This window comes from Puntigrus tetrazona, chromosome 18 (genome assembly GCF_018831695.1).
Source record: "Puntigrus tetrazona isolate hp1 chromosome 18, ASM1883169v1, whole genome shotgun sequence".
NCBI lineage: Eukaryota > Metazoa > Chordata > Actinopteri > Cypriniformes > Cyprinidae > Puntigrus > Puntigrus tetrazona.
The window spans coordinates 2275973-2564330 of record NC_056716.1 but is presented as its reverse complement, the minus strand read 5'-3'; the positions used below and the strand labels follow the sequence as shown (position 1 = coordinate 2564330).

Here is a 288358-nt window from a genome sequence, read left to right as displayed (position 1 = left end):
TCCTGAAAGCTACTGGTTCTCATCAGCTTCCACTGAATATTCTCTTTTTATGTTCCACAAATGAAATAACACATTAAACGTTAGAAGTGATATAAGAGAATAAATTATCATTTGCTGAGATACTTTCTTGAGTGTAGTATTTTTTTTATTTTATTTTATTTTATTTTATTTTGACTAAGCAGGATTCTGATAGCAGCACTGGGGAACCTCACTATTGTGGGAGTAACAGTTGGTCCCGGTTCAGAATGGTATTTATTTATTTACGTATGTGTATACTGTTAACCTCATAATGTTAACCCCAACTGTTTGCATTTGCAGTATGTGAGTGGAAGTGGGTTTGTGTGATTTATATTATTGTCTTTTGGTATACATATTCTTTATTCAATTATTCAGTATTTTAATGTCACAGTCATTAAATTAAAATCATATTTTAGTACATTTTACGCGGTACATTTCTCTTTTTTATCAAATTATGACAAATCTTTGCACATGAAAATGACATTTTATTTAATGAAAGAAACTTGAGCGGTACAACATATAATCAGAAAACGCATGCATTTCCTTGCTATTTTTAAAGAAGTTGTTGACAATAAATGTAAATTGCAATTGTTTTTCTTCTCTATTCTGACATATATCTAAGTGAAATGACTTCTTGAACAAGAAAAAAAAATGTAGGGCGGGATTTGATTTTGTCCATCGGGAATTGATTGGATGGTTGGACTGGATGCTAATTGCTGCGATTTGATTGACAGGTTGCTGGAGGGGAGAGATTTTTTCCCATCCTTGTGATGGTTCACACATCATCAGACCGCAGATGTCGTTGTTGGGGGAGGAGAAGTACATGTTTTTGATTAAAGATTACTAGGGCATATGAATTATAAACACGTAATGATGTGCACATTTAAAATAAACACTGCGATATTTCATTTAAAAAAAAGAAGGTCTATTTTCGGCATTGATAGCGACTTTTATGCTGACGTAAGGCACAATTTCACTTTATTAGGTGCCCTTGAAGCCATTTTAGCAGAGGTGACATGTTCACAGAGTCAATCCACAGGTGCAGAGAAGGACATCGGTCCAGGATTTAAACCGCAAGAGTCTTTATCTACAACAGACTCCTTTTTTGTCTGCAGGCTTAGATTTAAATGGACTCAGCTTAGTTGCAAATCCTTGCCAAGGGCACTGCGTAACTGTTCATTGTTGTCGAAGTAGGTGTTTGATAATTGCTAAAAAGATGACCGTAACTTGTGCGTGGTAGTTCCCTCCAAACAAACTGTGGTGAGCCTGAAGCCTTGTTCATGTGTTGCGTACAAAGGCCCATTCAAGGAATAAAATCCCTTGTGGCTTTTACATACCGTAATTTTAAAAAGTATATACTGTACTGTTATTATAGTACAATCCCTTAAGTACACGAACAAATGCAAACAAAGTACAACCACGGCCAGTAAATTATTTAAAGCTGATTTAGCTGTTCTCTCTGTATGAAATCAAAATGGCAGTTTTTTCCAATATTGCACCCACATGACAAATCGCATTAGCGGAGTTCAGTATTTTTGCAGACTTCAGCTGTTTCGCTCGCGCCGTCTCGGGTTTTGTGCTGAAACTTTTAATTTGTAATTTATTCAGTTTTGATTGCTATATTTTCTCTCACCATAAAGGGCCCCATTTTGTAATGTGCTCACATCCTCAAGGCGGTATTACTGTACTGCTCTGCAGCTGCGTGCAGGACCGTCAGGATATGACTGAGCCAGGCTTGGAAATATTACAAGCTGCTCATGGAATGTCTGACACTGGAAGAGCTCCATCTGCATGTGGGGCAGCAGCCGTCCTTCAGCTCTGCAGAAGGAAAAAAAAGCTCTACAATGAATATTTGATTTAGCACAACTTATTTTACTGTGTAAAGCCTGTATTTAAAAAAAAATATCGATTTTGAAAGAAAAATATGCTCATTTTTACAATATATGATGTAAGTCTCGAACTCAGATGCCCCCCAGCTCAAAATAGCCCACCGGTAATTTATTATATAATTTTCAAAATGCCTATTTTGAGGGGAATCAGAGCCTTGCTGTTTTAGTGCATGCCTCTTTAAATGCAAATGAGCTGCTGCTCGCCTCGCCTTTTCCAGAGTAGACCCATCCCTTTAAAGCTTGTACCTCAGACACTCTGCTAAAAAAAAAAGTTTGGCTTTGATAATAATGTCTATTGTACATTTTAAACAATATTCGTTTAAACTTCTTATACGAGGTTTTCTGAGCTCATACATCCCAAGCATGCACACAGAACGTGCCTGTCACACAGCTTCTAACAACTAAACTAACTATCAATTCCACACAAGTTTATGTTAAAAACATGCATGAGTTGCAAAAACAGATGGTTATGTCTGTGAAGGTAAACGGCTGGGAAAGAAACTGCATGTTTATAATAGGTTTGTGCTGCAGCAGCGTAATATACAGTAAGTATATCAGTAAATCCTCTGATCTCCTCTGAGACGCTCATCTGTGCAATCAAAGACAGAACAATTAGCATGATTTGCTTGAACTTTTACCACAGCGTTAGAACTGGAACATTGCTCACTAAAAGAGCACAATGGCGTGGAATGAACCTATTTACGACGTTACCAAGTTCTTGTTGACTTGAAAAAAGGACAGTGTGAAAGTGAACCACACCGAACAAACAAACAAAAATCAACATTGTATTTGGCTGAGACCAAAGCAAGTGAACTAGCAGACTTTCTTGGTGTGAAAACACCCTTAACACGGAAAAAAAAGTGTTCATCCTGATGTATAGTTATTCTATATCCTAACAATATAGTTATTCTTCATCTACTAAAAAAAAAAAAAAAAATCAATCATAAATCAATCAATCATTTGCCAACACCTGAAAAATAGGACACTTTTAGATTTATACGAAACAGCTTTATGCAAAGTATTACCAGTGCTTAAAAAGTATTAACTATCAATCAGATGACAAGAGGCATATATTAGATTGTGTACAGAACTTTGAATCATGCTGATGATTTAGAGGCATGAGAATTCATGATATGGTCGGCTTCAAAGGGTTACAGATTTATTTTTAAAATATAGTACTGAGGCTTTATTATTATTATTATTTTATTTACCGCGTTCAGATATTTTACAATTACAAATAATGTTTCCTTGGTGCAAAGAGATGACTTTGTGGATTAGAAAAGATTATTATTATTTTTTTTTAAGATAAAGAATAAGAAATTCAATAAAGACCCGTTGTAGATTATCACCAGGCTGTAAAGTCTTTTGCGACTCTTATCGGGACCTGGATTTTTAAACTATTACGTTGTTAACAGGCTCATCTATGTATCTTTTAGTTTGGTAGGACTTGTGTGAAATGTGTACCTGATCTGGACGTGATGTTTTTGAAAATATTTGGTGCACTCATATAATTTGTCCACAGTCAGCTATTTTTACTTAACAGTGCACTTGCAGTGTATTTAATGGTCATTTCGTGGCACCTGCAAAGACCTTGTTGAGTTGCACATATGTTTTTTGCTGATGTGGTCATTCCTTGATTTTAACAGACTCACATGTATTTGCTCTCAAGAGCTTTCTTCGGGTGATGAACAATTGGATGTCTATTGATCCCTGTGCTGTGTGCAAAACAGCTGCGTCAGGCCAGGTGCAGTCAGTTCATTTCTTCTGTCTGAGGAACAATTTATACCATAATTCCTGCTGGATAAATCTTAGTTCTCAGCTGCCAAGGAAAACCAGAAGAAAGCTGTTAATGCAGGGTGGCTTTGGAAACAAAAAAAAAAAAAAAAAAAAAAACGCTTCTCCATAAAGGTGTGGATTTCTTTCTCTGGATTTTTTTCCTCAGTTTCAGCTTTCTTTCATGCTTATTTTCCTTGTCAGGCTCACAGCTGGACAGATGCTTCGAGTCACACCTCACCCTTCAGTCACTGAAAATACATATTCTTTTTGTGATATTTTCCAGATTTTACTTTTGAAGAATTTTATATTTTGACAGACTCATAATTACATTGAAAACTGAACGGAGGGAATAATATTACATTTCAAACACTGACCGAACGAGATGGAATTAAATATTAGCTCAATTAGTGCTATAGAACAGCTCAGCTTTAAGGGATTGAAAAAAATAGTGCTGTAAAACGATTAATCGAGATTTGTTTGCATAATATATGTATGTGTACATATTTATTGTGTAAATATACACAGGGAATATTTTAAAAATGTGCACTGAACAAAATTATGAACACATTACTTTTGCTTTTACCCCTACTTTTTATAAGGCCAGTAGGATATATTCCCAAATTCTCTGAAATGCTTTTGGTGATGGCTTATGGTAGAGAAATGAACATTAAATTCACGGGCAACAGCTCTTGTGAACATTCCTGCAGTCAGCATGCCAACTGCACGCTCCTTTAAAACTTGAGACATCTGCGGCGCGGCGTTGTGTGATAAAACTGCTCATTTTAGACTGGCCTTTTATTGTGGCAGGCCTAAGGCACACCTGTGCCATAATCATGCCGTCTAATCAGCATCTTGACACGCCACACCTGTGAGGAGGCGGGATTATCTTGGCAAATGAGAAGTGCTCACTAACAAAAATTTAGACAGATTCGGGAACAACATTCGAAAGAAATAGGCCTTTTACGTCGATAGAAAAAGATCTTTTGAGTTTAGCTCATATTATTAAACAATTAATAAAATGCAAATGAAATGCCTTGATGAGTAGTATTTCAGTTTATGCATCGATTTTAACAATGCAAATAAATTTGCAATAAAAACAAATTTATTAATAGCAATTATGTGTGAAAGAAATACATTAGATTTGACAAAAAACAATTCATGCAATGAAATGAAAATGGATTTGAAAAAAAAAGTTAAAATAAATGCATAAATAAAGATTGAACTTAATTATTAATTAAGGTTTTGAATTGTTCTTGACACACAATGCATATAACATATATAAACGAAAAAAAAAAAACCCAACTCATAATAAATTGTTACACTGTTTATTTTCGGCATGCATTACATGACAATACGTCCCCATACAAAGCAGTGACCAACAATACTGTATAAGGTAAAAAAACTATCAGAAGTAATTCAACCTATTCTAATTCAGCCAAAACTGTGCACGGTACGGGGTAAATAGCGTAAGTCGTCCCCATAAGCGCAGCCCCAGCTGCAGCAATTTGTTAAGAAGATGACATGGTTAATGAGAACCACTTGCTGCCGGACTCCATAAATTCTGGAGGGGTGGGAGTCGGTGGAGGGGGAGGGGGTTTGTAGTTTAGCTCATCCTCTGAAGTGCTTGGAAAACATTCGTTGCACGTCACGCCGACAGCCGCTGAATTTCCTGCCATCCCAGATGTGCCCACACAGCTGTGAAGCAAATGTTCCCCGGAGCCTGTTGTCTTACTGCAGTTCTTTAAAAAAAAAGCCCTTTTGTGTGTAAGCGTGTGAAAGAAATGCGTGTATTGTTTATAATCTGTTTGTGGAACTAGTGTATATTTGCGTATCATGTTGCATGTAGATGCCTGTGTTTGTGAAGCGACGCGTCTTTGGCTCGGGGACGGCGACGGAAAAGGCTCAAAAGGCATGTGTCCAGAAGTGCGAGCGGTCCTAATCACAGCGAACTCAATCTCAATCAGCGTGATTAACAATAGCTTTCATACACTCTGCGATTTCTCTTTCTCGCTCGCTTTTCTTTGCTGCACTGTGTGTTTTCTGTTTACGTGTAAGAAAGCCACATATTGAATACACAGACACGGAGCTCTGCATCACACTCGCAGGTTTCCTCACTCAGCACTACGCTTTTCCCACGGTGGACATCAAGGCTGTTGCACAAATGGGTCAATGACGTGTCTGTGACAGGAAAATGACAGATCTTTTAAAACTCTTGTTTAAAACACGTGTCAGGTTCTGAGAAATATACTCTTTATTCATTTTGAACTGAAAAAAAATAAAAATCTGCTAGGACAGAATACATTAATTTTACTGACATTTTTGTTTACTCTAAAACACAACTCAATGCAGTATAAAATTCACAATGTGGTAAAATACCTGTAAAAAAATCTATATGGAAAATACAAATATATTATCACAGCACATTGGCCTCTTTTTTGTTGTTTGTTTAGTTTTTTTGGATGATGTGGTGATGCATTTTTTTAATTTTTTAATATATATTTAAAGTTTATTCATTTATAAATATCATTCCGTATTTACATTTGTATTATTATCTAATATTTTAAGATACCGACTTTAACATATGCAGTTATGTTATGTAATTATACATTAATGTTAAGTTTAACCCCCTGTGTATTGTATCGTACGTCTTTTTATTTTATTTTAATTAATGATTTTAACTGAATATTTATTTTATTTATTTGATCCCTAAATAAAATGAATGAATTTAATGCTTCATTTATTTGCTTTTTTAATTGAACTTTTTTTTTTTCATTGTATGCTTTTTTTAATGTTTTTAAACAGATAAATAAACAGAAGAGAGTGAAAGTGACCGTCATGTCATCGACCCATTCTAGGACAACCGCCCGACATACGCCACACAAGACAATTCTGCCCTGATGCTGGCTATACTTACTCTCTGATCCCGCAAACCCAATGTTATGGTGCAGATAAGTGTACAAAGCAGCAGTGACATGAGAGGCCAAACATGGAGGAGGTTATCAGCGCCGGACATGATAGATGGATTAGTCTCTCTGAGGATGGACGCAGGATCCAGGCACATGTCTCTCATCATCGCTGCGGAGACGCTCCACGGTCAGGCCTGTTTGAGGCCTCTGAACCCAGATCAGATAAACACTCTGCTGATGGGGACTTTACTGGCTTTGCTGAAAACCAACTGGAGGTTTCCTTGTGCGAGTGTGTGTTTGCACAGCCATGTTCGGCAGACATAGCCTGTCATGTCGTGCTAAGGGGTGAATGGGGGCTCTGTTTCATGCAGTTTGTACATTCGCTCAGTCTTTGCTGGCCTTCTGGCATTAGTGGAACTGGCTTGAGCCCTCAGACTACCATTCACTGTTATTTGTCTTAAACATTCCTCTTAAAACATTGGCACACACTAAAGCTCTGTTCCGAAGCCTAGTATGCTGCCAGACTGTCAAGAAACTTTATAAGTGACTGATATGGAGCGCTCTACAAAGGCAAAAAAGTCTGTGTGAGAGCAACAATGGGATACTTTAATACAGGGGCCAATGGCGATAACACAGGTTATTGTTATAGCATAAGTTATAGGTTTAAATAAAAAAACGACCAAAAGCTAAAGTAAAAAATCAAAAGTTGTACACTGAATAGAAATATAATGTACACTACCATTGAAAAGTTCTGGGTGAGCAAGTCAATATTTTTATTTAGCAAGGATACATGAAATAAAAATAGACATTTATAATGTTACAAGATTTATATTTCAAATGAATGGTGTTCATGATTCCAAAAATATTAAGCACTACAACTGTTTTCAACATACATTGTACAAAAAAGGTGTCATCATACTACAATGATTTCTTAAAAATCATGAATCATGTAATACTGAAGACTGATTCCATCCCAGGAATAAATTACATTGTAAAACATATTCAAATAAAAATCAGTGAATTAAAATAATAATTTTTGTTTGGTTAAAAGAAATGCAGCGGTGAGTATAAGAGATTTATGAAACCAAATATATTCTTTAATTTGACAAAAAAAAAATAGAAGAATTAAATAAAATTTGCCTATTACTTTGTCTATTTTTGAGTCATTTAAAGTCGATAAAACGTTTATTCTACATTCCCCAGCAGCACCTGGCCTGCCACCCTGATTCAAACACCCTCACCATCTATTCAGGATCCTACCAAGTGGCAAATACATTTGAAGCCGAAATCTCGCCGAGGGGCCTGCTGTTTCAAGCTTTCGTGACCAATTTGTCTCACGTCACGTCTCGGCTAATTTCTGGCTGATGAGCGCCTGAAGTGCTCCGTTTACAGGTCTGAAGAGGAGAAGAGATGAGACCCTTACACCCGTGGCTTCCTCACTCCAGCCATTTGCCTGTGCTCCAGGGCCGCTGCAGTGACTGAGGCCTGGCCTGCGTGTGGAAGCCCCTCTCAGCGCTGCAATGAGTGAGTGAGAACAGGCTGCTAGAGATAAGGACACGAGTCGAGAGGAAGCAATGTGATAGAATGAACCTGTTTAACTCACAGTCTCTCTCTGTTTTTGCCTTGTTATCTTTGGCCTGCTTACTTTCTCTTTCATTTATTTTTCATGTATAGGTCTGTGTATGCCCTCGCCTATCTGTGTGTGTGTGTGTGAGTGTGTGTGTGTGTGTGTGTGTGCGTATGTCTTTATGTGGAAGGTGATGAGTGAGAAGCAGGCCCACGGGAGATCACGTCACCTCAGAGATAGCCACTATTGCCTAGCAACAGGCCCCTTAGGCCCTGAGAGGGAACTGAGAAGGGAAAGTGGATCCGCTTTTTAAAAATCATAATAATGGATCTTTTCAAATAGAGAGACAAATGGATTAACCCTCATAATGCTAAAACTCATGTTAGTCTGCTTTAATTAGCATGCATGAATGGCAACAAACTGAGTTTGGAGATTAGCCAAATGACATTTTAAACACCCAAATGAACTGAATGCATGCGGGTCAGTGGCATGGCGCTCATTTTGGTTTGCCTGCATGTATTCATTTATTCAAAAATGCATAAAAATGCCATTCATACATATAAAATCTTAAGTGCAGCACTTTTATAATAATCAGTAATGTATACCGGTATGTATAAAATGTGGTGTGCGCCGAATGCAATGTTTTTCAACAAATTGAATAACATTGAACCTCTTTAACGATGAGCATTTTGTTGATATAAAGAATTTATGAGTGTATTAATAAACAATAACATACATTAAATCACGCTAACATATTATTGTGTGTGTATATATACTGTATGTATTTCAGTTATGTTAGCCTCATCTGTGTTTGGTAAATGGTCACACATGTGTCTCTTCCCTTCCAGCGATCTTCACACCAGCCATTACTCAAATCCTTGGTCAAATCTCACTTATCCTTAACGGTCCCTCAGCACTGTTAAAACCTGCTCACACCCATGTAAGGACCTCAGAAAGCCCCAAAACGCTCTAAGCTAATATCATTTTTTTCATTTCTTTTTTTTTTTTTTTAAGAGTGTCCTCGTGAATCAAAATAAGGAAACATCCATATTCATGAAGATCGCAAATGGAATTTCAATGTATCTCTGCATGAGGTACAGACAGGTTTGCTTTAAAATATTTGATTGCATAAACCTTTTTCCTATTTTCCCGTTTCTGGTATGTCTAAACTACAACGGTATTTGTCTTTTGTGCTGCACCGAATGTTTTTGAAGCATTTGAACGGCATATAATAGCTCAATTATGGTGTGCACTGTTTTCGTACACTTTTTCACCATCTGCACAACATATTTTCTTTACGCCAATTTCTGTCCAAACAGACACACACTGCAAGCGAGCGAGAGAGATCCTGAGCTCATTTCACCCGTGTAACGAGACAAATGATTGTCTTCCCGCTAGTCAGTGCAGAGGACGTTTGCGGACACGGCAGGTGCAGCTGCGCCTGAAATTGCTTTGTTTAAACTTGGCAGGTCAAAATGGAGATTTTAGAAAGGTTGCATCCTGGGGCAAGTGCAAGTGGGCTCCACGGAAGCACTGCAGACAATTTGTACATGCGGGGGTCTGCGTGTGTGTGTATGAGTGAAATCAGAGCTGGTGTGTTTGACCTGAGCCTAGGATGAAAATAGCGCAAAGACTGTGGCACAACAGTCTAATCAACTGAGCTTTTAATAATTCAGTGTGTTATCTTCATACGCCATGAGCTCTGATGTAGAACGCTGAGTTGTTTGTTTATCCATGTCCTTGCCTCCTTGGCTGTTGGAAAGGGGTCTGGAAGAAACACTTTGCTGAGAACTTTTTAAGTTGCATTTCTGTGGTAAACAACTTCAATGATTTATAACTGGAGTCGTGTAAATGATACCAGCAATAATCATAATTAATTGCAGGCTTATTTCATTACAGCACCCTCGTTCTCTCAAAGTCAGGCTATATTGAAACAGCCTAGTCAGCAATTCCGTGATAACTTGAAAATGTCATGTCTGCAAATATAGCTTTAACACATATATAGGGTGCGCATAAACATAATGTAGAAAATGCATAAATGCTAGATTTGTCTGGGTTTGCACACTGAGCCTGGGAAACAAACATTTTTGCACTGCAAAGGGTTAAGATGACTCCATGCAAATCTCTGCCTGTAGGCGTTCATGCCAAAATCTTTCAACAATTGATGATTTTATTTGAATTCCCATGGGAGAAAAACTCCGGCAATCCGACTGCAGCTCACGAACATTCACAGCTGAGACAAGGAGACGTTTCTCATTAGTCACATTTACAGTTTAGAGCAGAGTAGTCGAAACATTGACGTAAATGAGCCAAATCGATTTAGCCAGAGATTGCTGTGACATTTACATTCATCAATCACTGAAATTTCAGAAACAATATATTAATTAACAACTTTATGTACTATTTCAAAACTCCAATTATCTGTTTGTTTGTTTTGGTCATATTGTCATGCCAGTTTTCGGAGCTTTAAGCTTTTCTGTTTGTTTGCATAAAAAAAGGTAAATGCAGTTTATTTGTCTAAAACGAAACCAAAGAAATGATGAAAAAAATATAGAATATCATTGTTCAATCAAAACAAGAAAACAAAACATACAATGAAAGAAACAACAACACAAAACTAAACAAAAGCAATTTGTCAATGTGGTTAAAAAAGGCAAAGACGCTGAATGCAGGCTGATGGGTTGTTAATGCACACTGATGATATTGACAGCGTTAAACTACTTAGCATAAGCTGATTTCTGCATAATATTTAAATAGCTGATTTTGCATCCATTTGCACATTTTGCAGAGTTCCTCTGTAACCTTCCACCTCCCCCAGCTCCACCTGGATCTGCTATTGGTTTTATACAGTAATTGCATATTCGAATAATTAATTTCATGACATTGTAAATGCAAACATTCTTTTGTCATGCGTTGCAGTGTAAAGTTTGAAAGTTAATTTTCCGTGTACTTCTTTTAAATCTGCGGACAAGGAAGAGCAAATGAGGGATCATGTGCCTCATTCTCACAGCTGTGAATAAGAACTAGCGGAGGTATGCAGCCTGGGGCTGTTTTTTACTCCGTTATGAAGTTGCTATTGTGAGTTTTTTGGACTGAGATTCCTGATAGAGGACGAGCACAATACAACCTCTCTCTCTCTCACTCCTTGGGAATCTTTGTACATTTTCCAAAAGGTATAGTGTTGCAATAAATTGGTTCACTCAGACAACACAATCAAGTTAGATAGACCGCATAATTTGCTTTCTATGCTGTTTAATTACTCGTCTTTATTGTGAAAGGTTATCTGTGTGACTAACAGAGAGAACGTGATCCACAGATGGATCTGTTTCACTGGCTTCTGTAAGGACAGTGTCTTTGTCTCCTATAATATTATTGGATATCATCAAGTGTTTTGATAGTTAACAGAAATGGACGTACAAATCTCTATCTACGCTGTTTTGGTGAGGCTGGTTTCTCTCTTTTTGAGACTTTCCAGGCACACTGGTCATTAAATTGGTGTTTCTTTGAAAGTGTAACGTGATGTTGCTTATAGTTTAACTCAAACAAGCAACTTGGTTCCTTGTGTTTTGACACAAACCATTACCCGCAGGATTTTATTTTTGCACAGGATGCTGCTTTCTCAGCCTTAAAATAGGCTTACAAGTCAATAAAGGAATGATAAGACTTGAATTTAGTTTCCAAGCTGCCAACTCTCCTATTCCCTGAGTAATGTGAGTGTTTTAAAAAGAGCAATATTACAGGTGTGGGTTTGATTGATGTATTGTGTTTGGGGTGGACAGCAGTAATATGAACAGTCTGGGTTGTGCTTATGAGATCAGTACAGTAAATCAGTAAGCGGAGCGGAGAACTCCTGAGAGAAAGCGGGGCCGTCCAAGCCACAAAATTACAGTATCTTAGCTTGTGGCCGCGGGAATGTGCACAACGGTTTTCTAATGAGGACTTTAGACATGTCGTCCCAGACCGCAGACGAGTGCTGCAGCTACCAGCAGAGGGCAATATGTGTCCTGAAGCTACGTGACCGTAACCGTCCTCTGATCCATAATGTATGCACATATAAATATTAATGTGCTGCTTTACCACGCATCAAATGAATTGATTTATTTACAGTTTAAGAATGCCAATGGATTCTGGATAAAGTAAAGGGAAGACCATATGCATAAGCTGTTGGTTTTCTAAACCAACTGAAATGGATCTTCATTGAGATGCCTTATTCCCATGAAGTTAGGCTGAACTAATGAGGAATGGGACTGAGGGTCCAGTGGGGTTATGAATTCTGTTCCGCCCCGATGGTCTGGCAGATATATGGCTAAAGCCGTAGATTCTGAATCTGTAATCAAAGAGACATTTGCAAATGTGCTTTTTAACCCTTACATTGCACCATGAAAGGAAAGCAACGGTAATGAGTGATATGCTGTAAAATGTTGTGAAGTTTGAATATAAATTCAGTTAACCTAGATTTTTGTAGATATCCTGATTTAATTCTCGTTGTCGGCAAGGAGATTCGTTTCATATCCCAGTTGAGATTTGCTCTCTTTTAATTAATCCACCAGGAAATTATCTGGAAATTCTGTAATCTTACCTTGTTTATTTAAAGCTGTGTTTTGAAGAAAGTCTAGACAAAAGAAGACACTAAACTGACTAAATTTCAGGTCATGATATAATAGAAACTAATTCTACCATTGCGGTAAAAAGTTTCTAAGCCTACATATAATGTATGTACCTATTGATCAACCTGTCTCTGTCTAATGCTAATTGCTTACTTCAATGTTAATGTATTTATGACCCTACAGAGGATAAGCAACTTGGATTAGTTTATTTACTTGCATGTTTACCAATTCATTAATATTCATTTACTATTATTTATTACTATATAATTTTTACGTTGTTTTGATCCCATTTATGCTTATATCATATCTTCATTACTATTGTTATTTCTTGAAAAACATTTTCTTTACCTTAGTTTGCCAATAAAAGGTTTGACATATTTAGAATAAATGTAAAGTTATTCTAAATTTTAAAAATCACGTGCGTATATATGTATGTTCATGTCACTGTATGTGTATTGTTGTATGAAGAAGCTAAGGCATTATGAGCAACATGTAATAAGTGTGTGTCTGCACACATTTATCTACTCTAAGAGCCGGCATATTCACTAATCACGTATAAAATGCAAATATAATAAGCCATGCAGCAGATATCAGATGTCTTGTGGTTGTTGTGGTGGTGTTTGAGTGTGCCAGTGCATGCATACAGTGTGTGTCCATGTGTGTATGTCTGAGTTAAAACAGCTGCTTCTACAGACCTGCTTCCAGCTGCTTCCAAATTGGTCTGCCATTAAGTTATTATCTGTTTATGGCTCTATGACCAGGCCCGCCTCTGGCAGTACTATCCTCTGTACAGTGGAATGGTTAGAGATGGGTTTTTGGGTCTGGTGTGATAATTGTCCATGTCATACTCATAAAGGCTGGATACCATAAAGAGTTGGACTAGCTTTGTGTATAATCACAGTGGAGCCTCTGAGCTGCTTGTGTTTTAATGTTTGCCTAGTACCATTTCTTCTGTGCAATCATGCAAGGAATGATAAACGCTATTAGTGAAGTGATAAAAAAATGTCACTGTTTCAGAGATGTCTCTTTTATTTGGTTTGAAAAAATAAACAGTTTGCTATTTAAATGCATACAACAAGATCCGATCTGTTCCAAATGTTCCTGAACAAATAATCACCACACTGTAAATGTGGCCTTCACGGTTCTCAGTTTTCGTAAAGCTGCTCAGTAGTTCCTTATTTCGATTAGGTGCAAATTTGGTAATCAAATAACGAGGTATGAAATCTAATTCATCACAGATGATGAATAAGAAACACCAAGGCTTTGTTTTAAAAGAAGGGCAAGGAGTAGCCTTTTAGTAACAGAGCCTTTTCACATGCTTCCGCATAGATATATACAAACGTCACACACATACGGTTTGTCAAGCATGGAGAAGATAATTGAAACAATAAAAATCCTCAGTCATTTTCACTTTGATTAGTTTGCTCATGCATGTTCGCAAATAACACGTACCTTCTACACCCACACACATACACACATATGGACATAATAATGTGTCCTATGTTGTGACAGGAAAAATGTAAAAAGAAAACATTGTCAAAAAAACATCTCTCATGTGAAGATATGTTTTCTCATATTTTTATATGAACTTTTTTTATTATTTTTTTGCTTTGTCACACCATAGGACACATATTTTATTTGTCAACCTCATATATTGTTATTTTTTTATTTCTTCCCATAAACATCACATTATTCAACTTGTGCATGTAATCAGCAATATAACACAATTACCAAAAGAATTGTGTATCCACTCACCTGAATCCCTTCATAGTTGGCCAGGATTTGCAAAAAAATATTATGGACAAAAGAATTACGAACAGTTGCATACATAATCCCACAATTTTTTAAAGCTTTATGTTACACCTCAAATTACAATCTCAGTAGCTGCTTTTGCATCAGAAATGCTTATTAATCCAAAGCACTCTAGTAGTGTGGAAAAATTAAAAAGCCTTTATTCACATGGCTTTATAATTAAATTCATCAAAATTATAAATTCAACAAAATTATTACAAACATTATAAAAACTTAAATTTTTCTTTTGATATTGTAGCATTCCACCTAAACATAGCCAAAGGTGCAGCAAACACGGTGCAGATTGCTATAACTGGATGGAGTTTGACTTCATCGAGAGTTATATGTAAGTGGCGGTTTGAGTGCTGGCTTCATGCTGCAAAATCACAACCACAATGATGTGCAAACATATAGCTGTAATTCATCTCAGACTTTACAATGAAAGACAAGACAGGAAATGAACCCAGCTCAAAACCTACAACTTTATGACCATTCCATTCACTGGCAGACTGCGTTTTGAATCCTGGCTGGCAATATGTTTCTGTCTTTCATCTGAGTCAGCCATGTACTCCAGAATTTATGTCACTGGCACATTTTATATGAGCATTTATCTGCTATTTATAACCTTTCTCTACTGCAATCTTGCCAGTCAAGATAAAAAACGAAATCTAAAATGATTCCTAAATCTCCTTTTCACCCCTGGATTGAAGAATCTGTCGGTAAACAAATCGCTTGATGTTACCTGACCTTGATTTCATGCCTTTCCAATTCCTCCAGATAGGAGTATTGTGATGAGCGTTTTAGTCGCACAGCTTTGGCAGCACGCAACGGAGAGCAATCTGCCCGCTGTCACTGCGGCGTAAGGTGAACATTCATAAGGCAAGTCATTTTCAAGAACAGCCTTCCAAACCCCGCGGCACTGTGACAGACAGGCCATTTTAGATACAGACAGACATGAGTAAATTCTCCGGACACCCTCTGGTGAACTGTCTTATCACGGCATGCAGCTGGCAGATTAATTCACTAATGGAATCCTAATTAAATGATTTATGAAATGTCTACCTTGCGTAGGACATGTCTTGGGTGTCCCTGGGTAAGCTGTAATCAGCAGCAACCATGTAGAGATTTAATAGAACTCTTGGAGAATGAGAGAATGCAGCTCAAACAATGTGTGAATATTGAGTGCGTGAATATATTTTTGCATTTTTTAATTCAAGTGCCTTTTCGGTATTGTGTGTGTTGTAATAAGAATCTGTCTCTTATTCCTGGTCATGCCTCACTATTATGAAGCATGCTTCAAGGTCAAAGGTTCACAGTCCTGCTTTCATTTCAATTAACTTTCATAAAGAACTGTGGAAACACATCATCTGTCAATTAGAGCAAGTCCATATCGCACCAAGCCGGCAATTTGCTCAGTGAAAAATGTTCATTTTGTCCTCTGAGCCGAGCTGTCATGGCAGTCCATGGGGAAGCTTTGCAGCTCTAAGACAGATTGGGGGTAATCATTTCCGTACCACTACGGCGAACCCCATTCGGTATACTTCATCCTACTGGAAGGAACCAGGGAGGCGGCATTTTCAAAGCTGCTGGCATTTCTTATCTGCCATCTGTTTACAGAGAGGTAATAGAAAATACAGATTTCAATCACAAGGGCCATGTGCAAGATTGGTTTACGCTCAACTGGTTGCCTACAGATAGCAATATAGATATGTGGTTTTCTGGCATATTTCAAAACCAGTACTATCTGATGGGAACTGTTGAGGATTAAATAAAGATTTTCAAGTGTGGAATACTTTCAGAACCAGAATGCGATCTGCTTGTGAGTTACAATTTCGGTTTGCATGTTAAAAATTGGCACTCTAACCTAAAGAAAAAAGCATTCCTTCAACAAAGTAAAAAGAAAAGTGTTAAAAGGCTGTGTCAGATCTATACAGGTGGAGCTGGGGAAGGTGGAGGTTTTCGGAATGCTAACCATCCATTTAATTGTAAAGAGGCATGGTAAAAATATTTCTATTTTTATTAGAAATTATAACCATGTTGTTGACTTATGACTCAACGTATGACGCATACATCTTATGCCGTACGTCGAGTCAGAAGTCAACCAAGAAGCCGAAAGTCATTGCTCAGTCAGCCAGTTATTTGAATTATCATTTTAAAATGTTACAAAAACCTATCGATGTGCTTCAGAAGACATGTGATAACCCCCAGAAGGCATATAGGTTAGTTTTACGTCGCACTATTTACAGATATATCCGATAATGGCCACTATGCACAAGCACTACAAAGTTTGGAAGAGCCAGAATAATTTTTTTTAAAACTCAGGCTGTGTTCGTCTGAAAGAAGAAAGTCATATGGCTTCGGGGTGAGTAAAATATAGGGTAATTAAAATTTTTGGGTGAACTATTCCTTTAAGTAATCTTCAAAACTCAGGAGAGAAGAATGGCTGAGTAATGTTTATGATCATGCTATTTTTATTTCCTTTGCATAAAAAAGTATTCTCGTAGAGTGGCAAAACTGAAGTTGAGCCACCGATGTCACATGGACTGTTCTACCAAAGTATTTACTACTTTTCTGGACCTGGATCATTTCAATTGTGTTGTCTATGGAGGCTCAGAAAGCTTTCAGATTTCATCAAAAAATCTTAAAGGTTTGAAAGAACATGAGGGGGGAGTAATTACTGATAGAATTTTCATTTTGGGGTGAACTTAAGCTTTAAAGTTTCATACACTAACTGTTAATGGTGAAAAAGTTATTTTTAAAGTGGTAAGGATTCTTAGATGTTAAAAAAGAAGCCAAAGAAGCATGCAGGTATAAACTAATATATTGTGGTTTTGTCTAAGAGAAGTAATTAACCGGAGATTGCTTGGTGGAGCCTGTAGAGTTTGATGTCAACCTTATTTGTTTTACTTGCACATTCCATGCATGCAATGACATGTTTGAATTGTAAGAGTAGCACACGTGACTGACTCCCTGTTCAGATGGGACAAATGGGACAGGGTGGAGTAATTTGCTTACAAATTTACCCTCTTTTTAAACAATGGTTTGGAAAACCAGCATCAGTCCTGTACTTCCTGCCAAGTAGCCTGCCACAACAAATCACCAGCCCTCCAGTGGTGGAGCTGTCTTTGTGAGAAAGCTATTTTACTGCAGAGAGTAATTGCCTCTCAAATGAAAATGCACCTGTAATGCACGCTGCTAAATGTATTGCCTTTCTGTTGGCAGCATTTCTACAGCAACTCTGTCAGAGCTGAAATTGCTCAGCATCATCAACTTTCATAGTGCTCTGGAAGTGCTCTGGATGAAAGCAGTAACTCAGAGGAAGTCTACCTGCCTGCTGTGTTAACAGTCAGCCAGCCACACATTTATCTCTACTGTGAGCGGCATGGCAGACAAAGAGGAGTTGGAATCTCTTAGTTGTATTGTGGAGGTCTGTGCTTTATTTTGTACAGAGACTATATATTATATTCAAGAGAGGTTCTGGCTTGGCGGTTCGGTGCAAAACATCTTGATGAAAGTGGGAGGCATCAAATTGAGCATAAAGGGAAAGCAGCCACCTTGTTAGTTGGGAAATATATCTTTCAGATATATATCAGTCACACAGGCCAGACAATTTTGTTGCCATGATAGCTTGGTTATTAGGAAAAGGAATATTTTTTGTTTGTTATTTTTATATTTGTTGTAATTACATACATACTATTTTTATACTAACAAAACATGCCGATTTCTAAACTCTGAGAGTCTAAACTCTTGTAGCAATGAAGAATAGTGACAATCCATTCTATGCTTAACATTTGGCCTACAAAATAATCTAAAGACTTGCGAACAATCATATCTCTATGGCCCCAACAGATAGACAGAGTACAATGTCCTGTATTCTTTCAAAGCCCAAAAGCTTTTTTCTGTGCTTATCTGAACCATGTTTTTATTTAAAGGTTACATTGCCACCTTTTCAGAGATATCTACTCCAAACATTTCCTCTGTGAAACATTACTCCTCACACTCATTGTTTTCATGGGCCCCGTGAGAGGAGATCAATGAGGTTTGGGTTTGTATTTAATACTGCCTCTGTAGGAACGGCTGGATGGCCTTTGATAGGTAATAGATCAGACCATATTGAATGACCTAAGACACTGATTATCTCAGTAGAAGTCGGAGATCGATTGTGTGTGTGTGTGTGTGTGTGTGTGGGACAGCTCTGCATATATTATTTTATATTACATCGTATTTAACAAGCATTCAGATGATGTAAGATCAAACAAAAGCATTCAAAAATGTCAAAAGGATATTTTACCCAGAAATGAGAATTCTGTCATCATTTACTCACACGGTTATTAAGATAATCGGGTAGATTTTGATCCGAATTTCTTTACTCCAAACAATTCTAGGTGAAGATTTACAATCTTCCTCCGATGTGTTAAGTGTTACTGAATCTGCTGGGAAGAACTTCAGGGAATCACCAATCTCAAATCATGAATATCAAACTTGCTGAATATTTATGATCAGGAAACCTGTTGTGTGGGGGATCCCTGAGGACAAACACACATACACTATAGATTGTCATGTGGAACTAAACGATTCCCATTCAGAAAGCGAGCTGATGGAAGATGGAAATATCACTCAAATCCATCTCACATTGTCACATGCAAAGTCCATAACTGTATCCCAAGGCACGCCATGTACATGCACGTCTAAACTATGTACTTATGCACTTAACCATGTTGTGTATGAATTACATAAGGTTATTTTATTGTTCATAATTTGAGTCTGATAGCCCCTTCCCAACTGCAATGTAATTAAAGCTGCAACAGCTTTTTAATAGCATTTCTTCTAAAGTCATGTTTAACTGTGTTAGATTTTGCAAGACTTCCTGTGTTCACAGTCAGGCTTGTCTGTGAATGGAATCTGCTAGTGTTTGGTGTATTGTTGTGATTACATTGCGATACTCTAAACGCTATAGCAGGGGTAGGCAACTTCAGTCCTAGAGTGTTTCACTCCAACCCTAATCAAACACACCTGAACAAGCCAATGAAGGTCTTCAGGATTACTAAGGCTACAGGCAGGGGAGGTTTCTTTCAGGGTTGGAGCTAAACTCCACAGGAAATCGACACTCCAGGACCGACGTTGCCTACCCTTGTGCAATAGATATATATCACAAACAATACCTGGACTACATATAAATCGATTATTTTTTATTGTTGTACTCTTTTTTTGTGGTCTTTGCAAATTACTGTGGGCCAGCCTTAGCTACACAGTTTCCCCTACGAGGGAGGTCAGTGGGGACAAGCAACTTTGGTTACCAGCATTCTACAAAATATCAGTCTTACTTTAATTTAAAGGCTAATTCTCGCTATTAACAAACCATTATTTGGTTTTCAAAAAAAACACAAGTAAAGAAGAAGCCAAAAAACAAATACTTCCACATATGATCTAACATAATCATATCACATAAAAAGCATCAAAACTGTGTAACGTTATGGAATGAAGTTCATGCAATGTAAAGTTTACTTAATGAAAACTTATGAGTATACTTGTAGTATAAAACTAATAAACTAGTCATTTACTGAGACCATACTTCAAAGTGTGCTAATAACACTACTGCAACTATTTAATTGCTAAACTATCAGTATGCCAATAATATTTGGCAGGATTAAGAATGTAGAATATGGTCGTGCAGAATATGTGGTTTATAAATACTAATAATTGTACTAAGCACTAAGTGCTAACAAAATATCTTCTTCTGCTCAACAGAAGAAGGGGGAAAGGTTTGGAACAACTTGAGGGTGAGTAAAAGAGTGTGGGTGAAATATCTCTTTAATTCATTGCATGAGAGTGTTAATGCTGCAAGTTAGTTCAAAACAGATGTGAATCACTGATCTCCATATCATACATAACTTATTTTTAGATCCATCTGAATTTACAAACAGCGATGAATAAATATTGCAAATGAATGAAACTCATTTTTGCTAAGCAGGAACATGCAAACCAACTCAAGTAAAAACGAAAAACTGTGTGCATCAGAATCATGTCTTGACATGTTACTAGATATCAGCACTATGATGAAGAAACCCTTTATTAAAATATTGTTTGATCAAGTTTTTGATCCCCCTTTTACCCAGTGGAAATTGTTTTCATCACAACTTTTACTTGTCTAAGTGTGTGTGGTCTCCAAAAATTTCCATTTAACATTTTAGAATACATTACCTGCACAAAGACTAATTATAATTTCATTGTTTACTAAGAATAGCAACTGTTTTATGAAAATGGAGAAACCTTTCTTTTTTCTTTATGTAACATGTTTAAACATTGTTTATTCCTTCTTTTCATGCCATAACAATCCTTCAACACCTTGAAAGGATACTAATCACAAAGACTCGACATCAGGGCTATAAAACAACACAGTTATCTCACTTCCTCCATGTTGATACGGTGAGACTTGAGAGGTATATAATTCATGCCAGATATAGAGCTCTAATTCCCATATATCATTTATGCCAACCCTCGATCTGTCAACACAGGCTTTTTTTTCCTTTTAGTTTTCTATCAAAGAGTCTTCGTAGATCTACTCCACTTATATTATTCCGCTATTTATTTTTGTTCAGGTTCAGGCCTTTGGGACGAGGGCTACAGTCATACAAGGCAAATTGTCAAGTTAAATCTGCTCAGCTGGTGGCGAAGCTCTGGATGACGCCCCAGAACCACATGCCACAGGGATTTCAAGCCTTCGAAGAATGCACACATGTTGTCTTGGGGTGCAGTTGCAGTGACAAACCCTCCAACGGAGCAGTCCTTTCTGTGTGCCAAATAACAAGGGATTTATACCTCTGTAACTCATCACCAGCCCAGAGCCCAGACACACAGACTCAGGGATTCAGAGTTCACTGGGCAGGGATGAGACAGCGGCCTGCATTCATTTACTAGATTTGCACATGCACAGTTGTAAAGACTCTCAGATGAGCGAGAACAGTGACTGACAGTAAGCCCTGAAGCTACTCGGAGAGGAACTGTAATTAGATCATAAGTATTCCATGCCTTTTTGGTATATTTGGAATGGCGGCACCAAAAAGGCATGTTGTTTTGTGAGCCCCGTGTCAACTAATAAGGGATTGATAGGCAGCACAGCTGGCTGGAAGACAAAAGTGGCTGCACTGGACAAATGTGAAATGAAATGAAATTAATAAAACAACCAACAAACAAATAAATTCTGATTTTTTAAAACCTTGCAACTACATGTCAACTAATTCTCATTCATTTGCACCTACGTATCTACTCACTTTGTCAGAATAGACTGTTAAGTTAGGTTTAGGGTTAGTAGAATAAGTTGTATGTTGTGGACCCATCAGAATAGTGTTAGAAGATAAGATTAAGCAGTCAGTCTAGTTATACCCTAATAACTGTTAGATGGCATACTTAGTAGAATTGTCTAAAGTGAAATATATATCAAAATAAAGTCTTAGCACCTTTGCTTATTTTATACATATTAATTACATATACTCAATAAAGTACACTTTACATAATGAACAACTACAGTGACTCCAAAACATATTTTTCAATGAAGCGATGATAAAACAATACAGCACAAACACATCAATACAGGATAAAATAGACAGAATCACTTTAAAAACTAGACAGAAAGTATTTGGACACTTTCTAGTAGGCAAGCTTAGAATGTATATATTCGTAATGGCATGAACTACATATCTGGTAAAATAGAAAGACTACATTAGTTTTGAGAAATGATTTGTAGATGTCACATGGTTTTCATATTTTTATATTATATATGCAAATGGTATGACATTTTAAATTGTGTCTTAGGCGTTCAAATACTTTTTGGGGCCACTGTAACTATTAACAGATGCACATAATAAGTTGTGAAAATTATTATTATTCTTTTTTAGCATATGATCAAATCTTTTCAACCCAGTCTCGTTCCAAGCAGAGTGTGTTGTGCATTCTCAACACAATAGACTCTGAGTGAAATGTGTTAGTGTTTAATTACATCATCCTTATCAGCGTGATTTATGCCCTTTTAATTATCTCCTGGTTTGGCCTCTTCCAGCTTGAGAGAGAAAGCAGCATTTATTTTTGGAGTATTTTGTGCTTTCGTTCAGCTTTATTGTCTTTTACACACTAGAAAAGAGAGATGATTGTTTGTAAGTTTGTCGCTAATAGCCAGGGTAAAATATTTCCTTCTAACTACACGAGCAGAGAGAAAAACAGACATATTTTTTGGGTTTTTGAGACTCAGAATAATTCTCATGGCTTTGGCTCCATAAGATCAGAGTGGAAGCAATAAGTGAAGCTAGAGGTAAAGATGAGGCAGAGAATTGTACCTAATAAACCTCAATCTCACTCTCTGCCATCTCTCTTTCAGGTCCTTTTTTCTTGGAGTACAGCAGCAATTTGAAGTGAAGTGAAGCCTATGGAAACGCAATACATTGTGGTCTTTTGACCCACCTCTGCCAGAATCTCAAAGAACATGAGAGTGTATGCTTGCTAGGCTGAACACACATCAAGCGAAAAGCCGCTTTTGAACATAATGTCCTTTGTCACCCATGTTCCAGCTTTGAGCTTTGGTGAAAATTCCTGCTGTCTGCAACTTGGAGCGAATGCATATTTTATCAAGGCTTCGCACCATGTGTGTTGTATTTACGACTCCTTGCAGGCTAGACGGTCCTCGGAGCTTTTGTGCATTATTTAGAACTCTGACAGAGTTTGTTTTCAAGTTTGTCCAAGGATGGCTCTCCATTCCCGTACGGTGTCTCTGTTAATCTGGAGCTGGTTGCCAGAGTGTAGCTCACTGGAGCTGTGCGTGCGTTCACCACGCTCTACTTTTTGAAATATAGCTTTAATAAAAAACTGTGTGATGGGAGAATTTTGAGGTCGACCTCTGTGTGTGGCCACCTCTGATCTCTGCAGAGACTCATTGGGCTGGGATTCATAATCTGCTGAGGTGTGGGTGATGGGTACGGAGCAGCTTTCTTGGCCGGTGCATGAGCCAACTTGGTCTCATAAAAAATATGTACTGATTTTACTTATCTTACTGAACATTTCGCCACTGTTTCAAGGAGGTGGAGGTAGTTTCAATACGTGAACCCTGGCATATTTTTGTTTTATTGGTATGTATTGAGATGGTTCAGATTTAAAGTGTCCGTGGACTGTTGCTAAAAGCTAATGCTCTATCATGTTGGAAATGTGCCCTACACCAAATCTAATCCTAAACCTACCCGACAGTGTTAACAAAAGCAAAGTTTTGTTGATTCAACCGTGCCATTTCAACTTCCTCTAATGCAGAGTTTAACTGTTCTGTAAAACTGTAGTTACATGGGATTCGAACCAGAGCTCTTCGCCACTTAAATACATCTCTGTACTCTGTGAGCTACCGAACAAACCTAGCCTCTGTGAAAACCAATGGATATGAAGCTGGATATGTGTTATGCTAACGTTCAAAAGCATCAGTTTTCAAATATTCCAGCATATTAATATTGTTGAGAGATGCCTCTAGTGTATATTTCTTTTTGAAACTGTAGCGATATGTACTTGTTGGTACGTGTTTCGTGTCTCGCTAAAAAGTGCACCCAGGTACATTTATGATATGAAACAAGATAAGCATCAATAATGTAGGCTATAAAATCAGTCTAAAATTTACAGAGCTTCAGATTTTGGTATCGAGGTTTGGTGATGTGCATATATTGTTTGTGAGTCAAGCACTTTATTTCACATGATTTTGCAACCTTTTCTCCAATGTACAATGTTATCCCAGTCTATAAATGCCACATGCACTATAGAGACACTTCATCTTGTGTCGTACATTTTATATTGCATATTATAAAAGTTAGTTGTGATCCTGGTAGTCGATTGGTTTATATATTCTCACTGTTCTAAATACACAACATAATGTTTATACAATGTTTTAATGGAAGATTGATTGTTTATTTATTAGGAATGCACGATATATCAAAACAACATTGGTTGTCTTAAAATATTAGATTTACAGTTATTACAGATAAACACAATAGAACTATATAATAATCCATCCAATCGTTTTAAATGAAATGTACACACAAAATAATAAATTGAACAACTTCTTGTCCTCAATCTCATAAAGCTGTTGCTTTTGTTATATGATATGTTATGGACAGAGAGACTTTAATTGGGTTTTATTTGGAGATGGGAAAGTTAAAGAGACATTCTTAAAAGCCTTGCAGTGTTTCATAGAATCATTTTAAGAGAGAGAAAAAAATAGTATATATTTATAACAAATAGTATGAGATTTGTCATATAATGTAATGTTCTGTAATTAGCGTCTTATACTTGTAACATCCAGAAATGTAAAGACTTTGTTTTCTAATTGTTTTAGTTATACAATAAAAAATTAAAGCGCTTGAAGCATTTTGTAAGGGATTCATGCTGAGGAAACACAGCTGGAAATAGAGGGCTTGTTAAAAACCAGTTTGGGTTATATTAGCCTGTGCCCTTCCCCATGCAATGAGAAGTATGCTAAGCGCTCTGGCAGAATAATGTATCATGTCTAGAGTCGAAGCATTTGAAACATATGTTACCAATTTAAGGGAAACATTCTAAAATCATCCATGGCCCTGAATACAAATGAGCTTTGCACCATAATGTTAAAACAGGCAAACTCACAGCAACCATTAGGGTAATTGTTGCACAAAATTGCATTGCATGGTGAATTATATGTGGTAATGTGAATGCGGTGGCAATTGCTGTGCTATAATAGTAGTAGTAGAAGATCATAAGTTTTGTGAGAAAGGCACTTAAAAACAAGTTATTGATTTGACAGGGAAGCTGTTTTTTTGGTAACTGTTTGTAATGCATAATGTCTTGTTACTCAGTCACTCATATTGTCATGCAGCTGGGATACCGCCAGCATTAGTAGTCCAATGTCATGTTTTCTTCGAGACCTCAAAAAAGAACTCAACCAATGTGTGCAGAATTTGAATTTCTTACATTGACAGTAAGTCATACTGAAACACTTTATGTTCGGTTTTCAAGGTGATTGCACTTTTTGATTTTTGCTTCAGAGAAATGAAGTTCATGTTTATTCAATTCTCTGCAGGCATAATCTGAAACAAACACATCTTGAGGTTAAAATCATTTATCCAAGGAACGTTCTCTCAGTTCTTCGCAACTCATTTTGAGATGGCATTTTAATACGTTCTGCATTGTCTTCTCTGATGTGCGCAACAGAATATCAAAGATACTGCCGTTTTAAAGATGTGGCATTATGAAGGCTGCAAGAGACTTTTACCGTTTCGCTCAAATGAAGCAGGGAAGAGAAGTCTCTATTTGCTAAAATAATAGATAGGGAGCCAATTTATTTTTATGGCCAATAAAAGGAAATAAATTTCAGTGCTACAGCTCCACGGTGAGTTAAACTTCCTTTTTTGCTTGTTTTGTTTTCATTAAGGGTCAAGTGTCAAACCCATGCAATATATTTATCCCATAATGCGGTTCCTGTTCAAAAGCCCTCAATTTAGGCCTGGAGATGGGACAAAAACTCAGTCTGCTATAAATACTTGCAATGTATCACACTTGCCTTTGCCCTTACTAAGCCACCCAGCTACTAAAAGAGCTCAGATCTGCAGCTAATTTCACAAAAGGGAGAAACAATTCAATATTTTGATTAATAAGCTGCACTAGGTCACCAAACGTCTTCTTTTTAATGCAAAATATACAGTATTTTTAGGTCAAGGTTGTTTAGAAGGTACAGTAATGAAAAAAAAGCCTTATCCTGACATTTGTTTCCAGTCGCTGTGAAAAGGAGACGACCTTGGCGCAAGGGCAGGCACAGCGCTGTGAGCAGTGAACACTTTTGTCTCCTGTTTCTCTGGAGATTCAGGCAGTCCATCACTGTCATAAGCTCATTATTGATTAGAGCGGCTTCTGTTTGATGTGTTCACAAACTAGCCTGTCCGCCCTCACTGCTACGGTAACACACTGTCTTTATCAAGGAGTGAAAGTTTATCAAGTGGGTCACTGATAAATGTAGTCGTTGAAATGTAATTTAAAGGTTTTATTTATTTATTGTCCTTTAGTTATACGCGTGGCATTGTCTACTTAATAAATAAATGTAATGAAAAAAAAACTTTTAACAATTAGTCATTTGACATGACTAATGTACGGGCTCACTCGTATAAATTCATATGAATTTTGCTAAATAGTACATACTTTACAAGTCGCCAGTTTGGATACATTCGGACAGATGAACTAAACCCTAACTCAGCCTCCCTACCTGCCTTTAGACAAATAATACTAAATCATACAAGTGAGCTCACACGAAATCATACTAATAAGCCACCTAATAAAACATGTATAAATTGGTCGTGAGACTGTGGTGAACTCTGGACCACAAAACCAATCATAATGATAAATTATTTTAAATCTGAAAAGCTGACTAAATTTGTTTGATTTATAAGGAGAAGACCTTAGAAATCAAACTGAAAGACAACTATTAAAAACAAGCAAGTAAATAAAATCTAATATTGAAAAAATTGCCAAATGAAGTTCTTATAATGCATATGGCTAATCAAACTTTTGCTTTTATCGTCATTTTACTTCTAAAAAATCCATTGTTCATTATTTGTTGAACATGATAGTTAGCAGTGCGTTGTGTAATGTTGAGATAAAATGTATTAAGTGTTCAAATTAACATTAACAAATATATAATGTTTTTAATATATTGTTCACTGTGGTTAATGTTAGCAAGTCAAAAAATGAGATAATTTCTAAAGTGTTGCCATTATGTTTCTTATTTTGCTCTAGAGGAAATGCTTGCTCATCTTTAGAGATCATTCACTCTGCAGTTAAGATAACAAGAAAGTTCAGCTTGCAGTGAAAAATTCATGAAACGTTTTACAATGTTTCTTGGACACTTGCAAATTGCTTATAGAAAAAAACAACATTTTGCAAAGTATTTTTTTGTCATTTTGTTCTCGAGCTTGTCTTTGTTTTTTTCCCTCTTTTTTTCCTTTGTTTATGATGTAATTTGATATCCTACCATTTTCTCTCATTTGTCTTTTTTGTTTTCTTGTTACAAATAAAAAATTTAAATAAAAATCTACTCTGGTGAAAGAAAAAAAATATATGTTTATTTTATGAAGTAAGTGACATCTACATAGTTAAGTGTTGTTCTCTGTTGAAATGAGGGGGTTGTGTTGGTGTGGGCACACACTGAGTGCCCGGGCAGGAGTCAGGATTGCTTTTCCATCCTAACCCTTTAAACACAGCCTCAAGCTTTGTACAAACAGCAGCAGGAAATTGCTGCAAATTGTGCACACCAGTGTGGGCATGATCCACCGTTTCCCGCTGCCACAGAAGGCATAGTTCTCCCCTTTCCATAGCTTACAAAATCTGCTCATGTTTGCAGAGCGCTCCCCCTGCTATCCTGCAAACCTTTACCATTCCCTCCCAACCATCATCACAAAAGTCTGTTTAATTAGACTACATCTCCAGAGGCCCGAAGCCCCCTGCAACCCCAGCAAGCCCTGCTGTTCCTCCTCTGAAAAAACCTTGAGGCATGTTTGTTTTTCTCTGATTGACTTGTTGTGCCATAATTATCATTAAGTGCTTTAGCTGCAATTAAAACCCCCTGCACCAGTTTTCTCATTTGTTTGCTCATTTTAAGAGAACATTCACTGCGCAGTTAAGATAGCATAAAGAAATTCAATTTACATGGGGAATTTGTGAATCATGTCGGTGTTCGTGCTTAAACGTTTTACTTGCAAATTGCTAAAGAATTAAAAAATTAATTATAAAAGTTTTAAAAACATTTTCATTTAACACCGTTATGTTAGGTTTTCAATTTGACTTGAAACAGTAGCATTTCGGTTAAACTCAATATTTAAATTTTTGCTTGCCATGGATGCCTAACTAGATGCTATTGCCTAAAGTTGGGTAAAATGAATAGTTATTTTTATTATTATTATTTTTTAAATTTTACTTATATTTTACTTACTTTAATTTTAATGATCCTTCTTAGAAAAAGTTGTAAAGAGTAAAAACCTGAATGCCTTTATTGAATAAACATATCAATGAAACGTTGAAACTATTCGTTTTGGTAGAAAAGGACAATATTAACTTTAGAATAACTGAACTTTATTAACAGATTAAAACAAAGTGGAGAATGTTAAGTTGATTCAACTTTAACATTATATTACCTTTATGTAATTAACTTAAGTATACTGACATCAATATTGTTACTTAAATGCGACTCATGGAACCTGTTGACATGGAACCTGTTGACATTAAAAACATTTTTAAAATGTTTTTATTATATACAAACAAAATTTAGTCTTGTATACTTTACACAGAACTTAAAGTAGTTAAGTTAGTTCTAATAGTGCTTGGAAGTTTGGATGATGATTCATTTTCAGGAATGTTGAGGTAAAGTTACAGTGCAGCATGTTCAGATCAAATTAGTGAGAGTGTCAAGACTCCTCCATCTTGTAAAGCAGTTATGAAAGGCAAAGAACCCATAGAGATCAAAGAGCAGCGCATGCTCACGCCCCCCGGTCCTCTCTGAATGGAGATGAGACGTTTTTGAAAAATGCATTGCCTTTGAAGGGTGTTGTTACCTGGGTTACCATTTTCTTTCTTTGTGTAGCATTTTGGAATTTAGTTTGGCATGGAAGTGAGAAGATTTGGCAATGGAAGAATGTTTTTTTTTTTAATGAAAAGCATGAAGATGCTGGCCTAGAGCTGTGAGGACAGCCTTCAATTGTTTGGAACTGCTATTGGTTAATCAGAAAACTTTACACAAGCTGCACTGTTTCTGACAATGTGTCAGTTCTGGACAGTTAGAAAACACTTCAATTTGATCGATGGGCCTCATTCACGAAACATGAGCAGAACGGATTTCTGTGTAAATCTCGCTCAAGTTTATTCTTACGCAAAAGTGTCACATTTAATGCGTGGTTTCCATTTACACAGAAATACAGTCTCGTTTTGTGAATAAGGCAGCAGGCACATGGGATCCTTTAGCAAGGAGAAGAAAAATAATAATTGAGGAACTTTTAAATTATTTTGTAAATAAAAAAGTAATTCAAAGTTAAATGTTGAAATTGTATGTGCCTCGTGAAAAGCGCAAGGAGCAGTTCATAACTCAGGCCATTCATAAACTACACAAGTTTTTGTTTCATCAAAATTTGGAGAAATGTAGTATTACATGCTTGTCATGTTTGTTACTTGTGAACGGACTCTGATGGCACCCATTCACTTTGGTGAGAGAGTGATGCCATGAAGAATTTATCAAAATCTGTTCTAATGAAGAAACAAACTCATCTATGTCTTGGATGGCCTGAAGGTGAGTACATTTCCAGCTAATTTCCAATTTAGGGTGATTCATTTTTTTTTACCAATAACTAACCCAGAAACTACTGCTGTATAAAATAAACTAGGCAAAAAATGTTGCTGTAATTTAAATAGTTACTAGACTTAATGCATAAATGCAAGTTCAGTTTAATCAAAAGAGTCTGATTCTTGAAGATAGTAAATCTTAAAAACGTGTGAGTATATTATTGAAAGGAAAAGTCAGAAATGGCAAGGTACTCAAACACTTTCCATTTTCTTTTGATTAATGCATGAATATATTTGCCATCAAGCAGAGTACACGCTGTGCTGCATTTTTATTTATTTTTTTGACAACAGTTGTCCACTTATTCAGGAAATAATTCTTCATCAGTGACAGAGAACCCATCCTGGATGGTCTTTAATATTAATGTTGCTTTATTTTGCGCAATGCTGCATTGATTTTGTTTAGCTTCATGCGTTTTTTTATGGCGCTAAGGCAGATAACTCCCAGTGGTAATCAGCCCCAGGGCGATGTTCATCGACAGAGAGCGACTCATGGGCATGGACACATCATTTGACTTTTCTCCAGTTTAAATGCCTTTAGCTCAAATTAGCACCACACACACTCTGCCTGACGGTTCCTGGCCTTAAGGAGGTGCATTTATTGGCTTAGCTTTCTCATTCGCTGAAAATGACACTGATTTGAACAAAAGCCAACATGCATATCCTTGAAAATAATTAGAGAGTGGCTAATTTATTCCACGTGATACAGTTACATGGATGCAGAGCCTTAATGTTTGTTGACGTGATCTTTACTCCATAGGAAAATTTCGACAATGCAGACAAATAATATCTGCTTTCAACTTATGTTAGGCACGGTGAGAAAAAAGACAACATGAAAACATAACCTCATCTTTTCAAGTGAAGCAAAGCAGTATGACTCACAAGGACAGCTTAAATTACACCTCAGGTTTGGAGAGCAATTCAATAGGAAGTGAATCAATCTGAGGATGAATTGTCTCACCACATCCTGAGCAGCAGACACCTGATCTAGCCAGAGGGAGGCTGCAGTAATGTGCCGGTAATACTGTCAATGCAAGACAGCTGCACATCTCCATATACGCTCACACCATCATTCTGTGAAAACAGCTGAATGCTTTGAGCTCAGATCAGGTCATTTCATAAAACGGGCCATTTTATAATACTTGACTGGTTTCACAATACACCGAGGATTTAATCTGTTGTTACCATTGTGTTTGCGACAAGGAAAACCAGAATAATCTCATACTGAAACATCATTACTGAAGGTTAATGTGTTCCCTTGAAATTTCACATCAACATTAATCCTTAATTTAAAGTGACTTATTGAAGAGCCTCAGCAAGAGGCTAATGTCCAAACAACACATGAACATCTACTTAACGTGGCTTTAACAATGGATTGATTCAGCTTTAACTATCCAGGGCTATTCAAACATGGCAAACATGAAACCAAAAAAAAGGTCACACTTTATTTTAAGGGCCAACTCTTGCTATTAAAAAAATTATTAACTATGATAACTATTTGCTTATTAACGGTTATTAGTTGTTACATTTAGAATTTGGTCATGCAGAATATGTGCAACTCCTAATAAACAGCCAATATCTTAGTAACAGGCATGCTGGTTAATAGTGACATCTGGTCCCTATATTCCTCATAATTCAGAGACCATATCATAGATTTAGCAAGAATTTAAAACTTTTAAAGTGCTACTATGACGCACTTTGAGTTACGCAATGCACAGCTCCTTTTATCCCCAGTCCATTTACTGAAACAAAGCTGCAAGAATGGCTCGACTAAAACATTTTCATTTAAATTCAGAAATATTTGTGAGCAATAAAAAGATTACTTTGACACAGATATCTCAGAGGAAATACTCAATGACTTGGAAATACTCCAATTTATTGGTTACACTTTATTTTGATAGTCTATTTTAGACATTGTGAACTACATGTCAGCTAATGCTCAATCATTTGCAACTACATGTCTACTAACACTAAGACCAGACTGTTAGGGTAGGTTTAGGTTAGTAAAAAAGGTTGACAGAACATTGTGTAAAAAGACACAGCAATTGTCTAGTTCAGGGCTTTCCAAACTCGGTCCTGGAGGGACGGTGTCCTGCTAGCTCTAGTCTAGCTCCAACACTGGCATGGAAGTTTCTAAGAGACCTAAGAGCTTGATTAGCTGCTTCAGGTGTGTTTAATCAGGGTCGGAGCTAGACTCTGCACCATCCCTCCAGGACCGAGTTTGGACAGCCCTGAACTAGACAACTGCTGTGTCTTTCTACACAATGTTTTTTTTTTTTTTTATTCTGGTACAAGCTGCTCTCTTGACAGAAAGTGATAGCCAGTCTAGATTGTCTAGATGAAGCCTAACAGTTGATCTGTCAAGCATGGCAGGCATAGTTTGGAAGCCTACATTCAACCTCACCCGGCTCACTTGTCTGTTCTGAACTCAGCTTGACACTTAGTGAGGCATTCTCTGTTTTGAAACTCAAAAAAAGCTCACAGAATAACAGCGAACTAATACACTGCCAGCGACATGTTTTCTGAGGCCAAAACTTTTTTTCGCCCAAACCAATTTTTATCAATATTGGCCACTAAAGGTTTTTTTTTTTCTTTTTATCTACTTTTGTGAGCAGATTTGTGAAGGATCATGAAGACTTGAGAAAAATAAAGCATGGCTGCTGAACAATCAGTTTGCAATCACAGAAATAAACGAAATCTTAAAATATATTCAAATATTTACAATTCTGATAATATTTCAGAATATTACCGTTTGAATATTTCATCAAATCAATGCAGCCTTGGTTATAGCAGACGTTCAAAAACATTTAAAAAAATATCACTGACCCCAAACTTTTAAATGCTAGTCTATATTTACCCGCTCTATGTGCTGTCATCTCGTATTAAAATATATTTCAGAGAGAAGTTAAAATTATTTAACAGCTGGTTTGTATCAAAATGTTTTAGGTGCCATGTTCTCTGTCCACAGAATGAAATGTTAAGAACTTAAACTGAATTAAATCCAAACTGCAACTCTAGCAAGTTGCAAGACTGCAGTTGCACATGAAAGACATCAAACTCTCAGAGCTAAAAAGCATCTGCAAGCACTTTTCCTGCTATACCGTTTAATTGAAAAGTCTCATGGTTTATTGCCAGTAACTCACAATCTTTAGCTCAAAAGCGTTTATAATTTTTGATGAGTCTACAATGGAGAAACAACTGTATTTGAGGACAGCTATGAAGATAATGCAAAAATGTGCATATATTCTTCTCCCTTTTTCTCTCTCACTTTAATATCTGCAGATTGCAAACCAAAGAGGCTTTCCACCTACACGCTACATGTACGGCACATAAATTACAGCTTGTCCAAAAATGACACTTCGCCATTGTTTCCACGCATTCACCATTATGACTTCACTGCGATTTTCTTCCAATTAAATTACAACTGTCAGAAACTGACAGGTTTCAGGATTGTAAGTAGCACAACTGAGATATGTGATTTAAACTCATGTTCTGGGAGACTAACAAACACCCCTTTAAGACATAGCTGCATTAACTGAGGTTAGATTGTGTTGCAGAGGGAGAATAAACGATGGCTTTCTCTCCAGGGACACCAAGAGTATCCCCAGACAGCAGGCCTGGTTGATATAAAGCTTTATGAAATGTCATTTGTCACCGTGCTACCCTGAAGACTCTTCGCTGAAGCTGCTGGGCCAGAGCTGGACAGCAGATAGGTCTTAAAAGCGATGGGCCTTGTCACACCGGCGGAAGGGGCCTTAAATGAAAGTGCGACGCTCTTCGCTTCTCTTGTTCACATAATTTATTTGGTTACCCTGGAGCAGAAACTGTAATAGGATCCAAAAGGGTGTAATAATAAATGTGGACCCAAAGTCGAGATAGAAAAACAAGCTAATAGATGCTGTTTGTTTGGGTTTTTTTGTAATAAGTGCATGGCAACAATCCCAAATCTAATTACGCCTGTTTCTCAAAGAAAATGAGGTAAAAAATAACTACATAAGAGGGAGAGGGAATGCAAATGAGAGATTTCAATAAGCCTTTTGGGAGCATCTTTACAGTTTTTGCATTTATAGCTAGAGCTGTGCTGTTCTGACCATTACACATTGACGCTGGCTGAGACGTGTACAATGTGCCAGTAAGATTGCTGGTCTCTGCTGTCCAGTCCCACCACGGTAATTGTGAGCTCCCATATGGGAAATCAAAATGGAGATCTTACTTTTAACGCAGTGTACATTCCTCAAGCCATGTGAAACAGCTTCCATCAACACTGATACAAAAAAATAGGTCACTCCCAGAGAAACTTCATCCATTGCAATGACTCACCAAATGACATTTTGCTCTTTCTCAATTTTTGCTCATGCTAGGCATGGAATGCGTCCATGACTAAAGTGGTCAGTGGTGTGTCTACAATTAGAGGCCGCGTGACCAAGTGTCTCCAGATGGGGCGCTGTGACGCAAAACGCATTGCATAATTCTTTTTACACAATTATATATTTTTCTGTCTTAAACATGTTACATTCCTTATTACACTCCTTACACAAAATCATATTGTTATACTATAATGCTCAGCTTGTGTCAGCATTTGCATCATTAGATGCACTTTCAGTTATAACCCACATTTACATAGACATCTGATTAGTCTTTTCTCCTAAATGTTCAGTAATGTGTATTGTATGTTTATCATAGTAAATTGTATACTGTTCGTAAACATCTGAAGAAAACTAAACTATAAACAATAATTCAATCATTTAATCTTATTACAGTTTTAAACAAAAGAAGATTAAGGATGGACTAGGAAATGGATGATACTGTTGTACTGCAGTTTATACTAATGACTTTAAATGTAATTTATTTTAATTTTTTTTGACCAAACATAAACACTGATTTTGTAATATGTGAGTGTATGTGGGAATGCTCTATTTGAAAAAACTTGGAAAATATTTAAAATCAAAGATATATTTTCAAATCTTATAATGAAATAATAAAATAATAGTAAATAATTAATAATAATCAAATATATGAAATAATTAACAGACAGACAGATTTATTAAAGGAAGTGTTTTTGCTTCATTTTAAAGAGCATATTGCTGGTGAGCCAATCTGATTTAATTCTTATGTACTTTTGACTGGACGTGCTGTACTTAAAGCATAATATTTATTTTTTTCATTGAACTGTGGAATAAGGCCTTCGAGTGCAACTTGATCGCTAAATGTGTGAACCGTTTAGACATGATTTTCACAGTAACCAATTAAGCCTAGTTGCTTGCGTGCTGAAATCAATATCTCATTGAGATCCAATTACAGTGTCATTCAGACTAAGCATTAATGTGAGTTAAGAAAAATATGTAATGTTTACACACACACACAAACGTGTTTAGAATCGATGAGTGAAAACAGCATCTTTGTAAGCTCTGTATAAGCTATTAGCTCTGTAAAATAGCCTTTTAATCATCTGCCCTTGTTTGATACTTTTCTTTAATGAAATAGAAGAATATCTCAGGATGTAATTTCAATGCATATGGAAAAACTGTTCGGTAACTGTAATGAGTAAAAGGAAACCTTGCTCTTTATTAGCTACTGCTCTGTAAACAATTAACCATTTAGATATTGCTGCTGTACATATAACATGAATAAGCCCCAAAGCATACAAGATCGCCCCATAGCAGATCGATACAGGTGGAGCTGGAGAAGGTGAAGGGTTTCTGAAGGACGCTGCTACCGCCACAGCAAACACTGCTAAATATTTGAATGTTGCTCATCGCCGAGCTCATTGGCTACTGATACAGGAGAGCACCAATGAGCTGTGTCATGTGATAATGGTGTCATTATATCCTGTTTAGTTACATCTATGGAACCGTGCCATCTGTAGTTTCATGCCAGAACTTTGTATTTGTACTACAGTGCATCTCAGTGTTCACCTCTAAATTTAGCAACATTTATCTATATGTAAGTGAATACAAATATTCTAAAAAGTAACTGATATTATTTTGCTAAATACTTTGTTTCAGTTCAAAATAAAGCAAGTGTCAGCGCCGGTAGCCTTGTGGAGAGTGTGTCGATATTCAGCGCCATTGAGCTTTGGGCATCGCAAAGTTTGAGTCCCGGCTCACTACTGCTTCTCTGTCCTGTCAGCTAGAATGTGTCCTTTCAAATAAATGGCAAAAATAAATCTTAATAAAAATATAGCAAATATATTTAAATCCAATGCATGGAAAGACAGACTGATACCATCCAGTGGAAAATCCATGATTTACCCATTTTATAGTCCCATGTATAAATATATAGACAGGGCTGTGTATTACCTAGTCGCTTATAAGGGTATTATTCAGACATAAATGCTTATTTTTATTAGGTTTTTCATTTGGATTAATATTTATATATTATCATAGACTATGTTGTGGCAGATTTGTAGACTGTTCCTCAAAAATAACTATATTTGAAATTCGTATTTCCCATTCCACTGTGGTTTTTTTTATTTTTATGGTTTTTATGACAAAATTAAGCTTTTTCTCATGTCTATTTTTGTTTGTGAGTGAGAAAGAGAGAGAGAGAGAGAGAGAGAGAGAGAGAGAGAGAGAGAGAGAGAGAGAGAGCGAGAGAGAGAGAAAGAGACTGGTATTTGTTCATACTGCAAGTGCCAAAACATTGTCCTAGTTTCATTAACCATTTTCCATCTATAATGACAGAATACCAGAGGATTCATCACAAACCTCAGTTTGATCATTTTAATTTAAACTAATCAAAATGAACCCAATATAATGAATTAGGCAAGTTCCTTGTAAGCTTGAAAAGGTTCCGACTGTTAACTCCTGCTTTCTGGCATATGGACGCGCACAGCAGTTACCCAACCCACCCAGGAGCACACACCCTTCGGGATGTATGCCGAGCGTGGATGTCTATTTCAGTGTTAAGTGTTTCTCCCCTTTTGCTGAAAGTGAGCCTTGTGCCCCAGAGGATTTCCTCCAGTCGGCCCTGTTAATAAATAGATGACTTCAGGACCTCTCCACTGCACACACTACACTGTTTTGCACTCCAGTGCTTGACTCACTTTTGAGGAAAACACAGAAAAGGTCTAATTTCAGAATCTGCTGTGATGATATGACGACTTTAGTCCATTAAATTTCACTGTAAGTTCCAATTCGTAAAGATTAGTTAATGCATTAGGTATTTTTTATAGTCTGTGATTAATATTAATGTATAAATCATTAACTCACTTTTAACATATGCAACTTTTAAAGTACATGTATTTCTAAATATATTTCTTTAAATGTTAAAAATGAATTCTAATAATCGCTGTAAAAGTAGTTACAGATGTTAACCATTGCATCAACTAATTACAAACTATGGAAAGATGTTATATATGTACATTTACATAGGCATATAATATGTATAAATATGGCATTGATTTTCTTTCGTCTAATAAAAGCATAGCTCTCAGTGTTTCGATGAAGATGTATTTTAGGCAGTTATTCAAATTTTGAAATTTTACCTTCACCTTTCTCTTCATATCCTGTACTTGCAATGCAAATAACAGCCCAGCTTTGGCCACACCTCTGCGTGGCACATTTATTCTGTCAACAGGTGACGGTTGTGTTTTTGTTTGTGCAAACTAAACAAAAGTTCATAGTTGCTAGGCACACGTAGGCTCCAACCACAGACTTGTCCAATCATAAGTTCAAATTTGTTTTTGTTACCATGGAAACAGTTTGTTCAGACATGACTATGCCTATTTTTCCTGAAAATAAGTCAGAAACTAATCAAGAGCATTTTTACATTGAAGAGAACCATTTATTGCACATTGCAACAAAATTTGTGACCCAACATATCAACGTTTAGTGTATACACAATGCAGGACTGCATATATTACAGCCTTTAGTCAGTCTGAGATTTCTGTTAGTTAACTATTACATATTCACAAAAGGACAGTCAGAACTTTTGGTCTGGTTTTTGAAAATCCAATGGCACGCCATAAGAAACTTTTCATAAACATCAAAAATATAATTTCATAAAAAAAAATTTTTTTTAAAAATTAAGTTGCAATTGTTAGAGTGTAATTATTGTGTACAGTTTACAGTGTAAGTACTTTTACATGTATAGGTTAGGATTAGATTTTGACTTCAGGGGTACTGTGAAGGGCGTAGCAACTGTTACAAACATCGCCAATATGTCCGCTCTGTGTACCCTGATTTGTCACTTAGATTTGAGTGAACAAACATTCAGCCAATCACAAGGCGAATCATCTCTTGGGGCGCGTCTCCTGTTGCCTTTGCAATTTCTCTCATCCTTTTACTTCTTTGCTTTGTGGGGGTCTAGGGTAAAATGCACTCAAGAAAAAAGTGGAGAACGATTGCATCCTTATTTCGAACACACTATAAGTCAAGAGTCACACGATCAAATTTCCATATTATAAATCAACATACAGTAACAATGAGTCTACACTGGATGTGATCAGTTAGACGTGACCCTGGACCACAAATATGTCTTATAGGACATACTAGGTATATTTATGTGTATATTATTATATTACATAACATTATATTACTAATTAAAGTAGAATAGATATTATAAATAGATATTTTGTAAATATAGGCCATCAAAACTTAATTTTTGATTAGTAATATGCATTGAACTACATATGGATAAACTTAAAGGTGATTTTTCAATATTTGGATTTTTTATTTTCACCCTCAGTTTCCAGATTTTTGAATACTCTACCAAATATTGTCCTCTCCTAACAAACCATATATCAATAGAAAGCTTATTTATTCAGCTTTCTGATGACATATAAATCTTATAAGACATATAAATTTTATAAAATGTACCCTTATGACTGGTTTTGCGCTCCAGTGTCACAAATGCTCTCCTACCTGTCACTTTGGATGAAACTATCTGCTAAATGAGAAATGTTTATTGGGTTCTGCTGTCTTTTTTCACGTTGTGCTGCTTGTGTCCAGAGTACAGTTATTCTTTCCCATTACAGAGATATTTGTTTTGAGCCGAAGGCTTATCTTATCATACTTAATCGCATTTTAGTAAAGCTCCAATTGGTATTCTATTTAGAATTTATTATATGAACATTAAGTACATAATTTGTTAGAAGGCCACATCACCTGAAAGCTGCCCCCCCACTACGCCCCTGGATACTTGCATGTAATAATGCATAATTTATTGGTATTATAGTAGTAATTAATGTAACATGTAACAAGGGCCTTAAAATGAAGTGAAATATTACCAACCCCAAACTTTTGAATATTAGTGTACGCATATAGTAATAAATACATCTTAGCAATGTGAAATTTGCATGACTATTTAAAGTAAACAGTGCAGATAAACTTGAAATACAATGAAAAGGTGCACTGAAATCAGTTTTAGAGGTTGTAAGTGGGATGATTTTATGAGTCTAGTGTTTACTGCTTTGACAATGAGGTACTGCTTAACAAAAAGCTTAACAAAACTGTTTGTGGTCACAATGGGGGTCTTGAATGATGGACTGGGTTTTAATACATTATTTATCCTTTGGTTAAAAATATCACTCAAGTAAAACGGCTTGTCACGCTTTTAACTTTGGCTTTGGATTTTATGGATCACACTCTTGTTCCGTCAGTGGACTAGTAAATGGCGGACTCTAGCAATCAATCGCTGGAATAAAACAGTCCTGTTTACAATCCTGTGGCAAAATATTATTTGTATGTTTCTGTCAGGAAGGAAAACCTGCTGGTCCTGGTTGATCCTATGGGTATGTGCGAGTTATAGTACCTCCTAAATTAATATTCCACACACATGCAGGGTTGTGTTATTGTGTGTAAATAAAATGACGCTACCCACATCATAACGCCTTCTGGAATTGTGTCTATAACTGTATGTTGCTAAAATCTAAAACAATAAATGCATTTTTTTTTAAATAGCATTTTTTGATCAGCTTACCGCCTCAAATAAACATCCAGATTCATTAAACTGTGGAAGCAAACTGACTGGTTATTGATGTAAAATACTGTAATGTATATAGGTGTGTGTGTGTGTGTGTGTGTGTGTGTGTGTGTGTGTGTGTGTGTGTTAAAAAATAAATAATGAAAAAGTGAAATATTGTTACAATTAAAATGTTATATCTTCTATTTTAATAAGTTTTCAAATGTAATTTCTTTCTGTAATGCAAAGCTGGATATTCAGCAGCCTTTAATTCAGTCTTCAATGTTGAATGATCCTTCAGAAATACAGTGATAGAAAAAGAATATAGCTTCATTGAAATTCAGTGTAGCTTTGTGATTGCTTATGGCAGCTGAGGTCATGGCAATGAGATGAGAAACATCTTTCTTTCTTTTTTTCCATATTGTATATGCAATTTCGGGTTTCTGGTGTCAATACTGTATGGATACTAATGACCTTCTCTGTAATCTGTCATCACCCCAAAATGTTACTTTGACTATATGGAATAAATTAATTTGTGAAATCGTAAAGAAAGAGAGTGCCTGAAAATATATATTTCAAACGTCTTCTTTTGATGACCATCACTCCGCTATTGAGAATCTGCCCTTTATAAAGGCCAATGTGAAATTCTCTTTTATTTACCGAAAGAGGGACCCTCATGAAAGAGGTGTCCTCTGGGGTGCATAACCCAAACAGAGTCAGGTCGGACTGCAAAACTGTATTTCTGGAAATGTCAAATGTCCTGCCTTTCTGGGTGGAAAAATCAGCAACCCCAGTATCTTCAGCTAACAGAGCACTAGTATTGCCAAACTAGTTTGACATACAGATGTTAGTTAACGGGAAACTAAAAAACATTGCATAACAGTTTTGATGTTCCAGGGTGTACTTTTATAAGGTTCAATATACAGTATGTAAGATATAAATTTAAAATAAAAATAACATTCAAAACACATTAATTCATTATCGAAAGCTAAAGAGTCCAACAGTATAATTATATACTATGCAACATTGGGTTTATTTGATAAAATACAGTAAAAACTGCACTATTGTAAATTATTAAAACTTAAATATATTTTATAAATATAAGTGTTATTTACTGCTATGATGGCATGGCTGAAAAGGTTGTAATAATGTATTTTGTTTAACTTATTATCCTTTTTTGAGAATGTTTTAATTTTAATGAATTATATTTAAAAATTAAAGTATTTACTTAACAATAAAGCAGTATTTTGTCCAGCTTATGATCACTTTCGATCACTTTTTGCATAAAAGTATTTTTACATATTTTAAAAAATACCATCACCAAACTTTAGCGTCTTAATCTTCATTTATATTTACATTGCAACTACATATTTCTATAATCTATTTTTAGCTAAATTGCTTCAGATTTTTTTGATGATGGCAGCAACTCATTTAATATAATAATAATCAGATAGGAGGATCACCTTTGGAAATTTGGAAACTATTTCTTAAATAAATATATATTTTTTTTTTTTTTTTTTTTTTTTATTTATTTACATTTTAATTTAAGACATATGGCATTATTTACACAGCAGAAGACATTATTTTTTATGTTTGATACATAATCAACTTCCGATTTAATACATATTTTACATTTATTTTGTTTCATTTTATTTTATTAAAATGATTTTAAAGTATTTTATGTAAATGAAACGCATATTGTAGTGTTTACAGCAGAACATGATCTTTTTCATATTTAGGCCTGTACTTGCGTATAATGATCTTGTTGTGCAAGGTTTCAGAGTCTTTAAGATCACTGAACTTGATGAATGATAGCTGTTAACAGAGTCTGCTATGAAACAAAAAGTAATCCCCCACAGACTTCCCTAACCCTCCACCCACCTAAACCCCAATACCTCTTTCCCATTCTAATATTTCAAACCTGCAGGGGCAAGACCATTCATGCTGCACAACTTCTAGTAGATTAATTAGGTAAGACGTTTGTAACAGTTGACCCAGCAAATCTGTTCAAAAGTAAAATACCATCATAAGCAAACATATCCACTGTACCATATTGGAAACACTGCAATTCATTCACTTTTGTCAGTACTACAAACAAACATTAGAGCCATACTTGTGATCCCACGCTTTTGAACACACAGTTATCCCCCTTTAAATTATAGTCTGATTTAAAAATAAAAATAAATAAATCCAGAGAAAAGTGTGGAATGCAAGTCACATATCAAAAAATTAAAAGTGAGATTAAAACAAAAATAATCAGTTTGAACAAAAAGATTAAAGCATGTTCAGTACTTGGTGATTCAAATGAGAAATGTCACAATTATGTTTCATTCTGAGGATAAAAAATATGTTACAAGTTACTCTTTTATCATTTTTTTCTATGTTATACTGTTATATATGGTTTATCAAGATATCACCTGTAGCTATTCTTCCATATACAATCACCCTAAAGCTCAAAGCTGTGCAACTCTATCCTTCAGTTTTTCTAAGCCGTGAAGCTGAAGATCTTTAGTTGCTTCGGTCGTCCTGCCTGAAGGGATCAATCAATCAGCGGTTATGGACATACCGGGACACCAGAGAAAGGACTATCGGCTGGGTGTGGCCAGGCCTCTGAGAGATGGACTACATTAGCTATAATGGCTTTTTGTTCATGATCTGGAAAAATTCATTTTAGTTAACAGCGATATCTTCAGCTAAGTACCTCTGACCTCTTTTTTATAGTGTCTCCTGCACATTGAAGCTTTACTTGCTCTAAGCAAAAGCGTCATTTAGCTTAATAGAAATCGTATTATGTCCTTATGCCCCCAAAACACTTTTGAGTAAAACTTGTTCCTTTTTTTAGTGGTAATGGTTATAGTTAGGATGGCAGCCCTGGAGTTTAACCAGAGCTGCTGACAATAAATGTTCAGGGGTTTGATTTTGGGCTGCTTTTGAGGAAGTGAGCTGGCAATTGCTAAAGTTGCTAAAGAAACTATTCTCTGATAACAAAGCAACAGTGCCTTTGCATAGAATACTCTGTTTTATAAAATGAGTTACTAAGCCTTTGTAATTTGTAGTGCTGTCAGACAATTAATTGCATTAAATGGTTTTTTTTTTTTTTTATCATTAATACACATACATATAGTATATTTAAAAAATATTTACATGTATTTACATGTATATATACAACCCAAATGTTCAACTATTTTATTCACAATATAACATACTATAGATAACACAACAAATGTTTCAGAAATTGTACATTTTTTGTTTACAACTGCTGTGGTTCTCTTTGACTGATGCATCAAATTTCCTTTTTAGGTGAAAGATCTGGAGTGCAGGCAGGCCAATTCAGCACCTACTAGAAAGCCATGCATGTTGTAATCTTAGAAATCTTAGTGCTGCGTTTCACACTGTGGATCATAACATGGTTCTAGAGAAACTGGGAAACTTTTTCAGGCTTTCTGGCATGGTACTCAAATGGTTAGGGAGAAGGTTATTATGTGAGCATAGGAGAGCATAAGTCTAAGTGGACGTCCTTGACATGCGGAGTACCACAAGGCTCAATCCTTGCACCGCTCCTGTTTAGCCTGTATATGCTCCCACTTGGTCAGATAATGAGGAAGAACCAAATTGCCTATCACAGCTGTGCTGAAGATACCAGATTTACCTAGCTTTAAATGAGTATAGCCCCATTGACTCCCTCTGCCAATGCATTGATGAAATTAAGAGCTGGATGTGCCATAATTTTCTTCAGTTAAACAAGTAGAAAAAATAAGCCATTGCATCTGGATACAAAGATGAAGTTCTGAAAGTGAATGTATACCTTGACTCAACTACAAAATTAAGTCATGAATCGTGGGGTGATTCTGGAGACAGACCTTGGTTTCAGTAGTAATGTCAAAGCAGTAACTAAATCAGCATACTATCATTTCAAAAACATTGCAATAATTGTTATTGCCTTTATCACCAGCATGGTGGATTGTTATAATGGTCTCCTCACCGGCCTTCCCAAGAAGACCATTAGACAGTTGAAGCTCATCCAAAATGCTGCTGCTAGTATCCTGACTAGGACCAGAAAATCTGAGCATATCACACCAGTCCTCAGGTCTTTACACTGGCTTTCAGTTACATATTGGCAGTTTTGACTGGAGTTTGCTGTGAAATAAAAATTCAAGTCATCAATAGCATTTAACTTACAGTATAAGGGATGATACATTATCACAGGGAATTTAAAAAATTGTTTGTTTAGCAGACAATACATTTTTATATTTAACTACACAACCAATATTTCTATTACATGGTAGGTTTCAGTTTCAATATGATTGACAAAACTAATAACGCCAAAAGGACCCTAAATAAAGTACTGTTCTTTTGCAAAAATAAGAGAATGACTGTATGATATCATGCATGTTTAAAAGAATAAAAACTGACAGTTGGCAAAGATGATGATATGGTATTTATATCATGGCCAGACCACAAACTACTACTGTCATTGCATTGTGGTTTCAATGTTAATCACACAAAATCACTCGCATGGGTTGGTTAGACACAGTAGTGCATTTAGATCATTCTGGATTGCATCCATATGTAAAAACACTACAAAGTTCTGTAATTCTCAGAAGGGGCTCTTCTGATTGGGTCATCGGCTCTGTTGCTTCGTTTTCATGCATAAGTGCCTTCTGGAGTGTTCAAGAGGATCAGCATATAATTCCTTAAAATATTCCTTCTGCCAAAATTCTAAGAAATTCTAAGAGGATCATTCTTAACTCACAAGCCTCCAGGAATAATAAACAGCATCCTGCCTTCAAATCAAAGCAGATTGATAATAATTGGCAGGACTGCACCACAGAGCCTATACGGTATGTTCCGAATATACAGCACAGTATACATTAAACGCCATCTACTATTTGAAAAAAATGTGGAAATATGCAGATATATAGGAGAATATTAATCAAACTGTCACGGTTGTTTTAGCGCAAAGGAGCACTCGACAAGTAAAATAAACTTAAACAGGTTTAATCCTTTTAAACGGGCAAAATAATAATCCACAAGCAGGCGGGCAAGCAGAACATAAGCCACATAAGGACCTCGACGATCGGACAAAACTGAATACAAACACACAGGACTAAATACACAAGGAAATTGACTAAATTAACAGGAAACAGGTGAAGACAATTATACAATTAACACGAAGGGAAGGTAGGGCACAGAGAGCACATGACAAAAACAACAACAAAAGAGTCCAAGAGATGTGACACAAACACACTGCCTATTGCTTCTGCTTTTCATCACATTACCTTTTTACAAAAAAAATATATATATATATATAAACATATATATATATGTAAATATTTAACACTTAATTCATGTTAATCATTTTAATTAATCATTAAACATTTCTGTTCATCACTTCCACATAACAGACAGACCCCACTATCATTGGTAATGATATTCAGAGTGACATCCCACTGTGAATAATAAAAAATAGTAAATAGTAAAATGGTCTCACACAGATAAGCCAAACTAAAAGAGCAACAAACACCCCCATTCAACTGTAATCGATTAAGATCCTCATTCTCACAGGATGGAAACTAATTGCATGAGGAAGAGATGCAAGAATGAATGTTTACTCTTGTCTGTGAGAGATTAAAAGCTCTTAAGATAATCCCTTTATTCTAGCACAGCAAAACTGAGATGCCGATTTTTGCGCTCCGGTCCTCCCTGCTGCGTGATGTGACTGGGTGCCAGTCTAATTTGGAGGAATGCATTTGAAATTGTCATCAAACCCCAAACGGTGTTTGGACACAAAGAAGGAGACACACGGGATATAAAAAAGGGTATCTGAAGGACTCTCACATGTGTAAGTGGAACCACTTGTATTTTCTCTAGTGTCCAAACAAATAATGGAAAACACACCCGTATTTAAGCCCATTTGCATTTCAGGCCATGTGAAGAGGCCATTGAATAGAGGGATTTAAATAGGATTCGGCACTCAAGCAAATCAGTCTATGCATATTTTATTATAGAATATTCAATGCAAGACATCCGAAAGCATTGAGCATCACAGAAAAATTTGAATGCTTGGTCTCCAGTACATTAAAGTTAGTAAGAAATGGAAATTCTTCCTTTTTATTTTTAAAATGCATGTTATTGATCATTGCGAATAATTTTAATTTTTTATTATGTTTAAAATTTTAATCAAAACATAACTCAATCTTCCAGTGACTGTTCATCACAATACAGGAAGAAAAAAAATATAATGCTACTTCTGTTACAACTTTTTTTTTAATAAAACAGCACTGATTATGCAACCAAACAACAAATAGGTGCAGGATTAAATTCGTGACACAAAGCCATTCAAAACAGTCTGCTCCAGTGTGGCCGATTTCCCAGACATTTGTGATGTAAATGTCATAGAGGGCTGTTGTAAGTGGAACTTTTGACAGTGTCTTATAATAGTAACCATTAGCACCAACAAGGAGTTCATTATGCGAGGTTAGACACCATCGAGCACAATAATGAAAGAGCTGCATGTAGTCTGCAGCCATGGCATAGAAAGACACCCCTGTATGGACACCATAGACACAGACATACGATGAAATTAATTAATGTCTTCACTCAGACTTTCCATGTCAAACTGGAAGGTAACCAACACTAGCAGTTGAAAAACATGACATATATTCAGTATTTGCTAAGGAACTCCAAATACTTTATGAATCAGAGACTCCCTTAGCTAATTAGCATAATTGAGCAGCACAGCTGAGATAGCTGGATCCAGAACAAACGTTTTCGACAGCAGAATTATCGGTTTGTATTCCACTTTCCATTTTTAGCAGAAATTAACAGGGTAGGATGGGGGTTATGTGTATGCTTGTCAAGAATGTCTGTATTATCTGAAGATAGCTTAGCCGTTAGCGTTTACGTTTTCTCTCACCTTCATTAGCTATTATCTGGTGTCGCAAGGCAAATTGTATTCATATTTTTTGCTTTTGAGAGCCTCCAAACAACAAACGAGTGCCAATTAAACATATACAGTATTGCAAAACCTTCAATTTGTTTAAATGAAATGCAGAGCTTCTGTTCAATAGCTGTCAGTTAAGGATTGTTTATTGTCTAAACTGTTGCCGTTTGAGCCTTTGCCTTTTTTTAAGAATGCTTTTAAATAAGCTCTTTAGACTTTTATCAGTAGGTAACAGGTCCTCCCCCATCAAAAAGAGTCCCCCTTTTTTTTTACTTTTTTTTAATCACTGTCTTTATGGGTATAAAATGTCTTTGCTAGTACAAAGGGTGCCGCTCATTCAGAAGCTGCACACATGCCGTAAAGAACGGCTTCATCTCTAACACATTCTACAAATGGTTCAACGCACGAGTGAACTCTTTGAATGAATAAAATTGAATCACAACCAGGTTTTCAAAAGCTTTTGATATGTTGGATCAATAATGACTCATTTGTGAATCGCTAGATCTGGTTCTAAACAACCCATAGAAAACATATGACATGATTGCTGAAATATAATCTCAGAAAATTATTATCAAGTCAGTATATGATAATCACCATCATCAGACCATCATAGGATTTATCAGTGGGGCAAGCAGTATTTTACCGGGTCTCATGCCTTAGTAAATCAGCTTTTGAGAGAAAACACAAAAATCGAGGACATGTCTTTGGCCTTTATGAAGTTGCATGTGTCCTTATAATATCCCATCATCCCTTGATTCCGATTCTTGTCACTTGAAACAACACTGCCAGAAAGACGGATCAATTATAGGACCCTCTCTTTCTCTCTTTTTTTCCCTCTCTCACTCATAAACAACAGGCCCAGCTGCAGGCTGTGTCTCATACTAGTCTCTTTACTGTTCCAGCGGTTTGCGGTACATTACTCTCAGGTGTTCTTTCATAAGCCAGCAGGAGTCTTGGCTTTGCTCTAACAGTCATTAGGAGCCTCTATTCTTGGTTCTTGAATCAAGAAAATGCCATTTACTAATCTAACATACAAAAAAACAACAAAAAAAGCTTTGTTAGATAGTCTGTGATACATTGCAATGAATCAATAATCCTCTGTTTATATATAAATGATTAAGTTTAATTAAAGTTAATTGTAATACAATTGAATGTATTTGTTTAGCATGGTTTGGTTCTTTAATAGCATTTGGTCAGCATTGTGTACATATTGTATTGCAAAACACTTCTGCTGCTATTGAGGTGGGATACGGGTAAACCTGTTAGGGACAGGTTTGGTGGTATGGGTAGGTTTAAGGGTTAGTTAAGATGTAAGGAATGGCTCAAAAGTGTAATTATAAATGCAATTACATATAATTGTTACAATGTAAAAACATGTATGTACACAATAAGTGCATTGTATAATGATACATTTAAATGTAAGTACATAGTAGTTAAGGCCACCTAATATAAAGTGGGACCTAGCATTTATTTATTTTTAATTATATTTCACATTAGTTAATTTATTGTGAACAAACATGAATTAAAGCAGTGTTTCTGCTTAAACTATGTTCCTGGAAGCACACCAACAGTGCACATCTCCCTTATCTGACCAATATATTTCTGTCTCCACTAATGAGCTGATGAGTTGATTCAGGTGTGTTTGATTAGGAAAAGTTGGAAAATGTGTATTGTTGGTGTGTCTCCAGGAACAGGGTTGGGAAACTAAATTAAAGAGTCCAGCCAAATAGTGAGTAAGGGATGATATAATTAAAATTGTAGGGTTATATATAGTTTATAGGTTTTATTTAATATAAAAAAAAAAAAATATATATATATATATATATATATATATATATATATATATATATATATATATATATATATATATATATATATATATATACACATATATATATACATGCACACACACACTTTTGGTCGATTTAAATCATTCTTTCTGATTAAAAGTAATATTTATTTATTAATATATTTATATTTATGGTATATGTTTTTATTTATATAAAAATAAATATTTTTGTCAACGGAGGCAGGAATTTTCATTAACCTAACTTAAAAACTGTTTATTAATTGTTGCCTGTTAATTTTTTTTGAAATTCATGTTAAACCAAATGCTAAATAGAATCTTATTGTAAAGTATGACTAGACCAACACACATTTGCATCAAATATTATTGTTCTGATATCACAATATAAGGCATTTAGATTTTATCTTGCTCTCAAATCAATAAAAAAATCAATAGAGGTCACACCGCTGACCTATCCTGGTAAACCTATAAGTAGTTTTTCATATTATAAGCAGATGGCTGGTGTTATGGATGACAGGCTGATGGACTCATTAGTCACCAGTACCATTAGCCACAGTTTGGATGGAAATGAATCAGCCAGTAATTAAATGCATTGCCTATTTTGACACCCGAGCCAGTGTGTGTGAGTGTTTGTCCTACAAACTGAAGACTATACCGAATAGTGTCTGTCTGTTAAAAGGTCATTTCCAAGGGTTAGCTCTGTTACTATGGAAACAGAAGCTGCAGTCAAAAGAGCGATCAATATGAGGCAGGTCAAAGGGCAGATGTTGTTTAAAGTTAAATCTAATATACATTCCTAAACATAATAAGGGGCACAGAATGCTCAATATTCTGATCCACAATTAGACTAAAACAGTGTTAATGGTCGCATAGTTACAGTTTTGAGTGACAAATAATGGTGCAGGTGTACGGTAATTACAGTGTTTCTTTGTGATTTTGACACAGTTTAAATACTGTAAATTGCCGTCAAGTGGATGTGATTAAATGTTCGACATTGCAGCCGTGCAGCTCCTTGACACCACCTTATGTGTGTGTCAAAAGCCTCCACCCAGAGCATCAATAGCATGAAATAAACACCGCTTTAGGTATCTTCAGGGCAATCTCCCTTTTTCTCAAGCAATGCGATTACACATGTCCTTGTTCCCATCGACTTGCTGCTGTACAATGTGTAAGTGATCTATGTTAATAGGATTATAGTGTGCAAAGAACCCGCTGTCTTTCACCCCTGTATATGATCACTCTCCTAATCAACTGAAATTACATAGAGAAAATTGCTAGTCAGCAAGTATACAGTATTGCATGGGCAATATTATTCTGTGTTAAAGTACAATATTATGGTAGTATGAAAAAAAATATCTTAAAGGTATAGTTACCCAAAATGTTAAATTCAGTCATTAATCATTCACGCTCATGTCTTTCCAAACACAATTTTTTGAGCTTTCTAATCCTCAATAGAAAACGTTCAAGGCCCAGAAAGAAAGCAACGGCATCATCAAAATAGTCCACTTTGTGAGCAAGGAAAACAAAAATTACTATTTTTGGTTGACCTATCTATTTAATCTATTCTGCTGTCTCTGCTGTTCTTTTTTATTGATTATCAAATATCATTAACAAAATTAATTAATCTAAAGAAAATATATTTATAATTCCACTTTTTTTACATTGATAATAATATGAAATATTTATTGAGCACCAAACCAAAATGAATGATTTCTGGAGTAATGGCTTCTGAAAGTTCAGTTGCCATCACAGAAATTAAAAAAAAAATATATGAAAAATGGATATTCAATATTACTGTTTTCATTTACTTTAAATAAAATAAATGCAGCCATGGTGAGCATAAGACAAAACATTACAAATGTCACAGACTAATTATTGAAATAACTCTGCATTATTTTAATAAAAGCAATAATTCCATCGTCTTTTATCAAGAAACAGCTTTATGTGTGATAATTTGATTATGGCCTTGACATCAATGAAAGGGTCAGAGCCATGTCAAGCTGAAACCATAATTAAGCTGCTTTTTCATTCTCAATACATATGAAATGTTTTATTAAAACTCAGAGCATAAGTAATATAGTCAGTGAACCCAAAGATTATTGTAATCGAGCAAGACCAGAGCCACTGACGGGAACGGTGACAGTGATGAGAGGAGCAGGTTATCAGAGCGGCTTTCTAAGTGTTTTTAGCATTCAGCCTGAGCCGCATGGATCCAGACTGCAGTGGAGAAGGCGACCCCTGGTCAAGTGCCTGTGTCTGATGACTTAATTAGGGTCAGAGTCTGGGACACTGGCTGAATGAGGGGACGCGGTTAGACAATAGCAGTCTGGGATGGGCGCTATCACCGTTTCATATTCCGTCTTTGTTCATGTGACAACACCAGATATGCTTTTGTTGAGTATCCAAAATGAATGTTTTTCGCCTTTGCCTACTCTGCCATTTTTGACGTAATAATTTAAAATGATTGTGAATGATTCTGCATTGAAATTGGTTTGAAACCTTCCAATGTAGTCCAACAGTAATATAACTCTAATTTACACTCTCTTTCTTTTTTTCGTGTCCTCTCTTTCAAATCTCTTTCACTTACCACTGCTTCCCAAAACCACTAGTCCGAGCTCAAATACCCTACACCAAGGGAAAGGTGATAGCTGACAGCGGGAACTAATCTGTTCTATTGATCAGTCTGTCAGCCAATGACTTAAGTCAGCAAAAGGCCAGACCCACATCATTTAACCCGTTTATTGACAGCAAGTGAATTTTCCAGAACAAACCCTACTTTTATCCACTTATGTAACCTTCACGACCACATTTCCTAAAAAATAACCCTAGAAAAGTTCACTTGGTATTTTTTGATTATTAAAAAACAGAGTGTTTATGCTGTGTGTTAATACGGTGATTAATAATGAAGCAGCATAACAGACTGCTTTTGTACAGCTATAATAACTGAAAGTGGATGACACCAGATACAACATACAAATGGCTGTGTAAAACATGGTGGATACAACAGTAAACAAGAAAATACTGTGTCTAAAATAAAAGCTATTTAATATTACCTGTTACTGGCAATGCTGTGTATTTTTTTTCATCCAATGTAAAAAATTAAAAAGTCAAAGCAGAAAATGCAGGCAGTTGAGTTCCGTTTCTGAATTAATTCGCATTTTTAAACAAAATGGTTTAGTGAGCAATTCAGTGACTCAATAATGAAGGCAATGGCTTGCTTTATAACCAAATGAATTAGTGAAAAAAGACATTTCGTGATTGTATGAGTGAATAATGATTCATTTGACTCACTGTAATAATCTGTCTCCACCTATTCTCTTAGCAAACAGAGCTGAAATAAAGTGTAAAACTTTTATATTCTTTATAATGTATTCTTTAACTGATTATACAAATCATATAACGTGAATCGTTCAATTATGTATTTTAAATTCAAAAGCTGGGCATTTACAGGGCATTACTGTTTGTAGTTCTCAATATGTCATGTTTAGATAATCGCATCTGTAGTGCTAACCACCAACAATGTGCAAATAAAATCATTTTGTATTAAATCCAAAGATATACATTTAGAGGTCAGCAGTATATATGTGATGGGCAGCAGTTAATCAACAGATTTGAAACATTTTCATTGTGTTAATAAGTTGTTAGTATAAAGTAATGAAAAAAAAACCTTGATATAGCATAAGCTAAAAAGCTACTAAGCGTACCTTTTTCCTCTGGTCAGTCTATCAATAATAGTAATGTTTTTAGCATCTACCTGTGAAAAGTAGGCACAGTGAGCTCTGGGGTTTATTTACTGACACCTGGGGATTGGGCATTGGCGTTTGGAGATGGGTCTCTGGGTTTGGAGATCAGAGCGAGCATCCCACGGGGCGTTGATAAAAGTCTTGACTTCAGCTTTCACACAGGATCACCGCCGCATTATGTCACTCCGCCAGCGACCTCCTCCTCCTTCAAAAACAGAGAGAAACGGATCCAATTGTTGCCCACAAGTCTCTGCGTCATTGAATATTTATCACCTCCCTGATATTGGAAAAGGTTCTTGAGCGGCAGCGAGCCTCAGGGGCAGGGAATTCAACACCCTATTATAGAAGAAGAGCAATATGGCTGTCATCAGCTTCCCCCTGGTTGTATTTAATTAATTATCTGTAGCCCTCCTGATAGAGCCCCTCTTTAAAAGCTTCCCTTACTCCCAAAGACGTGTCCGAACACATCATCTTTTAGCTTTAAAGACTGTGCGGTAGTGCAACAGGCTTATTTTTAGACTAATTTATGTTGTATGTAAGACTCTACAATAAGACCCGTAGCTTTATCAAGAACGAAAGACAAAGTAAATAGATTGTATTACAGTATCCTCTCTTAAAATGACAGCTCATCCGTCTATCTCCATATCAATCCCTCAGGCACATATCATACTACCCTTTCTGGATGTTTCACAGTCTCTTGATAAACAGGAGTTGAGCATTTGTTTTTACAGAGGGGAAATGCCCTTGTTACTGTGTTGAACCCCCCACCGAAATATTCATCCTTTATCTTATTGCTTTTTGTTTCTATTGAGACTCCCATCGACGGTGCCGTAATCGTCCAGCAGTGCGCGTTTAAGTTCGAATTGCTGTGGTGTTAGAAGGATCGATTTTCTACAACAGGAACATTAGCGATTCTCGAGTTGAGGGTATTAAACTCCAATCATTGTGTTCTATTGTTTGGCATGTCATATTGATTATCTCCCAGGTTTCACTGGAACGAGTGAAATATTGGAGCCTTCAACTGCCATGCACAAGAAGAATACTCTTGCCTCTGTAAATGAATAGGTATGTGCACTTGCTTAGGGATATCAGGTGGTATTAAATGTCAGTTTTTGAATGACTGCAGGGAGGAATAGAAAACAAATACATAAAGGTGTTGGTGCATTTTCAACCTATTTCTCTTTACAAATATGTTAGCGACTTTATATCTCACAATTATTACTTTTATATCTTAACTTCATAAGTTCATATCTTGCAGTTACAGCTTTATTGTATTAATTGGGACTTTATATTACATGATATGACTTTAAATTTCAACTGTGGTTTTAGTTTATTGTCGATGCAACTTTATATCTTAATATTTCAGCATTTATACATTAATCTCAAGATGTCACAATCGTGGCTTTATATATCTTAATTGCAAACAATAATTGTTGCAACGTTATTTCTCACAAAGTAACTATATGTCACAATATGTAATCAGCTATATTTCTTGCACACGCAACTTTATACCTTACAATCATACCTTTATGCAACATATCTCACAATATGAGGTTTTACAATATGACTTCATACCTTGCAATTGTGGCTTCAATTCTTGTATATGGGAATATCTTTTAATTCTTAAGATTTGACATTTCACAATATGACTTTATATTTTGCAGTGTGACGCAGTTGCATCCTTATTTTTTTGGGAACGCAATTTTTCATCTCACATTGAGACTTTAAAACAGTGTTACTCATAAAATTACTTTGCATCTTGGAATCTTTTATTGTATTTCTTTATATCTCACAATGTGATTTAAAATCTCATATTTTGAATTTGCTTCCATTGTTGACTTTACATTTCAAGAGCGTGTTTTGTATGCCTCATGTCTCTTATTTTATCTTAAAATGCATTATTTATTTTTACTCTAAGGCGGAAAAGGCTTGTACACAGTATATTTGTGTTTGAGGGAGAGCTGCAGGTCTCTCTGAATGCAGGAATAAAAACCACAGAATCCAATAAATATAAAACAAGTCTACTTCATGTATGTTTTTACGTCTGGAGCGAGGAAGAGCCTGAGGCAGTTTCTTGTCATTGCTGAGAGTGAATTGTCAACTAGTGTGGAGGTCAAAAAGTGAGAAATGCAGCAGCCTCACACATGAGTAGCCCACGGCTAGCCTGTCCGTTCAGCAGACAGCCTCTGACACCGACGACGCACAACATGTTAATAAAAACCCCTGTAAAGTTTCACTGAACCAGTGAGGGCTGTGACACGAACAGTTTTTCAATCATTAATATTGCCCATCTCGCTACCTCTCATTATTTTATACCTTTTACAGTAGAGGCTGCCTCGAGGGAAACCTAGCGGCGAACTCCAATGCCTGGCTTCGATCTCGTCACTCGCCTGAGACACTCTGTGCATGATAAAGATAAACTTTCTCGCTCAGATCGATATTGTAATCCACAGTCACAATCACTGTGCTATCTCCCTCTTTCATTTCAGTTAAAAAAGCCCCAAGACATACATATCAAATATGTTATTCCAGAAATGTACAGTGAAATGTAATAGTATTCATGATTCTGCACAGGGATTATAGATGATTTGGTGTCATATTTGTTCTAATATTTATGGTGCAATATAATTTTTTATACATAATGACCATTTACCCATCACAATTAGATTTTCATGCATTTTATGTAAATAATATTTACATAATATTTACATAACTGAAATAATATTTACATAATCTATCTATCTATCTATCTATCTATCTATCTATCTATCTATCTATCTATCTAAGATATTTTCAAATAAAGAGAACGCCTTTTTTACATTTTCAAAAATAATGTTTTTTATTATGTTTTTATTGTGTTTTAGTGTTAGTTAGCTATATTTTTTAGTTACTTTTAACTTAAAATAAGTGCAGGTTTTTTTTAGATTAACCGTAATGCACAATGAAAAAACAAGAAATTTTCTAATTGTTTTGCAAATCTGTGCTTGCAAATGAAATCTTCATATATTAGAGAGAGTTAATGTTTCAGTAGATAGATTTTTATTTTCATTCATTTATTCATTTTGAGTATTACATTGTTGTTTTGTTAATAAATCACCATTTATTCATTATTCATTACTGCTACCATTTTTTTCAATTAGCAATAATTAATATCCTCATTCATGGGTATCATCATTTGATTTTCATGCGCACTAATTATGTAAATACCATTAACATAACTGAGAGGGTTCGTGCATTTTCTTCATCTCTATATCCTACATTAGGATTCTTCATTTCGATGATTGAATTTAATCTGCGGATGAGAATCCTGGAGGAATGCAAAACATTTACAGTGTCTCGTAACATTTCACCAGAGATACATTTAGCATAAAATGACCGATTTGATTTGATTAAACTGTATTTTCATCCCTAATAATTGTTATTGACACGATTGTATTTTAGTTTCAGTATTTAAGCAGGTGTTTTCATTCCTGTCCAATTATTTGCAGCTCTTCCGTACACCGAGTCGCATCCTGGTAAGTGTTAGTGTCACCGAGTGTTGAATATTGATGAAACAGAGCGACCTGAAATGACAGTCTCACCATGGCGGCCACCCCCTCTTCCTCCACCTCTCGGCAGGATTCAGAGAGAAGCTAATGGCCATGCAATGCCTGTCATAGTTTCAAAAGCATTGCCTTTGTTCCAGCACTGCTTGGTTCTACACCCCCATAGGCCCAGCCCTTACTAAAAATGTCAGCGAATATTGATTTGGTGGGGAGCAACAAAGACTTCACTAAATGATAGCTCCCTTTGTGCTGCGGCGATGAAAGGGCTAGACCTTTCTCCAGCACTCCGGAGTGCTTCCATGATGCTTAGTCCATCAATATTTCATATCCGTCTTACACTACAAAGTGAAGACAAATTGACAGAAAGGGGTTTAATACATATCAGAAAATGTTTATTGTGGGCTGACGTTATATATTTAATCGATTCAGGTTCAATAGACTTTTATAACAGGTGTGCTTGTTGCTACTATTTAGTTTGTTTTGCTGTTATTTAATACTCCTTGTTTCCTGGAAACTACTGAGTACATTCACACCTACACAATAAACAGTATAAATGCTACCTGATATTAAAAGGATGTAAGAGGATATGTGTACAGATTTTCCTTGGTTTCCAAAGGCTCTTTATGTTCTTCCAGTGCAGACTTCAAAGGCACAAATCAGGGTTATGGGGGTTGGGCTGGAGGGCTACATCTGTAATAATGCAAATGAAATATCTTCAGTACTCCCCCACTTTTTCTATGTATGTATATACAGAATTGGTCCAAAGTCTGAGTTGGAAGCATCTGGGGAAAATGTGACTTAAAAAAAAAAAAAAAAAGATGGTATGAAAATGTATAATATATAATGTTCAAGGTACACTTGTCTAGTAAATGTACAGTTAATTTTCATAGATTTTTAAGAAGATTTTTGAATTTTTGTCACTCCCAAAAAACATAATTGTATAAAAAAACATAACATAAAGTAATAATTGAATTAGAAGGGCTATATTGATTTTTCTTACATCCAGATTATCAATAATAAATATATATATATATATATATATATATATATATATATATATATATATATATATATATATATATATATATATATATATATATATTTCAAATATACATTAAACCAAAAATCTACCATAACTATCATATATCCTAATTGATTCATTTGATGGAGTTTTTTAAAAAATAATTTTCCATCTCCTCTAGAGTTAAACAATTAAGTTTTGCAATCCATTCAATCCGCTGGGTCTGGTCGTAACACTTTTAGCTGCAGCTTAGCTTAGATAACTGAATCTGATTAGACCGTTAGTGTCTCGTTCAAAAATGACCAAAGAGTTTCGATATTTTTCCCATTTAAAACTTGACATATGAGTAGTTACATTGCATATTTAGACCGAAGGAAAATGAAAAGTTGTGATTTCCAATATGGCTAGGATTTGTACTGTCATTCTGACAGTACAAGGAACTTTGCTGCCATACCATGGGTGCAGTAGGTGAAATATATTACGCAATACCTGAAAATGCTGGGGATTATTTTCAGGAGCTGCGTAATATAACTTCGTCCTCCTTCATTGTTCTCTCAGCCAAAAGACTAAAACATATATATATATATATATATATATATATATATATATATATATATATATATATATATATATATATATATATATACTTTATATATCTATACAAAATATCTATTTACCAGGGTCTTTCTCACTCTCTCTCTCTATATATATATTGTGACGAGGATTATCCCAAAGGTTAATCAGCATCGCCCTGACGACCAGCAAGGAACATCAGGCCGCACCCATCACAGGCTCATTAAGAGCGGGCTTTATAAGCCGTCTGAGCCATGCTACTGGGAGATCTTCTCCTTCATAAGACACAGCACTAACGCCACTCTCTCATATTTTCCCAGATAGCAGCATGTGACCGATCAGCCCACAAGGAGCACAGCATGGACCCACTGCACTGAAGAGGAAGAAGGGAGCACACACAGCACCGGAGCACCATCATCAAATTGTCACTCAGTCACTGCTTTGTACATAAATCCACCCACTGGGGTTTTATTTTGAGCTCTCCTTGTCATGTGATTCTTCACCCTGTGACATATATATATATATATATATATATATATATATATATATATATATATATGTGTGTGTGTGTAGAGACAGTGTTAGAGGCTTTAATATGTGACTGAAACTTTCTAATTAAGTGTTCTTTTTCTTCCTTAATTGCATCTTGCTGAATGAGCTGAAAAGCACTTTGCTCTTTAGAAGTATAGACATGCTGCAACAGGAGAAAGCAAGCTGTTTGCATTTAATTAGATCAGGTAGAATGTAATGTGAGACTATATGCATAAAGAATTGTTCATTCAGAGTGCGTTTTTATAATAGACAAATAAACAAATTAGCATTTGAGTATAAATATTTAAAATCTCTATTATTTCCAGTGTTCCACCAGTGAGTATAATATAGTATAATATAATATATTATATTATACCAGGTATTAAAAACAAGGAAATATTGCAGTGATTATCTTGAAGCTTGTAATGTGACAGAATGCTTCCTTTGCGATGTCTTGCATGACCAGCTTTCAATTACAGCTCTGTTTGAAAATGGCAGAAAACTCATTAGAGATCAGCTGAGTGGAAATTGATGCTATCAAATTAATGGAACAGTCCATGTAGCACTTGTCCTACGAGCTTTAAATCAAAAACCAAATGTTAAATTTTAATTATACTGGTTTTTGGGTGTCTTTATAGCATGTCATGTTTTTTTCTCTGAAGGTCAGCTGATAGGATGTTAATGTACACGCATGTCACTAACTCAATAAGCGCAAACACCTCAATTGCATTGCATTTACATCTGTCTCATGATCATATAATTGATCCATATTTCGAAATGACCATTTAACGCCGTCCTAGAATGAAACATCATCTCTAAGAGCAAAGTAGTCGGTGGCAGCTGCAAAAGGAGGAAAGCCTGTGGGAGTCAGGATTCAGGTAATGAATAGAGACAAGCCCAACAGCAGCAATCTGTATTGGTTTAACAAGATGCATTGTAGAGAGCCAATAAACTGCATCACGTAAAGAGCTCTACATGCAAACCGAAGCAATGAAGCACTTAAATTGTGGTTTGCAGAAACTATCTAGAGTGCATTTGTGGGATATTGTGACTTTTCCATATATCAGGTTCTAAAATTGAGAGGATGAATGGATATATCAAACAAGTAGCCATATTCTCACTGGTCTATTATTTCACTTCATATCCAACCACCCAATTTGTTTTGTTTAACAGCCGCACCAGATAACAGCTTCCTTCAACTCTAGTTACAGTTATATATTTTTATGTTTATATAATTCAAACATATTCATATCGGTAGCTTTCTAAGCCTGACTTTTTAGAACAGGATCGTTAATCTTTAATTGATTTACTATATATTTTTCAATACTTTTAAAAGTATAGTTAAAAAAGAACAAATTCCGTTGTACATTATACAGTATACACACACACACACACATATATATATATATATATATATATATATATATACACTAAATTCCCTTCGACTAATGAGCAATTGATGAGGACAAACTTATAAAGGTCAAACAAATCAACCTCAGAGAAAATCCAATCACATTTCAGTATCAGTAAAAGTGTGCATGGAGCCCGTCTGATAATGTCATCACTGTTGTTAAGACTTGAAGAGCAATCATGTCAAGTCAATAGGAATTTTTTATTCTTCCATTACTTGATAAAATAACCAAAAATAGGAAAAGAGTGAATGTAAATTAAATGTTTAATTGCAGTAAAGTGTCATTTGTTAACATTAGTTAATGTATTAGTTAAATGAATGTTAGTTAATAAAAATACACTTGTTAATTGTTTGTTCATGTTAGTTCAGTACATTAACTAATGGTAACAAACAAAACTTGTGATTTTAATAATGCATTAGTAAATTAACTAAGATTAATAAATGCTGCAGAAGTATTGTTCTTTCTTGGTTCATTAACTAATGTAGGGTACTAAATTTAACTAATTGTTTCGTGTTCGTGTTGTGCCATGTGTGTTTTTTTTCCCTCTATTTGTTCTTTGGCACTTTAACTTCTTAGTCACCGGTCATTGGTTGCTGTCACCCGTCAATCTTCATCAGTGCTGACGTCACACATTTTGCAGTCTCCAATCGCTCAAGACCACCTCAAATAAAACAGCTCACCAGACCACCCACTAACCCCCATTTTGTTGCTGTTTGTACTCGCTACCTACTTTCTGTGCTATCATTGTGTATTGCGTTTGTTGTGATGTTTGTTACTTGCCACCGTGTGCACTGTTTTTTCGTTTACATCCCTATTGTAAAGTGTTACCTAAAATGTATTGCGTGTACTTATATTTATATTGTTCAAATGATTTACTGTTATTGTTGGAAAAACAAATCAATAGTCTTAAATAGTTATAATTAAAGTTTCATTTAAAAATCGAAATGTAAGACCTTAGTCTTGTGATCTAAAAGCAGGAGACGTCATTATATCTCTAATATATAATGTATGTAGTTTGAATATGAAGAGAATCATCTGTATCAATTTTCTCTTCTCTGATATTTCTGTTTTTACTATTATTATTGTTGTTATTTTCACAATATCAGATTTCAGCCTGATATTTTGTTTGTTTTTCCCCCTCACAAGTTGATTGCTAATCTAATTTTCTTCCAGTATACGGCAAAATGTCTCCAGAGTGTTCACACACTGCCTGTCTCTGTATTATTTTCTTCCTGAACATATATTATTATTCAGTATCAAGCATTTGCGGATGAACTAAAGAATCTCATTATTACTTTCTAAACCATGTATTTGTTTTTTTTATTTTTTTCCTATCATTAGTTTTCCTCTCTCTCTCTCTCTCTCTCTCTCTCTCTCTCTCTCTACAGCCGTCTGATGTAGTATGCAGACCGGATAGTTGTCAGGGACAGGTGGGTGAGAGGTGGACATGAGATTCCTGTGACAGATTCAGTTTTGGGTTTGTCACCAGGGTGTCGTTCCACTAGAGAGATATGCCAGAATTGATTGCATCTCATTACAGGGTTCACAGTAGAAGTCTTTCCGCCATTAATCTATAATTCATTTAGTCTTTATTTCATGCAAAATAATTCTGTGTTATGCTCTTTCATTGAAATGGAAATATGGAAGCCTATTTGTTAATCTTGTTACTGAATTCTCTTTTACTTTTATATAAATGTTAAAATGTTTATTTACTATAAATGTCAAAAATCATATTTTGCTTTCTGCCTTAAGGAACAGTTCAACCAAAAATAAAAATTTGCTAAAAAAAATGTACTTTTGGAAATGGATTTTGTCTATTAATCGGGAAAGATTCCATTAACATCCAGTGAAGTGAAAAGCGTTTATAATAATAGATTAAAAGAAATAAAACCATCATAAGACATTTTAAACTCCATAATAATGCTTTCTTCAGTGAAAAACGTCCATCTCTTGTTGTCCTGTAACATCAAAATACACAGTACATATTTGTTCAGAAAGTTTTGGACTGTTTTTGATCTGTGCATTTTTCAGATGATACGAATTATTCACTGGAAAAGCAACATTTTGACGTAATTGCTTAAAGTCTTAATGATGAAGTCATGAACTGTCAATCTGACGGTACCCATTCACCGCAGAGGTGTACCATTTGCGAACAAGTGATGTAAAGTTAAACTTCTCCAAATCCGTTCAACTGAAGAAACAAATCTCGAATGGCCTGAGGGTGAGTACGTTTTCCTTAAGCTATTCATTTAATCTATGGCAACATTTAAACAGTGCAACAGCACGAGAAAAAAATTCTAATTAACTTGATTACTTAACTGAAATATTACTCAATTGAAGCACAGAAAGCCACCTGGCCCTTTGTGCGTTTTGACACACATTTTCTATTTGCCTAGCACCGTTAAGATTGAAAGACCTGCAGTTAGAGGAAACAGTTTGAGAGAAGCACACAGCTGAAAGCCTATTCACTGTGCAGCTCGCCGGCATTAAGTTTCAGTTGTCGATGTGCCAGAGACTGTTCCAGGAGCCAGGTGCTACCGAAGGCCTCTGTAGAGGTAGATATCAGTCGAACACAAGCCTAATGAATCCTTCACTGAGCTGCTAAAATCAATGGTGCACTAAATAAAACGTGTTGTAGCACATTATGTTGGCATTAGCTTTAATTTAATGAGATGGAACAGTTCTGTACTGGTGGAATTGATCTTTTTAATTGCCCTTGAGAAATATGTTGAAAACAGAGCCTTTGTTGATACCACAAACTTTCTATATAGATCTATGAGAACTTTAATTTGATTAAGGAAGACTTTCATGACACGACTGGGCTGGATTTCGATCAGGCGGCACTGATAGATATTCAATCTCTATATACTACACTCTAAATGAAATCATTAGCACCCTGTCACCTAACTTTATGATCTTCCTAATGTTTAATCTCGTACCGTTTTGCATATTAAGGTGTTTTATTGGCCAGACTCTAGTGCCAGATGCAGCTCAGATGCTGCTTAGTTTCCATTTGTATGATATGAAACATTACTCTGATCTGTCCTTGAAAAGTTCCAAAAGTGATGATTTTTAAAATGTATTCAGGTATCTATTATTATACATTTATTAACTTAACCAAATGTATCGTTTAAACTTTTGACTAGCTGTTGCAATGAGACATATATATTAATAAGTGGTGGATATGCTTTAACTCTTGTAACTCTTGAACAGAAAGAGATATTTTAAAAAGGAAAAACATAAAAACAGCTTTAACTATGCACCCGTTGGTCCAACTGAATTGGAAATTGGCACGCAGTCCAAAAGTGCTACAAGTGCTTATACATTTGTGCGGACATTCGTGAATATCATAAAACATTGCCGCCATCGACCAATGAAGTTGGAGCACCTATTAGACAAGGTTAACGGAGGGCAATCTGAACAAAACTCAGTGGACAACCTCAACTCAAGTCCCTAGAGGTAAGAAATCAACCACTACTTGGCGCTAACAAGTTTTAGTTGAACTTTTGGGTCTCCAAATATAAAAACATCCCCTTTCTCCTGCAGCTAGCAGGATATAATCGCTGCATTTGGTGAAACAAAAAACAAAAAAAGAGACCGTAATATGTATTGTGCCGAGAAGGTTGTCCGTTCGTCACACATGCACAAACTGATTAGCAGCTGTATTTAGTGGAGTCTTTATCGATTACCTCCATCGATCAAAGCATTCGGCACAGTCGTCTGTGACGTCACCCCCCATACAAACACACCCCCTCACTTTGATTGACAGCGTTAATGTAGACATCGACAATTCAAATGCAAAAGTAATTGCGATTCCATTCGAGTTCTGGCAGGTTACATGCACAACGTCGAGATGAAGAAAAAGCTAATGCCGCTATTAATATTGCTATTTAAATATATCAGGCTCATAGCACGTAAGTCAGACAGAAATACAGTTGCAACGGAATTTGCAATTTGCTTTTTCAATTAAAATGTGCCAGTCACTGAGGCGAAAATGCAATTTTGCAATTTTGTCACAATTTATGCATCCACATATTAAAAAACGCAATTTCCAATTCTATTTGAAAATAGTCCTGAAAATTTTTTTTTTCTGTTGAGTCGTTTGATAGTTCATCACCCGCCGATTCATTATTCCAGCAAATTACAACATTTTGCTTAGAGAATATCTGTGGAAAAAACCACACATACTTACAAAATGAATACCCTGTGATTGCAATGTTGAGCACTGTACTGTACATCACGTTTGGGAATATGTTGTGGTGAAATTACATGGCCTTTTGTCCAGCCAATCACAATTATCCTTGTCAATTACATGCAGCTGCATAATCCCTTTACAAAGGCATGCGAAAACCTCATATTGGCAGATTACTGTTTGACAACCTTTCCCCCGTGCTATGACAATAATGTTGCCTGACAGCTGATCAGACTGCATTTACTGTATGTAATTACAGGGCCTTCTCTCAGAGGAATAAAACAAATGCGGTTACATTGAGGGCTGTGCGTATTTGTGTGGATATGTGGAAATAGTTGTGATTTTCTCTCCTGCATGCAAGACATGTCAACAAATCATCCTCGTAGCTGCCTGGGTTGTGCCGTGCGTGATGGCACACAGTTGCCACACGGATTGGTGTTTCTCTCTGCACGGAGATCCCGTGATTTGCTCTGCTTCACTATTTTTGATTCATTTAGAAATTTATAAGGCAGCTTGTGGAGCAGAACAGCTGTTTTTAACAGGATTTTGGTGAGATTAATTACTAAATGTTTACATGTGAGTTGTCTTTTATGCTCAACAAGACGGCATTTGATCAAAAATACAGTAAGAAGTTATTTTGCAAAAAACTATTAATTCAATTAAAAATACATATATATATTTATATATATTTATACATAAAACTTTTTTTATCATTTTGTTCTATTTTTATATATTTAAGTCTTCTTCAGTGTCACATGATCTAAGTATTCTGAATTGGTATTATCAAACAATAAACATTTATTATTATTATCAATGTAGAAAAAGTTGCGCTGCTTAATAAATTATTTTCTAAAATATAAATTATTTAAAATAAATAAATAATGCAGGTCCAAAATGGTGTTCTCACAGCAATGCCATAAAATAATTGTTATTTTCCAGTTCCAAGTGAACAGTTCTTAAAACCATTAAAACCAACCTTTAAAGCAATGTTAACTATCCTTGAAAAATAACTGTTGTATATTAAATGTTTTTGCCTTTCGTTTTTGATTTAAGTTGTTGCACTCTTGTTGATAAAATTATTTATTTAATACACAATAATCAACTTCTTGACCCCAAATATTAGTACATGGAAATTCATAAACCATGTAGGTGAAACAAGCCTCAGAACTTTTGCTATTAAAATAGTTTGTTGGTCTGTTGTGTATGTTATGTGATGTGCTGTGTTTGTGCTATTCAGTGTATCTGTGTGGGTGGCAATTATCACTGTCTGGAGCTCTTTTAGATCAGAACAAACATACAGAGAGGCTTGATAATTGCTGTGATTTATTACCAGTCGCTGATGGACTGAAGAGTCAGTTGGTCAGCAGTCTCACACCCCCTTTAAGAACGTCAATTACTCTCTATTTTCGTCTCTCATTGTCTCTCTCTCCTTTACATTTCTATGGTTTATCTTTAAAAAGAACTGAGCTTGTTTGCTCTTTGTTCTTATTAGTCTCACTTGCACACGAACGTATTCCCACTCCTCTGGCATTAAAATGTTAAAATGCAACAATACAAAACAAAAATAAACGTATACGTTTTTCATTCTCTTTTTAAAAGCCGTGTAAACCCGACACGAAATGTTGCATTATCGGTAAGGAATTATTCAGTAATGAATTATTAATTGTAATTTCTTTCTTTTCAGCATTTTAAGCTTCGTAAGTGCTTGAAAATTCCCCCGCGTCTGACATTCTGCGTGCCTAACATAGTATTTTGCTCCCTTTTGTGTGGCTTTTGTTTGTCTGTGAAAAAAGCCCGCTTACTAAGAAGTAATTAGGAGTATTATGTCCACAGACCTGGGCATTTGCAATCATTCTCAAGTGGAGTTCCCACCATTAGTGTTGAATCTTTGTCGAGCACACTGCCTTAATTGTAAATCTCATTAGAGGCTCAGCATTACACAACTATGTTTGCTGTAAATGGGTGAACATGATTGTTAATAGAAACCAACACAGTTTGTAAAGTATTAGGCTCATGTAACATTACTGTGTTCAGCCATGTCTAGACAAGACAAGATCTGCCAGCAGTAGCTCACTGGGTTATTAGGCTCAAAGCTTCACAAATTCTCCTGAAATTGTCTTGTCAGAGTAACAAATTACTCTGATGTTTTCTGGCCATACTATTGAATAGCCTTTTCTAATATCTGGGTCTTTTAAGCGACTTCTGAGTCTTTCAAGTGCGTTTAAATGTCCTTTTCCAATGTGGAAGTATAATGAAAAGCACACTCGAGTTTGATGAAGGATTAGAAGAACTCTCTGTGTTTGTTTGGCCCACCAGACCTCACAAGCGGTGGGCTCTTCTATGCTTAGAAGAGTTCTGTGAAAAATAATGCAACTCTTTGATGATTGCATCATACGAGATGTGACATAATGGCAGCAAAATAATGACGTGAGAACGCTTTAGAATTACTGCGTGCTGACTTTGAATCAGTATGTACCTGTAAAAAAAGGCCATCCAGCTAGCTAGCAAACTATCTTTGTGAAATATGTTTTTATTATTATTATTGTTGTTAACAAAGTGAAGTCGTACAGGCATAACTACTTTATGTCTTGATGTTCTTATCAAACCTTCTCACAGTTACAGAGGCCCACACATGACATAAAGACAAAAAATATATTTTTACCATAGCCACGAATAAGAATTTGTTCCTGCCATTTTTTCCCCCATGAATTGCCATTCCCATCTTTTTATTTTATTTAAAATTAGGGAATTAAATAGTACTTACAGTACTACGTTTGAGGTTATTTATGTACAGATTTTTAATTTTTTTTTCAAAAGAAAAATTCAATTTCAAAAGAAAGCCGTTGAAAGAATCCTGGAAATAAAAAATGTGTCGCAGTTTCCACAAAAATAATAAGCAATTGTTTTTGAGAAATGTTTCTTAAAGGGTTACTCCACCCTAAAACACAACCTAGGCTCATTGGAAATATGTGCCTTTTCATATATTTCGGCAAAACTGAAAAAAAATCACTGCAGTTTCCAGTTAAAATTAACACTAAAGGTAGTAAAACTCCAACAACTTTTATTCCTTTTCACACAAAAGTATATATGGCTTGCGTGTATATTTTTGATTAATAAAGGCAAATTTTCACACCTTTATTTGGAGAATGTTACGTTGTGACTTTTTATTTTACATTTTACATCCTGCACGATTCGAAAACAGCTTCATATGAGTTTTCCAATTCAGTAGGTTTACTTGGTAGCTCACGGAGTACAGGGATACACTGAGAGGCGAGGAGGTCTGGTCCTACAAAACAGTTCAGTAAAAGGAAGTTGAAATGGCACGGTTGCATCAACAAATGCGTTTTTATATGACTTTTGCATTTGTTAACACTATCAGGTTTGGTGTAGGAATATATCCAACATGACAGAGTACTTTTAGCGAAACTCACTGGATACTTGAATTCACGTATTTCCAATGAGCCTGGCTTCAGCATAACCTTAATGAGACTTTAATCTTACCAACTCTAAACATTTGTATTTTGATTAGTTTTAATTTTGATAAGTTTTACTGGAGAAGTTATGTTTTACAACATTAAGCTGTCAGCCAGACACCTTTGACGGTGTGAGATTTAGACTGCCTAACGTTTTAGTCTCAAGCGAACAGTGGTCTTTAACGGCCCCAGTGGGGTAGTATCATAACATGTCTGTTATTGACCATTGTTGAGTAGTGGCGCCCTCCCAACAGGGCCTCCTAACTTCATAGATAAAGGACAGTGTGAGTGACCCTGTGTGCCTGTTTGTTCCCCAATTTGTTCTGCAGGATATCTGGCTCCTGCAAGGTGCCTTTGGCCAGAGCCAGCGTGAAGGCAGCCTACGCTTGCTTAACTGACTGAAAAATGAAGATTTATCTGCACATCTGCGAAGCGCTCCCCAGACCCAACCATGTCGGCTTTCTTAAATGCCCTCAAATAGACGGTGGGAAGCTACGAACACGAGCTTGTAGGTGGGGAGATGACCGAGTGATTTAAATACAAATCTCTTTTTTTTTTCTCCCCCTTTTGTACCAGCAGTGTGAGAATATTTTCCGGGCAACAACAGATAAAACTGTTTTGCCTGTTTATTCTGTTAGTAGCAGCCTTTATAAGCCCACAGGGCCAAACCACCTCTATTTCCTGTCGTTTTTGACCCCTGCTCCCTCCGCCGTGACCTCTCACACAGTGAACCCTATGAATGGACAATACTGGCCTTCACAAGGGCCTTCAGGGCAGCCATGACTGCAGCTGGGGCCGCCTGCCCTGCCTCTAGGGCTCTCAGAAAGATGAAGGGGATCTACTGCATTCTGGGGGGGCCACACAGATGTGCCGGTTCATTTAGGCCCTCTCACCTTTCATATTGTTTTTAGGTATTCACAGAGGGTGTTCATAGCAGATATGGGTTTGACCGATAATTGGTTCTTTAATATCTGTATTACTGATATTTAACCCCTGCCCTGCATCATATATGCATGAAATGAAATCCAGTACTTGATTCTTACAAATTTTATGGTCACGTTCTAATATGTAAGTGCTAATCAGCATTTGATATGTTGATAACAGGCATACTAATAAGCAACTAATTAAGAGTGAGAATCGGTGCCTATATAAAGTGTTACAAAAACCTCCCTTTAGGATGTGGTTGTCGCCCAAATACTTTTTAAACAAAACCACCTGAATTGGTGCTGGTCATAAAAGCAATATCTAGCTCAGAGAGAAAATGAATTGACATTAGGCTAAAGTAACTAGATGGATTGCACGGGCGAACAAGATAATAGATTTCCTAATTGAGTGATACAGTGCTTTACGTCGGCATCTGAGGGTAATAATTCCCCATTCTTTTTCTGTATGCGCAGAGTCAGACTCAGTGTGTAAAGAAACAATCTGCGGTTGAGAAATGCACTCCACACTCGTGGGGTCGAGGCCCTGGAAGGGAAATTGCTCCGGTCTTGTGGAATGAGCATATATATATATATTTATAGTGGGGGTACACGTGTCAAATTGCCCAACACTACCTCTTCAAGATATGTTTTGCTTTCTCTTCCCCTCCCTCGTCCCTTTCTTTGAGACAGCACACAGTACAGGAATTATGATGAAAGGCATGGTATTATGGGATTACCGAGGGGCATCCTGAAAGGCCGAGGAAGCAGGCAGAGTGGTAAGTGATTCTTTTCAGTCAGTGGATTAACCCCTGCAGGGTTGAAAAACCTAAACTAAGTCCTCTGTTCTGGTGTCACTGCGGCCTCCGTACAGAGGAAGCGAGGATCTAAATATTAAATGTGGTTGAAATACACCAAAATTATTTATGTATGTCCGTGTTTGTTCTTGATCTTGTGTGCACTGCGCATACAGTATAAATGTTTGTGTGGCCATGGCATGGGAACACATGCGTGCAGTTTCGTATGGAACTGCAATATCTCTGCCAAACAGTATTTATTTGTATTATCAAATGAAGGGGAAAGCTTAGCTATTTTTCATTCGTTATTGACCAACCAGTGTAAACACAATGGGTGTGAAGTGCACACAACGTGTGTTCCGGAGTGCTGATAGCTAACTGATTGTATCCTTGTGTGGGGCCTTCTGCTCATGACTCCCTTTGACTTACTCTCTGTTTACTTCCTTCAGGGCTCTAAAAGTATCATATTTAATTCTTTAGCGTGGTACATTATATATGCTCACTTCAGTGCACGTTAGCCCACTGTTTAAATAATGTATGTCCTGAAATATGAGGTATTTCTTAATGTGGATAAATGGAACATATTACAGCAGATCAGAACATCCATCCTCAGTCTAAAACGGTTTCATTTTAAATAGCATTTTTAGATTATGTTGTCAGTATATTAACTTAAATTAATTTTGTACAAACTAAATTTTTCAAATTAAAATGACAAATAATAAAAAATTAAATAACAATAATGGTAATTAGCTGCAGGGTCAAGGTAATTTAACCTAAAATTAATATTAAAGATTAATATAGAAACCGAGTAACTAAAAACAAAAAGAAATGTTGACTGAATAGTACCAGATTTTATAGATATACTACCATACAGTATAGATTTTTAGGCTTTTGAATAAACAGCCTTATGTTCATCATATAAATAATATTTGTATAATATTTATAATATCATTTTTATTATATTTTATGGATATTTTATTGAGTGTAATTTAATCCAAAAATAAATTTTTATCAGCCAATACTGTAGTCTTCAGTGTAATATGATCCTTCAAATAATTCTGATTTGGTGAAGAAAAACAGAAGAAGAAAAGTAGCAATATTGTTCATGAAATAAAATAATTAATACATATCTGCTTTGCATATTAGGCAACACTGAACCTGCAGTGAATTGCATCTTGAAAAAAATTGAGAACCGTGCCTTTAAGGAAGCTCATTTTCACGTTTACTGGATGATGTACTGAAATACATAAACACGTACATGTTTTTACAGTAAATGCACTACTCGCGCTATACTTCTGTTAAAAACCCACTGGAACATAGATCGGGCCATCCTTCGCCTTCGCCTTTTGTTTGCTTTGTAATGCCTTTAAGCGAAACTTGAATAGTGCTGATTTCTTTCTGTCTTTCTTTTTGTATAAGTGTCAAAGTCGCAGATGATTAGCTTCATTTGTGCTGGAATATTTCAAGGCTAATTTAGCTCGCTTAATGACAAATGTTCTGACAGTTCATCCTGTAAGATCACGTCAGAATGTTTCCATGACAATGAAAGATCCATTTTAGCAACGTTCACGGTGCATGCGGGGGATGCATGATCCTAAAATAAGCAAATATATGATTAAAAAGTTGCTCTTTTGATTAGAAGGATGATTTATTGCCTGCTAACAACAGATGAATATTATAAATGCAATTTAAACATGAAATTTTCTTTAACTAGAGAAGTAGGACCTTTTTTTTTTTTTTTTTTCAGAGCAATCACAACAAGTCAACACGTAAACGCATATAATAAAAAGCAACAAGCAATGCGATTGTTATGAATTAATAAATGTAAGAAATATATTTAAATGGTTTTGTAACTATTTATGACAAAATAATATTTATTTTTTTTATGTTATTTAGCTTTTTTCTTACATTTTTCCATTTAATTATATTTTATTATTTTGTAGTTATTAGAAACGCAACACATTTTATTACAGATTTTTTTTTTTTTTTTTTTTTGGCCACTATTTGTCAAATCTGCATTCTGGAGGAAAACCGTTTGGAAAGAGGATCAACATCGTTAATATGCACTGATCATCTTGGAAACATGGGCATGATAAGCCTCCAAAACTGAAGTCACATGACGTTAGACTGGAGCACACTTCCCCAAATCCTCTTAAGAGCTGCAGACCATGACACCTCTAAATGAGTGATCATTAGCATAATGCGCCATGCTGCTGCTTAGTGATTTCTTTTAATCAACCCCAGAGTCGGTGGTAATTAGCTTCCCACTTCTAATAGATTCTGACATTCTTGAAATGTGCAATGTAGGCCGTCATATTATCTTTCTGCCTGAATGCTGATTTGCATGCAACCTTTAATTCCAAGACCGGTCACTTTTTTGACCTGAGCTAATGGAATTTTTCATTCTCATTTGTCCATTAGCCCGTTCTACAGCCCTCTTTACCTTTGTAACGCTGGTCCTTGCTTGTTGTATGCTATTAAAGAGTGATTAGGATGACTTGTCAGCAGGTCAGATGGTGTGGTTCGCAAACGCTGATTGCAAATCACGGCTTGATGTGAAACGCAGTTTCGTTTTTTTAATACATGACTTGTTTCTTTGAATCACAAAAGAATATAATGCATTCTCAAAAAAATAAACAGGTACAAAAGCTGTCACTGGAGCAGTAACCTTTTAAAAAGGTACACTTCTGTTTTTTTCTTTACCACTAAGCGGTGCTTAGTTGACTTAGATTACATATTAGCACATTAGTAGACCTCAGTGACATTTGTTTTTTCCTAAGAGTCTTGATGATTCACTCATTGTAGGATTATAAGATTATAATTATAAAATAATTATAAGAAAAAGGGACTGTTAAACGTCATAAATGGAAGCAAAGTGTTCCATGTGACCCATACGTTACATACCAAGTCTTCTGATGTACTTTGAGATAATTATTGTCAACATGTCATTAATATTTCAGTGATGTTTATTAGCTAAAAGCTTTCTGTACTCACCAGGTACAGTCAAAACTGAGGTGATTTCACTCCAGCACTTTCTCTTTCTCCGTTATTCAAACAGTCCTTTTACCATAGAACAATGTCTCCGCTATCCAACAGAGTGGTTACAGCAGCTGTAGTGAAAGTATACTGATGTAATCACATAGCCGTCATCACCCTGATTTAACTCCTAAATATCAAGCATGTTTGATACGATCGGAGTGGCCCTGATTTGTGCATGAACAGATCAGGAGGTGCAAAGTTCCATCACAAAGATTTTTGCTCTGATTCCTGGGAGGGGATAATCAGGGCTAAATCGGGCTAAAAATGAGCCAGGCTTGACAGGTACCGCTCCAGTGACAGCTTTTGTACTTTTATTTCTGAGAGTGTATAGATGAAAAAAATAATTGAGTATTAAATGTCAAATATTAATAAAAACATTTAAAAACATGTACTAGTTACTGCATCAATTCATTCAAATTACTTATGTGAACTGAACTGTGAACTGATTCACTAAAAAGTAGTGCTGGTCAACGATTAATCGTGTCCAAAATAAAAGTTTTTGTTTATATAATAAATGTATGTGTACTGTGCATACAAATATATGAAGACACACACATACAGTATAGATTTAGAAAATATTCACATGTATATATATATATATATATATATATATATATATATATATATTTATATTAATATATTTCATTTGATATATAAATGTATTTATTATATAAACATAATATATTTTTCTTAAATATATACATGCATGGGTATTCATATGCACATAATAAATATATACAATACACTATGTACAATAAACTTTTATTTTGTTAACAATTAATCACGGTTGATTGCATCCAAAATAAAAGTTTTTGATTGCATAATAAATTAGTGTGTACTGTGTATATTTATAATAGCTACAATACATATTGAATAGATTTATTTATAACATAAATGATATTAAAATAAATACATGTAAATGTTTTTTTTTCCAAAATATATAATGTAATGTAAATATATAACTTATATATAAGCATATATTTTGGATGCGCTTAATTGTGATTATTGTTGGACCGCACTACTTGAAATATACTTAACAGGCTCTGTGGGATCACTTTTATGATTCTCAATTGGGATAAGGATATGTATTTTGTCCTTTTCATGGAAGAAAGTAAGTTTTAAACAAGTTTGGAACAGCAGTAGGTTGAGTAAATAATGACGGGTTTTTAATTTTGGCGTGAGCTCTCTCTTTCAATAGTCTTTAGCACGATATTGTGTCTCCTGTCCCTCTGAGCTCGAGGCAGCCCTGAAGCTTTGCCGTCTTATTCTCATTTGTCAGAGAACTAATTTTGCTGAGCCGCCAGCAGTCTATGTGCTCCGAGCGATCCGGAGGATATTGTCATGCATTGTACTTTTCAGCTCTTGTGACGGTGCGCTGAAGCTTTGTTTCTCCACAGGACATACAGTAATTGGAGTTCTGAAAGATAATAACAAGAGATAAATCCAGCAGCTTCAGAACACAGCAAGAGAGACCACAGACGTGGGGGATGGAGATAGAAAAAAAAAAAGGAGAAAAATGCTGTTAAAATTCATTGGATGAAAGAATGATGAATGCATTTGCGCAGCACTCGCCATCTCAAGGACAGCCAGAGGTTAGGGTGTGTGTCTGGCTTGGTGCCTGAAGTTTACACTGACATAAGGGAAAGAATGTCAGTGAAAAGAGCTTGTAGGTAGTCACATTTACTTGCTGGAGTTACAGGATCATTAACTTCAAAGATCGTCTGTAACGTCAGACCACTGGCCATCTGTGCCTTGAGTTACAGCCAGCAGCGATTCACCCAATTTGGGCTTCATTTTAGGACAATTTTGTCATTATTTACTTAAAATAGGGTAGTTCCAAAACCATATCACTTTCTTCCTCCTCTGGAACACAAGTTTGATACATTTTCACTAGTTGTTATTAACACATTTAACGCGCTTGCCCCGCACCAGACCTGCGTGAGTAATCTGACATTTCATACAGCTGACTGATGACGGATATGACGCAGGGCAATAACTGCATGATGGAATCTAGATAACATATTTAGAATGTTTCTAAAAGTTCCTAAAAAATGTACATCGCATAGTTAAGTAATATCACACAAGCAATAGTGCACATGTGATACTGATCTTATACAACAGTTCAGTAAGAGGTTTAAATCGTGTTATTTTAGACACAAGATAGTACTTAAATAGTATCAAGTTTACAAAGGTTAGTGCGAGTACAAGAGTATTCTTTCACTGCACGATTCGGTCTATTAAAATGCATTTAGACATGATCGCATAATTTAAGATATGGGGGCACAAAATGTGTAGCTCATAGACGGTAAAAAAAGATGGAAGACGCGTCTCTGCTTCCTTCCACTATAGAAAAAAAGATCTCAGTATGGCCGTTTCCATCTTGAGGAGCGCAAGTCTGCGTGTATCAAACTCCCGCAGACCCAATCAGTCACAATGACACAATTTTATTGCATCTAATTACTGGCTAAAATCAAACTTATCCCAAGACTGAACAATTGAACATCAGTGTATAACGACTACAGCAGCTTCACTTTCCAGGATGTGCAAGACATACCTGGTGTAGCCTATCAGTTCATGTAGTTAATATCACAAAGAGTATTTTTAATGTTAAAAAAATGAGATTTGTGCTATTAAATACCTAGGGGAAGAAAAATTTGGCACCTAAAATATAAAGACAAAGCAGAATGTTTGCATCTGAGCAACACACAGCATTTTATATCTTAATGCACTGTGCTTTCTGCGCTGCACTGTAAAAAAAAAAACAAGTTGAGCCAACTTAAATTTTTAGGGCAACCAGCAGATTTTTGAGTTTTCTCAACTTATTTTTGTAGAAGTTGAGAAAACTCAAAAATCCAAAAGAACCATTTACTTCACTTCGATTCAAAATCTATATTAAATAGATTATTTTTAGAATGTTAATAATACTAGCATGAAGCAAATACTTACATAAGTTTCATTTTTGGGTGAATTATTCCATTAATCTGCTCTCTGCTAGCAGGTCAGTATGTGCGCATGTGAGTGCAGTTCTGACCTTTGCTGTTGACGCATTGTCTTACAGCAACTGGAAGGTCATGAGTGTTTATCAATGAGAGCGCTTGTTTAAATCCTAACCCATCCCAAATTATGATGGATGAGGCCTGTGTTGTGAGAAAAACAGCAATGCCTGGCATTTGCATTGGGCTTCCAATAAAACAGATGAACGGCCAGTTTACAAATGACTCGCAGTTTAATTATGAAGTCATTGGAACAGTACTGGGAAAAGGTCAGATATTCACTCCAGACACATACAACAGACATACAACTGCCTACGTCCCAGCTCATACACACACTACAAAAAATAAATAAAATCTTAAAATACTTTTGACCACAAAATCTCTATTGGGTAAAATAGTTTTTTTTTATTAACAATTGATTATAAAATGAACAATCAGCTTAATTAAAGGGTTTTTTGAGGATTGTAATTATTATGGTGCTGATGACATCAGAGAACCACAAACATTTTGTTGCATTTATATTATTATTATTATTATTATTATTATGACATAAGGACTCTGTGAGAATGTGTATTTAATATAAATAATATTATGTATTATATAAATAACATCTTATGTTTTTTAATTCTTTATTTATTAATTTGTTTGTTTCAAGGGGTTCGGCTTTATATAAACATATGTTTATATATGTGCATTTAAATATATTTACATATTTGTAAATCCTCACCACATTTTCTTGCATTTATTCTTGAAACACATAACAATTGACTCCCAATTGAACAGTTTTGCTTTCAAAATAATTATTAGATTTTTTTTTTTTTTCCTTTTACCTTTTTTTTTGCACTTCACGCACGGCCACCTGCCCACCCACCCACACACACACACGGTTACATGCTTGCATAAACACACTTCCCCCAAGGATATATATGTGTCTGTGTGTCAGCGGTGCCCCTCCCTGCAGCTGTGCACCTGGAGGAGCTTCCATTCCTACACTCCAGTGAACCCAGACACCTGTTCACACCTCCACACACTCCTCACACCTTAACAACCGTCTCATTCTACAGCCCCGAAAGCGCGTTACGTTCCTGTTCCCTTATGCATACGAGAACACAAATACTCAACGACGGCAGCAGTCAAACTCAAACAACAGGTTATGAAAGCCCCAGCAGTGTCACGTGCAAATGACTGAAAGGTTCGGTTGCATTTCGAAGGAACAAAAAAGTCTTACATTTCAAGCTAGTGGATTTCATCTCAGATTACGCCATATGGTGATAATAACATGAACAATTTGTTTAACTATCACATCTTTATAAACAAGATAAACGCAGATTCAAAGAGAAATGTCCACTGAGTGGTTCTAAAATACAGGCTCAATATGTATACCCAGGCATGATTTTATTACGTTGATATAGGTATGTATTGTGGTGGTTCAGAATAGAAACATCCGCGGACTGTGGCTAAAAGTTGGAAAATATGCCCTACACTAAATCCAACCCTAAACCTTCCTGATTATGTTAACAAATGCAAAACTGATACAAAACACATTTGTTGATGCAACCGTGCCATTTCAGCTTCCTTTTAAACAGATGTAAACTGTTTTGTCGAACCGTAGTTACTCGGGATTCAAACCGAAGCTCCTCGCTGCCAAGAACATCTCTGTACTCCACGAGCTAACGAACAAACCTACTGTCTATGAAAACACATAGATATGAAGCTGGATATGTGTGATGCTAACGTTCAAAAGCATCAGATTTCAAAACTCCCAGCATATTAATATCGCTTTGAAGCCATAACATGATATTCTTCAAGTAATTGTGCGAAAATTACGCTTTATTAACTCTAAATTTGTGTGGAAAGGTTTTACTGCCTCTAGTGTTTATTTCTTTTGGAAAGTGATATGTATGTTTTAAAAACATTTAGCTCGTTTTAAGCAGTATTTTTTTATATTGTTTATCATTTCATCGTTTGTGGAGGAACTGCAGGTTGTTCATGAGTTGATGAAATGCTAATAATTGATTATGTAAAATGTACAATTAAAATAAATAGTAGCTACACAATAATTGCAATAATAATTTTTTTACAGATTTTACAAACTTTCCACAGTTCCTTAAGATTGCAGAAAAGTGATTCAGCAGGCTAAGGCTCCCATGAGCGCAGCATCTGTCTGACAGGCAGACTTTGACGACTCGTGCTCATTTGTCCCTATTGTTTTTTTTCACAGCTGTTGCCACACAGTAAAGCCCATCACCTGCCCTCCTATGACATGCAATGCCTTTTGTGTGACAACAGTTTTACAAAATACCACATGCTGGTATTTTTAGTCAGACAACAGGCTGTTTTATTCCAAAAGAAGCAACAGCGTTAACAGCGGCTTGGTTTTTGTCATTGCTGACATTATTCTGGGCTTCCTAAAATGTGCCACAATGAATTTGCATTCCCTTTGGATTACATGTCTTACATCTGGTTTTGTACGAGTGTAAGGATTTTTGTTTTTTTCTTCGGATGTCTTATAAATCAAAAACTATAATACGTGAAGATCTGGTAAACATACTATTTATAACATAAACATCTTTTGGCACAGTGGTTCTCCACAAGCTCTCTTTCACCAAGCACACTTCTGTCCATCCTAAACTTGTGGCCACATGAAAGACAAAAACTTCATTCACTGTTTGTTGTGACCTAAACAAATACCTCCCTGCTTTAACACCACACAGAAAAAAATAGAGGCCGGTTCTGCTCACAAGCTCTCCCGCCCCACACAGAGGTGCTAGAAGCTGCTGTCTCACTTCACCATATGTCTCTCCAGACCTGATCTCAAGACTTACGACTTAAGGCTAAATGGATCCACACAGCATACAGACAGACAGTATACACATCCGTCCCCAGGGCCAAACAGCTACCACAGATATTTGGATTCAGCTGGGTGAAGCTCAACCCTTCTGCTAAATCAAATGTTTAATACAAGCAGGAGAGATCAGGGTTAGGTTTTACACAGGGAAGGCAGATTTTAATCACAATTCTAAACTGTTTCATCAGGACAAGGATATATAACGTGTTGTCTCTCGCCATAGACGATTGGATTTAGTTGATGAAAAATACAATAATAAATGTAATATTGTAAAATAATATTATAATTTCAAAAGGTTTTAATATATTTCAAATGTTATATATTGACGCAACTAATTTTTAGTGGCCACATGATCCTACATAAATTATTCTAATATGCTGATATTTAAAAAAACTTTTTAAATATTTTTTGGCAATCATTTTTTTGCCATGAATTATTTTAATTTAATTATACAACTGTATTTAAAAAAAATTCATTATGTTATAATTTTTTTTTTTTTTTATATTTTCCATTTTGCTAATATTCACTGGAATATAAAGAAAAAGCGTGACAAGAACCCCTGGTCTTTCCTTTATCGATAATTAATTGGATCTATTATGTATTCAATCTTTGAAACAACAAAAGGCCCGAAAGACAATGACAACAGAAACAAACTAATGAATAAGTGAGTGAGCGAGCGAGCGAGTGAGTCAGTGAATGAGTGAATGAATGAATGAATGAAAGAAACCAAATGAGCCAATTGTTGCTACTCAATGAAGCAATGTCCAGAGGAAGCACAAGAGCTCTCTCCAACTCTAAAACTCTTAGAGTAATATAGTTTCTCACACTTGGTTGGTCATGTGTACACAGTACTGCATTTTAAGCCTAGCCCACCACTACTGGGAGCCCAATTAGAGGCCTATTGTAACAGGCCAGGACTCGAGGCCTGCTTCCGTTCTTGTGTTTTGGGCTTGCTAGTTGCCTAGCGCTTCTGTATTCAGCATGCTCATTAGGAGCTCTCTGGCATCTCGGCTCCCTCTCCTCTCCTTACAATTTTAATTCCTTTTACTTGTCTCTGAATTGATGGGAAGGTCGGATGGGGAACAATAAGGCCTGGTGGATGATTGGCTCTGGATCGAGTCCACGGTCCCTCGGTTACTCTCTAGACCCAGGTGCTGCGGTACGGAGGGCTCTTAGGCACGGACATCACATCAAAGCTAAATCAGCCGGTACCTAATTGGCAGGCTGATTTATTTTGGCTTGGGCACTCTCCTTCTGCCCTCCCGTCAGCGAATCTAGCGTTTTGCCTCCCCACAGTCCCGTCGAGTATGTGACCGCGCATCCACTCGCACACATTAGCAGACTAGACACAAAGCTCTCAGAGCACCGCTGCCTGAAACATTGTAAATAAGAAACACATCTGCTCATTAAGGCTTCCCAAAGCCCAAATTTCTTCTTGTTTGAGTTACGGTTGAACCCATCTAAGGGTCCCACAGTAACAATTCCCTTGTTTTTTATTAAATGGTAAGTGCTCCCTTGATGCACAACTTCACACGTTTGAAAAGCATTTCAGTTAAAAACACATAAGTTCGCACTCTTTCTGTCTTTTTCGCTGTGATCTTTTGTGAAAATGAAGCATATGGATTGGGTAAATGGACAGGGTGATCTTTGAAAAGAGAGGGCGGTATAAAAGCGCTAACCTTTATTAGACAGCCGTCTAATGGTGGCACCGTGAAAAAAAACACAAGGGGGTGAAGGGAACGTGGGGGTGGCCACATGAAAGGAGAGAGAATAAAGGGAATCTTTAATGTGAGGCTGTACGTACAGCTCGGACTGACCCCGTTGTAACCAAGGAAACCGAAATGCTTCCAATGGCTGTCAGTCATTCTCTTGTGTCTTGTGTCTCCCATTTTCTAAACCTTAGCCTAAAAGTGGTGCCCTGTTTGTGGCAAAATATGTTTCTGAATCAACGTATTAGAGAGTTAAAGCTGAAATGTTCCTGCTTCTATATATGCAAACAGTAAAAATAATAATTGTTTTCAAACAGGTGAAACTCCTCGTCTGTCATTTGCTGGAAAAAAAATAGTCCCGCCCCAAAACTCATTGAAAACGCATTGATTGAGACAATGTTGTCATAACCTTGAAAAAGTTTCAAGTTTAAAAATCATGGGTTGAAAAATTTGAATCTATAGACCATAATGGGTGTAAAGTAGTGTGTATATTTATTTTAGTACAATTTATTTGACTTTTTCATTTATTTATTAAGACTTTTTAATGTTGTTTTTGAAAGAGGTCTCTTATGCTCACCAAAGATGCAATTATTTGACCAAAAATACAATAAAAACAGTAATAGTGTGAAATATTATTACAATTGAAATAACTGTTTATTCATGTGAGATTCTAGGATCCTTCAGAAATCATTCTAATATGCTTATTAGGTGCTCAATGAACATTTCTCATTATTATCAAAGCTGAAAACATTTGCGATACTCAATATTTTTGCAGAAACATATTTTTGAATGGTAGTATAAGTTCTTACATACTATGAAAGTACAGGAAGTAGATTTTCTAATAGATTCTTATGTTCATGTTCATCATGTTAAGCTGGGATGTAAAAAATATTTTAACACGCATCTTTAAATACTCATGAAACATCTAACAGTGGATTCATTTAAGATTTATGTACATTAAACAGATGAAAAAGAAGAAAATTCTGTCGTAATTTACTCTTTTTTTGAACACAAAAGAAGACAATCTGAAAAATGTCGGTATTCAAATAAATTTACTTCCTATACATTCTTCTAAATAGCTTCTTTTGTGCTCAACGGAAGAAAGAGGCTCACACAGGTGTGGAACAACTTGAGGGTGAGTACATTTTCATTTTTTTGGGTGAACTCTCTTTAAGAAAGCCATTATGCTTAAAATATCCAACAACCAAGTTTCATCAAGTTTAATCAAAGTCTTTGTGTTTTGTGAAGTACAATGTGAGCAGAACCATTCCGGATGCCCCTATAAACAGAGCTTTGCTGAGGTAAACACACACACACACACACACGCACACACACACACGCGCGCGCTAGCAAACATTCTCATACACCCACATGTGCAGTTTGACGGCCATGTGTTCGGCCTCTTATATTGTGGAAAACCAATTGTTTTTTTTGGCCTCCTTCCACTGGGGATTATTTTCCACATTTTTAACATCTGCTTAACAGTCACGTCACATGGAAAAGTGAATTATCGGTAAGTCCGTCAGTGTCCATGCATAATTTGAACTTTTAGCACATTAAGATTGAGGATGAAACTGTCCGTATGTGGGGGGAAAAGACTGGGAACAGGACAAGAGTGACAGAAGGAGTGGAGGTGAAGGAAACAGAAATCCAAATGAAACCGTGTTTAGTTATAGCCAGGCCTTTGATTAAACGTCATAAATCTGGTTCACATTAATCTGGCCAAGAACCGCCCAATTAGACAGGAAGACACCATTTGGATGACATGCGACGCAGCTAAATGCAATTTGTTTTGTTTTTATGCGCCATTTAGAGGTGGGGCTATCTGAAATACATTATACCACAATGACAGACAACGGCAGCTGTTTACAAAAAATGTAAAAAAAAAAAACAAAAAAAAAAACTGTGGGAATTGTGTACCATTTGCACTACATAGAAACAGATATTGTCATTACAAACTCATGAAATGCTTACAGAAGATCATGAAAAAATACAGTTTTGTTTTTGATACTTTACTTAAATTAATAATTTCATTTAGCAAGGATGCTTTAGATTGGTAAACAGTGACAGTAACACTGAAAAAGCTTTTTATCAGAATCAAGCTAAGTGCGTCACAGTTTCCTCAAAAAAATATTATTGCATTATCGACATTAATAATTAATTAGAATGTTGTTTGAGCACTAAACCAGCATATTAGATGAATACAGTAAAGGCTGCTAAAATTTCAGCTATTTCCAATAAATCACAGCATAGCATATACTGTATTAAAAAAAAAAATCAAACTTATATATTTCACGATTTTTCAGTTCGGAAAACAAAACACTGACCATATACATTTGACGCCACTAACCTGTCAAAGTTGGTATATCTAAAAATTGATTCCTATAAACATGTATGCGGAAGTTGAATAATATTAGCCATTCAAATTAATGTTTGCCGTAATATAACAGAAACGATCTTTACTTTTTTTTTGTCAGCAACACGCATCAATCAGACAACAGACTGTTTCCTATGTTTGTATCTTAAATATACATAAAAAAACCTAAAGAGAAATATGTTTGTTCAATCTCACTGCTAGAATGTTTAAAATGTTCCCAAAGCTAAATAGGGATGTAGGAAGGAGGAAGCGCATTTGTTTATGCTGTGACCTGTTTCACAGCGGATGGTTTTGTGTTTACGATGGTTATCATGGATGACAGCTCTTTGTCACGCTCATCTTCATGCTCGGTAATGTCTATGGCTTGATCTACCACAGAACAAAAAGAGAAAGGGAAGTGAGCTGAAGGAAAACGCAGGGCTGGAGTCCTGTGTGCCTTTTCAATGGTATCCCTGAATGAAAGAGATTACAATCTGGCAAATCCACATCTCGCCGTTATCAAGCGGGACTTATACATGTATATATTCGCCTGGCTGCAAAAGAAGAGCAGGGCTTGCGATAAACACTCCTCCTCCCTTCTCTCACTCTCTCTCACTCTCTCTCTGTTTCGGTCTGCAGGTGAGAAGAAGCCACCTTGAACTCTGAGTGCTTTTACAGAGGACTGCCGATTTTCACAGGCAGGGTTCAAAGGTCGGTCCATTCCCAGCGGGGAGCTGCTACCCAACACTTAAATATATCATGCGGTATAACTTCTACAAGAGAGCTTGGATCATCCGCGCTGCCTCTTTCACTTTGCGCAGCTTTGCATTCCTTCCTGGGCCTCCGTACCCCCTCGGACTGGGCTGAATGAGAAATCAGCATCTCTATAAAACGCCTTTTTACGCGTGACCCCAAACCCCCCCCCCACCCCCACCCACACCCACACCCACACACACACACACACACACACACACACACACACACACACACACACACACACACTCCCAATAACCCCTCCTTGGCCTCCTCTCTGAAGAATCCATAGGAGGTTTATTTGAGATGCAGCACTAAGCGTGAGAACTACTAAGTTGGGAAAATCCATCCGGCCAGCGCTGAATGGACAGCATAGAAGAGTTCCGTCATTCCAAAATTCAGACATCTCCGGGGCCTTTTCTTACACGCTCTCGGCACAACTGGGTTTGTTCTCAGTCAGCTAGAACAAAACCAGCTGTCGTCCATACAAAACTGTCATTGCCGCAGTGCTGCTCTCCCGGATTGAGCCTTTTTGCGGTGTCACTGGAGGTCCTTTGTCAACATTAGTTGTTTGCAGTTGTTTCTTGATTTGAATATATTATGTGTGAGCGTTTTGTGTGTGTGTGTGTGAGAGTGTTTGATTGACAGAGGCGAGAAGTTGGCTGTGGAAATGAGACGCAGGGCACAAATCAGATGCTTTCTCTGAGCTTTGGAGGATGCTTAGTTACTGCACTCTTGGAATAAAAAAAAGGAGATGCTCGCACAATGAGACCCAGCAGTTTTATTCACTTCTCCCTTCATTTGGATTTTCGACCACGATCGCAGCGTCTGTGTTGGAATACCGTTGGAGAAAATGAGTAAAAATAGCAAGGGGGACAAAGCTGTTGTTGTTTTCCAAAGTCAAGCTCTGTGACCCACAATAAAGTTGAATTTAGCCATCACAAGTATGAATAATGCATCACAGAGTTCATTTGTTTAGTCTTTAGCATTGTTTTTCTATAGTTTAATTATTTATGTAAATGCATTAGAATTTCAAATGTTTGCACCTTTTAAGTGCATTATTAACGTCAAATGTGCGTTTTGACCTGTTCTCTCCTCTGACTCTCATCTGTTCCCTCGTCTGATTTGATTAGACGTGAAAGTCATTTTGTCTACAGTAATAGTGCATGTATTAACTTATCCACCAGTACTGTAATTCATAAAGTATGTTTTGAACTAAATGCTTGGGCTTTTGTCCAAGCAGACTGTTTTGTGCTTGGGAAAGCAGTTTTTGACCACATAGCCTACCATACTATTTATTCATGTTTTTTTGTTCGTTTGCTTGTTTTGCATAATACTGAGATTTTTTCAAGCAAATAACAGTAGCACTTTAGCTAACAATTTATTTATATAAGATTTGCAGTTTATTCCTTTTTAACCCACTTACTCTGAAACTTTACTGTGTAAAGAATATTAATTAGGCTTCTTATAAAAGCAAGTAAAATTATTATTTCATCAAAACATCAAAGTGGACATTAAAGTCTGCCATGGATATAATTAATACACTTAATTAACATTCCTAAATATTATTGTGTTATTTATTATGAATGCTATTATATTTGACAGCTCTTTGTTCTTTTAATTTTCTTTCATGTTTTTGATCTTTATTTCCGTTAATTATCAGCTATATTGTATTGCTTGACACTTCTCTCTGTCTTTCACTCTCTTGTTTCACGGATTCCTGGAATATAGCTATATACGTGTTTATTGAAGTAACGATAATGGTTTTAAATTAAGCTAAGATGAATTAAGTTTCACTGCCTTTCCTATAAGGAATGAATGAACCCAAAAAATGATAATAAGCATTTAGACTCAAAGGTCTTTTGCTGGATTAAAACACAAAAGGCATCTCCTCCGCTGCTCTGTTGAGATGACTCTAGACATTTACCGGAACATTGCCAGAGAGATTTATAGCATTCCTTCCCTTTACAGACACAACTCATCCCTGAGCAATGCCCCAGTCTTTCTTATATGCCCATCTATTTCAGTACTGATGGACAGAGCCTTATTTTTTCCAATGAGAACAGTTATGTGGACGAAGCAGCCCAGTGTGGCCAGCCTGCATTTAATGTATTTGAGAAATATATTAAAATTGATATGACAGTAATCCTCTCAACAATGTACCGTCTTATGCCCCCCCCTCCCCACCATTTTTTTTTCCACAGTATGTGCTCAGACATGCCAGTCAGATGGCAGACTTGCGGAAAATGTGGAAAAGCAACTCCCATACGTACTGTCCCACTTCTCCCTGCATAACTCTTGATCCTTCATTAAACATTTCATGGCTGACAGATAGTAAAGCTCTAGCCTTTTCACTGCCACAATGTCAGAACAACACTACACTGAAGTGCTTTTTATACCTTTATAGTAACGGTTCATAATGCAAGGATGGGAATTTTCTATTTACGGGATGCATGGCTTTGAGAATGCCTGTGTATAGACTGAGCGTGTAAAGAAAACAATTCTGAGTTTATTTTCTTCAATTCTGAAAGAAGAAAAGGCCTCGTGGGAAATTAAATCAGAATTGCAAGATATTTGTATGTAGATTTGTAAGCAATATTCACAGGAAAAACAGGTAATTCCCAATTGTGAGACAAATTCGTAATTCTGAGACAAATTTACAATTCTGAGATATAAATTAGCTATTGTAAAAAGAAATAAATAACTGAATTGCGAGAAAAGTCGCAATTACCTTTTTTATTGTTTTGTTTTGCAGCAGAAAAAAAATACAGATTTGTAATAATAATTCAGAGAAAAAAAGTCAGAACTGCAAGAAATAAAATTACATGAATAAAACAGAAATAAAATTGTGCGATAATTATAACGTGAATCAAACTGTCAAAAAAGTCAGAAACTTTTTCGCTCAGAATTAGAAGAAATAGCGATTTGCGATTATTTCGTTTTCTGTGGTGGAAATGGACTTAACTTTCTTCTGTGGAACTAAAAAATAAGACATTCAGAAAATTTGCTTTGTTTATCAGACTCCACTGCGAGCCTGTTTCATAAAACAAGTTTACCAAATAAGCCAGGCTTGTTTCAGTTAGTCTTACCTATTTTGAACCAATGGCAATGCATCAGACTGACTGAAATAAACCTGGCTTATTTGGTCAACTTGTTTTATGAAACAGGCCCCAGCTTTCACTGCGTGGAGAAAAACGAAACAAAACAAGATACAGACACATAGAAAATTATTTATTTTGTGTTCTACATTAAAAAAAGCGAAGGTGAGTAAATGACCGAAATGACTTCGGTTGGTAAACTTACTTGTCAGCTGTGTTACCAAAACCACGTCACGAAAAAATAAGAAAATAAAGAATGGCAATTTAATAACAATTCAGACGATTCTGAAAAGAAAAAAAGCATTTACCTTCACGCTAAATGTACAAAATTTACCATAAATGAAAAAAAACTAAATATGAATGCTATGTATTGTAATATTGGTTATATTTACAGAAACGCATTTAGTAACATACATAAATTTTTTTACCTCATTTATTTTCAGAAGAGAGAGACCGTAATTATGAATTCGCAGAGACGTTGGACTTTTCCATCTTTTGAGCCAGAAAATGGAAAACTGCAGCTGTCATGCTTTTGTTATGACTGGCATAATGAGCATCATGATTCCGACCGAACCCTCGGCTCTCATGCGTCTCAGTCTGATCACAATGCACATCAGACATGAATATCATTTGGCTAAAACACATTTTAATCTGTCACAGTAGATTCTCCGTATGAAATCGATGTTGTTCCGCCATGCCTAAAAACGCACACACTGCCAAAACGAACACTCGCGATGTGGGCCAAAACAGACATTTTTCATCCGCGAAATTCCACGCGCAGCCAAGTTAGGATGTATTTCCCTTAAATTATGCACAGTTAGGCGAGGCAGCGTTATGAATATGTACGCAGGGCTCATTTCGATTCAAACCGAGGGGGATTTTGATAGCCAGGGATGGCAATGAGGGTACACCGGTATAGTAAAGGCCAGCAATTAGGTTTGGCTGAGGCGAGACAGATGTGTTAATGTCCGAGCGAAAGAACTGACAGCTGACCGGACTGATTTGGTAAGAGCTGCTGAAGCCCGATGACGGAAAAGGATCAGGATTGCAAGCTGCTAATGACCAGTATTTGAACGTATGATGCACAAAAAAACAAAACCGCTCATTCTAAGGCATCTGACATCATGCTGCAATGCAGTCTTAATCTGCAGCTCCAGGACTGGTGTGAAACACAAGTAACCCGAAACATAAACAGATCATTACCAGTCGGGCGCAGCGAGTGTCTGATGCCACCTGAGATGAGAATAGGTCTACACAAAATCTTTACAATGCTCTACACGTTATCTACCCTGTGTGATATTATTTATATTTTTGACTAATTTGATTGTGCTGTGGATTATGGCATCTTTTTACCAAAGGTCACGTTTGTGTGACATCATAATACAATATTGTGACAACACTAGAAGTCCTGCGCTTTTAATCTTTCCTGACTATAACAATACATATTGGCTGTTGAATTTATAAAGCACATATTCTGCATGACCAATAAAGCACAACAAATAATTATAACTCAATTATTTAAAACATGCTCAATTTACAAAAATAGTAAAGCTTTTCATTTTTCATCATTACAAAATGCACTCGTTTTAAAGTGTATGTTAATGAATATTGTTATTGTTTTTTTAAGGTTAATTTCATTAGCACTGTCATTCGTTAACATTTATTTCATTGTCTGCAAAGTGCACGTTTTTAAAAGTATACTTTTAAGGTTTGAAGTACACCGCAAGTACACATTCAGTACAATTAAGTGGATTTATTTTTCACGTTATATGCCAATTTTTCCTTCAAAACCAATCACTTAAACCATTGATAGTTTACATGCGTTGAGATTATTTACTTCTTGGCAACTTTTTTCCCCTTATGACTTTCTATTTAATAAGCATCTGCAACAGGCTAAATGTGAATGTAGTTTATATAATATAATACATTATTATAGCATGTGTCATTTGAAACATTTTGATTACGAGTGCAATCTTTACTGTCAACTGTCCTGTAGCTTACTTTTTTAGTTGTAACTACATTTATTATATTTTCCATATTTTCATATTAACTTAGCGTATTTTTCTGAACCACAAATCTGTTCTAAACCACAAATTCTGACTGGGGTATGAAAGAAGTTATATGTTTTAACGACTAGTGCCGGATTTTATATTCTGGACACAATTTCATAACATCCTCAGACATACAGGATCATATTTCACGAGACAGAGGCTGTCAAGAGGAAGTCTTGCTTCTTGACACATCATAACTCCCAGAAACTTTATGGTGAATGATCATTGTTCTTTTATGTGTCAGAGACATTGCGATACTCACCTCTCTCACTTGACTGTTTCCTATCTACATTAATACAGTAATGTAGACAGATGACAAAGCTTCTCCCTCTCGCTTTCCACATGACTGCATTACGACAAGTATCGTGTGTGTGTGTGTGAACAGCCAGGTCAGTGTATGCATGCAGATACGCGTGTGCTTGAAAAAGTGTAAGACCTTGTCTCTTCTCATTAACTAGATCCATAACTTGCTCTAGTGGAACAAATGGGGTTGTAGTTTCAACTTGCCCCATTCTGACAAATGACTTATTCTCCCCATCCACTGCCTCCTGCCTGCCTAAGGTGCTGAAGTGACAATGATGCAGGTATTCTGTGTCTCAGCCAGAACAGCTTTGAGGTTTTCAGAAGGTTTGCAAGCATGGACACCCCCAGGTGCATTTATGTCTACACACACACACACACACACACACACAAAATAAACACACAAAGTCAGGACTAAAGAGTGATATCGTCTTTTAACAGCTGCACTGCAGTAACGCCTCGCTCAGGTTCACAGACCCAAACAGCAACAAACAAACACACATGTGCCCATACACAAAGAACGCATACTTAACATATCCGATTACAATCCAAACCCATTTAGCCATAAGATATTCATTTTACAATAGGTAAAATTGAAAGGGAAACCGCAAAGTGTGTGAAAGAACTAGAGAAATTTCCAAATGTCTGAAGAGTTCTGTGCTTGTTCTGCGACCCGCGGCCCTTAATCTCCCTCTCGTCAACCCAGATTTGCTGCTTTTGACACTTCACTTTGCACTGGCACAAATTCGGCAGACAAGCTGACAAACCAGGTCAAGGTGTAAAGCGAGCTTGCACCTGTGGCTCTTTTGTTCTCTCAGCACGCTTCAGCATATGGTCTGCTCAGACTTACGCTCCAAGTAGATTTGTCACTTTTGAATAACTTAAAATATTTGAGTTTAAATATTGCACATTATCTCATTATTGCTACATTTATTTTTTGCCTTTTTTTAATATCTATGCATGCTTACAATAAGAAAATAAATGTACATTCTTTTTCCATTGGCAAAATATGTTTCTTATTTCAAGCGTTAATATTTTATCTGTAAAAACATTTGAATTTACTGTATTACTGTAATTTACTGAAATTGGAAATACATACATACATACATATATATATATATAGAGAGATATATAGAGAGAAAGAGAGAGAGAGACAGAGAGAGATTATTATAGATATATACATAGATTATAATGTGTTTGCTGCATCATAAAATCAGTAAATATTTCATAGCAGAAAGACACGCGTTAACAAAAATACCACAACCTAAAGGGTGACATTTTATAATTATACTAATTTATCAGCAGTATAATTGACTATAATTGGTGTAATTAAAGTGTAATTATATACATTAACATATAATTATATCAAATATTACTGAAATATTAATGCATAATTACAAAACACTGCAAAATGACTAAATGTACATGTAAAGGTTTCAGTCAGACAACAGAAAGCATGAAGTAGATTGTGTACTACAGGTTTATCAGACGTTTTTGATCATTTACAGACCTTAGAGATTTGGTATCGAATATGCTTTTTAAGGCAGACCGTCCATTCTCTTTCAGTTAGTCTTAATATCTTATGCAGTATTGCTTCATGAGTTCACCGGTTTAAGTCGTTTCGAGAGTTTACCTTGAATAGTTAAGACGCAGAATTGTTGCTATGCTCCACACCAGCCCTTCCGGCCCACCCCACCCAGTACCCTCAGCACCTCCATGCTGTCAGAAGATATCCTTACTGTAACCTAAGATTCCGTACCTGCCACAGTGTTACCGCTGAACAAAGAAAAAAAAAAAGAGAAAAAAGAAAATACACGCCAAGGCTTGTTCTGCAAGCCTGCTATTCTGACACACACAAAGACAGCACTCATCCAGGCTTTGTGTTAAGGATTACTAGAGCAGATATGATAAATCCAACCAAACTGAGATTAGGCCTTCTGTCTTTCCCAGACTCATCGGCCCGTTTACAGGTATTGCCCTGTCACTTTTTGTCTTAACCTTATAAAAGGAGACTAGAGTCATTTCTCACCGTGGACAATCGTAAAGCGCCTGTGAAAAGGATATGGACATTAAATCATTCTAGTGAAGCAGCGGAGGGCTGAACCGATGAAATACGTGAGTTGGTGGGCAGGGCTGAGAAAATACATAATGTGCAACTACCGACTTGTCATATTAGTCTCTTTTGAGTGATTGTGTCTTGTTCAAATAGAAACGGGCCTCTCCCTAGATGCCCTTTAGAAATACGAGTTTATGTTGTTGTAAAAAAAACCCGTGTAGTTTAAACCCCAGATGGATTTAGGTGAATGCGGTATTCATTTCAAACTGGTATGAATGAAATGCTCAGTAAATGTAACATCGGTAATAACTTAATGCTCAATGCTCAGCGTAATCGTATCGGTTATGTTCAAACACAATTCAATCCTCCACCTCCTAAACTTTCAGTAGCAGTCAGTATATTTTGCAAAGTGAGTTACGTAAAACGTCTTAAAGGTCTAGATGACCTAAAAATGCTAATTCAGTTATTATTTACTCACTTCTGTGCTTCAGAGAAGAAAGAAAATCACAAAGGTTTGGAACAACATGAGGGTGATTAAATGCATTTTTCTATTTTTTGGATGAACTTCCCTTTAAAATAATATTTCAAAAATATATGTGACTAATTAAATCATTTTAAATCACAGTTAGGAAACAAGTTTACCCAATAATTGTTTGTTTTGCCTGCCTAAAATTTTGGTGGGGTCATCTACCGTTAAGTTTTTACACTACCAAAATTCAAAGAGAAATTCATATTTTCTTTCAGTTAAGATGCATTAAATTGTTTAAAAAGATTTAAACAATGTGAAAAAAGTATTAATTTTAACTGTAAACCTATTCATTGCTTAAGAGTAAGTTTCAGACATCTAGTTTTATTAAATTAATGTTAAATTAATTTTAAAGTCATACATATATTAGTGTGAATGACACACCTTTATATATTTTGCTTCTATTCTTGCTAAAAATTCATAAATTAACAATTATTAATATTACATCAGGTACAATTTTTTTACTGTGTTTTTTAGTCTGTAATACCTAAAATGTTGCTACCATATATTTTACTGTAAAGGTCTAGCAACCACTGTATTTTACGGTAAATGTCGCAGATTTTTTTTATTACTGTAAAATTTCAATTACGTTCTATTATGTTTACCGTGTTTCCCATTTACAAGACATACATACATTTCATGACAACATAACATACTCATATTGAATTATTTATAAGTGACTTCTTTTAAAAAACAGACCCCCAATTTGACTCACATTTTCCAGCACCATTTTGAAGGAAAATCAGTCAGTGGTTATCTGCCTACAAATGTCAAAACTGTCAAATTCAACATTAGACTTTTTTTTCCCATACCCCCAGGGGACTTCTGGGGTTACGTTACCACACTATAAGTATGCATCTAATAGCGTCTGAGAACGCTTTTGGTCGTATCAGCATAATATTTGCTTTCCTGCGCTTCTGATTTGTGCATACAGTTTAACAGATGCAATCTCTCGCTACATTTTTTTTTTACAGAGCTTGGCCACAAATTCTATTCTGAATCCTATAGGATTCATTGTGAGAGCTCATTCAAAATCAGTAGCTTAATTCAACAAAATTAAACAGCCAGTTTGACTATAGAGAAATTCCTCGCCTTTGTTCACAGCGCACGGACTATCATTTCACATTAGACTTGCAGCGCTATCTATAGTCTGGATAACAGAGGCGATTATCAGATGAAGGCCTACAGAGCTCACCATCTTATTGCTGTGCGGGATTCATTTCCTTTAAGGCACTTCTTTTAGACACATGGCGCTTTCATTTACAGAGGGAGGGCCGGTCCTCGTGAGTCATATCCCAGGTGCCTGTCGTCTTTTCACTGTTTGAGAGAGGTGACTTGTCACACGGACAGGGGCCGATTAAAAGAAATAATACAGTTACAATTAGAAACTTAGTCAATTCAGATTCTGATTCAGAACTTCATACAATGATACCCGATACAAAAGCAGCTTAAAGAGGAATTCAATTTGTTTCATAATTGATTTCGTAGTTAAATACATAGTTATTGAAGTGAAATGGATCAACGCTGAACTGACATCAGCTGAATAACGACATTATTGTCTTTTTAGAGTTGCTTTATTTATTATTTGAACACATTTGCATCACGGATTCAGTTTTTTCCTGATTGGAATTGTATAAAGCCCTGTATTTTTTTTGTGTGGGTCAGTGATAATTTGTGGAAACTTGGTTCTGCCGCAGGATGAGAAATAACAAATAACTGTGACTTGAGAATTCAGATATTTTATCTTGCAGTTTTACATTTATGTCTCACAATTCTGTCTTTTTTAAACAATTCAGTCAGAAAAAAATTAACAATACACTTTTGTAATAACTTCAATTTTCGTTTTTTTTCTAAATAACATGTTTGCAGTCTTTTTTAAAATATTAAAATATACATAAAATCATTTGCATGATTGATTCTGTTATTTCCTGTTTAGAACTGTATAAAGCACTATATAAACAAAAGTGCCTTGCCTTGACAAAACTTGATATTCGAGTTTAGCCCTGTGTTAATTCCCTTAACAATGAATGTTAAGAAGCATTAAATATCCCACTTTTGATAAGTGCTTGCAATGTTGCTGACATTCATTATTACGTTAATTTTGCATATTTTATCCACAACTCCTCTCCTAAATCAGGTAGGTCCGACAAAGCAAACAGTTCCTGTGGCTGATTTAATCTTTTAGGTTTATTCACGGCATGAAACCACAGTTGAGAGCTTGTGAAGAGGAGCCTTAGCTTAACTGAACACATAACTGTCATTTGAATTAATGTATTTGTGACTCAGATGAACTTTTAGCAGCCACGTTTTCTTTGTTTGGTGAAATATTGTGTTTGGTGAAGGCTGGTGAGTGGGATGATTAGCTTTAGGCATGGCCTGCCTGCGTTCAACTCTCAAACACACACTTGCTCTCTCCCCTCCTTTTTGTCTCTCTTTTGAGCCGTTTCCTTCTATGGTTCCACTGGATGCCTTTAAAGAATCTTATTTTCTTCTCCTTTTTGTGTGGGAGCCACATTGGCTGTCAGTTGCCTCAATGAGATTGAAGGCTTCACCTCTTTGTCAGTCAGCTGCATTGTGTCAAAGGATTTGCAGGTGCAAAAGGACGCCTTTAAAAATGAAGTAGCAGAGATGGGGGTTTATGTGTGTGTGTGTGTGTGCCTGTGTGTGTGCGTATATGTCCAAATAAACATTGTACTTAAGGTCAGGGTCAATTTCGAAACTAGCGCCAAGCAAGTCATTTGTATGAATAACTTTTTGCGTGTCTGTCAGTGACAAATGTATTGAAGCTTGTTTTCACCACGCAATAAAAAAAAAAGGTTTTCACAATTCTGTCTTTTTTCCTAGCAATTCAGAAAGCAAAAGTCATAGATGTAAAGTCACATTCGTGATCTAAAAATGTAATTCCGATAAGTTGTGGTGAAAAAATGAAATTCTGAGTGTATATCTCGAGTTAAAATCTTGGAATTTTTTGTTCATATTTCACAAATCATACTTTTTAAATTGTGATGAAAAAACACACACACACATATATATATATATATATATATATATATATATATATATATATATATATTCCTACACTTTTTTCCAACAATTTTTTACAAAATATTAATTTAGAAAGAAATCTGTCATACCATGTTACATTTTACACAGTCAACTAACTTTTCCTTTCAAAAGGTCACATTTGATTATATTTTAAAAGAACAGTTTTCCCAAAAATTAAAATTCTCACCCATTCCAAAGTAATTCCAAACCTTTATGAATTTCTTTGTTCTCCCGAACACAAAAAGTTCGTAACCAGGCTGTTTTTTGGGTCACCATTGACTTCCGCAATATTTTTTTTTTCCCCCTACTATGACATTTTGAATTCGTGCACATAAAAAAAATACAAAACAGAATTTTACTTTAGTAATTTAAAAAGATGCTCATCATAAAATAGATAGTTGATATATGTACGAAATACATGAATCAATTAATAGATATGCAACTGACCCTATTACTTTAACATGAGGTAAAATTTAAGTCGAAGTTGACATTATCGTAGGTTGAAAAGCATGATACGTGGTGCTAAATGAACAATGTCTTCATACAGTATGCTTTCATTCTCCGGCCATTTACTTTGTATCTCACATACTTAATACTACAAAAACAGCCAACACCTTCCCTAAATATTGATATAGATGCAACAAAGAGGCAAGTATGGACAGCATCTGTAGCCCGGGCAGTTTTTGGCTGAGGTATCTGGCAAGAATCGAGGCTGTGTGACTTTCTTATCTAAAACTGCTGTGTGATTTCAAATTTCCTCTGTGTGGGCTGAGACAGCTGAAAGCCTAGGATTTATTTTCAGAGCTCCATACTGACAGATATTGGCAGGAATGCCAATGTGTCACAAGAGCAGCTGTTTACACACACACACACACACACACACACACTCACACAGACACACTCACACACATGTGCACAAATCAATGGACTTCAATCAATAGCATATTTAGCGAGAAAAAAAAATGGTTTGCAGTTGTTAGGATTAACCTGACACACATCTTCACCTCTCCTCCACCTCTTTTTCAGTACTTTACTACCTAACACTGTGGGGGTGTTTTACAGCGTTCCTTCTTTTGCGGTCAGAGAGTGTGTGTGTGTGTGTGTGTGTACGTATTTAGGCCTCTGCCAAATGGAATAAAGGTGGTTCTTAGCTCAGAGTGGTGGAGTTTAGATCAAGGCGCTGCACTGCTGCAACAATATAGCTTTGCCAAACAGACAGATATAGCTGGGGCTGCTGGTGTGGATCACCTTTCCGTAGGAAAAAAAAGGGAGAGAGTGACAGCAACAGGAAAGAACATGTGTTAGCCATCTGGATGAGCAGTAGATGCGGCGCATCCTGCCGCATGCTCACACAAAGGATTCATTTTACTGTTTGCGAAGTCTAATTTTGCATTCTGCTGCTTTCAAAACTGCTGCCGTCTGTTTTGGTCGACGCGAACAGACTGGAACGGGCCGTGGTTACATAACACCATCCATCCTGCGTTCGCTCAGCTCTACAAGACCTTAGCGCTGACAATATTACTGTTTCACCACTTTGTTTGAATTGGCATTCTGCTCTGGCTCTGCAGAGAAAGTCCATGGCCAGTCTTGGCACTACCAAACACTTGTTTCAAAAAGTGTGACGTGTTGCCTGAATACCAATTCAGGAGGGTTTGTGTTGGCCGAGAGGTCGAGGCGCCCACATTTTACTTGGTTTGGACAACAGCGGATTTCTCGGGTATTGTTTCAGCGAGGCAGATTTTTTTATTCATGTTGTGCAGGAATACTGCATTAGAGTAGAGCAGATCTCTCTCCCACGTTGCATGTATTAAACAGCTTCCATCCCGCTCTGGGAGGGAAAAAGCCTGCAGACATCTGCTGAAGTCACTCCAGGCCTGTTTTACTGGAGATGTCCTGCTTAACCCTTAAACATACTTGCTAACTTACTTACTTTATAGTTCCTGTATTAGTGATATGAAACACTTTTTTAATTCAGATGTATTCGATTAATTCAAAATATATACAGAATGTAATTGTTACATACAATGACTTGAATAAACAGTTTATATGATGAGTATGTTTTTCAGTCTCACTTTACTTTTATCATCATTTTATTAGGTCCTATTTTTTATAGTAAATTTTACGGTTGAACTAGGGATGTTGAATACGGTCATGAAGAATATGAGTATTGAGAACTAAAACAGTTAATATGTTAATAATAGGCGTATTAATAAGCATATCAGTTTTATACTCTTTATTTGTATGGAAGCTTGTTCTCACCTTAGAACTAAAAAAAAGTTTATTAGTTCATATGTAGGTACAATATTGCAAGTCAGAATAACTATAACTATATAACTAACTAAAAAAACACCTTTAACATTCCTCACATTATCATAGTTTATTTACTGTAGCTTTGAAAATGGTAATAAAATATAACATGATGACAATATTATAACAATATTCATCATGATTATGTCTTTGATAGAAAGGTATTCAATAAATTAGCTTGAGCAGCTGCCAGATGTAATATTTAAGTACACAATTAGTTAATACCAATTTAGGTCAACCAATTACTGTGCAATGGTGTAAAAAGGTCACATTAGCAATTAAAAAAAAAAACTTAAGGTCACGTCAAAGTGTTTTTTAGCTATTTTTTAGCAATTATTGGGTATAATATGTCAAAGTAAACTTTATCTATCCTCGCTTACATAACTGAAGTCCTGTGCCCACTATTAAAAAAAAATATTAGTGTCTGAATATTTTTGGGTTTGACTGTATTGTACAACAAAATAATGGATGAAAGGCTTTTTCATACAGAGAGAGATCTCCATCAATGAGCAATCTAAAGACTACCACAACTTTCACTTAAAAAGATGGTGGAGATTGTGTAGTCTCTATATATAGTGTGTTTAATTAAAGTTCATGGCTAGACTGCATGTTGAAACAGGGAAGAGAATGGTAGAATGGCTTGAAGGCAACTATGAGTCACTGGTATTATTTTGGCAGTGGCAGTTGTGTTGGGCCTCTGCCTTTTTCTGTTTCAGCAACTTTTGACCGGAGCCAGTTTCTGTTTCTCAGGGCTTTCTCTGCCCTTCCCTGATAAATACACATTAGACAAAAGAAACTGCTCCATCAAATAGAGCTGCTGTATTCTAAAAATGATCACTCAGGGTATGATAATAAAATATCACCACAATCTGTTAACATAATTGAATTGCCATGTGGTGCTTCTTAACAAGGACCTCTGCAACAAGTAGCTGCTATTTAAAGGCGGTGACTTACAGTATCAGGTTTGTCTGGTTCAACGTCATACCGCTGTCAACAGATACCGTAATAAACGCAATAATGTCATAAGGCCGAGGGTTTACAGGACTTAGGTGGACTCCACATGCTGTCAATAGGATTTCACGCTTTTCACTCAACATCACATACTTTTATTTCAGAAGGGACTTGTTTGCATAATTCTGTTAACATAATTAGCAAAACTTGCTTTTTGGTATGCAGAGTTATACGTTCTCTGGCAAAGTGTAGTATTAAAACCCCCCAAATCTTAAAGCTTTTTCTGCCCTGATCTCAGCAGGGAGCTAACTGTCCCACAAATTACTTTCACATGTCTGTCATTTAGTGCCAGGGTACCTTTTATGTTGTTTGTAGGATTTACTCCATCTTTAACAGTTTCATTGTAATAGGCAAGCTGAAGCAATTACAGTCTAATTTTACTGCTAGCGATCAATAATAGTGTAATTTAGCTCATCGGAACTTTGCGTTTGACTCAGTGGCCGGTAGGATATCTGTAAGTCATTTTCCTGTAATCAGCTGTCTGTGGTTTTTAATTAATGTGGACCTCCACAGTGACATTTACCCAGCTCATTAATGAGTCAGAGCGCACTGAATACGAACCTGTTTAACGTCTCTCACTAAACCTTCCCCAGCACATATAACCTTGACATGTTAATCACAGCACAAAGCATTTTTTAGTTTTTTACGGCAACGAAAGGTTAACTGCTTGATAAATGTAAGAACTGCTGCAACTATGAATAATTCAGATCATTCAAATATTGAGTCGTGAATTAATTTACTTCTCTTTGTTGATCACTTTAAAGCCTGCATAATATTAGCCAATAATTACGGCAATGTTTAGCAAGCGTAATTAAAAGTTCAAAAAGCTTGAGGAATATTAAAGTTGGCATTCTACTCAAGTTCAACAATCGTATCATAAAGGGATAGTTCGCATTCTGAAAATTCCATCGGCATTATGACAGTTCGAACCTGCATGGATTTCTTTCTTATCTGAAACACAAAAGAAGATGTTTTCATCTATAAAATTGTTCTAGGGCTGACGAAACAAGATACACGCAGATCCATCTGCAGGTTTTTATTATAAGACAAGCTCAAGAATACAGGCAGACAGATATGGTGCGACCAAAACACAAGAATAGTCCAGGAAACAAGCGAGGGTCAGTCGACGGCAAACATAATCCAACGGGACAAAGACAGAGAGAGATAATCCCGGGAAAACGAGCAGTAGTTCAAACAGGGGCAAATAGAGTCCAAATGGCAAGACGAAAGGAATAGCAGAAATACTAGACAAAGATCATACACGGGAGACGATGCAAAACAAGGACTAGGCATTTTATTGTTATTAATTTATCACGTTTGGTAGTTTTTGTTTGTCCTATTATTTTAACGGGCACATGTCGTGAAAAATCACTTTTTTGTGTTTAAGTGCTACGGGTCCACAGCGTTGCATCTAACAAGAAAAAAAGAAAACAGAAAACCTGAAAAATTACCAGCCCTTACTTTGCTTATTTCCATACAGTGCTGTTTCGTAATCGACAGCAGTGTACCAGTTCTAACTCCAAGGCAAAAGTTTATGCAAAGCATGTTAACTGTTCTGCACAGACGAGCACCTCGGAGGAGACAAGAACAGTAGATTTAGTGATTTTTGTACTGTATATTACATTGGTGGATGTTCAAAATGACATTGTTTCAATTTTTCAATAACAACTACCTGAATGTACATTATCAGGCTTATTACATGATTTTAATTATTTAAACCTTCCACAAAGAAAGCTGTTGGCAAGTTCAAACTAGGCATATGGTGGAGACTGTAAGTACTAACTAACTTACAGTACTAGTTAGTTAGTTATCTTATGATCCATCACAGTGTACAAAATAAAATGGCACCAGCTGTGTTTGTATGAAATGAGAGAGACCGTGCACGATACTAGGATGATAGAATTAAGAAATTGTACACATAATTGAATTAATATTTACCATTTTATTAGTTAACCTAATGCAAAGCTTCCACCAAAAAAGCAAACATATAGAATAGGCTTTAGTTACCATCTAGTTATTAGCTTTTACCAGATGTTAGCGAGTATCACCAGTTCACCCAAACTCCAGAAACACAATGTTTATGTGTAACCACCTTTGTAACCATTAACATTTTCAAAAGTAACTGTATTTTCAATAAACATTTGTTCTCAGTGACTGTAATTACTTGCAGTTACATTCACTGTGTTACATAATTCCATTACATCTAACTAGTTACTCCCCAACATACACTGCGATGTATGTCAGACTTCTCCAGTCACGTTTCTGGCTTTCTTACAAACAATGCAATCAGACTGGCCTCCATCCAATGAATAACTGATGAGTAGAACCAACTGCATCGTACGCTATTACTTGGATGTATCTCACAATAAAGGCGTCTTCAAAATAATGTTTAGTTTGTTAGTCAATTAATTCAGTGTGTAAATGCATTCACATTAATTAGCTTAAAATGGAAGGCAGGCAAATTGTGTGCATCAAAAACAGAACTGTGATACTATTGTTAAAGCACTTCCATTAATCAGTAAGAAAATTTGGTAAGAAAATCTGCTTTATTTTTATTTATTTTTTTTTTTAGCGTTACGGACATCAGGCATGTGCATAGACAGGGCTCAACCTTCGCCTTTTTTCCCCTTACACTACAAAGTGCCCTTTTTTGGTGGCGGTTTTTTACCCTTCAATAAATCAATGCTATTAATCACCATTTGCGATTTTATATTTTCAGACATTTGGCCAATGACACTTAAGAAATAGACATTCTGGGTAAAATCTTAAATTAATGAATCCGCTCAAACTGTCAGTAAACCTCAGAACTCCACCCCCTTTATCTTGACAGAATGAACTGAAGTGCATAGCAGTGTTCCCAAGTCCATGGGGTATTTTTCATGTCTGCGAGTTCAACAGACCTAATGTGATGTCTAGCCCCTGGAATGCAAATTTAGAAGGGGAACCCCACCAAAAAAGGGCTATTTTACCCGCCCCCCCATAATGCAACTTTCAATGGTGGGCTGCTCGAAACGCGATTGGGCTAGTGTTGGACTAGGTTAAGTAGAAATTGAGGCGGGTTTTGTTGTGAAAACAACATGCTGTAGTTTCTTATAATCTATTATTTTGACTGGAAATAGGCTGGACATATTTATTTAAATTATATTTCAAAATAGGCAAAAACCCTTGATCCAATGTTTTACCTTCTCCTCTTCTCAAATACATAAAAAATAATAACCAAATAATACAAATTCATTTATAAAACCAAAGAGAATAGTTAAAAAAATATTCAAACATATTTTTATTGAACTTTATGTGCACACACCAGTAAACCATAAACATGGCTCACAGACGATAGCTGTTGTAATTAGGTTTAAGAAAGCCCTGAAACCCTGCATATCTACTGTATTCTCTCTGTATTATTTATATGATTGTTATTGGTAGGAAATAAATGAGAAGTTTTTGAGACTATTATTTTGTGTTATTTAATTTGTCATTAAGATGTGAGCAATTAAGACATTTTTTTCAGTTTCAGCAGATGCCCCTTAAAAGGTCTGTGCACGGCTGTGACGGACATAATTCTTGAGTAGTGCATTTATCATCCATGTAAATAGAGTTTTACAGATTATTTCATCATTTTTCTTTCATGTACCTTCCTGCCATCCTCATACGGATGCCAAACAAAAGCAAAAAGATGAAATTTTAGTCGGTGACATGATGACATGATTTGAAACGGATGGTAAGAGATTAATGACATTTCTAAATAGCATGCTAGCATATTTTATATCTCTTTTCACTCTGCTGCCCACTTGCTTGAAGTGTATTTACTGTAAACTCCTTTGTCTCTCATTTATATAAAAAAAAACATTACAAATACATAGTGCATGCCACAAATGTTGTACATAGACATTAGGATTTTTAATGGATAATTCCTGGAAAAGCAGATCAAACAGAGTAAAGCTGGATCTGATTGATTGTTAACACTCTCTCAACAGGAAACTGATTGAGTTAGAGCTCTTAATCCATATCAAGCACTACATCAAAACAGCAGTCTACAACGCATACATTTTTTCCCTTTAGACTTACTGGAAAAAGCATCTGAGCTCCTCCAGCAAAATATGTATTTAGGCAACTTGTACTTTTCTGGTTTTATGCTTTTTCCTTGTCTAATTAAAAGAGATTTCGTCTAAAGCGTCCTGCCAACTCGTAAAATTGCTTTGAAATCACATCTGCAATTCCACATACACCGTACACAGAACCGCAAAACACCTGAACCACTGAAGAATATCATGAAGTGCATTAGCATGGATCTATGAGATACGATTCTTATTCAGAACCTGCATACTCCAATCTAAAGGATCCGGGCCAAACGCATTATTTTATTTTTTTTTGTTCCATCACAGCTCTCCAGAGCAGCTGCCATCTTCTGTCTGCCAGAGAGAGAAGCTGTGAAGAATTGTGAAGGGTCGATAATTGGCTTGCAGCTGTAGTAATTTTAGCTCTGGCCTTGGTGACTGGACATCACAAAGGAAAGAAAGGACGTACCCCTACAGCTGTGCATACAAGACTCTGCAGGGCCCTCCTCCAATCTAACAACACACCTATTAGACACTGAGAAAGAATGACATGTCACTGACATGAATCACCGCCTAGCCGCTTGTTGATTCTTATCTCTGCTACTCACACATTAGTAAGATTGATATCATTTTTATGCTAATCTGTAGTATAATTGTGTGTGTGTGTAATGTGCTTGTCAACTATTAGTCTGTGAAGATATTATATATTTTCCATGAGTTGGGTGTTTGATGAATGTTAAAGTTGACACACGCAGCAAATGTTGATAAATAAATTAATATTCCAATTTAATTTTAATTCAAAAACACACACGGGACACTGTATTTCTGTTTTAAATAATCCAGTCTTTATTAAAGGAACTAAGACGTGTGTGACAATGTGTGGTACCAACGTTACCAACATTTGATAACACAAACTAACAATTATTAAAATACTTTTAAAGCATATTTTAGTTCATTTCAATATTTATACGTGAGTAAAATCTGGCTTTAAAATGGCAGTGAATGGAAAATTGTGCTCAAGGAGGGTCGATAAAGGCCTTCTGAAGCAGAGCAAAGCATTTGTGTAAGAAAAAATATCAGTATTTAAAACTTTCTAATCTGTGATCTCTAGCTTCTGCTTTCTTACACGTTCACTAGAGAGAGGCGTTCCAGTCTGATGACGTAAGCTGAGAAACGGTGAAGGCGGACGCACAGAGGAGAGAGCAAAACAAAGCATTTGTCAAGAGACAAATGTGAGAAAAATATTAGAGGATTTCAGTATAAGCCAAGTGAAAACTGGTTTTTCTTTGTTGTAAACAAAAAGGTTCTCGTGAGACTGATGCGTACAACAATTAGTGGAGGCTAGAGATTACTTTTTTTTAATGTTTTAAAGAAAATATTTTTCTTCCTCAGATGCATTGTTTCACTTATATGTAACACTCTGGAGCCGCGTGGAGTACTTTTGATGATTGATGCACTTTATTTAGCTTCAAAATCTCAACTACTATTAACTGCCATTATAAAGCTTGGAAAAGTCAGGACATTTTTTTAATAAAATATTTGTATGAAGAAAAAAAAAACTTATATACACCTAGGATGGGCTTGAGGGTGAGTAAATCATTGAGTACTTTTTTTTTATTTTTTGGCATACCATCCCTTTAACTAGTGGGACTTTATTGTAAAGGAGCTTTATTGGAGACATAATGATTAGAGAGTCTTCCTTGTAACCCAAAGGTCCTAGATTCGGGACTCGACCCAAAGACCCAAGAGCAAGCCACTGAACCCTACAAAATGGCTGCCCACTGCTCTGGATGTATGTGTATGTGCGTTCACTACTCACCGCTATGTATGTGCACCTGGATGGGTAAAATGCTAAGCACAGTTTCCTGTGTTACTGATATTTGTGTTATACCTCCTACCCATGTCTAACATCATTGTGTGTATGTTAGACAGATATCACTGAGGGATGCAGCAAAAATAAGTATTTGAATGCCTTCTATTTCAAATTCTTTCCACAGTATATATGTGTATGGCTTTTGCTATTTGTGGTTACCATGGCAACAAAGAAGCCACAGTGGACTCCTTTTATATTAGCCCATTGTCTGAGAATCCACAAACTTATCATTCCATCAATGAAAAAAAATAGAAAAATAAAATATTCTGCTCTATACAACCACTGAGATAACGGCCCTAACCTCCTGCAAGGTTTCAATACACGTTTGGCTAAATAAGTAGAGAAAGTAGAAATCTTTATGTTATATCTCCTTTAAGGGAGGATTTGCCTTCCATTAAAGGAGTAAGCCATCCAAAAATGTAACTTTTGTCATTTGAAATCTATGAGAATGTCTGTCAGGCTCTAGAATGGTTACACGGCTGTTGAGAAAGATTTTAAAAGGCAATTTTGTCTGTAAATGACAAGTTAAATTTTGTTTTCACACATATAGAGTATGGCTCCACTATATTTAATATAGTCATATGGAGCACTTTTACAATGCTTTTCTAAAGATCACCAGTGCCCAGTAGTGAAAAGGTTCAATGAAATCTCCGCAACACAACATAAACGAGCCACAGAATACGAAAATTAAACACAATTAAATTAACTTAGAACAACACAACGTAAAAAAAAGCCATAACAACGAAATTAGCACAATGCAACAGAAACAACAAAAATAGCACAACATAACAGAAGCAAGCTGTAACAGCAAAATTAGCAGAACACAACGGAAGCAAACCGCTACACAACAAAATTAGGACAACACAATGGAAACAAGTCACAACACAACAACAACAACAAAAAAAAGTAAGAAGTCGCAACACAATGAAATTTGCACAACAAAATGGAAACAGGCCACAGCAGCTAAATTAGCACAACACGACACAATGTATCATATCTGTTGTGTTGTGTACTACTGAGCACTGTACCATCCACTTTTTAACTGTATGAAAAAAGCAGTTCAGAAAGTCTGTTTTTACTAATGAGATCAAGTCATATAGATTTGAAACAAAACTTTTACTTTTTGGTGAACGGTTCCTTTGCTCGCATTGTATGCTGATTCATTGTATTGTTTTACCACACAAATGAGTGTTACAGTGCATGCCTTTTAAAAAGGTCTATGCATTCATTATAAGATTTAAGTCCTGGAGCCAACGTATTCATTATGCTCCTCTCAACCAAATTGCCTACGTAGTAGTCGTTTTCGTTTTGATCAACTCTATTTTGCCTCTGGATTAATCCTAATTGCAGACCATCCTCATCCTCTAGGTGCAAAGTGGGAATTAAAAGCAAATACCGGACCGATACCTATGCGAAAGATGTATCTAACAGTCCAGGCTTTTAAGCCAGAACGTGTTTACATAATGAGGCTTTGAACATTCAGCTCCATTCTTCCACTTAAAAGGTGTTCGCTTATATAGTACTCCACCAGGATGCACATCAATGCTGGCTGCGTCTGATAAAGTGAATGTAATGATGCCTCCCAGCACTCTACATCAGTGGTTTGTGCTGTGCAGAGAGGGTTAGACAAACCCTCAATCATACGGATAGATCAACACTTTAAGTCTAGCAGTATCCCGTGTGTTGTGGGTAGCTCCCTCCAAGAGGCACTTGTCTGCGTTTATATTTGTTCTCATCCATTTCTTTTTCATTTGCTCTCAGGGCCACACATTTAATTTTGTGTTTCATCAAGGAGGAAATTACACGCCGGTGAGAATAAGCTAAGGTGATGTAAGTGCACTGAGACACAGCGCACCACTGATTCTTTGCCTCTTTAATTCAGCAAACGCTCCTGATGCATAATGCATGTCTAGGCAGTCATCAATGGGGTCTCGGCACAGCAGCTCTATGCATTGTCTGTGTGCGTGCATAATATACTGGGATCAGAAAAAATAAATAAATAAATAGAAATCTATGGTCATTTGGGTCACGAAACAAACAAGGAATGTCTATTACAAATAGTTTAACAGTCAGTTAGAATAGGCATTGCACAAAGCACTAAATGTAAAAGAGATGTAATAAAAAGAGGTGAAATATCCATTAATATCCTTATTCCTAGAATGCTTTACTTTAACAAATGCAAATGCACTGGCATTTATGTTTATGCTTATAGGTTGCGATAAAATCTCAATTTGTGTTACAGAGATGGGGAGACCAAGGAAAACATAATATCGTACCTCGTGATGATGTGTTTCAATGAAAAACATGAGATAGGTCCAGATGTATTGACCGTTGTTTGTTCGGCACTCACCAAATAAACCAGGGGGTTGTGATTGGTTCATTGAAATGTTGCTCCAGGATCCACAAAGGTTGTTAATTTGGAATCCCAATTTGGAAGTCACATTAACGTGCTGTAAAGTCTACAAACTGAAATCTTTTTTCCATTGATGGTCATTCAAAATTGTATTCTTGCTATTTTGCTAATATTTCTTCATATAATAATAGATGGGCCACTGCACAATCAAAGAAATTGAATGCCAAAAAAAAACAATTTTCTGTAGGTAATATTGATTGAATATTGATATTGATTGGTTTTTATAGGTTCTTCCTGCACACAAATGATGATTACAGGGTATAAGCAGCTAATAAAGACTTACATTGTACTTATATTTATCTCTCAGGTAGACCTACTAGTCACACAATACACAATAAAAGTGCTTTAAATATGCAAAACGGCATGATTGTTTCAGCAAATGCATTTTTTTTAGGTTTAGTTAGAGTAAGTTTACAGTAGGGGTTAGTGTAGGTGGTACATTATTTTCAAACGTGACAGAACATTAACCTTTCAGTGCCAGTCAACAGTCATTTATCACACATGATGAGATAAGAACAACAACCGTCACAATAAATCTTAACCAGATTCACATTAAACAAATAAAACAGAGCTCTGATATTTCACTAGATATTTGGTCCACTACTAACTGTAAGTAATTCTGTAACTACATGTCAATTTCATGTCAACTAATTCTCATTAATTTTAGTAGACTAGTTTTAGGGTTAGTAGAATAATATACTTATACTTGCAAAGTTTTTCATGGTGTGTTGTATGTTGTGGGCCAATCAAGCGTTAGAAGTGTTAAGCAGAGTAATACTCTTGTGACTGCTATAGTTGACATGTAGCTGCAAAGGGACTTATTGTTAGTAGAATGTCTAAAGTGGACTATCGAAGTAAAGTGTTACCACACGATTCACAACACTTTGAAAGTGAAAGTGCACAATATCATTTTAAGTGAAAGTGCACAATATAATTAGATATTTCACCAAATGCACGATTTTTTTCCAATTAGAAACAAACTGGAACAATTGAAAACTAAAGAATATTTTTGGGGGGTCAACTGTTCCTCTAAGACTAACTTCTAGATGCAGATATTTTAGTTATTGACTGATTTCACCTATAACCTTAGCATTCGCCTATAACAACTGCAGTAAGGAAGCTGATGGGACCTGTTCAAACCATGTTCCTTTTATGTTTCCACTCACATTTAACTTCATCTATCCATAACAGGCAATGGTTTCTAAACAAAGTGCATAATTAATAGCCATTAACTTAATTTGAATATGTAAAAAAGTATCATTTATAATGATCATGTGAGATAATGAGCTAATGGGAGCTCTGTATTTTAGATACAGTCTTACCTGAGTAATTATAATCACCTGCCACCTATTCTTGAGGATTAGGTTGATGCATTATGCATGAAGTCCAAAGAAGAGGGATTATCCTGATATGCGCTGTGGGAGAAAGAGATAAATGAAGGTAGTTATTTCAGTTGGCACAGCAATCACAGATGGGGGTGTTCCTACCAGGCAGTTCTGACATATTTGTTTGGAGTTTGTCTACGACATGCTTTGGCTTCATGTCTCATTACTTATTTGCTGAATCACTGAATTACCTTATCAGCAGGAAATAACTGATGGCAGAGGCAGTCAAGCCAATCTGTTTGAAGTTGGAGAGTAATTTAAAGTATCAGACTATATATAGATATGCTCCTTTTTTGCATTTTATGTATCATGTAATTAATTATGCTATGTAGTTATATTATGACATAGAAAAATATGTAGATACCGATTTTCTGTTTACAGTACCACACAATATCGTTTTAACTTGAATTCCTTAAAACAGATAAACGCAGATAAAAGGGATGCAGAAAAGCTTACAATATTGATTTAAAGTTATGTGTTTGATTAAGATCCAGTTGTGATGATTGTTCTCTGCTTTTATGAGTCATGTGCTAGAAGGGTTGCCGAATGTGACAAACTTATTTGCTTAACAGTCCTGTACAACAAATAACTAGGAATGTCCCTGCAGGTAAAACAGGGATGACTGAGAATGTAAACAAACCTGAATCCATCATTCTATACTAGTCAGAATTTATGAGAAGCAATAAGAGTCCACAGATGTTTATATAACCACCTAGTGTGTTTCTTATCAAAAACAGTCCTGCTTACAAATGGTGTGAGACTCCTATTAGACAACTGTCTGAGTGTTCATTTAGAACAATTTGACATTTTTAATAACCAAACAACCAAAATAGCGTGTCCTTTCCCACACAGCATTTGTATTCATTACATGCAGACTGAGGTCGTACATAATTAACCTTAAATTGCTTTGTCGTGTGCATGTTTGAATGCGGAACTGGTCCCACAAATGCACATCTGCGCATATCTCTATATAAAAAGAACAGAATAGGACTGAAAGCATCTTTCTGGCTTAAAGCAAGGTACGCTCAAAAGCATTTAAAACTACGCACATACTTCATTACTGTTGTGTTGAGCTGTGAAGAAGATAACATGGCGACAGCTCCGTTTAAGCTGCTGTTTAGAAAGCTTAGTGCGGATATTCACTAGCACACACATTCGCTGATAAAGTCCCTTTCTAACAAAGGAGAAAATGACAGTCTAGCCATCCTTCCAACTTATCTACCTAATTATACCCAACACAATAGAAATTAGATAAACCTTCCTTTGATCATGCTTTCGGCATTGTTGTAAGCGTTCATCTGAAATGTGTGACCATGCTTCAGATCACAGTGTTCCTACAGCGGGCTCTTCTTACACAAACATTCATAAAATAAACATCAGCTAGATTCACTGTGCCCAATCCTCTGCCTTTTCATGAGACAAATTGGAAAATTAATGGTTTTCGCCCAGATCGGGATCCCACGGTCTCTTTCCATAATTACTGGCTGGAGTGCCTCACTCTCTGGCAAGACTTATCCTCACCTCACGTTCAGTTATAGTGGCCAAGGATTTAAGACGTGCCTAAAACTGACAGAGTGTCTTTAATGGATTACATCAAACATAATGATATTGGCAATGTCAGTGTTCAATCATAAAGTAAATGAAAGCAAAATAAAGGGGAGCAAAAAAGGAGGGGCGTTATTGATTTTTCTTCATTTTTGGTTGTAATGTCTACAGCTGATTTGATCTGTTTTCGTGTCTGAATGAGTAACCACGGAAATCAAAGCCATTGCGTTAGGTCAAAATATAATAAATTAGTATTTTTTTTGTTGTTTATTTCATTTAGTGCATGTGTGACATCCTGTAGCTGTCTGGGCTTTGATGATCTTCTGTGTTATGTGGTTTCCTCTGTCTGACTCATATTGCATTCTTTATCCATTTTCTCACCATTTTCAAATAATTTTACATTGTTATTTCTTTCTTTTAAACGCTGTTCCTTGCCTGGGCCTCCCCGTGCATAATTTTCACTTTCTATTATTCGTATTAGCTCTTGGGTTTAGCTCATTCTTACAGCTAAAAAAAAAAAAAGTTTATCGCTCAGATGTCAGCCAAACGTGTATCAACTAAGCGCATAGCTTTAGCAAGCCTGGTCTGTTTGCCCTTGCACCCCCCTCTTTTTTGTCCTCCGCCAGCTGTGTTTGAGGTGGATGTCCAGCATCCGGCTGTTCGAAAGCCATTCTCTTCACACCAGGGTGGAAACCTCTGCCTTGGAAACTAGCAGATTAATGTAAAAGCGATATCCCTCAAGCATCTGTCAGACTCACGGCTGCCAATGTCAAAGATACAATATGTTACTATTTAATTATATTAAGAAAAGCATTTGCCTGTTTATATCAAACAGTCTCAAAAGCTTATGCTCAAACAATTATAATGTCAATTTTCAGTAGTACTAGATACTTTTTGTGTTTGTTTTTTTTTCCCCTGAGCACTCCATCAATTTTAATTCAGACAAAATTCAGCTATTCACACAAAATGCTTTTTTGCATTCCACTTCAATGCTTAAATTTTTAAAACAAGCTTTTTTCCCCAAATGAATGAAAAACCCCACTAATGCAATTTGCCAAACCGTCAAATAAAGTTATAAATTAAAAAAAGTACTTTTTTGCATTCCAAATGAGTACAAATCTTGTACAAATTCTGAAAATTCTTAATCTAGCCTTCCACCTCCCCAGCACCACCTGTCTAGGTCTGCTGTGGGGGTCTACCTTTTGCATGTTTTATTAAGTTTATTTTATGTCAATTTATCAGAAGCAGAACTACTCCACCCACACCAAACCTATGTACGCTTCTTACATAAAATATTTTACAAACTATCCTAACAGTTGTCATGGCTGAAATATTAATATTCCCTAATCGCTAAAATATCAATATTTAACAGAAAAATGGTATAATCATGGCTTAAAAACCACAATTAAACCAAATTGCGTGTTTGTATCATTTGGACGTCTTGTGTCTTGCCTTAAAACCAAAAGTTAACAAGTTTACCCAGAAGAAGGTATATGGTTTTGTTAAAAATATGCTAATAAAACATATAATTTAGAAAAAAATTCTTCTTTAATACCTTACTTATGAGGTAAATAGCCGAACGGGCAAACTGATCGCTTCCTGATCACACTGTTGGGCTTACCCTTTAATACCAACCTGCAGACCGTCATTTATCAGTGACCTGTCATAGGAGAAATATTGACGAAAAGGATTTTGTGGTGACCCATCTTAAAAGAAGCGACGCTCAATAATTAGCTGAGCCTAGGACTTTGCATGATAATAAACAACTGCCGATATTTCATAAACATCTTTTCAGTAAATTCGGTTTTGTAATCAGCGCTAAAATCACGTGCTTGATGTCACGTAGAGCTGCATTTGCCGAAAATACCTTTCCACATGAAATAGCCAGGTGCTTATAATGAAGCGGCCCTCGCTAATGATGTCTGCTTCACGGGCGTTTAACATTTTATGCGTCAACGCCACATTTAATGTTTATCCCCCCCAAAATAATATAACAAGGAGAACAATAAAATAGCGTTATTAACCGGTTACTTGTGATTTCAAATAAACGTTTTTGTTCAGAACAATTTAAATTGATTTTGTTTCAATTTCTGTTTTCGTTCCTGTTAAATGTCATTAGTTTGCATTTTTTGTTGTCATTCCTGGAACCGGTTTGCGTATTTTATTTCTTGAGCCTAAAATGCATAAAGGCAGAGCCTAGTCCCTCCCAAGCTCTGCAGTTACCAGGACATGACTCAGAGCAGCCAGTCTTGTTTCTAACACTTGAGTTACTTTCTGGATCTGTGCCATTTACATTTAGACTGTCTAATTACATTATTTGTACCTTGACTGCTTTTGGTAAGAAGTTGCATGTAATTACACCCAACAATAAACCAAGTCTGATAGAGTTTGTTTGTATGACATGTTTGTAACCATGTTCGCCTGCTTCGCCTATTTGTGACCCTGGTTGTGAAAACCCAGTTAAAAGTCTTTTGTGTGTCTGTGCAATTAACTGTTTTCTACATAAACTCTCACTCTTAAGGTGAAGAACATGTCAAAATGTAATTATCGACTGAGTAAATCATAGTGAAATCATAATGAGATGAACGGCTGAAATCAAACCGTGATGCTTGTTATCTTATAATTAGATTTTGGGACTTGGATTTCACAGAGAGTGTCACATTTTCTTATATTAACACACTGTAGTATGAACTCATATTGATGGATGTTAAAATTGGGTTTCATCTGAGTCAGCAGGTTCGCATTTAACTGAACATGTAAGAAAAGTGCATGGGTTAGAGCAGTGGTTCCCAACCGGTGTGCCGCGGCACTAAGGGGTGCCATGAGATCTTTTGAGGGTGCCGCCAAAATTTCGGGGAAAAAATTCTAAGGGTGCCTCAAACAAGAAAAGGTTGGGAACCACTGGTGTAAACAGTATTCTCATATCATCTAGGACTAGGTATAAGGTGTTGTTGCATGCAAACTCTCGAAATGAAACAAATAAATAAATAATAACAAAAAAGCTACAGAGATTTTAAATATCTATTTCCTTATAAGGGTGCCGGGAACTTTTGAAAGGCTTTCCAAGGGTGCCTCAAACAAGAAAAGGTTGGGAACCACTGGGTTAGAGTGTTTGGGAGCCTTGGTCCCTATGAGCCAACGTCTGCTGGGCATGTGCACAGCTCTGACTAGAACTAGGTTTTAAAAATCCAAAGCTGCATCTGAAATGACATACTTCCCTAATATATCGTGGGCAAATAAATAAATATACATATAAAAAAAAAAACAATATGTGAACAAAGTAGCATTCAAAATATACAGTTCTAAAGTGTGCATCAGATAGACATTTTACTATCCCATGAGGCCACGGAAGAGGATCTGTGCACGGCAGCAAAGCGAGCTCACGTGACAACAGTACGATGAACACAGTACATCCAGACTGCATTTATGCTACACGTTGGCACTAAGTAATTACTTATTTCGACAAAATACCTACTATTTAGGTAAATACCTAATAGTATGCGATTTTGGACACAGCCCAAGTTTCAGTGTTACCGTTTTCAACTAACTGAGTTTCCCTGTGTGGAAAGTCATAAGCCTGGAGAGTACTGATTACTGACTGCCCTGAGAGGAATACTCTTTTCCAGACCACTCTTTTCTCTTTCTCAGCCTGTGTGCTGCTTGTTAGGCCAATGCTTCTGCAATTTCCAGACTATTAGTTGATTAAACAAGAACCTACCGATACACAGTGCAAACGGCAGTAACATACTGTTGCACAAAATCAATATCACACTGACAATAATAATTATTACACATGCAATCTGATGATCCCATTAAACGAACGCACAAAAATTCAAATGCCACGTTTCGTATTAAGCGTCAGAAAGCATCCAGCAGGACGGATTTCAACAACAGCACACCATTAGACTGATTTACACAGTTTATGGATAAGCAGCGAATTGGTCAACTGCTTCATGTTGTAGCAGATAGGTATGGTAACGTGGTTTCACGCGCACACACAAAACACCGAATTAGACAGAAAATGTTTAAACAAAACGCGTTCTTTCTAAAGCAGGTTGCGCTGTAATTTTAACGGTAATCTCGAAGCTCGGTTCAATGGACATCAGCGTGTATCGACGATGACAGCGTGGGGAGTTGGAGACTGCAGCGCTGATCATTGCGCCTCACACTTTCAAACTCGTCATTTCACAACACTGAGGCGAGGAAACGAGCCAGCGCTATCAACACTGCTGCTGCTGCCCCGAGGGCTCTTCCTACTCGAGTCCCGAGAGCCACCTAGGAATCTTGGGAACACCGCGGCAAAATGAAGAACACTATCGATTCGAAAACAATTCCGAGCTTTTCTTTTTTACCGTTCGCGTAAACCGCTTGACGGATCGCACCTTTCGCTTCCAGATCACGACACCGATGAAAATAACATCAGACGGCGCGAGCAGATCAGCGGCGTTTACATGAAAACCCATCTCGCCTTTTAAAATAACAAATAGCCGACGAACGAGGGACACCATGCGAGGACGGCGGGAGCGCTTAACCTTTAGTTTCGCGGCGATGTGTAGACTTAAATAAGAATTTCGGATTACTGATACGAAGCACGCCTGTACGCGCTTCAGTCCGGATTCGAGCCGCAAGCTTCATCCCGGTTCTGCAAAGAAACTCAACCCAAAAGTGCTGAAGAGCTCCATGCATTCAAAAAGGTGGGTTCTGGTTGATTTCTTGACAAATAACTTTCATTCTTTTAAAACAGTATGCATCGGTCACTCGAACTGCGAATACCTTCTCTTAAACGGTACATAGGCTATATCGCATTGTCTCTTATAGTTTTTGACTTAAAAGTCTGCATCACACTGTAGCTAGTCGAGCTCTTTGCCTTCGGTACTGATCTAAGACACATTGGGATTGTGTTTAAAATAATTAACATTAGGAATAATTCACATTTTTTGCATTATAGAAGAATTAAAAGAAAGAAAGCGAATTTTTAGATGTTATGCAGAGTTGCTGCTGTCACTAATAAATGTTATTTCGCTCTACATTTTCATATTTTAGCCTCTGTCGCGCTAAAAGTCATAGACATGCTGTCAATGATCAATTAAACTCACAAATGGTTAGAGATCGTGTTCTGGGTTCACTACACCGTCTATATATCTTCCGATTAATGATATGGTAGGCTATCGTAATTTTCTGTTTTGGCTCTTTGTACCTCCAATTGACTTGCTCTAATCTCAAAGGAAAATTGAGACGTGACAGTTGAACTGTAAATAATATAGTGGTTATTACAAAACCTTATACACGAGGACGCATCTCTGGAGATATCATTCATTCTCCACCACTGTGCAAGCGCCATCTGTTGGACTGCAACAGCTGACCACTAAAAACAAAACCATACAGCCTGCCCTATAACAAATCCACACTTTAGGACCTCTCTGTTACCCTGACCTGTCAAAATCTCAACCACTTTATGATCAGATTGTTTACTACTTTAATTAATAGCTTTCTTATTTCATAGATGGGCAATTATGGTTCATACTTCATCTTGTATGCTCACGCAATGTAAAAAAGCAGCCCTAGTGTGACTATAATATAAATGTTTACATTTTATAGCGGTGAATCTTGTTAAGGTAATCTGTCAGGGGGGTTTAATGAAGCAAATGCACTGACATGAGCTTTGTTAGATCTCTCGACCGGTCCCACATCACATAAATGCTTTAAAAAACCTAGGAATCGATTATGTACGCTGACGCTAAATGGATGCGTCTATGTTGACAGAGACAGACTATGTAACAGGTGATCATACGTTATACCGATCCAATGCATTTGGGGTGGTATGGGATTTTATTCCATAATTTGAAGGTTTGGACAGAGGCACGCGTGCATTTGGATTTCTTTGCTAAAACCGGTCTACTGTATAAACATGGATGAATTCTACATCCTGTATTAATCAGAAACCGATTCTCTCATCCATCCAGTCTGCTCCTGATGGGGGGGCTACTGTCAGCTCCATCCCCAATTAAACATCTGAACCAAAGAAATCAAGGTCTTCAGAATTACTAGAATCTTCCAGGCATGCTGTAGGCATATTAGGACAGGTTAGAGATAACTCTACGGGACTTTGGCCCTTGAGGACCGGGACTGGTCCTGCTATAACCCATTTACCAGCTAAGTATGTATGTTTAACTACTTGGACATCCTAATAAAACAAAGTAACATTTTCTTGATGTATAAAAATGAAAAAAAAAAATATATTAAAAGTATGTTTTATTACTAATAGCAACAACAACATGGTATCATTTTATTGTAAAAGTTAAATAAATCAATTTGCATGTATTTGTAGATTTTCAGTTAGCCTAATATGACCCAATCAGCCATTTCTTTAAAATAGGGCTGTTTTGATTATGAGACATTAATGGACACATTAATAATGGACGCTTAATTATTAAGTACACTAAATCTGAACATGTGTTTATTTATACTAGCCATGTAAAAATCAAAATAACACAATCGGTAACTTCTTTTGCAATACATTAACCCTTTCCGCGCACAAATGGGATCAAATCAGCTAACTGGTGAATGCATGTAGGATATAAGATTTAAAGCAGCCTAAATACTATTGAATTAGCCTACCACGGCAATTCTAGAACTTGTTTTAAACCCACTCGTTCTGGTTCTCTCCGAACTGGTAAACCTCTTACACCTTAGCCGTGTATTAAAAAGTAACAAGTAATGCGTCCACCGTCTTGAGTTCGCATTGCAAACGGGTGAAGTACTTTTCGAAAGCTCGGGCGTAATTTGAAACTAGTGAGGGGTTGGTGGCGAAAGGGCGACTTCTCATTGGTGCGCCCGGCGGTGTAGGCTGCACCCTTCTGACACCAGCGAACTGGAAGATCGATGGCACGTTTCTAGTGAGGGTTGGGAATGTGTGAACGCGGAGAATACCTGACAAAAAGCAGCGATATTTGCACGACGGAAGGGCGGGCGGCATGTTTTCGTTGCGTTGCGGTTCTCCATCAACTTGCAGTCAAAGAGAAAGTCGCGGCATTGTTTTAATTCGCTTTTCCTCACGTTGCTGGTGTAAATAGGGAGAGGAGAGGAGCGCTGTCCCGTGCTGGATGGATGGTTATGGGGAAAGGAGCAGCACCATCGGCGCTACAAGTCTGCCAGTTCGTGGTTGTGTTTCTCGGTCTGTTTCCAGCAGGTAAGAAAATCTAATGATGAATCTAATTCGAGTTTTGGGACTGGGGAAATAAGAATGTTTATTTGGAACTCGTTTGTCGAAGCAACGATAAAGCACTCAAAGCAGTTAAATGTGTTGAAATAAAGCAGGCAAACGCGTGCCTCGTTACTTAGCAGCAAAATAAACCCAGTCGGGTGTATTTTGTTTAGTCATGACCCAGTTATGTCTGGTAAAAGTTGGGCGATTTATCTTCTAAAACATGCCAGTGTGCATTCCTTCATTATGCACGCTTGAAGAATGTTTATAACTTTCGCGTTTAAGATGGAGATGTTATGTTAAGATATTTCCATCTAAACTTTTTCGCATTTAAACGACGCGGGTGGGGGAAAGTATGTTTACGTAGTTAGGGCGATGTAGAGAAGTTGTTTTAGAGGCTTTGTTAAAAGCGTGGCGATCCGAAGGCTCGGTTCGAGTCTGCTGCACTACCGCAGTGTTTCCCACAGCTCTGGCGGAGACGTGCTGGTCGGTTTGGGGGAGGGGAGGAGAACCCTCCGCATCTAGAACGTGCCTTTGCTGGGCTCGTGGGGGCAAAATTTACAAAAAAAAAAACAGTTCACAAACACAGTAAAGCCTTTTAAAACGTTTGAAGACAGTCTACATTAGTAGTACGGGTTCTTAAATAATTCTTTAAAATCTAAAAGTTATCTGTATAGATATTTTACATAGATGAGAATATGGTTATAGTCACAAAAAGTATGGATTAACAGTACTGTAAAACACGGTGGGCTATGCCTTGAACAATAGAAGGAAACGTTATCCCTGTCTGCACTACACTATAGTCTTGTTTATAGATAAACTGTAGCTTAATATTTTGAGGTCCACTGTATTAAGACTTATGTTTCCAGCATAGGCTGTGGCATAAAATAAGTTTGATGTTGCTGTCACTTGAAGTTACTTGTTTTGTAGTTTTCATATTTTTTTATCTAAAATTAAAAAAAAAATGATTGTCACCATTATTGATATGTTTCTATGACGAGTGTTTATAGCTATATATTAAATTGTAAAAAAAATAATAATAATGTAATGCAAATCCTAACTTCCGTGTGTCACTTTAATGTAATTTACAAGTGTTGTTTTGTTCTGTCAAGGCTCTGGTCAGTTGTGAGTAGTGTGCAGTATGATTTCACACCCTGTGTCCCATCTCCTTTCAAGTTATTTAACGGCAAACAAAAGGCAATCATGCAAGCACCAGTCGTTGACATCTTAAATGAGCCCATTGTCTCTTATCAGATGGATGATAAATGTCCTTTGTAGCTGGTTGGTGGATTGACAACAGAGATTGTTGCGTGATCATTTGGGAAAAAAGTTGTGTGTAGTTTTGGCATGCCCTTGCATTTTATCAAACGAAAACGATGAGAACCCACATGATTGAAAAGCCTTCAGATTTCAATTGAGCTCTTGTAATCTGAGAAAGGGGAATGTGCTTGAAATTGCTTTTGCCTTTGATTACGGCCTTTTGCTCTGGACAGGTGGCTATCTCATATCCAGTTTGACCTGTGGAATGGTGAGACCTACTCTGTGTTCCGCCCATTGGTCCTGGAGCCAGTTTTTTCCAGAGATCCTGTTTCTTTAAGGCAGTCCTTAGCCCCCCTTTCCTCCTGCCCTGCATGGCTGATGAAACTCTACCTAATCCCTTTACACAGGGCTAATTTATGACTCTGCTGGTTTCTTCTCAATGGCAAATTGCATTGTCTTCATTCAGAGTCCTAGGACTACACCCTCCCACAGACACACACACACATACTCACACACACAAACAGCTACCCCCTTCTGTTAAAGCCCTAAGTGATTTTTTTCAGATGTGCATTTGCCCTCGGTCACTGACACCCACGGTGCTTTACTCAAAAGCACCCCCGCAATCTGCTTAGCAATGCAAAGAGACAGCACAAGGTGTGAATGAGTGTGAATTTGATATGAGATGATTAGCACTTTTAAATAATAGTCTTTTGCTGGCGTGATTGTCAGTTTGAAGGCTTCCTTCCCATTTGCCTTTAATTGCTATTAATTTGTGTTGCACCTTAAACAGTGTGAAATTGCTAGATATCCAACTGGGATCTTGGAATCAGTCAAGCATTTTTCGATAAAGCATACAGTGAATTTACTAATATAAAGTGATGTCATTCATGGTGAGGTAATGAAGTTAGATAAGCCTGTCGAGAGTTCATTACTTTGTAATGATGCCTATTTAGATGCTTATTGCTTTACGTTTTGTATTACAATAGCTCTTAAGTGTTGAGCTTTTCTCCCCTGTGACAGACATAATCAGAATATTCCATTAACATTTTGAATTTTGCATTAAAATCAACAAACGTTGATTGGCCTACATTAATGTTTAATTTTTTTCTGAAACAGCAACAAGACGACAATCGCCTTACTTTATACTACATTTAGAGCACTTAGTCTTGATGGAAGTTGGCAAAACACAGAAACTTGGAACTTGGTTGGAATGTTGTTTTTTTTATTACTGATGGAATTAAAGCCTCACTTTGTCCAGATGCAGAGAGAATTCATGTGTTGTTATGAGAGCCTTGAGCAACTGGCATTCATAAACATAACACAATAAACCGAACTTCATTTGTATTATATTCCTAAATAAAATGTGCATAAAAATGCAAGGGTGTAAGGATGTAAATTAAATGCAAGAAAAGAAAATGGGCTATTCCTGCATAAAAATATAAAGGATTTTTTTATTTTCTCAAGTGTTTTATTTCAACTGTTACTTTCAATTTAAAAGCTTAATCAGTTTTGTCAGCTACTCTGCTTGATGCTTATTTAATTTCAGCTTTCTGTAAACTTAGTTTGACCATGACTTTGTGTTTATGCTATCTCTTTTTTGACTTTACAGCAACTCTGCAGTGTAAGATCCTCAAGTGTAACTCCGAATTCTGGGCCTCCACCTCCAGCTCTGGCCCAGAAGAGGAGTTCTGCACTGCACTACGAGCGTATAACAACTGTGTCCGTCGCACTGCCCGTACGTGCCGAGGCGATCTGGCCTACCATTCAGCACAACATGGTATAGAGGATCTTATGAGCCAACACAACTGCTCCAAAGAAGGGCCCACTACACAGCCTCGTGCCCGCACAGCCCCACCACCGGTCCAGCCACCGCCAGACGTCAACATTCCCTCCGACAGGCCAGAAGTGTGCCACTACGAGCGGAGTCTACCACGTAATGCTGCGCCTCCCAATTATACCCACTGCGGCTTTTTTGGAGATCCACATCTCCGTACATTCAACGATGACTTTCAGACCTGTAAAGTTGAGGGAGCCTGGCCACTGATACACAATAAGTACCTGTCTGTGCAGGTTACGAACACTCCTGTTGTGCCTGGATCTTCTGCTACAGCTACTAGCAAGGTAAGGGTATTTTGTATCTTACATAAAAAACAAGTAAAGTCATTTCAGCTTCAGCCTAGGCCTAATTTCACCAGCAGAGTTTCAACCATAGCCCAACAAGGAATGGTTTCAGCATGGAACTAGTTAATGGTGTAAATGTGGTTTTACCAGTGGGAAGAGAAAGTAGACTTTGTAAATGCAGACTGTAGTTAACATTTGGATCTGTTCCAAGACAGATGAAGATAAGACAATTGGCGAAAGTCTGATAAGTTTCTTTTTTTTTTTTTAGAAATTCCAGCAACAAAAGAGAGGTAATAAATTAAAATGTTAGCAGGCTCTTGTGGCTTCAATTTTTTCCTGACAGTCAGAACTAATGCTACTATATCTGTGGCAGTCCTTGCCATTGTTTGTGTGATTTAGGAGTCTTGTTGTTTTAACTAAGTGCCCAGTCCATACAGGAAACTGCTGATATTTTCTCTGCATTAGTTGGCCCTCAGACCTCATAAATTATCATTGTTTTGCTTTACGGCCCATTGGTCAAACTGGGGAGCTGCCTTAGAATTGGCCAGCTGTGGAGCCTAAGGTGAAAACACAGGACTTCCAAGTTTATGTGAACTATTGCGAATGCTAATTTCACTATGTCTGATGTCCTTTTGGCTGCCGTAATTGTGTGACCAGGGTTGAATGTTTTTCAGAGTTTTTCCTTGTGGCAGAAAAACACAAGAACTTTGTACGCAGTCACATTAGGAAACAGAGCGATTTTCCGCCATCAAAAACCTCTAATGATTCCCCATTAAGTAGATGGACCCACAGTTGTTTCTTGTAGGAGGGAAAGGGATTGTGATATTTTTGTTAAGCCGACTGTTTTTTGAATAAATGACAGTGGCTCAGGGGTCATTCAGCTCAGACAAAAGCGCAAACAGGTCTGCAGGCAGATGGCACCTGTGCAAACAAGACGTCCCTTGTTTATTGATAGACCCTTTGCTTTAAATAAGCTCTCGCTGTCCTGTGAAAATCTAGGGTGGCGCTAACAGGAGGTAGATCACTGCACCATTAGTGATTATAGGGTGGTTTGGCTTAACCGAGTCTCCAGACATAGACACACATAGACACACACATACTCATATGCATCATTTGCAAGATCAGAGAAGCCTGGACATCCCGAGGTCACATATGTGTCAGCAGTCCATTGGCCTCCTAATGGCAGCTTGCTGGAGGAGTCAGAGGTAGGAGCAGCCTTCTCTAATTAGCCCCTGTGCAGGCTGTGCTCTCTAGCTGGCGCAAGTCCACTCCCTGGAGCTGAATCTGGGGTTCACAGGCAGGCTCTGAGCAGCATGAATGGATTGTCTTTGTGTCTGCATACTGAGGCCTGCTGTAACATAGACTGGACCTGTGTTTCTCCAGAGTGCGTTTACATTGGCCCCCTGTATCTTGAGCTGCTGCTGAAATGTGACATTACGAAAGCTTCTGGGCTTGGAGGGTCTGCACTACACAGTCTTCTGATTTTACCAAGACAAGGCTTGGTTATGCATCTTTTGCCATATGCAGTGGTGCATAAAACACTTTATGTCTGTGGTTTCTGTGTCTTGGCTGGCTTTGATTTAGCTAATATAGCATTTTCAACATTAAAACTTTGTGCACTTTGTGTTTTCTAGCCATCTTTTTTCCCGCTAGAATTGTTTTGTCCTAAAGTATTTATGTCCAAAACCATAATTGATCTTAATACTGTTCTCACTCTCACTTTTACCACAGCTAACAATCATCTTCAAGAACTTTCAAGAATGTGTAGACCAGAAGATGTACCATGCGGAGACTGACGAACTTCCTGCTGCATTTGCTGATGGTTCAAAGAATGGAGGCGACCGCCATGGCGCCAACACCCTACGCATAGTAGAGAAGGTGCCTGGACAACATGTGGAGATCCAGGCACGCTATATTGGCACCACTATTGTAGTTCGACAGGTTGGCCGCTATCTCACCTTTGCAGTGCGGATGCCAGAGGAGGTTGTGAATTCAGTGGAGGACCAGGACAACCAGGATCTTTACCTTTGCCTGCATGGTTGCCCTGCAAACCAGCGGATAGACTTCAGGACCTTCAGAGCAGCGGAGAGCCAAGGCTTAGGCAGGGGACGGCCAGGCACTCCTGCTCATGGCTTCACATACCAATCGGCCATGGCCAAGTGCAAAGAACGTCTACCAGTTGAGGATTTGTATTTCCAGTCTTGTGTTTTTGACCTGCTATCTTCTGGGGACATCAACTTTACTCTGGCAGCCTACTATGCTTTTGAGGATGTTAAAATGCTCCACTCCAACAAAGACAAATATCACCTCTTTGAAAAGGATACAATATTCAACTCTGCCTCAGAAAAATGGGGGTTTAGTGTCCTAATCCTCATCAGCCTTGTTGTCATACAGTTGTGGACTGACTCATTTTCCATTCGTCTGTAGTCCTATTGGACATCCTTGTTAGATGGTTGTAAGATGCTGTATGCATGTGAAATGCTGCTCTCACCGTGTTGTGTTCCATCTACCAGAGGCTGGGCTTCTCAGCTAGAGCCTGAGCTTGTGCTGAGGGCTTTCACACTTGTGTGTCTTGTGTCACACCATGGACTCATCTCTCATCATCATCATCACGTACGTTCATTCATCAGGCCAGAGCAGAAGCGTTCCTGGAGATTTACCCATCTCTGTGGTCATCCTGCTGATCTCATAACTGCTTCATGACAGAGAACACAGCGCTGAGAGGTCCTGAGGCCAAAGTCAGATTAAACTACCCTTGTTCCCAGCAGGGTGAGGTGCCACTGAAAGGAGTGACAGGGGGATGATCCTTTGCTGAAAGAAGAGCTTGGAGATGTTCTTCAGTTCACTTGATGCCAAGTGAGAGGTGAAGTATGTCTCCCGGAGCCAGGTTGGAGGACATGACAGGAGCTTTTATTAATGTCTCCAAACGATGGAGGGCCGGCAGGAGTTCTCTCTTTGAAGAAGCTCCAGCTTCAGAAAAATGTTAGCTTTCTAGAGAAAAACCCCTGGCCAAGGCCATGTCAGACCAGTAAGTCATGTTGTCTACAGAGGAGATTTAACAGGCCATAACATCAGGCCTTTTGTATAGTTTGTGTGTGTGCGCATATGAGAAAGATGTGTTATTGTGTGTGTGTGTGTGTGTGTGTGTGTGTGTATGTATGAAGTGTTTCATAATATCTGTATATTGCACCCAGGGTCCTAATGTAGCTCTGGTGTGGTGGTTCATGGTTCAGTAAGTTTTACTGTCTGCCAAGAGCTCTTTCCTACATTTCATTTAAAAAAGGGTTTCAACCATTGTGTCAAACAAACTTTAAAATATACCATACTGTTTAGGTGTTATAAAATATTGATTAAATTCCCTCCACTGTTAAATCAGGTTTTTAAAATCAGCCTGAACAATTGTCGGGCACATAGAATGCAAGTTTCTTTACTTTGTTTACAAAAAGCCATTGATTTAAAAAAAAAAAAATACATCATACAATGGTATAGCCCAAGACAAAGTTGTCTCTGAGCGCACTTGCTTCAGATAAACAGATTTGTGGAAAAATATTAATGTCAGTTTGCAGTAGGTAGCATAACCATCAACGAATATATGCAGGAGAGAGCCAAGTTCCTCCATACAATGTTTGCAGTTTGAGATGGGACCCACAAGGCAGGTCTATCAATCATCCTCACTGCTTCTTAAAGAGCAACGCCTTGCTCTCCATTTCAAAAGGGTGTCGACGTGGCTGTGCTGTAGGCCCTGTTTAACTCGCGACTCTGTAGATCTGTGAATTTATGGCGGAGGCATTTTGCCAAAGAACAAGCCATGGTGCCAACAATTTCCCAAACAGCTGAATTTTTCTCTCTCGCTTTCTCATGGGACCTTTTGTGGTTCACTTAAGTATTTGGGCTCAAACCAGATGTCCTGATTGTGTATAATATTGGAAGGTGCTGCTAACTACAGTGTGGTGGATGGACCAGTGCAGGAGCTATTGAGAACATCTGCCATGCATTTCTTATGACATTTGAAATGGGGGCATTTGCTCTTCAGCCATTAGCAGGCTCAGGATTACTGGCACTCAGTATTGTAAATAGCAGTAGTAATATTGGCGAGCTAAAGTCAGACGATACATAGCACCACTATTTTGAAGAGCGAAACTGCACCCTTGGTAGCCTAATAGTTTTATAGGCCATGCCTAGAGACTTTTGGAAAGGTCTTTATGGAAGATGAAGCCCACATAACTACATCTTCATCTTGCCCCATTTCTTCTAAGAACATCACTCACAACCGTCTCTCATCAGTGTTTGTTTTCTCTTAGTAAAAAGTTTGAACTATGAAAATATGGTTTAGATATTAATTATACATAAAGAATCCTCTGAGAGACTTCACAGTAATTTATTCTTACACTGTAAAGTTTTGCGAGCCTTACTACTGCTAAGAAAGCTTATGTTGTTGGTGCAGTTCATGGCTTTAAAGAGACTTTTGAAAGCATACAAAATGATTGTAATGACTTTTGTGTTTAACTGTGCTTGCGTTGTCAGTGCTTTTTGGATTTGTACGTGTAATGTGACATGTATATAAGTTTGTGTGATTTGGCAAATAATATTTCAGATTTTTTCGTACATCAGAGGGTGTGGTGAAATTCACCTTTCGATTTAAAGGGATATTGCGTACACAAGCATCACAAAAACATAAGACAAAGGGACTTGCAATCTAATTTGGAACAAGAGTACAACAGACATTATGTCCTTTAACTAAATACTAAGTAGGAAACGTGTGACTTGCGGTGTTCATGTGTTGTTTATTACAAAAGCACTTTATGTTTTTATTCTCTTTAACCTAGCTCTTACTTGGTTTTAACTTGATGGTGAAAGAGGTTATCGAACTTGTAATGCTAAAAAATAAAAGTGAATGATAACATTTTCAAATGTATTAACATTGAATGGGAGATACCAGACAGCTTAGTCTGTTTTTGTATGTAGGACTAAAGCGGTGCCACACACCACCTGTAAATACTGTAAATTATTTATTGAAGAAAAATAAAGTGTCATGTTGATATATTTTTGATGTTTGGGTTTTTGTATCCAGCTGTGTTCCTTTTTTGATTGAACTCGTGTTTGACAATGGAAGTGACTTTACCACAGACATGAAGCAAGTACGTTGAGCTAAGACTGCCACCTAATGGTACAATAAGTAAAATCAATATCCTGAACCATCTTAGACCGCAGCCATGGTGCTATCCGAAGAGCTACACATTACCGTGTTTGAGAACTATTTGTATTTTTTCCCTCTATGAACCGCAAATATGCTTTCACCGCTTATTACAATCAACGGTTATAAACAAAAAGACTGATTAAAAAGATCGAAAGGATTTTGTAACGTTTCTTAACTATGAAAATACGTTAAGACACGTGTTTCGTGTAGGTTATATCTAACAGACGTTACTAACATTATTCCATTACCAATTGAATCATTTATATCTGCTATTAATGCCAAAGCCTGTTTAAAAACAACATAAAATTAAATCTAGCCCACAATAAGGAGTTGTGGAGAGTGTCTCACCTTAGCAATTCGCGCCATTCCTCTCAGACTACCAGTGCACGTGAAAGGCAGACGTGCCGACCAATTAAAGGAAACACTTTCGCTAAACACCACATTAAATTCATGAAAATAAATTAAATAAATCATATAAAAGTTGATCAACTTGTTGAAACTGCATGAAGACTGCAGTTTACATGTGTTGCATAAAACATAAAAAAAAGAATAACAAAAACAGATTGTCCATGATGTAGGAAAGTTTAATACATATAGGTCTATAAACATATGTACAGTACAATTAATCTGAACAGTGGCTTTTCACAAATATAAATTACTTTAAATTGGCTTGTTTCAAAGCTTAACACATGTCCGTGGAGTGTGAGCAGGAGCTTGGGTGGGAAAGAAGTAACACATCTTCAGTGTTTCATTACAGACGTGTCCACATTTCACCAGCTCACTTGCTCTCCTAGTCCTGCCACCATGAGCTTTTAGTATCGAGCACACACCACATTGTTCCCCACTCACCAGAGCTGGCTTTACATGCACCTAGTTAAAATTCCATCCTGGCAAATGTTTTCAAATTGTACACAACAGCATAATACTGCATCATTTCTGACCGCTTAACATCCTTATACCAATCCGGCGTTTGAAACTACACAAGAATAAGGCACAGATGGAAAAACACATCAAAAAAAACAATCGATGAACAGTATTTACCAGCATGCCAGTCTGTCAATGTTTTGGCACAAAATCTGGTTCACCAAAAATAGCTTGTGACACCCGCCCACTCCTGAAACACGCATCTGTCCATTCATACAGTACTCACATTTCCACTTAAAGGTCAATGGTATCAGCGTTTCAGCACACTCATACTGAGAAAACAACTAAACAAAACATGAAAATCAGATTCGGGTAATGTCTACCATTACTACATAATCAAAATCAAGCAAGTACTGTTCTTTTAGTGCAATAAAAAGATGCAACAGTACAAGCACTGACCATAAAGTGGACTTAAGTGGTGCCAAGTGTTACAGATATAAGAAAATAAAGACAAAGATAGCTTACGTGTTATGATTATCTAGTGTTCTGACAAGGTCTACATGGACCCTGAATACTGTTTAGCCTTTTTTTTTCCTTCTTTGTTTTTTTTAAATAAGGCTACTGTCCTCCAACAGGGCAATATTAACAAGTGGCGGGTCTGCAACAGCGAAGACACATTTAGCAGATTCGATAATTAGAGAAAAACAATTCCAGTAATTGTTGTTGCTTGTCACGTACGTGACTCCTACATAACAATATCAAAAGACGAAAACATACATGTAATTACTTGATTTTCTTTCCTCAAAATGACGTACGATCACAGGGGGCTGGGTATTTCAGAAAGCAAAAGAGACAGTTTCAAATAGCTCAACGAAAATATGAATCAACATCTGAAGGTGCAATTAAAACGATTCCTTTTTTCTCCTTCCACAAAGGCTACTTTCATGAAATAATCCTTTTTTGCACAAACCAAAAAAATACACAAAACAAAAAAGACACAAACATCAAAAGAAAAGTTTGCTTTGGGGATAGTCCCTTTCTGCTAATGACTCTCAACAAAGACCAAATACATGAGGCACTTTCTAACTTAGGCATACTTGAACACTTGATCAAGATCAGTCGAAGTCCATAGGACTAACCACGCTTTGTTCTGTCTCCTCAGTCCAAAATGGCAGACTTAACCTGGTTGTGAATCCTAGAAGAGAGCAGAGGACACAGTGGCGATAAAGAGGAGTTTGGTGGAGGCTCCATTTATTGCCTAGGTGGCTTTTCTGCCACGTCCTTCAGCAGTACAGACTGTTTCTGTACTAACCAAGTATTCACCTCACGTCTTCCTGTTGTTCCAATTAAAGTCTGTCACAGATTTCTGCTCTGCAGTTCTTTCCATAGCAGGCGAGATGGGCTCAAGGGGGGATTTCTGAGACTGAGGGGATCGGGGGTCAATCAGGGGTGGGGTTTGTCGGGGTGGAAGGGGCGGTAATGATCTGGCCCCATGGGGCCATGGTTTCAAGGGGGTCCCCTGTGGTCTGGCATCCTTCTGAAGTCCTGAGGATGCCCTCCTCCACCTGGGTGATAGTTTGGCGAACGATATTCATCCGAACGCCTTCTCTTAGGGTCTGGATGTCTAAAAACAAAAAGCTAAATTTTAGTCCTACATCTCAACACACAACAGTGTGGTTTTGGATATGTTAACAGATGTAATAAAAAGCTACTCTTGCTCACCTGTCGTAATAGTCTCGATGGCCACGATGATCTCTATCGTTACCGTACTCATAGGGTCGCTTTCGAGGGGAGCCGCTGTTACGGTAACCTCCTGAGCTGCGGTAGTCACTATGAGGACGACGGTCACCATAGTGATGGTCCTTGTACCTGTGAGAGTCATACGGGTGATGCCGATCCCCCTGCCAAGGCTGATTGCTGTTACCTGGGTAGCTGTACTTTCGGTCCCTTTGCCAGTCTCCCCTATCTGTTAAAATATGCGTAAAAATCGTATTAAACAGTTATTCAGTTAATGTCAGTTAAATTAACTGAATTCATGAAACCTGCACAAGTTATTATTATTTTTTAACAAAATACATACACACACACACATACATATTTCAAATATTATTGTACATTATTTTTCTGGATTCAATTTTGTTGTTGTTAAAAAAATTAAAAGCATCTATAATTAATTGATTTCATATTTAGACGTTTTTATTATATTATATTTTCAATTAACCAAGCCTTTTCATTTTGACGGGCTGCTGTGAAGACCTTTCTGAATGTGACTATAGTTTTTCCCTCAAAAGAAAACGAAGTGACTCTCAGACATAATTAATGCATTGTTGCATCTCTCACCGTCATTAGGAAAGTGTCTTTTATTGGGCTGGTTGTACTCTCTGTGGTGGGCGTGAGGGGGAGGTCCAGGTGGATGGTTGACCGGAGGATGGGGTTTGGGTGTAGGCTGGGTACCTGTAGAGTCCCGACTAGATCCAGACGGTTCAGGTCTAAAGGGTTTTTTCTTGGCAGGATCATCTTTCTTCTTTTGCTCTTTCTGAAAGAGAAGCAAGTGAGTAAGTGGTACATGAGAGCAATATCGCTGAGAACTGTGGATTTAAAATATGCTTACCTCTTCTTCCTGGGAGCGCTTCTTTTGAGCCATCTTATACAGTTTGTGCAGTTTTCGGGCACCAAACTCAGTAAATTTAGACACAAAAATCCAGAGGTTTCTGACAAATGTAAAAAAGCGGGGTTGACTATACTGTTCAGATATAATGGGAACTCTTGAAATCAGATGTGTACCGTGTAGTTGAGATACCTGCGCCAGGTCTTGACATGCTCTGGGTCACTGTACGATTTAAGGCACTCTGTGATGCGGTCTCCGATCTTTAGCAGACAGGTACGAGTGTGCTGCAGCTGATCCTGCACCGACAGCCCCTCGTCTGGCTTATCCAACTGCTTCAGAGCCTTCTTCACCGGCCTCATCCGCTCCTTACACTGCATACACATTACCAACATACTTCTGTGTAAAATGATACGTTACGGCTAGTAAAGGATTGAAATGAAGAAATGAGAATTTCAACACTCACAATGCTGAATGTTTCCTGGTCTAGCTCATCGTCTTCTTCTCCAATTGGTACAGGCTCGCTTCCTGCAGTGATGTGCACAGGGCCTTGAGCTTTCTTTCCTTTTCCTCCTGGTTTGGCCTGAAAATGTAGTAAGTTGAAAAGCACATATTTAGCCTCATCCAGCTCGGAAGTAAAGATGTAATCTAATTCTCAAAAAACAGACAAACTAGTACTTTTATTTTTAGAACACAGAATAACAGGCAGTGTAAATTAGATCTAAACCAAGAGTTTGACCAACCTGTTGATCTAAGAAACGAACAACCACATTATGCTCAGGACAACAGCGAAACACAATACTTAAGTCCAAGTTTCTAAAGGAAATGTTCTCATGCTGAAATATAATACTACAGACTCTGATGCCATATAAAATACCTTCTCTTTTTTGGACTTGGACCGCTTTTTGTCTTTGTCCCCCTCCTTCTCTTTTTTAGGAGTTCCTGTTTTTTCTTTGTTCTCTTTGTTATCCTTTTTCTGTTTCTTCTTTGTAGGTGATTTTTCAGCTCCATCGTCCTGGAAAACGAGAGAATTGGAAATATGCAACCTAACTGGTTAGTGCTGTGGATTGTGCCTTATATACAAATCTTTATATAGGTGATACGATCCAGTAAAAGTAACAAACCTTCACCTCTCCTTCTTCTGACAGGTTGTCGGAGAGACGAGGAGAGGTCATTTCATTCACCAGATCATTGTTAGGGGGCTTGTTCTTAATTCGAGGTTTCCTCTTTCTGGGTTTGGTCTGGGAGGTGAGAAGATACAAAGAATTAAAATGTCATAAATATATCTTTAGTGCATGATAAGACCACTTAATTTTCAAAATGCCTTTGCTTACACATTTTTTTCTTACAGCTGCTGGCCCAAAACCCTTACCATTACTTTAAGAAGTTCTACTGTTTCAATATCATATTCTCCTCCAAACCACTAGGTATCGCAAGCCTAAAAACCCACAATCCTTACCTCATCTCCAGTTTTAGCAGCATCTTGGCTTTCTTGCTCCTTCTTCAGCATCTTAAGCAAGTAGTCTGCTCGCATCTGTAACTGCTTTGCCTGAGGTTTCTTGTCAGGGTCATCTAGGAGAATCTACAAGTGAAGACAACCGGATATTTGGGATCAGGTAAGGGCAACATTGCTGATGCCGCTCGTTTAACTGTGAGCAAGCGATTTGACTCAATGTACCTTCTCAGAAAGTTTGAGGTCAGGATCAGTCTTGATCAGGTCCCAGTTGGCGTAGCCGTGTTCATAGATACCCAGTAACAGCTGTGTGTCATCATGAATATCCCAGTCTACGTCAAAGTGGGGAGTCTTCACCCGACAGGTCAGCTGAAATCTAGCCAAATGGAAAAATTCACTTACTCTTTTTCGGTCTCATTTTATTCCATGTTTATAAATGTATCAGCGTTGGGAAAACTTTATAATCAAATCCATTAAAAATGCATCGGATGCAACGAGTTTAAATTGGCCATATCATAAAAAGAGAAATCTGACATGAGATATAAATTGACATCTATTAGACTGTGACTTTATTTTGACTAATCATGCCTATTTTTCTCAGCCATTTAAATATTTTCAATATAGTCAAAATTTGTACATTTTGGCAGATAAAATTTAAAGGGATAGTTCATCCCCCCCAAAAAAGTCTGTCACTATTTACTTGCCCTTAAGAAGTTCCACACCTGTAGGAATCTATTAGTTTTGCTGAACACAAAGGAAGATATTTTGAAGAACGTTTGTAACCGGGCTGTTTTGGTCACCACTGAGTCCATAGTAGGAAAAAAAAAATACTATGGGAATTCATACAGATTTGGAACTACTCGAAGGTGACTAGATGATGACAGAATTTTGAGTGAACTATTCCTTTAGTCTATAAACACTGCCAAGAAAATCAACTGATTATATAATATTGAGTAAATTGATATATATATATAATAATGAGTGATAATCTCATAACTGATTATATATTTACATTTAAAGTCAAATAATTATAATACTGAAATGATTAAAAACTACACTGCAGTTCTCTTTTTTTTTCTAATTTTGCTTCCTTAAATTCTAAACTCTGTTTAGTACCTTGGTTCCGATAGCCTCAAATGAAATGGGGTTTAAAAGACGAATGGCTTGATTAAATGTCCACCCAGAGAGTGCATGCAACAGTCAGACACACCACGGTTTATGCTATAGCAACTCATCTATATATACTATATTATGAAGAATAATCTACAATATAGCTTTAATTAGGACTCACTTGTTCCTTTCAGCAGGATTTGAAGGCACAGCTTTATGTAGTGGTTCAAATTCCTCTTCATGCTGGATAATAGACTTAGCATTGACCTGAACTCCAGAGATCTTTATGTTAATGCCTCGTCTTTTCCCTGGGCCTTTAGCTGCAACAAAAATAATACAGATTAAAGGTAATTTAAAAAAGGAAATGAATCGCTCTTAACTCAGCACTGCGATTAACATTCACAAACCTTCTACAGGATTTTCTTTCAAGTGCTCCTCATGCTCCTGCACTGCAGTCACACAGCTGTTGTGCACCAGTTCTCCCAGTCGCTTCAGGTCTGCAATAGACTTATCCACCAGCTCAGAGTCACGGGCAATGGCTTCCAACCTGTAGAAAACACCATATCCAGTCAATCTCAAAATATCTTAATATTATAACATAAATAATAATAATATAAGTGTATAAATAATACAAAAATAACATTGTTCAGTATTGATTCTATCTGTACTAAAAAAAAAACCTAAAAACACAATTATTAAAGACATGGTTCACCCAAAAATTGTAACCAGCATTATTTACTTTCAAACCCATACGCTGTCATTTCTTCATTACTGTTCTTAATTAATTGATTTATTACTGTGAAAAGAGATTATACCAACTCCCAGAAAATCGCAACATATAATCATTGCTGTTTGTAGTGTTCACCATAGTATTTCTTACCTCTCAAGCGGAGCTCCAAATTTCTTGTATGCTTTTATAAACCTACAATAAATAGACCAATAAGTAAATGAAATGTTTACTGCAAAGCCCTCTTAAATTGGTAAGTGGATGTTAAGTTATATCACCTGCGGATCTCTGCGTCAGTAAATCCCTCCACGTTGTTTTTGCGAGCTCTCGGCCTGCCTCTTCTCTTGGGCCGTTTGTCATCCTCACTATCGTCCGTTTCACTGTCTGAAGCTGAAGATCTGTGCTTCAGTTTGGATCCCACGTCACTGTCGCTGTCATTGGCCTGTGCCTAAAATCAATCACAACGCAGCTTTTACAAACTGCGCTACGGACATATCCTTGCAGAATGTTTTTTTTTTTGCATTCTCTCTCCATGCGCAGATTAACAAAACCAATTTTTTTGTGGACGCCTCTGTTCCGCTCTGGATTAAATCATCTCTGGCGTAAAGCAAGAGTAATGAGCATGTGGCTACAAACTCACACACAGCCTTAACGCCGGGGAGTCCGCTGCGCTGTAAAACTTAATGACTCATTTCCAAAAGCTACGATGCCGCATACTTCAACATGTGCTGCCATCACATGGGAATGCAGCATGTGGCTATAAAATCTAATGAGTCATTACAGACTGCGCAAGATATTATGGATCCAGCTCAAGGAGAGGATAAAAGTGCTGAAAAGCCACAGGGAGCACTTCACATGTCTGTATGCCATGTACATTCGTATCACTGAAACACACGTGAAGCATGAATGCATGCTGTTAAGTAAATCATATCTGTTTACAGAGCTGAAAAAACTTTCTGCAAAAAAGAGGCACCACCACTGTCTCACGTAAGACATGTACAGGTCATATTTCACCCAAAATCACACCCAGAAAGCATGCATTTATATAAATCATTTAAATAAATAACATTTAATTTCACAAACTGCAATTTTAGTCGCAATCGTGTGAAGTGTACATTTGTAAACAGACCGATCGAGTGCTCTCTGTGTGATAATCGGTCCACACAAATTGAATAGAATAGAATTGAGCTTCACTGGAGACTTCAAAACTTCAAACTAACTTCAAGATTTCAAACTGTGCTGTGTTTTATCTGTCTGTCCGCTGCAATATTCATCTCATTTTCTCTGTGTGCTGTATGTAAAATTAGTGTTACCTTAACTTTATTTGAAAAAAAATTCCTAATGTATTAAATTGAAATAAATAAAATTGCATTGGCTTATTAAATAAAATTGTATCTGCCATCGGCTGTCACCGCTAGTGACAGGAAACCTAGGGGCACCTCCTTACCCTCTTTTTAGATCTGCTTCTGGGCAGCATGTAGATGTCTTCCATCTCCTTCTGCTTCTGCTCTTCCTCCACCTTCCTCCGCTGCTCCTCTGGAATGATTTCATCCCAGTCGCGTGTAGGCTTCTCCTCAAGATCTGGTGTGCTTTCATCCATGGTGAAGTTAGCAACCTGTCAGAAGCACAGTTCATGCTAGGCCAAGGCTCGGGAGGAAATATGCTACTTAACATTAAAAGTTTTAATAGACTCTCGAGTACCTTAAACTGTGACAGAAGCTCGTCTGTAGCACTAGATCCTTGATCGCTCTCTCTGGTTTCAGCAAGCCGCAAGATCTCATCAATGTCCATTTCCTGTGGTTCTGATTCCTCCCCCTCAGCTTCCTTAAACAGATATTCTGCTCCAAACTTCAAGATTGCTGTCAGTTCTTCTTTACTGAAGGGGTTTGAACTGGAGATGGGCAACACACAGGTATACATTATGCGTCATATGTTCAATAAATGCTTAAAACAACATTTTGACAAGAGAAATATCATTATTCTCACTTTGAGTTTCCTGAGCTGTTATCCAGTACGGTTCGCCCGGTGGTGTCCATTCTCTGAATCACAAGATGGTCTAGTACCATCTTCTTTTTGGCTCTTTCAATAATGTCTTCCTCCACTGTGCCTTTTGTAACCAGACGATAGATATTCACCTATGCAAAGATCCAAAAAATATATTTCATTGCAATCTACATACGCTACTTATGACACCACGAAGTATGTGTGGTTACACGTTAGGTCAAAGTTTTGTGCTCTACTTACTTGCTTTTTTTGGCCAATCCTGTGGGCTCTGGCCTGGGCTTGAAGATCATTTTGTGGGTTCCAGTCCGAGTCAAAGATAACCACTGTGTCAGCAGAGGCCAGGTTAATCCCAAGTCCTCCAGCTCGGGTGGACAGCAGGAAACAGAAGTCCTGTTAAAGACCGTGGACGGTGAGAAAAAGAGCCAACTGCGAGTCTTGTGATAAAAACTATTTATCGTATTCCAGGTTAATATGCATAATAGCCTGTGCAATGGTGTGAATCATTTTATCTAAGCAACAGCAAACAGTTGAAGTGATTTATTTTGCTTTGTGGTTTGCATTATTTTAGGTGAATCATCAATTAGCCTTACCGAACCTAAAGGCAGCGCTTACAACAAATGTAATGCATACACTATACTTTTAGTTCTATTGTAGGAGTTACATTGTGTGTTACAATTATTTAGCTTTGTGACTTAAAATTACCTTATGGAACCTCAAACATTATTATATTGTATAAGAGGTTTTACATTTCTTATTAGAAAAAAAAAAATCAGCTATTTTTATTTTTGGTGACACCAGATGTGCAGAGGTTTCATCACTACTGAAATACAAATCAACCTTGTATAAAATATAAAATCAATCTTACGTAATCTCAAACATTAATATATTGCATATACTATACGTTTTGGGAGTTATATTACTTGTTAGGAAATCATTCTTTATACTGTATACTTTGTTATTTGTGCCTATTTTTGGTGACACTAGTGGTGCAGAATTTACGTCACCGCTTAAATAAACCTCGACCTTGTAGAACCTCATTTCACAAGCTTATTAATTTATTGGATATACTGTGTATTTAGTGAACATATTTTTGAACACAAATGGGTCTTCTTGTTTCAATCCGACAGAACTGTTTTGACCCTTTATGAATTACAGTTACATTCTTCTATTAAATACACAAGGGCCTGCATTTCCCATGGATCAAGCATTCCCAGAACCAGCAAAGTGCCTTGTCAACTGAGCTCTGACGCAGAGAGCTGACTGGAAGATCACAACCATAGCAAATGTCTGCAAACACCGCAGCTCTGCCCAAACCAAATAAATACGCATGCCATACTTTAGGATCTTACCTCAGAGCCTTCTGCATTAAAGTGGTCCAGTGCTTGTTTTCTGAGCTCTCCCTTGATGGAGCCGTCCAAACGCTGAACACGAGAGAAAACACAGATGAGTTTAAGGAATGGCAAGCCTGGGACTTTGACCAAACTAGGGCACCTCGGCTAGACGCCCATAAAATCCTTAAACCCCTTAAAAAGTCACCACAACATTATGACGACAACGAGGATGTTTTGCCAGACCAAAACAACACGAAGACGCACGCTGTCCTAATGCTCAAAGCTGCACCAATCAAAAAATAACCGAGGGATAAAAATAGGCTCGGGGAACTTGCTGTCTGAGCAGACATACTGCGACCCTGACACATGATTCCCTAAATCACTCAAGCCAAGTCCATACAAGCTATACCTCTGAATATATCCTCAGACGTTACAAAAAGCGGTACTGTACAAAGTCAACTGTGCAAAGACACTAAATAAGTGCATTCCCATGGTTTTGTAATGGAGTACACGGTAGCACACAAATACAAGTACAACATTTTCCCAGGAAAACACAGCACCGGGTCAAAATTTCACTGAAGAGGGACAAAAATGTAACTCTGGTTGTGGAAAATATGGTAAATATTAAGAAAGGTTCAAAAGAACTTAAGTTTGCAATTATTTTGTTTTATTCAAAATTGTTACATCACTGATAATGGTTTTAAGGCAAGTTAACTTCGAAACCTTGGAAAAACTAAATAAAATTATTACCAATATTAATAATAATAAAGTCTGTCAGTTGATTAAAAATGTAATAAATTACATGTTTAATTGCAAAATAAATTTGACTGTAAAAATACCCCAAAAATATTATTTTGTTACTACACAACGTAGCTAAAAAAACTATTATAAAAAGAATAATAATAATAATAATAATAATATAAAATTACACAAACATTTAAGCTACAACAGCCTAACAAACTATATAACATAAAAGAAAATTATTTAAGAAACATTTAGGAAAACATACAATGATAGTCATTGGATAGTCACCAAATAACCAGCTTTTGATCAACTGTCTTAAAAATACCTTCTTTTATGTTCCACAAAAAAAGGAATGAAACAACATGAGGGTCAATAAATGATAACAGAATTAAATTTTTTGGGGTGAACTATCCCTTTAATGTTTTAATTTTCACCATTATTCTTCTCATTACATTTTTGCATTATTAAATGACACTCTAAATAAAAAAATAAAAAAAACTAAATCTGCCACCAAGTGGAGGTAAGAGAGTAACTTTCAGGAATGAAGTAAATGAATAGGCCTTCAAATAATTGGTTCAAACAATTTGTTCAAAATGTGAAGTCATTCAGAGACTAAACACTGCTCTGTTGCACAAAGTCACACAACAATTCTGCGATGGCTTTAAAGGCAATTTTTCTCTGCAAAATTGAGAAAAACTTAATACAACACTATCAACTTTTTATTTCCTGCAGTGTTGTATAAAATCAGCGACAAAATCAGCACTCGTATCTATAAATATGAGACAGACTCATACAGAAGCATTTTAGCAATTTTAGGGCATAACTACATTTATGGAGCTGTTGCTCTGTATCATATTTGTCAACACTCAACTCTATGAAATGGTGCTACACAGATAAACTATTTAACACACTGCTGTTCTGTTTATATCATACCTGAAACGGATATCTTTTCAAAGACAGGTATTCAGCAAGGATGTCCAACATTCGGACCATCTGCGAGAAGATGAGCACGCGGTTGCCTCTCTCCCTGAGACGCGTGAGAAGCTTGTCCAGCAGAACCAGTTTCCCGCTGCCTCGCACCAAACTCTGAACAAACATTAACAAACCACCTCAAAAAACAAGTTCTCCTAAGCACAAAATCCTTGTTTCCATCTAGAAGAGACATACCTGTAGGTGCTCTTGTGTTTTTTCATTCTCACCCTCCTCTGGTTGTTTGATGAGAAAGCCATGGTTACAACATTTCTTCAGCTCCATGACAATGTTCAAAAAGCCAGAAGAGCTGCCTCTGGTGCCTTTAGACAAGGCTTTGTAGTTTCTTGTTAGGATCCATCTGAAAAGGTCACATTACAAATGAACAGAGATGAGAAGGACATGTGTTCTCTGAACACTTGCATTCCAGTTGCATGCAGTCTTAGCGTCTGGAATCAACATTTGGCTCAATCAAGGAGTTACTCGATTTAGAGAGCTATTGGAAAGAGGCATGAAATCGGATAAAACAGCACTCACTTGTAGAACTGTTTTTGCTGGGCAGACATGTCGACTCTGAGGATTTGCTCCACTTTAGCCGGCAGGGATTTCTCCACATCTTTCTTGACACGACGCAGTAGGAATGGCTCCAGAACTTTGTGGAGGCTCTGATAACCATTATCCCTGCCTTTACCATGCTCATCCTCAAAATCCTCCCAGGACTCAAATCTAATAAGAGGCAGGGGTTTTAAACTTTTTTACAGCAAAGACCTCTAAATATGATGACCTTTAACTAAACCAAAAAGGCAGCTCCATACGTTCATGTTAAAAGACCCATTTATATGGTGTGAGAACATACTAATTATACTATTATAAACAGTACAGCTTATTTCTGCATTAAATGTGGTTAACAAATGGAACCTTATTGTAACAGTTGTTTTTTTTTTACTGTGTGTAAGTTTTTTTGAAGTCTATAAATAACATATACAGTTTTCATAACGCATGTAATCTAGATTCTATTTACTAAATGTCTTTTTTACTAACTGTAACATCTCTTTTTTTCTAAATTTTTCTGGTGGACCCCAAATAGCAAAAATCAACCTGCAAACCCATCCCGTGAATACCTACTTGTCAGGCATAAGAAAGTGCAGAAGGGACCACAGCTCTTTGAGAGAATTCTGCAGTGGGGTCCCGGTAATGAGCAGCCTGTGATTGGATCGGAAGTCGATCAGAGTTTTATATAGCAGCGAGTCGTCATTCTTAAGCCGGTGAGCTTCATCAACTCCGAGGAAAGCCCAGTTTATATTCCCCAGCACTCCCTGCACACACAGACAAGTCTTGACTCAATCACTTGTGAATAATGAAGAACAACTCATTTCTATGACACACAATCCTGGCACAAAAGATTAAATCAAAGATGTATGAATGCCATACCTTGTCCTTCAGTAGAATTTCATATGTGGTCAAAAGTGCATTAAATTTGATCCTTTTTGTCTGCTGATGGATCCATTCATAGTCCCGGATCTGGTCAAAAACAAAAAAAAAAATTATACCTCAAACCAGCATTATTATACCAGGTTGGATTGCTTCAGCATGAGAACTAGCTTACTGTCTTTCTACTTGTGACGTCTCCCAGGTACACCACTACATTCATGTCCGGGGCCCATGTGTCAAACTCCCTCTGCCAGGAAGTGAGGGTTGACAGGGGTACCACCAGGAGGAAGGGACCATAAAGCTGGTGCTGATGAAAAAGGTAGGAAAGGAAGGAGATCGTCTGAATGGTCTTTCCGAGGCCCATTTCATCAGCCAAGATAACACTGTTACACCTACAGAACAGAAAACAGAGATGAAGAAAGCATGGTTCATTCAAAATCAAGAACTAATATGAAAGCTTAATGTTATCTACTTTAACTAAAACTATTACAAAAAATGTATAGTAACAATAAAAAAAGACTCACAAACTGAATAAAAAAAAAAAGAAAAAAAGAATAATAGTAAATGCAGAAATAAAAAATAATGGTAATAAAAATATAAAAACAAAATAACTTGGGCAAAAATTAAAACAACAGTAATAATCTAAAAATTAAAATCTATCAAAATCTAAATTAATAATAGTATATAAATAATACTAGAATAACACTGATAATATAAAATGTTCAAAAGGTGATTGCAAAAATGCTTTTTTGTTTTCTTTGTGCACAAAAAGTATTCTTGTATCTTAGTAAAAATTACTGTTGAACCCCTGATATCACATGAATTATTTCAGCCATCTCCTTACTATGTTTCTGGATGTTAATCGTGTTAATTCCACTGCTGTCTATGGAGGATCAGAGAGCTCATCTGTAACAGAAAGTATTAAATTCCTGACTAAAGTGTTCCATACCTGCACCAGGAGTGAGCGAGCCAGTTCACTCCATCTAACTGGTAATCTCGGAGTTGAAGGACCTCATCTCCAATGTAAGGCGGCTGCTTCTTCAAGGGCACAAATCTTGGCCTCTGTTTCAATACCTTCCATAAAGACAACTTTTAACACTTTTTCCCGAAAGAAAAACAAAAAGCTCAAACAGGACACAATCTCATACTCACCTTACAATCTTTGGAAGGAACCGTCTTACAGGCATTTCTGCTTTGGAAACTATCAACGCAGGCCTCAAATTTCTTTCTGATTAATGCGCCATCCTCCCATGTGCACTCCGCATACGGCAGTCCCATCCACTTACACAGATACTCTGGCTCGCTGGAAGTAGTTTTATGGGCTGTTGCGACATCACAAAATTATTGAAGTAGTAAACATCTCTCTTGACCAAGATGATCAGAAACAGCGCAATTTCAAAAGCGGCAAACTTACAGGGAAAGTCTGAAGGCGGTTGTGATTTCCCAGTTCTTGTTGCTGATTAAATGAGAGAAAAAGAAAATAAATAACAGATCGTGCGTTTTTTGTTTTGCATTGGAAAAAAAAATACTTTACACTGATCAATAGCGACAATAAATGCTGTGACTTTCGATGTAGTCTATGAGCCAAAAACTCATCACCAAACACCAATGACTTGTACAAATGTGGACTATATGGACAAAACTGAAAAAGGCACTTCCAAAACCGCGGCAACAAAGATGGAAACATAATTCATGCATTTAAAAATGATTTCCATCTCTGTTACAACAGTTTTGGAAGTGACTGCACCCATATGTACAAGTCATTGGTGTTTGGTGATGAGTTTTTGGTTCAAGGACTGCATTTAAAGTCACAGCAGAGGTGTTCAGCTGGGATTACGAGTTGGCTTTATGCACAGCAGTCAAGTTCTTCCACACTCAATCAATCGTTTCTTTTTAACCTTGCTTTATACACAGAGGCATTGTCATGTTAAAATAGAAAAGGGCTGTCCGAACTGTTAAACTACCGATCAACACTTACCGATCACTCTCTCTACAATCTGGAATTGCTTGCTCAGGTCATTGGTTAGTTCTTGCTGGCAGTTGTAATATTCTAAATCTTCAGGTGATGCTTTTCTCAACCTAAAAACCAATCGTAATTGAAACGTTCAAACATTAAGCTTCAAGGTGCCAGTTTTAAGATCCAGAGATCGAATGAAAATATAACATCTCTGTGAGCACTGACCAAGTGTTAAGGTCCTCGTTTTTCTTCTTGAAGTTCTCCAGCTTTTTCATGCCTTTGACTTTCTGCTGAGTGAGGGAATCTACACTCTCCCAGGTGCTGTGGATGTAGGACCAGCCTTTCCATTTGATGAGAAACTGAGTTTCTCCTTCATCTTTCTCAGGGTCAAAGTCTGCTCCAGGGTCCCCATTTTCCTCAATAGCATAGAGAGTTGTGGAAGCTCCGGTAGCTGTAAACAAGGTGGAGAAAAATGAGAAGCTTTAATAAACAAGCACAATAGTTGGTGTGCATCACAAAATATTAAATATAAATTTCTTTACCTCCTTTTTTGCCAGTTTTGGTCTCAAGGACCTTCTCAATGGTCTCGCTGTCATCGTCCTGTTGTTCCTCGGCTCCTTCTGCCATTTCAATAAGGTCATCAGAATCGGTCTCGAAATCATTCTGGTCCTCTTTGTAACTGCAACACATGCTTCATCATTACTACTCTGCTAAGTCAATATTTAATAGGTCAATCACAAATTAGAATGTGAATGAAGTAAAAAAAAGGTAATTTGTATGGTTTTTAAAACATATGCCATTTTCACTCTAATACAGTTTGGTGAAATTATATGTGTGTGTGTGTGTGTGTATAAGAGGAACAGAAACAAATTAATAAATAAAAGTTGCCATCTTTTTTTTCGGTTGAATATAATTTAATCTTACTCTACAGACCACTTACATAAAATCTACACATCAGCTCTACATAAACTCCTTGCTAAGACGAATCCTTACCTGACTTTAGCCGCTCGCCGCCTTGTTTGTCTTTTTGGAGTATCTTCCTCCTCATCATCGTCATCATCGTCATCTTCTTCATCTGAGGACTCCTGCCTCCTCTGTTTCCGTCCCTTTTGTGACTGCTGCTTACCAGCAGATGATTTGGTCTGTGGCCTGGACAGGGAAAGAGAAAAGTACACACATACATGCACTAATTTACCATGGTAGGGTTTTTGCCTTTGGTTCCGCGTCCCTGATGCGTTTGCTAGTGTAGCGACTTGTTTTCACACCTATCAGCCTGACTCATAAGCCAATAGCCTTGAGACAGCTGTGAGACTTCGATAGCAGTCCTAATTCTTCATATATTATACATATTTAGCAATATTTTAATGATTATGTTGATCGTTATGCCAAAAGTACATGCTTTAACAATTTAGGAGACATGCGATAAATTACGATAAAGCAAAGAAAATCACACCGATAAATTTAGCGCAGCCATAGCGATCAAAAATGAGCCATCATCATTTGCATTTAATAAGACAGCTCATTTAATAATTCACGATGCGCTGTCTGAAGGCCAGGCTTCGCTACACTCTTACCTTCTAGCAGGAAGTCGTCTGGATCTAACTTTTTTCTCTTCCTGCTCACTCTCTGAACTGCTGGCCTCTTCCTCAACATCCTCTTCGTCATTTGAGTCATCATCTTTCCAGGTATTTCTTTCAACACAGAAATACCACAGGTTCATCTATTGGACCTCCGTTAGCTTCTAGTTCTAGCCTATCGTAAAGCTGCAAGCCAGTCCGTTTCATTTATTACCCACCGCGCAGGCAATTAAACATGCTATTAGAAACACTTCAGCGCGTGCGATACTGTTCAAACGTTTGGGTTGGTAAGGTTGTTGGCGTTTTAAGTCACTTATTTGATCAAAAATACAGCTGAAGTGTACTAATGTGGAATGTTTTTACAAATTAAATTTACAATTTAATAATTTTATTTATTGCTGTTGTAGCAAAAATGAATTTTCAGCACCACAAATCATTTTAATATGATTGGTGTTTAGGAAACGTTACTTAGTACAACTGTTTTCAACTTTTATAATAATAATAATAAAGTATTTTTGTGAAAACCATAGAAATTCTTTCAGGCTTCTTTAATGAACAGGAAGAAAAACTGCACTTTTAAAAAAATAGAAATATTTTATAATAATTAAATTTAATTAATTCTTTCTGAATATAACAACAAAAATCTTACTGACCCCTAACTTTTAAATTGTAGTATACTCTGAACTTGTAACTAAACATTTTAAAATCAAATGCATAGTTTAGTTAGACTACTCTTAATTTTATGATTTTCATTCCACTGTATATCTTTATATGAAGTGGCATCTGTATTAATTTCTCAAAACATTTTTCTGAGCAATTTTTTTCCTGTTAACATTAACAAATCAGATTTAATTTCTTTTTTCTTTTACAAAAAAAACCACTCAGAAAAGTGTCAAGTTGTTTTTTAATATAGACAATATATATAAACAATGTATAGTGTAAATATAATAATAGTATACAGTAAACAAGACATTTACATGCAAAAAAATATGGGTGAATCTAAAATGTTATAAACATTCACGCTTTTAAAAAACAAAAAGAAAAGAAAAACACACAGAGGCACACACATTTGTAAATAAAGAATGGAAAAAGGAGAGCGAGAGACCTACTTAAAAACTAAGTGCACTTACTCTTTCTTTTTCTGCCGTGAGCTTTTTCTTTTGGGACTTTCACTCTCTGAATCACTGCTGCCCTAAAAATCCATGAAAATCCATTTTGAATATGTGGCACTGTAATAAACGCCACGCAAATGTCATGTTTCAGATCAATCAAGGGAACAAAGCTTTCAACACATGGGAGCATGCGTACACGACTTGGGCTGCCAAGTCCGATCGGTTCCGAGTCTAGAGCCAAACATAAATGTTTACGCTTTAGTAAGTAACCGTGTCTGTAATTACTGTAGTCCAAGAAGCAGAACGTGTCAACTTACTGCAAACGTCAACAGAATAGGTGAAAAGAAAGCAAGAAACCACTAGGGGTCAGTGTTGAATTAATTTTTCGCACAGCCAGCCTACCTCAGCTCCGATGTTGAGGCGAGCAGGCTCTTGTCTGCTTCGACTGGATCTTCTAACACCATAAATATCTGGATGTTCCTCCCACATCTGGCAATTAGGGATATAATTCATTTTAAATCATAAAGCAATTCATCAGCAGCTAAATTTAAGCTTCCACTGGGAATAACTGATTGATCCTAATGTTGAGGGCGGCCTATTTCTGTACCTTCTTCACATCCGCCAGGCTGTCTTTCTTCCTGACTGGTTTGTCTTTGACCTGCGCTGAGGTCTGACGGGATTTGGACCCGGCGGATTCACTGCCCGACTCCGAGTGGCTCTCAGAATCAGACGTGCTGTTGGATTCTGAACGGCGGGAACGAGCTCGGTCACTTCCCTGCTCGCTCTCCGACTGACTCCCAGATTCCGACGCAGAGCGGTTAGATTCCTCGGATGCTGAATTGCTACAACATTAAAGATGCGCATGTTGAGAAACAATGAAAACACAGCTGCTCTAAACAGTAAAGTTGGAATCAGGTTGCCAAGTTGTTTTTTTTTTTTATCTGTTATTGCCAAAATTGTCATTTAGCTTTTAATGAATTGTCAATAGGTAAAATTTGAAATACTTATTTTGCTCTAAGTCGTTTAATTATGTCTTTTCGCCGATTATAAATGGACAAGTCTGCCTTTTAAGTAAAATTGAATCATCTCGGTCCAACAAAGAAATGCCGAATCCTCAAGCTGGAGGTCTTCAACCACGCTGTGTCTTTGTCAATGTAAACAATAGCATTCCAAGGATTTGGAAACTAGGACTGGGGCAAATCTAGCACAATGCTTGGGAAACTTTTTGCATTTAAAAACTAAAATTAATAACTGTTTGAAAAAAGAAAGAAAAAAAAAGTTACTTGACGCAACAAATTGACAACACTGGTAAAATTTGAATAAGTCATTTAATTGAAAGAATTAAGATTATTTTACACATATGCAAATTAGACATTTGATTTCATTTTATTTGAATTTGGAGAGGTCTTTGAACGCGCTTAACACTACCAAAATGACCTTTGGGAAATGTGAAACGTCCTGCATTTTGTGTACGACCATTTCTGTTGCCCTTTTGCCCTTTGAGTCTAAAAATAAACATAACGGCTTCTTTTTTAAACAAGCCCAACCCCCCTTACTATAAATGAAACTATTTCAAAATAGAATGTTTCTCTTCCTTACATGGTTAAACTTTTTTTTTTAATACTCGTTTCGTTTTTTTTTTTAATGTTACAAGTATCTCAGCAGCGCTCTTTTTATTTGGTAAAACGGCATTCGTGGGAAACCGTAACGCAGATCTGGATGTGAACGCTAGCACATCGAGTGCTATAATGGAATGCTCTGCTAGAAACAAACACCCCGTCATGTGCTAGAGAGCCAAACAGCTGCTGACGAAGCAGCCTCACCAGCCAGACTGTCCTTATATGGTCGCTGACATCACACAGGGGCGGACCTAACCTCTCAACTGATTTCTCATTGGCTGCTTATTGCTAGCCAAAGGAAGGACCAATGAAAACTCGGTATGAAATCACCTGACCTCTACAAGACTTCCTGCTTCCGCTTCCTGTAGTTTCAAGAAGCTTTTATGTAATGCAGCATCTAATACAAGCTATGCAGCACAAAGCAAGAGCCATTTTGTGACTTTGAGGACTTTCAGCCATTTAATGAAACCAGTCTCATACAGTGATGGAACAAAGCAGTGCTTTTTATGTAGTGCTAAGCCATACAAGCACTTCAAATAAAGTACACTGGCTGTAATATAGGAGGAAATACATTTAATATCTTTGTCAGCTCTCCTTTCTTTTAGTAATATTAAGAAAATGGCTGCCGTGGCTGACAAAACAGTGAAAATATGATTCTGAGGACACCGCATTGATATTTAACACCGGAAAAAATATTTAAAGCCTATAAAAACAAGTACACATTCATTTGACAATTCATGTTCACATACACAGCATTACATAAAACTACTGTTTGTGTAATTGCGAAATGATAACATACATTTGAGGGTATTTTTCAGTTTAGACTCTGGTATCTGGCACATATGCAGGAACTTCAAAGCTGTCATCAATTCAGAGGGAAATTCTTGACGAACAACCATAAAAATAATGACAGATCCAGTCATAAGCACTATACATAACATCAAAACATTGTGATTTTTTTGGTTTTTTAGACCCACAGGGTAAAACCCTCATTGGTGAGGTCTTATGTTGTTAAAAGTTGAAGCAAATTATGTGTTAAAACTACACACATTGTGCTTTTGTGCTTAAGTGTATAGTGTAAATAGATTACTGGACTTTCAACACGGCGTAAATGGTAATTAAAATAACATTTTCCATTCCAACTGTCAAAGTTTTTTTTTGTTTTTTTTTCCTGAATAAACAAAACGTGAAAAACGGCATCACTGTCTTATTTCAAAGCTCACTTCAAAAATCCTTGCTTTTTGTAATATTTTAAAGAATGGCCTAGAATGATGAAGCATATGTAAATAACATTTCTGTAAAAGACAAATCACCCTTAATGCGAAAAAACATTATTTACAACTCAAGTAGTTTCAGTTTTCCTATGGAAATAAGTGTTAACTGTGAGTGTAGTAAAGTAACCAAAATAATTTGCTTCCACTTGAATCTCTGAAACAAAGACAACCTGCTTTTTTTTATTTGGTTTGATAGGGGAAAATAAAAGAACATTATACACATACTATCCACATTAAAGCACTACTTTAATTTAAGAAGGTACTCTCAATATAAAGAAATAACATGTTTTGTTTTCCTTCAAATGTTTTTAAATGTTTCACCCCAAAACTGGTTTTGCTGCTGAAAGTTATTCAAACTAAACCAATAGTGACAAAACACAAAAAAGTTTGGTCCTCAATGCTTAAAAATGAACAATTTCATAAAAATAAAGTTGAAGCTTAAGTTTTATTTTTATTTATAATTATTTAAAAAGCAGTGGATTATGAAATATGCAATCAAATGCTAAGTATATGAGGTTATACACCCCACGCCATTAGGGAATTATAAATATTTACTGCATTTAGTGCCCTTATAGTCAATGACAACTGTAATTTACACGGGTCATGTGTTACCCTAAGACAAGCAAGTTTTTTTATTTTTTAGAAAAACATTAAAAAAACAGAAGTAATTCATATTTCCTGTAATAAGCAACAGTTTGTCACAGTTAAAAATACAGTTGCACAGTAAACAAACAAGCAATAGTTTTGTTGGTATGACAAAAAAGTTAAAAAAAAAAAAATCATAATGTAAAACAATCATGCTTATGTAAAATAATAATCTTTATTTTGGCTAAAACCGTAAACATGCTTTAAAACATTTTAATTCACGTGAAACGGGATTTCAGGAAATATTTCAGAAAAATCAGACCGAACAGGTTCTCTATACAACTACTGCAATATTAATTCAAAACTATCAAATGCTAAACTCGTGCAATGTCAAAGTAAAAGTGTTTAAAATGTCATTAACCTTACATAGTGGTGCAATGCAGCACATACTAATCAGACAAGGTCATTTCACGCGATCACTATTAAAGTGGAAATATTAGAAGTGCAATCACTGCATAAGTCTGTATAAACAATGTGCATCTTGACTATAAATTCGGGTAAAGGCCCACAGGCCTTGAATTCACTTTTACAAATACTAGCAAAATCAGGGTGTGGCTATACATCTATCCCAAGGTCAATGATCCGAAACCCATATATTTTAGAGACATTGTGGTTTAAACTTCTGCACAGGTGATCAACCATGCTTGTAAAGGTAAACAATCAAGAGACATGTTAAAAACAAGAGAGGAAAAACACGAAAGATCGTACCTGGAAGCATTGCTTTGAGCCGAGCCTTCATCTTCCTGCTTTTTACTCTTATTCTTCATCATGATTCTTGGGATTTGTTAACGATGGTCTTTTGTCCGGGTATTAACTGTCAAAAGTTTAAAGTGGGATGAACCATCAAAAAAAAAAAAAAAAAAAAAGTCATGCCGTTGCGATTTACGGAAAAAGGCAAGTTGGGCTCGGGCGATTTAAAATAAATAAATATTTGTTATTTCTTAAATTAAAAAGCATCGGAATTGAAATGACACCTGCTCGACTCTATTCGATGTCAAATATCCATGTGTCTACGGCGATTCAAGGCAATAGATTCAGAGCCACATGCATAAATTCTTACTGCGTCATCAAACAAAGGACGATTAAAACATAACGATGATAGCAAACAAAATCGACAATGAAAAAGAAACGATGTAAACATACCTATAGCATTGACAGGAGGAGGATTGTAGCAGTACATTCACATCTGACAAAATATCCGATTTGTTACTTCGGCCATAACGAGGAGAACGGAAAAAAAATCAAAAATAGTCCAGAATTGAGACGAAAATAACAATCGGAATTATATTCGGAAAGAAAAATAACAGCGGCAATCCACCGACGGCTATTTGAATGGAGAGAGAGAGAGTGAGAGAGTGTGAGAAGAGCCCAGCAGAGCGCACTAAAAATGGAGGACCGCCATGGCTGCCAGTGCAAGGCAGGGAAAACAACGACTGGCCGCTCTACGCACACACCGGAGCCGCTTTCGACGAAACAAAGTCGCAAAACGTGCGCGTTAACGTCTCTGCGGTACAAAACGTAACGAAACGAACGATTTCGCGCGATTGCGGTGCCCCGGGAGGCGCTCAAAGTTCACCAAAGTTGAGATACAAGTGCTATCGAGAGCCCTGCGAGGCTCAACGCTCTCCCCTTCCCAAGGTTCATCCGCCATCTAAAAGCTCCTTCCCAGCTCTGAGAGCTTAGCCTTTGATTGACGTTCTCTCCATTTACCCAGGGCTCAGGTGATGCACGAAAGTCCCACCCCTTTTATTTGAAATAAAAACTAGTTGTTTTAAACATACATTAAATGTTTAAGTTAATTTAGCCATACAAGGATAGCGGCTGTGCAACTGATCAGCCCTTATGAAGGGCAGTAGTGATCTTTAGGTTAATAAAATTATTTCTTTAAGCCTTCACTTCCTGCATAGACAGGAAATGAGACAACAGACTGCCATTTTGCAGCGAGTGCTGGACTACACTGGACACCATTTTAGACCACTTAATTTTAACTCTTTTACACCTGCCCTGTAGTTTGCGAATGTGATATTTGAAAGGGGAAAGTTGTCTGAATCAAAGCTTGCAGGACGGTTCCTGTGAGCAAATGAGCGATCTTAATTCATTTAGAAATGGGTGGAGTAAAACGAAAATAATTAGCGAAATCCTCATGATTATGGAATACAATATACGAATTAAAAAAATTTAATAAAAAAAATGCAGGGCCGTTAAAGGGGACACAACCCCTTCAATGTTTGATAATGTCATCGAGCTTGTTAGTAACTCGTAGTTTAATTAACACAGCAGACGTGTAATTATTATTATTTTTTTTTTAAATAAGAAAATTAAATTTTAGACCTAGGACAAGCGGTGTTGAACTTTGACGTAAACCGCGAAGTAAATCGTTTACGAAAACGTCATTCATTATATTCTCCATCCAATAAGAGCAACTCGAAATTGTTCAATCACGAATTGTTTTTTTATTTCTCTTTTAAAAAAAGGCAAATAAGCATTTTTAAAAAATTTCAAATACAGGCATTTCATCAAAACAACAGTGCAGTAAAACAGGGGGAAAATACATACAATTGTTGAGCACATTAGCGAACGAATTAAAACAAATCACAGCAAATCACAAATAAAAATGTCTCTTTCCAAATCCAAAAGCAAAATATGAGCCGTCATCTTCCTCATTAAGCAGTAGTGTCCGCTTGACTGTCCAGAATTGGTTCTTAATGAAATCAAAAAAGGAGAAGGGAAAACATGTAAACCCCAAATGTATACTTAAAGATGCGATGACAGCTTTTCATATGAACTGTAAACTACAGCTATGGTGTAGCTACGAACAAAATTATTTGATCAGTTCCCCTTTTGTACAGTTCTCTAGCGAACGATAATCAAGTTTAAGACAATGTTCAATCTCCCAAGGTGACTTCACAATTGACATGCACAACTTGTCCATACAATAATAGTAGCATAATAACAGTCAATAACAAAAGTGCGTTATTTTTCATGTATTGATGGTAAAATGCTAACAGAAAAATGCTACGTAGTTATCGCAGTTTTAGCACGATTTTGTTGCGTTAACCAACAGATGTAGTGCAAAAAAACTATTTCGGAAGCATAAATCAAACGAAACGACACTACAAATCCTTTACATTCAACTACCAAAAAAAACTAATACCTGGATTCGTTTCACTTCTAAGTTTACTTTTTACACTGCTACTCAAAAAGTAGTATTACGATATGATAGACCCGAAGTTTAAATGATCACAACTTTCAGAAAAACAAAACACAAAATGCATTTTTAAATCTCGTGGAGTTACAACATATGTCTGTCGTTAGCGATCATTTCTCCGAATGTGCTTTACAAAAGGTAACTTCATTCCGATCTTTGTAATAAAAGTCACTGATACGAGAATAAAGATGCATCCGAGTTGAAAGTCAGAGTTAAAAAGCACTGAAACAAGTGAGGACTTTTACTGAAGTCTATTCAATCATTTTAATGTGCCACCCTTGTGACAATGTAATTACAACGTGTAAGTTTGGCCAATAATAAAAAAGATATTCAAGTAACTCTGTTATATTTGTCATTTAGGATGTTTAGATTGCATAACGGTAATTTAGAATATATATACGTATATTACAGACAAAGTGTCACTAATCTGTCCTTGTTATACCGTTATTACAAGGCGTAACTTAGGCCTATATGTATAAAAAAATATTTAACTGTAAGGCTTTAGGCTGCTGAGCATTACAGCAGATTAAGTGTCACAAAATGGCTAAATAATCAAAAAATGGAAAGTGAACACTGCAAAGCAGCCATTCACAAAACAAATTGTGTACAGATGTGTATAAATGAAAGAGGCTTTACAAAAAGAAAACAAGTTGTCCAAAATGTTGAAATGAAAAAAAAAAAAAAAAAAAAAAAAAAAAAAAAGGCTAACTATGAAATACATTTAATAAAAGTCAGGCTTCAGAAAAGCGATTGAAGACTTCAGGTCAAGCTTTCAATAAACATATGGCAAACAAATGTCAGTAGCTTTATTCTCAAGTTAAGATCGTTTTCCTTCTCAACTGTTTGAATCCCTTTCCTTCAACTGTGTCATTAAAATAATTAGGTGGCGGCTCAAACAGTGTCTTAATATGAAGGAAATGGAATAATGCACCGGAATAGGCACGTTATTTAATGTGCAATAGCAACAGGCCGTGTTTTCTGGTCTGTCCCTGTCCGTGTACTCATTCCACAATCAAAAGCAGAAAAGTCTCACACGACAAGAAAAATTGAAATGTTGCGGTGTATTCCAGTATAAAAGTGTCACTAGCGCAAGCGATGGTGAAATCCTCGATGCATGATGAAGTATGCAACAGCCAGCGAGAACGAAAAGGAGGCCGCTTGTGGCAGAGGATCAAGAAAGATGTGTAAAACAAAGTTACACGAAAGCAGAACCGACTCCACGAGAAACGAGTCACTGTTCTCAAGGAAGGTTTCCACAGAAAACGAGATGAAGAGGACAGCACCCAAGGCATGCTCAGGTACTAAAGAAAAAGTGAATGTAAAAAGTGTGGTCGTCAATACGAAGTGGGGAAAAAAGCTGAACCCAGAAGCTATTTTTAGCCTCTCTTTGTCGAACTTTTACTTTTTTTTTGTAAAACTGGAGATCTGCAGAAATTCTAATTGAATTATTTTGACAAATGTCCATTTCGTGCCGCTTACAGAGCGCTGCGTTAGCAAGGCACTAAATGTAGCCAAAATGACAGACATATGGAGTAAAACCTCGATAATACAAATAACACTGTGAGGACTTACAGAGCAGTCTTCTGTTCCTTGAACCTTTGCTGAAGCTTCCTCTTCAGGCAAACGTCATCTGCAAGGAAAAGGACAATCTGTGAGATCAGAAGTACAAAACAGTACTGTCGGCTGAGGACACATTAGCTGTCCTGCACTCAACTTAGTGTCACATTGCTCAATGATTCATTCAAGATGTTATCGGTTTAGTAGTGGAACAACCTAAAGTCCATTTATCTCCTAAACACCGCTAAATGGATTTTCTGTTGAAAATGTAAGCAATGCTTCTCCATACAAGTCTCTGCTGCGATATTCAGATGTTCTGATTGGTTGTTCGAATGTTACAGTTATATTATATTACGCAGTTGGTTGTGACTTGATTCCTAGTGGCCACACCCTATATACATTTTTAAAGCGTAAGGGACATAAAAAAAAAAAATCCATATTAAATGTGTGTCTGATTAGTTAGAAAATAACTCATTTTTCTCATTTCAAGCACCCACAGTGCAGGGTGACTTGTTCACTGAAATGCAACATTTGAAACGAGCAATAATTGCAATAATGTTTGCTTTGGGAAATCATAAATAAAAGTTACCGCTAATTAGACTCCATTAGCCTGGCTGCAATGAAGTAGCTAAGTTGCTTTTAGAAAGCACAGTTTGAGCAGGAATTGAAGTGATATTACTGCAAGCTCAAACCTCATCCTTGCTTTAGTAATGGTAGGGTTGTGGGTTCGATTGTCCAACTGGTGAATTGGTTTCTGATTGGAAGTTTCATGAACTGAAGTTAGAACTAAAAGATACTGTAAAGTGCACAATAAATGCAATAAGCTTAAAGTAACGTTTAAAGCTAATTTAAAACAACAACGATAATAACAACAACAATAATAATAGGTTTTCAAGTAAAAACAACAAACCATAATGTAACTGGAATTACAATAACTTTAAATAAATTTATTGTAAATACATTTTGTTGCAAGGTCACATGACCTTAATTTATTCATTTTTTTTTATTTGCTGCATTATTTTTGTTTTCAGATATGCTCTCAGAGGTAAAATATAAATTATTGTAATTGAGTGAATGATTTAGACAAATTTAAATTAATTAAATTGGTAGAAGTCACATACTTCAGCTATTAATGGTCAAATTAAATAAAATTATTCCATTAGGTGTCATTTTGTAATGTGCCATTTTTCCACACTGTTCCCAAACAACAATGCGATGATGTCACCGTTTGTACTTTTTATTAGTAAATGCTTCTTTCCTGTTTGCATTTCATCGGTAAAAATGTAGGCAAGTTCAAATGTTCATAGCTAGTACCATATAGAACGTAGCGGCTGCATTACCAGATGCTTTGGCTAACATAAACCTAAATTCTTTTTTGCCCAATATATATATAAATACATATTTTAAAAACATAAGCGGTTTCGAATATCTTGTCGCTGACTTTATTTCGATTAAAAGTATTGTCGTCAATTTGCATAAAATCAAAGATCAATATTAATTTAGGCTTCTACGATGTTTCTTTAAGTGCAATACTTACAGCGAAATTCCTTTTCCTCATCTTTCGTTCACGTTTGGCAGATCAGGAACCTTTAACAACAAAAAGATTCGTCGTTAAATCAGGAAATTCATCTTACGATTCGATTTAGAGCACAGCCTAGTGGTAGCCAGCGATAAAGCGAATAAAAGGCAAAAGATTGCTTAAAATGTACAAAGTACAGCAGTATTTTTTATTATTATTATTCAACATCACATTATGGACACTTACATTTACATGATGAGACTGTACGAAACGCCATCATCTTTCATCCAGTTGTTCCGATTCCTGTACACACAAATTTTTTTGACAATTAGTATTGTGTCGTCTCCTTTACACAGTAACGCTTACTTCAGCATTAAATTGTTTAAAAGAAATATTTCAATCATGCAATTCGTCTACATGAAATACAATTTCTTTAGCTAACGCCCAAGTAAATAGAAAGTACTGCTGTTAAAACTCTACTTCATGTACATAACATGTGACAATACACCATATACACATATCAGAAACCTCTTTAATATAGAATCATCACCGAGGGTTCACATTTTATTTTTTATTTATTCTTACATGCAACATTTGTAGCAACCTTTGTTTTCTGAGCAACGGTACAGTTGATTCTGTATACATATTTAGCAAAGATCTCATGATATTTCAAAGTTAACATTTTGCACTTTAAATAAAGACGTACTAAAAGAACAAATGTCCATGTTATACGTTTCTATGATATTGTGGCAACCATCAGAAGGAAAAACACATTCCAGGTTTAATTTGACTCCTTTTTTAAACTGATCAATAATTTTTTCCACAATTTTAAGGCATTTAATACTTTAAAAACAGTACCAACCGGTAAAAAAATGTACTTCACGTTAATCTCTGACCAAAAAGGAAAAACAGAAATTAAGAAACAAGTTTCTACATTTTTTTTTTCAAATATACAGTCTTCTTGTGGACCACAATGGGTTAAAAGCCAACACCCTATTATTTAACGTCGAAAAATACAGCATAAATGTTTTTGAAAATACAAGAAATGCAAGTGTATACCTTTATTTAAGTTCATTACCAAGTGGGAAAGAACCATAAAATAAGCAAATGTTCAATATTTACATTTAATGCAGATAACAATAGAATCCTGAAATAAAGTAAAACATCAAAATTACGTACTAAATCCTATGGTAAGTTGACATATTCACAATGTTCTCTTAAGAAGTTCAAAACAATGTACATCAGGAAAAAGGAAAATATTTTTTCAGTAATTAACACACAATAAAAGCATTAAAATGTTCAATAAAATTGTTTATTCAAAGAAAACATTTGAAATCAACAAAAGACACTCAAAATGCTGATACTGGAAACCGTACGTCCAAAAGTGCATCATTACAACAAGGTTTTAATTTAAAATATTTTTCCGCTTTTGAATGTTACAAGGACATTTTGTCCTCTCAAGGACAAAGCGAATTTAAAATGCGTAGACAGTTAAATCCTCGTTTCTCTTCGTTGCTGTCAGTTGAAATCTTCACGGTTTTTCCTGCAACACATCCGTGCATCGTTTTCCTAACATTTTCGCGATGTTTTAGCCGTAAAACCGTCGATTAAATCGACGCAATGCCATTTTTCAGTACTTGGCAATGGCCCCATCATGGCCATTTTACAACACCTCGTCGAACCCTCTCCTTTTCCACCATATTGGTGCGTCTGTAGCACTCGCTCAAACACGTCTATAAGTTAGAATCTGCAACGAAATCTTACCATGTTCCCACCGTCGCGGTCCGCTCTTTCGTCTGAACGGGTCGACGCCATTCTTCTCGTCGTTAATATTCTTGGTTTTGACGAGGCGCCGCGGCGCCGCCATCTTCTCCATCTCCGCCGTCCGCTCTCTCCCGTCTGCGCTCCTCGTCCTCTCTGCCTGCGCTGTTATACTGATCGAGCGGACAGCCCTGAGCTTCGGCGTAAGCACAGACAACTTCCTCTCACTGCGGCATTCTGGGTAGAAGAAACGCAGCGTCCATGATTGTCTCTGAAAACTAACGTTTGATTTCAGAGACGGTCAATAAAGCATTTTTTACACCGGAATATTGACAGCAGTGATATTTAACCGGAAATACTTACGATACAACAAAGCGTTGCCACCTAGCTTACTGTAACACAATGTAAAGCTTGGTCATTTATATAACCAGACAACGCAAAACCAAAGAGCTCCTCAGTTTGTAGTAAACCAATGAGAGAATTTGCATTTTTGGTACCATGTAAATTTCTTTTGTTTTTCATTTACACAAATACAAATTTGATTTAAGCATCTACGGCAAACATTTGACTAGCCTTGACTAGGGGACAGAAATATGAATTACACAGTAATACCTCATGTGAAAATATATATATATATATATATATATATATATATATATATATATATATATATATATATATATATATATATATAACTTTTAGTTTTTCATAATGTGAGACTTAATCTAATTTACACTTTTAAAAAAAGCAACGTCAAAATTTGTGTTTATATGCCATTGTTATGTTTTAAGGTTTTCTCTAATGATAATCGTAGATCATGTTCGATTGAAAGACAGATAGATAAATCTTGTCTGTTGGCCTGTAGTTTATTTTCAAGGGATTTGTGAAGACAGAAATTGGCCCAGAAGGCCCATGTTACTAGTGTTGTTAGTATTATTATTTTAATATGCGGTGTTATTATTCAGTAATTCCATTTGTACATCTTTACTGTTCGTTAAAACCTATAGGCTAATTGAGCAAAATAATTACATTTGTGTTGCATTATGACGTGTCTTTAATAATAATAATGATAAAGTAATCAAATTAATTATTTAACTAAATAGCCAAAACAGTCGATTTCACTATTTCAGATTTTTTAAAATATGCATTTTATGTTAATTTACTAGTTACACACATATAATATAAATAGCCTTATTAATGCAACAGTCACCAAAAAAAAAAAACAAGCATCATACAGGTTGCAACAGCCCAAATATAAGACACATTGGAGTAATGCTATTGCGATATTGATCTAAAACGCATACGCAGGAGTTGTTTATATATTTATAACCTTATATTTATGAACAAGTAGCCGGTGCGGACAGTGGCAGAAGCTCAGCTCCGTCAAAGGCTCATTTCTATCTTCTCTAACAGCTAGTCTGCATACCGCAGCTGGTTACTAAGCAACTGTAATTGGATCATTCCTGGACTCCCTCCCCCTGCTCCTCTAAAGTCATGCCACGTAGGCATTGGCAAACGCACCAGGAGCACCATGTCCACGGAGGGCAGAGGCCTCAAGCTGATCTCTTACTGATTTGTGCACAATCTGGACTAGAATTATATATAAATATAACACAGGACATAAATAGAAATGCCGTTGTGTTTGTAGGCCTGCTTTTGAGAAATAAAAAAATAAACAAATGATAATGTATGATATCACGCCGCCTCGAATCAGCTCACAAATTTGGATCCACACTTTATTGTAGTGCAGCATTAAAACGAGAATGTTAAATAAAACATGGGCTGGTCTTAAAAATACACAAATATCTAAGGAGCCCTCTTGTGGCCTCATGTGATAATTTTTTTTTTTTTTGCCTGTGGATCTAAAGAAAGTTGCAGTTCTTCCAATGTAATGTATGCTTGAGAGTTGACATAGAAATATTAAATTTATAACACACACACACACACACATATATATATATATATATATATATATATATATATATATATATATATATATATATATATATATACTTCAGATACACATTACATATCTTGCATTTAAAGGAATAGTTCACCCAAAAATGAAAATAATGTCCTTATTTGCTCAGCCTCGAGTAGTTCAAAATCTGTATGAAATCCTTTGTTCTGCTGAGCTGATGGAAGTCAAGTGTACAAACTTGAAAAAAGTGTCCACTGACTGTTTTTGTGTAAGTGCGCCATCGTGTGGCTAATTTAAACTTTGCACTTTTTTTTTACTTCCCTTTTTCTTTGTTTTGGAAGTGTTCGACAGCCCCAAAAAATCCCTCGGTTAAATAATTAAAGTTGACAGTTCATAAGTGTGATACGCCAAGGTGCGTTTACTTATGCTTAAAATCTTTTTGGGTTATCCAAGTATTATTATTATTTAAACAACACTCACGTGTGACCCTAGATTACAAAACCAGCTATAAGTAGTGGGAAATGGTATATTTGTAGCGGCACACAATAAACTGTATGGGTCAGATTTATAGATTTGTCTTTTATGGCAAAAAAAAAAAAATCATTAAGACAAAGTTCAGTAAAGATCAGTAAGAACGTTCAGAAAGAAAGTAAAGATCATGTTCAGTGAAGATATTTTGTACATTTCCTACCGTGAATATATTGAAACTTTTTTGATTAATAATATGGATTGCTAAGGGCTTCATTTGGACAACTTGAAATGTTTGTCTATCTGTGTGTGTGTGTGTGTGTGTGTGTATATATATATATATATATATATATATACACACACACACACACACACATGTATTTGTACCCTCATATTTCAAGTATTAAAATAGTTGTCTCTCATCCAAATATTGTCCCATCCTAACAAACCATACACAAATTGAAAGCTTATTTATTTTGTGGTTTAACATTAAATATGAGTTTGATTTGAATGCACATTATGGGATTACATGCATTTAGATCTAGCAGACCATATGAACCGGGACTCCTCTGTTAAATAATGTTAAATAACAGGATGGAGCACAGGAAAGCCAAAGCCTAATCCAAGAATAACCCATTTCCTTTACTTAGGCCTAACCTTAAGGGGTCACATCGAGCATTTATTCGTTTGAGGTCCACTTATAACCGTTTTCCACTTTCTCTAAAATGTCTTTGTGCTGCAGGATGAATGTAATGCTCTCTTATTTTAGAAACAGATTTTCTCAGATAATTGTCGCGGGTTTTGTCTTGCGGTAAAACGCAGCATGAATAATCACATTGATTTAGAAAGATGAACTGTTAAAATGGGCTCAAACAATAATAGTAAAACTTTACCTATCATATTTGCTGCTGAGTTATTCCGATGGCTGGATAGATGGATATATATATATATATATATATATATATATATATATATATATATATATATATATATATATATATATATATATATATATGCTATACAGCTTTAAATTCTTTATTAAAATGTCTGCTAGGCTAGCCTCGAGCAATGCAATAATTCAACGCCACGGCTATCAACACGCGTCCTTCTTCCATAACACCACGCTTGTGCCAAACGCCGATGCGCATTGGTTCCTCGCCCGTTTGGACCCTCCCGGAGCTCTTCCGGGTGTGGATAACCCACATTTCCTCCTGCCGACACGCATTCCCAAGAAAACAACCTGGAATAACGGGTCGAGCCGCTCGCGCAAAGCATCGCGCTCGCGCTGGAAGACGGATAGATCGCGAGATCCAGGACGCGTTTGGTGACCGACTGCGGGGACCGCGGAGCGTCTGAGATGTCAGATCATCGTTCCCCAGCACCATTCGCCTGCCAGCTGTCGTTCGCGCCCGGAGCTAAAGAACGCAGACCTTCTCTGCACTGACTCTCTTTTTAATACACGAGACTGTAAGCAGGCGGTTTGAACGGAGGAACAACATGTGGCCGTATGCTTTGGCTGTTGCTCTCGTTGTCATTGCGCAGGGGGTCAACGGAGAGCCACATACGCGTCCGTCCTCAGCGACGCCGCTCAACTCAACGTTACCCCCTCAGGAGGAGCGTCCATCCCATAATGAAACCGATTCGGCGCTCGGATCCCGTATTTCTACTATTTTGAGGGATCTCCCTACCATCAAAAGCATTTCGATTTTCATCTGCGTTTTAACGGGCGTGCTCATCACGTGCCTTGTAATCAAAATATTCAGGTAACGTGCGATTGCGCCGTATATTCTCGGTCACAAGTATTGTTGTTTCCAAGAAAATGCTCATAATTGGAAAAGGGCGTATTTTTCGACTCGGTGGTAAATGTCCCTTGTAACGTCAGTTTAGTGTCACTGATTGTTCTTCTAATATAAAGATATCATATGCATAATTCGTTTATTTCGGAACATGCTAGATTCTCTGTTAATGTTGACAGGTTGTCCCTGATTTAATCCTCTAACGGCTTTGGGAGCGGATGATTCGCCTGTAGGAACTCGAGAACCGACTCTTATTCAGATCCTTTATCTAGGAAAGATTCGAAAGTTTTATTTATTAATTTTTTTTAATCATTTATTTTTTGACGTTCGGTTCCGTAAGCAGACGTGAACGTAACTAAATTATCCGAATCTCCGTTTCCAGTACAGCGAAAAAGCATTTCTGAACAAACGAATAGTGACTCTTACGAGTCGGTTCTTTTTAGTGATTCAAAACGCGTAACGAACGAAGAAGTGTGTTTCGTGCTTCTTAAAATGAGACTCGTTTGCTGTTGCTTATAGGACGTGTAATGAAATACACGACGAGTTTCGCTGAAGTGGTGTTTTCTAAAAAAAAAAAATTATTAACTGTATGATAATATACAAGCAGGATCATTTATTGGATTGCATTTGTCATATATAGCAAGTATGTGAAAAGTCTGTCACTGACATAAATGCTTTAGTATGGTTTGTTTATGATTTGTTAGATTAGTTCTAAAATCTAATTTGGATTTTTTTTTCTTCAAAATGACTAAACTAATTATTACAAAGCTAATGAATTTAAAAGAATGTCCTGGAAACGATTCTAATTGAACATGCAGGTCCTAACCTCCCTCACCTGTTCTCTCCATCCCTGCTTTGTTTAGATCAGCAAAGAAGATCAGAAAAACGCGAAAGTATGACATAATCACAACCCCCGCCGAGCGTGTAGAGATGGCACCTTTAAATGAAGAAAACGATGAAGAGGATGACTCCACCCTGTTCGACGTCAAGTACAGGTGAATACTTCACCGCAACATCTGCTTACAGCATTGCAGAAGATCTTCTTTGTATATAGAGGTGTTCCAGTGCTTTTTAATTATGACAAGAAGTTAAACGGAGTGGGGGCTAATGCTTAAACTGGTGGCACAAGGGTCTGGATCATATTTCATTTGTTTCCAAGTCTGCCTGTTCAATACCTTCCATCCCAGGAAAACAAGATTGAGTTTCTTCCCAGACAGCTGCCAATAAATGCAGTCTGTGCAGTGCAGCTGCGTGTTTTTCTCTTCACGTTTCAAATATGTTTGTGTTAACAGATTAGCAACATAATGGAACAAGGAAGTGGTACTAAAAAACAGCATTTTCATCTCATTAGAATAAAGTTTTAGTGGAAAATGCCTCCGATAAGCACTTAATGCATATTTGAATATTTTGCTGAGGAAGAGTGTTTAAAGTTGTTAACGTTTCAGAATGTTAATGCTTCCAATTTTTTGTGTTGCTGGGCAATATCTTTATTATATGAATATATATATATATATATATATATATATATATATATATATATATATATATATATATATATATATGAATGTTGTTGGTGTGTGACCTCACAGGTCCCTGTGGAAATAGTTGTGTTATTCGAAGGGCCAGCGAGCGTCAAGACTTGACTTCTCCCTTCCGTCCAATTGTTCTCTGACTGAGAAACTGCTTCCTTTTCGCCGGGCACGGCTCCCTGTTTATCAGCTTTTATTGGCAACGTAACCGTTCGATAGCGAGGCAAACCAGCTCAGACCAGTTGGACAACTGGAAACGTGATATTTTTTTGCTCTCGTTTTAAAAATCTTTGCTTTTTCGTAGGTGAATTACATTCCGAGTCGCCGTTGAAGAGCTCCCGGAGACCTCTGTTTGAACACATCTACACAGGAATTGCGCTCGGCTTGACTCTTCAGTGGAAGCTGCGTTTTTTTGTTTGTTTTTTTATGTATCGATATGTTTCGACATTCCGAACCGGCGTGAAATACGGCGTTTTGTGAAAGCTTTTCCGTCGAAAGCACAAAGTTAAGATCGATGGAAAAAAATAAACCAAACAAAACTGACTTTAATTCGCTTCAAAGAAGGGAGACACTAAAGTTAGTCCTCCATAAATGAATCATTGCTTTAATTATTGCAGAAACATTCCGGTTATTTGGTAAGAAAGTAAGGTAATTCAATATCATTTTTTTTCAATATCGCCCCTTGAACGTATCAGGCAGCTTGAAATTTCTGTTACAGTATATCACACTCAAGTTATTTTAAGTAATATTTTTGAAATGTGATCATTTTGTATAATTCTAGACGATAATGAAAATTATTGATGATAAAAAAAAAAAGATAAAAAAATTAAAAGTGATTTAGCTGTGCTTGAATCAGCTCAAAATAGATATATTTGTGATGGACAGATTTTTTTTTTGTTTTTGTTTTTTTTATCTGACTATTGACGATGTGAAATGGATGTTTATGTTCCGATACTGAAATTTTATTATATACTATTGTCTGTATATACTGTATGCAAATTATTCCTTTGAAATAGTTTATTTTTAGACAGAAAAAAAAAACATATTTTGATTTAATAAGAGTAATATGTTTCAAACCTCCCTATATTTTGAGAATTATTAATCTACTAATCACTAATTGTGCATATTTACTGTATAAGGGTTGAAATGTATATATATATATATATATATATATATATATATATATATATATATATATATATATATATATATATATATATATATATGCTAGAGAGGATGTGCATGGAGTTGGGAGAATATTGCTGCTGCTCTGAGGTTAGGGCTTTTTTCTTTCTTTCTTTGTGTCACATATGCACACCTCCTTTTTTAATAAAGTGGGTTTTACAGTGGAAAATTGCAGTGCCACACATCATGAAGGGTTTAAACACGTTACACAGCTGTCGTATCAGATATATTGAATTATATTTCCCAAGTTTAGAGCAGCACCGAAAGAACATCTTAAAGCTACAGCGACTATATAATTATTATTTTGCATTATGTGACTTTTCCTTAACTTCAGTGTGACTTTGTCTTACGTCGATGCTCCTGCTAGATGTTAATGTGAAGGACTTTTGTCCAGGGCCAATAAGACATGTTTGTTGAATTATAAATCGTTAACGATGTAGCTGTTATTTTCTGACTAGAAACTGAAGTATGTGATTCTCTCTCTTTCTGTTCTGCTCTGGATGTTTCATACAAAACTGAATGGAGAGGAACGGGAAGTAAAAAGTATTAAATGCAATCAATCGCTGATGATGGCTGTAAAACTACACAAAGTGTTATTTCTGCGTTATCTTGCCTAAGGTGGTTTTTTTTTTGTTTTTTTTTCCTGTTGCATTCCACAATAACTGAACATGTCTTAAAATACACGCTTTAACTTTTTTTCCTGGGTTTGACATGCTTGCTAGTCTAAACACTGGACAGTTTTTTGTTTTTTTTCCCTTTTCCAAAGAAAACCTATATATGTCTGTGCTAATTGTAGAATATTGTTTCTGAAAAGTACCAAATCCTAAATGTACCATTTTTTTTTTGTTCTTGATTAATAAAAATACTTTCTAACTGACAGAAATCCTAATGCATGGAGGTTTGTCGAATGCCGTGTTCAAAACCCAGTTCGCGAGCCGAGATCTGTCAAAGATGTGTTAATCAGTAACCTGCAGCGGCTCAAGAGCGGAAATAATGCAAGTCCGGTTTGTTTTTCCTGTAGCTCAGTGTTAGTCAAGCTTGAGCTGGACATAATATTTTGGCTAACTCTGCAAAAAGTGACAAATAGATTTAAGAATTGGTGTCTTTATTGGCGTACACTCAGGAAAAAGGTACAAAACTGTCACTCTTGTCACTCGGGTAATGCATTTTTATAATAATATGTACAATAAAAATGCCACAGTGACAGCTCTGCACCTTCTTCCTTTAAAGTGTCCTCTTAGTTATAACTCAGAATCGTGTTTTTTGTGGAGACTTTTGACAAAGAGGCGAGTTTCTCAATCGCATGGATGCATGTCACTTCATTGCTTGCAGAAGGCAGACACATTTTGTTCCACACTGCACAACTCTGGCTTAGAAAATGCATTTGAAGCTTTATTTGGAATTTCGTTGTTAAATCTTCCATCCTTTGTGGCTGCTCCCCTTTAAAATAAGTTGCGAAGCACCACATAGAACATAGTAAATTCTCTTTTTGCCTGACATGAAAGGCTTTTTAAAGTGTTTTTCCTGTGATAAAGCGTTTTAAAACAAACGTCGGCTGAGCAGAGTCATATGCATACAGCTAGTCCTCGCGCTTCGGTCACCCACAACCCTTTAAAACACGCCACATTTCCAGAAATTTGCCTGACAAGACATCAAGCCACATACTTTTTAGAAAATACACACTGAAATGCTGTTTCGTGGCTCAGAGATCGTACAGTCTCTCGCATTTCCTCCTGTTTTCTCGGTTCCTATTTATTTTAATAAGTATTATAGATTTTATATAAAAGAATAGTTACCTACAAATGAAAATTTGGTAAAATAAGGTCATCTAAAAAGTAGAGATATTCACCTATCCTCTGCAGTGAATGGGTGCCGTCAGAATAAGAGTTCAAATAGCTAATAAAAACAGTAGAATAATCCAAATGACTTGAAAAGTAGTGTTTATTGGTAACAAATAGTTATAAATTCAAGCTTTTGGGTTCGTGCGATGTTATTATCAGCTTTTTAGGCCCCCCTTCTAACGGCACCCATTCACTACAGAGGAAAGAGCGATACGATGCTCAATTTTTCAAATCTGTTCCGACGAAGAAACGCACGTTTACATCTTGAGTGGCCTGAGGGTGAGTACGTGCGCTACAAAATGTCATTTTATGGTAATCTATTCTTTTAAAGTGTAACAGTTTATTAACTGCGTGATTTCCCTCAGGTCAGAGGTCCTTAACACACGCATTGAGACCTAAAGGACGAGGATTTTGCACAGCCCGTTACAGTTTTACTTGACAACGAAGACAAAGAAGCTCTCATCCTCCCAAACATCTGGGCTATTTTGGGGGTAAAGTTAATAGGGTCCCTAACCACACGCAGGTCATTCAGTAAAAACAGAAACAAAAGGATCCCCGTTTCTCCTCAAAGACCAGACACTGTGGTAATCATTAACACATCCTGAAAGCAGGAAACGTGGACATCTCTTCCGAACGTCCTCCGAAGCCGTGACCTGCAGTCAGTTGCGGCGTAATTAAGTTTAGTCATATTGGTTACAGACCGTTTCTATTTTTTTCAAAACACAGGGGTGCTTTTACGGATAAATGCGTTCATTATGTCGGATGGCCTGCTGACGTCTGCGGTGAGACCATTATCTATTTTTAACTTAACTTGAGACATAATAAGAGCAACATGTAGCGCGGCGAATGCTCCGTGTCAAAAACACGACGGATCACAGGCCGCTGTTTATGAAGAGAAATATTCCAAACATTTCACTAATTTTGATTAACGGCATCCGAAAAAAAACCTCTGGCAAACAACTTCTAGGAAAACGTCCTTTTATTAGGCCTCAAAGCAAACGTAATGAAATCTGTGCCTAAGCTATTTTTTTTTTTACTTTGTGAAAATGTTTTTTTTAAAAGGCCTATCTATTTTCAGGAAGTTAAATGCTAAATTTATTTGTATTCTAATGTCTGGAGTCATGACTTGTGATAAGCATTAAATAAAAAAAATTCTAAAAGGTAAAGAGTATTGCTTACAAATATTGTAAGTCTTTAGATTACATTTCATCTTTTTTTGGAAGTCGCATCACATTTTACAACCTGTAATAATAATTTTTTAATTATCTGATATTTTAATCTAATATTTGTTGACCTTGATACAGTCATAAGGGGCTGGAAGGGTCCTTTTTTTGAGATATAATTTCCTGTTTTTTTTTCTTCTGCTTGTTCTTAGATGCGTCACAAAAATTTCTTTATCAACGTAAAGTTTTAAAAAATATTAAGCAATTAATTTTGTGAATTAGTTTTTCTTTGAAATGTTTTTTTTATTTTTATTTATTTTTATTATTTCATTTCTATACTGCCCTGTTTTACTTTATAGCCACCGAAAATAGCCATTTCAAAGTCGATGTACACTACATTATTTATTTATATTTTATTTTTTTATTTTATTGTTTTTGGGAGGGGATGCAGGAATTCGACCAAAACAATAAACACTTTTACATTGTCACAAGAATATTAATGGTGTTCTTGTGACCTTTATACTAAAAAACAAACAAAAAAAACGCTGAAAAACTTTTAGTATATATTAATCTAATTTTACTGTATTATTTAAATGCAGCGTTGGTGAGCATAAGAAACTTAAGAAACATTTTTGACCAACTCCAAACTTTTAAACAGTATGTTTGAGTCCGTATAAAAAAAGTTATAAATGGAGATTGTTATTAAATATAGACTATTGTGTGTTTGTAATGGCTGTTTTAGTGATTATCAGTTAATCAGTTGTAACAATTTTGTTAAACTATACAAATACATGAAATGTAACAACGGAGTAAGTGGTTAAATTTTACCTAACTTGCTGTAGTTTTCTAAATATTTTAGCTGAAGGAACTATAAAACTAGTTTAGTGAAAGGTTGAACAGACAAAAAATTTCAAAGAAGAAATTGAATGCGAACTTTCTGTGAAACCATTTACTAAATAATAATTCGTTGAAACATCTTGACCCGTCTAGTGTGTGCATGAATAAACTGGGGAAAAAAAGTACAGCAGTATGTTTTTACTTATAAGTTATCACAAATACATTCACTTAAACATGTAATATGCGTCACATACAAAAAGAAATCCAACCCCGACCCCCAAAAAACCCTTAGATACAGAAACGCCGCTGCTATGTGGCTTTAACAAATTCCAAAGTGTACACACCGAATGTCCCTTCACGCTCGACCATCCTTGAGTACACAAGAGTGTGTGAACAGCTGGGTGTGTTCTGGATTTTGGCTACAGTATCTCAGCGTGGGGCTGCACTCGCTCCGATAGCTGCCTCGCTGTGCAAACACGTTCAACTACACGCCTGCAGTTCACATGTTCCGCAAGTACTAGCGCACATCAATGCAAAAATGTCACCGCCTGCTAACAATCACAATACTACTTCACTAAGTCTTTCTAAGGCAACTTTATCGAGTCTCACGCGACGCAGCATAGCGTCATCTCTAACTTGAGGCACTAAATTGTCCAAAATATCTTCTAGAAGAACGTACGTAAGCAACGTAGTGGAAAACCCCCTTCAAACCAGTGAAAACGTTCGTCCTAAGTCTAAATTGCTCGATGTTAAATGTAAAAACCGACGAGAGTCTTACATTCAGTCGTTCTGTCTGTGGGCTCAACAGACACTTAGACCGTAAAGGCAACAAATAAATGACATTCTTAAGTACCTTTTTTTAAACAATTGTGCCGAACAGCTAAGACTAAAGACAGAAAGAACATATGCTCCCACCTAGTGGCCAAATATGGCAGAAAATCTGAACAAATAAGACACTTAATGAAACGCGAGATAAGTAGAAATAAACCAACGGCAAGGGGCTTTTTATAAAATAGCCTTAATTACAGATTTAAAACCTTTTCAAGGTTGAACACTTTAAAAGGAACCAAAAAAAATATTGCATTCTCACATTTGGTCAGAGATTTACCCGAAGCATTCAGGTAATCTGTATTTTCCACAGCACCTCTAAGGTCCAGTGTACGAAACCGTTCGGAACGAGGCGGCGAGCGCTCATGTTGGAAGTTTACACGGTCCGGTGTGCAGCCGCAGCGCCCCCTGTCTGTGAAGAGCACTTAAAGTTCGGAATTCCAAAGGCATCGTGTGTGGACTGGCACTGGATGTGTAGTGGTAAGTTAGCGTGTCGTAGTAGTGGTACTTGACCGGTTTGCCATCTGGATCGTGGGCGAAAGGCCAGAAGCCGTACAAGTGGATCTCATCGCAAAAGCGGGTGGCCATGGTGTACATCAGGAGCCCGGTGGTGGGTCTTTTAATCTGGACGTGATTGGTCAACCAGTATCTGAAAAGGAAAATCACATTGATAAAAAGTTCAAAAAAGTTCAAGAAATGTCTTTCCTGTCCCTCTGTCAACTGAACGAGTCATAAAAATAGTGATTCCTCTCAAAACAAACAAAAACTAAAACTCAACTAAAACTTAAACCTGAGGTTTTAAGAAAAGAACCAATCCAAACGAATCGGGGGATTATAACAGCTAAGGTTACTAAAAAAAGCATCCTGAGCTCAGCTGTTGAATTTAGGCGAAATCCCTTTTTTTTAAATGTTCTCATGCTAAACTCGCCCCCACATCCAAACCTGACGGCTATGCCAATCTTCCACGTTTAAAAGGAGAAGGGAGATCAGACAACTGAACAATGTCCATTAAGATGCACTGAACCCTCTCCAGTCCACTCACCCCTGAATAACCCTCACAATGGGGCTCTCTCTGTATCCGTGAGGTGTCATTCATTCAGAACAGTTGAGGAAAAAGGGGGGCCTTGAGGAAAGGAGTTTCAGATAACAAAGAGGATCCCATATCTTAAAGCTACCTCTGGTCTTTGTACTTTAGGGCCGAGTGCAAAATCTCAGAAGGCTTTCTGATTCATTTTGGATTTAAAAAGAAACTCAATTTCATAACATTTTAACTTGTAATTTATTCCTGTGACGGCAAAGCTTAGAAATCTTTCTGATATGCTCGAGACAGGTTTCTCATTATTGTCAACGTTGAAAGCAGGAGTGCATCCGAATCAACGCTTCAGACCTTTTCAAGCTGGAAACTTTATAAATATATGCTCTCTTGTGAATTACTAAAAGAACCAGCTCGTATAAATGGTGCGCATCCTACGACGACAACTCGATATGAAGTTTTGTACCACACTGGAAACACAAAATGTATGAATTGTTTGAATTGATGATTCGAGTACAAACACGGTTCGATACAGCCACGGAAAATAAGCATACTTTTTTTTTTTTTTTGCCATTTGAATGTCTTAAACCTGTTAACCTTCTATTTAAATTACATAGAATGTTTTTTTTCGCAGTAGTACATTAAAGATTCCTCAAGTTTCTTTCTTCCTGTTTGTGGAGTTGACTTTTTCCTTTTTTTAAATGAGCTATTCCTTTACAAATGCCCTACTTTTAAATCATTTTATCAACTACGACATATTGTGATGCCAAATTTTTCTCAATACCCCATTCACCGAACAGCCGTCTCTCGCCCGACCTTTATCCCTGCCCTGGCAACCCACGTTACGCAGATGGATCTAAGAAAAACCAGCGGCTAGGTGCATTGTAAGGATGGTGAGCTCCAGCCACTCTACTCCAAGAGAGGGCTGAATAGCAGGCTTAAAATATGCAGAGGTCAATGAAAGAGGCAAAGGTTGCGCGCTATTTAAAGGCAGCCGACTACAATTGAGCCCAGAGGGGCTTGAATTCATTGAGTGAGCTCACAAAGACCTCCTGTAAAAAAAAAAAAAAAAAAAAAAAAAAATACAGATATATAAATGCCGGTATGCACTTAGTGTGCACCTCGATCCACTTACAGGAACAGCCCCACGCTGTGGTCTCAGACTAGGATGTGAATGTATTGATGCCCGGACTATAAATAGCGAGAGGCTTGATACACCTGCTTCAGCGAAGCACGAGTGTTGAGTACAGGCTTAAATGCACGGACACGTACCCTCTGACAGCATGGAGCAGACGCAGGGAGGGGAAGGCGGTACGGACGTTCACGGTGTGCAGAAGAATTAGGCGGATCGCCCACTCCACTCGCTCCTCTCCTCCTTTAGCCATGAAGGCAGGGATCCACAGCACGCTCCCGCTGAGACTCTGCAGCCTGTGGACGAAGCGCTGTACCCACTCGTCGCTGTGCAGGTCCTGAAAAGCACGCTGCACCACAGAAGGGTTCATGGTCACCAGACTGGTGCGCAGGCCCACATCAGTCGCGTACTCCTCTACTGGAGCCAGGTTACACCTCGAAAAACACACATATACATATATTAGCACAGTCGGGTTTTAATGACATCTCAAGACGGTTGCTTTACATATTTTATCTGTGAATGCTGCCGTCTGCGTGCATCCGGATTTCGACACACGATCAAGCATTAGTTTTCTAGTAACAAGCCATCAACAGCAAACATATCTGAAGTTTATGTCTGCTTCAAAGAGACTACATTATACCCTTACATTCATAACATACTCAATGTGCAAATGTGTCAATGCGGAGCTTTCAAATAAGTGTTGCGTTTTTCGTCGTTGCCAAAAGAGGTGCGATGGCACATTAGACTAAACGGTCCTTCAGTTATTTCAACAGCTGGGTTCTGGAAGCAAGGATACCTTTTTTTTCAGAGAGCAGAAAAATCTGCAGGTTTCGATGATCTTTAGAAGGCGCTTTTTATTCTTTTCAACTAATAACATTCCTTGCGAGTTGCTTGTCATAACGTCTTTAATCCAATTATTTTAGATTTTATTTTACATTCATTTGACTCATAAATGATTCACGGGACTGCAGTTACTTCTCTCATTGAAAGCGCACACAATCTTGTACTTCTGTACTTTTTGAGCAATTTTTGCTTCAAATACAACCGTGAAATATTTTGACCTGGTCGATTTGGTTCATAATGCTTGTTGGCTTATAATGCTTTAAAAATCTCTTTGGAAAAGAAATACTCTAAGTCAACTACAGCCACAATGAAGCAACGATTTCACTGTTTTTCTGAAGTAATTTAAAAGGTACTGTTCACAGCACATTGCTTGCGTAATAACACAGCCGATTTAATGGAACGGACCTTTGAAAATTACTCTGCCGCTCTCTTCATGAGTACATTTTTTGTAGGGAGCTACTGGAACAATGATAAATAAAAACACAACATGCCTGAGTCTGTAAATGAAGTTAACAGAGGCGAAAAATATACTGTAGCAGGCATAGCGTTTACAGCAGTAACCAAAGAAACGCTATATTGCTGCTGTTCTATAAGCGCCACCTGCTGTTAGAGAGTCTCATTAGCCCCTCTCATTTGTTGTTTTTGTTTCTTGCAGATGTTTTAATGGAACAATTTTAAGTCTGTTTTTGCTTTAAATTTAGAAATGGCACGATCTTATTCAAAATGTGTGGATCAGTGCAGCGGTTGCATAAAAGGAGATATTTCTATCTGGGACAATTGGCATGTTATAAACCAAATAAATTAGCTTGAAAAACAAATAAAATAATATGCAACCAGTATTGGAACCGACTAATTTGCTTGTATAAATAAAAGAGAAAAGTCAATTAGTACCTGCACTGTCCATGAAATATTATGATTGGTGCATCATTAATAAAAATATTAAATAAAAAGCCGCAAATTGGAAATATAATCTGCCCAGGTTTTAAAAAAAAAGTACATTTGCATAATTTACTTAAACTGCTCTATTTTTGTGCACTAGTTTTGCACTTGATGTAATAAAAATTATTCTTCAGATCCACTTAAGAGCACCTAAGTATATTTAACGGTGCTATTTTGGGACACCATAAATATTAACTAAAATACGCTTTTAACACCATCTCTGTATTTAAAATAAAATGTATTTACTCACTAGAGCTTGAGTATACTAGTGTACAAAAGATGGGTTCGAGTGAAAAATGGTAAAGCCCTACCGGTCTATTGAGCTTTAAGAGTGACATATAAAAAGCTTAAAAGTAATAACGAGTAAATGACCTTCACTCCAGACTTCATTTTAAAGTCAGCAATTCATCTTTGTACAAACTACAAAATTAATACGACAGTATGCATTATCTTCTCACATCCAGACTTAAGCAAGTGACTTTTAAAGCTCCTCCCACCATTCACTTCAAAAAAAATCCACAAAGACGCACAGAGGTGACTTTAAAGCAAATACTGAGCGCAGTTTTGGCATTATCATCTTGCCACAATACCTGGAAAACCTTTCAACACTGGCACCATGCCGACTGCCGAGGCTTAGCTGTCACGGTCACACTCCCACACAGTCTTGTCCTTGCCCAGCAAAAAAGCCATGCCAAACACACAGGAGGGATTTAAGTTCCTCCATTTCTTAATCTTCGAGGCTCTGTACGTCCCTGGACTGGGGCTGAATGACATTCGTGTCCTAAAAGCGCAGCTGGGCTGTTGAAGACTCATTTAGGATTGGGAATCTCACAGTATTGTACTACTACACGCGAAGCTGCTGTAAATGTATTTAATCAAACAGCTTTGGGCTGTAGGCAGAGCACTTTACAGGCAAGTGAACTTTTAGTCGCTTGTAGAAGACAGCCTAATTATGTTTCCAGGGCTGTGGCTTAGTATGTCTTATACAAATGTCATTTTGGCTCAGCTGGTCAGTAATTGCAGCATGTATCACCCTTCAGTTCTGAAAGCCTTCCGGCAGTTTGAGTCAAGCCTGGATGTACTGACAGCTATTTCAAAAGTGCATTGTGTCGCATAGAGATCGGAGCGTGTTTGAAATCCAACAATTTCTTTAAAAGCTGGTTTCAAGCTGAACGTAGAGAATGCCAATCTACAGCCGCAAAGATGCAAACAGCACAGACAATTATTCAAAAAAAAAAAAAAAAAAATTCAATTAACTTCATAATAAAGTAACATCAGCCTTTCCGCTCTGAAGTACTATTACTACTTGTGATGAAACATTTAAATTTAGTATAAGCCACTTACAAATGAGACAATAGAAGCAATCAAAACCAACAAAAGAGCAATAAAATGCAAGTGTTCTGCCGTGTGTGTGTATGATATCACCCTCACACACAAAACTAGTAGATAGAACAGAAATACACAGAAATCTAGTGGGTTCTCTCTTTAGAAAAACAAACTGCTAGACAACAAACAGAGAGCGGAAGTTATATAAGATAGTGTTGTTTTTTTAATAAATATATAAATGGAACTAGAATAGAGAGTGTTAGAAGGTCAAGCAAAGATAAAAGATGTGTTTTAGCCATTTCTTGAAGATGGCCAAGGACTCAAAAACCTAAACTCATAAATCTATAACGTTTTTTGCTGCCTGTTATTCATAAAAACAAGCTTCCACCTCAAAGAAAAATAGGTAATTGTGACAGTTTACAATGAGAAATAATTTCACACTGAGATATAAAATCATAGCAAAAAAAATAAATAAATAAAAGACCATTTTATGAGAAATTGGCAATTGCAAGACAGTCCCAATAACCATTTTTTTTTTAAACACTAAAGGCACAAACCGTATCTTCCACAGTTATCACTGATATGAAATTAAAGACCCAGAAAAAAAAATATTTCTTTAAGAGTATTTTGAGAGTCCTTGTTTTAGGACACCGTTTTATCATTTTTCTTTACAGCCAGTTTAGGTGGGTTTATTGTTTGATTGAGGATGAGAGCTGGCTAAGGTTACATCAACGGCATAAACTGTTGAACGCGACGACACAAAATAGAAGACAAGTTGTTTACCGGATGACAAAGTCGTGTGAATCAATCTCTCTGCCGCAGCTGCTATTCAGTAGTATCCCAGAGTTCCCTACGATGGCACATTGTTTGTAATGCTGGTTCTTCATGGGAGACACCGTCGGCAAAAGGTGGTACAGGTTCTCGGAGATGTTTGTGGTGCTCTGGCGGTCAAATATATAATGAATGACATCCCCGGGTTTAAAGGTGCTCTTAAGGATTGAGATGTCCCTCTCAGCATCCAGGAACCTCAAAATGTTTTTCCTGGAAAGAAAAAGGAAAAACAACACAATTATTAACGTTCTTTCGAAATGCCATACGGCGCATTTTAATAAACTGAAAGTGCACCTGATGAGGTTAGACAAGGTTCTGTTGAAAGTCCATTCTGGTGAGGATGAATTGCTGGTTTTGCTCTTTATGCCTGGCAGTGGAACTGGAGAAGAGGAGACTTTGCTCTTTCTATAGGTGACTAGTGAAGTAGGAGCAGCATTCAAGACTGAATTTCTGATGGAGGAAAAAGACCGTGTTTATGCGCACGTCTGTCAAACATCACCGTTAAGACACCGCTACGAATACAATCGTCACCTCAAAAGATACCGGCAGTTATGCTTTGGTATATACCCTGTTCTGAACTCCTGAAATCCTAATAAATCTGCAAAAACGATTTTAAAGTGTTTAAATAACTATAATTAACATGCAAATAAACTGAAAATAGAATACATTTAATATTTTACAAATGTCTTGCTTTAGGTCTATAACGCTCGGAAGCAGATTGAAATGTGCGGCTGTAAACATCAATAACATTTTCTCATAAATAAAAAAACAAAAAAACACTATAAATCATGAACGATATAACGAATCGGATTACAAACCTGTTGGACTGAAGGACAAAGCTTTTTAAGTGAAATTTCTGTGAATCCTCAATGTTCCTAAGAGCAGAAAGCATAAAATATTCATCATCATTATCCAGTAATGACCATTAATAATGCTCTCTGAGTAGATAATTGAGGTAAAGGCAATTAGACCCTGGACTGGAAAATATATATGAAATTGAATTATGATGATGTTTATTTAGGACTTAATAAGTCATTCCACTTCTAAACTCTTTATTATATTTTGATGGTTCAAACACAATGGTTATTACTGATTAATAATATCAGAAAAATAAAGTGTTAGAATATATACTAAATCCGATCACCTTAAAGTGTTTGTTTCTTCATCCGAACGGATTTGGACAAATTCATCATCCAATAACTTGCTCACCGCGTGTTGAATGAGTTTATTATAAAACGCGCAGCTTTTCGCAATCGCAGTGTAATTGATGGACTGCCGTATTATGGATTGCGTCGATCAGCTCGTTTTGACTCCGACGGCACCCATTCACTGCAGAGGATCCAACGGTGAGAGTGTGATGCATTGCCAAATTTCTCCAAATCCGTTTTGATTGGGAAACGAGCACATCTACACCTCGGGTGGCTCGCGGGAGAGCAAATTTTCATTTTTGGGCAAAGTATTCCTGTCAAACACGTAGGCATGGATGATACGTAACAGACATCATGCCGTTCAAAGCACCTCTAGCTGCAGGGTGCCCCTTTCAAAAGCGGTCAGGACAGGATAGCATTGTCTCTTTCAGCAAATCAGTCCTATTTGTCTACCACTCACTGTAATGTTCTCCATGTCTCCCCCAAAGTCATGGCTACGTGCATTATTAAGCAGACAGAGCACAGATCTCTTAAAATTCTGGGGAGCAGCTTCAAATGCAGATTTAATGGTGGTGTTGCTTCAAAGCGCTTATAACTGCTCTGAGATATACCCCTTAGATCCTTTGTTTGATATAAAATTATATTTCAAATGCCAATAAATTAGAAATCTCACCAATAACTTAAGCAGGAATTAGATCATAAGCATCATCTAATGCCTTCTGACAGCTTGTAAATGAGGTGTGAAATTTCCAAATTGGGATTTTACAATTATATTTTGTCTCTGGGATATTTCGGGTTCGCAAATACGAGGGAGGAAATATTCCCTTTCCACGCTTAAAGGATAAATAGTAATCAGTGCAGCAGAAATGTGAAATAGAATCTCACGGTATATAGCAAACAAGCCAAATACTTTGCATAAAATGTCAAATGTGGCAACTCTAGGCATGATCCATTTAAAAATTAAGCACTACATGCGCATCTTGGCAGCACACACTTGTGTTTGAGTGTTGTTTTCTCGTGCAATTATTCTTGCAATTAATCCATCTACACACAAACATTTTTATCGCTCAAGAGGTTTAAAGTGTATGTCCCGAGACAGCTAGATTTTTGCAATTATGTAAGCCTGAGGATTTCTGCTACAGGGTTCAATTATAACAGAGGAAAGGCAAACGGTTCATTTTTGTCTCCAGGCTGTAGCTTTAAAAATCACAAATCAAACAGTAATCCCCTAGCTGCCACAAACCACAGATCAGACCGTCTTTTCACTTGCCATGAATGGGCGCAAACAGAACACACTCAAGAGTAGAACAAAACCACAAACCAACAGGCATCCGTTAAGGAGCACCACGGTCAGCTGCATTTATCTGATGACTCCCGTAGAAGGTTTCACACTCAGCAAAGTCTGAAGGACTCGCTTTGGAGACCTGCCAAGCATTAATAATTGAAGACTACATACTTATTAACGTTATTCAGCAAAATGGGTTTCAAAATGTTATCGCTCTGCTGATAGGCAACTCCGAATGGATAAAAGAAGAACTTTAAAAGCTCGCGCATCTCCTCCAGATCCTACAGAAACATCATCATAATAACATCACGTGAACGCTTCCCTCAAACTGAAGTACCCACAAACATAGGCTGCGGCTCTGCGAACAATAGTCCTCGGGACAACACATTGTCTCCCTCTTTTGACTTAGACACAGAATTACCCTGTTTGATGAAAGACCAAACCAACCCTGCAGGAAGACACAGTTTAACGTGTAGTCTGTGTTTTAGAACATTGTGGCGGGTCCAAGCTGGTTATTTGCCGTTCCAAAATGGTAATTAACTGATCCAAGCCAATCATTTGCCGGCCCAAGGTGGTCATTAAGTTGGTAAGGTGGTAAATCATCTTGGAACAGCAACAAATCAGCTCGGTAGGGAGGTAAGGCTGGCTTTTTTTGAAATATGCATCTTGTCAGATAGCAACTGAACGGCTTAGACCACCTAATGACCAGCTTGGACCAACTAGAGACCAGTTATTTTCTAAAACACAGAAAATCAATCTTAAATTGGAGCTGTTCGGAAAAAAAAAAAGAAGGAGACAGAAAATACACAAGTAAATAAAATGCACAGCTCTTTGTCATTTTCTTGTATGTATAGTAATGGTGTGAACACGAGCCGATGTAATACGCAGCTCAGGCTAGTCCTAAATGGACTGTCCATTGTTTGGGCTCCCACAAAGTCTCTCTCGAGACAATCAAAAGCACGGAGGACAATGTCCTAAACATAAACACCACATAAACATAAATAGAGTGCAACTGCGCGCCGCGACAAAGACCAAACAAGAACGTGATGTATTCATCTGTATTGTTTATTGCGCGTTAATCGAATTTACTTACGCGATTTCTTCCTCCACTTCCGATATATCAGCTATGATCACAAATATAACCAGGGCTGTCCCGATTCCGAACATCAGTATTCGGAATTCAAAAGACATGACTTGACCGATGTGTGCGATTCTCCAGATGCGTTTAACTAGAAGCGCAATAGAGATCCGTTCTTCTTTCACACCGCTTCCTTACGCAGGGCAACACATGTAACGTTCCTCCGTCTCCTCGACAAAGCCGCACCATTCTAACCGGCCGTGCAGGTTAGCGAACAGTTGTCTGCATCAAACATCGCGTCCATCGGCTTCTTCCACCTTCACTAAAGTAGTGTGGAGAGGAGGCAAACGTGAACGTCCTTTCTTCTCTTCTACTCCTCGGAGATCTGGTGGGAGGCAGTTCCCTTGAAACTTTGCCTGCAAGGTGCATAAACTCACATATGGATGTTATGCATTGAGTTAAGCCACGTAATTGGCATTGGGAGGCGCGGGTTTAAAATTGAATATGAAATACGATTCCCCCTCTCCGTCTTGCTCTCTTTGTTTCTATTTGACGAAGACACAGACGTTTGATTCTCTACGTTCAGGACTTTCCGTTGACTTCTATTGTTTTTATATTGAGCTAATGGTTCTTTTCTAAATTCTAATCCGGATCCTTGTCCTGACCAGGCACGACGCGACGGGGTTACAGCGACGAGCCATTCGTCTGTCCACGGTGAACCTGGAACAGCTGCACGACTCGACATAATCAATCACAAATCACAGCCAATCAGAACGGTTCCCTCCGACCGAGCGCGTTCTCGTGCTGCGCAACCAGAACGCCTTTTATTTGAACGACTTTCCTGCTGTTTTTGGGGCGACACGCCTTTATTTGTGTAACTTTAGGGATTTGTCGATATTTCTCAACTTCTACAATCAGCCTCACCTGTCACGTCATATTCACGTTTAACGGTTAACACGCACGAGGAGCATTAATTCTGTCCAATGAGAGTTTCGTGTGGGCGGGGCCACGCAACTACCCAACATTTTTATATATTTCCTGTGAACGTGCCAGACTTCCGATTCATTAGCCACTCTTTCGATAACTAGATGAATTACAGAGTGCAGTAACGCCGTCTTCGCAGTTTATGATTACAATAATAAATACAACTTATATGACAGCGAACACCAGTTTGCAATATCAAGCAGAATAATTTGAGGGTGAGGAACTTCAAGTTACAGATGATCATGTTGATCTGCCACGAAATACATTACGACACTGTTGACTATACATAATGTGTTTTTATTTATTTACTTTCTTTGCCTTTAAAATATGACTGCACGGTGCGCATCACAAGATAAAAAACCTTGCACATTAAAGATAAAAATGTCTGCCCAGCTCCTAGATTAAAAATATGGTGGATGTTGTCACATATTTATACACACTTACAGAAACAGTTCCGTATAACATAAATGTTAGCCTGTATACTCTTGCTCATCAGCTTTCACAGTAACAGCTGGTTAGAAAACAAATTGAATTGCTGGAGGTCACAATGTCAATGCGCTAATAGGGTTTTGCCCACATATGGGACATTTGGTCATTTAAACCCCACTAGAAACACTCTCTCTCCCTCTCACACACACACACACACACACACACACACACAGACAAAAGCACCTGCTGCTTTAGCCAACAGTCCTTTCGTCTTTGATTCTGATCATCTCCGATTTAATTGAAAGGTAGTAAAACCTTAATTTGTCGGCTGGTTGTTTCAGTGATCTACAACCCTAACACAATTAGGAAGCATCGTTTTTTTTCAGCTAAGATTGACTGGTTATCATGATCACTCGCCAAGTGTTTCAGAACACCAGATGTTAAGAGAGGTATTAAAATTTGCTGTCTTTTAAAGAGTGCACCCAGCAGACGCAACCAGCGAAAAAAATAACTGACAGAATGTTACTTACGAAGAATGTGCTTGACGGTTTTCACCATGTTCCAGGCTCAGGAATATACCGGAACAGTCCTGGCATATTATATCTAAACCTACAAATGAAGAAGCTTCTCACACTGTGAAAGATGTACTGCTTATATCATAGTATCCTGTCAGGTCTAACACCCTTACTGTTTATCAGGATATGCTTGTGTAGGCAAATGTAGGTTTGTATTGAGAAATACTAATATATAGAGCATTTTTGGATTTTTTTGTCCATTTTTATGATTCAAAGAGCATAATACGTTGCTGTCATCCCCTCCGTCGCATGCATATTTCGGATGTACCTGATACTGTTTTTAGAAAAGGAAGAACATGATGTGTCCTACTTCACATTCAGCCTATTAACTGATTGTTTATGCTCATTTATGATTTCCCGCAACAAATCTTACCATTAAACTAACTTGTTGTTTTGTCACCATAAGTTCTGTATTTTCCGTCTTTGTCAAAGTTTTTAATACATCGGCAAATGAGCCCACAAAAACTTTGTTTTGTGCCCACAAATATAGTGAATTTCTAAAATAAGTCTTATTTGAATCATTCTGATACATTTGTGCTTCATGCTGCCAGGGATGGCCTAGAAATGGTGGTGTCCGTGGAGAAAAGAGTAAGGAAAGGAAAAAGGGGGTCATCTTTCTGCCATATTTTTAATTTGTCCTCACAATTGCTTTATAGGGAGTCTGTAAGCATGATGGGTCGTGAAAACCTTCTAAATTACATCTTGTTTGCGTGAGTGTTTAATATAAGCCTATTATCTGTCAGTGAAAATTATATCTTAACGGTTCTTTATTATTGGTATCCCTGCCGGAAAAAGAATCGAGGCCATTAAAGAATCTTTTATAGTTTTACTGGTTTTAATGGGAATTGTATGGGTTTTAAAGGTGTCATCAGTTGCAAAATTCACATTTACTTGTTGTTTAACTTAAATGTGTGTTGGCGGTGTGTGTATACATCCACCCTGTAATGCTAAAAATTCACCCAGTGTATATATATTTTTAAATCCTCCCAAATAATAACCCCTTTATCAAATCAAGCCAATCACAGATGCACACAGGCCGATGCCCCTCCCACAATTGTTGAATGACACTGGTGTCTTACCTCAGACCCTGAGTGAACTGTCATCAGTCCGCCTTTGATTGGACTCTGGAATAAGGGTAACATTAGAAAAGAATGTCTCTTAGGTCTAAAGTAAACAGTAGGGTTCATCACCGCACAGAAGAGGCAGGGCCCGGGTCAGCGGAGCTCATTAGCATTTAAAGGGACATGCAACAAATCGAGTTGCTTAAAAAGAGCTGTTTTTGACAGGGTAACAATGATGTTGTTTTACACTAACATTGAAAAGTTTTAACCAATAGGCTTTTCCTGGAATCCTAAAGAATCAAATCAACTTGTGGAAAATGGGCATCCAATGACCCATTTAATGAAAACTGTAATGGTGCCTCTTTGTCTCTCTTTGTATTAGATGGCCTTGTATTGGTGGGTTGTTGAAACGACTAAATCCTAATGGAGCATGTCCTAAAGCACAGGAATCAGTTTTTAGTGATTCAAATAGCTAAAAGTTGATATTGTTTTTTTTAGCAGGGATATGGTTCCATAAATAATCTTTAACATCCACAAAACATTTCTATTAAAAAAAAGGTTCTTTATAGTGATTTTTTAAAACTGTTTTGCAGTTGTTGCCCTCTGTGTCAGAAGTAGCGTGGCGATGATTGAAGTACAATAAGAAATAGATCGAGACATCGGTTTACTGTCAGGAATTCGTGTTGCGTTGTGCCGCTTCCATTATAAACTGACTGTTCAGTCGGGGAATCAAAAATGGTCATATGGAGTCGTTGCAAAAAAAAAAACACTTTTGGAATGTCAATACTATTGTAGTAAACGAGTGAACGAGTGAAAAGGCAAATCAAAATCAGAATAACTTAAAAGTTATTTCCGATTTGCATGTCTTTTTTCATCTTGCCAAACTTGGACCAGGCTACTGAAGCTGTCGGAGAGTCACCGGAGCTGCCTGCAAATAAATGAGCAACATTTCATGTCAGTGAGTCACAGCAGTTCTTGAATGCCTTGAGCCAATATAATTCATCTGCTGCAACATTAAGGTAGAAAATAGTGCCCATATTTCCATCGGCTCAGTGTGCCATTGCACCGGACCCAGTTTAGCCCTGCATGCGCAATGTGTATATCAAGTTATCCAATGGAAAATGACCATGCTCCATATCCAATCTGCTTCTAAGGATTTCATGAAGGCAAGTAATGGGTTTTTGTAATGCTTTTAAATAATCTCCTCCTGCCTCCACACACACACACACACACACACACACACACACACACACACACACACAGCCACAGGGAAGGGAAATACTTTTGCAATTTAATTTTTTTATGTAAGATGGTATTTTGAAACAGTCCAAGGAATAAGTGAAAAATGCTTTGGAGGAAATCAGACACTTTTTCATATCATTATGCAAAAATCTCTTTCTGTAATCTTTACCTATATTGTGAAACATTGTCAAGAAGAATACTTTATTTTACAGTGCTGTTACTCATGCATGTACTCATTATAGTAACTACAATTACTCTAGGTCATAACTAGGCACTAACCCTGAACCTACCTCTAAACCTAACTATGCCCATGTAGTGACTTTATGTTGACAACACTTTCTTAGGTAGGTACACTGCAAGTATGTGTAAGTTCACGTACTACAAAATAATGTGCAACCAAAATGGCATTTGAGCAGTATGCAGTTATATATTGCAATGTTTACAAAATAACAAAGTTAATATGAGAGAATATTCAAGAGCATGCACCATTTATTTAATATCCAGATTGTAGTTTACTTTTGCTGGCATTTAAAAAAATAAATAGATCCTTTGGTTTTGACCACGAAGCGTCAAGCTCCTTGTTTTCTCCCTAAACTCAGTCTGCATTTGAGCATTCGAGCTGCTCTCAACATCTACTTTGAACCGAACATCAAAAATGTACAACACAAAGAGCCGACTGACAATCCACCCTTCCCGCTTCTCGCTCAAATATTACGAGCGCCATTTGAAGAGTGTCAGGCATATTTTTTGATTTATATTTATGACACAGAAGGGTTTATCTTCAGCTGGAGACGATTAAGTTGCTTGATTATTATGGACAACTTGAGCAGTGGTTTTCCGAAGGATCATTTTCAAAACCATAAATTCAGCATATTTTTCAGTTAAAGCACCGCGGCAGAACATCGGCTCTCTTTTGAATGACTTATTTACATAAAATATTCTGTGCATTTTCACACAAACACATCAGTCTCCTGAGAAATTAGGCCTTGTAATGAATCCTCAAATTAATTATGCACAGTTTGATGGGATAGCCATAGCAATGATGGATTATTATGTGAAACAAAGCGAAACGGATGCAATGTGCATAGAAACGTACACACGACACACGCCAAGCCAAACCCTGCTAACGCACTCCATGGTTGGGGAGGAACTCTTTAGGGAAACAATGTAGATTTTGTAAAAGCATTGAACTGTTTTCCTCTCGGTTTCACACACAGGCTTCGGTGCCAGCAATTAAAGAAATAATCCACCCAAAAATGAAATTTCGCAAAAGAATTTACTTAACTTTAGGACATCCAGTCTGTGCCTTAATTGGAACAGATTTTGAGATATATTGCATTTACAGTGGATCCTATGCACTGAATGGGTGCCATCGAAACGAGAGTTCAACCTCGAAATGAGATTTAAAAACGCCTCTATAAATTTCACAAATAAGCAACACAACTCTAATCCATCAATTGACGTATTGTAAGCAAAATGCCGAGGGCTTGTAACAAGCAAATATATCATTAAGGCATTTTTAACTTCGGACTATTCCTTCTGCGTGCTAAAAAGCTCATCCTCTATCCATATATTGCTTTTTCAGTGAAGAAGCTGTCTGGCGTGAATCAGCAGGGAAATATGCAAGCACCATTTACAAGTGAAAACAAATACATATATGTCAAAGGACAACAGGGGAGCTTTAATTGGAGGGAACGTTATTACGGACTCCTATTTTGGCAAGAAGCGATGGTTTAAGTCATAATGTGTTAATGATGGCTTTGTTTCTTCCAAACACGCAGCTTTGTTAAGTGGATTACTTTCGGCATCTCATCCTGACGGCACCCATTCACTGCAGAGAATCCACCGGTGATTAAGCGATGCGATGCTAAACTTCTCCAACTCTGTTCTGATAAAGAAACTAACTAATCTACGCGCATGGCCTGAGGGTGAGTACATTTTTAGCGATTGAATAATTTTTTTTTTTTATTCCTTTAAGCACGTGGAACGGTCTGTAATTGAATTAGCTCTCTCAGCTGTGTTATTGCTACACATCAGTTTAAACAGCTCTCTATTTGCTCACAATAATAACCCTGATAAATAACCCCGCACTGCAGAACATAAATGCTTTATATCCCCATCCCTCCAGAGTTTGGATCCTCTGAGATCTGTGAAAGTGGGAACTCAACAGTACTGCACCAAAGACATATTTGAGATGTCAGTCTTGACAACAGTGTGTTCCATGAAGCATATTTTTAACAAGAATAAACCTTTTGTAGTGTCGGCAGATGTTTTGTGTCTTCTGCAGGTGCTGATGAATAGGACATCATGCTATAAATATCCTCCTGAATATTTCAGCGATATTTAGTACATTATTCAGTAAACATTGCTCTGCTGTTGTTGTTGGTTTCACATTTGAAATGTGTCTTATTGCTACTTATTAATTATTTTTTAACATGTGAATGAGATAATGCCCCTTTCTATGTAATATTTGTTATATGTGAATGTGTGTGTGGTGTGTATATATATATATATATATATATATATATATATATATATATATATATATATATATATATAGAGAGAGAGAGAGAGAGAGAGAGAGAGAGAGAGAGAGATATGTATACATATGGGTAGTTGAAAAATAAAAATTGAAGTCCTATGATGTGACATAGCAAAAATTCATAAAAATAGTACTCAAATAACATGAGAAATTTTTTTAGAGTAACAAAATAGCTTGAGAAAGGTTTATCTTCAATTTTATAAATATATATATATATATATATATATATATATATATATATATATATATATATATATATATATATATATATTTTTTTTTTTTTTCTGTCACACCATAGGACACATTGATACGCTAAATATATATAGAGAATATAATGTCTGATATATATATATATAAATAAAAAAAAAACAGACAGAAAAAAAAAAGAGAATACAAAATCTAACTGTAAAGTAAAAAGTTTAAAATCTATGCTAGTGTATAAACTATACTAAAGCAACAATGCTGCAAACTACGAAAACAATAAAATATCATTACATTTGTTTGTCTATTAGTTAATGGGTATCTTTCCTTTAAGTCTCTCATCATACTCTCTTCCCAGTTCTATCGGTTCTTCGCTTATCTGTCAAGGCTGCAAAAGGGAATCTAAGCCACATCAAATAAAGACTTTAATCTTCTTACACACGAGGGCAGATTAACACGCAGTATATGTGTCACCTCACTTAAAGAGACACTGTTAAAAACTGATGGAAGATAAATACTCATAAATCCAACAGATGAATTTCAGTTCACATGCTCCTGCAAAAATGTTCACTGTGATTGCAAGCAGCCTGACATTTGGTGTCCGTTCGGTTAAATAAATAAAAAAAAACGTTAAGGTTGTCAGGTTTATATACGACCTTTTGTAGTGAAGAGCATGTGTGTCTACGAAGCATATCAAAAGAAAGGCTTTTTCCCTGATAGAGGTACAGCCTCTGATGTTGGAGGTGGTCCAGAGTTTTAATTCAAAAGCCTGTGCTTTTCACCTTTATATCCACCATAGATCAACCAGTTTTGCTTGATTCTATGAAATAAGAAAGCTTTGTGTCCATACTTTTAATAACTCAGTTGAAATGCAGCTTGTAGCTCAAGAGGAGAAAGTAAAGCGAGGAATATATTATCAGAAGCAGATAAACACAAATGCAATAAGGCCATTCTGAATCAAATCTCTTTTTCCACAGAGTGTAAATCTCACCCCAGTAGTCAAATGGCTTATAGTCATCTTCTCTCCATTTTGCCCTAGATTTTATAAATAACCAAATTGGGTCCATTTACATCCACACTATAAAACATCCTCTTATTCTTATTTTGACGGGAGCCCAAAACTGTATGAAGGAAATTAAAAATATAAAAAAAGAGATATAAAATATAAAATTCAGAGTAGAGTAGATAGCCGAAATTCTATTCCGTTGCAGAATAGTTCACCCCAAAATGAGGATCTTGCTGAAAATGTACTCAAGCAATCATAGTTGAACTTGTTTCTTCGTATGAAAAGACGTGGAGAAATATGTGTTACTGTGGGCTCATTTATAAAACAAGCTCAAGCTCAGATTTGATCGTAGAGCGCACGCTTAAATCCACGCCAGCGCTCGTATTTATAAAAAAACGTCTTTGACGTGGAAAAGTGCTTAACCTCACATGGTATCGCGAGCTTTTGAAAATGCAAGCAACGCTGAACTATTTTAAAATGTTAGGGGAAAAAAAAAACGTAGAGTCAAATCTGCGATTTTATGAAAAATAATTTATTTGCAGAATAAAATAAAAGTTATTTTGCCATTTTAAAAAAATGATACGAAAGGTACACTGCTTAAATTGTGACTTGCAGTGACATCTGTAAAACAAGGATGATGTGCTGTGAAGCTTTAGAAGAAATTCAAATAATGTTCGTGAACGGTTTTTATCCCAAAGTGTCTTTTGTGTACAGCTCTATTTCTAATCTGCTGAGAACCCACAGTGCCATGTCTTATTGCAGTGAAGTGAAATAAAGCGGTTTCATCTCGATCCGAAGCTGAAACACACTTTACATATTACATTATAACTGTATGAAATTTTATTCTTCATCCAACTCATAAATACAGAGGCCCAGCCTGATCTTCAGAACGTCATTTGCTCTACGGCAAGAAGAGAGCACCACTCATGAATGACAAAAGTCTTCTGCCATTTAATAAAATCGCCTTTTCCAATACTTCTCTGATATCAGTCATACTGTAGGTCACGATATTGCCAAAGTCTAGTCCCAAACATGCCGTTATTGTCATCTGAATAAAGAGGCGTTCCTAAATTCATTAATAAAACTACGAATAAACAGCCTCGTTCTCTATCCTTCATCGACCTTCATCGTCCAAAACAAAATCAAATACACTCTCCCACTATTGCACAAATGTATAAAGAAGCTAATAATGTACAGTATCAATAACCTTTACAAATTAAGACATTATAGGCCTTAATGAACAATATAAATTAACATCAGCAGAAAGCAAATGCTGCAAAAAGCACTTACATCTCTCAAACACCCCTTTGAATGTTTGAAAATATATATATATATATATATATATATATATATATATATATATATATATATATATATATATATATTGCAGTATGTAGTATATAATAGAATTATAAATTAGTATCAATAAACTGGTTGTGATGTACTAAATGATCCCCATAATAATAACGGATTTGGACGGGGATCGAGAACGTAACCAGCATCAACCAGCCAGATGATAGATGGCGGATTAAACTGGTTGATCTTAGTATATATATATATATATATATTTTTTTTTTTTATTGAAAAATTGTGGAAACAGTCATTTTGTGTAGGACTTCAGCTAATGCACCGCTGTGTGAAGATAACAAACCAGATACACAGTCAGGCATTGAAGTAGAAGCCTTCAGCTAACTACCACAACATTTTACTGGCACTGGAGAAACACCTTTAAAAGGACTTGTAAAAACAAGATGGACCCAGTAGAAGAGTTTGAGTGAGTTAACAATAAAGAGACAGCAGAACCATGCTTGAAACCACTATAAAACGGACTCCATGTTTTCACACCACTCGTGGTCCTCCAGGCTATATATAAATTTAGTCCTGTTGACTTGGCTCTGACTGCTGTCCTTTCCGAGACTGTCCAGATTCACGCTGGACGAGAACATTTCGGTGGGAGTGACGTATCCCTCGTTGTTTTTAATGTACTTCTTGTAGTTTCTGCGCAGGCATTGCCAGGTGGTTGTGTAGAGGAAGAACGCCACGACCTTGAGGAAGATGGCCATGCTGACGTACAGGTGCCGGTAGCTCACGTTGTCGTACAGCAGACAGGCACCTTTGTCCCCGCACTCGTAGCTCCAGAAAAGGCACGTGGAATCGATCCCCGTGCCGAATATCAGAGGAGGAGGAATGAAGCCTGAAAGATGGTTTTTGAATCGTTTGAGATATGCATTTTGAAGACAAAGCTGATGTTCTGATCTGCTTCTACACGTGTTAGGCATTTTGAAATATTGAGAGAATGCAGATAATCTTTCCTTTTCGATGAATGAGATGAAGAGAACTACGAAATTCTGACCAACGATCTTTAAAGGGGTAGTTCACGCAAAAATGAAAAATCTTTGGAACACAAATTAAGATATTCCTGAATAGACAATAAAGCAACTACCACGTTAAAGGCCCAGAAAGGGCATTGTTAAAATAGCCCATGTAGTTTACCCTTAATTTTCTGAAGCTACTAGAATACTTTTTTTTTGCACAAAGAAATGTTCTTCAAAGAGATGTTCTTACTTCCATTCTGGGCCTTGAACGTCTCTCTTTGGTGTCTATGCATCACACATATCTTAATTTGTGTTCTATGCATGAATAAAGGATTTGGAATGACATGAGGATGAGTAATTAATGACAGAATTATAATTTTTTCTTTAATTTTACTGTTGCTTTTTTAACAGACGAGGCAACTGAACTTGTCCTTGTTTTTATAGCGAGGAAATTGACTTTGTAGTATGCTTATTTCGGTGAGGCAAACGGATTTGTCTCCACGATATAATGTGAATGTAGTTTAAGCTGTGAATGTGGTTGTTCTGTGCTGTAATATCTCACCTAACAGTCGCAGTAATAGAAAAAGAACTCCAAGAGCGTATGACTTCAGCTCTGGGCTCACAGTTCTGAAGGAGCAAGAGAGCAAATCAACATACTGAGCACAAAACATGTCCATATTAGCACACACATCGCATCATTTTACTCATTTATTACACTTCCGTTAGCTAGGAATGATGCATTTACTTCATCAAAAGTGAAAAACATCATAATGTTACAAAATATTGCTGCTTCAAAAAGCTGTGTGATTGAACTATCCATTCATCGAAGAATACGAAAACATATATCAACAAAAATATTCGTTAGAACGCTGTTTTCAACATCAATGATAACAAAAATATTTCCTGGGCACCAAATCAGGTTATTACAATGAATTAAAAAGTGAGGGAGCACATTGTTGCCGTCGATAATTTACAAATATATTCAACTTTTTTCTTAAAAAAATTACTTTAAATAGTAATAATACTGCAAAATATTATAGTTTTACTGTATTTTGATCAAATAAATTAATTCTTGGTGAGCTTACAGTATATTAATTATAAGTCTTACAGTTAGATAGGTAGGTAGATTAAATAAAATAAAATAAAAATATAAATATCGTTCTAATCTAATCTAATAAAATAATATCATTCTAATCTACGAGAATAGGGATGTTTGCACAGCAGCTACATAGAGTACACTATTGATAGAATCACTTTCAAAACCATTTTTCCAGCTGATGGACGATAATAGCATTGACAGATAGATAGAATTGCCAGTTTCTGTATTAAAACAACTTCAGCATTGAAAGCTGCAGACGACAAAACCGCAGTGCAGGGTTATAATAAACAAGCTTTCATGGTCATCGTTATACTTATTTTTTTCTTGGTTTGCACAGGCCATGACACCAGAGCTCTTTTTTTTTTTTTTTTTACTGTAATGAGTGAAGGTAGTCACCTGATGAGGATGATGACGGAGGGCGTCTGGGCCATGGCTCCGATCATGCTGCAGGCACAGATCACACACAGGAAGGTGAGGAAAGCCTCCTGGCAGCCGGGACGCGGGCATTTGCCTGGCACAGCTGTGGCGAAGTCATTGTATGTGGAGATGCACGAGCATCCCGTCATATTCTGAAAGCAATAAACACATTCGCACATTAAGTTTCCTGTCTTGCAATGTAAACGCTGAGTAATATTAATTAACTACATTTACTTCCTCTGGCGTTAGGGTTTGGCATGGGGTTACTTGCGTGCAATTACGCACCATTTAATATTATTATAATAGTAAGTATATGTTACATATGTTTACACCTTAAAATAAAGTGTTACCTCAAATAACATTTCTGCTCATAAAATCTATTTCTACTTATAATTTAGCCTTCAGACGCGTGCGAATACGTGATTTTAAATCACTCGATATATGCTATAATCGATCATTAAATTAAAATGAGTAAAAGGTTTATGGGACTAGTGTAAAGTAAACGAGTCGTTATTAGCTGTCTGTATGTGCTATAGTCAATTTTATCTACAGAGAAGCAATGCACCCACGAACCCTGGCAGAAACAGGCTCATTAAACCCACCAGTTGGTATATTCATGTCGTGAGCCAGTGCTCAATTACGATAATGGTTGTGACTGTTGTCTTGGATTCATCTATTCCAGTTTGGACCACTCGCTTTGTATGGTAATGAGTGCAAAGGCCCATATTGCGGCGGCCATTAAGATGCCTGGCAGGGAGAGCGCTGTGTCCTTTCCGACATACTGTATATCTGATGAGCGTCGCAGGCTTCGTTTCTAATGACCCACGCCGGACATGAGCTGTCCAGAAAATGAGAGCCAGAAAAACAGACGTACGGAGTGTATGTGACAGCGGAGAGGAAAGAGCGAGCGAGAGACAAACGTCGTTGTGTAGATGAGATGGGTAATGACCTGAGAGAGAGGAGGTGGAAGTCCGGTGCTGATGGCTCTGGTGCAGCCAGCGAAACAGGAGGACAAGTAGGTCACACCGTTGGAGCCACAAACCGGGCTAACGGATGAAGTGTAGCAGTTACAATGACTCATGCAGGGGGCTTCCGGCCTCTGGCCTACTTGCAGTGTCCTATATACACACAAACACACATTCACCTGTTTGAAGCCAGTTCTTCTGTCTAGCCTTCGATATATAGAGTGTCAGTGAGTTCATTTGGTTCGTCACACACAGCCTTGTTTGTTTAGCGGTTTAGATATGAGCAGGCCCAGATGGAATTGTTTGACTTTTGGGAATGGAATTGGTCCCATTTTGGGGACAAACCAATGGTGTGGGACGGTGTACACAGAAATATTGAACAAATACTGAAGGAGTCTGAACAAATTGGAGCAGCGGTGGCATGTTCTTGAACTGAATGATTTGGGACGGCTTGTTCGTAAACAAAGTGGGCGACCGGAAAAAATCTCGGCAGAACATGAGGGGCATGTGAGTTTGTTTAGTTTGTCAATCTCATTCAGAGAAGAACTGGGAAAACCTGCTTTAATGACATTTAAGTTGTGTAAAGTTTGTAAACATGGCTATTTTAATTAGGTATAAATATTGTTTTGATCATTATTGATGTTTGAAAGAAACGGAGCGATTCAATGACTTGCTCATAACACAAAATTACACTTGTTTTTGCCACCTACTGGTGTAATGACAAAGGCAAAAGCATCAATAAACAGATCAAGTCACTGAGATCAACCAAAATCCATAGCACTGTGTGCCGCAGATCTATAAACAAAGATTCCATGTGGGCCTGGAAAATAAATTGCCATGTTTTACTACTCTGTTATCTCCTATTCCCTTAAAATACTCAATAAGAAAACCAGCGAAAATCTATAAAATACTGAAGCTGGCTCGTACGCTAAAAGAGAGGTTTCAGCTTGTAGACCTGTCATCCGCTAGCTTTTCTGCAAAGACATTATAAATGGCACAAAAAATAACAAGGCTGTGAGGAGAAAAAAGCAGCTGAGCCCGTCCGTACTCGTTGCCATAGGCGACGGTCACCCCAGCGACAGGTCCTGTGTCACAGCCCAGGAAGAGGAAGGACACATAACAGGCGGTGGAGATCAGATTGACCAGCATGGCCATTCGGATCGCTCCCAGAGCAGACAGGTTCAGCTTCTTCACCAGCAATCCTCCCAGGAATATGCCCAGACAGGCACACGGGATGGCCGTCATCCCTGTTTACGAAGAGAAGATCCACACAATTATGTGTTACATAAAGTCATGCTATGCTGTGTACCTGTATACCCTTTTATCTCTGTTCTCTTCTTTGTATTGCGGCACTTCAGATGCAGATCAATGGCTTTTGTTGTATTCCTCACTTGTAAGTCACTTTGAATGAAAGCTTTTACTAAACAAATAAACGCGAATGTTATAATCATGAATTATAATTTGCCCAGGTTTACTTGGATAGAGTCAAAGATAAACATGTTAAGATAAAATGAGCTGAAAAGGCTGAAATCTCGAAATCCAAGGATACAGTAAAAATAGACGCTTCATGGGGAAATCAGATTTAATTTGCAATAAAACTATATTAGAAAAAAAGTCAAATAAAATAAAAATAATAATAATTAAAAAAATATAGTAAAATACAAACTATTGAAAAAAAAAAACCAAATTATTAAAATATTAAAAATAATTGCAGAAAGAAAATTCACTAGATTGAAAAAAATACAAGTTTTAGTTTTTTTTTAATTCACAATTTAAAATTGATTCACAATCTAATCTCTAATCGTTTTGAAAAACTACTATTAAACTATATAACACTGTATAAACTGTAAACTTATATAACATAAAAAAAATTAAAAATTGGCAATAAAACTTAATAGTCAAATTCATTGTAATTGCATTTAAAATGTGAAAAAAAAGATAGGAAACTAATTGTTTTCAATAAAAACAGCAATAGAAAAAAATCTTAAAACTGAAGTGCAATTAAATCGGAAAGTAAAAAAAATTACTTTATTAAAAATAAGATAAATATGAAATACAGTTTCTGCTAAAATCGCCAATGAATAAGAACAGGAACATTGTGTTTTATACACACCCAGCAGCTGGTTAGCAGAGGTGGTGGTGAGGTTGAACTGCTGCTCCAGATATTTGCCCAGGAAGGCAGCAAACCCAGCGACGACAGCAATCTCCATGCAGGCAGCTAAGACGATACACGTGAACACCGGGTTTGACAGCAGGTGCTTGGTCACCTTGGGAATAACTGGAGCGAAAAAGGAAGAGACAGAGAGAGAGGAAGAGAGACAGACAGTTTACTGACTGAGCCCAAAATACAGAGTAATGACAGACTAGTCCAGTCTATAGCATTCAGTTAAAGTTAAGATTGACGCTTGTTAGGCTTGAATGAAGAAACAGATGATTTATGACGCAATCAACAGACATTCACCCCTAAATTTCCTGTTTCTTTTTTAAAGTGCTGCCGAGCCGCGGATGCATTCTGAGGAGCCCTCATTTTGATTGATATATTTGACAGATGCGTCTGAAACGTCACAATGGAGACTGCTTTTATACAGTACCAGACGGCTAAACCTTGAAAAATGCATCGACCAAGTTGGATAACATAGCTGCCTGCGTTATTACCGCAGAGAGTCTTAGCTTGCGCTGCCATAGCTTCTTCACTGGTAATGCATCACGTTAGCTAGCATGTAATCAGATCTTACTTGATTGATGGATGCTGTTGTACAAAATGAGAGCCTTACAAGTATAGTACAATGCCAGCATAACAATTACTCTATTTACAGACAAACAGACGAGAAACAAGAGCGGCAGCATGAACCCGGAGAGGACAGTTAGTATGCAGAAAGTCTTTTAGGCTGAGAGCTTTAGTGCTTCTTCACGTTTGGCTGGAAACATATTTAAAACCTCGACTCTAATAAGCAGATTAATATGGAAACTAATGTTTGTTTGTTTTTAAATCAAATTAATCACATTTCTCAGTGCTATAAAAGTTTCTTTTTTTAACATGAACATAAAAAGGAACCATGTAATTTACTTGACAAAGAAACAATGTATAAAATTTTAATTTCATGCAGAACACAACAGTACTATTTTAGTGTTATTTATATTACATTTATGAATATTTTCAATCAGCTTTTATCTTTTTAATTATAGTTTAAGTTTTATAAGTCTATGAGCTTTTGGCATTGTTATTTTCATTTAATTTCAGTCATTTTAAAACTACTTTTCATTTCAGTTGGTTTAGTTTAGTTGAGTTAGTGAGTTGAGAGTTTAGCCAGTGTTATTTTAACATCATTATAGTTTTTTATAGTATTAGAAAATATCATTTTACTAATATCTCTAATCATACTTAATTATTTTGGGTTGTAAAAATGTTTAAATATTTTTAAAAACATGTTTTTAAATTTTAGTATTTCAACTTAAACTGAAAAAATTAAATAAAAGTATATATATATATATATATATATATATATATATATATATATATATATATATATATATATATAGTTTCAGTTTAAGTTCAACTACTCAAATTAAACTAAGCACTAGGATAAAAAAATACATAAGCCCAAACTAAAAAAGACAGACATACTGTAAAGCCAATGTCAAAGAAATGTGATGTTCAGTGAAATCTGCAGAGCTTTCTACAAACTCCTGCGGGTGCAGAGTCCATGTGGGCCTGCTAATAAGTATGACTTAACTCTAATTGTCTAATTGCCTCCTCAGTGTATCATTAAGCATAATTAGACTTGCGATTAGAAGAATATGTCCGGTTCAGTTTAAACAGATTTAAGCAGATCAACCCTTCCATTTAACACACACGCAATGGAGAAAAAGACCCGCATCAGGTGTTTGCGCATAACATTTCTCCTCATTCTTTAAAGACAAGTGTAATCGTATTCAGCTAAAGCAGGCCAATCTCAATGAGAACACACTGAACATCCCACGGTGGATTTGGAAGTCAAAGATTGAATGAAAAGGAAGCTTTTAGCGGTTGTGTAACTGTGTTCCTGGCACAGAGACCTCGGAGCTGCTGGCAGCAGGACAGACTGTTGCTGTTGGGCTGGTAGTTCTGCAGGACTCCGTTGCTGGGCTTGGATTTCTCATAATCCTGGGGTAAAGACGAGGGCAGCATGGCCTGTTCGCTCTCAGTACCTCCCTCCACCTCCTTGCAGGGCAGAGCCTGGGGGAAACCGAACATGAAGAGGGCCGAGAAGAAGAGTAAGGCACCGCAGAGGAGAAAACCTCCCCACCATGCACCGATCCAACGGGGGTCATCAGGAGTGATGTTCAGCTTAGCTGAGAAAAGCAAATATAAGACGGTGAACGCATGAATAATGATGAATCTCTCACATATCGGTACATTTAAAAAGACCCAAATTACATGATGCAACTCGCAGACATCTGACATCCATACCACTGCGCTGTTCAAAGTCGTTTGCACTGAGATATTCGGTAAGCCTTACTCTACTAAAACTGATTTTACTGCTACATTTGGTCAAATAGATCTGAAATGACCGAACTGTTTAAAGGAACACTCCACTTTTTTGAAAACAGGCTAATTTTCCAACTCCACATTTTTACCGTTTTCTAATCCATTCAGCCAATCTCCGGCGTCTGGCACTTTTAGCATAGCTTAGTATACATCACTGAATTATCAAAAATGACCAAACAGTCTATTTAAAGCTTGCCTCCTCTGTAGTTACACTGTGAACTAAGTTGACTAATACTCTCATTCTCTTCATTTCTATACTCTCTGGCGTAAAAATGAAGGGCGTCATCGGTGCAACAGGCGCAATGATATTACGGCAGCAAAATTACTTGATTATTACGCCGGAAAGAGTGTATAGCTCCTAGTTATACGAGCCTAGAAAATCACAACTTTTCATTTTCGTTCGGGCTCAGTACATGATGTAACTACAGAAGAGTCAAGCTTTAAATAGGCAAAACATAACGCATTAGCCAACGGGAACGAACATCCTAAGTGTGGAAGTGAGAAAAATTCTTTGTCCTTTTCTTTTTCTGCTGATTCTCAGGCTGATTTATTGATTGTGACGGTGAGACAGAATATGAGGCCTTGTGCTTTCAATTATTTAATAGATGCAAGAGCCGTGTTGGTGGGAAACAAAATGCCTTGCAGCAGTTTTCTGTTGTTGTAAACTGAGTGTTTGTGTTGTGTTTGGAGATACAGAGGATGAACTGAAACTCACTTGTGTCGATGAACAAAGCATCCACATAAAAGTTGGTACAGACAGATCCTAGGATGAAACCGCAAGCAGGTCCAAACACCAGTGTAGAAAACAGTATGCCTGAAACACAACCATAAACATGATCAGATCATACAAAAGTTACAAAGTACGTTCCAAAACCTGCATCTTTTTAAGTCGTCCTTGTTACATTATTTAAGTATATTTATTAACTGCATGTACTTACAATATGGTTAGGGTTACTTTGGCTTAGGGCTAATTTATTGTTATTATAAAAGTTAGCACATGTAACTATAATATGTAATATGTAATATGTTACCAAATAAGATGCTGTTTGTTTGGTATTAATATTAAAACAACATTTTATATGACAAGGAAATTATATAAAATAAATGTAAATATTTTCTCATCCAGTTTATGATATAAAACAACAGTAATCATTTTTTCCCCCAATTGAAATCTCAAATAAATATAAATACAATTCTATTTTTATGGTATTATTATTATTATTATTAAAGCAACATTTTATATTATAAGGATGTAAATATGTTATAATCATGATAACTATATAAAATAATTCTTAATTATCATTTTACATATTATATAAAATATTATATAAAACAAATATTATATAAAACAAACATATTTATTTTCTAATCAGGTTTATAATGTAAAACAACGGTCATCGATTTTTCCCAATTTTACAAAAGCAGGGAAAGATTACATTTTTGCAGCCACAAGGTGGCGCAGTCAACCCAGGGAAAAGTCTCTTCTAAAGAATACAAATTTAGCATCAAAAATGCACGAAGGAACATTTTTATATATTGCGGTGTGCATGCAGTGTTGCGTTTTCATCCTTTTCCCGTATTTTCCAAAATAACTGGCAGCTTAATCCAAACAAGCAACGGGTATCAGATGTCCACAGAGTTATTCCTTGATCCAACAGCTACGTGAAACAAGTGCATGCTGGATATGCAGTTATTCGACACTACATCTTCCAAGATCAATACTAATGCATTAAAAATAAAGAATACTGTGTATAGTGATGCTAAAAATGCATCATCATAAGGAGAGGCATTCGAAAGCACAACCTTTCCAAACTGTGAGCGCGAGCTGACCGAACAAATATCCCAAGTGAAGAATGAGAACTAAACTCCACACAGTCAGAGTAATTCGCCAGCTCTTCTTGACAGGTTTGCACACAAAGCAAGAAAAAAAAGGGATTTGCTTTTGAGCGGAATGGAGCGGCAGAGCTCCGAACAGACGATGCTGTGCTGGCACCTATCAGAAGCGGCAGACATCTGGGGCACAAATCCCTATTAATATGCTGTCAAAAAGTGTGACAGCGGCCCGGCAATAGCCCTGTGGGTCACATGCAGCTTTCTGAGATTATGAAGCCTTTATCCAGGCACTCTCATCAGCTTTCCTCATCCTCTGTCATTCTCTTATTAAAGCACACGCAATATTGTTTCATTAAACCGTGCGTGCCTGTGCTAGCGCCAAAAAGTGGTCTTCCCGCAATGATCGTTCAGTAAAGATGAAAGGCTCCGGTGATTGTGGAAACACTGCGCTTTGACGATCTCAGATTTAGTCATTTATGACAGCTCTGAGTCAGGCTGAAAGGACGATGACAGAGAGCTAAAAAAACACAAATGTCCAGTCTGTTAGTGACAGGTGTTGAGTTGGACACTGCTTATGTCAGCCTTGGTATATTTAAGCACTTTAAAACCAGTTAAGCATTTTCAGTTTAAGTGGATAACAGATTATAGACTGCTTATCATTATTCAACTTGATGACTTTCAATTATAACACTGAACTGTAAGTATTTTATTTAGAAATTTTGGAAAATAATTTATTATATTTAATATAGGTATAGGTATGTATAACTAGTGACTTTGATACTATTTGCCATTAAAAATATTATTTAAAACACTCCTTTATGTTTATTCTTTATTTGAGGATTAAATGTATGTATCTGATAATTTTTTTTAATATTAGCTGTAATTCATCATCAGAAAACTGTAATATTTACTACTCTAATTGTTATCAAATCATAAACCTACAATTAAAAGATAATCTACACAGTAACTTAATATACTAATACATATATGTTTTTTCAGGTCATATATTAATTTTTTTTTAAAAACTGAACACATATAAATTATTATAATTAAAATAAATTCTAAAAATAAATATAAATTATTATAATTAAAATACATGCTAAAAAATAAATAAAGACGAATTATTATAATTAACACAATTATAAATATTTAAAATTAGGAAGCATGCGAACTGTATCATGACTTTATATTGTCACAACCCTGTTTTTTATTTACTGCCTTAATTAAAATATAATCTGAAACATTATCTTAGATCAAACATTACAATAAATTATGAAAGAATAATTGCACACTTTAAATACTACGACAATAACAAACCTTACAACTGAGAACCATGCAAAGCGTAACATATATATTGTTAAAACGCACTGAAAACCACATCTGCTGAGAAATATCACTTTGATGACGGTGCTGAAACAAAAGCTGCTGAGATACTTGCTAGACTGTGACTTTTCACCAGTGACCTGGAAGTACAAGTAAATGTGTTACCGACACTGAAGAAACATCACAGATCACACATTAAAAAATAAAAGACCTTTAATAGACACACACCCAACCCACAATCAAAGCCACATACAGCGACACGTCATATCTGAGTAGAGACGCTGCTTTTCAACATCAGGTGGATGGAGCTGATGCCTAACACTATAAGTTCAGTTGACCCAGAGGAAGAGACCTCACACCGCAACGAGCCAGACCGACGCTTCAACCGCTTATAAAGCAGAAGCACAACAGATGCGGCTCACCATCCTCCAGCAACCAATTAATGAGTCTGTCTGGAAAAAATGAGTCACTTTCACCAGTCCCTACATTACAATGCCTCAGATCAAAGCGGCAGTTTTGTCTGTTTCCTGAGCTTCTGGCCATCTCAGGGAGTGCGCTCGCACGTACACACCGAAAACCACGTGTCCTGTTAGAAGCCGCAACCACAAGGCCTGTTCTCGATTTAGAGAACGTCTTCATTTTCCCATGAATCAAATAGGAACAGGTTGTAGTGAAATGTTTTCCTTTAGTTTTGACAGTTGGGCTGCATGCTTTTTTTTTAAACACGTCCTAGACCACGGTGTCCGAAATGCAAATATATATATATATATATATATATATATATATATATATATATATATATATATCAGGATGCCATGAGAACCTTTGTCACAGTTTATATTAGTTGGCCTTAACTACCATGTGATTGCCTCAAAAAATAAGTACAATGTAACTTCCGGTGCTATTGAGGTGGGATACGGGTAAGGTTAGGGACGGGTTTGGTGGTATGGGTAGGTTTAAAAGGTGGGTTAAGTGTAGTTAGAAATGTAACAGATGTAACTACATATAGGTATTTTTAAAAATATGAGTACAATGTAAAAACATACGTACACAACAAGTGCACTGTACCAAATAATTCATTTAAATGTAAGTACATGATCGTTAAGGCCACCTGATATAAAGTGGGATCGAACCTTTTTGTCCGGTTTTCTCTGAACCTTTCTAACCCGAACAAAAGGTTCTTTGTGACAAAAGAAGGTTCTTCAGATTATAAAAAGATAAGAAAGAGGTGGTTCTTTAAAAAAACAACAACTTTGACCTTTGACCTAGAACCTTGGTTCTTTGTGGAACCAAAAATTGGTTCTTCTGTTGCATAACTTTGAGGAACCTTTTGAAGCACCTTTATTTTTAAGAGTGAAGGATGCACTAAATTGATCAAAAGATAAATAAACGGCCTTGTCCTGAAAACGCTGTCCTGAAAGTAGAAATCTACCAAAAAAAAATGTATTTTGATATTTTGACGAAATGGTGATAATAATGTGAAATGGATATGTAAATGTATATATACACAAAGTATATATATATACACACTTTACTTTTTTAATAATATACTATATATGTTATATAATACAGAAATGTTTTATACATCTTAACTAAAACAAGTATATATTTTTTTAATTTTTAAATTGTATACATTATTCAGGCTGCAGGGTTTCAAAAGGAAAAAAAAAAACAGCACATGAAAAGACCAGTAAAATCATAGTGTTGGATTCACAAGAAACAGCTGCAGAGTTTCCATCCCAACTGTCGTGCTGCCCAGTGGAAGGCATGCGGTGTTTTTACTGTGTGTTTCTTAGAGACTGCACGTGTGTGTTTACGTCTATGTATGCCGATTACTCATAGCAACGCTTTAGAGCTGACTACCCCAACAGGAAACCTCAGAAAGGCAGCAGAAATCTTGCAATCACCTTTAAAGTGTTTGGGCTGAGGACCCTACCGCAGTGAGAAGAGAAAAAAAAAAAATTCTACAGAAAGCAGCTTCTTTCTATATACAGCGAAATAGGTTTCTTGTAATCGATAAGCATCGCTTCTTGTTAAACTAATGCCGTATGTTCACCTGTGATTATCAGAGCTAACCTTATGACGTAAAGGTCAAAAAGTCTTGAGAAAACTGTGTCCGAGTGTCCTTTCATTTATATTTCTCATTGGGAAGCGTGACATACACGGGGTTAATAAAATCCTCCTGGCTTTCATGAACACAAAACTGAAGCCTGTAGCCACTGGAGGAATGGGCCACTTCCTACGGCCTTTCCTCTAATCATCAACGTGCAGGTAATTATGTCCAATTTACTGCACAATACGAAGTAAGCATTTTTAACTTTATGACTTAAATCATCATTAGAGAAAAGAGCAAGTATTAAAACGGCAAGCTTGGTAAGATCCGTGATTCACTTAAATACCTTTTAAACGGCTCTTTCTTCCAGGAAGTCTTGTTGGGGTACCAAAGAAAAATATTTATGTGTGGCCTGTTCCACATTTTAACATCCACTTTCAGCGCAGCCTAGACATAATGGTATAACGCCGCGGCCTCTTATTGCCTAAAATGTCTCTTTAGCGGACAGAAAAGAATGACATTTACTGAGAATTACACGTGAATCAGCTAAGTGTCTACGATCATAAACAACCCTTATTAAATCTGCGTTACAAAAGCTAAAAAAAACCTTAAGTAAATTGTGTCTACTTTACATTTTTTTTAGAATAAATTCAACATGTTGTAATTTAATTCAGAAAAAAAGGTATAATTTCCAACCATAATTTTGACATCGAAAATAATTAAAATGTGCGATTTTTGTTGTAAGTGGTGCTTTAAATGCACGGTATGTTAAATGATAATGCATCACACTTTATGATGAATCGCTAACGTTTAGGATAATTAATAAGACGAATGATATTCAATATTCTTATTCAATATCCAAAACAATTGCCCGTTTTTGTAAAATTGAACACGCAGGCATCTCAACAGGGCTTTAGCAGTTATCAATTCAATCTTATATTCAGCGTGAGACAGAAATGATAAATATGTGAAGTGCAAAGGAATCAAAGCACTGTGGAGAAAAGAGTGAGTAAACAATGGGCTTTTCAGTTATGACACCCGTGTTAGAAATAGCTGCTAAATTCTTTGGTTTTATATGTTGTGTATGTACTTCAATTTAAATTTAAGTACATTTTTAGTTTTTCAGAACAAAAATTTAAGATGCACAGTATATACTTATACCATAATCTTTTAGCCAATGTTTTATTATTATATTAATATTAGCCTAAATTCACTTTTGCCTTTATTCACACAATAAAAGTTTTGGTTACTGGCATGAAAATAACTCTATTTTGCCCCCAATTTTGATGTAACTGCAACCGTAATATATTATTTATTAATATATACTATAATTCGGATTTAACCAAATGCTGTTTTTTTAAAAAAATGTTTGTCCCTACAGGTACACAGCTTCAGTCGAGTGCTTTGTGTTCATTATAACTTGCTGCAAGAGACTTTTTACCTGTCATAATCCAGACTGAGCTTACAAAGCAACTCCACCTGTGTACATAATTACACACACACACACACACACACACACACACACACACACACACACACAGACACACACACACACACACACACACACACACAGACACACACACACACACACACTCACATCGTAAAAAATTACAGTGATTTTAACAGAAAAAAACTGAAAATGCTACAGTAAAAAATACCTGTTAAATAGCTAACTGTAAATTACAGGGAAAAAACTTGCCCTTTTGTTTCTTTCTTTAGTTTTTTTCTTATCAGTTATGTTTATTGGGTTTATATGTTACATCTAATCTTGTTAAATTCATGTTTATTGCATATTTCAGTTTAATGAGCCATGATGGTGTTTAATGTTTGTGTGAAAGACGCTGAGCACCTTCTATATGTGTTCGTATTTAAAAGCTGACTGTGATGGGCTTTGGTTCATCATGTTATCAGTGTATTACAAATGTACAAAACGGATTTCAGTACTTTAATAGGTTGGTATATTAACACTATATTAGTTAATGAAATTACGGTATTTAACTGTACATTTAACTTGAAACCGTAAAACCAAAAATGTTGTTACTGTATTTTTTTAAGGTGGAATTCCTGCAACAACAGCTGCTAGTTTTTTTCACGGTACACTTTATTATTACAGTGCACACACACACACACACACACACACACACACACACACACACACACACACACACACTCCCACATGAGCTGCATGAGTTAGCATGCGCATACACTGTACTGCAGTGTTATATCTAACGCATTTTCATGCTAAAAAACTATGTACTATATTCCATCACAAATCTGTGTGGCATGACAACAAAGTCAAAATTTGAAAAAATGAAAAGAAAGCAAACTAGAGCAAAAGAATGAGTGCTTTCCTGTATGTAACGTGTGCCCTTTAGAGCCTGCTGACAGACTGACAGTGAAAAACATCCACAGTGACACTGAAGCGATTGGACTAGACATTTACCCAGCGAAGGAAAGCAAGAATTACGCACACATAAAGTCAGGTCAGGGACTTATTCATGCTGTCAGACTGAAATTTTCACTTTCTTTTCTTCCATTCCTGTTTCAGAATGTGAACGTGCATTACTTTCATTTTCTGCAGGGGAGCTCAAGAGTTTTGTAACACAATTTTGCAACTTGTTGCACTGTAACTCCATCAGTTCAAGCAGTCACACACTGTTATTAGCAAACATGAACAGCATTATTATATTTTTACATGCACTTGACTGATGGCAGATGACCTGTGTGTCTGATAAGCAACCGACTGACGAGGGCACATGCATTATTGATAGAAATCTAAATCCGTGTCTAAGACAACTACTGGATAACTCTACATTCTTAAAGGAACAGCTCACTCAAAACTGGAAAAAATAGAATTGTTCCATTCTTTCTTTTTTCGAAACATGAAGGTGAATTTTTTGAAGAATATCACAGCCACTTATTTCATTTAAAGACGAAATGACAATGTAACATTATTTCAACCAAATTTTAACATTTTGTGCTCCAAAAAAGTAGACACTTTATATTTAATGTGCTTTCTATGTACATAAAATCACTTTTATACAAGCGGACATCTTATCGTCTTTGACCCATGAACGAGTAAGAAAGAAAAAAAAAAATACAGAATAATAAAAGAATACAGAAAAACCAAATGAATGAGTGGCTTGTACGCTCTATTTAAAATCATGGTTAAAAAACCTCAGAAAATAGCTTTGTGCAGTGAGTAAATCAATATTTATGTCATTATTCTCTGAAAAACATTAGCACACAATAGCTCTCACATAAATATGGTGCTGTAAGATGCGTCACACACATCAGTTCAGATATAAGCAATTATAAGCCATCAAGTCGCATTGAATTATTTATATTAGTGAATATGGCCTTAAAAATTCCCAGTTCACTTTCATGCAGTTTACAACCATTTATTTTATGCATTCATTTTTAGAATTCTGATACAATATCATGCAATAAAATCCTGATCGGATAAATGTACGTGTCCCTTCTCTTCCTTTCTCCCCTGCTGTTGAAATACATCAAACTGTCTGTCACTCACAGACTAATGCTACACGCCACTGACCAGAGGCCTGTCAGTCTGAATCTAAACTGGGATGTTGACACTCGGTTTCTGACAAAACAAAGATTGCACTAGAAATATCGCAGCCTTAATCTCAAACATTATTTCAAATACCAAAAACCTTAATCCCATCTATCTAAATAAAGAAAATCTTTTATGTAATGAAGCCACGGTCGTGCCGTGGCAAAACTGGTCACGTCAACCCAGCAACCCAGTGCAAACAAATAATTTTAATGCTGAACCCAATGCAAATACGCGCTTTCCCTATGGTGCATTATTGCACACACAAACGAACACGTCTTTTCTGATGCGGGGACGTTTAGAGGCCAGGAGGCTTTTGATTTCTGTCCAAGTAGTTTAGGACTGTTTGGTTTTCCCAGGGCGTGGGAGGAATTTTTCTCAAATTCCCCCGTCTAAGAACTTTACTCCGTCTGGCATCTGGAACACGAGGCGAAAAAAGGGCATAAGCAATCTCTCAGATTATATAATTCACAACCTGCTTGACACACACATTCTGGATTTAGCGGAACGTGGATTTCTATTTTAGACCACCCAGGCTGTTTGATGCTTAAAGATTTATGAGTCAGCCACCTAAACGCAAATGAACACAGATTACAATGATGATTATGATTATATGATTATGCAAATACAGCTCGTAGCTGCCTCAGAACATGATCCGAGACACTTTTATTTCGCTCCGGTCAGATCAAGTGAACTTGTCCACTGCTTTTTAAGCATTTGATGGACATGCCTCGTATTATCAAAGTGACAGCGGGGAACGAATGTTGGCATTCAAAACAGAAAGGAAATGTATTCTCTGGTTTATAGACCATCATAGAGCTTGTGAAGGGTCACTGAATGTCTTCCTTCGGGTCACTTTCCACATTTCATTTTAACAAGCAGTCACTGTGACAAGCATCCGTGGACTCCCGCGGATTTGTTCTCTTAACTTGTTTCCAAGAGATACACATCTCTAACAACACATTGCAGGAAAGCAAACACACCCGAACATCTAAAGAGCCGGTGCTTTGTGTCACGATCACAGATTGCTATAACAATATCTCACTAGGCAATTGTAATATAATCTTTACTTAGGAGAACAAGACATTATGGCTTCAGTGTTTTTATGGGCATAAATGTGTCAGAGAAGGCAAACACACTGTAATGGCTATTTATGGCGTTAGATGGGTGTTTCTTCAACTTCAGGGACTTTTATGTTCCATCTGTTGTTTTTTATATATTAGCATTTCATCTTTATAAATTGTCGACAATTTTTTTTTATTAAGATCAGCCTACAACTGTTAAAATTTATCATATTTATCATAAGCAAGGTTTTGAAACTCTATAATCGATTGTTCTATAATTAAATTTACGATTAACCTGTAATTTTGTCAGCAGTTTTCCAACACAGTCATCTCAATAACAGAATGCCATAAAACACAATGGATTATTAAAAAAAAAAAAAAAAAAATTTAATGAAATGCATTCAACTGATCAAGTGACCGTACAAACATGTATAACGCTACAAAAGATTTTAAATCAATAAACGATTAAAAGTATAAAAAAAAACCCATCAATAATAAAAGGTAATGAGCATACCGGATGGATTTCTGACTGGAATGAAGTCAGGACTAAATAAAAATTGTATTAATAATGTTGAAAATTCAGCTTTGCCATCATAGGAAAAAAATTACGTTATAAAAGAGAAAGCAGTCGTTTTAAATGTTACTGTTTTAATTTATGCTTGATCAAATGCAGCTTTTGGGACACAAAAACATCAAAAATACCTGGTAGAATAGTAGTGTACTGTATATATATATATAATGTATATACACAGCTGGACATGGTTAGTGGACAAACTAGATAAACTAGTACACATGGCCAAAATTATCCATAGCTGAAGAAACATCCATATATGGCTATATACAGAACCCATGAAGAGCTGAGGACAAAAAAGCTTTGATAAAACAGATAATCCTTTAATCTATTTGATCCACAGAATTTAGGGTCCCATCAGCCAAAATGGCAGTTGATGCTTATAGATTATGCTGCTTTTCATTATTGCTGTTGATTATGGTATGGGCGCATCATAATGAAATGGTACATAATGGCACAACAAGTAATTGCTCTTTAAAAAATACATTTTTAAATAAAAAAGAAAAATGTCTGATTCTGTCGTACCTGCAACATGACCAGATTAGTTTGCAACAAACAACATAACATCAGAGGGATATTCTACTATAACTCAAAACCCATCTCAACTATGATGCAGCATTAGACGCTTGGAGCAAGTATCTTTTTAGAACGTTTGTGTGAGTTATCGGAGGTCGTATGTTAATTAACTTCTTGTTTTTAGTTCTCCGCCATATTGTACTAAATAATCATGACAAAGTCAAAGAGAGCGAAAGCAGGAGAAAACTTCTAAAAGCACACATTAAAGCATACTGTATAACACTTCCATGCACTTATGTATACTGTTCTTTATCTAATATTCACACATTATAACACTTCTTGACTAACTCTTTGGTGGGATTTAAACCTCTTGTAAGGTTGAGACCTCGCATTAGACTTCAGTATAAAAAGCTGATGGCTCTTTAATGCGTTTCCTCTTCAGTACTGAGAACCATAGCCTGAAACCGCAACAAATAGCACACGGTCTATATCGCCAAAGGCAAGAATATAATAGTAACAGCAATTATACTTGAGAAATGGGGTCTTTCAAGGACAGACGATATGGTTTAGACCACAAGTGTTCTGTGTATCCATAGAAAATGCTTAAAGTGAACAAAACATTTTTTTATTATTAAATTACAGCCTTAGTGTTTCATTGGATGAGTTCTGAATGCAAATATAAGCAGGAACAGTTGAACAACAGATAAACATATAACGTGATTATACAGTGAAGATGGATCGCTTAAAAATGAAAGCATTATTAAAAACACTATATGGAGCTCTTTTTTGGCTTTTAGAAGAAACGCAATAAATTGCAAACACCCTGCTTCCGACCGATTTGCCTTCTACAACCGCTTATATTAGCTATATTGACTTAGTCGATCTAAGAAACAATGTGTGTTGATCCTGGCTTTTCAGTATTTTAAATCTCCAGCGTCTTCATCAAAACAGCTTAACACATACTTGGAAAATAATTTAGCGTGCCAGCAGCATCACAGGCCAGTGTTAACCTTAAGTCGAGTTCACAGGAATAAGATACGCCAACCTGCCTTTTGAAGAAAGATAGAAATCTGTACCTGTACACTTTCTTTGACTGACTTCAAAGGATCCCAAATAACCCCAGGGTTGCAAAACTCACAAGAAATACAAGCTTATATGTTCACACACAAACTGATGCTGAATGTGTGAATAAATGAAACATGCTCTTGTGGAGAAAAAATCTTTTAGTCAACGATGATGTGATCACAAGGCATATAATGTTGTTAAGCCTTATTCAGGAAGGTCTAAAATAGCTGGAGAAAGCTGTTAGTTGAAAAGAGCCCTCAACGAAAAGGAAAGCAAAGCAAAAAAGCAAAAGTCAAACAAAAAAAGTGTCAAACGAAGAAAAAAAACAAGTCAACTGAAAAAAATAAAATAAAAACAATAGCTTGGGATAACTGAATCATGTAAACCAATCAAGCCTTGACCCCTTAAGTCTTGTTCAGATGATGGTCAAGCATTACATTGGCTAAATGTTCCTTTCGTCTAAATGTAGAATAAAGGAACTGATCACAAATGTCCCTTTATCTTCTGCATCATTGCACTTTCTTAGTGGCTGTTGGTTGTATAATAATAGCTCGTAGCGGCCTCACATTACAACGAATATGATAAAATTACGAAACCAGGGCTGGCATGTTTGCAAACAGACCATCCTGACTGTTCATATTGCACCACAAGGGCAAAGAGTGAGACAAAAACCAAAAGACGGAACGACGGATAAACAGTGGAGACAGAAGTCCAGCAGCTATGTCCTGGCCACTGGCAACCAGCATACTTTGGCTGCTGTGTCAGATGTTTCCCTAGGGCAAAGAGCCAGAAACACAGAAAAAGCCCTGAGAGAAGATAAGCAGGCAGTAGTGTTGAAGAAGCAGCAGGCCTGAAGTCTCCATGGGCCTATTGGTGAAGAGCTCCAGCTGCACCGATGGAGGGGGCCGCAGTATTGACTACAGCTGGTCCAGCCTTCTCCAGCAGGTGTCCTGGCCTAATTATCAGTATAACGGTGCCAACAGCGGGTCTCCAGATACTTCCACGCTGTATTCAGAGATGAACCAGGCCACTGAATAAAGAAGCCCCTTAGAGCAAAGCATGGCTGCTATTGGTAATTAGGTGCTAATTGTACTGCATCCGGAAGGAAAGCGGTAAATAGACAAGATCTGCCACGTATAATCTTTAATATTGGCAGAAAGTTGCAACTCTGATCTTTCAAACAAACAAGACTGTGATATTGAGATAAAAGTGAATTGTAGAAATATTATGCCAAGTGGCATGTCCTGACATGGTGTCAAAGGTCAAAGTTGATATCTGAAGGAAGGTGAGTGTCCACTGCTCAATGTTTGCAGTTTGTGTTTGGAGTTCAGTAATTTCTTTTTTTTGGTAAATAAATTTTTACTATTCAGAAGGAATAAACACATTAAAGTCACTCAAATAGGCATTGTTTTTCATTAAATAAAAAATGCTATTATAATTGAAAACAGACATTTTTCTTACAATATTTTTGTCTATTAATTCAGACTCACAGACTTAGGTATATATATGAACCTGACCGGTGCATCAGTGTGTCCACAGAATCTATCCACAGGCGGTATTGACTTTATTCAATCACTGTAAATACTTTTCCATCGACTTACACTGTGGATAAACAGCGGATTGTGGTTGGAAACCTGAGCTGTGCATTATCTTAGAGGTGTATTTAATGTGCAGTCCCATTCTGCATATTTACTACCAATGCTTCTTGTGTTACTCAGCTAGGCATGTTCAGAGAAAAATAGAGGATGTCCTATAAGAATCAATAACATGAGCGAACACTGAATATAATCATTTTAGCCAACACTTATAGATCCACCCATTTAATTAGACAACCTTACCCCGCACCTCAAATTACCACTAATGCAAACTGCTGAATACACAAGAAGGAGTTTAGAGAGCAACTACTTACAAACCACTCAAACAAAGAGTCCAGGTATTTACAATAAAGCCGGGGGCAGCATGAATCTGTAAGGCCAGGCTATTCTAATCAAATCATGAAAGATTTAAAGTGCCAACATTCCTAGATCAGTAAAAGACAGTGAGAAATGATGTGCCTAAGGAGGGACTGAGCATCTCAATCCGATAGTTTTAAGGCCAGATTGCACAATCAGACAAGCCACTGATGTGATGTGTTGTATTTTATAATGCCACCATCCCCCCGTGTTTTCAACCAGCACCAAAAAATCCGCTTTGTAATCAGCAGAGACAGAGACTTGTGACCCAGATTACAGCACTGACGGGTTATCAAGGTCATGGGGATTGGTGAACAAGTGGAAGTTGATTCAGCTTGAGGACCACCATCAGTCCCATGAGAGGCTCTCTGGGCCTCATGGGATATTCAGAGCTGTCCTGCTTGAAACAGGACCAATTTTAGAGCTTTCCAAAATGCCATCTCCTGTGACACAGCTGGACTCTGACCAAGCACTCTCTACTCTAGGTTTAGTGAGAAGAAAAAAATATATAATAATTTGTGATTTGGCTCCAAAAGTAACAGCAAATAAAACTAAATCGAATCTCAACGAAGAACAAAAACTTAATCATGCAAGAAAAAAAATGAGCATGATTTTAAAACAGAACAGATTTTTAAGCAAAACAAAATAAAATGAGGAGACGTAATTTTTAAAAATAAATATTTATTCTTTTTAGGTTTTTAATGATAAAACAACTACTAAATCTGCTCAGGATTTCAAACATTTGTGCTACACGTTTATAGTTATTAATGTTATGAACCAACTTCATATTTCCATTAAAAAAAATAAACCTCACACTTAATTTCCTTATACAGTGACATTCATACAATTCATGTGGTGGAAAATTTCCAAGCAGTCTTTTGGACTAGGTCACCACATCTCAAGCTATCTCCAACAAACCATTTTTGACAGGACTACAAGCATTAGCATGTCAACAAAAAAAAAAAGACAATTACAAGCAGCCAGCAGGATGCACAGATCTGGCTTGTGACTGCATGTAATGACACTCGACACCGCGCCCTCTAAGGCTAGTGGAGTAGGATGGAAGCTTGGAAATCATTGTGCAAAGCCATGTCTTGTCTTTTAATAATAATGAGTATTATAATAATAATGAAAACAATAAAACATGATCTAAAAATGGTCTTGCAATTCAAATGCTGTATCCTGTTCCCTCACACGGCCGAACGACAGTTTGTGGTTAGCACAGATTGTTTGGAAGGGAAAGTAGCTCCTTTCTATTACCTAGGATTTGTTTAGTCTGATTGGCGAGCTGATTGACCAGTGATAGGATTAAGTAAGGCGAGTGACGCCAGATGACTCCAGTGATGTTACTCAACCTCATTTTAATGCTGTCTTAATGCTAATCTTGATGTCTGCCTTTGTTCCATTTAAATGAATCAGTTTTATCCAAGTTCAAAGGCAGTGCCTTCTACTGGGCTTCAGCGAGGTTGGACAAGCTCTCCTCAACATAATCATCTTAGCGCTGCTTTCTGCCCACGTGATTAGTTTCTTTCTAAGTAGCATATCCCATCTTTACCTGTTAGTCTTTTTCCGCAGGAGCACCACAGCCGTTCAAACTACCCAAACCCTTCAGATTTCATATCGCAACTCTCCCACCAAAATGTGGTGCTGCACAAATATTATGTAGGTCAAAATGTGCTTCTGTGGTTGTACAATAACCACAAAAAAATTATTTGCTCACGTCTTACGTAAGCGAACTATGGCTTACCTCCAAAAAATAGGTGCATGACACCCCTGACTACGCGCTACTGCCAATTACTCTGAAGAAGTATGCGCTAAAGCACTAGAGACTAACTTAAAGAGAGGGTTGGTTGCATTTATCTCGCAAAATAATGCAGGAGTTGACAGGAGACTGAAAAGAATGGGTTTGTCTGGGAGAGAGGACTGCCGGAGACTGTTCTCTCACCCCCGCAGAGCAAGAGATGACAACGTTCATTGTTCTCAAATTAAACAAACGGGAGTTAGAAAGGCGCGGTCTTGGCACGAAGCTTATCGGCGAGATGGAAAAACCCATTTAGAATCTAATCCTTCAAGATGACATTACTTGTGAGCATGCGTGGCTGATGGCGGGGGGTGAAGTCAAGCACTGCAGCAGCAGCCATGCTGACGTGTCTCTTAGGGACGCATCTGAGATCACTAAACATCATCGTTCAGATCATTCAGTTCAACGTTCAAAAGATTGTATCTTATTGCATTTGCCAGCATCGTTAATCATTATCATAAGTATCTTTGATAATTATAGAGAGAAACATCTGAACTTTTAAAGACCTGTGGACTGACAGGCAGAGACAGGAGTGTAAAATTAAAGGAATAGTTCACCTAAAAAAAATTGTAAAGAAAAAAAAATGTACTCACCCTTAGGCCAAATTAAGATGTAGATGTGTTTGTTTATCAGAACAGATAAGGAGAAATGTAGCATCACGTCACTTGCTGTATAGTGAATGGGTGCCGTCAGAAGGAGAGTCCAAACAACCAATAAAAAGATCACAAAAATCTACAAGCAATCCACACGACTCCATGAGTTAATGTCTTGAGAAACAAAAAGCTGTATATTTGTATTTAACAAATGCCACATTAAGATGTTTTTTACCTTTAAAACACTGCTTCCGGCTAAAATTCAAGACCTCTATCCATAAAATCTGATTAAGGACAGAAATATGCACAGATCAAGCACTGTGTATAAGCTTTAACTGTCTAAAACAGTTCCAAACGCATAAGTTGAAGGACTTTTGATGTGAGATGACAACAGCGAAAATGTTATTATGGATTATGGTTATTGTGTTATTATGGACTCATATTTTGGGGAAAAACAATAGTTTAAAGTTGATTTAAACACTTCATGGTGTCTAAATAAAGGAATAGTTTCTTAGAAACAAAGATTTTCACTTCACAAGATTCTGACGGCACCCATTTACTGAAAATGATCTATTGGTGAGCAAGTGATGCAATGCTAACATTCTCCAAATCACATAAAAAATTAACACTGTTGCATGCATGCCCATATAGCTATTGCCTATATTTATTATAGTGATTACTATTTAAAAATGATGCACGCGTTAAGAGCAGGCCCAAAACTTAGACATGCCTTAAACATGTGCATTACGCTGATAAAAGATCACACTACGAATATGATATGTGTGTTTTATATTTGAAAAACATTTGCCAGCGTCCTGCGTCTACACCTACAGCAGAATAAAGTGGGAATTTTGTTTCCCCTGCCTCCACCAGCCACTTATCTGTCATAACTTCTTTGGCCTGGGTGGTGTGATGAGGACCAGAGCAGGTCTGGGTTAAGTCTTCCCAGAACCACCTAACCAGAGACAAAAACAAACAGCCTTCCCGTCTGTCACTGTGTTAGCTACAGTCCGTACTTGACTGCATAATGTTGTACTACAGTGTAAAAAATGTTCCCGGGGATTCTTATCAACAAATCAGAGTTTCAGAATCCATAGTTCTTTATTGCAGAAATTGTATAGATTTTTATCAGGGTTTTTATACTAGAAACCCGATATTCAAACACGAGCACGGCTAATGTGTTTGAACAAGCTCTGTCCACAGCTGCTGTCCCTTCACTGTCTTTGGGCTATATGAATCCAATCATCTACGTCAACATGCGGGAATCATGTTACTGACACTGTAAAAGCTTATAAAGCATCGAGAGCCGTTCCTGACCATCACGGCAATACCCCGATCCCTGTATGTACATGCTGTGAATTTCTACAGTCGAGCCCCTGTGGGAAGACCCAAAATTAGACGTGGACTGCAAAAGGTTACAAGAGCTCTGGGAACAGCATCCATTTTCAGTCCTGACCCCGTCTGCGCTTGTTTGCTTTAGTCCAATGCCCAAATGTTGAAGAAGCAAAAATAAAATCATCATAAAAACCTTGTTTAACTGCGGTTCTGCTTTAAAAGTGAAGCATCGTACATATCGTCACAATTGCAGTCACATTGTGTTATATACAGTCACATTATCAGATATAAAGTCACAATTATGATAAATTGTTGCAACTGACTTCGTAAGATATTAAATGTAAACTGTGAAAACTAGTTGATGAGATATAAAGATAAAAAGATATAAAATTATGCCAAAACTGTGAAAAAAAAAGTCAGAATGTGACGTCAATTCAGTACAAAAATGTCACAATTGTCAGATATAACGTTTTTTGCATTGAGCATTATCAGAAAAAGTTGAAATAGTTCATAAAGTCACATTTCACAGACAGTAATAATCACATTGTGAAATACAAAGGCACAATTATTTCACGATTTATAAAATATAAATTAAAATGAGAAAAAAATGAGATATAAAGAGAAAATATTAAGATCTATAAGTTTCATTATCTTGCACTGTAGCCTGAAAATAAAACTTGCAAATAAAACTTTTTTTTAATATTGTGATTTTATACCCAAAATGGAATTTGATATCTCACAATGTGATTATATCTTGCGATAAAATTGCATTTTGAGATATAAAAAAAGCACAATACAAAAAGTCACTCCAAAATATAAATGATAAATGACAAGAAATAAAGATGCAGTTGCAAAATATAATGTCACATGCGTGATATTAAGGTGACATTTCAACACGTGTTGCAGTTGTGAGATACATTCACAATACAAAATATACTTCTTCGCAACTCATTGTGAGATATAAAATCATAACTACGAGAAACAAATGCAAGAAACAAAACTTGCAAATGTGAGACCTAAAGTTATAACTGCAAACAAATAGAGTGTTCCAGGTGACCTCTGACCTATTGTTTCTACTAAAGCTGGCTACTAACATCCCGCTCCATATACTCTGTCTCTTCATATATGCTACAGCTAAAACGAGAAGTGGGACTGATAATGACCTAATAGCTTAAATCTGCGTGTTTGCTGATGAAAAGCACTTGGCACTGCAGTCAGATTTGTGGGAGGCTTACAGTAAGGAAGCAGGAAAAGCCGAGCTCCCCTGTGGGAGTTGTTTTTCATAGAGCTGTGTGGTATGCATGTGCTGCCGGGCCAGTTCAGACCCACCTCATGGCTGGCTGGTTGGCATTCCAGCCTCATTCTGTAATTACGTCTCCACTCCTACAGAGATCGTCCAGAAGCGTACTCTAAAAGCACTCATGTCTGTCATTTACTGATCTCACTTGAACAACACGCACATGTAAAACACTGTTTGTGCATTCCGTATTGACTTCTGCTATTCAGGATGATTTATTGCAAGGCTGGGCAATACGGACAAAAACAATATCACTATATATGTGTATGTATATAATTTCATGTCAAACAATACTGATATTTATTACTTATTATTAATTTACCATCAAGGGGGAAAGGAAATGTTTTTTAACACGATAGTTGAGAATTAATGTAAACATAATTATCATACAACTACATTTTGTATTTTTTAAATAATGTTTTATGCATTAAAACAAAGTGTTTTTCTGTACAATTTATAGTTTTGTTTTTAGGATTTTTTTCTTATAATCATTCCAAAATAATAACTGTAAGAGCAAAACAAAACAAAATCATATTTAATGTGTATTTTATTTGTTAACTGTAAGGTAATTTCAAAATTTAATGTGACATAACATAAAGCAGTGGCCCCTAAGCAAGTGAGCTGTTTATTTACTTTTAATTAGTTTATCCATTAATTCCTTTATTCATTAATTCAGATCATTTTACTGATACAGAACTGTGAATACTTTCAAGTGACTTTATCAACATCAGAATATTTGTGTTGATTTATTTTTATACAGTAAATGTAATTTTTCAAGGGGGCGCTGTCTCCTTTGTCTCCTCAGAAAAAATAGCTTTTATGGACACAGTTGCCCCAGGTCATTATTACAAAACACCGCAATGTCAGGCATGCATCTCGTTGCATTTCCATAAGTTTTTTTTTATTGAAGCAATTTGCATCACCGTTTAATAAGTCAGTCATCTGTTGCCATGGCCAACAGGTTTTAATTGTCTCATCTGTCATTAGCATATTTCTCAAACCAGTTTTCTGAGGATAAAAGCTCCATTTAGTGTTCTTTTCAGATGGGCTAGCACTTATTTAAGAAAAGTACTTGATGGATGATAATAGAGACGCTGAAAGCTGAGGTGTGCAACATCTTCCATGAAGAGTCTTTTCTTCCCCGCTTTCTTGCTTTAAACCACCGAATCTACTAATGAACATTTTTAATAAGATCCCGCCGCGTGCTCCACTAATGAAGGCTTTTCACGGTGAGTGCTGAGAGAGCACAGGAGTGCAGAAACACGAGAGAGCAATGTGACATTCGGGCCAGCTCGTTCAGCTCAGGCTGACCTGGAAGCCACATTCAATGATGCTGCTGACAGCCAATAAAAGACACAAAGATGCTGTCTGTTCGATCTCATTAAAGGTAAAGGGCAACAGAGGCTATTAAAATGCCTATATATGGTTTTCTATATAAGGTTTGCCTGTTAGTCACTGATCAGTTTCAGAAAGGTGCTTTATAATAGAGCAAAAGAAACATTCTCACCTTAAAAAAAAAAAGAAATAAAAATTATATATATATATACACCCACCTTGTAAAATATGTACATATTAGCCATGAGATAAACATTGTTATTTATGTTAATGTTACAAAATTTCTAGCAATTCCAAAAAAAACTTTTTTTTAGTAACGAATCAGCATATTAGAATGATTTTAGAAGACAAGACACTAAAGAAAATTTCACAGAAAATTCTAATTTGCAAAAAAAATGGTCTTAAAATATAGAATAATTATTTAAAATTGTAATAATATTTCCCTGTTATGACTGTAACAGATGCAGCCTTGGTGAACATAAGAGACTATTTTTCTACTTTTTAAAAAACATATTTATAAACCTGATACTATTTTTATAACCACTTGTATTGCTATTTGAATGAGTTCATAAGAGATGCTACACTCTCTTAACATTCTCCACCAATTCACACGACAAGAAAACTAGTCTATTAATTTACGTTTGGAAGCGAAACTAAAAACATGTGTTAAAATCAAGTCAGTATTAACGATGTTAGCAAATATTCAATAAATCATCAGCTCTAGTCCACAGCTCTCTCAACACTGAACGAAGGCCGACAAAACTACTCGGAAAAAAGATTCACCAAATAGTATGAACCATGACAACCGACCACCATACATGTAACATACACCACATGTTAGCCCAAAATGCGCCGTTTTTTTTTTTGTACCGCATATTAATGCGTTTCTGCTTCTGTGAAATGCATAATGTTCACCACATTTAAAGCGAGCATTTAGTAACATTCACCAATTTCCACGGAAGGAAAAACAATTACACAGCCTATGCTGTTGTGTTACAAATTGCGAATATATTAGCAGTGCGGGAAAAAAAAGAAATCTTGGTGATGTCTGAACAATCTGGCCCATTCATGCAGCACATGCCATGCCTGCAGCACGGGGATTTAGACGATCAGCTGAGTGCAGCTTCCACTACAATACAACATTGTTCTCAAACGAAACGCTGCTTGTTTGCCTTCAAACTCTGTCGTGCGGCTTATCGGAGAAGCACAGCTCCAAATCTCCCTCTGAGCTCGCAAACTGAAATCAGTGTGTGTCCATTTCCTTCTGCTCACTGTCAAACAAGCACGACGCCTGCCCGAAAGCCTATTGTAACGCTGGTTTGTTGTTGCTGCATGTATAAAAGGACTCTGAACTGGAGCTGAGGTAAGAAACAGGGTTAAGCAGGAAATGGAGGGGATCTTGCACAACTTGAGAATAAACCTGACAGAAAAACACAATCGATACTTTGTACGCTTGCAAAAGAGAAGGAATGAAATATATGTATACGCACACCCACATGAGAACATTTCAAAGCAAGTGGAATTTAAAGCAAAATTATGTTTCTACACTTTATTATTACTATTATTAATAGCAGCATGGTAATCAATCTAATATTTTAAATCTAATGCAATCACATATATTGTGATTTATCACTTTCATGCATCAAACAGTGACTGAAGGCACTTCCTTTTCAACGCTGATCTTCTCTTCCTCGTCACTGAGATGCACACGCGTGAAACAAACCACGGCCCACTTTCTTGGAGACTCGGAAATCTGTGCGCTTTGATAAGAATTGCTGCCTGTACCTGTACGAGATGCGTCTCCTGTTTTCTGTGAACATGAAACTTGTCTTGTTCTTGTTACCCTGACAACGGCAAAATCAACCGTTTCAACAAGTAAACTGCAGTCACGTGTTTTTACTGAAGACAATTGTAATGTTCTTTCTTCATATCTTCATATCTAGGTCTTTCAGAATAATTCTGTGGAAATGCAAGTTGTGACCTGCAATGGGGGTAAATATAATGTGTATCATTTGAAGCTGATGGGTTTTTTTTTTTGGTAATATTTGAATAGTTCTATGCCCACCAAGGCTGCAATTAAAATACAATAAATACATATTTTTTTAAACACAAAAATATCTTAAAATATTAATAGGTAAATATATATATATATATATATATATATATATATATATATATATATATATATATATATATATATATATATTTAACTATTAATATTTTAAGATATTTTTGTAGTCTTGCAGACTCCAAATGGTAGTGAATGTGTATTTTATTTTTCTGAGTATTTATTTCACAATAAATACTGTATTCTGTATACCTGTAAACCTGCTATCAACTGTTCGCACTTAAGAGTTATTTTGTTACGCTCTTTTTCCATGCCCTTCTTCCTTACACATACAAAATAAAAGTAATTATGTTTAAAACCCTCCCAGCACTGCTCACCTGCTGATTATATTGTGAAAGCTGTGGCCGCAAACAATGTAAAACATAACAAGTTTCCACACACGCATATGCTTTTTTTCCCTATTGATCCAGTGGTTTTGTGCACACGCTGCTTTCTGGCACGTAACAGCTCAACCTTCTTATTTGCTATTCCACTTTAATACATCAGTGGTTTTTGGCTTGCCATTGTAAAGCCTGAAACCACAATAAATCACCCTGATTATCATCTACTTTTTACTTACTAAGCTGTAGGGGAGATCCGAGCTTCTCTTTAAATAATTGTGGTGCAATTCACTTATGCGAAACAATTGCTGCCTGTGGCTATGTAAACTAAGCATGTAGCAAACATAAATTATGCTTACTTACCTATATAGAGAGAGGAGTCTTTCTTCCGCACATGATCGTCTATGTAGGACACACCCAGGGGCTGAACAGGTGTGGCACCAATACCCAGCAGCACCTGGGCTCCAATCAGAAGCAGGTACATCATGTTGGTGTTGGCCCTATTCCCACACGGTTCGTCAGCTTTAGAGGTGTTGGAGCACACGTCTCGCCCCACATCCTTGCTCCATGTGTCCGTGATCTTGTATTGACTGGCGAGGAATTCTGGTAATGCAGAGAGCAGCGCTCCCAAAGCCATGACAATGCCTCCGCAGCCAATTAATCGAGGGCGGTGGGCTTTAGCACCAAAATAACTAACGAAGAGAATGAAAGCCAGGTTGCCAATCTCGAAGCTGCTGGCGATGACGCCCACATCAGCGCTCTGAAGATTGAAGCGGCGCTCCAGTGTGGTCAGCACACTCACCTAAGAGATAAACAAAGCAGAATAAATCACACATTCTGTCATGAAACTCAGATTGGTGACATTCACAGCACTGAGCTACTTGGCATAAGCTGATTGGCAGGAGCTTGCTTCTTTACATTTAAATGGCTGTTTAGCATTTATTAGAGTAGTTTGCAGCGAGCTTCAAGAGCTCTTCTGAAAACCTACACCTCCGCCTGTATAGATCCTCTACATGTTATGATATATGTTATTTGCGCAGCAGCAGCATGTCTTAAATACTCACAGCATTGTATCGGCATATGCATTGGCAGTAGCAAGTTCCGGTAATTGATTTGTCATATCGTTTTCTTATCTATTACCCTGCTAAAATATTCCATGATGGAATTACTTTAATGCTAATTAAAAATATTTGTATAATATCACAATTCACATATATCACATATTCAGTATCTAAACTAGACAACAATACTATTCAGCATAGGTTGTTGTTTGGCAGTGTGATGTGATATGTGACATTATAAATATTTCATTTTGTAATTTTGTTTAACAGGATGTTTAACAAAAAGCCCAAAAACAAAAGCCAAAAAAGAGAGAAAAATGTACATCTTTTAGTTACGCTTAGTAGGCTGCATTTAATTTTCAATTGTTATTTGATATTAACACAAGGTTGTTTAGTCAAATAATCTGCCTGAAAATAATATATACTAAAATGTATTTGAAAAACATGCACTAGTAAACTTAAAGCTTAAAGTTTATATATATATATATATATATATATATATATATATATATAAAACGAGATACAATAATGGATGGAAATGGTCATGTCAGATTAAAGCAATAAAGTCCCTAATTAAACCAAACACATCTATTCTAACAAGGGTGGAATAAAAGGACAATAAAGCCATGCCAAAGAAGAAAACTAATGACCCAGTAAAATAATCATTCTGACAAATCCTTTCAATCTGTGAAAACATCAACATGCTACTTGTCACACATTCATTATCAAGGCTTATGACAAAAATAGCTGTTAAAAGTGAAAAAATGCCACCAGGCAGCTTTGATGAGCAATCGCGGGACTTTAATGAAGCAGCTTTGAGCTGCACAGATATGGCATAGCTGTGAAAAGAGCATGTTATTGAGGCCACGCTCTTTACTATAATCCTATTTCTCTAGGGTAGGCCTCTCTCAGATTCTGCGTAGCGGTCTTTGCACGTCTCTCCATGCTGTGCTACAGATTCCTACGGACCGGGTCATTCCGATTTGATGAATGAGATAATATGCATAGATTCTCTCGGCTAACTGCAGACACAGTTCTCTGGAATATTTGATTCCGATTGGTCAATCGCGGCATTTAAGCAACGATATTATTATGGACAAATATTTGCTTAGTAATTAGTTCTCTCACAGCTTTTACCTCTTTCTATACCACTTTTAATGCAAGTCTATGAATAAATGTGTTTGATGACGGCGTTATCACTCTATCCAGTATTATTTATAGGCCTCTTTGTGAATCATGGAGATTCTAGTGTCATCAACAGCACTGTTCAGTTAATAGAACTGCGCAGTGTGGAAAGGCCCGATCATATCACCTGTATCGTAAATTTCGTGGAGAGGAAGATATTTCTGAAACGCATGTGCATGAGTTTATTGTGAGCTTTAAACAGAGAAGTGATGCTGTTGTCATGACTGTCTGATAACTATGTTTGCTTTAACTGAATTTCCCGTAGTTAGCCTGACGCAATTGAATCGGAAAGCACCTTGGACAGTCCGGCAAACTGCTCTGTTTCATGCAGAACTGTTGCACATGTTACACACTGACTTGACTTGAGGTGTCTCGTCTTTCAGTTTGTAATATGAAACATGCAAAACACTTCTCACTCCCTTACTGTTAAACTGTCGGTATATGACTTAGATAAACTGCAAGAAACTCAGTACTGTTCGTGCATATACTGGCGAAATTATTTGAATATCAAAGCTACGTCAACGCGGTCATTCTTCATATTTTGAATACTGTTCTATCGAGAAGGTTAAAGAAGTCATTAATATTAAATTGTAAGAGACTGTATCTTACCAACAACATTTATATTGTGCCAGTACAGAACTAGTTTAAGATTTGGTCTAAAATCTACAATAAAAAGCATTTTCATGTTGCAATCTGAGAGTAATCCCAACATTAGCAATATTAGTTCATAATGTCAAACGAAAATAATGGAAACAGGAATTAAGTTATAACACAAATGAATAAACTAAACTATGTGTGTGTGTGTGTGTGTGTGTGTGTGTGTGTGTGCGTATGCATAAAAACGTCTTTCGAAAACATGATTTTTCAATGTTTTTAATGAAGTCTCTTATTCTCTTATATAATAATAATGATGGTTATTAATATCAATATAAAAATGCTAAAAATAAAAAGTTCAGACTGAAAAAAAGTTCAAAAGAATAGCATTTATTCTAAATATTTTTGGTGTCATGTTTGACCAATTTAATGCATATTTGCTGAATATTAAAGCATTAAGCATTAAACACACACACAAACAAACATAATTAAGTAGCCATTTAAAATTTAAATAATTCAAATAATTTTAAGAAATGTTGCATTGATAAATAGTTTTTAGTACATTTTCAGTTCAGTGAATCCAGTCAAATCTTTATTAATAAGGGCACCAAAATAGTCAGAAACAGATTTCAGAACATTTGGCATCTTTCAGCAAATAAATCTGTTGCTTAAAGTAGTCGTGGTAATGATTAAATTTGATTAAATGATTAGTGGAGAAGAATTTTTTTTTTTTTAAGAATTCTAGTCAAGCAAAATTTTTCCTCTTGAATGTGTGTGTGTGTGTGTGTGTGTGTGTACTATTCACACTGGCTCTGCTCAGTTGCCAAGCCCAAAGATATGCCTCAGCCTACTAGTTCTGGAAGCATGACGAAAGGACGGGACAGGCCACATCCCCCATCTGCCTCCACTTTCTGCCTGCCTCAGAGTCTCTGCCAACCTGCTGAAACCTGTTGCCTGAATAGCCGGGTCTTTCTGTGTACATCAGTGCCAGTGGCACGGCGATAGGGCGCATAGACAGCCACCTTAATGCCAAGACGCATTCAACATGCCAGCAGTGTCGACTAACGCCAAATCTCCGCCGATAGTCACGCCCATCCCCTTTAATCCCTCAGCATGAAACCATATTATTAGAAAGACTATGAATTATTGAACAATGAGACAAAAATGTCTATCATGTTATTGTTGAGTCAAGTTGAGCTTACATAATAGATGATGACAAATTCCTGAGTGCTGAACGACCAGTCTGTATCATTCAAGCGTGAAATGGTTTCTAGAACATGTGCGCCAGCAGGCATCCTCCAGCAATCTGTGTTTGATTTCCAACATGAGAGAGACTCAGCATTGCTTTATCATTATGACAGGAGACAGAACAACCATAGTTCTTGCAATTTCAATAGCTGCTGAAAAAAAGAGGGTGGAACCCGTAGAAAACAGTAATTTACCGTTTTCACAAATTAATTCCTCTGGGTGCAGCACAAACCTCTTTTATTGATTGTATACTGTAGTGTTGTACTTTCAAGCAATTTCCAGTAGAAAACTGTATCGTAAAGTGTGTAAAGTGAGTCAAAACAACCTGTTAATCGATTCATAGGCTGTTCTCACTGCTGACTGCATCCATCACAACATTTCAAAAGACAATGTGACGGGAAGATAAATGAAAGCTGTCATTTTCGGTATCAGCCCATTGTTTGCTGACAGGCAAGAGATTGATTTTGAATCCTGCACCAAACACAAAAACACCCCTAAAGAAATGACACTTTTGCACTTGCAAAATATCTTCAAAATCATATGGACTCATTTTCAGAAGCATAAAAAGTGCATATTTAAAGTCCCAACGAAACAACCAACTGATTTTTTTTTATGTGACGGATATCTATGTGTAAAAAATGATTGAAAAAGAAGCACGTAGAACGTGGATTTGGATCTATGCATCAGTTATTGATAGATTTTGAGATGTAGTCACTCAAAAAAAAAAAACAGTTGAATAGACGGCTGCAGGGATCAAGTATTTTTTGTAGGCAAACACGCGGAAACAAACTAGCATTTGATTGCGCTCTATCGTCCTGAAGTCGGATGTTTTTTTATGTGTGTTTTTGGTTAAATGAAAGTGAAGAAACTCTTTGTCCATTAGGTCACAATAGTTTGATGATGCCACTGATAACAAATAAGATCTGTGGTTAACACATGCTCAGCATATTTATATATGACATGCATTGCATCAGTAATGCTGCCTTATAATATTTTTAAAACTGTTACTTGTCTTTAAAAAAAGCCAGTTGCTAAGGACCTAAGTGAGCAATTAGGTTCTAGAGACCATGCTGTATTGTGAATACATTGCTTTAAGTCATGCCAAACTTAAATGCTATCTTTCCACTAAAAAGCAGTTCCTGACAGCAACAGTAAATGACGAGACAATGTTCAGATGTAACATGTGTTAACTGATGGATATAGGCCTACTGTACAGTACCAAACAAGAAACCAGAAAGCTAATAAATACAGTAATGACCCCTCCGAACTTCAGAAAATGGGGCCTTCCACACAAGGGCATGGGCTCCAAATTAATGGTGACCAACACAATAATTTTGCTGAAATAAGTAATCCGTGGGTACTGGAAACAGGACGTCAATATTTGAAATGCCAATTTGAAATGGACTTAACGCTTAACGGACTTAATTTTGACTAAACAACCTAAACACACCCAATATGACGTCAGTATTGAACATCAAGTTAACATTGACAACACACATTGAATTGATATTAAATATTGGTCACCTGATGTCACAACCAAGATTTGACCAAATTTCAACATCTTATGAAGTTGTGTGCCTGCTGGGTAGTTAACGTGTTGCACAGTGATACACATTACCGCTTCGTCGAAAACCGCTTTATCATAAATATAACTGTTGACCAATCAGAATCAAGGAATAGTTCACTTTTCACAGCCTTGGTGTGTTTAGAATTTGAAGGTTATTAGAATGGTGTGTTTTTGAAAAGGGATCCAGAGCGATGCTAACTTATCGGTTTGCCTACGGCACTATCGCTAGCAAGAAATCTGTCACTGTAAGGTCCAGGAAAAATAAAAATGAAATATACGCATGGATGAATCATCCAATGCAATTTAGAAAATGGAAAGGTTGAATTTCATTTCATGCCTTTAAATGGGTTTTCTTCGGTTGTTCCTAACAGAAGAATATTAACCACGGAAATACTCCTTGCGAATGGTTTTACATAACTTAAACTGACCTTTCGAGACTGCTACATCTGAAGCTCTGCTTAATGTCACTTATTAGCTTTTATCTTACTTGAAACAGCTAATCTCACGGGAGCAATATGGTGGTCATAAATACACCATACAGCCATCAACTCTTCTTACTGCATCAAATATAAGCGAACAGAGCAGGCACAGAGTAAAGCGTTGAGGTTAGACGAACCAGATATATTTGTTTGGATATGTCACGTGACGCGTCTGCCAAAGGACATTTGCAAACACTGCCCCAGCATTTTTGCATCGCAGTCAGAGTACTGAATATATATGCGTACTGAAAGCCATACAAAGATGTGCGCAAGTTACGAGAGCTTTTTTAAGAGATTAAAAAAAAGGCACTGGCTCCCTTAGCGCATAGGGGAAAGTCCAGACTGCCCAAAGTCAAGTTTAGGGCTGAGGCTAAACATAGGAAGCTGACACAATGCCCAGGAATGAGTATGATGTCTGAAACAAGCCGTTGAGTCAGTCTCTGAAGGAGGATGGATACTCCCGTCTCAAAATGGACAATTACAGTTGCTTCTGAGATAATCTAATTCAATCATACGGAAAATACACGGAAAATTAAATTAAATGTTTCTACATGGCCTGCGTGCTGATACCGTTGAACAAATAAAAGCGGATTCGAGCAAAACATTATCATATGAGAATATCGACATCGTGTTAGAAATCACCCAATGACCTAAACATTAAAAAAACGAGCACTCTGTATATACAAACTTTTGACGTTTCGCACAAATGTTTGCTTCGGTAAGACATATTTGGAAATAGTTTGAAGCAATTTGATGGGTTGGTTTGTCTATGGAAAAACCCCAGGGAGGATAAGTTTAGCTTAACGTTTTATCTATCCGTATAAATAAATCTGGGCAATCTCTGCATGTTCCAGTCCCACAACTTTATTATTTGTTTTTTCCTAATGGCAAAGTGGCGTTGATTTGGTTTCCAAACATCAGAATTTCCATAAGCTGGGAACAAATCCAGTCCGCGACAAGTGTACCCCTTTGAGACTGTTCCCATGATGTATTGTGGCTTTCTGGCACAGAGCAAATGATTGTTTCCTTTCCAAATATGGTGTGAGCGCGCACAGACATCAGAGACGTCCCAAGGGTATGGAGGACATGGCTGGACAAATCTCTTCCTTATCAAAGATGCTATATAGAGCGGTGTCCAACTCACTGATGGCAAGCAATGTGAGAATTTTCTTTTAGATACTGGACACTACAAAACAGCACAGTTGTGTCAAAATAAGATGAGCAAACAAATCTTACATGTTCACCAAAATATGGAAAGTACTCTAGCTTCCTGTAATACTAAAGAAGCGTATCTCTAAGATAATCGGACAATATATAGCAGACTGTTGTTATCCTGGATTCTATTATCCGCAGCCGTAATTATTCTTGCGAATGCAATACAGCAACACTTGTTTTGTTAGGGACTAAATTGTAATAAAACTTAGTAATAAGACGGTCAGCTTTTTATAAAAACCATTAGGCTATGTCATGTTAACAATGATCTGCTGGGCTGTATTGTGAACATCATCTACATTCAAAATAAAATAAATATTTATCTAAAAACAGGATAAAGACTTTGACATGGTCCCCTTCCGAAAGAGGTTATCATAAAGATAATTGAATATATGCATAGCAATAATATATATATATATATATATATATATATATATATATATATATATATATATATATATATAATGATTTATATATGTCACAATGTTTTTGTTTTTTTACAAATAATATAAATATATGCCACCAAAAGTATCTCTCAGATATCTACAATACACTTCTCTTTATCCTGGATTCTGAATCCGTATTTTTTTTAGTTGCTGTCGCTGTAGCGATTCTCTCTTATTAGTGAACTGGCGCAAGGAATGTAAAACCCGGAGTGGATTTTAAGCGGAGTAACTGCAGAAGAAATCTCTGCCGCTCCGTTCCACTCTCTGCTCCCGACAGGCTTACCTCCACAAAGCGGAGCTTGATGCTGTTGCTTCCTATGGAGCTATTTTCATTAGCGTTAAATGAATACGTAAACAAATTTGAATGGCAGATTTGTCAAGTTTAGCTTACTTTTTCACAGAGCTGTCGAATAAAAGAAACATCACGCCAACGACCTGAACGTAAAGCAGGTTGGTAATCGCCCCCTGCAGAATTACAACAGCGATGTTGCTTAACGGCGTTTATTGATGTGGATATGAAATGTCTCACTTAAGGGTATCTGTCACGGGCTTGTAGCTACTGACCCACTGTTCAACTTATTTCTCCTCGGAGCTTGACAGCTATAAACTGTGCTTACGTTTGCTGAGGCAGCTGCTTTATTGCCTGAACGCTCAGTGATGTCCGCTTCTTTTCGTCTCTTTGAACTTGAACATGATTGTAGAATGAATGGTTGAAAATCATCATAAGTTTATACCACTCACATCCGCGTCTTGCCTCGCGCTACGTCGCACTCGAGTACAGAAAGGTTACGGTTAAAGAAACGGATTAGCGCGAGCCAAATAAGTTAAGCAAGTTCGATAAGTACGGGCAGTCCTTCCCAGAGCCTGAGGTAAAAACTAACCTAAAACAAAATGAAAGCATCGCTTTACTTACCAAGTACGCACCCACAGTGCCCTGTGCCAACATCAGAGCGCATTCCGCCACTAAAAATATCTTAATATTTGAGAAACACGAGGGCTTTTTCTTCATATCATCCCGCTGAGGGTCCTCGGAGCTCCTCTGCTTTTTCACCTGCATCGCGAGCGAACCGACAAGCCCAGAAGCGCAGCGAGAAACTATCGCAAACGCAGAATAAACGCTAACTCAAAGCGTGTCTCTATTTCTCTGTGGCGCTGACTGCTGTTTACAGTCGGACCCCGTAACGCGTGACAGCTCGCAGACTTTTCATTGAAACTCCGCCGATGAACGAAGCCGCACTAAACTCTCCTCCCGCGCGCTCTGTCGCTGAAACGTTGAATAAAGCGTCGCTGGTTTTTACTCCAAACATCTTTGTTCCCCCCCGAGACCGTCCGAGCTCCCGTCGTGTTAGTGTTTGCCCGTGTGCCGTCACCATCGCTCAGGTCCCCGGGCTTGATTCTCCTCCTCGGTCATTAGGACTGATATGCGAGCGTTTCTCGTACAGTACGTACTTCGGTAGAGGCGCTGTGCAGCAGGCAGCATGGGCTGATTGCTTTACTGACTGCTTATACGAGCGACTACTTGTATTTACTGTCAAAATACAAGCACGTTTTAATTTTTTTTTTTTTTTTTTAACATAACAATATAACATTAGCTTTTGACGCCGACCGTACACAGCTCATGAAACAAAACACCGATTAAACGTTTGGAATAATTAAGATTATTTGATATTTTTAAGGCAAATAAGTTTTAGTTTGCATCAAAATAGAATACAGTAAAAAGTAATATAGCGATAGTTTTGCATTTTAGAATATTTTATCGAAATTAATACGCTCATTTGGTGCTCAAGAAACATTTCTTTTTACTATCAATGAAAAAAAAAACATTTTTGATATATAAAATCTTATACTTTCAAACTTTTTACTGGTAGTGTAAATAAATAAGAAAAAAAAAAGCAAAATATGTATAAGCTACGCGATGTACTCGAAAACTGCGTATCATATGCACGCCAAATAATGTCATATATACGCCAAGGCCCGTTTTTGCGTATCAGTACCACGAGTTTTCGTTTTTATTTGGCGTACTATTTACACAAATTTTCATGAGACCGCGTTCACGTTTTTTTATGTGCTCAGTGGAACGATACAGGCGACGCAGTACAAAATTTCGTAGCATACAGCCTATGAGTTTCCACTTGTATTTTTTAAATGATGAATTGTGATCAGACAGCGTTTAAAGACAGGCCAATTTCATCGCAAGCTGAAATAACGCGCTTAACAGCTTGCTTATCTCAACAGCTGAAGTTTTTACGGACTAGCTTTTTGTGTGATTATTTCATGTTATGTTACCGCGGCCGATATGCCTCACGAATTGATTTTCGAATGAATCTTATTTGTCTCTTTGAGATCCATCTGCTGAACAGCTTTATGGCTTTGAACGGCAGAACAGCAGCTGTGGTCACAGCGTTGTGGTTTGAGGACTTTTGAAGAAGAAGAGTGTGAAATTGTGACTCACGCTAGGTGCAGTTATCTGGCAGAGGCCGGTGCTTTACTACATTCACACCGAGAGCTGCTGCACTTGGGCATGATGACACGCCGCCGTGTTTGGTTACCATAGCAAACTTGTTACAGCAGCTGTTGTCATTCTCTAACTTTTCTGATGATTTATCCTACATGGGTGTGTTGTTTAGACGACTGAGAGAATCGCTGGTAAGCAGATGAATACTGGCCTGTCAGAATCCAACTGTGTGGGCCTATCAGCCAGAGTCATTATCACCGACTAAAACTACCCATTAGAAATCAAAGTTAAAATATTAGTCGAAATAAATCAAACAAAACTGAAATGAAAACTATTCAAATCTATCATACAGTAATATTTAAGACGAACTATAAAAATGGCAAAAGCACATGGCAAAAGGTGAAAATAAAAGCTTATTCAAAATATTATATTAAAACATAAATGATACTGAGCTAATACTAATATTAAGAATATTAGTATTAGTTCTGCAGCTTGTTCTTTCTACAGGATATGAGTCAGGTACAAAAATCCATGTGGGTGTACCAGCCTGAATGAGGGAAGCGCAAATAATAGACTAAATCTATAGATTTGCTCTATAGAGTTGTCATTTCTAGGGTTTTGTAAACATGTAGTATATTTGTAACATTTATTTGGATAAATAAGCTATATCTATATCCATATATCTATCTATATCTATATCTATCTATATATATATATATATATATATATATATATATATATATATATATATATATATATATATAATAATAAAAGACTCAGAATCTAAAAAGGAAATCATTGCTTGGCATGACATCAATGATCTTAAACGATATTTGACGTTTATATGAGGTCAATATTTCAGCGCTACTGTGAATGGAGCAATAGTGGTGAAACAAAATGTTATTTTAATGATTCAATCTGATGCTGCAGTAGGTGTGCTAAACTAAACGAGGCTGCGCTCCCTGCATAAATGATATCTTTTCAGAAAACTGGATGATATGAACATCAGAGATCACTCCTTTTATCCAATACCGAATATGAAAGGACCGAGATAGAGAATATTTATTTCGTTTTTTTTGCTTGTTGGGCTGCTTGTGTCACCGCTGTGTGTGGGTTTCCTGGGATTTCACAAAAAAAAAAAAAAAAAAAAAAAAAAATGCTGTTGCATAAATAGATTAGAATCGGAAACACTCACTATGCAGTTTCGTCATGCACACGAGTCAAGTGCATCATGGAAAAATCTTAAATCACTTTTTCAGGCACAGACTTGGCATCCATTAGTAGATGCAAAACATGCATTAAAGTGTCTTTCTGCGGAGGGGAAAACCATCTTCACAGTGCAAGAAACCTCTCTGACAATGTTCCATATGGCGTGTGCATTTTTCATGCGAATCTGAAAAACAATATGACAGGATAATAAATATGCTTTGACTATCTAATATTTAAGAATATGCATCCTTTGGAGAGATTATAAAAAAATGTAAATACAGCAGCTGAAAACATTTTTTTTTTTTATCGCCTACTTTTACATTACATGTCCAAAAAGTGACAAGGGTTTAAGATAATTTAAAGCCTTGGAAATACTGTTTTGACTTATATTATCAACGGGCCTGAAAAAGTTTAATCAGACAATTTAGCAACAACATTCCTCTGTACAGCTTGCTAAATTAATGCACAATATCCAATCAACTCAACACATCTGAAACCTATTTCAATCTGTCTCCTAAGGAATTAAAGTTCCTAAAGGTGTGCTTAAAAGGAGCTATCACCAAAGGAGCTATTATTACAATTAAAGCATTTCTGTGTGAAACCTCTTTGGGTCGGAACAAAAAGTCGATTGGAAATGTCAAATATGAATGCATTATGTATGAAACGATGAACGCCAAGTGACCAAAATAACAGATACACACACTCCCTGCTCTCTTGAAATGATTTCCACTCCTCATTCCATGCGTGGAAACTCCCTTTACACAAACAGACAGAAATACTTGACATGTTTCCGTTAGGGTTCTGCTCACATGGAACAACATTATGTGCACGTGTTATCATAACATAGCATTACTTTTTTTAAAATGAATTCTGTATTAATTATTACCAAAACCGTTTAAACGGGTTTGGTTCTATTCATAAAAGCTTCGCATTTAAATGGATCACATCTTAATATTTTACAGCAAGGACGTCGCGGGATCTCAAACAAATTCGGAAGAAGTGTTTCCGTATGCATAAGAGTCCTCCAGATGCATTGGTACATATCTAGGCACTCCATTGCCATCACGCATTATGGTGAAGGCAGTCAGCAGGCTTTAATGACTTCTCCATGTGCAACCGAGGCTTGCTCATTACACTAATGTGCTTTATGGTGCACAAACTGCGTGATATTATGACAACACCAGTGGCTCTATATTTTACTAGTAAGCACAAATGAAACACAGACTCCCACAGCTAAAATCAATTTACATTTAATTAAATAGCCCGTCTTGTGCTTCATAATGAAAAGTGGCACTGTAGTTTTCAAATAGATGCGGCAATAAAGCTGTTCTGGTACATGACATTGCGAATGGGAAGAAATCATAAAAAGAACAAACTGATGGTTTAGTGTCACCGGACCTCATTCGAGTCTTACTGATGGACTTACAGGGCTATAAGAAAATGAGATGTTGGGAAACACCGGCCTAGATTTCTCCACATGGTATGCAGTCATCAGTCAGGTACAGAGGAAATCTGGCCTGTGGTGCAACATAATTACTCACGCCAGAGGGATGGAGTTTCACCTGGAGAATGAACATATGTGATGTCTCCAGATGCCAGCATTTAGTAGATGCCACACTGCAAGTTCCCTACAGGTTCTGCCATTAAGCATGCATGGAAGCCAAAATCTGAGTAGGTACATGATCGTGTTGTGCTGAAATTTAGAACCGGCTAAAACGTATGTGGAAATCGACTTGGAACAAGTATTGTTAAGAAAACATCTGTAACACCTCAGATTAGGGAACAAATAATTACTAATAACTCCCTCAATAAAATATTTCATTTTTTTTAATACATGATTGTCATGAAAGCGCACTCTTAAAGGAATAGTTCACCCAAAAAATTCAAATGACCCTATATTTTACTCATCCCCAAGCCATTCTAGGTGTATATGACTTTCTTCTTTCAGACGAACACAATCTAAGTTTTATCCTGGCTCTTACAAGCTTTGGAGTGCTTGTGGATAGCGGTCATTATTTTGAAGCTCCAGTAAATCGTATATATATATATATATATATATATATATATATATATATATATATATATATATATATATATTCTTTATTCAAATACTTTTACAAAAACCCATCGATCTGCTTCAGAGGACATGTGATAACCCCCCGCACATACACCTAGGATGGCTTTGGGGTGAGTAAAATATGGGGTAATTTTCATTTTTGGGTGAAGTATTCCTTCACAGAGTTAGTTCATCCAAAAATGACTTTTACTTGGCTTCGAAGTATCCTAGGTGTATGTGACTTTCTACTTTCAGACAAATCCAGTCAGAGTTACATTAAAAATAGTCTTGGCACTTCTAAGCTCTGTCATTACAGTAGGTGGGAGGTTCCCTTTCTAAAAAATGTAAAAAAAAAAAACAACTTCTTTTCAAGACATGTAAAGGATTAAAAGATATGTGTATAGCTGTGACACTTATACTATAGGGACCGATTCTAACTTTTTTTAACAGCACTGCTTTTTAGTTTTCCCATGAAAGGAACATTTCAAACCCAATACACAAAGAAAACTATAACCTCAGGGTCCAACCATGTACTCTCAAGCATACCTCTTCCAAAAGGCAACAGCTCCCTTGGGAAACATCCCGATTGTACAGATACAACACTGGCATTTGAAGACTTAGCAGATGTTGACTGAGAAAATGTCAGGTGACTTTCTTTTTTCAGTTTTGCTGTCCTAGCTATTAATAGAGCATCAGTATCTGTTCTGTGTTCAAACCACCACGCACACACCCAGAGAGACCTCTTCCATCTATTTTTACCCTGGTATCAATAGAAAGGCCAACATGTGCTTTTAAACTTCAGTGGCACTGCAGTGAGAGGGTTTCAAATATAGAGCCTTCCGCCTGTAGAGTGATGGGTTGTGATATCCTGCGAGGGGAAATCGCAACACTGTTATGCCGTATCATGCTCCTGTGCATTAAACATTTGCAATCCCAACAGCGGCTGTAGTTCTGGAGGTGTTAGGTAGTAAGTATTCAGGGGTTTAATAAACCGGAACAAACTACTCCCTAACTGCTTTCCTGGAAGGTCCTTCCATGCATACCGAATTGTTGACTCTGAACCGAATCTGCAACTTTACTTCTGGGAAAAACAATAAAGCCACACACCGGTTGCAAGCAAGCAAAACAAGCTTAAATGTGATGGGAATGCCTCCGCCTACCGATTCCCTCAGCGAGCAAACAAAAGAAAACTGAAAGGTGCTGAAGAAGTGAAAAGCAATCTTCCGCAGGTGCAGTTCTATGCCACGAGACGGGCTGGACAAGTTTAGACATTGTTTGTGTCGAAATTAAGCTATTTAGTCAATCGTGAAGTCACAGACATTAGTAACTCAGGCTGATGTGTGGCAAGGGCAGGGGTGTAAAGAGAGACATAGTGCCACATATTTCCATAATCCTACCAATCTTCTATTTCTATGACATCTCCAACCGAAGTTGAAATTAGTTTTTGCTATTTCAAATCCCTCTTCTGGTCTGTTTAAGTTATTAATTCCTCTGCCATAACTGAGAGGAAGGAAAATTAATTTCGACAGACATTCCCACAGGAAACAAACAAACAAATCACCAGCAACACAAACACATTAAATATATGTTAAATGTTTTATATATATATATATATATATATATATATATATATATATATATATATATATATATATATATATATATATATATGTATATATATATATATATATATATATATATATATATATATATATATATATATATATATATATAATGTAAACAAAAACCTTTGGATTTTGAATGCGTTTAATACACACATTTCTATTTTATTCATTATTTATAAAATGAATATCTACCAATACAACATTATATCCGAAAGCTGTTAAAGATTGTTTTTAAATATATATAATAGACCTTAAATTAAACAGACATGTAACAACTGTCATTTAAACCTTCTTTTATGCGTAATTGTTCATGCAAAATAAGTCATAAAATCACAAGGTAAAACGCTTAGTATTGACTAGATTCTTTTTACACATTTTATTCAAACCCCCAAAATCAATCCCCTTAAATCAGGCCAGATAACACAAAAAAGTCTGCAGATTCTGCACATTATAAAATCAGCACACAAATTACCATCCATATCCCGGAGCTATTGGTTTGAAGTATCTCTGATAGTCATGCAAAAGCTAAATTGTCCTCAAAAAGACAGCCTTTAAGGCCCAGCAGCACTGTTTTAATGCTCTGTCCCTCTCAGCACAAACTGACTTTTCTAATCCAGATATTTATGTGATGTCTGTATTATGACCACAGAAGCGACACAGGATTAGCAATCATTAGCTGGGCACTTTCGCATGAGCGTGATTTGTGCTTTGATTTCCGAGCGCTGACAGTCTAAAATTGCAACTTTATTTTTAAAAGATTTCGGAAATTAAACTTCAGTTGGATGAAAAGCTGGTAGAAAAAGACTAGCTCTGAAGCGTCACCGTCGGCGTTTCTGCACTCTAATAGCATTGCCATACTGCAAGTATTGGATCAACCCCCAGTTTTAAATTTCACTGGGTAAATAATCCCTTTAATTAAACCTTCCCGCCCAGGCGTTTTAAAAGCTGGCAACTAGAAATAAACAGACATGCTATCAAATATCTCCACACAAGGGCCTACAAACAGAAGTCTTAATCTTTATACACGGAGTTATTTTGCCACTGGGAATGACTGAAAATCTCCTTCTGTTTATTTCTACCTGTAATTAAGAGTTTAAAAAAAGGAGAAGTGAAACTGAACGAGCAATAGGAAGCTTAGTAATGCATAAGTGTGTATAAATCCAAATTACTGATGCATATTAAAAGTCTAGGCCACACTATATATATTAGCTGGCCTTATGAACTTATGAAATAGTATGATGTACTTATTGTTCTTAAATTGCATTGAAAAATATTTTTTTTGCTATTGAGGTGGTACACGGGAATGGTTAGGGACAGGTTTGGTGGTATGGGTATGTTTAAGGGTAGGTTAAGGTGAAGGGATCAACAATGTAATTACAGAAATTAACTTTAGATGTAACTCCATGTAGGTATTTTTAAATATTAAATATTGCATTTATATTAGTAGGTTGCCAGTAAGTGCACTGTACCAAATGATTCATTCACTTGTTTGCCAATGGATCCTCTGCAGCAAATGGGTGCCGTAAGAATGAAACTGTGTGGCAAACTTTGTAAAAGCCAGAAATCCAAACATTTCAGATAAATGGTACTGTTATTTTTACTGCGTGTTTGATATTTATGCTGTCCTCTCCCTGACTGATACAGTTTTACGGGTGTGATGGATTTTATAGCAAGGGACAGATAAATTGCGATAACCTCCTTTCAAGAGCACATAAAATGCAGTAAAGGGGCTCTGTTCTTTCTGCTGGCACAGAGTGAGTTGCCACCACGGATAGCCGATGGAGGAAATAAACAGCATGTTTAGCAATTCAGAGTCTCTCACTCTGGAAAACCCCAATAAATTCAGCTAGAGTTGAAAAGCTGCTGACTGTGCTTTCACAGGCCTGACTGTGACAGCAGTTTGGAGACAGGGTGCTGTGCCACCTCTCAATTCATTACAAACCCACTGAAAGCATTTGGATAGATGAGAACGCACTGAAGGGCACACATAAATGTCTGTCATGTCATGACGAGAGTCACATCTTTTACTTTTACAAAGTGGCACAGTTGTAAGCAATGCATCTGAAAGGGATAGTTTACATTCAGCTGCTGGTCTCCGTTGACTTTCAAAGCATGGAAAAAAATCACTATGGAAGGCGATGGAGACCAACTGAAGGTGAACTATCGCTTTAAGAAGTGCTATAAAGCAAACATTTTTACCACGGCCTGTGATGCAAACTTGAATATTCAGCATCATTACTTCAGTCTTCATTTATTTTTGTTACTTAATTATTAATAATGTACTATCAATGATGAAAACAGTACTTATCATAAAATAAAGTTCAAAGTGCATAATTTTTACTGTGATTTTTTATCATTTTAAAAGGTTTGAATGGTATCAGTTTACACAAAAATAATTTATATATATATATATATATATATATATATATATATATATATATATATATATATGTCATCATATAAAGTAGCTTTTATACTGAATAAATATATATATACTCACATTTTCTAACTACACAGAAAAAGGGGGATTATAATAAAAGATTAGAACAAACTGTAGTTAGAAAATACTGTAGCTTGTTTTTGAAAATAGTTTTGAAGGTTTGCATTTTCACATTTTGTACACGCCCTGTTGGCTCACATCCTGTGCTGCTCTAAAGAAGGAAAAGACTCCTTGATTTCATTTGTCTTTTAAAACAATGCAAGCCAAGCATGTACTTGCCCTTTTGTCATGGTAACCGCCTCTGCTCTCATTCAACCAGTGACATTCTAGAGATATTTATAAATGTTAAATAGTTCTCTCTGTGGATACAGTCAGGGACATTGCAATTCAAATAAGGTAAATGTGTCCTATGGGGAAAATATTAAAAATACAAAAAATACAAAGCCGCTAAACACATTGGTGCATTCATGTGAGCTGAGAAATTGCTTATCGAGTTCCTGTTTAGTCTGTCACAAGTTTTACAGGCTGGTTAAAAGGAAAAGGCAGCCTCCAAAATGGATGGCCGGTGTAAAGATATCGCTATTTTAACAATCTTAACCAGGTTTTCCTCCAGTGAGAGAACTTTCTTAGAGCTTTGTCTTTTATGTGATGGCTGCATTATCAATTTTGCAGTGTTTGTTAATGAAGTAATGGCAGTGTTGCGCTGAATCAATCGTGCATGCATAGCACATCTGAGTGAGTATAAAAGAAAGGATCAGGGGAGTATTGTAGTAGCTGTGGCGAGAGCGTTTAGGGACCATTTGAAAGCACTTACCACATTTATTCCATGAATTATTCATTTGTTGCTTTTCCCTCAAGCATGCGCATATGCCAAATATCTAGAGTCAAATTCAACTAACATGTAAATGCAAGTCATGAGATCTGTGGTGATGGCAATTACAGCATTTTATTACTGACTGATGTCCTGATGTCATATTTTTGAAAGACGTTTCTTATTGCTCACCCATTAACTTATTTTTTAAAGAGCAGAATTTATTTTAAACAATCTATTTGGTCACTTTTGGTCAGTCACTGAGTCTTTTTATAAACATGAATAAGCAAATGAAAAACTGAGCCTTTCCACATTTCTAGGCAGGGTGGCCAGGTCTAAAACAAGTCCAACTGACCCTTCGCAGAGGGCTTAATTGACAGACCATCTGACTAAATCCGACATTTCGTCCAACAAACGAATCAAACGGGAAAGTAAATTAAGCTTTGTGGACTGAGACTTGAAAAATGTTATGTTATAATCACAGGAAAATCACAGATTTGGCAACATGTTTTCTGGGGTTAAATTGTGGGTACTGAGTGTATGAACTGCAGAGAGATTTAGCATTGTTAGTTCATAATACCTAATGCATTAACAGATGTAACGAATTGATCCTTATTGTAAAGTGTTACCGTCAATCGTTTTCTAATGATTCGGTCATTAAGGGGAAAAAACGTCTTTTCAATTAAGAGAGGAAATGCACAATTTACTTTTCAGAAAAGTGTCCTCATGACACGCTAACAGTCATAAGCAACTAGCAACAGGATGTCTCATTTAAATTCAGCAGCGGTTTCTCACTGATACACACGCAGCGATAAAAGAACGGGTAATGGAAAGTAAGACACGACACATGCATTAACGCTGAACTGATAACACTTTCTGGCACGTTGAGAAGTGCAGGGAGCAGCTTCCACCCCCTTCCCACCATAATACATCTAGTGGCACTAGAAGCAGCTGTTTGTGAAAGGCTGGGCTGTGCGATCCTGCCTCCTCGCTGCACAGCTTGTGGCACTACAGCAAGTAGCTCAAGCGTTTCCTTCCTGAGGGGGATATGAAAAAGCAATGGTCTCATCTTTTCCTTTTGTAACAGTTCCCCCACAGATGTCTAATGAAAGCTGTGGCTCACAAAAGACAGTGGTTATCATCTCAAGACAAGTGACATGTACTGTAGGGTCAAGAGGGGATTGGCTGTGATATTTATATATATATATATATATATATATATATATATATATATATATATATAAAACATTTTGGGAGGGGGTTAATATATAATATTAATTTTATTAATTATATCTAAATAAATGTAATTGTTTTCTAAATATATACTTTACGTGTCTTTATATATACATAATATATATACACAATACACACACATATATTATGCTTGCAAAAAAAATATTTTAGATGCAATTGTCAATGCCCATCACTAATTTATTTTTATATTTTTATATTTTTTATATTTTACTAATTTATTAACTTTTGTTTTTTCGGCATGTTTAGTCCTTCATCTATCTATCTATATAGACGCACACACACACACACACACACACACACACACACACACATATGTGTGTGCGTGTATACAGATGGAGCAAATAATCAGTAATCTTGAAATGAGTTTTTTCAGTGCAGGTCACATTACAATAAGACAATGGGTAACCTCTAATTCTCACATGGTATTTCCATGCATGATGACCATGAAGCACCTCTAATAAAAAAAGCTAAAAGGGTTTGAAAAAGATCTGGGTGGGATTCAGTGGCCTATGTTTTCAAAAAGGGGTGAATCGCATGCCTTTGAAGATTATCCTGTTCGTTCTGAAATAGCATTAAATTCCATGCATCACTAAAAGTTCAAGGTGGGCAGTTCATTGGACGGTTCCTTAAGAAAATTCATTCAGGTGAATAACTGAAGTGTCTGAAACCCATCCATGAATATGCAAGAAGGGAATCAAAGTGTCTCAACCTCTCTCTTCCATCATCCTCCTGCGGGAGTCAACAGCACATCTGGGCTGCAGAGAAAGAAACGCTCGTGGTACAGCACTAAAGACCTCTGCCTCAGCATGATGGGTATTACTGAAATGAAATGCAATCAAATTAAATCACATCAAATGTGCTAATGGCTTGATAGCAAGATCTCTGTGTGCCACTGCTTCTGATAAACATATAACCACCCAGCAGCTGTGACTTCTTTGAATAGTCTATCAATCACGTATGAATTCAAAATATGAAATAATCAGTGGTTCGCATTTTCACGTTCCCCAACAAGAAGTGGGCGGGCAATATGCTAATGTTTCATGTTGATGTCATCATGAAACGGCTTGAGACTGGTTTTAAAATAATTCAGAGTGACTTTATACACTTTCAGATTTAAAACTTTGCAGGATGTTTTCATTCACTTAGAACTGTGTTACACATTGCACGAAATGACGTTTTTAAAAATCCCTAAAAGGGGGACACTTTAATATTTCAAATTTAGATTTAGCTGAAAAATCGCAAAACCGATTCTCTCCAGTGTTGTCAATTTAAATAAACTGACTGTTTATTGTATACAAAAAGCTGTAAGTCATCAAAGGCGGTTTGGACAGTTTATCTGTACGAATTGTAAATCCAATATAATTTTCAGACAGGCCTTTTGCTCGAACGGTCTTATCTCGCACCTTTACTCAGCCAATATGCTGTACACTTGAACCAGGAAAGAGCGGAATTATCAAACATGCAAGAGGGTTTAGATTAGTCCATAAGGAGATTTATTTGCATAAGCACACACGCGGACTCATCTGCTTTACTGGAACTGGCTTTGCATGAATAAATGGCTGCTATAAGTGGAGGTTTAGAAGTATTGGGTTTGTAACTAGATATCAAAGTTCATGCAAAATCCACCAATGCAAATCACTGGTCTGCTTTCGGTTATTTTAATGTCCAACATTTTCTCCAAAGCTTGCTTTTAATCAACTTTTATTAAATCCGTTGCTTTTAAAATTCTGTGAAATCTGCACTGCTGCCAACATTGTCAACTAAAACAGCTTAACATTTTAATATTTAAGTTATCGATTAATTGATTTTTCAAATAAAAGGAAATCGGTAAAGCTCAGTCTATTTGGGGTAAATGTCGCTCACCTGTGCGGGATATATATTGTCTCTAAGACACTCCTGCAGTGTTTCACACGTGTGGCAATTAGAGCAAATATAACCTCTGACAGCTCAGAAATTGAAGAAGTGGCCCCAGGGTGCGTACAATATTATCTATATTCCCGTTGGTGGCACCAGCATATAGGCCTAATATATATACTTCATTTCACGAGGCATTAAAACATTTTCCTAAGAGAACCGCAATGACCTCTCACGCTGTGCTCTTCTAACCCTGCAGCGAGATCGCAGAACAGAATACTATATTTTACTGTCTGTCAAGCATGTAATGAGCCATATCACATTATACTGTGTTCATATGGCCCAGTTCTTGTCATTGCTTTGACTTTTCCAGATTTTTTTTTAAAAATAGATGGCTAAAAATGGAAACATTCAACAATTCAGGTTAGACTAAGCTGTGCTTGGATCATTTGTAAGCAATTCATGATTTTAATGCGTCCAGGAGAGTGGCCTCGAATTAGTTTGATAGGGCTTTTTATGAGGTCAGTATGGAAATAATAACCGCGGCTTTGGCACAGGGGTCTAGATGGGTAAGAGAGAAGAACATGTTGAGATAACGTTATTCTTTTAGATTAAGAAGTAAATTAATATAAATGAAATATAATTAAAAGTGCATTTTTCAAATATAATTTACATTATAACACACAAAACATTCAAGAACAGTCAAAAAAGAAAAGTGTAAATACTTAAATGACATTAGAATAATATACTTCTAATTAACTGTGATAAAAAATTGAACAAACCATATAATGTTTTGATTGGCTGAATTACTCATAACTATAATCCATTCAATCGTATAATGAAAAGATGACATGTGATGTGACATGACCTTTTAAAGCAGAGAGGCCAGACTGACAAGTTGATATTTTGAACCAATGCAGTGCAGAGTTAACCTGACTTAACCCTTGAGATCTCAACATAAAAGTTCTTTTCTTTTTTTTTGTAAAATCAAGAAAATAACAACAGCTTGTCACTGGGCAGGTCATCTTAAAGGGACAACTTGACCTTATTTAGCTCTAATAGTAGTTTAGGAATACCTTAAGAGAACATATCACTACTCTAAAGTACTATTTGTGTGAAATACATCTACTTTTTTACTGTACATGCGGACACAATGTATGCAAGAGGTTCATTGCAGAGTATGCAGCTTCTTTGATTCTATTTTTTGTGATCACTGAAGAGACTGACTGTTCATGGACTTTCACTTTAGTCACAGTATAAATAACCGTTTTGTTTTCATGCTACTAAGATAACCATGCTACTAGATAACTAAAGTGATTTTCTAATAATACATGCAATAATGTTTTGTTTGTAGCTTACAACAATATGACATATCTTCCACAAACACAAAAAGCTTTTCTATTTTTCATGTATTCTGCTAATCTGCATTAATATTATTGATTATAATATCAAGGGCCTTTGTGCCAATTATGAAACTATTGTATGTTGCCTTTGAGCGAAGGAATAATTCATCCAAAGTTCATCAAAAAATTAGCTGAAAATGAACTAGGTCACCTAAGAGGTTGTTGAGTTTGTTACTTCATCGACAGATTTGGATAAAAGCAGCATTACATCACTGCTCACCAATGGATCCTCTGCAGTGAATGGGTGCCGTCAGATTAAGAGTCCTAACAGCTGAGAAAGACATGTTATGAATGAAAGGCTACCGTTTGAAGTTAAAAATGTCTTAATGGTGAATTTATTTCTTACAAACATGCATATCTGGTTCACAAGACATTAACTGACTGACTTGTGATGATTTTATCAGATTGTTTGTACTGTCAGTCTGACGGCACCCATTCGCTGCAGAGGATCCATTAGTAATTTTACAAAATCTGTTCCAATGAAGAAACCTCTGATCTGGTGTATTTTAGGTCTGATCCACCTCAGTCCCTAGTATCAAAGGCGACAGACACCATGCTGTTTTGATTCAGTGTAAATGAAACGTTGGTAACACTTTACAATAAGGTTCATTAGTTAACAACGTTAGTAAACATCAACTAAGAATTCTACAGCATTTATTAATCTTAGTTAATGTTAATGTCAGCATTTACTAAAGCATTGTTATAATCACAAGTCAGCAAGGGATAATAACAACCTGCTGGATGTACGTTATCCCGCTTATAGCACGGCTTCCTGCCACAAAAGTAAATAATTAGACATAAAACCTTGATCTGAGTTGAAATATTTGAAAGCAAAGCAGGCAGTTACCCGGATGAGCCTGTGTTATTAGTTTTATCAGTTATCTGGGAATTACAAACCTTGGAACGTGGCGACTGACCAATCAGAATCCAGTATTCTGCAAAGCCGTGTAATAACAAAGATTAATACATAGCTCAATAAATGCATCGTATATTGTTTGTTCACGTTAGTTCATACTTTAACTAATGTTAACAAATGTCACATTATTGTAAAGTGTTACCAAAACGCTATATTGCTAAACTTCTGATTTATTAAATTAAATAAATAAGCTACTTGAATAAGAAAAATATACAGAATACAATTAGTAAGTTAATATATAAATTTCTCTTACAAAGAATCCCAGAAATCAATCAAAGGAAGCCTATTGCGCCTCTTAATAAAAATCTCTTTTCTGAGCCTGATGTAACTGAACTGATGTATTGCCTTAAATGACTCCAATTCTATTAATAAAAAAAGAAAAGCAACTTCACACAGTCACAGATGAAATGAATCGCGCAGCTAACAGCTCAGTCAGGGGACAGCAGGGTGGCTTGAGGAGCAGGAGAAGTTTATGAGGACACCCTTTCTACACATGCACTATTTAAAGCATCCCATCAGGTAGTATTACTGCCTGGCATGGGAGCAGAACAGCTCAAGACGGCAGAGACGTGCAGATGGTCAAGTGAGTGTATGGTTGAAGTATATAGCAGAGGCAGAAGTAAGAGCAATTCGTCAGAAAACCAACAATAACTGTAAAATACAACGCCCGGTCTATCAAACAGAGCAAGCTAGAGATGAGGAGAACTTCAGAGAAGAAAAATAATGGTTTAAGAGTATGGGGGTGAATGAGTGATTGTGGAAAAGGTGTGTTTTTAGCAGCTCCTTGAGGGACTGCTGAGGATCCAAGCCACCCAAACAATAGCTTGTTGTTAATGCTGCAGTCAGGAAAATGGCACCACCAGCTTTGAACCGGTACATAAATCATAAGGAGCTGATTCCTCCAGGCCGCCCGTATCTTTAACGAGGACACCTCATGATATGGCCGCGCACAAACCAGAACTGAAACACCGTGGGCACCTTCATCAGTATGGCATACAAAGAGCTAATATTCAATAAAGCAACATATGTTTGTATTTACACTGTATGCATACTGATGAAGATGCTCACAGACATTCTGCTCTGGCTTGTCAACAAATATAAAACAATTTATATTTAATAACAATAAAACATGAGATGCACTCACACACTTAAAAGTTGCCACTGTTTTAACTAACCTAATGATCTAAATATTGCAGACAAAACTTTTTTTTGTCCTATGCCACTTCTGTCATGGACAGATATTTAATTATTGCGATCACACTGCACCCCAGCGGCCAGACATGGACAATGCATTTTATAGTGCATTAAATGTCCTGGAAAAATAAGCACTGCAGTGTGTATTGATATAAATGCAGCCTTGGAGAGAATAAGAAACTCAGTTAAAAGCATTAAAAACATCGTACTTATCCTATAGTGGTGTAAACTTCACTTTTCTCGATTTTTTAAACTTTATTGCTAGTTAAGCTAATAAGCTAATGCACATTTCAATAATTATTGTCTAAGAAAACAGAAATGTATTTAAGTAGCCTTTACAGTATTACAGTATTAACAAATACTCACTTTTAGTCGCTATAGCTATACTGCAGCTAGTTAAAAATGATGCTATTTAAAATACATTTTTATGATACATAAACATTATTAGTATTAAACTTAGTTGCTTTGCTGCATTTCTCGAATCATCCTTAATATTTGCAGAAAAGTATGTCCACTTTTTCTAAATAATTCATACAAACACAATGGATTTCTTGCAAAAGCCTGTAACTTACTCAAAATCTTAGGTTCATCGTAAAAAAAAAAAAGTATTTATGTCAACGAGCATATCAGTGCCATCAGAACAAGCAACAAACATGTCCTTTCAAAAATACAAATTTATACATTACTGTATGTAGGATATTGATTACTGTAAAAGAGACATGTTTGAATGACGTGTATTGAGGATACGGCTGATCTCCCACTTTTTAGCTGCACTCATAGTCCTTATTTCATCTGATATGCTCCTCTGTCTCTTCCTCTGTTTTGTCTCTGTACCTTTCTCTTGGCTGCTGACCCTGACTGTTTTCTGGATGTTCATCCACTGTCAGAATTGTATTTTTCTTAGTTGTTATAGTTGTCCTCTGTTTATATGCTTTCTAACTGAGGATCCATGAGATACACCTTTGAGCTATTTAAGAGAACTGGTTCATAATTGGTTGATCTATATTCTCTTCATTAGTGAAAGTCAAGATTCACTCGAAATTCATGGCAAATTTACAAAAAGTCTTATAGAAATGTGTAGAAAATATATTTGGCAGCTTACGGCAACTAGATCAACCATTCTGCATTTAATGACTTATACGATAAACTAATGATTACGTTCTGAGGGGTAAGACTATAGCGCAGAGAATACAATACATTTTGTACAGCATTATACTACATTTAGGAAACCGCAGATGATCAGTCGCATGAATGTACCAAAGCGATTTGTGCAAAAGTATGAGAAGCTGCTTATATGATGTGCACAAGTGACTAGATGATGTGGAGTTTGAGTAGTTTTGAAAATGACGTTTCTGACAAACAAACAATATTATAAACCTTCACAGAATTTGTGATGGTGTTACTGGTTATAATAGGAAGTGTATTGGTTTTAAAGGAATCTGCAGTCATCCCTGACATATTTTTGGCTTGACAGAACAGGCCTATGTCCCAAAACACACTACAGATTGGTTTAATGGATTATAGCTGATGGTTTGTAACGTTTTAACTGTGTTTTTTATATATAAAATAGAAACAATAATTTTAAAATCCTCAGTAGTCTCCTCACACCACCTTGTGGTCGAAAACAGGTTCAGCGTCTGAACCTTAAAGCGGTGTTAAAGCACTGGTTTTCAAACTTATTCAAAGTTGGATGTCTGCCTTACCTGACCGATATATTTCTGGTCATAGAGTCTCTTCTATCGAGCTGATGATTTAATTAAGGTGTGTTTGATTTGGACATGTTGGAAAATGTGTAGATTCGGTGTGCCTCCAGGAACCTTGGGTTGGGGAACACTGCTATAAACAACAATACACTATTTACACCCCCCTTTCAACAAAGTATGGCAGTTAAATGCCCTCTACTGACAGATAGTTAATGTCTTTCGCGCCAACGCGGTCTCGGAAAGTTTGTTGTGACCGCTTTGACTAATATGTTCGTGACAGTGTTGGGCGGGCACGTCAGCGTCACGGGAGCGAGCACGTCGAACGAAGCCCCGCCTTCCCCTCAACTTTGTTGACTGCGGCGGAGACGCGCGAGATCGTCACTTGCAGCATCTGTGAAGGACATGACTAGACTAAACGGACAGAGAATGGATGCAAACGTCTTGGTACTCGGCACCGACAATGTTGGGAAATCTGGTAAGACTAGGTGTAGCGTATTCCATGATGTACATCCATGAAATGCATTTCTCTCTTTTTCAGTCATCTTTTTCAACTTTAAAAACCTTGTGCCGTATGCAAATGCTCAGAACCTTTGTGTCTTTCAGCACTTATTGTCCGATTCCTGACTCGTAGATTCATCGGGGAATACGGGGATATTGGTATGCTGACTTTTTACTGATTGATTTAGAAGTTTTTCCTCAATATTTTACATTTCATTGTAACTAATACGCTGGTTTCTCCACAGAGTCCCTTTACACTCACAATGTTGTTGTGGATGGACGAGAGCAAACTTTGAATATATGGGATGCACCATATTCACAAGTGAGTTAGTGTTTCTTAACCAGTTAACTTTCTGTCAACTATATATTTTTTAAATGAGATTTATACAAAATTTGAAAGCTGAATAAATAACCTTTCCAGTGATGTATTATTTGTTAGGATATGACCAAGGTAATAATTTGCCAGACTTATTTGATTTACTTTACTTATTTCTTATTTATTTGAAAATCAAAAATCTGAGGGTGCAATAAATCTAAATAAGAGAAAAAGTTGTCAAAATTAAGTTCTTAGCTATATGCATATTACAGATATCTTCATGGAACATAATCTTCACTTAATGCAATTTTTTTGCACAATTGAAAAATCTGTAATTTTGACCCAAATATATTTTTGTAGTTCATGAGGGTTTTGGCAGTTTTTTTATACATATATCTAGGGAATAACAATATTACATACGCCATCTGAATGCTGAATAAATACCTAATGTTGTCTTCTCAGCAGGACCTGTCTTCTGAGTCCTTGATGTACGAAAAAAGAGTCCAGTGGGCAGATGGCTTTGTGCTGGTCTACAGCATCTGTGACCGAGCCAGTTTCAACATGGTCTCCAGACTCATTCAAATTATCAAAACCAATAAGGACATTCTGGGCTTTGAGAAGATGCCCATAGTTATTGTGGGAAACAAGAGGGACCTGCACCATCGCCGAACGGTCCTCAGCGAAGAGGGCAGGCTGCTTGCTCTCTCCGCAGACTGTCAGTTTTATGAGGTCTCAGCTGCTGAGAACTACCACAGTGTCCTCATGGTTTTCCATGGGCTGGTGGATCGCATCAGGGAGTCCAGGGTGTCTGTGAAAAAATTAGCAGGCATCAAGGGCATTGTGAAGAGCATGTCCGCAGTGTTTGCCCGCAGGCGAACAGATTCGCTTTGAAGCTGATGGGAGCTCTGGAAATAAAGCTTATGTGGTCTGATATGACCTATTTTAGATCCTTTGAGGGGGCGAGCTCTTGCTGTGGCTTGCATGATAGTCTGGGACCTCTCGTGTGACTACAGCTGGATCTTCCGTGTGGGCAGCTAAGAGATTGCCCTAGTTTGTCTGCTGAGGTGATGGCTTCTATTGAGAACATGTCGACATCGGGGAGTTCTCAATAAAATGCTTAAGATGCTACGTGGCAGCAGATTATATCAATCATAAAGGGAGTGAATATTCCATTGTTCGAGGATAACTATGTAATTTAACCTCCTTTGCTTATTTTAAAAGGAAATAAAAAAATGCTGGAAAATGTCTCACCCTTAGACCATCCAAAATGTAGATGAGTTTGGTTCTTCATCTTGGCAGATTTTGGAAAAATTAGCAATACATCACTTGCTCTCCAGTGGATCTTCTGCTGTAAATGGGTGCCGTCAAAATGAGAGTTCAAATCATAATTCACTAATAATCTACATAACTGTTTTTGCTTCTAAACTGTACTTGATCTGGGTATATTTCTCTTGAATCGGACGAGATGACTTTTGTTTTGTAATAAGCATTATTATGGACAGAGGAAGATTCATTACTTTGACATCATGTATTATTTCATTACAAACTCGCGTTACAAGATTAGAGTTGATGGCTGCAGTCCTGTTGATTACTGGATTATTGCAATGTTTTTATCAGATGTTTTAAATATTATTCTGACGGCATCCATTCACTGCAGAGGATCCAGTTTAGAGCAAATAATGTAAATTTTTCCAATTCTCTTCAGATTAAGAAACAATCTACATGTTGGCTGGCCTGAGGGTGAATACATTTTCAGCTATTGCATAGAAACAGGAGAGATTTCTCTGCAAATAATCATGAATACTGAAAGAAGGTAAACACTGTGGTGGTGACGACCGTGGGAATCTTTTATGAGTCGAAGCTGATGTGCTGTGGCCTAAAAAATAATAAGCTGGCATGAGACAACATATGCTACATTTATTAAATACAAAAAGCTCCAACAGTATCAGGTATTATCATTTAAGGGGCTGTTATCAGTTCAAGGCTGTCTCGCTGTTTGATGATTTCGTCTTTGTGCATTTAGATAACAGTACAGAAAGCCCCCAGCTTCTTTTCTGAGGCTGTTTAAGTGCTTTATGAAGAACATGTGTTGGTTTTTTTTTAGACCACACTGTTTAATCGTTCTTGTGCTATAAAGCTAATAAATCAAAGAAACACTTCCCCTGAGTGCCATTGTACAATGCAATGTTACAATCAATAAATGAATATGCCGTATTTGTATTGAATGCATTGTTACAGCAAAATCGCGTTGTCAAAGTTTGTTAACTATGGTTGATGAAAGATTACAGATTAGTTTAAAGGGAAACAAATGCAATGGATACATGGTGTATAGCTGACAGTGTATGTACATGTGTATTCATTTATTTATCTAAAATAAGCAAAGATGTATATATATTAATAGAGATTCATAGACCACAATCAGGCATTACAAGTATGCATGTAAACTTTTTGATCAGCTCAAATGATTACACTAGGACTGAAGAGGCATTTGGACAAATTAAGATCAATGTTAATATTAATTCTATAAATAATATAACCAAATAGCAAATAACCTTTACCTGGTATTGTCAATCTTATATCTTTGAACTGAAGAAAACAAATAAACCTGAGGACTTTTTAACTAACACAATACTTCCTCAAACATAAAATAGGCAGGAACATTAAAAAAATCTGATTACGAAGTACTTAATTTAATTTTCCTTTTAGCCGAGTCACATCTGTGCAGTCTTTTAAGTCGTGTAATGATCGAATCTCATTTCTCATACGCTTTTTTTAAGGGACTTTTTATTGAAAAAGTGTATGATGACCAATTCTTGTGACTGTTGATACAATAAATAATTATTGAAAAGTAGCCCTGTTTTATTAATGAGATTTGCACCATCTTTGCAATTACACTTACCATTATATAAATGGTCACAAATAATGCCATATTTTTAAATCAGCATTTTTCACCCCAACTACACTAGTGATCAAAAGTTTGGGGTCAGTAGGGTTTTTAAAGTAAATCATTTTTATTTTGCTAGGATGCATTAAATTGATTCTATAACGATGGTAAAGACATTTATAATGTTACAAAATATTGGTTTCAAATAAACACTGGTGATGATGTTCTTTTGAACTTTATATTTATCAAGGAATACTGAAAACAATGCATCACTGTTTTCAGAAAAATATTAAAGGAATAGTTCACCCAAAAATGAAACTTCTGTCATCACTCACCTTCAAGTTGTTCCAAATCTGTATTAATCTGTTTGTTCTGCCGTACACAAAGGAATACATCTTGAAAAAAGTTTGTAACCAGATGGTTCTGGTCACCATTTACTTCCATAGCAGGAAAAAAAATAGTGCGGAAGTCAGTGGTGACCCAGAACAGCCAGAATCTTCATTTTTTTTGTGAACTATTCCTTTTAGCAGCGCAACTGTTTTTAACAGTGATAAGATAATGTTTTTCAGGCAGCAAATTAACTTAATAACTTTATAATGGGAAATAAAATGGAAAAACACGATCCAGAGCCTCAAATGCATAGCTATATGTAGGTCACCGATTGCGGAATCTCTGCCAGCACTTTAGAAATCATGACCCATGACAGCTTTGCATAATGCTTTAAATGAACATGACGGATATGCAGGATAAATAATGAAACCCGCATCCCACTCTGACTGTTCTTCTATTGTCATTCTGCAGTAGGGGAGGCATTTCTGCTGTTTTGCACTGTACGAATGTAAGAAGATGAGGAGGAGTAGATCTGGGTGCAATCTGTCAGACTCTTCCTCTGGGATCTGTGGTTGGATACTTTCTTGTTGCTGCCACCAAGAACTACTTTCTGCTGTATAGGAATCTGTTTCATGACCTTCTTCTTCAGTTGACGGGTCTCCTCTGATATCTCCTTGAGCTCTGTAACCTTAAGGGGCTGCTTTTGAGGACTGCCACTGGGACTGTGCATGTGGTCTCCTACAGTAGTCTCCAGCACCAGAGTGCAACTCAAACATTCTTTTGATCTATCGTTTTCCGCCTTTTGGGATCCTCCTTCTGGCTTGGAAGATCGCCTAGGAATCTGTTATGAAAGAAAACAACGCCATTCTTTAGTTTTCCACATGTGAAGGCTCTCAAAGGTAGCAGAAATGATGGAATTTGACATTCAAGCGCTACTGTTCATTCACACGAACGTATAAGCGTTAAAAGATAAAAAGCATCTAGTATTCTTGATGTTCAGACAATAATACAGACAAAGATTCGAGAACGGGGAATTAGAATATACTAAATGCTTTGAAGCTGAGATAAAATGAAGTCTCGCTCATATAAACACTTTGGCTCGCAGAATATTTGCTTTGTTTTCACTGGCTATAGGGATAAATGTGGCTCTTTTACTGGTTTCAAGCATCATGCAAAATGTCAAAAAACAGCACCAGGAAGAAACAGTCACACAACATCTATTTTTGTGTGGACAGATATCCAGCTGCTAGAGGGCAGAGTAAGTTTGGTGCCAGACCTATTGGAGTCTCCTCCTTTTGTCTAGCTATTTTATGGGATCCCAAACAGTCCCAGGCCAGGGGTTAATTAGGGAGGGATGGGCATGTCTGCAGCCAATTACAGCTCTTTGTCACATTCCCTGACCTCTGTTGCATCTGAAGTCTAAGTGACTGAGTTTTAAACTACAGTGAAAGCTTAAGATCGACTTTGTTAAAGGAACAGTTCACCCAAAAATGTAAACTCTGCCATCATTTATTTACTGTCAATCAATTCCAAACTTGTATGACTTAATGTTTTCTGTAAACAGAGATATTTTGAAAAGATTTGGACCCATTGGTTTTTTTTTTGGAGTGGACGAAAACTATCTTCTTTTATTTTCCTCAGAAGAAAGGTTTTGGACAACTTGAGGGTTTGATGAATTATCCCGTTAAAACTTCAGAACGTGTGTAAAGATATATTGGAAAATAAAACAAAACATAAGAATGCAACACAAAACCACAAAAAAAAAAAAAAAAAAACTAAACTAAAAGAAAGCGCAAAACAAGACACAACGAAACAACTAAAATCAAAAAGCAATACAAAAACAAAACAAACTGTGCAAAGATTTATGGCACAGTGCCTAAATGGGAAGGTTCTTGCATCGAAATTGAAAAATAAAGGCCAAAGTTTCTGTGCAATTTTCCGTAGCCAGGCGGATCAGAGTACCTTATCTACTTCTAAGAACATGAAGAAACGTGTGGCTTCGGCTCATAACTGTTAACACTGTGGTGCTATCACAGATCTCCCACTCCAGATTTTCCACTCAGTTAAACTCACGCAGTAAGAAACACGCAGACACAAGCATCAACATATCTCTCCCTCTCACTTCTACAGATAAGCTCAAGAGCGAAAACAAAGAAACTCTCAGACAAAACAACCCAGATATTCACAGAATGATAAGATCATCTGCGAGACGTGACTTAAAGGTAAACACGTAAAGGTGCAAACATGCCCAATATGTTTTTTAAAACAATTCTAAGGCAAAAAACTAAATTCACTGAGATAAAGTTAATTGAGTGTCATTAATTAGCAAGAATTTATGCAACTGCACTTTTGCTTCGATGCGATGTCATCTTCCAGCTGCTTCCGGGGTACTGTGTTGTAATAATCAACATCTCTGTACCCAATTCTGTCACTTCACATGTGTGATGTCTGTTCTAGCGGTCTGTGGCTAATTACAATTTCAGACCATGTTTCCTAGAAGCAACCAGTGTGGTTCTTCCAACTCGTGGACATCTTCCAGTGAGACTCGCCTGCTGTTTTTCATGGAATTCAAGACCAATATAACAGAAGAAAAATTAAGAACTTTAAATGATTCATTGAATTTTCTCAGATCCCATCTAGTATATACACTGCAATCAAGGAAGGGGATCTAAAATAGCTTTGACTACTAGGTTAAAGAATCCACACACCTGGGAATAGATATTTAGTGCGTAATGAGAAACTAAAGCTCTGCAGGCTGGAATCGGTCCAGGTCCTTACGAACCTGTAAATCTGAATGAGCGTAACTAAGTAACTCAAGAGTTTTTATAGGGTATTTATAGCAATGTCACTTGGCCAAGTGAAATTGTGCAATTATTCACAGAATATGAATGAGAAAGAACGAGAATTTATTGCAATGAGAGTTTTAAGGCTGAATTCATTTTAAAAATGTGCTTCAGTACCGTCACAAGGATAAAAATAAAAGCATGTCCGATTAAGCTCAATGAAGCTTGGGACTATAATCAGTTTCTTTCAATTAACTCTACATTCTCATTGTGGTTTGTAACTTTTTTTAGTAGGAGGAGTTCCTGATGGCTGCTGATTTTTCCAGAAACCATCACAGTTTTCATTCTCACATGATCCTTAAGTAATCATTTCAATTATTTATGAATAAGTTGAAAACAGTAAAGCTGTTTAATACTTTTAATGAAACCATGATAGATTTTTATTAATTTACTTTGTTTATTTTTCGGGGTTTAAATTCAAAGGAAAAGCATTTATTTTAAATAAAAATATTACATATTGCAATATTGTACTTTATTACTTTTTTATTAATTGAATGTATCATTACATAGTGAATATATATATATATATATATATTTTTTTTTTTTTTTTTATTATCTTACTCGTCCAAACATTTGAATGTGTATGTATACATGTTTCTGTTGATAGTCTCCTAATTACTATATCAGATCTATCATATGTAGATCTGTGACAGTTCAGTAAGCCAATAGCACTGATTGTTGCTGTGATTCCAGCTGAATTATTTCATTTTATTTTTAGATATGAAGCCAAAAAGAATGATGCCAAAGCTGAATTTTATATTCATTTGGTGGGCTTGTTAAGTTGACTTTGAATTCAGATATTTCTTCAAGAAGCTAATGCAACAATATTACACTGTGAGACATTAATTTTATATGTAGTAATGTACCTGAAAAATGTATTTTAAAAACATGAAATGTATTTTTAAGAAACTAGTTAGACTAAGGACAGTTAGACAAGGCAAGTAGTCATGAATGTCACGCTTAGTCATGATTGAAAACAATTGTTTCCGTATCAGCTGATGTCTCGGATTTGCGTGGTTGTCATTGACTACATGTTTGCTATTTACTCTCTCTGAGCATAAGAAAATAAAATAACCATGGCACATACAAAGAATGATGGCCACTGCAGATAAAAACGACTAGGCTCTTATAAAAGCAAAAACATCTTCGTTTATAATCCACTTACCATTCCAAATACCACATGATATTAAAGTCAATAAGTACAGTGAATTATGAAAGTCAGAATTAGATTGTCACAGTGTGCCCTCAGTGGTATTTTAAATACCACTCTGGGCAAACTATGGCAATCTTATATTGACTGATCAGGATCTGCAGGGGTCTGGAATGTGTAAACTAAAAGCACAGTGTTTAAGTGGACCTTCTTGCTGAAAAAATGACCAAAAGAACTGACTTAGCTGTTAAAAATACCAGATATCCAATATCTCAGTGCCTTTCTCAAGCAGTCCAGTGGAGCCTTAAAAGGCCTCTAGTTGATCTGATTCAGAAATATATTTCTAATCATGCCTTCCTGCATCTGCACTTACAACATTTATTTGATTATATATATATATGATACTTAGTGTCACATGATCCTTCTGTTACGGTGTGAACAGTGGAAACTTGCGGATCCATCTGCAGAACTGTATTCCAAGACATGGTCTAAAACAGGTATGGGTCGATACACAGTGAATAGGTATAGCAACATAGTTCATAAACAGGCTCAATGACTGAAACTGGAAAGGCAGACAGTTATAAATCAGGCTTATTACCTGTAGCTAAACAGACAGACCAACTGTATTGACTGAAATAGAACTGGTGGATAGCTCAAAGTCAAAGGCATTGAAAGAAGCTGAAGCAGACAGTTCAGTGATAGAAACTCGACAGGAAGATAAACTATACTCAGGCTCATTAATTACCATGGGCCAGATAAATGGTTCTAAATCAGACTTCATTAACAGAAACCAGATAGGTAGACAGTTCAAAGTCAGATTCAACAGCTATATTCGTACGGATACACTATTCAAAATTTATGGACTATAACTGGACTGGTAGATATTTCACAGTCAGACTCATTTGCTGAAGCAGGACAAACAGTTCACAATCAAGAACATTACTAGGAACTGGACAGGATGATAATTCAAACTCAAGCTCATAGGTTGACACTGGACAGACGGATCAAAATCAGACTCACTCACTGACTAAAAAACAGGACAGATGGAATGTCAACAGATATATTACTTGTAATTAGTGGACACAGATTCATGGGTTGACACTGGTTGGACAGACAGTTCATAATTAGACTCTTTGACAGACTGGCAAGAAATATAGCTCAAAATCATATACATTAGCTGAAACTTCACAAGTAGTCTCCGTGGACAGTTCGGAAGAACCATTAGTTGTGAAAGGAAAGACTAAGGATTTGCAGACAGCATCCATAGGCATGACAGAATAAACATGGAGATTAGAGTGGATACAACTGACACCTCTGGAGGTATTACACTAGTACCATCAGGATACAGGGAGAATTTAGCAATGGTTCCTTTCGATCACGACATGATAGTCTAGGCTCCACCACCATACAAGGACCTGAAGCAAGTGCCACCACCTCGAGAGCGTTGGTTTAGGCACGTGCTGACCCCGGTGTTGGGTCCTTCAGACTGGATGCCAGTCTGTGGTACTGAAGAACTGACCTCGATCAGCTTGACTTGACTCATGAAGATCAACTGTGACTTAACTGGACTCATGAACATCAACTGTGACTTGACTTGAAGAACACGACGTGAACATGCTTTGAACCATTTTGAGAATGTGCTCTGCTGTTGCCGCCATTATGTGAGTGCGCTCCAGCGTGGCCACCATTTCAAAAGAGAGCTGAATTACCAGAGTAGCGCTCAGTAAACTTTCCCTGAGCTTGTAGCTGACTAAATCTCGCAGCCGCCATTAAAGGCCAGGAAGCGATATTGTGTTCCTCCTCTGTGACACCCACAGTACTCTAGTAATAAAACAGAATCAGAAAAAAGAAAAGAAAACTAGCAGTTGTTAAAGCTAGACGAGGAAAAGTATCTCTTCATCTGAGAGCAAAAAAACGCAGATTTGTAATACAAACGACCTCCACCTCATCTGTTTTTGATGAAATCCTCATGTGGGCATCTCCTTATCACACGACACTTCACAAATGCCAAGAAAACATGTCTGCACAATTGTTTGTGCTGGTTCATTTCAAAGTGAAACCTGCTTGACAAACAATACAAGCAAGATAAACACGATTTTCATTTAAACTGCATTAATTGCTTCTGTTGGAACTGCAGACTATAAAAGAGGGCTTTCATGGGCAGCACTCAGGTGCGTTGTGACATGTTTTTGAAGTGTCTACAGTGGAAGTGAGGTAACAAGGACTCTTACAGAACACCATGGGGTCAGATAACCACCCTGCCTAGTGACAGCCATCGCTATAATCATTTCAGGATAACTACCATAGATGTTGAGCCAGACAGAGGTTAACAGGTTAGAGTCAACTGCTGTGCACATCTCCATGTTATCATTTACCTTTTTATAGGAAGGGATAAAACTGCAGGAAGGAATGTAAGAAATATGGTCGTGCCATGCTGTGGTTTTTTTCTTATTTATAAAAAATAGAAAAGAAAGAAAGATCATAGTCAGTGTGTCGAGTAAACCAACCAGATTCTATTTACAATTAAAATGAAATATGATTTTACTGAAGGACAAATCAATCTAATCCATATCGATGCATTTTTATAAATGAGGTCAAAATACACACTGCCTAAAAAAGGGCCTGATTCGAACAGGCTACTTGTTTTTGTAACAGAAAGATAAGTAGCGATTTATGTGTTAGTGTGTTAGAATGGACAGGTGCAGTTTCTGAGAAGAACACAGGAAGTTCTCAGTACTCGAGTGAAAAAAATCTTTGTCACTGAAAAATAAGTCTATGTGGACTGAAAAGCAAATCAGATGAGAAACATATTTATAAATTGCTCACCTGAATCAAATATTTCCTACATTTTAAGATATATATTTAATATATTTAAGCTATGATATTGCTTGCATTAAACAGTCTCAATAAACAGCAACACTGTGCTCTTGTGATATACTTCAAAGTATACACGCGCACATTATTTTTGTAGTTTTGAAGTACTTTTTAAAAGCAAAACTTCAATTTAACTATATTTAACTATAACTATTTACCGTACATCAGAACTCTTTTGCATGTACGCAAAATGTGGTAATGCAAAACATTTTAATTTATGCTTAAAACCCTTGTTATTGTGACATTGAGCAAAATATAGCTTTTGTCAATGTCTGAGCCACACAAGTCAAAATGTACTGTTTCATTTAATTTCATTCTGTGTTTCTGTATATGCATACATCATTGTTATTTGCAATTTCATGTTATATTTTTTTCTTGACAGACTGCTTTATATATAAATATAAATGCATGTGATTGATAGTATGACAGATTTGATTGAACGTCTGACAGATTTTGATAAATGAATGGATACTTTTGCATGTGATGACTCACATGAAGAAAGAGTATTTAGAAGCTTTGTTTAGAATTTGACAATTTCACTAAGAATCAACCTCATCGGTTTTGATCAGCAAGCCATGTGAATTTAATTATTCTGCAAAATGTAGAAAATAGTAGTTACTCTTTTGAACACATGCCATTTTGTCACCAAGAAATCAAACCTGATGTGAACAAGAAACTAATTGTTTATAACTTGATGTTCTGACAAGAAAAACTAAAAAAATTAAGCCAAAGAGACTGAGAAAAACTGCAAGATGCTCTAAACACAGCTGTGAAGAAAGGTCATAATTTATTTAAACAATTCGATGATGCTCTCGGTCTAGACAGAATCTATAATGGAAATATCCCCTGACATGCCGAGCTGAGTGTGTGATCACAGCAGGGACTAATGATGAGTTTGAGGTGTGTGTGTGTGTTTGTTTGTGTTAAGGGGGCCTACTCACATGTGAAGAGTCCACGTGAACTAGACTCCAGACAGTTCAAAGCACGTGAGTGGCCAAATCAAATCAAACCTGAAGATGACTGACTCACTCACCAGCCCATAATAAGAAAGGTTGTGCAGTGCTCTCTCCCTGACTATGCCAAAGGACCGCAGGACAAGGCTGACTCCATCCTTAGCCAGGTTGAAGCTGGTTTGATGGGGTTTTTTCACATTAGCCACCACAGACTCATAGATCTTCAATAACTGCTGCCCTAATCCACTGACCAGCCTCGGCAGTCCATTACTCTGCAAGGGAAAATATACTGTATGTACCAAGTGTGTACAAGCATCTTAAATGACTGTATTAGGAATATTAAGCAAACAAACAATCCATAATTTTTCTAATGCTTTTAAGGAGGTCTGAGTACTTACAGAATGGTTTCTTGCCAGCAACAAGTCTCACATTTATGCAATATTTAAGCACATTTCACAGGCAAAAAAAGTCCATTGTCTATTGTGAATAGTGTAGTGATGTACGAAGCATACACATTCACACAAAAGAGCTTTCTTTTGGTCAGTGCAGCGAATTTAAGTAAATAACACAATTTTGCCTGCAAACTTTAAAAGGACAACGGAAATTTGGACCACACCTTAAGTCAATGGTATATTGTACAGATTAATGTTTATATAAGTATATAAAAATTTATATAAGTATATAACAAAAAAATAAAACTAAAATTAAAATGTAAGCATGTTTATGGCATTACTTCATCAAAAAATGGCAATGAAGCCATTTTTCACTCAAAACTTCACAAATAATTATAAATGAAAAACAGTTGTAAATTCTGTGTAAATTACTAGACAGAAATAGAGTTTTCAAGTTACACTTTTAAGAACTAAAGCGAAACCTAAAAGCCCAATAGTATGACTTGATATAAGTGGTAATTATTTACATCAGTCTTAAATGACCAAGCTTAGTGATGCTAAAAATATCTCACTAACCTCTAGCTGCACAAACTCATTATTGGTCATTTCCTTTAGAGAACTGTGCTGCTGTGCATCTTTCAGACACACTGCCACAGAACGTGTATGTGTGTGTGTGTGTGTGTGTGTGTGTGTGTGTATACATAGACACACATACAAATATACCAAGTAAATCTCATATATGACATAATGACATCATATCACGTCAAAGCTGATTGGTTCTCTCCTGTATCGGTAGCCAATGAGCTCAATGCATTCAAATATATGAGTAGTGCTTGCAGTAGCAGTGCACTTCAGAAACCCTTCACCTCCCCCTGCTGCACCTGTATAGATCTGCTACGGGGTGATCATGTGTGCTACGGGGTTAATTACATACGTAAGTATTGCAGGTATTTCTTGCATGCTTAAAGCCACATGCTGTAGACGTATTGGCGGTAGCAAGTCTCTGTTCATTACCACGGCAAGAAGGTGGCAGGAAGAACAAGACATCTGAGAGTAAATGTCAATTGTTGAAAAATATTAACGGCACATCAGAGTCAATGACACTGAGTCTCTTTTGTATAGACCATTTAATTAATGTATTAATTATTGATTTGTTAATCAAACTTAACTGTTGCCAATGTTTTATTACACTAGACATGCTTCTTATTTGTCTGTATAATTTCTGATATATTTTTTGTGACACTTTTTTCAGAATTGTTTGCTGACTCCCTAGCCTCCCGCTATGCTGCATGGGGTCTCTGGACCTCCGTTTGAAAAAAAATCCACAGCTTGATCAGTCCTTACAGCTGTTTGTAATTGGTGGTTTGACAATGTTGCTACAGCATAGTGAAAAGGTGAATGCATGCTCTCTGTTTGGGTCTGCTGGCTTGGCTTTGTGTGGAATCACAGTAATTTGGTGTACTAATTAAACGAGAGGTATGCGCAGCGGCGGTTTCCAAAATGGAGATGGCGTACAACACAGATGGCCCTTAATTTGCTGTGGGCTCTGTAAAGAGTTGAACAATTACATAACCTAACACTTCAAAAAAGAACATGTGCTCAACGCTGAAGCCACATTTTGTTCTTGGAAGGACGAACCAACACTTGAATGCTGTTTGCTACTTACCAGGGGACTCACGCCAGGGATCTGTGTGACCAGTGCCTGACCTTGACGTTTAGAGCGCTGTAGTTGTGCAGCTGTCTTCTCAAATGCCCGTCTGCAAATGGTGCCGGCCAGTGCTCCCAGCCTGCTGAAGCTGGGTTTTGGGCCAGAGGTTCCAACATCAGGGTCCTGCTCTCCCATACTCCCATCATCCTCTGCAAAAAGATTGGAGGGGAGGACTTTCAAAAAGATAACTATGAAAGGGTCACAGAATGGTTAAAACAATGGAATAGACAGGCAGAATTTTCTCTGAAACATAACTTAATTTAATGTATTTACTTACTTTTTACTATATATTTATTCAAAAACATAATCTGTCTCTATATATGGGTGAAAAATTGGACTTTGTCCCATGGTGTGACACAGCAAAATGTAGGAACTAACAAATAACATGAGAAAAATGTATCTACATCTTAGAGTTACAAACAGCATAACAGAGGTTTATCTTCAAGGTTAGAGGTTTTTTTTAAATACATTTTTGCTGTCACACCATAGGACATGAAGTTTGGGCTTAGTAAGATTTATTTTTATTTTTATTCTTTATTTCATTATTTCATTATTTTTTAACCAAGGCCACATGTTTAATCAAAAATACAATAAAATCAGTAATATTGGGAAATATTATTACAATTTAAAATAACTACTCTATTAGACTATATTTTACAATATAATTTCTTCCTGTAATATTGAAGATGAATATGCTGATTTGATGCTCAATAACAAAAAAATCTTATTATCAATAAGAAATTAAGTGCTGTTTAATATTTTTGAGAAATATTTAATGACTAGAACAGTATTTATTTTAAAAGAAACCTTTTGTACTCTATAAATGCCTGCATTGTCGGTTTGATCATTGTAATGCATTCTTGCTGAATAAAAGTATTAGGCCTAATTTATTGAATAGAATAGTCCACACATACACACACACACACACACACGCATATATAATTTTTTAGAATACCATTTCATTTCATTTTTTTTTTCCAAACATGGATTGGTTTGTGCAAACTTGTGACACTGTGACAACATAACCCATCTGTGTCATGGCCCACTATGGCACTGGTGAAGGAAATGTATTCCTTCAGGCTAGGAAATGACAAAAACAAAAAGTGGCGGAAGTAAAAAAAAAGAGTTTCTTAGCACTATATCTTCAGGGCAGATTTATAAATGATCTGAATGCATAAGGGTTAAAAACAGAAGTTCCTCAGGAAGCACTTCCTCTCTGTGTATAAACAGAACAAACATCACCCAATGTAATAATGCCACACATGACTACTAAGCTCAGGGCTACAGAGGCATTCAGGTCCTCTCGCTCAATATCCAACATTAAATGCAATCCAATTCAATTTACAAAGGCAGACAAAACACACACTAAACAGATTCTCTCTGCTGAATGTACCATTAAACATGGCCACAGAAAGACACAAGCATGAAAAAATGCCCTAACTGTATTGAGACAGAAATAACCAGCAGCGTGCTGCTTCTTTAGGGCCACGTGAGGAAGGAATTATCCCGTTCGACACACTTTCACGCTCATGGATAAACAAAGAATAAAACAGAAAGAGCTGTGCACAGGGAACTTTACTTTTCTGTTTCTATGGAATCGAGCCAGTTAAGTAAATTATCAAACCACATCAACTACATTTTATAATGCACTGAATGCAAGCCAAACTGGTCAGGAACGCACATAACGCACACTGTCCTTACATAGAAAGGTAAATGTTTAGGAAATGTTTTCACCCTCAGGTCCTCCAAGTTTCTTCATGTGAATAGATTTAGAGAAACTTATCATTACATCCTTTGCAGTGAATGGGTGCCCTCAGATTGGGTCTTCAAACTGCTCACAATAAACATCGCAATAAACCATAAAAATATAAGTAATCTACAAGCTGTTTGTTAGTAATAAATGCATCATTAAGATGTTTTTAACTTGAATCCACTGTCTGTGGAATTTGATGTAAAAGGACAACCTTTTTGCCTTCATATATTTATTATAGGAAGAGTTATTAAAGATTATGGACTCATAAGCAATGGAGTAAAGATAAACCACGTTAATAATGTATTTGTTTCTTACAAACATGCAGCTTGTCACTTTACAAAATGTTAACTGATGGACTTGAGCTGTGTTGATTATTGATTTTTTTTTTTTTTTTTTTTTAAATCAACCCTCATTCTGGCCCATTGACTGCAGAGGGTTCATTAATAAGCAATTAATTTAATGATAAGTTTCTCTATAAGTTAAATCTATTTAGATTTATAACTAAAAGCATTTTTCCTTGTGTGTTTGAAATTGGCTTCCATAGTTAAGACAATCCATTCAGCAGCTGAATCTACTTTGTTTGATGTTTTTTAAAGTTTCATCTAATAACTATGCCTTTTTTTTAGACATCGAGCACCGAGAGCAAAGAACTAGGGATTAATTCAAGCCAAAGCTAAAGTTCAAAGAGTGAATAGTTCAGTTCCAAATGATAACTGAACGTCTCGCGTAACTAGATACTAAATAATGATGTGAAGAAACACCCTCTTTAAAACATCCTGTTAACAGATGATGCAATTTATAGCCATGACTGCAAATACGTGCCTCCAGACACATCCCTGTTGCAGACGCACAGTGGACACTTAAAGATGAATTATTATAATAAACAGACAAGAAAAGAGGGAACAAGGCTACTACAGTTCTTCCAGGCAAAGAGTCCCTAAACTAGATCAACACTTATTCAATCCTGGGCTCTCTATTAACCTTATCCACGGCTCTACGACTTTAAAGCATCATAATACTCAATGTTTACATTTAGCAGATACAATCGCAAAAAGGACGGTCTAACTCAGGGATGTCCAGTCCTGCTCCTGGAGGGCCCCTGTCCTCCATAGCTTAGCTCCAACCCTGAAAAAACCAACCAATGTCTTCAGGCAAATAAACAAAAAATACCAGGCAGGCGTTCTAGGGCAAGGTGAAGCTAAACTCGGTTGCTGTATTAAAAGTTGTTACGGACCTATCACGTTTCAGGACTTCATCTCTTCAATAATGAAGTCTCAGCGACATCTAGTGTCCAGCTTGATGTATCAAGCTCATGTATTTTTCTGAAGCACACTGAATTTACATTAACTAGACTACATTAAACGTGTAAGAATATCAGAATACCAGAATACCTGTCTCAGTTGAAGATGCAGGAAGTACGAAGTCGACTAGGTTCTCCATCAGACTTAGAGCCCTGTCAGCTCTCTGCTCAGCCAGGCAGACAAGCTTGCTGTTAAAAACATAACATATGCCGTCACTTAAGGCATTCTTACTCTGCTGGTACCAAGTAGATACCTTGTCCAATACAACATTAGAGGTCTGTCTGATTGGACAGGAAACACTATCTTTGGCAGTTTCCAAAGTTGATGACACCAGCTCCTTGATGCTTGCTGTTAGCTGTTGTGGAAGAAGCAGAAATATAATTTTTTGCTGAAAATGCAGTCATTTTACTAGACTTATATATGCATATTAGCTAAATGTGTACCCACAAGTAACATCTTACAGAGCAGTACTGAGAAACATGCTTTGGATATTTAAAGCACATTACCTCTTCAGGTGGATACTGCAAGGCTGGAACCTTCTCCTCCAGGTGGTCCAGTCCTCTGCAGGCCAATGAGTTGGCTGCTACAACTACGCATAAAAGTTTTCACACAGATGCGGAGTGTTAATGTTTTATAACTTGGTTAGACGTCAAAATATACGAACACGTTTTTCATTAATGCAAGCATATGCTGATTTATTTGAACAAACCCATGAGCAGTTTCTTTCAAAATGTTTTCCCAGCTCATGGTAAGCCTACTAACTCCTCTAGAATTCATGAGGCTGACTGTTACTTTCGAAACTGACTGCTGAACTGATATGGAATGTTTTTATTGCCTGATGAATGTCTTGTTAATGTTCTTTATAGAAAAAGATCCACTACGTGGATGAAATATTGCATACATTATGTACACTACCATTCAGAAGTTCATTTTGTACAACATTTTTGGAAGAAGACACTCACCAAGTACACCTTTATTTTAATCAGTTTTTATTTATTTATTTTTTACATTTTTACAATGCAAATCTTAGATTTGAGGGCTACCAAAATAAAAGATTGTTTTTACAATTTATTTGTGTGTGTACTGTATACATACATACATACAAACATTTTTATATTAAATCCATTTTCTATCAATTATCAACCAGACTGCAAAATGTCATTAGCTCATTACAAAAAGGAGAGTCAGAGTACTAGTAACGTGTAATTACGTCTCTCAGTGGATTAGTCTTGCGTAATGCTCAAGTGGGCCCTTGAAGGACTCAAATATTTAACATTATTGCCCAATTATTCATCTAATCACAAACACGGTGAGAGCAGAGTTCAGTTTTGCAATGTCGGACTATAACCCTGGCTACACTACATTTCTCAGCTTGTATTCGAAGTTATGTTACAAATATATTTGCACAAAGTACACAGGAGGACAAAAAAATTTGGCTGGGAGGGGAGATGGGGTGTTTTAGAATCTGAGGATTTTGAGACAAGAAAAGTAAACTAAATAGTACTTCCCTTTTTAATTAGTATTTTTTTATTTAAATGAATGATCTTTTACGGTTATCTATTATTATTATTATCAATTAAGATCTCAATTAAAAGACATGCAGATCACATTTCAGGTTTGACAATGACCTGAAAGCACAGCATCCACTGGCGGTCATGTCAGAAGTAATGCATGAGTCATACTGTGTCTAGACAGACTCTCCCCTACTTGAGCATCAATATCCACGTTTGAAGACCAAAACAGCTCATTAACGTCTCACCAGATTACTTCTTTTGCAGTGAGTCTCACTGAAGCAGACTTTACTGCAATGTGAAAATAAGATATCAGGCTACTCTTTTTTTTTTTTTTGTTCTGCCTATATTCTGCAGACTGATTTATTGCCAAACTAGAAACTAAACCGTGGTCTCCATCCCTTCACATCAATTTGAACTAATTTGATTACTTATTTGTCCCAAAGACACATTATCTAATTCAATCTAATTTACTTGCTAGTCTATAATAACAAAGTTACTGGTAAATCATCATTATTACACGACATGTAATTTGATGTAAAATTCATATTCATATTCAAACTCAGCATATAAGCTCTAATTAACAAATTCAGTATAACTTACATTCAGACAAACTTTTAATGTAATATTTACTACTTTATGTAATTATGAAGTATCTCAGAATTTACATTTTGTTTATGTTTCATAATTAAGATTTATAACACGAACTTCCACAAACTAGTCATGGTTAAACAAAAACGAAAGAGCGAAAGCAATATAACCTACATAAAAAAAATGCCTCGAGCAAGACACATTTCAAGACTTTAACAATGAAGTTTCAAATTTTTAATCAATAAAAAAGGCCTAATATATTAATCTACTTTATATTATGATGATGCTGATAAATAGCACAGAAAATGTCACTTACGCTGAGGCTCCAGCACATGGAGGGCAGGCTGAATGCTCCATACAGCCAAGCTGCCAGCCGTACTTACACCCTTCTCATACATCTCACACACAGAGGTTATAATGGGATGAGACTGCTTCGTATGGATGTATGTCTTCCCAATGGATTCCAGAGCGGAACTCACAGATCGAAGATTGCGGATTCGAAGGAGTACATTCTGCAAACAAAAAACTAAACTCTGAATAACAAAGTGCCTTTTTTAACTTTCTACCAATTTTTTAAGTCATACTTTTGCGAATAGCGATTAGCAATCACCTGTAAGACCGATGTGGACATAGACGCACTGATTAAACAGCACTGACCCTCAAAATGAACAAATGTATTCATACAAAAAGCAGCGCTAGGCAATAACCCTAAAAATGAAAAACTGAGCTTTCAGCAGGAGGACAGCAACTGACACCTGAAACATTACCTGTTCCTTCAAAACATCAACGGTGTCCTTTTTCTCAGACGCCATCTCCAGTAGTCTTCAATCAGCCGCTGAAATACGTGGAGAGAAACCTCAGCTGGTCTAATCCCACATTTAGACAAATATCTCGTGACAGAATTATTAGATTATGAGCACTGCTGCATTCTTAAGTAATGCGTAAGTCTAGTAATCTCAGTAAAGATCAGTAGCCTATATTCTGGACTGCATCAACAAATAAAAGTAGTCTGAAATGAACTGAACTAACATTGGCAACCCTATCATTATTTCAAAATCCATCCCTAAATTACGTAAATATGGCAAGATAATTCCAAAAACTGTGTTTGCTGTACTTTGCTGTATCATGTAGGCTACATGTTCAAGAGATTATAAACATTTCTTACCTGAACCATTTTTTCTTGTTTACCATAATTTGGGATGCCTGATTTAGAGCTACCAGCATCCTGAAGAAAAAAAAATGACTAAAAAGTATGTTAAAACCATCTCTAGACCTTTAAACAGACCAAGTTGGGTTCCTGCAGCTAGACCAGCAGGAAAACAGTTAACAACTTATTGCCTGATAAGCAAACCATATTAAATGTAGCTGTTTTTTTGTCTGTTTGTTTTTAGCATGGCACACAGTGGTCTAGTTTGATAGCAGCTGTCAGCAATATGGCTGAAATGCTCTTATGAGACACTGAGGCGACATTTCACGTAAACATGCATGCAGCTTGTTAAGCATGTTAAGTTCAAGCTACCAGGTTACTATTAGCTGCTTCTCAGCGGTCTTTCACTCGTTGCACGCTGTTGTCAGTTTTGTGAGGCAATAACATCTACGACCACTAGATGTTAGCGTTGTGCAAGCCCCTGTTACTCTCGCCATATAATCATCGCCAGCAGATGTCAGAATTTTTCCAGCTCTAGCTACTTCAACATTGAAAATATGAGAGTTTTCTGTTTTGGCTTTCATCTTACTTTTTCCTGTTCACAAAAAGAGGAGACGTGTGCATGTGTGAATGCTATGTTGTGTATTCATAGCAGTGTTATGATGTGTTTTTTTTTTTGTTTTGTTTTTTTTAACAATGATGCTTGGGCACTTTTCATGGGTAATAGATTACTATCTAGATCATTTAGATCAGTCTTGAGGCCCCTGTTGCTTAAAGTTGCCTGGCAACATTGCTCTAAATGTTGCCCAGTGTATCATCAGCTTTTACAGCAATTACATATTATTCTGATATTTTCTCTTTTCAATAGTTGAAGTAATTTTATTGTGTTTTTGTCTTTTTTTTTGTCTATTTGTCTACAAATGTTTTATTAATATTTTATTTAGTAGACATCGTAATATTAGTTATTTTAGTAGGCTGCTTAAAATGAAAATGCCTTGGCAGTTGCCTGAATGTTTATGTTTTTGTTTCAAGTAATGATATTCGTCTCTTGTTTCTTTCCAAGTTAAACTATACTGAGGTTCTTTATTATTTAAGAGTGTTATGTAAACCTTAATATTTGCTAAGGACGTAATCAAAACTATTTTACGTCAGCTCAATAACATTCAAATTCTCTCCAAGATGAATACAGCTACACACAAACCTAGTTTTAATATGGTACATCATGCACAGCGCATGCAGAAATTAGACTGGACATCATTGTTTGGATAGCTCAAGTGTATTAGGCAGGCTGAATTAAAAGCTTTTCTATAACCTTGAGATAATTTTATTAGTTTAGACTCGGCTAGATTGCCTGCAGTGAATTTATGTCTATTACCTAAATGGGGATGGATCCAGGGAAAAACGTCATTGCATCACGCCAACTAAATCATCGTGATTTGCGTTCCAACGACACATCGTGACAGAGGTGAACAGGACTGCTTACGCTGATAATAGACTCTGTGTGAGTCTCTCCATGATGTCTTTGTTAATAACAGCATCTAAAAATGTGTTTACAGTGCTTGGAAGGCATCAGCCACACTGAGAGCAGCGTGATGGTGACAAAAGCTTATTCAGATTTTTTGCTGATAAGAAAAGATGTGTATTAAAAATCTGATATAATCCCAACACTGATGAAGTAAGTCAAATACACCAAATAACGAGCAACAAAATAATGTGAAAGAAAATGATCCTCCGAGCTGTTGAGGAACCGCAAACACTCACTGAGGAGTTTACCATAGAGACTCAAACCAATAAAGATACGCAAAATAACAAAAACCAAAGGAAATGTGCAGATCAAAGGAAGAAAATAAAATACTGCCATACTGCAGGGATGAAAAACAGATAGCGAGACAGGAATTAGGAGCAGGACGATCATTTCAAAGAGATCCAGAAACTGCTGTGTTCTGCATCTTTGTCAGCTTTTTTTTGCTGATCAGTTGTACCACGTAGCATGAAATCAAAATTGACTATGTACACATTACACACTGCTTTTAATACTTTTATTCCACAAGGATGCAATAAATTGATCAGAAGTAACAGACCGAAGCAATTCAGCTTTTCATCACAGGAATAAATATATACATCTGAATAACATTCAAATATACATACATGTATATTGTAATGAAAAAACCTTACTGTATTTACCGTATGTATTTAAATACATGTGTATATACGATGATAGAATCAAATGCATCAAGATCGATCTGCCCATTCCTACAAGCAGGCCCTACGTTTATTCCCGTCATGGAAATGAATGTGTATCAAATTACTGACCATTTGTATGTTGATATGAAGTGCAATATAATAAACAGCAGTAACTTTTGTTTTGTCTTTATCGACCGAATGCGTCCTGTGCTTCAGTAAAGCACATAAAAAAAACCTTTAAAACGTACGTACAAAAGAAATCAGGCTCCTCTGTGATTATCTCTCTTCTAAAAGGTGTTCATCATAGGCTATTATTAACACTATCGAAAGCAGAAATCTTTACTCCTGTAATTTAAGTGGTGTTCCAAATCCATTAGTGCAGATGTGCCCACCTCAATTTGCCACTTCCAATTAAGTCACTGAACTCTATTCATGTTTTCTCAACCATGAGCTGCATCTGAACGGTGTTCTCCAACAGCAAGACATTTAAGAAAAAATACAACAACCGTATCTTATTCTAAAGTATGGGATCATGCACAATTAGAGATGAAAATATTCATTATAGTAAATACTTTTGGTTCACTGTGACGTTTTTGGACTCTCATTCTGACGGCACCCATTCACTACAGAGGCGGATGGTGAGCAACTGATGTAATGCTAAATTTCTCCAAATATGAACAAACAAACTTCATCTTGGATGAGTACATTTTCAGCAAATTTTTATTTTGGAAAATGAAGCTTTTGGATGATTGTTGTCATTGCAGTGAGAATCCGCCACGCTCAGTGCTTGCTTCTCAGTGCAATTATTAGCTCTCCGTGGATATATGAATGTACAGAAAAGAATGGAAAGGAAAAAAAAATTCCATGGAAAATATGAGTCACAGCTGCAGTCAAAGAGATTTAATCTGATGATCAGGTCTGTGTGCCTATTAATAGAGCTGTATGTCATTGCTTTCCAAGAGCGCAGAGAGCTGATGTGACTCACTAAACTCCTATATGCAGCCTCTGAAGCTCTTGTGAAGTGAACACAGCAGGGGCTAAGAGGTGCCATCCTGCTACTGTCTGGCATCTGAATCAACCGACAGCCAATGGAGAATCAAGTCTCGTCATTTGATTGATACACACACTCATATGAACTGATATATCAACAATCTTGCACTGCAGTTATCATTTATTCTGAGTAGGGATGGGGATCATTAAGAATTTATTGACTCCAGTGTTTTAATTGTGTTTGCCAAATAAGATTCAATCAGTGTTGGGAAGGTTACTTTGGGAAATGTAATAGGTTACAGATTACAAGTTAAAAATTGAGTTTTATATAAGTTGTGCAACTAATGTGTGTTTAATTTTGAAACACAGCCGCCACAAAATCAGACTTAATCCTTCTTTTTCCTTTGAGATTGTTTTGAGGTTAAATACAGGATTAAAGTCAAAACGAGAAATTGTTTAATAGCTATCATATTGTTTTTGAAATCAAATCTTTAATAGCTATGACAGGAAACACTGGCATCGGACAATGCTTTGAAAAAACTGTTCATCTTACAAAACAATAAATAAATAAAAACATATACTTAAACCCAAACATGAAATAAAACAGTTATCAATGTCTCATATTCTTTGGTCTTCTGAAACATTGGTGTGATATTCAGATGTAGTCCTCTTTGTAATCTTTTTTTTTCTTACACATTTTTTCTCTCAGTAACATATTACAGTTATATTTATTTTGTAATTAAATTATGTAATTTTTTGACACAAATTTAATACCCAACACTGGATGCAACTGTTGATGAATTACTTTAAAACAATTGTTGCCAAAGGTTTGTTTACACAGGCTTTTTTAATGATGCTTTGATTGAGATGGCCTAAATGTGATCCAAATCAACTGACAATAAATCTGACTAACTAAAGTAAACCTGGCTTATTTGGAAAACTTAATTTATGAAACAGGCCCTAGCTCTGGACCTTCTTGGTACTCAGATGCACCCGGTCACATCACATGACTGCAAAGTACTGCAGAAGCCAAATATAGACCGCAATTTTTCATTGTGGAGACATGGAAAAATTCAGTAAACCTGTTATCCATCTAGTTTGCAACATCCTTTATTTACAGTATATGGGTGACTGCATAAAAAAGCAACCTTAGATGTTCTTCTGCAGATGTCAGAGCATTTATGATGAAACACACAACAATACAGTGAAAGGTGAAGGTGAAATTGTCTGTATGTTTGTGAAAAATAATGATATGTTCTCAGAAATAACACATATAACAAGCAGAACAGCACATATATTAGTCAGTGGGGGATCCATCAGAGCCATATCACAAGAAGCCCGTATGATACATCAATCCTTCCATAATTCTTGGTACATTGCATGACCTTTCATTCCTATCACCAGAGACACGCTGTAGGACTCCAGACCACACTCCCTATGGGATAACATCTGCCCCCAACACATAGTCATCATCCATCCATGAGGTTCACCTCCTACCCACTCACACAAATTACCTTCCTGTCATGATTTTCCCTCTACCTCACTGTGGCAATAGAATATTTTTCTACTTGGTGCTGCATGGAGAGCTTAAGATCTGAACTCTTATCAGCAAAGTCTCGAGGCAGACTATTGGCATGCTGGAGATATTCCTCCAGAGCATTAAAAATATGTCTGTCAGTCTTGGTGCTACATCCCCCATTGGGCAGGAAACATAAGCTGGGGTACAGACACATTTTTAGAAAACTACTATAGTGGTACATTTAAATTACTTATATCAACTCCAGAGCAGCTGTATGTCATGTGGGTTAACTGAGATCTGTTCTGAGGATGACCACTTTATTGACAGCACTACACAATTTCAGCTGTCAACAACAAGCAGCCATATGATACGTCAAAGACCAGCTCTTTTTACAGTAACCCAGGTACGTAAAGGTGCATTCATCACATGTTGTTGCTATAATTGTAAAAATCTTTGTAAAACTCATAATTACCATCTGTAATCTGTACCACTTACTTGTAGCACGTGACCACTGTACCTGACTGCTGCAGATTCATTTAGGCATTGATAGTGTTGCCATAGAAATGCACAGTTCCTGGTCCAAGAACATGAACAGAATGAAGTAGAACATGGTGTGAACACAACATATGATCTTGAGTATTCAACAACAGCATTCTCTAACTGACTTGGTAATGTCTTTTGTCGATCTGCTTTTTCCTCTTCTGTTAGGAGGCAGCAGACAAGACAGACTCCAGTAAGAATCATTGGAGTTGATCAAGAAAGTTCACAGCTCAACGTATCTAGAGCGGGAATCGTCGGGTCTCTCAGTTTGGTTCACTAGGCTACACAATCGTGGGGAAGACTGCTGATCTCACAGCTGTCCAGAAGACAGTCACTGATACCAGAGGCGACTTACCTGGGCTAAGGAGAAGAAGAACTGGACTGTTGCCCAGTGGTCCAAAGTCCTCTTTTCAGATTTCATTGAGAAACCAAGGAAAGGCTCATAGCCCAGTTTTCATGAAGTTTCTACAGTCTTTTAGGGTGTTTTGGGGTGAAATGTCAACTACTGGTGTTGGTCCATTGCCACTGCACTTGTTTACCAAGAAATTTTGGAGCACTTCATGCCTCCTTCGGCTGACCAGGTTTTTAAAGATGCTAATTTCATTTTCCAGCAGGATTTGGCATCTGCCCACACCGCCAAAAGCACCAAAAGTTGGTTAAATGACCATGGTGTTGGTGTGCTTGACTGGCCAGCAAACTCACCAGACCTGAACCCCATAGAGAATCTATTAGGTATTGTCAGGAAGAAATTGGGAATCAAAAGACCAAAAAATGCAGACGAGATGAAAGATACTGTGAAAGAGACTAGGGCTTCCATACCACCTCAGCAGTGCCACAAACTGATCTCCTCCATGCCACCTGTGTGTGTGTGTGTGTGTATTATATATATTTATATATATCAACATACAGTACAGGTGAGTTTTATTACAAGCTGAATGATGAAAACAGCTGAGGCTGTTGTTGGGGCTAAATATAATAAGAATAATTAGATTCTTAATCAGATTTAATAATAGCTACAGGTTCATGATTTAAGCAGTTAACCAAGGCCATCAGTGAATACATCAATTATCTTCTTAATAATAGAAACAACTGAATTGTGATTGTTTAACTGTGTGAATAAAATTAGTGTTTCAGTGCTGCTAACAAGAAAATATTGTATTGTTTATCTTCTCACACTTGTGTGTGCGTTTAACATATACTTCAGTGGCGTTCTTAAGTTTGGAGTCAGTAAGACTTTCATTTAGAAAGTCATTAAATCGATCAAAAATAGGAATAGATTTACATTACTTATATTACATATATAATAATACACTACAATTAGACCCACATTCAGTAGTCTGGTTCCATATTATGAAACATACAAGCTCTTTTGTGGAATTGTTTTTGCACAAAGCCACAAATTATTTTAAATACAGGTAAATATCTGTACAAAACTGGTGTGAGAAATGCAGCTCGTAAAAGCTGAAAATTCACAAGTAATCATTTTTGAAAATGGTACTTTCACAGCTTACAATGACTATTCAGCAGTATTATGCATAAATGGCAGGCAGGTCCTGTACATAGGAGAACGATTTCTGATACAAAGCGCCACTTTTGTTGCTGCAAATTAACAACCTTGGGTCTTGAGTAGCAGCTGTCAGATGATGTACAGTAATTATCTCTATAAACTGACCAAAAATGCTGAATTACTGAAGGACGTAAAAAAGTGCCTCTCTTCGGAGCTGAATTATGTTCCAAATACATTCACCAAATAATAATAATAATAAAAATTTCAACATTCTTTAATTTAAATGTTTTTTATTTCAATGGACCTATTTCAATGGACATCAGGTCAAAACAGTTGTACTTAAAAAAACAATATACCAACATAAAATTAAAAATAAAATGACACAAAATATTGGTCTTTCCTTAATTGAAGTTTCTTCGGAAGGTCACAAACTTGAACAGTATAACATTTCAACTTTAATTTTGAGGTTTTTGTTTTATAGACTGCACACTGTTTGTAAAAAACTAAAGCAAACTAAAACCAGCCTGCCCTAACTAACTAACCAGCCCAAACAATTTTGATTTAACACTTACCAACTGTTGTAGCTCTAGCACAGGGCTGTCAAACTCGGTCCTGGAGGGCCAGGGTCCTGCAGAGTTTAACTCCAACCCTGATAAAACACGTTAAAAACTTTCAGGCAGGTGTGTTGAGGCAAGTTGAAGCTAAACTCTACCAGACACCAGTCCTCCAGGACTGATGTAGCATTATCACTCTGTATAATCCATATAATGATCTTTTTCTTTTTACTTTAATTAGTAAATGCAATCCTTATTTTTATATACACTCTAATCAATATTGGCAAACATATTGATAAATGTGAATAAAAGCATTGAAATGTGGTTTACTTCTGCGTTTGCTGCCATCCTTCTCTTTGGCCTAGTGGATTTTTTCTGATTACAAAAGGCAGAGCCTTACTGCCATTTGATCTGATGATAGATGTCCAATTACATGGACAGCAGGCTTTAAATGAAATGCTCCAGAAGCAAAAATAAATAAAAACAAAAATCGAATTCGATATCCATTGCAATGGAAGCAGGGATCAAAGGGTTAAAAGTCATCAAGCTTAGATTTCAAGAGATGCTACTCAGCTGAATGCTGCAGGAACAAAAAGGCTTTTATTGGGAATTAAATTGCAAATGTTCAAAAAGAATAAGACAACTAAGACTGATGGTTTTATATTTCATACTCTACCATTTCCATCAGCCTGTTTGCTTTAAAAACTCTGATATAATGATGACTCTTCATTGTCACAGTTTGTATTTTCAGCCGGTTGTAACCCTCTCCTTGGTAATAATGAAAACAAATGGTGTGGGAATTTTTTCCTTTTGTACTAATCGGAAATGTTTTTTTTTATTGCTAAGGCTATTCGTGCACGTAGAATTGTGCATCACATGCAGTTAAACCAAGGTCAGTATGAATGCATCTTCCAACTCCACACACACCGGAGCTAACAAATGCTTATGTGTCATTTGATTGCTTCCTAGAAATCTTAAGAAGAGCATGAGATTCAGTAGATGTACATAAAGAGGGCATTGTATTCCTGGTAATATGTTCTCAGGAAAACCTATTTTCCCCGAGATAACAATCCCTTGATGAGAGTCTTTATTTCAAACATCTATTTTCAGTTGAAAACCAACCAATCAATCTATCTGTCTGTCTATCTATCCTTTTTCATTCCTTTATTTATTTATTTTTTTAACCATATCGTTTACAATCATTCTAATGTCTCAGGCAGCTGAACAGTTTATGTGCACTTAATTAAATGTGCAAAATGCAATATATTCTTTTATTACTTGTTGAGTTATTGAGCGCAGGCAGCTTTGCGTTTCCTGGAATGGCTGTGCGCTTGAAGGAGACAGTCAGCTGGATCAGACATCAGGACAGAGACAGAGGTGGACGGCCCAGATGCACAACAACAAGAGACAAGTACATCAGAGTTTCTAGTTTGAGAAATGTCTCACTGGTCCTCGGCTGGCAGAATCAGTACACACCAAACAACGTGACCAGCTGAAATCTGCAACAAAGAAAAAAAAAAATGCTTTTACATTTTATCTCTCTATATACACTACCAATCAAACGTTTTTGAACAGGAAGTTGTTTTTTTATTTTGCTTTTAAGAAGTCTCTTCTGTCCACCAAGCCTGCATTTATTTCTAACAGTACAGCAATAGCTGTATTATTATTATTATTATTAAATAATTATTTTCTATTTCACTATAAAAGATAGTTATTTTTATTTAACACAAAAGAAGATATTTTGAAGGCCTATCCATACTATGAAATTCAATCGCTACATTCAACTGTCAAACATATCTTTTTATTTATTGATTTATTTTTGCTATACAGGCAAGGCGAGGCAATTTTATTTATATATCACATTTCAGACACAATGGCAATTCAAAGTGCTTTACATAAAAGGAAATAAAATAATCATAAAATAAAAAAAGGAATAATCACAGCAATAAAGCGAAAAATTTAAAACTTTTACAATAATTAAAAATGGATTCAAAATGAAAATAAATAGAAAAATACATAAAATACAGTGCAATCAGTTCACTATACAGAAAAAAGAAACTTACATACAACATGTTGTACAACGTACAACTCTTAATTTTTGGGAGAAATATTTTTAATTGATTTGAAAAAACTCAACTATTTTAAATTGTAAATAACATGTTTGATTACATTGTACAGAATGTAATTATTTTTTTATTTTTATTTTTTGTCATCTTAGACCTGCACTGACATGTATTGTCATTCATTCATGCAGTATAAAATAACTTTAAGAGTTTGTAATTTTTAAAAATCTGTTTAATTTATATTAAGCTTTAAAGTTCTGCATAATTATGGGTTTGGCAACCTGAGTGGCAGGTGGACTGCAGCAGAGCCATTTAGAATATATATATATTATCATATTTTATAAGCTTAGTCATTCTACAAACTTTCTCTCCTTGTAGGAAGCTGAATGAGTCTCAGTGAAGACCATTTAAAAGGAATACATTTCCCTAAATGCAGTTAGTGTGCTTGTGTTTTTAAAAACGTTTCTTTAATATTTATTGGGTTAAATAAAATTTTAAAAAGTACCTTTTTAACATTCACTTATACATGAATGTCATATTAATATGGTCAGTATAATTGCACTTTTAAATTCAGCATTTGGAAAAAGCAAAACACTGACTGTTTGAAAATGTCTTAAAGCAAAACATAAACAAATAAATAGGAATATTATTTTTCTGGCGCTAACGCCTCCAATTTTCCTCTTTGCACTGGAAATTAAAACCATTTATTTCTATTTTAACCCTAAATACTACGCTAATTGTAATATGAATAATAAGCATATAAAAACAAAAAATATTAATGCTGTCTCTTAATCACTCCCCAGAATAAAATGCAGCTGTAAAACAAAGACAGCATAGTTATTAACACACAAAGAATTCACATGATGTGTTATTAATCACTTGAAATTGCTGCAAATACAGTGAAACTGCTGTCTATCGTACGTAAACCCATTCAGACATATTGATAGCATATTGAGTTGTTTGGAGCTATTGAGAGCTCCATGAACCACATGACTGCACTGGCTCCGCCCACTTTGAGCTTCAAAAACACTCCTCACTGACACTATGTCCATGTTTTTTTTAGTCTATGGCTTTGCTTAGATGAATTACCAAAGATAAACTTCAATTTCAATTGTCAAAACAACTGTAAAATATGTAACCAGTTACCGACTGATGTGCTATTCTCGTTCAGTACTACATGATAATTACTTAGTTTGATGTAATGTTGTCATGGAAACAATGCTAATGACAATTCCACACACTGTAATTATCTTATCTTTTAAAACCATGGAATTATAAAACGTCAAAAAAAACACGCTTTCAGTAAAGATTTAATGTAAAACCGGCAAAGACGGATTGTTAACAAGCCACTGGGATGCAAAACATACGAGAAAAGGATTCATTAATGAAATCAATTCTGGAAAAGCCATTTCTGTCTAACTGTACCCGTGTCCCTTCACATTTCTTTACCATCTCTGTCCCTCGGTCCTCATGCCACCTGATTTTTATCTAACCTTTATTTTGCTCCACTTCACATCGACTCTTTGTGATGTATGTTGACTCGAAATTCACATTGTCTGCAATTTTTTGCCCTTTTGTCCTGAAACCAGCAACACCAGCAATCCAGGTCTGTTGCTGTCTGAGTCTTTTACATTGGATCTAAACTGCAGTGATTTGCCGGATGAGAAAGCGGGTTTTCTGACAACTGTTGTTACGATACAACCTGTCATGCATTTATATACATTGCATATTTTTACGTGCATGTGCATTTCGACACCAAGTAAGCTTATTCTACGCATTCTCTTCCCCTCCTTGGATGTCTCACAGAATACAGTTGCATCAGGTCGCAGCTTAAAAAAACCTAAAACTTGGGTCTACCTTGAATCTAATGGAAAGCTTCTAGCTCACAGCATTTTAGTGCATCAAGACCTCTCATGCTCCAAGAGAAAACACTCTTAATATGTTTTACTGCGGTCTGAAACATCCTTTAACCCTCCATTCTCCAGAAACACTTTAAACTATATTGCTAAATCTTCAGGTGAAAGTCTTGCTACTCTACACACAGTATTTTGTCATGAATCCAGCTCTGCACTGACAGTTTAGCTTAGGTGCACACTTTTTGTTAAACCCTGGGTCATTTATTCACGTCATATCTTTTGCAGCCTTACAATTCTGAGCCCAGAACGGTTTTAGACTGTTTTCACTTGCAAACATATTTCTCTCCTGATTCAGACAAGACAAGTTTTTGACTGGGAAAAGAAATATTATGGATAGAGGGCTCATATTTTAGCCTTAAGAAATGATGTTGAAAAAATTAATGATGGAATTCTTATGGGCATAAAACTTTTCAGTTTACAAGTTAATTGATGGAATGGAGTCGTATGAATTACTTTATTATTTATTATTTGAATGTTTAATGCTGGTCTCTCATTCTGCAGAGAATCCACTGATGAGCAAAATGATGCAGTTCTGATTAGGAGAAGCAGAGGAAGTGAGGTAAAGATCACATTAGCAAGTTATGTAAGGATTTAGATTCATATTTAAACGTCACCATACGAGCAGACAGCGGAATATGTCAAAGTTTGTGTGTTACCTACTAAGGCCACGGCACTGACCTTCTTTTCTTTTCAACCAAAATGCAGCCTCGACCAGTCAGTGGTCAAAAGTTATTTGGAAATCTTCATTGTGGAGTCAGTTTTTAAAAATGTTAACGTACAAAAACATTTATTATAGGATGCATCTCATTTGAATATGATTTTATTCCGGGGATATGCTTTTATAAAAGAAAATAAGAGACTGCTGAAGCGAAAATCTTGTCTGAAAATGAACATAAAGAACATTGCATCCTGTGAGCATTTACTGACTGTTAGGAAGGGCATGTGCAAGCTTATATAATTATACTTTGTATTGTATAAAAGCAATTTTCTGTTTTTCAACAACATAAATTTCATCTCAAAGAAAAGTAACCACAGTAAATTGTAGGGGAATATAAGAACCAGACAGAACTGACCTTGATACATTTCCTCTGGGAGAATGGACCGAGTAAAACTGAGATAGCATTGTGACATTCTTGATATAACATCTCACAACTGCCAGAAGTGTCTTGGGAGGACACACAGAGGCCTTGTATCATGGAGCATCACTGATTTCAATACTCTTAATACACGCTCTTTGATTGTTTCACAGCAAAATACTTTACAAATAGATTAAAGAGCCCATTTTGGCTTTTTGTTTCCAGTGACATTTAGAATTGATTTTAAAGCACTTTTACTCGTTTATAAATCACTCAATGGACTAGGACCTAAATACATTGCAGATATGATCACTATTTATACACCTAACAGACCACTCAGATCACTAGGATCAAGTCAGTTAGAACTTTTATATTTTAAACGGGTATCAAGTGTTGTGTAATGTACAGTCATGGCCAAAAATATCTGCACCCTTGCTAAAAATTCTCAAAGAAGGATGTGAAAATTAATCCGCACTGTTAATCCTTTTGATCTTTTATTTAAAATATTCACAAAAAAATATTCAACGTAAAGTGTTACGAAACTGCCTGGAAGAGACCTCCTAGTTCTCTAAATGTCTCCATCTGCTGAGCTGTGTGCTATACCCCAGTCATCCTACAAGACACAAAGACCTGTTCCTTCAAGATCATCTACGGTGAAACTATCACACGGACTGCTCCCTTACTCCTAAACCATTCTCTGGCTTGCTTAACATCTGCTCATTAAGTGTTGAAATAAATGAAAGACTTTTATCTGTAGTTTGAGCCCCCTTCTGTTAAAATCGAACGTTTGGAAGGGTTTCAAGAAAAACTCTCCTAGATCTGGAGTTAGCAAGGAAGTTTGGCACTGACCCAGAAAATCTTCTCGCCACTAGATGGTGGGCCAAAACATAGTCAAAGGATGATTAAAGAAATTAATTGATAAATGAAACTGGAATTGTGACAGACTGTTAAAGTGTACTTGGAATTAGTAGTGAGCTGTTACTCTGTGTTAAATCCTGTAGTCGGACGGTCATTAACATAAAAAAGCCACATATGTGTGGTGGTGTACGCTTGACGATTTGTGACCCTGGTGCGCTTTACCACATAAAACCGTTTGGTAGGGCTCTGAAGTAGTTGTTTTTGAGCAATTCTATTTGGAACAACACAACATGACGCTACAAGATTATTCTCCCTCTGGAACACACTGTTAATGAATGAAATTAGAAAGAGTGTGACACCATCATCACGGATGCACCTTCTGTACTAATTTCTGCCTTCTTAGAGATGTGCTGTGGACATCACCAGGGGAGTTCAGACACAAAATAATAGGCCACACAAATTTACTGAGCGGTGGCTCTTATTGAAGGGTATAAACATTAGCTATCCAAACTGCTCTAGGAAGCAATTCTGGCCCGACAACTGTTCATGAGGTTACGAGCATCGGGTAATGGGTTTCCATCTGTGCAAAAGCCTAAAATCAAAAGTTTAGATTCGGTTGGAGTAAAGCTCACTGACACTGAACTGTGGATCAGTGGAAATACATTTTCTGTCTGATGAATTTGTCTGGTGAATGTCCCTGGAGGACACTGAGAAAGTGTAAAGGGTAAGAAAAAAATATTCTGGGGCTGCTTAGTTTTACTTGGCTTTGGATCTGACTTTGTGGCGGACCTCTTCTGTGAGAAGTCTTTTCTTGTTCTAGCATGACAATGCCTTAATAATCTCATTGCATTGTGAGACAGTGTGGAGAAACTTCACAAGCCTGCAGAAAGGCCAATTAAATCAGCTGGAATGGAAACTGCTAGCTTGTCTTCGCGAATCAATCCACACTTTTGATTATTTGATCCGGTTTTAATTTATTTTTTCTTTCCTAGTAAAATATTTTGTGCAAAACTAAATATTCTAAAAAGGAGGAATAGGAAAACACTTACATCACTTTGTACAATTCAGCCAGACCTATATTTATAGAGACATTTGTTACCAAGGCTGCATTTATTATCTGATCAAAAATAAAAAATGCAGTAAAAATTATAAAATTGGGAAATACCATTATGGGATGTCCACTCCAAACAGTTTGTATTGCTTGAGATATGATTGGCTGTTGCCAAAATGTTCAGTTCAGCAAAGTAATTGGAAAGTTTCATTCAATGTATTCCAGTTTCATTCGGTATATTCAAACTTTCATTAAATATATTCCAGTTTCATTCCATATATTCATATTTCAATCCATATGTTCTGACTTTCCTTCAATATATATGTTCCTGTATCTTTCTGTATACCTGATCCATCCAAAAAAATGCTCCAAAAAAACCAAAAACAAACAAAAAATAATCATTTTATTATCACTGTTAAACTTGTTTTAATTCATAATTTTGTTGTGGCACAGGATTCTCTAAAATAGAATGTTCAAAAGAAAAGCACTTATTATAAATAACTTTTTGTAACAATGTAAAAGACTCATTTGTATGCATCTTTACTGAATAAAAATATTACTTCCAAACTTTTGCACCAGTGCAGTCGATGTACACTGTAAGAAACTGCTCATATCACTTCCATGAATGTCCTTCTGCCATTCTCCATCACTCTTAAAAAAAAAGCCAATCCGGAGAAAATCTGTAAAAATGCATCATGCTGCTTAGCGATATAACTGTAGAAAGTTAGAAGGAAGCCAAATAAATGAGAATCCAATTGTGGGCAGAGAAACAAGCCCGCGGGGGTTTATTTTCATGTTAAATTAGCAGCAGAGAAGCACTAACTTCATTCACACAGTGAAAAGAAAATTGCAATAGATTCTTTCTATTATTAAAAAGAAATTGTATTTTATGTTTCACTGATGGCCTTGGTTAGCACCTTAACGGTAGCTATTATTAAATCTGATTCAGTATCTAATTTATTTTTATATTTAGCACCGAGCACCAAACAAGTGCACCAGCAAGCTGAAACATTTTATTCAGCATCTAATTTTGTACGGTTAGTGAACAGAGTACTGTAAATATATATGCAGGGTGAGGCAATACACTGCGCAATTTGTAACCATGCAGCACGAATACTGTAGCCACATTTGAACCATTATCATATTTGCATGATTTGTTTTAGTGGGCTGGGCGCTAAAACAACATTTATTTGTGGGTGCAAATAAATGCCGCTGTCTTGCTCTAATACCCTCCAAGCAGTCATTCACAGAGAAGAAAACCCTCTTGAAATGTTAGCTTCGTTTAACCAGCCAATGTTTTTCATCATGGTGCTTGGTGAACCCTATGCTGCAATGTCAGTAGTAAATAATCTACTGTAGAGTCATTCACAGTCACACACACACACACACACTTCTGAGCAGAAAGCAGTACGTTTCACATTTTAGTCTTCTAGTTAGTTTCTCCTGCTTGTTAGTTCGATGAGCAGTGCACTTTAACAGTTCAGACTGCTTTCTCTTTGACCTCACCATTACAAGCCAAGATGAAAAATATGGCTCTTTACGCATGAACTCCATTACACTCTCCAAGATGTCTGTGTAGGTGGACGGCACCTTCTGCATCATCAGCACCTTCTGACAAGGCTTGGTACTTAATATCCTCTTGTGTCTGTGTACCTGTCACTTGTAATATTCAGCAAGAAAATGTGTGCAGGTTCATTTCTGTGATGCATTCGCTCCTCATTTCTCATTCTGCCGTGGTGCAAGATCAAATTTTAAAAATTAAAAAAAGTTTTTTCCCTCGCTCTTCTTGATGAACCGCACAGAAATGTTCATGACAGATATGTATTGAAGCCGTCTCTGTGTAGTCACATTTTTGTAAAGTTGCCTTGTTAGGTATAAAACAAAGTTGCAGGTTTCCATGGAAATATCTTTATAATTGAAAAACACAAAAGAAAGTCGGTTTACAAACTGCAATAAAAATGTTAATTGTGAGATTTAATTGAGAGGTAAAAACCCAACAACAAGACACATACTTTGCAATTAAATACTGCTGCAACAGCAAGATAAAAAGCAAACATGCAACGTTTCATCCCTAAATATAAACTTGCACTTTGCATGTCGCAAGTATGAGAGATAAAGTATGAATTGAAAAGCTGGATTGTGAGATATGCTGTAAAGTCTCAGGCTTTCATAGAGATAGCTGTAAAATTGATTTTTTTAAATCTCAATATCTAAATCACTGTAAAAAAATGAATACAGTAAATGTGAAAGCTTAAAATAAGAAAATATTCATAATTACATTTGTATTTACAATTGGATTTAGTAGCAGCTGTTAGATAAAAGGTCACTGCAACATAAAAACCCACAGTGAGTTATAAATGTAAAGGTAGAAAGTCACATTTACAAGAAACATTGAGTGAAAGATATGCTGGTATCAATGCATATTCTTAAAGGGCACTTATGGCTCTGTAAAGAAAAAATATACTACATAGATCCTTTCCATGGCACAAAAGATTCTTCGGATTGGAAAATATTTATTAAAAAGGTTCTTTGAGGAACCAAAATGAACTTTAAGTATAAGTACTAACAACGTTGAGATATACAGCTGCTGACATCCATTGAAATAATGGGGAAAAAAGCACAAAGATGAATAAAATGACTTTTTAGCCTTTTTTTTTTTTTTTTTTTACTTGTTTTTTGTAAGCTGATTGTTATTCGTTACTTAGACCCTCAGACCTTGCTCTAGCAAAACAAAAATAGGTTTATTTTGCTGGTCTGAGGTGCATGTTTTGAGTCATGATTTAGTCAATTGTCTCCAGTATTATATTCACCTTGCCATGATGTCAAACCTCTCTTATAGGGCTTTCAGAACAGAAGAGGTGCATCATAGATGGACTGCATCAACACTGGATTAATGCACCTGGATGTCACATTCACACCATCCACACCTGTCTGCTCACCTCTCTACTCGGGTTGGTATACATCAAGATGCATCTAACTAGGGCTTTCTGACACAGCTGTTTCCACCTTTCTCGACTGCTCTCCACTCCCTCCCGGGCTTCATTTTTATGTTACCAACAAGACTCCAGCATTTCTTCTGCATCGGTCACAATCGATGTTCAGCTAAAGTGTATATTTTAATAACCACGGGCAGATCTGATAACAATATATTAAATAAAAGCAGCAATTAATTATTTGATATTTCGCATTTATATAACACGAATTACGAATGACTACCAGCAGAATTTCAAATGCCCGAGTCTTTGTGAAGATATCCTTTTGAACAGTTTCAAAATCATTCCCAGAAAATGGAAAGGCAAACACTTGAGGATAATTGCTAAAAACCAATCGAGTACAGCTTGAAGAAAAAAAATTGCTTCCGAATTTAACCATCACCTTTGTTTCCCAGTCTCTAAAAAAAACCCTTCACAAACTGCAATTTAAGGTACAGGATGCCATTCAGGAAGCTATTTGTTTCTACAATCAGCACGAATTTTGCCGCACGCGAACTCTCTGTAAAAATCTCATGCTGCGAATGAGTGCTCCTTGTCCTCTAAACCCAGTCCTGCCTGGAGGGTTTTCCTATTTATACTGCAACGTGCGCTTATCAGCCTAATGTTCAGCCTATGCCCAGTCTACATGAACGCCTGTATAACCCCTTTGTGAATTTGTATGAATATTGGATATTTTTGGTGCCATGGACAGAAGGGCTTATGAAAATGTGCATCAGGCATGCGTTAAGGAGGCAAGAAAGAAGTGCATTCTCAAAATGTTCAGAAGAGAAAATAATCACACCAGTATAATGATGATATGCCACTTCAATTAATGTGTGAAATACTTATTTTTCTGAAATAACATTGTCAGGCTGTCAAGTTTCAAAGCCCTCGATGAGCAACATGAGATCTTTTTTCAATATTAAAAATGACATTAAAATAAAAACTATCAAAACTTATATATAAATAGTGGAAAATTACACAGACATAAAAATATATTTTAGCTTTTGTTGCTGATGGTTTTCCATGCGTATTAAACATGGAAAGGAACTGTAACATGAATTTGCACTCGACTAAAACGCAACACAGTCCAATATGGAACTAATATATTCTAGAATATATATTACCTTTGAGGTTATGAAAGATTCTTGCTCTTTGTTCATGCATGCTTATTATGCAGATAGATAATAAGCCTTTTTTCGGTGCAGGGGACAAACCACAATATTGGACAGTGAAATGACCTTTACTACAATAATGGAGTTGGATGAACCTTCAACCTCCTTTCAGATCATTTTTGAAACATACCATAAAAGACTCAAATCCTATTGAATAAATGAGAATGAAATCTGTATTCGCAAGAGTGTTTCTCTTTCTCTGTGTGTGTGTAACCCTGGTTTGTTTGCTTTTAAAGGTTAATTGCTTAAATTTGAACCGCACCGTTTCTGAAAGTATAAAAAAAAAGCGTAGTCGTTTATCAATCAATATTTCACAAGAAAGAGCCTTTATGTTTAGCGACAGTCCCTGGATATTTAATGTAATGAAAACACAGCAATACGTAGCTATATCAACACAGTCAATCACGTATTGAACCCGTGTTTCAGCACCGTTCAGTGGACATTTCTCTTTGAAACACGCTGTAAGGTACATAAATATGGTACATATTTTTATGAGACAAGGTTGATGTAACCCTAATCGTAGTCACTAACGTAGTCACATGTTCACTGATCTGCCGCAACGACTGATTTCGATTGTGAACGATCTGAACGAAGCAGTCAAATGAATGATTCACTGATTCATTAGTTAAGACTGTAAACATGAAGACCCACCCGAACAAATCACACAGGAAAAGGAATCATATTCCTATTCACATAATGCACAAACTCCCAATACGTCTGCCAGCAATCTTGGAACATGAATAGATCAAATACACTTTTAAAAATAAAAATCCAAAAGGGGCTTTTTGCAAACAGAAGAACCATTTTTGGTTCCCCAACAAAGATTTCAGTGATTTTACTCTTACGTGAAGAACTTTTTCAGAATCTAAAGAACTTATTTGATTCTAAAGAATCTATGGAATGCAAGCATTATTATGATAAAGAACCTTTAATTTTAAGAGGGCAAATTTAAAGACCAAACTAATTTAATCGAAGGTGGCAGAACGTTCTAGAGAAAATGAAAACTATACAAAAATGGATGAATGTACTGTTACGTTGCTTTGATTCTTCTTTACTTTATTAACATACAGATTTATCGAGTTTCCTCTTTGAACAGACCAAAATAAGGTTCATATCTCTAGGGGCAGTCTACATACCCAGTAGAAACGTGAAGGGAAGTTCATATGTTCATTTCAATTTATGCTTCTCTTTATTGCGGTAAGGGTGACTTTCTTTTTATGAGATTTTCTGGAAATTAACTTTCTCTGCCCTCTCTGAATGAGGGCAAGAGAAGAGTTACGCTGTATAGAAATCTGAAATCAGAATAAAGGCTAGCTATACAATATTTCCAGTTTACAAAAGCACCCATTCTTATTGCAGGTAATCTTTCAATATTCTACCAGAAGATAGCGGTTCAAAAGTCTGTCATTCAAATTCTTAGCCGGGTGCGACTGCTCTCTAAGCAGGTTTGCGGTGCACATTATACCCGTGGAGAGGGTTTAATAAGTTCTCCCGTTCTCCCCAGTGACAGGATGTCTATACCTGCGTGTGTTTGGGAAGGAGGGGTTGTGTGTTTGTTTATACATGGCAAGATTTAATGAGAGGAGACAGGGGAGAGCCGTATTCGTTGCAGTGTTGATGTGCCAGACAGCTCAGTTCCCTGTAGCAGGGAAATGGGGCCAGCTCGGGCCGGAGCTCAGATCTGTCTGCAACACCCTCTGAAGCTGAATTGAGCTTGACTTCTGCCACAGCACCCTCTCCTGTCTGCAGGTCTGGGTGGGTAGGAGAGACCTTGGGGTCACTGCGAAATTAATTTCCCTCGCAGCAGCAGCGCTGACACCTTCTCTTTAATACAAAGCCAGTGAAATCAATTACTGCCACGCCAATGCTTAGAAAATACATTTTAATCAGGAGAGCACGCTGTTCTCATTGTGTAATCAATTGTGACGATTGCTGGGGCTTCATCCTAACAGTGAAGTACAATGCAGAGCCCACATCACGCCTCTGAGAGTAAATTATGATTAATGTATGGTTATACAATTCATTAAAGAGTTATGATTGTGCAAACCGTCGCATATGGCCAAAGAAAAAAAACATAATTAATTAATTTACTTTCACATTATAAGAACATTAGCCTAAACTAAGTCCATTATGATAAGAGAATTTATTTGTTTAATAACTGACACAATAATTATGTAATTCGTTTAGGGAAAATAAAAATCGATTTTTTAAAAATGAATATAAATACAGTTTATTATATGCTTAAGAATACACGCCTATTCACCCAACTCCCCATTTGGCTTTATTTTAAATCCATTTCAATTAAAATACGTTCTCAGAGGCTAACAAACTCTTTTTCAGCAAGGTCATTGAAACCGGTCTCTCTACATACACGCGTGTGCCTGAGGAATGCAAAATAAACTGGCCATAAATAACTTATATTTTCTAACCTGAACCACAAATAACCTTTCAAGCAAATTCTTCTCAACGGTAGACAGATCTGAAGATTTGACAGGTCACACAACAGGGTGAGTTCAGCAAAAGTGAGAAAAGATCTGAACGAACAGTCTGAACTATTTTTTTTTTCGTATTAAGGTGATGCATCATTGAAATCTAACTTTTTCTGCATTAAGTGCAAGTAAGACGGAAAATGTGAAAAAGAACAACCTATTAATTCTTTGCAAACTTGTGAAAAAATTAGCCAAGCTAATTTCACATTTTTTACCCAGCTGTTTACCTTCACAGACGTAACCGTTTTTCTAACTTGTGCGTTTTTCACATAAATTTGATTATTTGCCAGTTTAAGCACAATGGCAGCCGCTTCCTGTGCGCGCGCCGCAGATATGTGCACTCAGAAAACCCTATATCAGAAGTCTAAATTAATATGGTTTAAAAGGAACGATTCAGTGCAATAGACATGAAAATCAAAATCAAACATGTATATTTTTAGCAGTGTATTCTGTAAAGCAGTGTATTCTAAGCAGCTCACTTGCATTTTAAAGAGACACGAAAACAGCGTTTCTGCTTTCACTAAAATAGACATTTTTAAAATGATATAGGCCTAATAAATTAATTCTTTAAAGTCAAATCATGAATTATCATGAAATATCATGATAACTACCCAAATAGCACACGTTTCTGTGATTTACGTGTGCTATTAGCATTTAGCAGGATTGGAGGCATTATAGAAAATGGCCCGTCAGGAGAATTCACGTCGTTTTAAAAGTTTTTCTGTAGGTATAGTTCTCGGGCTTATCTTAACACGAACTTTAGATTCGCTTGAAATAAACTATTTTAGACACACCGAAAACACCGTTTAAAACAACGATAGTAACTACTCGGGAGTTTTATCGATTCGCTATAACGCGTGCTGTTGCTATGGTGACCTCCCCAGGTGATCTCGAGTTAGATTTGTGAACATCAGTTTGGCGCAGCGTGAATATGCTCTAACCGGTTTGTAATCTAATTCGCGTGTTTACCGGAATTATGTTTGAAACGGCAATCAAACGGTAATTCAAATTCTTCGGTCTAATAACTTTTTTTCAACCTTTCAAATCCACTGGGAAACCTTTTCCCTCCCACATTCCCACTTCGCCGTCCGCTCTAGATAAAATTGCGTAAAATGCATCTTCCTAAACCACGCGAGTTACGCATTTATAACGACAACGCAACCATGCCCTGCGTGATGACACTTCAGACCGCCACGCGAGAGAGAGCGCGAGCGCGCGCGCGCGTGTTGTCAAGTGACGCGCGAGGGAATTAAGAGGTAGAAAGCAGAGTGAAGCAGACACACGGACACTTCACTCGCCAACCGGAATAGAAAGCACCAACTGAGGATGCTGTGGTAGATACGTACCTATTTTATGTTTTTTTGAAACTTATTTCCGTTCATTCAAATGGTATTTTTTTTCTGTAAAACATAGACGCCTTTAACCTGAATAAGTTATATCACCAATACGAATGTCACCTTGCGAACAGGTGTCTTGTTGGATGACAGAGTACTCATCTGTCTGGAGAAGTGATCGGGAAGAGCTACATTCGAACTTGAAGATCGGATTTTAGAAATAATGGATGATGCGAATTGACTAAGGTTCATAAGTAGCTGACATGTACAAACATCTATTTATTTCAAGGTCATTTGATTTCTTCTAATGCACTAAGCGGTCGTTTGGGGAGAAGTGTCTCGGGTAAGATTGAAAATTATGTTAATTAGAATAACCACATTAAATATACACCGGCGACTGCTGAATGAGTAGATTACCCTGTTTGGAAGTTTGAATGCATGTTAAAAAGACAGGACAAGTAACCTAGCGTTTTGAAGTAGAAAAGCAGAAATAGTACCTTGCTGGAAAACGTATACTTCAGTGTTCTTCAAAAAGTCGTTTTATAGTAAACAATAATTTTATCATGATCAATGAATATCAAACTTGTCCTGTGATGATGCATTTGTTTTCATCCATAAACATTTTATTTATTTATTGTATGTGTGAAATGAATGAAACCGTCTACACTTAATGACAAGATTGACATCTGCTTTTTTTTTTTTTTTTTTTTTTTTTAGATTGACTCTAGTAGGCTACTATCAAGTTAAGGAGCTTTTCCAGGTACAATCGCGGTCTCTTCCCCGTATCATGATGAATTGTCTGTGAGCCTCACTGTGCAGCAGGTAGCTGAGCGAATGCAGCAAAAACACACGCTTTCACTCTTCAGTGATGAATGACAGCTCTCCAACATCTGAGAACATCATGTTTCACCAGCTGACTGCAGATGCTCTGAACGGTAGCTGTGACTACACCTTGCCCACGTGTAACAATAGCGCAGGTGAAGCGGCGTTGCAGCTGCCCACTTTTTCCATGGCGGCAAAAGTGAGGGTGATAATTACCTTCACTCTTTGTGCAGTGTCAGCTGTGTGCAACCTCTCCGTGCTGTGGGCTGCCAGCACCAACAACAAGCGCAAGTCTCACGTAAGAATTTTAATCATGAACCTCACCGTCGCCGACCTGCTGGTGACTTTCATCGTGATGCCAGTGGATGCGGCTTGGAACATCACGGTTCAGTGGTTGGCGGGGGATCTGGCTTGCAGATTGCTAATGTTTCTGAAGCTTGTGGCGATGTACTCCTGCGCGTTCGTGACTGTGGTCATAAGCCTGGACAGGCAGTCGGCCATTCTCAACCCTCTGGCCATCAATAAGGCTAAGAAGAAGAACAAAATAATGCTGAGCGTGGCCTGGGTGATGAGTGTTGTTCTCTCTGTCCCTCAGGTGAGGAGCCGCTTGAGTGATTTTTCATGTTTTTCATTGGTGTCTTATCTCTGTATGCTGCATTACTTGAATTCACCAGATCCCCCAGAGTCTGGCGTAACACCCGAATCAAGTAGAGAAATCAAAATGAAAACGACAGGAGGTTTAACGACTTGCCTTCTTGGGTACAGACTTGAAATATTCCAATTTTTTGTATTTAGTCTCATTTTAAACAGCAAATTCATTCACTTTGAATGGAAAATGCATTTGACAAGTGTGTTATGCAGTTTTTAAAATGGAAAATCAAAATCATTTACTCCCATGTCATTCCAGACCAGTTTAATTTACTTTCTTTAGTGGAATACTAAAGAAGTTATTTAACAGAATGTCCAGACTGCTCTTTTCTATTCAATGCTTGTGTGCAATGCATCATCACTGACAATCCCATTTTCATATAATAAGAAAGTTATTACAGCTTTGTAATGATATCAGGTGAGTGAATGATGACAGAATTTTCTTTTTGGGGTGTAAAGTTAAGGTAAAGGGTGTAAAGGGGATTAAAATACCCCTTTAACATATTACAGTAACATTATTTCTCTTGCCAGGATCATATTGAAAACCTTATGCTTTAAATCAGTAGCTTATTTCATATTCAGTATTCTCCCTGTAGTAAAATTAGAACCAGAGCTAGAAAGTGTTGTAAAATTCATAGACGTTAAATCAGTTCAGCAATTAAAGTACACACTCCGATCAGCCCTTTAATTTCATCAGATTCAACATGATGACTGGCGCCTAAACTGAGACACGTCACTCAACCTACACACGCACACACAAATATAAATTATGCCGTTTTAAGTCAATCAGATGTTTTACATTTTACATGTTTTCTTAAATGAGCCTCAAACCAATATTGAGAAAACGCTCTGTGACCTTCATCTATAATATCTGAAATGGTAAAGATGAAAGCAGCAGGAGTTACTGGAATGAATGTTAATAAAGGGTTGATTCTCAATCAGAGGAGGAGTGCACATTTAAAAAAATAGTTGAAGTAATAAATACGGAGACCTCTTTATTTGCTCCTCCTGATGAAGAAGAGAGCTTCAAATCAAGTGCGCCTAAATTTAGAGAGGAGGCTGATGACGAGTCAGCCAGGTAAAAGAATGAGCTCCAAAACTCCACACTATAACAACATTGTTACGACACAGCAGATGTGCTTGAATGAGATCATTTCAGACAGATATGACAGACGATATAAGATAACGTTGGGTTATAGGGGATATTTTGTTGTCATTTGTTTATCCATTTTTTTTGTGAATCACTTCTAAAGCATAAACAGACAGATGGCTTCAGTCTATATGTCACCATTGGCTCTGCCGGTCTTCATTTGTCATTTGGGAAAATCTCCTTGTCATAGTTATGTAGTCTGCCATCATAATATTTATGAAATGTTCTGTAAAAGACTGATCCTGGGAACACTGAATATCTTTCTGTAGGAATATACGCCACTTCTCATTTGCACAGCTGACAGTGTTCACTTGATTAGCTGTAGATGCGTATAAGATTTAGCATTTAACTGTCACTTCGGGGTTCACAGTTCAGGACAGAACAGGCACAATTAGTCATTATACTAATCTGTTATAATAAAGAAACAGACCCATCTGGATCTTTAATGGCCTCACGGCAAATTTTCTACTAGAACTAGAAGGTATTATTAGGCATTTTGGAGGTATTTAATAGTAGTTGTAATCTGCTTTCCCAACAGATGTTCCTGTTTCACAATGTGACCATCACGGTACCAGCCAATTTCACTCAGTGCACCACACGAGGGAGCTTTGTCAAACACTGGCAGGAGACCATCTACAATATGTTTACTTTCATTTGCCTCTTCCTGATACCTCTGGCCATCATGATCTGCTGTTACACAAGGATCTTGGTGGAGATCTCTCGAAGGATGACCAAAGGAAACAGTAGGTGGCGTTTAATTTGAAAAGAGGCTAATGTTATAGACTATATCAATGAGTCCTGCCATTATATGAATCGGGGTGTTCTTTGAATATTATATTAATAATATCTTTCAGTGAGATTTAAAGACACAACAGTATCTAAAAAAAAATTCAGGTCACTCTTCACTTAAAAGGTTGCTAAAAAGAACATTAATGCAATTTATGTAGTTTTCAAAATACATTATTTTACAAATACTGTACATTATTGTTGCACCTCTATGCCCTGTCTTTCTGAGACCTATAAATTTTTACAAAGCCTGGCTGTTCTGGAAAGCGAGGTGCACGCTAATTGGACAGCTATTGGCCAAATACCTCGAAAGTGTGTGATGGAAATGTTACGCCCTGTGATGCTGTGTCCCAGAATAAAACCAATTTGGCATTTGTTGCTTACAGTGTGGACATAATTACTGATTATAATGATTTAGTACTGTCGTTTTTATGGATCAAGTTGCATCATGCTGCGTAACCATGTCTGCTGTCGGCATCAGAAAATGACAATCACACTCTCAAAAATAAAGTTAAAGGTACAAAAAGGTCACTGGGAGTACCTTTTAAAGAGATACACTTTGTTTAAATATGTAGACTTTAAGTACTACTATGTATCTTTAAGATACCAAAATTTGACCTTTTAGGTATTACTATGTACCAGTGACAGCTTTTGTTCCTTTATTTCTGAGAGTGTACACTGCTTAAAACTCACATTTCAATAGTCCGTGACAAATTCATTTAAGAAACGTTTTTTTATATGACAGTCCATGAGTGTCTTCCAAATGAGGTCCAATTATTTGGGACTTTCGTAATAAGAAGTCATTGAAAATGTGAAATTTGAGCCAGATGGTAAAATAACAGTCATATAGGTTTTAAATTACGCAAGTGTGGTTAAACGATGAAGAAATTTGGATTTGTGGTTAAGCAGTAGTGAAGTAAAAAGCTTGTAAAAATGATATTTTCATTGCAAATTTCTTCATGCTTTTACAGTATCGTCAAAGGAAGTCCACTTACGGCGTTCAAACAGCAACATCCCAAAGGCCCGTATGAGGACTTTGAAAATGAGCATAGTCAT

General features: G+C 36.7%; 8 protein-coding genes and 2 long non-coding RNA genes across 15 annotated transcripts in view; 4 read left to right on the top strand and 6 right to left on the bottom strand.

The window, feature by feature from the left end:
- Positions 1-51360: 51360 nt before the first annotated feature.
- Positions 51361-124294, bottom strand: LOC122322992. The gene is made up of 3 exons (XR_006246929.1): positions 124280-124294; positions 106542-106634; positions 51361-52527 (listed from the first exon to the last, which is right to left on the bottom strand). It is a non-coding gene; the product is annotated as an uncharacterized LOC122322992 (long non-coding RNA).
- Positions 112080-123775, top strand: rgma (repulsive guidance molecule BMP co-receptor a). Its single transcript, XM_043216604.1, has 4 exons — positions 112080-112843; positions 115223-115338; positions 118223-118734; positions 120466-123775. Exons 1-4 carry the CDS (start codon positions 112830-112832, stop codon positions 121159-121161), a joined length of 1338 nt encoding a protein of 445 aa, XP_043072539.1. The 5' UTR covers positions 112080-112829; the 3' UTR covers positions 121162-123775.
- A 200-nt stretch (positions 124295-124494) lies between the features above and the next one.
- Positions 124495-153598, bottom strand: chd2 (chromodomain helicase DNA binding protein 2). Its single transcript, XM_043264868.1, has 42 exons — positions 153402-153598; positions 151884-151940; positions 151656-151705; positions 150134-150191; positions 146497-148054; positions 146062-146167; positions 142423-142657; positions 142218-142304; positions 141834-141895; positions 140701-140817; positions 140120-140275; positions 139669-139805; positions 139352-139577; positions 139148-139248; positions 138584-138625; positions 138322-138491; positions 138119-138243; positions 137345-137561; positions 137170-137259; positions 136864-137054; positions 136276-136464; positions 135937-136099; positions 135703-135855; positions 134044-134115; positions 132935-133084; positions 132677-132825; positions 132392-132581; positions 132138-132305; positions 130969-131138; positions 130844-130885; positions 130371-130510; positions 130145-130283; positions 129079-129229; positions 128860-128982; positions 128525-128641; positions 128278-128415; positions 127867-127983; positions 127596-127774; positions 127407-127506; positions 127136-127331; positions 126518-126761; positions 124495-126419 (listed from the first exon to the last, which is right to left on the bottom strand). Exons 6-42 carry the CDS (start codon positions 146121-146123, stop codon positions 126302-126304), a joined length of 5226 nt encoding a protein of 1741 aa, XP_043120803.1. The 5' UTR covers positions 146124-146167; positions 146497-148054; positions 150134-150191; positions 151656-151705; positions 151884-151940; positions 153402-153598; the 3' UTR covers positions 124495-126301.
- A 3343-nt stretch (positions 153599-156941) lies between these two features.
- On the top strand, positions 156942-161176 carry fam174b (family with sequence similarity 174 member B). Its single transcript, XM_043263976.1, has 3 exons — positions 156942-157550; positions 158447-158578; positions 159417-161176. Exons 1-3 carry the CDS (start codon positions 157285-157287, stop codon positions 159418-159420), a joined length of 402 nt encoding a protein of 133 aa, XP_043119911.1. The 5' UTR covers positions 156942-157284; the 3' UTR covers positions 159421-161176.
- A 3145-nt stretch (positions 161177-164321) lies between these two features.
- Positions 164322-175243, bottom strand: st8sia2 (ST8 alpha-N-acetyl-neuraminide alpha-2,8-sialyltransferase 2). Its single transcript, XM_043263975.1, has 6 exons — positions 174597-175243; positions 171889-171945; positions 171365-171520; positions 171023-171280; positions 167272-167565; positions 164322-165615 (listed from the first exon to the last, which is right to left on the bottom strand). The coding sequence occupies exons 1-6, from the start codon at positions 174692-174694 to the stop codon at positions 165330-165332; spliced, it is 1149 nt and encodes a 382-aa protein (XP_043119910.1). The 5' UTR covers positions 174695-175243; the 3' UTR covers positions 164322-165329.
- slco3a1a (solute carrier organic anion transporter family member 3A1a) lies at positions 171364-223961 on the bottom strand. 2 transcript variants are annotated; one of them, XM_043263974.1, is made up of 11 exons: positions 223411-223961; positions 215069-215507; positions 192661-192759; positions 191474-191749; positions 189531-189695; positions 188466-188664; positions 187402-187570; positions 186432-186604; positions 185499-185563; positions 171889-171945; positions 171364-171520 (listed from the first exon to the last, which is right to left on the bottom strand). In XM_043263974.1, the coding sequence occupies exons 1-10, from the start codon at positions 223552-223554 to the stop codon at positions 171914-171916; spliced, it is 1761 nt and encodes a 586-aa protein (XP_043119909.1). In that variant the 5' UTR covers positions 223555-223961; the 3' UTR covers positions 171364-171520; positions 171889-171913. The 2 variants fall into 2 exon arrangements, with proteins under 2 accessions (XP_043119909.1, XP_043119908.1); XM_043263973.1 differs by lacking the exons at positions 171364-171520; positions 171889-171945 and adding an exon at positions 183133-184815.
- Positions 223962-232757: 8796 nt separating this feature from the next.
- On the bottom strand, positions 232758-241742 carry LOC122323220. 3 transcript variants are annotated; one of them, XR_006246969.1, is made up of 5 exons: positions 241418-241742; positions 238502-238539; positions 238339-238376; positions 235057-235166; positions 232758-234130 (listed from the first exon to the last, which is right to left on the bottom strand). It is a non-coding gene; the product is annotated as an uncharacterized LOC122323220 (long non-coding RNA). The 3 variants fall into 3 exon arrangements; XR_006246971.1 differs by lacking the exon at positions 241418-241742 and adding an exon at positions 238774-240015; XR_006246970.1 differs by lacking the exon at positions 232758-234130 and having other exon boundaries at positions 234647-235166.
- A 17-nt stretch (positions 241743-241759) lies between these two features.
- si:dkeyp-59c12.1 lies at positions 241760-245010 on the top strand. Of its 2 annotated transcripts, none has more exons than XM_043216911.1 (4): positions 241760-241892; positions 242021-242074; positions 242161-242237; positions 242697-245010. In XM_043216911.1, exons 1-4 carry the CDS (start codon positions 241820-241822, stop codon positions 243120-243122), a joined length of 630 nt encoding a protein of 209 aa, XP_043072846.1. In that variant the 5' UTR covers positions 241760-241819; the 3' UTR covers positions 243123-245010. The 2 variants fall into 2 exon arrangements, with proteins under 2 accessions (XP_043072846.1, XP_043072845.1); XM_043216910.1 differs by having other exon boundaries at positions 241761-241892; positions 242694-244994.
- A 180-nt stretch (positions 245011-245190) lies between these two features.
- On the bottom strand, positions 245191-262573 carry plin1 (perilipin 1). Of its 2 annotated transcripts, XM_043216909.1 has the most exons (9): positions 261687-262573; positions 261289-261356; positions 260838-261033; positions 258926-259008; positions 258673-258774; positions 258510-258582; positions 255324-255514; positions 253346-253537; positions 245191-246286 (listed from the first exon to the last, which is right to left on the bottom strand). In XM_043216909.1, the coding sequence occupies exons 2-9, from the start codon at positions 261331-261333 to the stop codon at positions 245906-245908; spliced, it is 1263 nt and encodes a 420-aa protein (XP_043072844.1). In that variant the 5' UTR covers positions 261334-261356; positions 261687-262573; the 3' UTR covers positions 245191-245905. The 2 variants fall into 2 exon arrangements, with proteins under 2 accessions (XP_043072844.1, XP_043072843.1); XM_043216908.1 differs by having other exon boundaries at positions 258510-258774.
- Positions 262574-283850: 21277 nt separating this feature from the next.
- gnrhr4 (gonadotropin releasing hormone receptor 4) overlaps positions 283851-288358 on the top strand; it is a 4638-nt gene continuing 130 nt past the window's right edge. Inside the window, exons 1-4 of the mRNA XM_043265047.1 lie at positions 283851-284239; positions 284614-285313; positions 287055-287259; positions 288274-288358. The exon at positions 288274-288358 is cut by the window's right edge and continues 130 nt beyond it. Of these exons, the coding sequence (XP_043120982.1) occupies positions 284765-285313; positions 287055-287259; positions 288274-288358 (839 nt within the window). The 5' untranslated portion in view covers positions 283851-284239; positions 284614-284764. The remainder of the gene's footprint in view (positions 284240-284613; positions 285314-287054; positions 287260-288273) is intronic.

What these genes read in the sequence shown, in the direction of transcription:
- rgma (XM_043216604.1), top strand. An exon ending in TCTCGGTCTGTTTCCAGCAG is followed by an intron (nt 115,339 to 118,222) that starts GTAAGAAAATCT and finishes TTGACTTTACAG; the next exon opens with CAACTCTGCAGTGTAAGATC. An exon ending in CTGCTACAGCTACTAGCAAG is followed by an intron (nt 118,735 to 120,465) that starts GTAAGGGTATTT and finishes CTTTTACCACAG; the next exon opens with CTAACAATCATCTTCAAGAA.
- chd2 (XM_043264868.1), bottom strand. Translation starts at nt 146,123, where the DNA reads ATGATGAAGAATAAGAGTAAAAAGCAGGAAGATGAAGGCTCGGCTCAA. An exon ending in AAATTCTACTGAAGGACAAG is followed by an intron (nt 137,055 to 137,169) that starts GTATGGCATTCA and finishes CTGTGTGTGCAG; the next exon opens with GGAGTGCTGGGGAATATAAA. An exon ending in ACCTCAAACTTTCTGAGAAG is followed by an intron (nt 128,983 to 129,078) that starts GTACATTGAGTC and finishes CTTCACTTGTAG; the next exon opens with ATTCTCCTAGATGACCCTGA.
- fam174b (XM_043263976.1), top strand. Translation starts at nt 157,285, where the DNA reads ATGTGGCCGTATGCTTTGGCTGTTGCTCTCGTTGTCATTGCGCAGGGG. An exon ending in CTTGTAATCAAAATATTCAG is followed by an intron (nt 157,551 to 158,446) that starts GTAACGTGCGAT and finishes TGCTTTGTTTAG; the next exon opens with ATCAGCAAAGAAGATCAGAA.
- st8sia2 (XM_043263975.1), bottom strand. Translation starts at nt 174,694, where the DNA reads ATGTCTTTTGAATTCCGAATACTGATGTTCGGAATCGGGACAGCCCTG. An exon ending in ACCTTGTCTAACCTCATCAG is followed by an intron (nt 171,281 to 171,364) that starts GTGCACTTTCAG and finishes TTTTCTTTCCAG; the next exon opens with GAAAAACATTTTGAGGTTCC. An exon ending in TCACACGACTTTGTCATCCG is followed by an intron (nt 167,566 to 171,022) that starts GTAAACAACTTG and finishes GTGTTTTTCGAG; the next exon opens with GTGTAACCTGGCTCCAGTAG.
- slco3a1a (XM_043263973.1), bottom strand. Translation starts at nt 223,554, where the DNA reads ATGCAGGTGAAAAAGCAGAGGAGCTCCGAGGACCCTCAGCGGGATGAT. An exon ending in ACCGTCGCCTATGGCAACGA is followed by an intron (nt 187,571 to 188,465) that starts GTACGGACGGGC and finishes GTGTGTATATAG; the next exon opens with GACACTGCAAGTAGGCCAGA. An exon ending in TCTATTACTGCGACTGTTAG is followed by an intron (nt 184,816 to 185,498) that starts GTGAGATATTAC and finishes ACCATCTTTCAG; the next exon opens with GCTTCATTCCTCCTCCTCTG.
- si:dkeyp-59c12.1 (XM_043216910.1), top strand. Translation starts at nt 241,820, where the DNA reads ATGACTAGACTAAACGGACAGAGAATGGATGCAAACGTCTTGGTACTC. An exon ending in CGGGGAATACGGGGATATTG is followed by an intron (nt 242,075 to 242,160) that starts GTATGCTGACTT and finishes GTTTCTCCACAG; the next exon opens with AGTCCCTTTACACTCACAAT. An exon ending in GGGATGCACCATATTCACAA is followed by an intron (nt 242,238 to 242,693) that starts GTGAGTTAGTGT and finishes TTGTCTTCTCAG; the next exon opens with CAGGACCTGTCTTCTGAGTC.
- plin1 (XM_043216908.1), bottom strand. Translation starts at nt 261,333, where the DNA reads ATGGCGTCTGAGAAAAAGGACACCGTTGATGTTTTGAAGGAACAG. An exon ending in TTGATGTTTTGAAGGAACAG is followed by an intron (nt 261,034 to 261,288) that starts GTAATGTTTCAG and finishes TTTTGTTTGCAG; the next exon opens with AATGTACTCCTTCGAATCCG. An exon ending in TGCATCTTCAACTGAGACAG is followed by an intron (nt 255,515 to 258,509) that starts GTATTCTGGTAT and finishes ATCTTTTTGCAG; the next exon opens with AGGATGATGGGAGTATGGGA.